This window comes from Microchirus variegatus (assembly GCF_963457635.1).
Source record: "Microchirus variegatus genome assembly, chromosome: 10".
Lineage (NCBI taxonomy): Eukaryota > Metazoa > Chordata > Actinopteri > Pleuronectiformes > Soleidae > Microchirus > Microchirus variegatus.
Window position 1 is genome coordinate 9,978,696 of NC_139811.1, and position 288,358 is coordinate 10,267,053.

General features: G+C 40.3%; 9 protein-coding genes across 11 annotated transcripts in view; 5 read left to right on the forward strand and 4 right to left on the reverse strand.

Moving 5' to 3' along the window:
- Nucleotides 1–7,015: 7,015 nt before the first annotated feature.
- On the forward strand, nt 7,016–14,256 carry LOC310933136 (extracellular serine/threonine protein kinase FAM20C-like; the record flags this gene model as incomplete). Its single annotated transcript, XM_083896557.1, has 10 exons — nt 7,016–7,551; nt 8,233–8,426; nt 10,784–10,862; nt 10,980–11,072; nt 11,325–11,440; nt 12,292–12,472; nt 13,017–13,126; nt 13,618–13,699; nt 13,832–13,891; nt 14,004–14,256. The coding sequence occupies 10 exons, from the start codon at nt 7,016–7,018 to the stop codon at nt 14,254–14,256; spliced, it is 1,704 nt and encodes a 567-aa protein (XP_083752683.1).
- A 1,583-nt stretch (nt 14,257–15,839) lies between these two features.
- Nucleotides 15,840–26,281, forward strand: sp100.1 (SP110 nuclear antigen, tandem duplicate 1). Of its 2 annotated transcripts, XM_083896287.1 has the most exons (16): nt 15,840–16,086; nt 17,275–17,449; nt 17,530–17,745; nt 19,630–19,749; nt 19,853–19,986; nt 20,058–20,114; nt 20,217–20,250; nt 20,757–20,819; nt 20,936–21,049; nt 21,154–21,299; nt 21,923–21,991; nt 23,810–23,940; nt 24,908–25,019; nt 25,110–25,184; nt 25,485–25,628; nt 25,718–26,281. In XM_083896287.1, exons 1-16 carry the CDS (start codon nt 15,943–15,945, stop codon nt 25,823–25,825), a joined length of 1,842 nt encoding a protein of 613 aa, XP_083752413.1. In that variant the 5' UTR covers nt 15,840–15,942; the 3' UTR covers nt 25,826–26,281. The 2 variants fall into 2 exon arrangements, with proteins under 2 accessions (XP_083752413.1, XP_083752414.1); XM_083896288.1 differs by lacking the exons at nt 25,485–25,628; nt 25,718–26,281 and adding an exon at nt 25,321–25,342.
- Nucleotides 26,282–32,593: 6,312 nt separating this feature from the next.
- ccdc97 (coiled-coil domain containing 97) lies at nt 32,594–35,538 on the reverse strand (the record flags this gene model as incomplete). The annotated part of the gene is made up of 7 exons (XM_083896558.1): nt 35,164–35,538; nt 34,868–35,044; nt 33,694–33,853; nt 33,506–33,594; nt 33,231–33,417; nt 32,994–33,117; nt 32,594–32,735 (listed from the first exon to the last, which is right to left on the reverse strand). Exons 1-7 carry the CDS (start codon nt 35,329–35,331, stop codon nt 32,594–32,596), a joined length of 1,047 nt encoding a protein of 348 aa, XP_083752684.1. The 5' UTR covers nt 35,332–35,538.
- A 9,288-nt stretch (nt 35,539–44,826) lies between these two features.
- On the forward strand, nt 44,827–68,547 carry LOC310933138 (myocardin-related transcription factor A-like; the record flags this gene model as incomplete). The annotated part of the gene is made up of 17 exons (XM_083896559.1): nt 44,827–44,956; nt 51,253–51,318; nt 54,118–54,276; nt 59,045–59,211; nt 59,377–59,496; nt 59,761–59,829; nt 59,954–60,216; nt 60,381–60,564; nt 60,817–61,114; nt 61,258–61,391; nt 62,035–62,988; nt 63,139–63,324; nt 64,021–64,137; nt 66,906–67,043; nt 67,218–67,286; nt 67,518–67,566; nt 67,662–68,547. The coding sequence occupies 17 exons, from the start codon at nt 44,827–44,829 to the stop codon at nt 68,168–68,170; spliced, it is 3,612 nt and encodes a 1,203-aa protein (XP_083752685.1). The 3' UTR covers nt 68,171–68,547.
- Nucleotides 68,548–103,418: 34,871 nt separating this feature from the next.
- On the forward strand, nt 103,419–190,437 carry LOC310933139 (protein shisa-8; the record flags this gene model as incomplete). Its single annotated transcript, XM_083896560.1, has 4 exons — nt 103,419–103,984; nt 142,374–142,489; nt 179,344–179,460; nt 189,866–190,437. The coding sequence occupies 4 exons, from the start codon at nt 103,419–103,421 to the stop codon at nt 190,435–190,437; spliced, it is 1,371 nt and encodes a 456-aa protein (XP_083752686.1).
- A 33,020-nt stretch (nt 190,438–223,457) lies between these two features.
- On the reverse strand, nt 223,458–226,624 carry desi1a (desumoylating isopeptidase 1a; the record flags this gene model as incomplete). The annotated part of the gene is made up of 6 exons (XM_083896562.1): nt 223,458–223,548; nt 224,790–224,912; nt 225,068–225,177; nt 225,499–225,568; nt 226,263–226,284; nt 226,534–226,624. 6 exons carry the CDS (start codon nt 226,622–226,624, stop codon nt 223,458–223,460), a joined length of 507 nt encoding a protein of 168 aa, XP_083752688.1.
- Nucleotides 226,625–227,548: 924 nt separating this feature from the next.
- On the forward strand, nt 227,549–241,108 carry flii (FLII actin remodeling protein). Of its 2 annotated transcripts, none has more exons than XM_083896169.1 (31): nt 227,549–227,643; nt 229,297–229,407; nt 229,966–230,037; nt 230,177–230,257; nt 230,455–230,702; nt 230,907–231,010; nt 231,117–231,292; nt 231,471–231,628; nt 231,737–231,821; nt 232,035–232,182; nt 232,288–232,418; nt 232,653–232,763; nt 232,856–232,960; nt 233,106–233,285; nt 233,423–233,505; nt 233,602–233,676; nt 233,877–233,960; nt 234,106–234,277; nt 234,545–234,652; nt 234,761–234,952; nt 235,078–235,176; nt 235,829–235,918; nt 236,020–236,159; nt 236,814–237,039; nt 237,155–237,309; nt 237,435–237,495; nt 238,170–238,298; nt 238,491–238,597; nt 239,190–239,295; nt 239,406–239,471; nt 239,559–241,108. In XM_083896169.1, the coding sequence occupies exons 1-31, from the start codon at nt 227,581–227,583 to the stop codon at nt 239,691–239,693; spliced, it is 3,801 nt and encodes a 1,266-aa protein (XP_083752295.1). In that variant the 5' UTR covers nt 227,549–227,580; the 3' UTR covers nt 239,694–241,108. The 2 variants fall into 2 exon arrangements, with proteins under 2 accessions (XP_083752295.1, XP_083752296.1); XM_083896170.1 differs by having other exon boundaries at nt 232,656–232,763.
- Nucleotides 241,109–250,656: 9,548 nt separating this feature from the next.
- llgl1 (LLGL scribble cell polarity complex component 1) lies at nt 250,657–284,555 on the reverse strand. Its single transcript, XM_083896171.1, has 24 exons — nt 284,433–284,555; nt 280,387–280,484; nt 268,592–268,673; nt 268,329–268,489; nt 268,100–268,246; nt 266,081–266,243; nt 265,477–265,612; nt 264,412–264,466; nt 264,089–264,243; nt 263,774–263,994; nt 262,102–262,169; nt 260,496–260,670; nt 258,913–259,017; nt 257,874–258,166; nt 257,561–257,711; nt 257,335–257,473; nt 256,944–257,257; nt 256,179–256,370; nt 255,990–256,062; nt 255,780–255,894; nt 255,319–255,383; nt 254,003–254,138; nt 253,367–253,449; nt 250,657–251,480 (listed from the first exon to the last, which is right to left on the reverse strand). Exons 1-23 carry the CDS (start codon nt 284,511–284,513, stop codon nt 253,371–253,373), a joined length of 3,204 nt encoding a protein of 1,067 aa, XP_083752297.1. The 5' UTR covers nt 284,514–284,555; the 3' UTR covers nt 250,657–251,480; nt 253,367–253,370.
- Nucleotides 284,556–286,695: 2,140 nt separating this feature from the next.
- The window catches only part of myo15aa (myosin XVAa), a gene marked incomplete at both ends in the record, with an annotated part of 30,833 nt that continues 29,170 nt past the window's right edge, over nt 286,696–288,358 (reverse strand). The window contains 6 exons of the mRNA XM_083896563.1: nt 286,696–286,797; nt 286,915–287,055; nt 287,336–287,469; nt 287,710–287,843; nt 287,970–288,103; nt 288,291–288,358. The exon at nt 288,291–288,358 is cut by the window's right edge and continues 93 nt beyond it. Of these exons, the coding sequence (XP_083752689.1) occupies nt 286,696–286,797; nt 286,915–287,055; nt 287,336–287,469; nt 287,710–287,843; nt 287,970–288,103; nt 288,291–288,358 (713 nt within the window). The remainder of the gene's footprint in view (nt 286,798–286,914; nt 287,056–287,335; nt 287,470–287,709; nt 287,844–287,969; nt 288,104–288,290) is intronic.

Below are 288,358 nucleotides of genomic sequence, written 5' to 3' on the forward strand. Positions count from 1 at the left end.
CTGTTATTCTCCATTCCTGCGGCCCTCTCCCTCTGTTCCTTTCTCTTTCTTCCCCTCCATGTCTCTTACGACCTCACCCGCTGCACTCCCCTCACCCGCGATGAAATATTCATGTCCGTATATAGTGGGAGCAGCAGCAGCAGCAGCAGCAGCCGAAGCCACGGGAGTCGGTTGCTTTTCAAAGACTCCAAGGCCTCTGAGCCCGCAGAGGAAAAAGGGAGAGGATGAGAGGGAGGAAGAGTGATGTTACAGGGGGGAGCAGTGAGGGAGGGGGGTGGGGGGAGAAAAAAAAAGACAAGAGGTGAAAATGGAAAAAGAGCAAGTGAAAGACAAGTACAGAGAGACGACATGTGACAACTGAGAAAAGGGGAGAGGGGGGAGATGTGTGAAATACCCCCCTCCATTACATCAAACACATTAATGTTCGGTTTATATGACTTCAGAGGACATTTCATTGACTTACATTAATTTACCGGAGACTTACTCTAACCTTAACCATAATTACTACTGGGCTAATCCTAATCCTAACCTCAACCTAACCTTAAAACATATTCACCTTAAAATGTAGTAATTTACATTATGAGGACTTGCTTTTTGTCCCATAAGGAAGACAAGTCCCCATCATGTGACCGTGTAAACAGATTTTATGTCCTCACAACATGAGCAATACGTGTACACACACACACAGTCGGATTTCCTTGACTTGGGAGGACATTACACTGATTTACGTTCTACTACTGACCTAACCCAAACCTCATCGTCACCATACAACATGTCTTCTTCACCTTCAAATGTAATCATTTACATGATGAGGACTTGATTTTTGTCCCCATAATGAAGACAAGTCCCCATAATGTGACCGCGTAAGCAGATTCAGGTCCCCACAACATGAGTAATAACCTGGAATGAGAATACTTAATACCGTAACCAGTTAATGCCAATGACGATGAAAACCGCCGGCACACTTCACCTCTGGAGCTTCAAACGTTGGTCAACACTGCATTAAACACATCACTTTCCTTGTATTACACACACACACACAGAGGAACACACAATCCGTGGCTATTTAAAGACACACATGTACACAAATATAGGCTACTCTTGTACCCAGATTTTACAAAACAACAAAGCACTTTGCTACATGTGCATGCTTTCTTACACAAAAATAAGTATTTATATGTCTATCTATAAGGCAAGTTGCATCTGTGCGTCTGTCTGTGACGGGCATAACTCACCGACCGTTAGTCAGGTTGAGCATGACCCGAAGGTGTGCATCCTTGATTTTCAAATTTTTTGGAGGGATTTTAATTTTCACTGATTTATCACACTACACCAGGCAGGCAGCGGCTCATCAGCAGCAGCTGCGCTGTCTGGGGGCAGGGAGGTGGGAGTGAAGAGGCTGTCCTCACGGTGGGTGAGACATTTTCACACGGTTCACCACAGAACATTGTGTTTTACTGAAAATACGACGAGGTGTCCGTTCATCAATACGCAAGCACATATTCATTTTGCATTAGCATGCTACTACTTTGCAGCTAACTTGCTAACTGTTTCCAAAGGTAAGCTAGCAATGTTGTAATTAGCATTAGAGTAGGGCTAACATAATACAAACACTGTGCAACCTCATTAGGCACAACGCAAATGTTTTCATTTGCCATTAGCATTAGCGTAGCTAGATGTTGTGACTGTCAGCCACTCCAGTGGTTGCACAGTGTTTATATTATGTTAGCCTTTATGTTGCTTATCATGCATTACCATATCTGAAAAATCTTCTTCAGCTCATACTATAGGAATACATACATAATATACAATTTTAGGAATTCAGCTTTAATCAACCCAGGTTTGACGAGACATAATGTTGCCAATTCACCCTTGAATGAAGCAGATGTGATCTGGAATTCACTTTGTCTCATTACCCTGAGTCTGCACAACAAAGTCGCCCCCCCTTTCCGCCTTATTGTGAAAAGTAAAGCACACGCACCCTTTAATTAGGTGCCAAATTATGGGTTGTTTCCAGGCAACCTACATTAAGCTGCGACCGCTGCAAGGGAAATGGAGCTTCAAAGCTTTGAAGGATGTTTTCACTCTTTGAAAATGAGTCTTTGTGCGTGTTGTGTGTGTATGAATGCTGAAAAGATAATCAGTAGAGGAGAGAGAGAGAGAGAGAAATTGAAAGCAACAGAAATGTAAGGTATGTTATCTGACAGCGGTGGTGATTTATTGATAAGGGCACCAAAAAAAAAACCACAAGCCTTTTCCTTTTAGTGTCTTACACAGCTGAACCTGAGGTTAACCCTGATGATGAAGAAGGGGATGAATTCATAATGTAGTCCATCAGTTAACTGGACTGTTCTGTGCTATGATCTTTCATTATTATGGTTGTGTCTTACATAAAGGTACGGACTCTACTCACGCGTCCATATTCACTGCAGAAACCTTACAAAGCTACACTGTAAAACTGATCCTTATAAGATAATTCTTATTGTATTGTCAAGTGTATACAATGCACTGATATTACACGTGCAAAGATCATATCACAGACGCTGAATACCGCTGAAACGTTTTGTTTTCCCTGCAGAAAACGCATGCAAGGAGAGAATAAGATCCACTTTGGAGCGCAATCGCGTGGCTTTAGGAGTGTTTTAAAATTGCAAGAACATCGCCGGCGAGTTGTGTGAAGAACAGTCAGCAAAATTGGCTCTAATTATGACAGTGGGCGGAGAGAGAGAGAGAGCGAGAGAGAATAACCTACATACAATAGCTACAGTGTGTGTGCGCTCCTCCAAGATGATTTAAAATCATAGAACAGCGCATACACAGCAAATATAAATCCAGTACAAATTACACTCACAATTCATGCAGACATGTTTGTTGAATGTTCCATCAACCCTGGGGTTTATCATCTTGCCTGAAATATATATATATACACATATATGTATGTGTATATATACATATATATATATACATTTACGTATATACATATATATATATATATATGTTTGTGTATATATGTATATGTATATGTATATGTGTGTATATATGTGTATATATATGTATGTGTATATATGTATATATATATGTGTGTGTATATATATGTATGTGTATATATGTATATATATATATGTGTGTGTATATATGTATGTGTATATATATATATATGTATATATATATGTATATATATATATATATGTGTATATATGTATATATATGTGTATATATGTATATATATGTGTATATATGTATATATATATGTGTATATATGTATATATATATGTGTGTATATATGTATATGTATATGTATATATGTATCTATATATGTATATATGTATACGTGTATATGTGTATATATATATACGTGTATATGTATATATATATATGTATACATGTATATAAATGTGTATGTATATGTGTATATATATCTGCTAAATGTTTCTGACAATGCACAATTTGCTATCTTTTGATAGCTGTTGTTGGGTAAAATATTTAGCCTTTATTAAATATTTAACTATGTAAATGCGAGCGGCTTTCAAAGATTTATGTCTGCACTGGGGTTGTTTGTTTTTGTCTTTGGTCTTTTTTAGATTTAGGGCTAATAGGGTTTGGATTATTCCTCGTCATGGCACCGTTTAAATTTGCTTTATCCTATTGGTCTTAAAAAACTACTTATAAACACGTGCCAGCAACGGCAGCCATTAGATTGATTGCTTCTACGCATTTAAGAAGTGTCATTACTTTTGTTGAGTATGTAGTTCACAAAACTCTTTTCCTAACATTCAGGCATCCCTTGAATTTAATGCACACACTGCTGTGAGGTTAATGTATCATTAACCATATCTACGGTTATATCAGTTTACTTTACTAACTGCAATGCTATTCACAAGATGAATAATCCAAAATTTGCATTTTACTGCTTGTATGTGTGTGTGTTTGCTTACACATTGTGACATTTACCACTTGTAAAGAAACCCTCCCATTTCCTGCCTATAACACCACAGCAATATTATTGCTGCAGGTTTTTGGAAAACATAAGCCAGTTCTACTGGAACCTGCCGCTTCATGCATAATACATTGTGTCTCGGAGCAAATGTAGTTAATTAGCAGAGACACACACTATAGTTGGTTAATTAACGCCGAGCAAGAGAACGATTTATCAATTCAAAGTCAGAGAAAATGATTTAGTGTGTTGGCAGGGAAATAGAATGGATGGTTTATGACTGGGGGAAAATAGGAGGGGACGGGGACGGGGGTGTCATAAACAGATTAATAATTTAATTTCATGTGGACTTTATAGTGTCAATTCATCACTCTGCATGTGTCTCTCCATTCTAGGATAATTTATGACAAAAGATGCAGCTGACTTCTTCGGATTTTTCCAAAAAGAACAACAAACACATCAAGTGTCCTCTGAAGGCGAGAACATTAAGTGCCTGAGCAACAGAATAACATAACAGACCGTGTCCTTACAGTGAATATGAAGCTGTCACGAGCAACTGGTTTGATTAGCTTAGCATAAAGACTGCATGAATGCTAAAAACGCCATGTTTGGCTTTGTCTGATAGAAACAGAATCTCCTACCAGCGATTTCAAAGCTCACGAATGGGCCTTTTCCACAATGGTCCCAGCTCGCCTCGTCACGGCACGGTTTAGGTTGGTTTTCCACTACAATATTGCCTACTCAATATGGGTGGAGTCATCACTGCCGGGTTCCCTAGGTTGGAGTTGAATATTGAGATTTTAGACATTTCCCTGGTAGTTTTCGGAGATTAACCCACATTTTTTTAGGATTGTTAAAGGTGCCATATGTAAGAATGTGGCCAAAAACGGTTACTACATTCAAATTCAAAATACGGAGGTCGTTTAGGTTTCGTTTTCTGACGTAACTGGCAACCCGTGGTTGCTCGGCAGCTGAGACTCTATTGACTGCAGTGATTGGTAGACGGCGGTAGGTGGCGCCACATGCCAAAACATGATTTCAAAACATAAACATGATTTGCAGTCTGCAAAATATTTTTTTTTTATGCAAATATTTTGTCTGTACTGTTGTTGTTGGTGAGTTCAGTTTGTTATATGAACATTATTCCTGAGTCTCTGTGACATATTAGGAGGATTTTATGGCCAGTTGCTTCAGATTTATTACAAAATGCACCTTTAAGTTTTTTTTGACTGATCTATATTTCGGCTTGATTCTAGTGTCGGACATCTCTTCCTGTGACGACACTCTGACCAATCAGTGGCCAGCAGCCTGATGGCATCACGCAGGTATCAGGTACTATGCTAGTAGAAACTTGGATGTTTAAACTTGAACGTCTTTTGCTCAAAGTAATGTTCCATAAGCAGTATGAAACTATGATGTAAAATGACAGAAGCTAACTGAAGCTAACTGTGTTATAATGAGTATAAGTCAGTGATACTATGCCAGCATTGCTATTTACCCAAGCCTGCATTGATCCAGGTAAACTAAAGATCATTTGGCAGCAGTGTGCGCCGATTGCCTTCCCTTTCACGGACGGTCATGCAGACACAGGTCACCGCGACCGCAGCACACTGGCCCTCTCTCACTCTCTCCTGTTTAGTTTGACTGACATCAAACATAAAAGTGCAATTTTCGCAGAAAGGAACTGAATGGAGAGAGAGAGAGAGAGAGAGCGAGAGAGGAAAAAAAGAGGTTAGAAACACCACCAAACTCTGAATGTGCGTCTCTTGAGCCGAGGAAGAGAACCGAGAGAGAGAGAAGAAATCCAGGGTCTTGAAGAGGAAGAGATGTAAGTAATTCCTCTGACCTCCTGGTTCACACTGGGAAGTCGGGACCTTGTGAGTTTGTTCAATAATACATTGATTTTCAGAGTGGACTTTTCTTTCTTACGGGATTTGATGCAAATTATTTTCTGACGGTTTGTTCCTTCAGTGATGCAGTGTTGGGAATCCATGATTTTGTACCTCTGTCGATTCACAGGTTTGCAACAGTAGAATCAGTTTCTACCGAAGGTATTCAACACTGTAGATATTAGGGATGTGAATCGCAGTTCTATTCAAAATCGATTCTCGATTCATATGATTCTTGATTCAAAAGTTGATACAAAGACAAATTATGGCATCAAAACAATACAGATTGTATAAGATAATGTGATTTTTAAACTGATTCCAATGATGTAAACACACAAAGGCAAACAAAAAAGTTAAAGGCGCCATATGTAAGAATGTGGCCAAAAATGGTTACTACACTAAAATTCAAAATACTTTTAGGTTTTGTTTTCTCCGCCATTGTAGCTCAGACCCGTGGTTGCTCGGCAGCTGAGACTCTACTGACTGCAATGACTGGTAAACGGCGGTAGGTGGCGCCACAATACAAAACAGGATTTCAAAACATAAACATGATTTGCGGACCGCAATATTTTGGCCGTATTGTTGTTGTGGGTGAGTTCAGTATGTTATATGAACATTATTCCTTAAAAAACTTTACACAAATAACTATTACTTACACAAAATTTTTTTTGAAATAGAAACTTAAAGGTGCCATATGTAAGAACGTGGCCAAAAACGGTTACTACATTCAAATTCAAAATACAGAGGTCTTTTAGGTTTCGTTTTGTGACATAACGCAACCCGTGGTTGCTCAGCAGCTGAGACTCTACTGACTGTAATGATTGGTAGACGGCGGTAGGTGGCGCCACATGCCAGAGTGTACACATGTTCCTGAGTGTCTATCAATAGTTCATCAGGATGTGCATGTGTCAAACCTTTGGAAAAACATTCACAAACGGGGTTATACATCGCAAAATACACCTTGTTCAAAATGTAAGAATTACCAATGTACTGTGAGCCGTGTGCCATGTTTTAAAGATGCCACTAACTGGCGTTCACTGAAATCCAACTGTAAAATATATTTTTTCTGTATTTCTGTAAATGTGGAGTGCAACAACAGCGGTACATGTTTCATCATGAACAGGTTTGAAGTGCCGGCATGGCTCCACAGTCGATGTCTGTCCCTTGTTAATTACGTTTCTTTTCTTGCAGCATGGTGAGAAAGAACCTGGGCCGACCATCTCGCAGCATCTACCTGGGTCTGGCGTGCGTGTCCCTCACCCTCCATCTGCTTCTGGCGTTGTTTTGTTTGTCTGTCCTCCAGACGGCCTGTGTCCTTCCCGCCTCTTCTTCCTCTTCCTCCTCATCTATTCCAAGAGCTGATGCCCATCGCCATCAGTCTGTTTCTTCCTTCTCATCCTCTGATGCCTCCTCCTCCTCCTCCTCACATAACTCGCCAACTGGCGACGAGCGTCGCAAACTTAACGCAAACACTTTACACCACGAAGGGAAAGAATCATTAAATGTTTCTACTGAGACGGAGAAGAAACTGATCGGAGCTGGCAAAGAGTTTCCAAAGGCGAAGGGTCGCTCTGTACTGGAGGCGCTGTTCGATCACCCGCTGTACAACCTGCCACGTCCACAGCTGCAAGAAGACGACTGGCTGTTGAGGGTGAAAAAAGACGACGATGCGACAGATAAAGAAAGCAAGGACGACGGGGGAGAAGAGGCCGTCGCTGACAGTCAGTGGTGAGTGAAAAATGGGTTGAAGAACACAGATCAATAACTGTGCTCCACATTGTACTGTTCATCTAGAAGAAGCTGAGGTTTCCTCCTAGTTTGATAAGACACACTTTACAGCAGAGGAGTCAAACTCAAAGTAACCAAAGTAACCAGTGCAGCACAGAGTTCTACACAAACTTCCAGCCTCAGAGGATTTATCTGTCCAGTGGATACATGTTATATATGACGGCAATGTGCCTGCAAATGATCACTTTTCCACATGCTAATTGCTACCTCCCAGTAGCCTCAGTGGCTGATGTCATTTCCTGTCCCTTAAGTTTTTTTTTTTTGTTTTTTTTTAAGGTGGACCTAAAGAGATACTACTAAACAGAGTGTTCTGAACAGGGCTGTTTTGGCAGGGTGATTGAACTGCTGTGGTGCTTCATTCTTATGGTATTTTGACCAAAGCATGTCACAGACATGTTCATTAGGACACCAGGGAACTAGATTAACTTGGAGAAATAGGGTATAATGTGACCTCTTTAACATCATGTTAGCACTCACACACATATGGAGGCTTCAACTAAACACTGCTCATCCACTTTGAATGGTGCCAGTGTCACGCCTCATGTGCTTTTACCATGAGCAACGTCAAATGTTTAACTGCTGATTCTGCCTATTTATAAAAACCCATTTTCTCTCCTAAAGGCAGAGTGCCAGTGAGGAGGAGGAGGAGGAGGATGAGGGCTATGAGAAAGTCACTTGGACGAGCGACACGGAGACCCACCCTCCCTGGCTACGGTTTCACTTGGGCATTTCTCGCTGGGAGCTGTACAACAGGAAGGATCCCAACCTGCCCCAGCTGACTCACTATTTGGCAACACAACGCATCCTTGGTGCTGGTGAGCTAATTTGGAGAGTCATGGCTAGATAAAAAACAGTGACAGGAGAAAAGGGTTGGAGAAGGATGATAACCTGTTGCTATATACAGTATGTGTATATATACATTTATGTGTGTGTGTGCAGTTGGGCAATATAAGCTAAAAATTCACAATACTACATCATGATATTGCAACAAATTTATTCATGATGACATTTAACAGAATTTCAAAGTAATAGTGCTTGTTCTGATATGGCACGACATATGTACCTCACAATAAAAGCATTTATGATGCAAAATAAATAAGATAAATCTTAAATTTGGTAAATAATAACGTGGACAACTGTGATTTTATATATATGTATATATATATATATATATATATATATGTATGATATATATGTTTGTATGTAAATATGTGTATATATATACATATGTATGTATGTATGTATATATATATATATGTATGTGTGTATGTATATGTATGTATATATATATGTATGATTGTATGTGTATGTATGTATATATATGTATGTATGTGTATGTATGCATGTATATATATATGTATGTATGTTTATATGTATGTATGTATATATATATATGTATGTATATGTATATATGTATATATATACGTGTGTGTGTATATGTATGTATATATATATATATGTATATACAGTATAGACACTGCTGGGTTCTCATTTTAACTCTAATCTGTTAATACACACGAGCTAGGACGGAAAAGAGAGCCAGAGGAAATATTGAGTATTTAAGTAAAGATTTCATTCTGTGAACACAGTAAACTGCTGGAAGAGACTCATCCACATATTCATATAAAGGCTTTACGGCGAACAGTGATAGGCAAGCGCAGATGTACACAAACTATAAGCACAGACCCAGAAGGATTCAGATTTAATGACCCATCCATCCCTGCAAGGGCCAGGCAGCAGAGTCCCCCTTTAATGGAGTTTGAAGAACATAGAAAATGTGAAATGTGAATAGCTAAATAGCAGGTCGAGTGTGTCTATGAGTGTAATGTGTAGTGTCGTCAATACAATCCTCCCACAAACACCTACACAAATACTGTACATGCACACACAAGCACATCTATCACTCTATCTTCACAGGCTTCAGCAGCACATGCTCATTTTTTGGTTTGCTCACCCCATACGCTCTGTATATACTAATATATTTGTACTTTGCAAATTAATCTCAGCTAGCGGCATCCATATTGTTCAAGTTTAACACTCAACACAGCACGTGTGCATCTTTAAATGTAAATATTCAGCTATTTCCCACTTTAATGACAACAGTAATGCATATATTGCAGTATTTATGTGTTTTTTGATGGATTACTACCAGGATTTGACCCAGACATATAGCAAACAAAGCACTTTTTTTTTTTTACCCCGAAGGTCTTTGAATTTAATGTGTTCACCAGAAATAACGATTAATAACGATAAACAGCGTGGTGAGAGCGTACAATTTATACTCTTAATCAATCACGTTCATCTGAAGTGTGTTGAAAGAACACCAAAAAAAAAGCCAACTTCCAACTTATTTATAGATCTCTATAGTGGATGTAAAATGAGTGAGTTGTAAAGAAGCTGGTGGAAAAAATGGCTTTCCTTCTTTATGAGTTGCTGGGGGGCCATGTCGCTTCAAAACAACTATAATATTTCTGTAGGTTTTACATGGATAATGTATAATATGCTGTCCAAAAAAGCCATTAAGACGGAGTTAACAAACAAAAATGAATATATTTGTGTATATATGTGTATATGTATATATATATATATATATATATATATATATGCGTATGTATGTATGCATGTATGTATGTATGTGTATGTATATGTATGTATGTATGTATGTATATATGTATGTATGTGTATATATATGTATGTATGTGTATATGTATATATATGTATGTGTATATGTATATTTATATGTATGTGTATATTTATATATATGTATGTGTATATGTATATTTATATGTATGTGTATATGTATATATGTATGTGTATATGTATATATATATGTATGTATGTATGTATGTATATATGTATATATGTATATATGTATCAGGACCTTTAGTGGTAAAGTCCAAAATGGAGGGTTGATTGTTTTAGGCCATCATGTGGACAAATAGGTGTATTACATTGCAGTCTTGTGGACTCACTAAATGACCATTCTGGTGATGATCTGTCAGAAAGTCATCAGGTCATCAAATGTTTTATTCGATCTGCGTCCTAAAAAAAAGAACAAATGCACATTTGCTAAAATCCACAGTGCACCTCTGTTTTCAAAGAAAAAGTATTTTATGATATGCATTTGTTACGGTGATGCCTTCAAGTAAATGATTTTCTGTATGTCCTTCAGTCCAGAAGACAGGAGGCACCCAGCTCAAGCTGCTCTTATCGTTCCCAAACCACGGACAAGCTCTGCTCAAACCAATGAAGTAAGACACTAACACTTACTGACTGACTGTGTTTTTTTTTGCTGTTTGATAAGAAAACCCTGTACCTAAACACTGTCTATCAGCTAATGCCTGAAGCATGTGTCTTCCTCTGTGCAGACAATCCAGAGATGCAGAAACGGACGTGAACCTCTTCTACTTCTCCGACTTTGAAAGACACAACGCGGAGATCGCTGCCTTTCACCTCGACAGGTACATATGTTTGCATCCTGCTGGGCAGCTTTATTATACTGCTCAGCTCTTTGGCTTAAGAGTAAATATTCAAGTTGTACCAAGAAAATCAATAGGATGGTCATAGCTACACAGGGTTTTTATACAGCCTTTTATTTCTGATTCATTCTTGCTCAAAGCCTCAGACTTTACGTTGTTTTTGTGTGTGTGTGTGTGTGTGTGTGTGTGTGTGTGTGTTTTTATTTTTATGTTCGTCTCTGTTCCCCATCTCAGAATCCTGGGCTTCAACAGGATCCCTCCAGTGGTCGGTCGACTCATCAACGTCACCGCAGAGATCAGAGGGATAACCGGTGACCAGAGGCTGTCGAGGACCTTCTTCACTTCCCCCGGTGTGTGTTACCGACAACTTTGAAGGGCTTTTACAGGCCTTTTAAGACCTGGTTTTAGAGTTGGGCAGAGGCGCAGCTTGTGAACAGGCAAGGCAGGCAACTGCTTGGGGCCCCGAGCTGATAGGGGGCCCCCCGACACTCGGAGTCTGAGGGCTTTTTTTACTGAAATGTATGTGACCATCCACATCCCCGTCCCCCTTAAACAACAATGGTTGATTTGCGATGACATCTCGGAAGGAAACCTCCCTAAAGGGGCCCCACGCCAATCCCATGATCCCACCTCACGTCAATGTGTGAAGTTATCGTTCTGTAATTTATTTAAAGTGTAATATATACATATATATATATATTTTACTAAGTTTATATACATTTTTAGATACTCTAGTTATTTACAGTATTTTATTGTTCTATATATTTATATTGTCTTATAATGTGGGTTCTTTACAGTGTAATGTATATTTCTTTACAGTATTTTATTCCTTACATATATAGTTTCACATAGTTTATTTATTTTCAAAAATATTTTCATGTTATTTCATTCATTTGGAATAACAAACCTTTTGACTTCACACATTTTTCGTTGGTGTCAGATTATATATAACATAATAATGATGAACACTGATCAGAAGGGGCCCCCTGGGAATGTTTGCTTAGGGCCCCAACAGACTCTAGAATCGCCTCTGGAATTGGGTTTAGGTTAGGGTTAGGGTAACACTTCACTTTAGGCTCTTAGTTGTGATGGTTGGGGTTAGGGTAAGGGGCTAGCGGATGCATTATGTCAATGATGTGTCCTCACGAAGATATAAAATCAAGTTACATCATCATCACTTTTGCACTTTCTCTCTCTCTAGTGGGGAACGTGTGTTTCTATGGCCAGTGTGAGTACTACTGTTCCACAGAACACCCAGTGTGCGGTCAGCCCCATGCCCTGGAGGTCTCCCTGGCTGCCATGCTCCCTGACCTCACACTGGCTCCTCGCAGGTCCTGGAGGTCACCCTGGAGACGATCGTACAGCCGCACCAAGCTCGCACCGTGAGTTCACCGTCCGACTCAATCAATCAATAGACTATATTACTTTATACTTACACATATATATATATTTTATATATGGTGTTGTGTCTGACTTGATAAGGCATGGGTGTTTGCTGCCCCTCAGTGGCCTGCAAGAACTTTATTAAATATTAACAAAGGGTATTTTATTTGTTTGGGAGCTTGGTTCAGGTCAGAGGAATTGTTCAATCCTGAATAAGAAGAAATTTGAACAAAAATGTTGATATTGATGAATTATCCAATCATCTTCCACTGCTTTATCTTCCACATGAGGGTTGCGGAGGTCGCTGCTGGTGCTAATCTCAGCTGACACAGAGCGAAATTTTTAAAATCTGGTGTGTAAAATCTGGTGTTTTTTCTAAATAAAACTTTTTATTTAGTTTTTCTTCCTTTTAAATTGTTAATACACCATTTCAACACGCAGTAAATTGGAAAATTGGTCATTTATGGGCCCTTTTATGGTTAAAATAAGTGAAAAGGGTTCAGGGTTAACGTGAACATGATTGACCGAGGCTGTTTTTTCCAGGTGGCAGAAGGAGCCGGCTTACTGTGACAAAGTCAAGCAGACGCCTCCTTACAACCACGGCACCAGACTGGTGGATCTCATAGACATGGCTGTGCTGGACTTCCTCATGAGTCAGTCGCTACACGTTAAACTCATCCATTATCTACCGCTTTATCCTCCACCAGAGGGGGTGCTGTGCCTAGCTCAGCTGACATTGGGGGGCGACAGGCGGGGTACACCCTGGACAGTGCGCCAGTCCATCGTAGGGCCACACATATAACAACTCACTCACACTCTCACACCTACGGTCAATTTAGAGTGACCAATTCACCTAATCCACATATTGCATGTTTTTGGACTGTGGGAGGAAGCCGGAGAACCCGGAGAAAACCCACGTGCACACGGGGAGAACATGCAAACTCCTTGCAGAAAAGCCCTTGTTCCAAAGTTGTTCCAAACGGGGCTCGAACCCAGGAACCCGGATCATGTTAAACTTAATCCTGTATATACTGTATGTACTCGTTTAGCTCCTTAGTGAATTATAAAATTGACTAAACTTAAATTAGTATAGACATTTCATTCAATATTCAGCCTTGTTTTAACTGTTTGTGTGTAATTACAGGCAACATGGACCGACATCACTATGAGACGTTTGAGACGTTTGGAAACGAGACGTTCCTGCTGCATCTGGATAACGGACGAGCGTGAGTTGACCTTCCCCTCATGTCAGCTGGGTTAGGTAATAGTCATGTCCGTCAGTGTGGACACTAAATAGATTATTCCACGCTGCACAGGCAACGGCAACATCCGTTTTCATTTCTGACTCTGGTGTTTAGGTTTGGGCGTCACTCTCGGGATGAGCCGTCTATTCTGGTGCCGTTGCAACAATGCTGCAGGTAATAATAAAAAACAACAACAACAGCAGCCATGATGAGTCACAGAGAAACTGATCAATAAAGTTACAGAGTGTGGTATAACACCTGATTTTCACCGACCCGCCTCCTGTAGGATCCGTCGCTCCACCCTCCTCCGCCTGCGTCTCTTGTCCCCCCCTGGTTTCCGCCTCAGTGACGCCATGCGTGAATCTCTGGCTCAGGATCCTCTGGCAGGCGTCGTGGCCCCCCTCTTGGCAGAGCTGCACCTGGCTGCTTTGGACCGCCGCCTCGCAGCCGTGCTGCAGGCGGTGAAGACCTGTCTGGATCAGGGTGGCGACGTCGTTTACGATGACTTGGAAGGATACGACGAGGATCGGCCTCGCTGAGGATGAAGAGAAAGAAGAAATGATACCCCTTTTATCACATCTTTGTCATCACGTTTGTAGCCTTGTAGCTTTAAAGATTGATTCGCTTATTTATTTTCAGTTCAGTTGCCAAGTGAGGTGAAAGTACAAGATAATCAATGTCTTGTTGTGTTTTCTCCAACTTTCTTTTCAATCAGATTGGCAACTTCTCTTTCAGTGATGCCAAATATCCTAAATTAACAAACTATATCTTATTATATCATCTATATTATATCATTTTAAAGTCTTTTTATTTTTTTATATGTTTATGCTCTGGAGACTTCAAGTCTCCACATCACTGTTGGAACAAAGGAGGCAATATGTTGGTTCTGATTGGAGGAAAACCACTGAAGTGGCAATAAACAATAAATATCTTTCGGATTTATGACCACGCTTGTCCACCGACTTGGTCGTGACATCAGAAAATTGCGCTTGTACGTACCAACACGCACACGTGCACAGTCCCCACACTGACACACAAATTAAACGCGGCACAAAGGTTGCGCTAACAGCAAATTCTGTAAACTTGATTGAAAATATCGGCTTCTCTCAGTTTTAAAGGCGCCATATGTAAGAATGTGGCCAAAAACGGTTACTACACTCAAAAATACCGAGGTCGTTTAGGTTTCGTTTTTCTCCGCCATTGTAGCTCAGACGTAACTGGTGACCCGCGGTTGCTCGGCAGCTGAGACTCTACTGGCTGCAATGATTGGTAGACGGCGGTAGGTGGCGCCACATGCCAAAACATGATTTCAAAACATAAACCTGATTTGCGGTCCACAAAATATAATTTTTAATGCAAATATTTTGTCTGTACTGTTGTTGTTGGTGAGTTCAGTTTGTTATATGAACATTATTCCTGAGTCTCTGTGACATATTAGGAGGATTTTATGGCCAGTTGATTTAGATTTATTACATAATGCACCTTTAACTTTGATATAGCTTTTCCATTGATTTAATCTTGAGCGAACTGTGGCACCTGTCCGTCAGGATTTTTCTAAGTAGTGTCGTCTACTTATTAATTCAACTGGACCTTCAGTAGGCTAACACGCTAGCCTCCAATTAACTAGCAAGACCACTAGACGGACAGAGAATCTGATTTTTGCTAATATTTAATAAGATTATTTTTTAATCTGACAGATGAAGCCTACCACCATGTGTTTTTTTTTTTAATCAAGCAACATCTGGTTATTAATAATAATAATAATAATAATAATAATAATAATAATAATAATAGCAATGATAATAATATATGATTGAGGGTTCCCTAATGGACTAAGGGCCCCAAAAAAGGGGTCAAAACATAGCCTAAGTGGCCCTATAAAGACACAATAACCAGTGCTAGTTGGCTAAGGTAAGTAATCGGTAATAATTTTGCACATTGAAAATGATGATTTGTATCATCACATTGAGGTCCTCTCTCTAGAAGCGGAACATTCGCCACCCTCTGCTGGCGCTGACCGGAACTGCGACTTTACAACACTTCCAAAACATAGGTTTCACTTTCCAAACGTCACTGAACGAAGACGCGCGACGAGCTCTGTGTGCCCGCACAAGCTGTCCTCGTCTGCGAAAGAGACTCCCTGTTCGTCCAGAGACGACGTGTTTCGGTTTTTCATATACTTTTGTTTTGTTTTGTTTTCTTTTACTCTCCAGTCCTGACCACAGATGGATCCGCTGGACTTCCTGGAGCCGGAGGAACTGCTGCAGTTTCTCCACTGTCATAAAACAGAGCTGTCCTGCATGGAGAAGCCGGACATCTTCCTCAGACAGCTGAGGGACCACAACCTCATCCCGGAGGACAGGTTCCAGGTGAGCTGCCCGGGGTAAACTACGCAGTTACAGGCTCAGATTATAACATTACAGTCAGGCACCTGAATGGAGCCCTGAGCTCTCGTTCGCCCCCTTGTGGCCGGCTGACTTTTGATTGAGAAAGTGTTGGATTTGAAGCGCTGCAGAGTCTGCATTATAATCCATTCATTTGTCGAGTATTTTCCCCGATTAATCGAGTAATCGTTTGGTCCATAGAATGTCAGAAAATGTTGAAAATGACGTTCGCAAATGTCATGTTTTTGTCCACAAACCAAAATGATTTAGTTTGAGTGATTTCTTAGTTATAAAGAGCAAAGAAATTAAGAAAATATTCACATTTAAGAAGCTGAAAAATCAAACAAAATGGCTTTAATTCTTTCAAAAACACTCAAACCAAAAAAATATTTATCAAAAAAAAAAAATATATATATATATATATATTTACATTTTTTTTGATAACATTTTTTTTGGTTTAACTCTGTAACATGTAGGAATAAAACTCAAAGGACCCATCTGCCCCAGCACTGCCACTGTATACACACACAAGCGCTCAGGTATGATAGTTTTGCTTGACAGAGCCTAGGTTCAGATGGAGGATGCAGCATACAAATAATGTTATTTGACTCTATATTTATTAGGGCTGTCAAAATTAACGCGTTAATTAATTTGTGGAATTAACGCGTTCATTTTTATTTAAATATTTATTGTATTTTATTTTTCTATATATTTATATTGTCTTTAAATTTGGGTTCTTTACAATGTAATGTTTGTTTTTTTACTAAGTTTGTATAGGTTTTAAAAAAAGTAAAAAGTTATTTACAGTTTTTTATTGTTCTTTACATTTATATTTTCACAAACGTTATTTATCTCTCCATTCCTACAACAATATGAAGAGAAAATTCGAATTTTTCTGGCATATTTATGAATGGTAATTAATCATGATTAATCTGATTAAAAATGTTAATCTTTTAACAGCCCTAATATTTATAGATAGCTATTATATCTTTACATCTTGTACTTAAAATGTACACTGATGTATAAAAAATACTTATATTTTATATAAATACACATATCTGTGTCATCATTCAATCACTCCTGACAACTGATAATGATGTAGCGCTTGGGTCACATAGCATATTATCATCCAACCTTGGTTTTCTTAATGTGTGTGTGTGTGTGTGTGTGCAGAAGGTGAGTCGCATGAAGAGCAAAGACAACAAAAAAAAAGGCCTTTACGACATTTTGGACGAGTTGGAGAATAAGCAGTCGAAGCACATCCACCTGTTCTGGAGCTGCGTGTTTAAGGAGACGATCATGAACAACTACCCGAACCTGCGAATGCTGCACAGAAGCCTCATGGATGGTAATGGTCGTCACTGTCCTTATGCTGTCGTTATGCTGCCAAATGTCTTCATCGTTTCTTTGCGTTTGATGTCATCACAGGGTCTTACCGTTGTGACACACGACTGCCCGAGAAGGTGGAAAAGGGAGAGACACAGGAGGAGGAGGAGGAGCAGGGGAAGTCGGTGAAAAAGAGGAGGAAACGAACAAAAAGAATCTGTGATGATGATGATGAAGAGGAGGACGAGCAGCAGCAGCCTGGTCCATCATCTCTGTCTACTCCAAATCAAGGGAAAAAGTCAAGAAAAATATGCTTCCGTATGTTTCCTCCCTCACTCTTTCTCTCCTGTAAAACACATCTCAATATTAGCTTCAGGTTTGAATGCTGCGAAGTGAATGCTGATGCTCTGTTATTCTGTTTAAATGTTTGTGACTTTGCAGTAGATTCACTGACCATGAGAAGTTAAGTCAGGCAGTTAGTTGCTGTTGGACTAGACTCTCTCACTCCTAAAAGTGGCTTTGGTCAATCATTTATTTCTGTTTATCGATTAATCGATGTATTGTCTTGAGGCTTACACTTAATGTGTGGTCTATGGAGAAAACACAAGTAAAGTAAGTAAAAACTACAAATCAAACTGTTTCTGTGTCACGGGAACGCAGTTTTAAGATCATTTGAGACGAGAAATGATTTGGAATTTTAAAAATGTGGTTGTAGTTTGGCAGTGACTCATTAGATACGACTTTTGAATAGTAATCAGAGTGATTTTTGCCTGACTGTTGTTAACCTTGTTTTATATTAAGTCTTCTTTTTTTGTTTTTATGAAGTGGAGGCTTTGTTTTGATTGATTTATCAATCAATCAATCAATCAGATTTGATTGATATAGCCTACAGTTTACAAAACACAGTTTGTCTCATGGGACTTGGGTTGGTAACATCCTCTGTCCTTAGACCTTCGACCAGGGTAAGGACAAACTACCAGGGAGAAAACCCTTAACAGGGGAAAAAGGTAGAAACATTAGGAGAACCACATGTGAGGGATCCACTCCCTGGACGGACAGACGTGCAGAAGTATTAGTAGTAGTAGTATTTGTCCTTCTCCTATTTTAGACTGTGTTTTGTGCTTTTACCAATTCCGACTTTTTTCCTCAGAATTCTTAGATTCAAGTCAAAATTCTGACTTTTTTCAGAGATTAAGGACAGAATTCTGACTTTTTTCCTCAGAATTCTTAGATTAAAGTCAGAAATCTCAATTTTTTTCAGAAATTAAGGACAGAATTCTGACTTTTCTCTTGAATTCTTAGATTAAAGTCGGAATTCTGACTTTTTTCCCAGAATTCTTAGATTAAAGTCAGAATTCTCACTTTTTTCAGAAATTAAGGTCAGAATTCTCACTTTTCTCTAAAATTCTTAGATTAGAGTCATAATTCTGACCTTTATTCAGAGAGGTCAGAATTCTGACTTTTTTTTTCAGAATTCTTAGATTAAAGTAGTTTATAGTGACATCTAGAGGAGAGGCTGAAATTTACAACAAAGACCTGCTGCTCTGCTCACCCCCTCCCTTCCCTGAGCGCTACGGTATCCGCAGCTGGTCAAATGTCGTCCTCGTCGTCTTTCTCCGTGTCAGCAGATGAGGTTCGTGAGGTGAGGGAGAGGGCGAGCTACCGCGGCCGTAGCATACGAAGCGGAGAGAGAGGAGGCGGGACTTCCGCTACAAGTAAAGAGACGCTTGATTTGTTCTCTCGCGTTTGTCCTTACAGGCTCCGGTAGAAACATGGCGTCTCGCTGCTAACAGTGGCTATGCGACCGCGGCCCGCGACCATGTTATTTTAAATGACTTTTTGAAACACTACGAAAATGAAACAAAGAATATTATACAGCGACTAGACAATGCAGGAGCACATAATATGTATAAAAAAGTGGATTTTGGGTTATATAAATACTACATATTATCCCTTTAAGTCAGAATTCTCACTTTTTTCCTCAGAATTCTTAGATTAAATTCACAATTCTCACTTTTTTTCCTCAGAATTCTTAGATTAAAGTCAGAATTCTCACTTTTTATCGGTTCAGAAGTATTAGTACTAGTAGTATTTGTCGTCCTTATTTTAGACTGTGTTTTTGTGCTTTTACCCATAATGTGAATATTTCTATAACTGCCTTTAAAAACAGATTGTAACTGTTGTGGAACCTTACAATTCTAGAGTCTCCTTTGAAGAAGGGAGAGAAGAGTGATATTTGGACGTGGCTCATTTTTAAGGAAGTGCTACCTGTGACCTGTGGATCCCAGGAAGGAACGCTAAGCAGAGTCCGACTGGCAAAAGGTCAGAGGGCAAAGTGTGAACGTCACTGACTGAAGTTACTGAAAAAGAGAGTTTGTTAGCGTTGCCTTTTCCTGCAAAGATTTTTTTTCTCTTTCTGTTTCAGGGGAGAAGTGTATTTCATTTGAGACAAAGTGGTATACACCAACTGAGTTTGAGAGGTTTGCAGGGAAGGAACGCTATAAAAACTGGAAACTGAGCATTCGGTGTAATGGGACCCCACTGAAAAACCTTATAGAGGTCTGTTGTTCTGATCTCAGAATGTACTGGCAACTTTGTACAGTTTTTTTAAATATTTAATTTCAATTTAGGAGGGGCATCTAAAATCTGACAGCTACAAGAGAAAGAATAAGACGAAACCAAGATTGGTAATTAAATGAATAAAAAAGTAACCGTTCGACTCAGTAATGTATGGAATTGCTTTCAGTTTTTCACATCCGGTCCTTTTTGTCCTTTTTTTGTCCCCTTAGGCCAAGAAATCCCTGTTCCCATCAACATCAACAGGTTTGTTTTATTATAATTGTAATTATATAATTGTCAAATGAAGTCAAATTTGTGTTTAAAGCACATTTAAAAACAACCAGGGTTAATTAAAGTGAGAAGAGCTGGGTCTTTAAACTACAGGACTGTACTAATTTATAGAGGCACAGTATTATCGCACGATATCAGCATCGGCCGATGTTATTATTATTAAAAGTATCGACAAACACAAGATCCCATGGTATGTTTATTTATTTACAATAAAGGCAATTTCACTGCAGTTGGGGGCATGGAAAGATGTATTTATCAGCATCAGTATCAGTTATTGGCCCAATCACTCCTGAAGTATCGGCAAAAAAGCCCTGTATTGCGCATCCCTATTTTTAATGGATACAACGGCATATGGTACAGGAATTTATATTTTGAGGTGTAAATTTGCATATGTTAGAGAAATGAAAACAAGCAAACAGAGCATCAGTGCTTACGAAGGTAAAAAACGGTCTAAATTTTGCATCTTTTTCAATTTTTAGCATCTAATGAGGACGAAGAAGAAGAAAACGACAATGAGGAGGATGACCAGGACCAGAGTGAGGGTGTGTGTGTGTTTAGATGTGAACACGTGATTGGATCACTCAGGAACGGATGTTAATTACCTGATCTGAACAAGGTAGTTTCACGTAGCCGTGGTCAACCTGTGTGTCCATTTCAGACGAGGATGGAGAGCGCGAGGAGCAAACTGAGCAGGAGCCAGATCAGCGCCAAGTGTTCAAAGTGACATGTCAAGATGTGGCTGGGACCTTACACCGAAAACGCTTTGGCTCAGGTAAGGTTTACTCTTTTATAATCTGCACCACATTATGTGGCTATAAGGAAAGATTAGGGTGGTCACCATCAATGCTTACTCATTTCCTCCTCCTCCACCACCAGGGACACGTGGGAAATGTATTCGCACAAAGACGAGCTGGTTGAGCCCCGTGGAGTTTGTGGAAGAGGCGGCGTCGCCGAGTCAGACGCACGTCAGCTGGAAAAAAGACATCATGTGGAACGGAGAACCGATCAATGTCCTCATAGAGGTAACTGTGGGTGTGAGTGGCTGTGATTTACTACTACAATAACATATTGTTATAACAATATATTGTATATTAATGTAACTAGTGCAGTGCCCGTACGAAGTATGTATTCTTATAGTGGGAGCTGAAAAAGATTTTTCAGTCATAGTAATGCATGATGAACGTAAAGGCTAACATAATACAAACACTGTGCAACCTCATTAGGCACAACACAAATGTTTTCATTTTCGATTAGCTATCTACGCTAATGCTAATGTTTGTATTATGTTAGCCCTATGCTAATGCTAACTGTAGCCTCGCTAGCTTACCATTGGAAACAGGTTCGCGAAGTTAGCCGCAAAGTAGCAGCATGCTTGTATTATGTTAGCCCTTCGCTAATGCTAAATCGTAGCCTCCCTCGCTTACCTTTGTTAGCCGCAGACTTCCGCTGCCTGCCTGGTGTTGCGTGACAAATCAGCAAAAATTAAAATTCCTCCCAAAAATTTGACACATCAGCAAGTTGTGCCTTATCCTTCTGTGATGGCCTGCGCCACCTACTGGTAACAGTGGTGAATGGAAACATATGAAAGGTCATTTTCTGTATTCCTTCTTAATAGAAACCGGTGATGATGATTTGTCTGTTTTAGGCAAATATCTTGAGGATCCACTCGCTGCTGTGTGAGTGCAGACTCTGCAAACCAGATCAGACAGCTCTTGTAAGTTTGTTTGAAGACTCATGGAATTTTCTTATTCTGCATTACAAGTTCAGCTTTGTTTTTAATTTTTTTTATTTTGTCAATTCATCTGCTCCAGGAACTAGTTAAGCTTGGGGCTATAATCATCTGATCATTAATCCTGTTTACCAGGTCGTGTGTGTGTTTACACTTCAAATAGTGCACAGGGAGTGGCCGAGTCTTTATAAGAGCAGCTGCGTTGGGTTCACTGGATCACGCATGGGTGACGGTTATTACCGCTTATATAAGTTTACTGCATGATTAATGTTATGATTAAAGTTAGCAAAAGGCATTGGTTAGGATGTATAAATGAGTGGAATTCGGTGTGATTATTATGGCTGTGGATACAAATTAAACATATGATTGGATTAAAAACAAATTGTAGAACTACGACAGAGAACATGAGCTGAGGAGTGTCAGAGAAAAACAGATTATTCTGCCTTCTCTAATTTTATCAGCTCACATTCCTAAGCACAAGCCTAAACAACTCAGGACGGTGCAAGCTACAACTATCTACTGCGCAGTCCTCCCCAAGGTCAGCTCCATGTATCAGCACCTTTAAATATCATAACTCTGGCACTCACAGGCAGACTGACATAAGATGCCCAATAAAGCTTTTCAACTTAAAGCTCCCATAGAACGGAAGTTCCAATTAACGCTGGGTTTTTTTGCTGTGTATCTGCGCCATTACCTTGTTTATGAAGCCCTAGCGTTTCGAAACAAACAGTTCAGCTACTGTAAAAAGCCTGGAATTGTGACGTAAGGATCCCGTCTCCTAAACAACAGATCCTCCAGGTCCGTGTTCATCCAGTTGCATACATTGAACCGCAGAAGAAGAACAACGTCCGTTGTGGAGGTGTTTCACGAGCTCCAGTGTCTTCTGACTCTGGGTCAAAGGCGTAAAAGGGACAAAGCCATTTTTAAACATTGTTAAAACAATGTTTTGATAATGAGTGGCAGTACATCCACCGTTCCAGAGGGGGAGCGTGCTAATTACGTCACTTCCAGGTACCTGGCCAATCACAAGACAGTTCTGTCTTCTGGGGATGAGATTTCGGTCTGAAACAGCGCGGCTGACGAGAGCTTCAGTGAGGAGAGATTTTGATCGGCTGCACTCTTTTAAATAAGGGTTCCAAAAGGGTGGTTCTACCAGGAACCATTTGCTTCTGAAAAACCCTTTCTTCGGGAAAGGGTTTTTCAAGGGTTCTTGGTAACAATAATGGTTCCAGTCAGAACCATTTTGATCCAGAGAACCCTTTAAAACCCCTTTCCTGAATAAAGGGTTTTAAAAGGGTTCTTGGTGGAACCCTCTAAAAGGGTTCCAGGTGGAACCTTTATAAAAAAAGGTTCTACCTGGAGCCAAAAAGGGTTCTCCTATGAGGACAAGCCGAAGAACCTTATATGGTTCTACTTAGAACTTTTATTTCTAAGAGAGTATTGCACATATACAGTATGTGAGTTATGGAGGTCTACTTACATAGATTAACTTGTTTTTCGGGTCAAAAACCTCCTAGTTGCTGCAAACCACACTCTTAGAAATAAAAGTGCTCAGCAGAACCATAAGGTTCTTCGGCTTTCTTTGGGAAAGCCCTTGTAGAAGGACCCTTTTGGAACCCTTATTTCTAAGAGTGTAGGACAACTCTATGGGAGCTTTAACTCATCTCTGACTCTAACAAAGTCATGCGTCTTAAGGATGGACTTCATTTATACTCATAGCTCGTGAATGTTTGACGAATGTGTCTTAAAACCACCTCTGAATGTGTTTTTTGTCATTGTCGTCGTGTGACGTTATCTTGGCAGGATGATCTGAAAAATGACGACGAGTGTTGGATCTGTAAGAGGGAAGAAGAGGATCTGGTCATGTGTGATCGCTGCCCGCGCTCCTTCCACCAGAGGTGTCATCTGCCTCATGTAGACGACGCAGATTTGAGGTGAGTTTGGACAGCATGTGACTAAAGCACTGGTTTAATGGTTTAGCGACGAGATTTTCAACCTCTACTTTGCTTGTTTTTGGCCTCTTGAATATTTCATTCATGCCAACAAGTGCCTGTAAACTGTAAAGGTTCCATTCAGCTTCCTCTGTTACCCCGTTCTTCATGAATTCAACAGAGCCATTCATGTTTTCACTGTAACACTTTCATTGTGCTTTTTAGAGCCGCAACTAACAATTATTTTCATAATCGATTAATTAGTCGATTATTTTCTCGATCAATCGATTAAAGGTGCCATATGTAAGAATGTGGCCAAAAACTGTTACTACATTTAAAATTCAAAATACCAAGGTCTTTTAGGTTTCGTTTTCTTACATAACTGGCAACCTGTGGTTAATCTGCAGCTGAGACTCTACTGACGGCTGTAAGGTGGCGCCACATGTCAAAACATGATTTCAAAACATAAACATGATTTGCAGTCTGCAAAATTTTTAATGCAAATACTTTGGCTGTACTGTTGTTGTTGGTGAGTTTAGTTTGTTATATGAACATTATTCCTGAGTCTCTGTGACATATTAGGAGGATTTTATGGCCAGTTGCTTTAGATTTATTACATAATGCACCTTTAATTGTTTTGTCCATAAAATGTCAGAAACCAGAAAATCGTCATGTTTAGTAGGCTGAAACAATCAGAAATATTGTTTTAATCATGAAAAAAGCTTCAAACCGATTAAACGATTATCAAAATAGTTGATTGTCAGAATAGATAATTAATTTAGTAATCGATTAATAATCGAGTAATTGTTTCAGTTCTAGTGCTTTTCCTGCTGAAGCATGTCAAAATGGTCCATTCATTAAAAAAATAAAAACATATTATGTATGTATTTATGATTTGTAAATCTATTAATGTTACACTAGTCCTTTAAAGGTCATTAAAGTTCATATGTGTGTGTGTCTTTGTGTGCAGGGACAGCAGTCAATGGATGTGTACATTCTGTATCGCCACTCAGGAATGGCGTCTCGGTGTTCAGCTGGACATGGAGACGGCTCTGTCTCAGTCAGTCTCATCACACTTGATGGTGAGGACACTGCAGGACTCTCCGTCTCCATCTTTCTGTCACGCTTTCCGTTACTGATCCGTTCGCTCTCTGTCTGTCTCACCTCACCAGGAATGTCAGTATCTTCTCCTGAACTTATTCAGCACCGATGAGTCACGAGCAATTGCTGCATTGTCAAATACTGATGTGAGTGTCGTCTGTTCACCACTGTTCCACTGGTCATACATGTGTAACGTTGAAGATTTGAAGGTTCTGAGGCCGTTAATGTGTACTTAATATGATGAAAATAAGACACTCTTGGACCTTTATTTCATATTCAAAGGTACAAAATTGAAGTGAAATTGTTTTCATTTGGCAGAAATTGAAGATAAAATCCATCAATCTTCTACCATTTTATCTCCACATGAGGTGTGTTTAACTGCATTTGTACCTGAGGTGTGTTGCAGATTGTTGAGCATCTCTGTCATTTTTGTTTGACACCATCAGATGGAGAACTCCTCCTCTGTGAGCCGGACTCCATCATGGCCGGACAGTATAGCAGACGACCTACAGACGGAAAAATACCAAGAGATAAAGGATTTTGTGTCGGACGTTCAACACATTTTCACCAACTGTGCCTCGGAACATCGAGTAAGATCTGTCTTGGACTTCTAGACCTCTGGATTTCAAAAAACTGAGATTGTATAAAAATGTTTGTAATGTTCTTTTTTTTTTTTCAGAATCATCCTGAAGTCCTTTCCATGGTCGGACGACTAAAGGAGATATTTAACAAAAGATTCAATAGTGTGTTCAACATTGGTGAAGGGAGTGTTGGCTGTTTGCACTAAAAACAAAGACTATGGTAGAAATAAGGAAAGGAATAAGGAACTAAATCATATAAAGCATCAGAGGAGCCTGTTAAGCTTTCTGAAAAGATGACTTTAGGTCAATATGTCAACCGTTCTCTTTCAGGATTTGTTTCGGTATCTCACCGTTACACTATTGTTCCAGAGAACAAGGGATGATTCCTTAACCAAGTTTGGTGCCGTCGTCCAGATTCTTACCATTATTACAACAAAGTACACTGTCATAATAATTTTCCACTTTTTAATGGTACTTTTTCTATCTTTTCAATTGATTTTTCAGACTTCTTGTTGGATGAACGTGCATTATGAACTGCCATTTTAACTTTTTGAGATTTTACTACTTGGAATTATCGTTTTTTTAAATATTTATATGGTTTTTAATCTTTCAAGAGTGAAGAGTGAGAGAATTGCTCTGGTTTTTATTCTCTAATATAAATGTGTACATTTGAAGTCATTTTCCAAAACGCAATATTATAGTAATAACATTGTTACTACGCAGTGAATAAATTGTTCACTTGTGCTGTTTTGTTTGGATGTGTTCATTTTATGAATGTAGATTATGTGTAAGTGTAATCTGTAAAAGTGAAAAACCTCTGCACACTAAAATGATTTGGGCCCTTTGATCTGTGACCTGTCCAGGGTGTAACCTGACTTTTGCCCTGTCAGCCACCAGTCCGATTTCTGAGAAAAAGTCTGAATTATGAGATTAAAGTCAGCATCTCAGAATTATGAGATTAGTTTTACTTAAATCTCACACTTTAATCTCAGAATTCTGACTTTAAACCTCAGAATTCTGATTTAATCTCACTGTAATCTCAGAATTCAGACTTTTTTTTCTCAGAAATCTGACTTCAATCTCTATCTCAGAATTCTGATTAACCTCAGAATTCTGACTTTAATCTCACACTGTAGTCTCAGAATTCTGACTTTAACCTCACACTTTAATCTCATTGTTCGGATTTTAACCTCAGAATTCGGACTGTAATCTCAGAATTCTGACATTAATCTCATAATTCTGACTTTAATTTCATAATTCTGACTGTAATCTTACACTGTAATCACATAATTCTGACTTTATTCTCACACATTAATATCAGAATTCTGACTAACCTCGGAATTTTGACTAATCTCACACTGTAATCTCAGAATTCTGACTTTAATCTCACAATGTAATCTCAGAATTCTGACTTTAATCTCACACTTTAATATCAGAACTATGACTTTAATCTCAGGATTCTGACTTTAATCTCACACTTTAATATCAGAACTATGACTTTAATCTCACAATTCTGACTTTAACCTCAGAAATCATGCTGCTTTTTTTTTTTTCTTTTCTTTCTTTTTTTTTAAACATGTGACCCTAATACTCCTCCGTAAGAAATAATAAATATATATGTACATATGATCAAAGATGAAGGTGTAGTTAACGGGCAGTGTACGTGCGTTCAGGTGACGTCACTGACGCAGTTGCCAGCAGCAGCTGGGAGCTGCGCAGTCGCTCTGCGCATCCGTCGGCTGTGGTGTTGGACACAGCGCAGCCATTTCATTGCCGCTCTTTTCTTAAAAAAACCCCAAACACTCAGATGGAGCAGTGGCGTGTGTCCATCACGCACCTGAACTAACCTCGTGTGCGGGGGGGTCATGATATCAGCTGAAGCCCGCGGCACCGACTGACAGATCCGCGGCCTAAAAACTTTCTCCGAAATCAACGCCTGCGCAGACGAGCTCTCCTTCTCTCCAGCGCTCAGCTTCATGTCGTTGCCTCTGCGCGCGTGAGATGGAGAGGAACCTGCAAGGAAGCCTCGCAACAATGCACGTGAAGACTGAAGCGGGGGATGAAAACACATCCGCGCCGGGATTGTGCAGCCAGGAGCCGCCTGCACGCAGAGGAGGAGGCGGAGGAGGAGGAGGAGGAGGAGTGGATCAGACTGCAGAGGAGCTGCAGGCAGCCGCCACATCCACTCCTGTGCTGCTGTGTGAGTGCTTTTCCTCATCAAATGCACAGTGTTTAAAATGTGTGAGTGTCTGATGTAATGTTACTGTTGAATGACGTCACTCTGTGCATCAGATCCTGTGAGCACTGAGAGGTTCTTCACCACCACAGGAGATGGGAAAACCTTCCTGAAGATAGCTCCAGGTAACTAGAAGCATCATGTTGGAACAGCTGCACCGGCGATTCAGAGGGGGGGGGGGACGTTCCCTGAAGGTCCCACCCCACCAGGTTCTTCTGTGGTTGCCACGGAAAGTTTTCCTATAATGTTCCCCTAACGTTAGTTTTTGGTTGCACATTTTATTTTCCACAAAGTTACTTTGTCACAACCTTTAGAGAACGTTCTCTAAAAGTTGTTCGAACGTTAGAGGGAACGTGCCCAGAACGTTCCCTCTAACGTTGCTTTTCGACAAACTTCATACATTAACATAATATAAACGTTATTATATGGATAATTATATACATATATATGTATATGTGTATATATGTGTGTATATGTTTATATGTATGTGTATATATATATATATATGTGTGTGTATATATATGTATGTATATATATATATATGTGCGTATATATGTATGTGTGTATATATATATGTATGTATGTATGTATGTGTGTATATGTGTATATATGTATGTATATATATGCATATGTGTATATGTATGTATATATATATATGTATGTGTATATATATGTATGTATATATATATTTGTATGTGTATATATTTGTATGTAAAATATATAGCAGTCTTGGATAGTAGGCAAGTAGGCAAACTTGATAGAATTATAAGTTTTGTTTTCAATGCTCTAAAATATATAGTGTATATATATATATATTTATAAAGTTAAAAGATATTACTCTAAATAAAAATAGAACAAAAACAAATGCATACAAAATAAAAATAAAATCAAGCTTTTATACACAGTGCATAATGTGTTTTACCACCATCCAATCTTTAATCTTTATTTCCTTTGCTTGTGTATTGATTATCTGATCTGCGTCATTAGGATTATGTTTGCTTTAATCTACCACCATCTGTCACCACATTTTGGACTAAAATGTTGCTACATCCAGAACAATTATGTCATAATCTCCCCTTATCATGTGAAATAACAACATAATGTACAACATATGTTTGTATCGTGTGCCTCCCCAGCTTCAGTGATGCCTCCTGCTTCTTTAGAGAAGACACTCCCCTCTGGCTCGGACTTCTCCTCCAAAGCTGTTCTGTGTCTGATCGAGGCCGTCGGCCGCCGCTGGGGTCTGTATGAGACCCGCGAGCGCTCGCAGCTCTTCCAGAGCGTCCAGGAAGAGATGGCCTCCAAGGGCCACGTGCTTCCCGTCGAGAAGATCCGTCGCAAATGGAACAACCTCATCGTCACGTACAAGAGGGTGAAGGACCGCAGCCGGGAGACGGGGCACGCCAAGACATCGTGGGAGTTCTTTGACGTGAGTCTCATAATGGAAACCTGGGCATAGGCGCTAGATTTAAAATGTCCTCTTCAGGTTAACTGCACACCTGGATCACATATGAAAACACCTGGGTGATCGAGTTTGATGAAACTTCTACTCTCTGATCTCATCTTCTCGTCTAAAGTCCCTGTCCTTTGGGACATTCTAGCATAGTCCTTCTACAGCTCTAGAAATATATCACCTCCTGCCTGAGATTACCGCTTTTCACATATAATATTTGAGAAATGTCTTTTTATTTTGAGCATTGAGTATGTGTGGGAGGGGCCTAAGGGAGTAATCACTTTTTGAAGTACTTTTTTGGCCCTTTCAGAGGATATCTAATATTCATGATTGTAATATGTGCGGTGAATAGGTAGTTGTAAATTTAGGAATGAATGAATAAAAGGGTGGGAAAAAAAACGTTCTTTCACAAATTAACAGAATAGATTGGACGATTCTAATATGCTTCAGGAGAAATTGAGCGTACAATTGCATTAAAAATGAAGTAGGGATGAGCTGATGCAATAGTATCAGTATTTGTCCAATACTGGTCAAAATCGCTGGATCCGAAATCGGGAAAAACAAGACCTTAAATCTCAAAAAGCACAGTCTGGAAACATTTGGGCTTTTTATTTTCCCTATTAGGGTGGAGTTGGAGCGTTTTAATTACAGTAATTGTTGGTTTTGCTAGGTTTTAAATACATCAACACGTTGAAATTTCAATTATGTGACTGATATCAATATCGTTAGAGACTCTGTGATATTGGTGTCAGTATCAGTCAAGTCAAAGTGGTTTTGAGCCATCCCTACAAGATAAGCAGCAGTAGCATTAGCGCCATGAAGCTCATGATTGACTGATCTCTCTCTCTTCTCACTCTAGCTGATGGATGCCACGCTCTGCGACACCGTTGGCTCTCAGATCCTCAACAACAAAAGAAACAAAGGTGCCAACTCGGCCTCTACGTCCCCGTGTCCTTTGGCCAAAATCGCTGCAAAACCACAGCTTCCACAGGCCGCAACCGTCGTCCGACAAAACAGTGACTTTGCGATCCCCGGTGCTTTGGAGTCGGCCGGTCAGGGAGCTGCCGTCAGTCAGTACATCGGCAGCACTGCTGCGATGACCACGGCGGCTATGGCGGCCATAAACCCTGCGAGTGCTCCAGAGGTCAAGCCCCTCATCGTCCTCAATGGTGACATTGTTACGACCAGCATTCATCCAGCTCCCATCATGCCATCTCCATCTTTTATCTCCTCACCTTGTTTTACAGAAACAGCCTCCTCTTCTCCTTCCCTTGGATCACCCGGTCATACAGACCTGAACACGTCACACTGCGTAGGCCGCAAAGCGCCGTCCTTCTCAACAGGCGTCATACCTTTCCGTCTCAACGCGGCGCCAGCTAGCAACAATCAGAAACTCCTCGGCCTCTCGTCCTCTTTCCCACCTACACCCCCCTGCCTCACTTCTTCTTCTTCTTCTGCTGCCGCCGCCACCACCACCACATTACCTGTAGTGGCAGGAAGTGAAGCGCAGAACCAGAAGAGGAACGAGGAGCAAAGCACCACGTCGATGCTCCAAGAGATCCTGCAGCGGCAGGAGGAGCAAGTCTACGTGGACCAAGTAGCTCGCCGCAGGGTTGAAGCCAGAGAGAAGAGGCGCGAGCGGAGAGAGGTGCGCATGGCCGAGGCCCTCGGGAGGATAGCCACGGCCCTGGAGCTGCTGTCGTCCAAACAGGACACGGTCATTGCCCTCCTGCAGAGGCTGGCGGATCGGAAGTGAAGCTCAGTAACCTTTTTACCATCTACAGACCACGGTGATGAAAACCATCTGGTACTCAAGACAAAAAGTTTAATAAAAAGATATTAACTGGCAACTTTTGTTTATTAAGAATGAGCAAATGCTGTGTTTGTTGTCACACTAGCATCAGTTAAACGGTTAATTACCATCTTAACTGTGTAATGAAGTACGTTAGATTTGACCGATGCTCATTCCAGAGGAGCCCAGGATCGAAACTGCTGATCTTCTGGTTGTTTGTCCCACTGCAATTTTCAAGATTGTCGGCTTTCTTTCAATCTCACCAGCTGAACGTGCTGTTTCAGGTTCAGAGCAAGTCACCAGGTTGTGACATCGACCACCCAGTAATATAAACTCCCGTTTTGAGGCCTCCAGAATTGTAGTTTACCATAGACCTCTATTCAGATGGAACTAGCAAAGCCAGCCCTCTAGTGGCTATTCAGTGTATTGCTATGTCCAGGTTGGCTTTAGCAAAGAAACTGGAAGACGACGACCATTTGTTGATATGTGGACTAAAGTGCACAGAGCATCCAGAAGGTCTCTAATAATTAACTGTCCAACTTAAGGACAAGGAAGGTATGAATTGTATTACATAAGTCTGGAGAGATGCTGAAGAAAGTTGGGATCAGAGAGGTGTCACAGACCTATCGGCCATTATTGGAGAAGTTGATTTGATTGGAGTTTACACAAAAGACAAGTTGGACAGACAGAAACTATTCAGGTAATCATCCAAGACCTCACTCTGCACCAGCTGCCTCAGCCCTAATTCATCAAAGTGAAGAACTGTCGGCCTCTGTGCTATTAGTTGACATGAAATGTTAGCACAACACGTCCTTTTGTTAATGCAATAGGTAAAGAGTTCGAGGAAGTGTTATAATAATTAACCACATGAATATTTAGTTTGAAACCTCACAGCATTATGTAAAGAAACTGAAAGAATGGAGGGTTAGTCCTCACTATTATTATGTCAAATGAGTTACACTATGATGATGGTCTCCCCTTCTGCTCCTGACCTGATCTGAGTTATTGCCTATCATTTTTTGCAGAACATAAACTGTGGCCCAAGTCAGGGGCTGCATCATTCTAAGGAATACTCTGGATCTCATGTCTCTCGGGAATGGAGCTTTTGAAATGTCACACGACTGTGATGAAGTCTTTAAATACATCCTCAGAAGGATGCAATCCCTGAACAGTGACACAGATATTCTGTCAGAGGGGGATATTACATTTCATGACATCATGACTTTATACTGCAAAAAAAAATGGTCTTGATTGTCATATTCTGTCTCCAGGCTTAGAGGGAAATCTAAGTAGTGTGTGAGACAGTCACACAAAATCTATTCACACCAGCTGTAATCTCACGTTTTACCAGGAATCAATATCTCAAATTGCAACAGACAACATTTATGAACAACAGACTGCATTCAGGTATAACACAGAAAAATAGACCACATCTCCTCATTTTGTACATGTATTTACAGTTCAATGTGAGAAATTCAACATTACTACAACTGCTAGTCTTCCATATCTTCTTCCTCTTCGTCGTTTTCATCCTCTTCCTCCTCCTCCTCATCATCATCGTCATCAAAGTATTTATCCTCAGCATCTCTGCTGACAATGTCCAAGTTGTCATAGTCCGGGTTCTCGTCCACCTCTCTATAATAGATGCACAAACACAATAAAATACAATTATAACACCCACCTAATGTCAAAATATCTCAATGAAATGTTAAAAAAAAAAAAGGATTATTATATTATTTTATTTGAAAAATAAATACATTATTGAACAATTAATTTCCCTAAATTAACTAAGACTGGCAGAACCATTCACTGTCAACTTAGTGTAGAAGAGGTCATTATCTAGCAGTGACACCCATGTCCACTGGTATGAATACTTATTCTGTGGTTGCTGACCTGTAGTTGAAATCTTTGTCTTTGCCATCGAGGAAGCGTTGATGCATCTGACTAATGAACTCCTCCCTCAGCAGAGCCTTCTCCTCAGGCGTAGGCTCCCCTTCCTTCTCCTGGACTCTGTTATCTTCAGTAAGAACACACACACACACAGACACACACAGAGACACACATGCTGGTTAAAGCACAGAGATAATAGATGTGAGAGTAACTTCAGTGCCAAGCAGAATCCCCTCTTACCATCATCTTCCTCCTCCTCCTCCCGTGCACCCTCTTCTCTGTCCTGCTCCTCCTGCAGACGATTCTGAATGAGACGCTCCTGGTAGGAATTGAGAAGTAGGTTGGCAAGCCCTCCTGCGCCTCCTGCTGGTGCCCCTGGTCCGCCCTCTGCTCCAGCCAACATGGCTTCCTGGGAGCGCTCCAAGACCTAAAGCAATGATGATAACCGACAATCATTTTAAGAGCTTTTAAACCTAAACTAAACAAAAAATATTGCATAAGAAAGTAAATCTCACTTCTTCATCAGTCAGGTACTGACCAATATACTGTTCATACAGCAGTGGCTCCCTCATTCGCATTTGTTCTTCACTGAAATATTGACCCTCTGGGACAAAAGGTAGAGCAGAAGAAGTGAGGATATACATTATATGCTACCAAGTGTCTGACGCAGCAGCAGATAGAGTTCAGCAGGGGGAGCACATACCCTTCTGCAGGGCTCGGAGGGCAGCGTAGCGGTGGTTTCTGACTTGCTTCCTGTCCTTGCATCCTCCGGCTCGTCTCTGTATCACTTGGCTGTAGTGTTGAGCTCGTGGGTCAGAGCAAACGTGAGCAAACGCAGACAGGTCGTGGGGTTTAAGGCAAGCCTGGCAAGGCAGAGTAAAGAATGATTTACATAATTATCAATACTTACAAATGAAGTAATAACTGATACATGTGAAGAATACTTTTACATCTCAACGTAACAGAGACTAAATGTCAAAAACGTCAATATGTAATATTGGATTTGGAATCCAGGAACTGTAGAGGTACTCTAAAATGTTTGTGGTCACTTACATGCGATATCTCCACAATATATCATCATCTTTTTAAGGCTTTCAGACATGTAATGAGCACAGTAGATGTGTGAAGTTTGTGAACATCTTTGGAGATTCACCTGCTGGCCCCTTAGTCCTTTAATCAATATTCAAATAAGCTCATGTGAAAAAGCAGCAGGAGAAAGTCCAGAGGATCCACAGTGAGTGAAGTACTTTTCCCTATCTTATACTTGTACTTTAGTATACTTTGTACTTCCTTAAAACGTTTTTATTCTGCTAAATCAAATGTAAACAAGAGTCAATGTCTTGACCTTATTCTTTTCTCGGATCAAGATATACTAAGTATTAGTACTTTGTGGCAGAAAGAAGTAAAAAGTATACTTAAGTATAAGCTTTAGTATTAAAGTATAAGTGTAAGTCTTAGTATTAATGTACTTAGTCTTAGACTTCTGTTTATACTTTTCAGTATAAGCCAAGTATAATTCACTATACTATTCTGAAGTATATAAAATATAGTATATAACATTTATATACATATATAAAACTTCAAGTATGCTGCCTCAGTTTTAATATGAAATAAGTATACTCGTAGTACACTTGAATAAACTACTTTTTGCTAAGGGATGACACAGAAACATGACATGATTACATACACTGTTGGTTGTAGTGACATTTAAGTCTTTTACTTATATCTACAAATATTGTGATAATCAATATATTGCAAGACAATAGTACTTTTGCCTCCTGCATCCTTCAACCAAGCACGTGTGAGTTTAAACTTACATAAATACAAGTGTTTTCATCTGTTTGGTTTGGTTGGTATAAAATAAACTTTGCACATACATGATACCTCTCCAGGAAAACCAACGGTCTGCTTCTGTACTGACGCAGTAGCTCCTCTTTGCGCTGCTCCTCTGTCAGTTCATCCTCTCCGATCTGTTGGCTCTTCACCGCGCTGCCACTCATGGCAACGGCTTCTACCATGGCGTTGATACAAATGGACTCCGCCTTACTCGTGTACTTTTAACGACAGAGAAACGAGCAACACAAAACAGTGACCCTCGTGCATATATAACAACATCAACACACTGTGGATATTACGCTGTCATTGAAAACAGGGCGATGCTGCTGATGCTCACCGGAGTCTCTTGTGACGGCGGCGGCGGCGGCGGCTCCGTGTGTGTGGGCCGGTGATAGTCATATCTCTGGAACTGTGTTACCGCCGGTTCTTCTGGTATTCTGCTCGTGTCCTCGCGTTCACTTAGACTCGGTTTTGGTTTAGCGGGAGTTTCAATTTCACCCCACATTGTGTTCGATAGCTTACCTGCTTCCAGTAGCTCGTAAAGAAATAACAGGTAACTAACTATAGCTAAATTCTTAAACGTTACTGCGCCTTTCTAATGTTGTACAACACTGACGGGATTTCTCAGTATAGTTTCTCAAAGTATAAACACACATATGATCATATTGGACTGCTTCATGACGGTTTTTCAGATACTTTACATGTTTCAGCAGCCACCATGTCGGTCCGTCATTGTTTTGAGTCCCGTCTTTTCCACAACCGAAACAATGGTTCCGCATGGGCGACTGATTTTGTCGCCATCTGGTGGAAAATATAGGAAAATGATTATGAATGTGCTTGTGAACGGAATACATTAATTCGAATACGTGAACCAAATTTAAGGTTGGACAGAAAAACGCTTAAAAAAAATCTCTACCACCAGATGTCAACCCCGTTGTGTTACCTAGCTTACGTAAACGATGTAACACTTTATAGATATTTTAAATATGAGACGCAATTAAGGCTCAAAATGAATAGACTGCTATGTTATATCAATAATTTGTATGCAACCTTACAATAATATCGGAGGTGAAGTAGAAATCCCCTTCAAAACAAGTGACACTTTGTTTTCTAAACCCTAACCTCAAACAGAGAGAGTTGTATTTTGAAAGTTTCAACAGGATATCGTGGTTTTTCGCATCCTGTTTCGTGTGTGTGTCGCAGCACAAACTTGTCTTCCTCGACCTGGTAAAATCGTGTGGGTTCAGACAGTGACATGAAAACCTACAGATAAATACCCAAGGTACGTTTTCAAACACGGTTTCAAATAATAGGCACGATGTCACAGAGAGTTCATTTGGCTAAACATTGCTGCAAACTACGCTAACATTTAAAATATCAGTAAGACACAAGTTTTTGGATACATTTATTTGACATAAACTAAATAAAAAGGTCTTAGTTTGGGGCTTTTCGCTTCGTCTTCCTGCTCTGACCACATACATCCCTTAGCAAAAAGTAGTTTATTCAAGTGTACTACGAGTACACTTATTTTATACTAAAACTGAGGTAGTATACTTGAAGTTTACTTTTATATACTTAAGAATAGTATAGCTAAGTATACTTAGCTTATACTGACAAGTATAAAAAAAATCTAAGACTAAGTACATTAATACTAAGACTTACACTTATACTTTAATACTAAAGCTTATACTTGTACTTGAGTATACTTTGTACTTCCTTAAAACATTTTTATTCTGCTAAATTAAATGTAAACAAGAGTCAATGTCTTGACATTATTCTGTACTCGGATCAATATATACTAAGTATTAGTACTTTGTGGCAGAAAGAAGTAAAAAGTATACAAAAGTACAAGCTTTAGTATTAAAGTATAAGTGTAAGTCTTAGTATTAATGTACTTAGTCTTAGACTTGTTTATGCTTTTCAGTATAAGCCAAGTATAATTCACTGTACTATTCTGAAGTATATAAAATATAGTATATAACATTTATATACATATATAAAACTTCAAGTATACTGCCTCAGTTTTAGTATGAAATAAGTATACTCGTAGTACACTTGAATAAACTACTTTTTGCTAAGGGATGACACAGAAACACGACATGATTACATACACTGTTGGTTGTAGTGACATTTAAGTCTTTTACTTTATAAAATATCTACAAAGAAAAGTGTTTTGTTTACTTAACTTTCAGGTTTGGTGAGTTTCTGGAAGATGCAACACCAGGTAAAGTTCCTAAAGCACTTGGCATTAATGGTGGGAGTCACTGGGTGCCTCACGATATACAATACGCGATACACAGTCAACGATACCAATAATATCACGATATGACGATTTTGTGATACTCAATTTATTGCAAGACAATCAATAGCGATGCATCACAATATCGGTATAAATAAAGAAAACAAAACATTTGCGAACAGCTAAAAGTGCAGGATTCCTCTATTTATTCACAACATAGAGAACAAAGTGCATAAAGTCTATGTATTGAACGTTGATGGAGCTCCTCTTCACGTAGCTGTAAACTCACTCAATTCTCCCTCCCCTCATTTTCATATTACACGAGGAAGGATGGCGACCCAACCCTACTTGATTGCAACAAACCTTTATCAACATTTGTTTACGTTGTGTTTTCTGCACCCATTTATCCTTCTTTTATCTCATCTTTCCTGTTATTTTCCAGATTGGTGAGCTGGAACTCACTAGGAGCTTGGTAAACAGCAGACAAATGCCAGGTATGTTGTTTTGAAGTAGCTTATATTTCCAGTTTACTTCACTGATTTCACAGCTGGAGCAATAAATGTGGAAGGCTGCTGAGTATTGACAACAGGAAGTCACGTCAACCTTTCTTTTTAGAGTTGGCTCTAGCAGCTGTTTGCATATAGGCACTAACATGATGAGATAAATTAAGCCATCAACTCCCAAGTTCCCCATACTGATATAGATATGTAGCTTAAAGCATGAACAACAATTCCCTGTTATTATAAGTGTAGACATGCACGTTGAAATCAATCTCACGGCTGTGCTGTGGCTACGTTTATTATAATACATGGAATGAGTCATAGAGCGGCTTTGGCTGACCAAAAATAACTGCAGCAGCTTTCCAGTGATACTGTCACTGAATGTCTGAGACTGTGTCTAATTTGGATCATTAGCCACACAGTGTTGTGTAGGCAAACAAAATACTCCCACAGGGCTGGGACTGAGAAATGCTATCTCATTTCACTCTCTCTTGCCTTAACCCCCAGATGGGGAAAATAAAAAAATAAAAATAACCACACAGAAAGGTTGTGCAAAAATACTCAACTATAAAGAGAATTCTGGAGAAACAACGATTGCTCTTCAGATCAAGGTTTTGCTACTTTGCATGTCTCCAATGTTTACATGCATTTTTATACATAGCAGCATTATAGAATATACATCTCTATAAAAGCTCTGCCCCTGCAGTACACAACGCTGAGCCTTTATTTCCAAGACTGGAAAATGGCCATGTGGGTCACTAAGACCTACAGTATATTAGCCCATTAATAAAACCATGATTATGTTAGTTTATAAAAGTTAAAGTTTGATATAGATTAAGGAGTAAGGAAAGCAATTGACCCAATTTGGCCAAACATAATAAGATATGTTTCCTGAGAACAGGACATGAGGAGGAAAGTGTGCCTAAAATTCACTAATAATGTGGCAGTGTTACTAGTTGGTAAAATTTGTCTTTCTTCAGTCATTTATTGGCAGGTCACATTCTTCCTTTTGTGCCACGCTTGAGTCATTTTATACTGTGGAAATCCTTCTTTACTAGATTTTATGTGGTTTTGCTCGTGTATTTTGACACAATAGTAGTCAAAATACACATCTTTGCTTCTCAGGTACGTCCACGAGCTTCTCCGATACAACCACGACCAAGACCGAGTTTAGAGAGAGATGCCTGCGGTCCTCAGCATGAAGCTTTGGCCTGTGAGCTGCAAGAGTTGTCTCTGCGTCCCACCTCCAGCCTGCTGCCAGTTAGAGAGAGGAGCGGTGGTGAGCTTCCACACAGAAATACATTTTGCTTTAATGAAGGAATAATTCCACACACAAATGATGAAACGGTTGTTCGCCATAAACGCGAGGCCCCTTTCTCTGCTTTACAAGGAGCTGTGAGAAAGATGTGTTGCAGCGCAAACGCCACTAGAGGGCGTCAGATAGTTTGTCGGCTGAGGTTTTCAACAGTATCTGTGCGGAGCTGCTGTGGTGAGCGAGAGTTTACATTTCACACATAATAGATCACATTACATCATTGTAACAGCATGTGCTGCATCCACTCCACGCGGAGAAACTGTATTTTATTATCGTGAATACAAAAGAAGCTTGAAATGAAAGTGGCTCTGGAGCAATGCCTGGTAGAGTAGAGTCGAGTTAGGTGATGTTTTCTTAAAATAGGTGGTTAACGTGTATGCATAATACCTGACTGAGATGCAGTAATGCAATGATTCAAACCAACTTAAACAGTTTTTTAACAGTTCCTGAACAGAATTTAATTTATCTGATAAATCCCACCAATCTGCTCTCTCTCACTCACTCGCTCTCTCTGTGCAACCCTAGACCTGGTGCGCTCAGATGAAATGAAGCGGTTCCGGATTTAGCAACGTGACCAGCTGGCCCTGCTATTTAAACCAGTGAGAGCAAGTGCGGAGGTTAAGAGGAAAGAGAGATATGATATGGGAGGAGGGGTGGGACAGGGTGAGTGAAGTAAAGAATAGGTAATGGCTCCAGGACGTGGAGTTAACTATGAGGACACGAGTAGTAAAAAAATAAATAAATAAAGAAACAAATTAGGACACAAGGTCAAAAGCGGGAGCTCATAAACTCAGTGTTCAACTTTGCAAAAATGATCTTAAAAACTTGAGGGTCAAAAATGTCCGACACTTGGGATTGACACACGGAGCACGTTTTGGAGCTGCTAAAATTCGGTATTATGAGTGAGACGGACCTCATTTTGACTGGATCAATAGTTAATAAGGACGTTTTGAGTTTGTGGTGAAATATATTATATTTAGAGGAATAGGAGAGCGTGAAAGCTGAGGCCTAGACAGGTATGAAAACGCTGATATGCTGGGTAGATTTCAAGACTTTCACGGTCACGGAGTAAAGTCTTCATGTGGCAGGCAGGAGTGGAAGTGTGAACATTGAATCATCCATGGTGGAGGAGAAACAACAGCGGTGATTAAAACTGGTGTAGCACTCTATATCAGTAGGTTATAATATAGAAATACAGTTCACGGCCATAGTTTAGTCTTTTACATTAAAACATACACTGGATGATTTTAATCTTTCATTACTGTAAAAAGTTATTAAGTTAAAAAAGTTTTTCCTTTTCATGACCAATACCCCTGTGGAAACCTGTTAATGAATTTTAAAAACTGCTGCTCTACAACAAGCAAACATTAGACCCGTGGCGTTAATAAAACAGATAAACAATATTCAGCAATCAGTAGCATTAGCCTACTGTCTCCAGGTAAGGCTAACTAACCCTTTGTGTGCTAAAGCCTCAGAGCCAAACTTTAATTTCCTGTTGCATTAGGCAGAGGGATCATTGCTCTCGCTCTCTCTCTGAAGTATAGAGTGGGGTTTTTATGAACACATGCTGACACATGAGTTCACAGCTGCTCCTTTTGGCATCGACCTTTACTGACCTCCCGTTTCGTCATTTCCTGAGTGACATCACAGCAAATGCTTATAATAGAGCTACATCTGCACACATGATGGCCAACGTGGCTGAGCTCGAAGCGGCGCATGTTGCAGGTTAATGAGGTTAAACATCGGGTTGAGGAAATTCTGGTTCATTGCGGTTCATTAATTTGTTGTTGTTTACCCTCGAAAACGGTGTTTTATAGACCATGGTAATGTAGCACTAGGTCATTCTCAATGGTTTATGCAGGGTTCTGCCCAGTTGTTATTCCGGTATCCAATTATCAAACGTGTTTAATGTGATTACGATTTGAATTTGGAAAGACTCCAACAACCCCTTCCATTACAGCATAATATGGGCAGATAATCAGTCTATCAGTCTAATCAGTCTGTCAGAAGGGCCAGATTGGGACCGAAATAAGGCCAACTATCCTCTAGTGTGGGGCAGGAAACATTTAATTTGCACATTATAAACCAATAAAGTCAATTGATATCACCAGAATGTAGTTGAAATGTTAAGGGTGTACCCCGTTTTTTTGCCCCATATCAGCTGTTATTGGCACCATCAACCCCCTCGACCCTCAGATGGAGGATAAAGCGGTAGATAATGGATGGATGGATTATAAACCAATAAAGTCAATTGATATCACAAAAGTGTAGTTTTTTAAAACTGCAGTATGAAATGCCCATGTCCAATGAAAACTGTAGTGCATTGGTTCTCGAAGTGCGGCCCGGGGGCCAATGGCGGCCCGCAGAAACATTTCTGGCGGCCCGCAATGAATTACAGTTGATAGTTTTAATCCAGGAGCTAGTAAGCTTGTTAAATGTTTATTGGACATTACTGGATACAGACCAATAAGTGTAAACAAAAATACTGGGTATTTACCTGGTTTCTATATGGTGAATTTTTGTGTATTATTGGGTTATAAGCTGGTAATAAGCAGGTAGTTACAGCCCCCAATTACTAGCTATTTACCCAGTAAATATATGGTAACAGAAATGTGTTACTTGGTATTAACCTGTTAACCATTAGAAGGTAAGAACAATGGCCAAAATACTGGGTAATAATTACCCAGTAAATTATAAAGCGTTATTATATTAATGCTTAAATTACATTATATTAACGCTTATATTACTTAACGCTAAACTGTAGAACTGCAATCTGGTCATTAAAATGATTACAAATGGGATTTATTTCTGTTTTTTTTTCCTTTGGTGGCCCTCAGTCCAATGTTGGGTTCCTAAATTGGCCCTCAGGTATGAAAACTTTGAGAACCCCTACTGTAGTGCATAACATTTAAATATAAACAAATACAGTATATGTTACATTAAAATCACTCTCTTTGTGCTTCTCGGTATAGCAGTGTTTAAATCGAGACGGCTGCAAACAGGTTGGAGTATGACTGAAAACACAAAGACTTGCCCACTAAAAAGTTTCACGATTCAATTCTTCTACTGAAAAAAAAAAGCTCAGCAACAAATAATGTTACATCATTCCTGTTCATGAAGACCAAACAGTGCGAGAATAACCTCACCAACCCAAAACCAGCAAAGGTTACGCACTGAAACTGAAACAAACAAATACTGGATCCCTTGGAAATGGTTTGCATTAGGGGAACAATAATATTATAAAAGGTTAATTCATGGACCACTTATTGTATTTTTTTCCTCCTCACTGCTTTCAACAACATCCCATGGTCCAGCTTTGATAAAGCTGACCCGTCTGCCCAAACCACAGTTCTGATATCAGTTTCTGTTTATAAATACAAAAGCAATTAACATCTGCCTCCAGTGATGCAGCGAGACCGAGCTGAGTGGGTGGGAGCGAGAGAAAATGGGGAGACGGAGATTTACTCCCGGAGCCCTTAGCAACTTGTCAGCCTTTATCTCGACACTGATGTCTGATTTGTGGACGCAGTTTACGGAGACGGCCAATGACTCAGATTTATGCAAAACAAAAATACGCGGACACATTATTTAGATCCAATTTTACTCACACTTTTATATACATTGTCATGTTTTAGAGAGTTGTTGTACATAGAAACACACAGACATAATGCATTTCCTTAGCGCCTTACCCTAACCTTAAAACCAAGTGTTTTGGTCCTCACAAAGATACCCATATATTAGGAGAACACACACAGCAAAGCAGGTTTATCCCTGCAGCGTTTTGTTTATGACCCTATCTGAAGAAGATGGCAGATCAAAGTCAGGATTTCTCCTTTCTCCTGTCTCTTGTCTGGAAGGAGCAGTGATTTGCCCGGGGATGCCGTATCTTGCATATTATCACACTCAGCACTACGAAGAGCACACAACGTCGTCCTGCTCATTAAACATGGATAGGTTGCGTCTTTGGCATCCTTTGTTTTTTTAAAGCGCTACACCTTTGTTCTTTCATCGACATCATTTTAACACGACAAGCTACGTCAGTTTCCCTCGTGTCACCGCGGTGATGCGTACCAGCGCAGATGAGATCAGAGCGCTTATTTTTATTTTACCTTCAAAGTGCCCTCTCGCACCTTTCATCGTCATGGTGCATTATCTGATGTCAGCTGGGACAAAACCTTAATAATGGAGATGCATGAAAGTGTCAGTCAGTGTGAGCGGGGTTTACGCTGACATGTAGGCAGGCGTGGGAGAAGAGCAGTCAAGGATGTTTAAAGGCAGGTACAGGAAGAGAATAGATCAACTGATTGTTGGCTTCCTTTTTGTCTTCTTCTTCTTTTTTTAGTCTAATCCACCATTGCTGACAATAATTTCAGGCAATAGTAAATAGAACATTTATTTCTTATTGGAAACTTAGTGGAAACCCTAGCTTAAAGGTAGGGTTAGAGATCCTGGAGAAAAAAAACTGTTGGAGCAGGCTTCATTTTTAATTCAAGAGTCCAAGCCCCTTTCTTCAGACTTCCCTCCGAAGCTACTGAACACCTCCGGAGCACAGGAACGCTCAGTCAGCATCGGTAACTTTCTGTACTTTTTGTTGACGCTAACAACAACAACAACAAATGTGTGATAAACTAACCCTACCTGTCCAGTAGAAACTTTGCTTTCCAGCCCTTTCTGGGCTTTCAGGCTGAAACGCAGCACCGATATTCACTCTGGTACTTGGATTGCTTTGCATCAGCTTTTTTCTTGGCAGCACCTTTTCCCCAAAAAAAACGGTCTTTCGTTTGCGACCAACACATCGTTGCCACCTTTTCTGCCATAATGTTGCTGCAACTGTCTCGTTGGATTTTTAGCAAGCTAGCATCAGCTCTGGCGTTGTCTTCCAAGCATGCACGATTAATGCACGAGGAGAGGTGCGCGCGTAAGATGGCAGTTTGATTGATGCATCACGATCCAATTAATTAATTCAGGCCGTTCAATATGAATGCATTCCTTAACTGGTTACAATCGGGGTGTGAAGAGGATTTTAAGTAATACAGTAAAAATGATCTCCTACCCTACCTTTAATTCACATCCTAGGGTTGATCTGATAAGGTAGAAGAAAGTCTGGTTGATTTATGAATTTAATGAATTGTTTTTGTCACAACTACAGGTTCAAAATTAGTACTAACTTAATTGTGACTTGTAAGTATAGTGGACAAATTAAACTGATGGCAGGAGAGGAAACTAGAGGTTCACCGACGGAATCACAATTCATTATAATGTGGACATGAAAGCACAGGCAATGGAATCTATCGAGATGGTTTTTTTTTGCCTCCCCATGTTGTCCACTCCTAGTCCACACACACATTAACCACAGTGACAGTGTAAAGTGAGAGAAATTTGGCAAGGAGGAAAAGGCCTCGACTCAGTGGTGTGTGTGTGTGTGTGTGTTACTGTGTTACTGTGAGCCTGTTTGTGTCCGTCAGCGGCAGAATGACTGAGTACAGCAACAGCTGTGACAGACTGCTTGATCACGGATTCACCGACACTTGACACACATGAGCACAGGCGAGTGCATCAGTCAGTCCTGTAGCTGCAGTAAATACAGCAGTTGTGTATCAGCCCTGGAAGCTTTGTATTCCAATAGCCTTTTCTTTCTTTGTTTTTTTTTTTTACTCACTTTAATTGAGACCTTGAAAAGGAGTGGGTGGAAATGTCTGTTGAGATGAAAAGGAGAAGTCTGTTTTAAGGATCTTTGATTTCAGATACTTTGCAGTCGTACAGTTACTGTATCCAACAGCTCTGCTGTTGTTAAAGAGGATTTCTTTGCTTTGGCTTTTTCGTGGATGTGTCCAGACTGGTGACAGCTGGAGGTGACCACCGGCTTCTTCTTGCTCTCGTTTTTTTTTTTTTTTTTTTCCAATTCTTGGGTGTCTCCTTCAGAACAATAGTTTGGTGACACTTGCCATGCTGAAACACCTGCCCTGTGTCGGCATTGACCCCACCCCTTTCAGGTCCCAGCCAATCAGCGCCAACAAGGATGAGAGAGCCATACGGTTCGAGCTAAAGCGCCAGGCCTGTCAGAGTCTCCGACAAGGTGGGATACGTATATATGTATATGTGATGGCTGCGGCGCGTAACATCTGGGGATTTTTGGCGATGTTATTATTCTGCCTTAGTTTCTTCTTTCCTTTGCTTCCTTCATGTAAACAACCTGACTGAGGGAGCTTGGGGGGGGGGAGAATTTATCCAATAAAATTTTTTTGGGATAAATTCTGAAACCTTCTGTGGACACATTTGTTTTTCTCTTTTTGTTGTTGTTTAGGGCTGCAACTACCGACTATTTTCATAATCGATCAATCTGTCGATTATTTTCTCAATTAATCGAGTACTTGTTTGGTCCGTAAAATGCACGAAAATGACGATCGACGTTAAACAAACAACCTGGAAATGATGTTCTTGAATGAAAATGATTCAGTTTTAATGATTTCTCTGTTGTATAGAGCAAAGAAACAAGAAAATATTCACATTTAATCCAGAATCCAGATTATTCACATAATCCAGAAGCTATGAGAGTCGTCTTTCAACTCAAAGGTTGTGGGTTCAATTCCCTGCTCTACATGCCAATGTGATGCACATAGATGTGCTGTATGAAAGTGTGAGCCAATGGGGGAATGTCAAAACTGTAGTGTGGAGCAACTTTGAGTGGTCATCAAGACTAGAAAAGAGCTACATAAATACAGACCATTTACTTATTTAAACTGATGAATTCATTATTAAAATAGTTGAAGTTTAATTTAATAAGCGATTAATGGAATAACTGCTGCAGTTTGAATGTAAAAGACACTTGTTTATATTTAAAAGTCACACAACAGCTTTGACAGTTTAACCTGCCAAAGGTACTCTCAGGTGATATTTGTTTTTGTCCATTAAACAAATTATATTGCAACTCCAGTGACTGTTTTAGTGTAAAGGATCTTCGGTGTCCTCCAGGTTTATTTTCTGAGCCGAGGTGTTAAGTGGATCAAATTCTCTGCGAATAGCAGGGACTACAGTTGGGCCTCAGCCAGCGTGGGCGCACACACTCGCAGTGAGCGCATGAACTCACCAACCCATTGACTTAATCGCCAAGGATTTTGCACCAATAGATGGAGACTGATTTAGGAGATGCCTGCAAACTCTAGAAGACTTTCAGAGCAGCCAACCACTAAAATCTTTAAATTCCATTCTTGTCATTCTTATATTTGTATTACAAACTTTCATTTAACCTGACACTCCTCATCTGGGTTTGTTTGGATGTGTTTGGATTACGGTGTAGTGAAAGAGGTGCCTGCTAAATAAAAGTCAGAATTTTTGGACATCCTTTCACAGAGGGACAATGTTTCAACTTCAACTTTGGACAAACCTGAACACTAGCTCGAACTTATAAACTTATAAAGCACACATAGCATTATGTTTTTGTCTACCAGTGTATGAATAACTAGTGGATGTTTTTTCATCCATCCGTTTTCTACCTATGTATCTGGAGCCAATCTCAGCTGACATGGGGAGAAAGGCGGTATACACCCAGGACCATGCGCACGGGAACATATTTCTACATAAACGCATGTTAAAATCAACGTATAGATGTCAGTTTACCAGATACATGACACATGACCTGTGTAATCAGATCTATAGGTACCCAGAACTGACTGAGGTAACATTAAAATTAGCGTCAGCGCTGTCCTTGGTGCTGATTACGTCCTCGGTCACTCTGATCACAGTTGACAAAACGACACACGGACACCGCTGATATTTACCAGCACCAAATATGACCTCAACTGCCCTCAAACTGAGCAACTTATAACCACGTATCCGGCAGCCTTTTCACAACAACAGCAATATACTACGGCAGTGAAATTAACCATTTTCCACTCGTTAGCACCTGATGACTGTTTGACAGCCTGGCGCACCTTAATCAAGTGAAAAATACATAAAGTCTTCAGTAAATACACAACAGCAGTGCAAGTAGACCGTAGACACTACTATGATTGATTTTAAACACATCTTACCTTGGCTTAAATTGCACCAACTGCTGTCTCGCCGTAGTTGATTGCTCTGCATGCACGCCGGCTTCCGCGTAGGGTATTTCACAATGAATTAGTTTCTCAGCCTACGTCCTTAAAATAATGTATTCATGCAACTACATTAATACATTCTAACTCATCCTGTGAACAAATATAATCCATAGTTTATGTGATACTTATGCCGCTTAAGCCCGGGACAGGTCGCAGATCGCAGGACCAACACACGGAGACCGTTCTTAGTCAAACCTATGGTCAATTCAGAGCTTCCTAGAACTGTGGGAGAAAGGTGGAATACCCAGAGAGAGAGAGAGAGAGAAAACCTAAGCACACATGGTGAGAACGTGCAAACTCCACACGGAAAAGCCAGGATCTAAACAGGCGACTGTCTTGGACTGCCGGTAGTCCCTTGGATTATCATGTGGCCTGCATGTTTTTTCTAAAACAAACATGAAAAGGGAACCAGCCTCTTGGCGCTGATGTTAATATGCAACAACATGTTGTCCTACTAAAATGAACGTACTTACTTTCTTTCTTCCCAGTGCATGGGGTGAGCGTGCTCAGCAATTTACAGTAATGAACCTTTTAATTCACGTGACTCCAGTCCAGAGGGATTCAATTCTAAGCAGTTACGACGTCGACACAAATAGAAACCCGAGCAGCGGAGAAAGGGGGAGAAGGAGGAGGACGATAAGTCAGGGGAAGAAAACGCGAAGAGAGCGCTAAGTCCGGTAATTAGTGTTTTACGGTGTGAAAAATGCAGCAAATGCATGAGGATAGTAAAGTAGTTAAATTGCGGAGCCAGTAATAACACATTTTAAAGTGGCATCGTAGCTAACCTACACATGCACATGGGTCTGAGGTCACACTAAGTGTTTTAAATTGTTCTTGAGGCAGAGTTTTGAAAGATGACACTGACATCATGTTTGCTCCTCACCACAAGCTGAGCTGGAGAGTAATTTATTTGCAGTGTAATAAGTGTTCAATATGTGATGATGAGCGGTCGTCAGATTTACTGTTTCAGCCAATTAAACAAATCCAATCAGACATTTTACAGCCTATCGACGTTGGCGAACCCTGGCTCTGATAGTGATCGATTGGTGTGCCGATGGGTCAGTGGCTATATTTGCTCATTTAAAGGCCACTTTTGCTGTGTGTGTGTACATGATTTTCGCCCGATAAATAAACTGTTAAAGGACTTCATGAAACAAAGCCATGTAGACCTCCTCTGGATTTGCAGATGATAGCGAGTGAGAGTAGTGTCTTGTTTTTTTTCCAGAAGCTAAAATATTTGACTGATTTCTTTGTTATATGAAGCAAAGAAACCAGAAAATATCAAATTTAAGAAGCTGAAAAAACAGAAAGCTTGTTTAAATCCTTAAAAAGAAGAAGAAAATTAATTTAATAATCAATTAATAGAGTAATTGTTTCAGCCCTACTAATGATGCATTCAAGGAAACTCACAAATTTGCAAAAATGCATGTGGTCTATTAATTGCTTGCTGGTGCTGCCACCTTGTGGTAATAGATACACAACTTTAAATATGTCATATGAGAAGTGTGGAAATAGACTTATTTTTGTCTTGGATTATCGTTGGTTATCAACTTTTAAATGCTTTGTAGATTCATGAATCAAACTCATTGAATCACACTGCATCGTGATGAGTGTGTGAATGGTAATGTAGAGCATTTTAAGTAGCCGCATACAGTAGTAGTATCTTAATTGTATCGGATTGTTGACTTATCGCCGTCAGCTTCACGGTGGATGCCCAACCCACGGTGTTTTACGTTATTTTGTTTACATTGTAGTAATCTGCGTCATCTTTGTATGTCGTGTCGATCTTCGTTTGCTTTAAACTGCCGCTGAGTGTGCGACACACAGTCACATTCAGAGCAAAGAGCTCACTTTCCCAGAATAGGCCGTGCATCAGCACATTGCATCACTTGCCTGTCATCTGTTGGCACACATCATTTGCCTCGAAAACAAGTGTTTTGTTTGTGTGTCTATTTGAGTGCGTAGTAAATGTGGGCATGATTCCAGATTGTATATTTATAGTAATAATACTATGTCGTGTGTAAGTGGATGAAGGTATGATTCTGTGCACGTGTCGATCCAAACCGGCGCATGTTTGTGTGTGCGTTAGCAAATATTTTCCATGCTCGCAATGAGTGGATGTGTTAGCGTCACTTTTGTTTGTCTTCTCGCCTGCAGCAGCGAGTCAAATTGTTTTTTTTTTCTGCTGCCAAGGCATGAAAATGCACCATCCTGTGTCAGCCATGTCCTCATTGCAGAAATCAAAGGAATGTGCTTATAAGACTCACACGGGGGGGGGGGGGGGGGGCTGTCTGCAGATACTGCCGCGGAGGCTGTTCTCATTTCCACCACAGTGGACAGAAAATGTAGACAATTCTCAATCACTTGAACAAACACAAATTACTCTTAGTTATATTTTATTCAAAGATAGTTTTCAGGAGTTTGTCAGTGAAAGAAAGAAACTGGGCTGTCAACGTGCCTTTAGCTTTAATGTGCAGAAGAAATGAACAAGATACTGATCTGTTAGTAACTGCAACAAAAATCTTTTTTTTTTAAATGATCAACCAACTCTGTACTTTCCCTCATTTGTATACAGCGATTCATTATCTTTTAGCTCTATATTTTCAACATCACAAAGTACCTCCCAGCACTGAGAAGGTAGAAAGTAGGGATGGGAATCAGTATTGGTCCACTTTGACTTGCACACATTTACATGCAGATCCCTAGTATAAATTATTAACTGTTTGCGAATATATTATCGATATCAAATTTACAGGGCGGCAAAATATCAGCTTTGTGGATGAATTTGTTGCTCCCATATAAGCTCAAAGGGTCAGTGGATTACATTTTAGATCACATACGACTGTTAATATGATGGGTGTTGCATGTTGGTTATGTTGTATAATAATCAAAGTCATTATTATGATCAGTGTGGTTTTGTCATGGAGAATTAGACACACTCTGCTCTGGCATAAAATGTGTTAAAGGTGCTTTTTGTAATAAATCTAAAGCAACTGGCCATAAAATCCTCCTAATATGTCACAGAGACTCAGGAATAATGTTCATATAACAAACTGAACTCACCAACAACAACATTGCAGCCAAAATATTTGCATTAAAAAAAATATTTTGCAGACTGCAAATCATGTTAATGTTTTGAAATCATGTTTTGGCATGTGGCGCCACCTACTGCCGTCTACCAATCATTGCAGTCAGTAGAGTCTCAGCTGCAGAGCAACCACGGGTTGCCTGTTACGTCAGAAAACGAAACCTAAAAGACCTCTGTATTTTGAATTTGAGCGTAGTAACCGTTTTTGGCCACATTCTTACATATGGCACCTTTAAGGCTTTAAATGCCTTTATGAACCCGCTGATCCAGTGACGCTGTGTGGGGTCTCTCTCTGCCCATGTGCGTCAAAGAACGAGGAGCTACATGTTGAACGTCATTAGGGGAAATGACTTCACTTGAGAGCGTTAAGCAGTCACTTCAGACTATAATAGTTTAAACTCTGCAACACCTCAGCCACAGCTTTGATGCGTGCTAATATAATAAAGTGCAGATTGTCATAGAGTGTTCTTTCATGTCTGAAGCAACCCTTAAATGCTGATTTCGTGACCCAGATAGAGCGGGGAAATCTAGTCCTTGGAGTTTTTTAATATTTCTTTAAAGGAAATTAGTGTTTCAGATTTAAATTGGGCGTCTTTTCGCTGCCTCACAACCATAAAATGCAAATGCCAGTTACCTTTAAGAGTTCAGTGATGGTTTTTGTGCTGAAACATGTTTTTTGTTTTTTTTCAGTTGGAAAATGCACTCACAGTGCACCAGTGGTATAAATAATTAAAAGGAATAAAAAGCAGGGTAATTAAAGTGAGATTCAACTCGCCTCTCGCTTTCTGAAATGTTATTTCTGTGCGGTAATGAAGTGTGACTGTATCAGTGACGTGCCAGTGCTATTTAATCATATACTTGAAACAGGAAACTGCTGGTGTTTCTGTTTCTCCACCCTTTGTAGTGTGCAACATAACTTTTGTGTACATTCTCACAGAGGACCACACATAGCAGGGGTAAATAAAAATCTCCATTATCGCTTCAATACTTTATTCACATAAGCATTTTTATTTGATGGTTCTGTTTTTTTTTAAACTTGCCTCTAAGTAATGAGCAGTGTCACTTCTGCTGTGGCTTTCTGTGACTGACAGAAGGCTTGATGTAATTGTGGAGCTGATTCATTCAAGAATGTTTCATCTTTTCTTTTTTCCTTTTTTTTTTTCTGTATCTTGTCCCATTGGTGTTCAGTTCTCCAGCTGAAGCTGCAACAGAGAAGGAGCAGAGAAGAGCTGATCAACCAGGGAATCATGTCACGTAAGTAGACCTCAGGATAACGATGAGTGTTGAAAACGAGGCGTGTTTTAGTCGACGCCAAGAATTCATGAGTTTAACGTTTTCAGAATTGGACAAAAGTCATAGCGTGTGCCGTTTGCCTGTCCTTAAACGTTATATTTTAATTAACGTAGTTACTAAATGAAGAGTCACACCTCCAAATTAGATTTAACTGACACATTAGATCTTTAAAAGCAGGTCAATTTGTCCTTACCAATCATTGACATAGCTAGTGTTACACAACCAACAGGCCATAATTAGATTTGAATTTATTAATTTGGATTGCATATTATATATATATATATATATGTATATACACAAATATATGAATATATACATATGTGTATATACACACATATATATATATGTATATATACATATATATGTATGTATGTATGTATGTATATATACACATATATATGTATGTATGTATGTATATATATACATGTGTATGTAAATATAAATATATATGCATATATGTATGTATTTATATATATATATATATAATACTACTTTATTAACGATCATAGTGGAGTTCGACTCACCAAAACATAAAAAAAAACGACATTCAACAAGTAAATTGTACCCAGAACTGAACATGTGGAAACACAAAACTCTTTCATTTTTAAAAAAAAAGTACCAATAAATGTGGAGTTTGCGAGTGACAAACATCAGCCCATTTGTGTGTTATTCGCTTGGCAATATAGCCCGTTTCCGTTAAAATACACTATTACAGCATTTCCTTGTTCCAGTTGTTCGTGGTCAGAGCGGCGCACAGACTTTATGTATAAATAACTGGGCCTGAAATGAGCTTCGCCTGTTTCAAAGACCAGTATTTTTTTCAGCATAATGAATAAAAAAAAATGCAGATAAGTTAAATCAAAAGATGAATTACAGATAAATTAAAACTTTCTAAAACGTTTGAGCAGGAAACTGAACATTATAACCTCAGTTTTAGCACACTTTACCACTGAGTGAGAAGCTGAGGTTTTTTCTTTTTAGTCAGCACTATACTATCACTGCCTGTCTGTGAGAATTCACCACCTCACTTTAGTTTTTAGTCTCATTTTGTGCCACAAAAAGCAAAAACAGTTTCTGAGGTGCACAGGATCGAGGTTAAGACGGTGCCACCGTCTCCTCACAGACGTCAGTTTCAGATCTGCAGAGTAAGGTGAAGCGAGGTCAATCTTTAACTGACATCACAAACATCCGTTCGCTGCTTCTTATCTGATGTGATCCAACACGAATTCACTTCCGACATATCACATAATAACCAATGTTATTTGCCTTTCAGATATAAGGTAAACTGTGGTAGATGATTAAGGAGCCCTATTAAGACAGCTCACATAATTTGGCTTCAGAACCCTTTAAAATATCAGGATAAATAACATATTTGCAAAAATATCAGGATAGTAATGCAGAGGACCTCGGTCCGTCGCTTGTTCAGTAATCCGTCCTTGACGACGCAAGGTGGCGGTCTCTGTAAAGCAAGGCGCTTGCCTAACATACTAGACTTCTTCTAAGTCTATGAAAAGCAAAACAATATATATTTTAAAGCAGTTATGCACTAAAACAAACATATTTATTGGTAGTTTGTTCAATTTGACTTTTGACATTGTCAGAATTAAAAAAGAAGATCAAAACTAAAACAGCAGAACCAGAGATATCATGTGGCTGTGATAAAACCTTGACACTTACAGTACAATTTCCACATTCTCCATCTCCTTCCCATCTATTTCTGGCATTTTCTCCTTTTTTTTTTTTTTTGTTTTTTTTGTTTTAGCTTCTACTCTCAAAACCTTACTCTTTTCTCATCCGTCCATTACTTTCCCCACAACCTTATACTGTTTCTTGTGTAGCCGACTGACAGACAGGTTCTCGTGGGTGAGAGGTCAACGAGGGTTGATGTCCTCAGGGTTAGATAGAGTGAGTATGTACCAGCAGTGTGTGACAGTGCTCAGCGACGTGAACTGAGGCTTGAGCAGGTACTAGCAATCTCGCCTCAGGGTTCCTTATCCAGTCACACCACTAATGTGTATGTGTAGCCCTTTGCTTGTGTGTGTTTGTGTGTGTGTGTGTGTGTGTTCTGAGTATTAAGACAATTTCCATAATATTTTCTCTGGTGATGCGTTCACTGCAGTCACCTTCACTTGTATTGTTTGTGTGAGCTGATCTTCAGCAGTTAAAGGTTCAGTGTGTAATATAAAAAAGGGTTCATCAGCAGAAATTGAATATGTGTACACTACCCTTCAAAAGTTTGGGCTCACCTATACAATTTGTTTGTGTTTTCCATTACAAGTCACACTTTTATTAGTAAAAAAGAGTTGCAAAATGACTAGAAAATGTAGTCAAGACATTGACACGATTAGAAATAATGATTTTTATTCAAAATAATAATTGTGCCCTCTCGTCAAAGAACCAGCAAAACTGTTTTCAGCTGTGCTAACATCACTGCACAAGGGTTTTCAAGGGTTTTCTAATCACCCAATAGCCTTCAAACGCTATTAGATTAACAGGCCTCTATACACCTATGTTCATATTCCATTAAAAACCAGATGTTTGCATCTAGAATAGTCGTTTACCACATTAACAATGTATAAAAAATGTATTAAAATGTACAAAAATAAGGACATTTCTAAGTGACTCCAAACTGTAGTGTATAAGTGGATCACTGCTTTGGAATAAAAATAGTTTGGAATGAGCCTTTTAACCCTTTTTACCCGAACCCTTTTGCGTTTATGGAGCGTGTTGTTGATAATCGATCATTGTGACTGCTTTCAGATACGTCAGCAGAGCCATCACTGCAGGCCAAGCAGCTGCAGCTGAAGAAAGCTCGCCTCGCTGATGACTTGAACGATAAGATCTCCCACCGACCCGGGCCCATGGAGCTGGTCCACAAAAACATCCTGCCTGTTCACTCCAGTATTAAACAGGCCATCGGTAAGTGCTGCCTCTGCCAAGAATGAACCCGGCTTCTAACTGCGAAACCGCAAATGGTGTGAGCTTTTTTTAAGCTTGTTGTAGAGTGTTGTTGTGACTCCTCAGGTCTTGAGTCATGGAATTTTCCCTCATCCTTTTAATGAGCAACATAGCTGTCCTCATCCTATATTTTATTATTTCCTCTAACATTGTGGATCTCTCATACGCATACACATGGACTTCATTCACATGGTGTCTAAAAATAAATGAATCATTCAGCACATTAACAGTTTTTCTTGGGCTGTTGCAACTTTCAGCAGAACTACAATTAACTCCTCTCCATAATATAAATAATGATAGATAGTAATTAAATCTATCTTCAGGCTCCATCTGTTTTTGATATGCGCTCCGTTTCAACAGCTCATCTGTTAAACCAGTTGACCTTCATTACTGGAGTTTCAACCGTGCTTCTCTTGCGTGCACACTTGCTTTATTTACTCTTATGTCTTACCTTCTGTCTATCATAATATGCTCTTTAGCTTTGTTAGTGCTTTATTTCCTCGTGGAAAAAGTTGCGGTAATTTTTAGATGTTGAATCAAAAAGGGTCAAGAGTGAACGCAACTCCAGATTAAGTTATTTCCTAACTTTCCTAACTGTACATTTTAAAACGTATAATTTCACTGGTTTTAACTCTCATTTATCTCAATTAAAAATATAATATTGTACTTTTGTGTAAAGCTATAAGTGTGGCTATTACAGAAAACTATATCACGACATTTATATACCTTTATACAGTATGTTGTGTTCACAGGAAAATACACAATAAATAATACTAATACACTGCATGAATACTACTTTAATGTTACAGTAAAATACAGTATTTTAACAGGGGAAAATACTGCAAAATAACAGTAGTATGACATTACTACTTTCAAGTTGTGGAAACTTGAACCCCTATATGGACCCCTATATGTGAGCTTCCCAGACCCTCAACCAATTAAAATAAACGTCTTAAGACGTATCTCTTCTCACTGGTTAGTGATTTACTGAACGTAGCAGAAGGAAAACACAATATTGTTATCATAAAAAATAATAAAATTTAATCAGATTCAAGTGTATTATATATCACAACACACCCACAGTTTGAGGCTCTTGACAGGAAGTCCCTCCTGACCCCCCTCCTCCAGCTTTCATCACTTTCCCACTCACACACACACACACACACACACACATTTGTGTTTATGTTTGCATTCAATACACACACACAACAAGCATGTCACACAACTCAGTGTCAAAAGGCCGCTGCTGTGGCTTTAGACAGGTTAAAAGTGGATATCGTAAATCATGCATACCCTCACCCGCGCGTCAGCTGTCAGTTTTAAAAAGTCTATATTATCTGTTATGTGACCTGCTAATTGAAGACTTGTGTAATTGCTCTTGTTTGTAACATTGCGCCATCTCAAGTCATGAAACTGATTTCAAACTATTTCCTCAGAAACTTACTTAACACTTAAGAATGAATAAATAGATTAGTATTAATACCAGGGCTGTCAAAGTTAACATGATCGAGTAATTTAACGATGTTAGCGCATGTTTGTTTACTTCTCTCCTCGGTAAGGAAAGCCGGGAATTATCCGTGCAAAACAGTCACTTTCCTGCAGTCAGAGAGGCGAGACTGAGATAGTAGCTGAAGGTGGAGAGAGGGGTGAGGGATTTAAGGAGCTGAGTGTTGTGGAAATTCTCTGCTGCTGGTGAAGAAGGAAATAGAGAACTTCTGCTGGCTGACAAGGTTTTATTTTCTTTGCAAGGAAAAGGTCAATCTTAACAGGAGTGATCCTAACTGGAGAAAGACCCAGAGCATAGTGGGCCCTCCACATTTATACCTGAGCAACTCCCCTTTCGCATACCTCCAATGGACAAAGAGTCTACCTTTCCAGGCTGCGTTTTCACACCCCTTTGTCTACCTGGGTGTCACAGCACAGTTTATTGGCTATGACTGGAAGTTGCGATGTTTTGTCTTGACTGTCAAAAAAAAGAATTCCTCGACATCGCCAACGAGAGGAAAGTAAGTGGAAAACTAAACTAACCACTCTAGGCACAGATAGTGTCCGTAATATGCTGGCAGCTGCCTGGAGACTTCCGTTTGAACACCTACCCTGTGCAGCTAACTGTGCTTTCGCTCTCGTTAGGTTTTTTGTTGTGATGTTAACACATGTTCTTGTTGCATACAGGATGGACAACCATCTTAAAATATTACCTGGTTGACACTTGATGAGCCTGATTCCCTTTGAAATCATGTAGTTCGCATAGGTGTGTAGTTCTGTGTTTAAAAAGAAAGATCCAATTAAACAGTCGGGTCTGAAATGCACACTGTCTGATTACTCATTAATTCAGTAATTGAGATTAATTATTATACATCTTTCTATCTATTGACGGCCCTAATTAATACTAGTATTAGTTCAGAGCCGGCGTTGTCACTAATTAGAGGAAGAAATCTGAGACAGTGGTTGATCAGGCGCTTGATTGATGTGTGAAGAGAGGATTGTTGGGGTTCCATCGCAAACTGCATCAGTGGATATTCATCTCTGTCAGATTGCCATAGGAAACAATTACATTTCTGCCCCTTACTGTGGGAGTGCTGGGAACACGAGAGTTAACGTGGGATACAAGCGAATAAAGCACTACGACACACACACACACACACGCCAGAACAGTGCATCGGAAGGGAAGTCATCACATTATTGGACGAGAGGGTATTAAATCAGCCCCATGTTGTCTTTTCATCATTGCCTGCTGATGGTCAATTAATGGCCAGTGGTGCATTTACATCGCCGTGTGCTGCAGCCCATATTACCTCCTGTAATTTAATATCACACATCCACCAGCAAAAACTCCACAGTCTGGGGGGATCATCGCAGCAAGTACCTTAAAACTTATTAAATCCCTCTGAGGACTCATACGTCTGCATAGTAATACATTAATTATGTTTTATGGCCCAAATGGGAAAAAAAACACAAAATATATTTGTGTTGTGTTTTTTTATATGTGGATTTCAAGCTTTATTTCAAAAATATTGTGTATCATTAGTAGCGCAGGAGGCAAGGCTGAAATAAGCACAAGGAACCATGACATAATGAACAGTTAATACATAAATTACACTCCCAATTCTCAGCATAATGACATTCCTTAGAGAGATGCCATCTGTCACTTAAAAACCGGTATGAAGGAGCTGGCTGGATTTCTGTGATCGCATCGATGAATGCAGGCGATGATGGAGAGATAAAGCTTGGCTTATTCACACCGCACCATGGATGAAAGAGAAGATATCTTATCCTACATGTACTGACTTGGGCCTGATGTGGATGCAATCAAGGCATAAGATGCTCTGCGTACACTGGGTGACATTTGACTGGAGCACTGGACACTGGAGAAGAAAGTCGCCGCGCGCGAGAAGCGCGTCGTCGTATTTCACACCGTCGCAGGAGCATTAACGCGCACATGTGATCATTTTTGGCAGACTTTGGGGCTGTTGACAGGGACGGAGCGTCAGCTACACTGGCACGCCGCCGGGAAGTTTAGATACGAGATTCTACTCGTCCACACTTGGATCACGATGACACCTCTGAACTGTGAGTTCAGTCACCTACGTCCATGGCTGGAGGACGCCAGCTGTCACTCACACTGGTGTCCACTCGTATCATATGTGCTCTACTTCATCACCTGTTTTCCTCGAAATGGGAACAATGGGAACAACCCTCATGGGGTGGATAAAGCGGTATACTCTTAGAAATAAAAGTGCTAAGTGGAACCATATAAGGTTCTTCGGCTTGTCCTTATAAGAGAACCATTTTTGGCTCCAGGTATAACCTTTTTTATCATGGTATTGGACGGTTCCACCTAGAACCATTTTAAAATCTTTTATTCAGGAAAGGGGTTTTAAAGGGTTCTCTAGCTCAAAATGGTTCTTACTGGAACCATTTGTGTTACCAAGAACCCTCGAAAAACCCTTTCTTCGGGGAAAGGGTTTTTCAGAAGCAAATGGTTCCAGGTAGAACCTCAGCCCTTGTAGAAGGACCATTTTGGAACCCTTATTTCTAAGAGTGTAGATGATGGACAGACAGAGATCAAGTTCTATTGTAGAAGACCATAAACTAGCAATTTAGATCATTCATCATTCAGGAGTATGTTTACTGATTAAATAAATAGAGTTATTTTTGCACCCCCTGGTGGCTAGTAGCTATATTCTTACTTCCTGATTGACATAACTGAGGAAACCAGAAGACTAAATCAATTTTTTTTCTATATTGTCTATTGACGTATCCCGATGTCTATCATTTATCTCAATATGACAACTTTTGCACTGTGATTACTGTTTTTTATTGCATTGTTTTTTTTCCAATTTTATATTTTATAATTTTTGATATCAGGTCTTGCCTTTTAAAAAGTATTCTTTAGTGTTTTTACGTATTTAAGGGCAGAATCAATGTTCGTCTTTCTGTGAATTGTGTCCTTTGTTAGATGTTTGTTGTCTCTCTCGTGCTGTGTATTGGTCTGGAGCTGTTTTGCTCAAGAAAAACTTCACTGTGTAAAGTATTTGATCGTCCAATCATCTTCTTTGATCGGACATTGGAGCCAATCCCAGCTCAGAATGGCTGAAAAGGTCTCCATCGACAGTTTGGCCAATCCATCTCCAAGGCTAAATTGTACATTGACACTTATTGTGTGGCTCGTCATTGAAGTAATGGCCTTTCTTTCTCTCCACTCCCACCCATAATCTCTCTCTTTTAGAGACCCAGTTTCCAAAGGCTCCAGGTGAAAACTCATCATGTGATGAGGACAGCAATGACAGCCTGTCTCCAGAACAGCCAGCAGGACAGGAGTCGCCTGTGGGTGTGGGACCTCTGCCCTCTCTGCCAGAGACGCTGGCTGAGAGCAGCATCCCCTCTCCCTCACAGGTGGGTTTCCTCCGGGGGAGAAGACGGCAGCGTGACTGACTGACATGTCATGTATCATGGATGCATGAGTACAAATGCAATTCGGTTTGTTGGAACTGTGAAGTTGAAAACGTCATCTTATAATTGTCAAGTCAGCACTGTTTAAATCTTCGTAATCTACTTCAGGTCCCTCCATCAGCTCCTCTACTACCGCCATCGCTTGCTGCATCCTCCCCATCATGGAAGCAGATGAATGGAACGGTGACACCGTCCGCCCAGAATATCCACGTCACGTCACAGATCGCCGTAAGTGACATCTCTCAGAAAGGCGATCAAACAATAAATGATCCTAGAATATAAACAATAATATAGTAATACTTGCATCCAAAGCTGCTGTAAGCAAATCATAAAACCCTAAATAAATGCTTATTTACATAGAATTTATGCTTACATTTTGCCCCTCAAGCAGTATGTAAGTATTTAATGCTTTTCTGACTTGGCATAAAAACAAAAACTTTTATACAACTATCAAAAGTGTTACTCTTTTTTTTCTTCTTTTTTTTTTTGCAGTCCCTGTCTAAATCAAATTCTGAGCGCTCTGGACAAAAACACAAGAAATCCAAGGACAACAAACCAAAGGTAGATTTCTGGTTCCATGTTTTGTCATTCTCTGTTAAAACATTAAATAAAACTCTTCCATTATAATCACCAGCGCACAGCTAAAACACTGATCTGTGATGTTGTAAATGTGTTGGAATTTCAGATAAAGAAGTTAAAGTACCATCAGTACATCCCGCCAGACCAGAAGGGAGATAAAGAGCCTCTTCCCCATCTGGACTCATCTTATGCCAAAATTCTGCAGCAGCAGCAGCTTTTCCTGCAGCTCCAGATACTCAGTCAGCAGCAGCAGCAGCAGCAGCAGCAGCAACAGCAACAGCAACAGCAACAGCAGCAGCAACAGCAGCAGCAACAGCAGCAGCAGCAGCAGCAGTATAACTACCACACCATCCTGCCTGCACCACCCAAGTGAGTGAGGAGTTTGTCTGCAAGTGTATTTACTTCTCAAAGGATAGACAAAGGAGAATCAGCTTAGTTGACAATTCAAAGAATCAAGATGATGTAAAGTTTTTAACTGAATTTACTGTAACTGTATTAAAGACTGATGAGATCTCCCTCTCTTCCCGGAACAGTCTTCAGGAAAATCAGCAGCCGTCTTCCTCTTCCAATTCCAGGACCACCACCTCCTTCTCCTCCTCCTCCTCCTCCCCACCTCAACCCCTCGCTGCCCCTTCTGTCAATCACAGCAGTCAAAGTCTGGCTTCTTTAGATGGAACCAAACCCGTGTCTCTACCTCTAAACCTGGACGAGATGAAGGTTAGATTGGTTCGCCCCCTGTAATATCACATTATTTATATGTTTCAGTGAAGAATCAGCAGCTGCCACTGCTGTTTACGAGCTGTCGAGACGAACTTGAAGTAATAAAGATGTTGTCATTATGGTTTGTCAAGTCACAGCGGACAAAGAGAGGGATTCATTATTCTGTGTTCTACTCATGTTTCTCCTCCACATCTTCCTCAGTCTTATCCCTCAGTCTCAGCTTGTCTCTTTCTCTCCGTCCTCTGTCAGGTGGTCGAACTGAAGTCGCAGCTGAAGCTGCGCAGTTTGCCGGTCTCTGGCACCAAACCTGACCTCATCGAGAGGCTGAGGACTTACCAGGAACTGAATGGAGGCAGTGACAGTTTCTCCTCTCCAACAGCAGGGGGTACCACAGGGTCAGGGTCTGAGGGAGCGGGAAGGTCCTCACAAACGACTGCTGCAGTCACCGCCACTAACAACAACAACAACGACAGCGACAACAACAACAGCGTGTCACTACAGCAACCATTTCAGTGCCACCAGACGTCCTCTCTGACGAGCCACTCAGGTGAACGCACAAACGCAGGATCAAATAAACAAAATAAGTGAATTGACGCAAACAATGAATGCTATTTGTGTTGTCTTATACGTACAAAACACCCACAGTTCATCTCTGTGTGACTGATGTATGTTGTGCTACGACACCTACAGCTACGCCTCAGCAGCTGTTGAACTGTAGTGTGAAGGTGTCCCCACCGACGCCACCCCTGACCCTCTCTGACCACCCGTCAGCCACCAGCAGTCCAGAAGATGCCAGCTTTAACAGCGACGCTTTGGGCGAAATGGTAGGAATTTTACTTCACTTTGACACCTAACGTTATTCTTGTATAACATTCATTTTCTCATCTTACACATTTGATGATTACTGTTAAATTACTGCCAGGTTATGACATCAGAAACAGTAGGAAGATAAGATGTATATATAATATTTTCATATATAATAGTTTAATGTCTATTAAACATCATTATACAATTACACTAAGGAAAAACACGATCACACGTACAAGTACAGATGGTAAAATCAGAGCACAACACTTTTTTTTACACTTTATAAATAGAACAAAATTTGTTTAATATGGTATATGCATAACTATCTCTCACTCTCTCTCTTTGTTATCTGTTAAAAAATGATAATTCATTACTTGCATTTATCAGAAATATCACTATCCATATGAGAACAAATTATTAGAGCTACACATGAATGGAAATGAAAGTATTGTCTTTATATAAGTAGTATACAGTATTTTAATTATATTAGTAATGTAGCAAAACTATTGAAGTATTGAAAACAAAAATCAAAACTCAATTTAAAGTACAATCAAAAGGTTTACGTTGATTAACCAAGCTGAATCAAGCTCTTTTGTTCATTTATTTATTCATTGTTGAGATCTCCTGTGTTGATGAATATTTTAATTCTCCTCCGTCTAGATGAGGTCACCTCTGAGCCAGTTGAGTCTTCAGCCGTGCTCACCTGCTCAGCTTCCGGTGAACATTAAAGACGAGCTCACGTGCGCCGCTCCTGCTCCTCCGTGTCAGTTCTCACTGAAACCCGTGACTCTGGAGAAACACTGCCGAGCCCCACTACTGACTATTGACAAAGACAAGATGCTGCAGGAGAAAGATAAGCAGATCCAGGAGTTGACCCGGATGCTGAGGCAGAGTCAGAGGCTGGTGGATCTGCTGAGGATGCAACTGGAGCAACGGAAGAGAGCAACTCGAGTGTCTGAGCCAGTTCTTCTTGTACGAGTAAAACAAGAACCCTCTGATCATCCTAGTGTCCCACTCTCCTCCGGTCATCCTTCACCCCACCCTCAAAAACTGTCAAGTGACACGGATTTCACTAAGTTTAATGTCAAACATGAGGTCACTGAGGCAGAGAAAACTATGCAACCACTTGACTCACAACAACAGACTTACCCTCAAACTCAGGAGACACCGGAGCAGATTCAGCCACACGTGGAACCGCAGAAGAAACACGCACGACACAATTGTCTCCAGCAGAAAACCCTGCAGCTGGTCCAGCAGCAGGCCATACAGAAGCTCCTGCTGCAGCGACAGCACAACATGCAGAATGCTAACCACGTGCTGGAGAATCAGCAGAACCTGCAGAGGCTCTCGCAGCAGAGGAAGACGAAATCTCACAAACAGCAGCTCAAGCAGCTGCAGAAGCATCAGCAGTCCAAGCACCTTCAGCAGCAGATGCAGCTGAAGCAACAGATCCTGGCGACACAGCAGCAGAAGTCACCGTCGCAGCAGAAAATGAAGCAACAGCACGCGTTACAACCGCCGCAACAGATCCAGATGCAGGCCGGGACGCATGTGAAGCAACAGCAGGTCGTGATGCAACAGAAACAGAAGCTGGTGCAGCAGCAGTCACCACAGGTAAGGAAAAACCTGCTCATGAAAGATAAGATAACACTGCCTTATGTCATTTTGAAGCTGTTTTTACAACTTTGGGATGCCGGCATTGACACATACATAAGTAAAGTCAAGATTCTTCCTCTGAAAGTCACTTTTGTGCATTTATCTCAGGATTACATCAAAGAGCAGCCGGGCTCAGCCGGATGTTTCCTGCCTCTCTTTAAGAGCGACTCCACCCAGGCCTTGGTCACAGACAGCAATGGTAACCACTTCCTGATTACACTGGGCAATCCTGTCACTGAGAACCATAGAAGTGAGCCACCTGAGGGGAAAGTCAACAATCACATCGCTCTCCAGGTAAATAATCTCACATCCATGTACATGGACGTGATCTTATTGTATTTTGAATGGTTGTATAATACTGCAGCATAATCATGGTGTTTTTAATTAACGCAAAGAACAATGTCATCAGATATCATCTTTATTGTAGAACAAATACGTTAAACAATGACTTATACAAATGTACAGAAGGTTTAAAGGTGCATTATGTAATAAATCTAAAGCAACTGGCCATAAAATCCTCCTAATATGTCACAGAGACTCAGGAATAATGTTCATATAACAAACTGAACTCACCAACAACAACAGTACAGACAAAATATTTGCATTAGAAAAAATCTTTTGCAGACTGCAAATCATGTTTATGTTTTGAAATCATGTTTTGGCATGTGCCGCCACCTACTGCCGTCAACCAATCATTGCAGTCAGTAGAGTCTCAGCTGCCGAGCAACCACGGTTTGCCAGTTACGTCAGAAAACGAAACCTAAAAGACCTCGGTACTTTGAATTTGAATGTAGTAACCGTTTTTGGCCACATTCTTACATATGGCACCTTTAAAGGGAAAAATGCAGGAGTTGTAACATAAAAGTGAGGTATAAGTGATTATACTTCACTTTTAGGAGGTATTATGATACAAATACCTGTAAAGAGAGAGAGGTACAGGTTGTAAATCTAATCCAAAACGCGTTCTCATTGTTTTCTGTCTCTCACCAGCGAGCACAGTCGACTCCAGCCAAGCTCATAGGTCATAACCCCGCCCACCGGCTCAGAGCTGATATCCAGTCTGAACACAGGATGCACATGGACTCTAAGAAACAACAAAACCTGAAGGTGAGGTGTGAATCGAGATGCTACTGTCGCTGATGTATAGAAAGTAGTAAAATCTATTTCTAAAAATATGATAGCGTGACTCATAAATCTTTAACCTACTCTGGAAAGATTAAAAAAAAGAAAAAAGGTTTGAGTGAAATTACTCTCAGTGCAGTCTTTGGATTATCTGGACACATTCACCCCTGCTTTATTGGTGGGCATGAGATTAAAGATTTAGCATAAAGTCTAAATTGTCTGCTTTGGTTCTCTATGAATTGTGATTTAAGTGAAGTTCTAAAAAATGGGTCATTTTTCTAAGTTGTTTCCACAGCTCACCGTGCTGCTCCTCATTCTATTTCAAAGCACCAGAGCTTCAGTTTCCATCCCTGGTGCAACACTAGAGCACACTCTGTTAATGCTCCATAAATAGGGAGACAGAGACATGTGTGAAAGAGAGCCGCTCCAGTGACTCTGTGGGAATTAATGACTTATGCCGTTTGAGACAAATACAACAGTCCTTGATAAGACTGTCTGTCACTTGCTAATTACTCCAACGACATCCTCCATTAATATGATTCATGCGCTTAATGGAGGAGCAACAAAGACTCAATTGCATTTTTTGTCTAATGGAGACATTTGGTGCAAAGAAAATGACAAGATTTGGTCGAGCGGTTCATGCCGACTGCACAGATGACTTTTGTCAGCTGTCTTTCCTCATCTTTTAATCATCGCTTCTGGAAAATACTGGGCTGGTAGTGAGTGAGCTTAGGTTTAGAGTAAGTTTAGAGCAAGGAATTCTTGGCAAGAGAGAGTGTGTGAGTGTGTGTGTAGTGGTTATTTACCCATGGACAGTTATCCTGGAGGATCGTCTACACTCAGTGAAAGAATGTGGACTTGGAGTCTCTCAGCACATTTAATAGACCACCACCCAATGTAAGGTTTATGCTACAGCTGCCCTAAATTAACAGCATTGGTAATTATCAAAATCAGTTTTCTGCAATGGTTAAAGCGGACCTAGAACGGAAGTTCAAATTAACGCAGTTTTTTTAGTGTGTATCTGTGTCATTACCTTGTTTATGAAGTCCTCAAGGTTCGAAACAAACAGTTCAGCCACTGCTGAGAACGCTGTGTTGTATTATAATCTCGGGCTCAGCGAGATCTCTGAAAAAACCTGGTTTGGTTACGTAAACAGCATTTCTCCGGAACAGCAGATCGTCCTGCTCTGGGCACTAGTCCGGGTACATCCGGTTGCGTACATTGAACCGCAGAAGAAGAATAACATCCGTTGTGGAGGTATTTCACGAGCGACAGTATCTTCTGACTCTGGGTCTGACTCCGGGTCAAAGTTGTAAAAGGGACTGCGGCGGGGAGTCGTAACAAAACTATTTTTAAACGTTGTTAAAACAATGTTTTGATAATGAGGAGCAGTGCATCCACCGTTCCAGAGGGGGAGCTGCGCTTCTGAGAGCTGGTGTGCTGATTACGTCACTTCCAGGTATTGGCCAATCACAAGACAGTTAGGAAAGCTGTCGTTGGCTGGCCAATCACAACACAGTTTTGTCTTCTGGGGGTGAGATTTCAGTCTGAAACACCGCCACTGACGAGAGCTTCAGTGAGGAGAGATTATTATCGGCTCGTTTCCAGCAACTAGGAGTTTTTTTACCATAAAAACAAGTTAATGTATGTAAGTAGACATCCAACTCACATATATGTGCGATAGGACCACTCCTATAGGAGCTTTAATACACTAATACGCAGACGCTCTTTAACCAAATGTATATTATTTATGCTATAAAATAATATATTGTTATCCATGAATTTTCAAAAAAAAAAAAAACAGAACTAGTAAAACAGATTATTATTTCTTGCTTAAAATGTCAAATTCGAGTTGTTTTACTTGCATTCCTGAACAGAAAATTTAATTTTAGTGGTTGAATGTTTACGCTTGATTAATATCTGACTTCTCAGAGAAGAAGCCCAGTGAGGTGACTCACATTTGGGTATGAAACGGTGAATTATATTTGTTATTCGCCAAATAAATAACAGTAACATTTTTAGTTTCAAACAAGTTTTTGAAAGATTTCTAAAATATTTATGTGTTCTCCTTTTATGACGATTTTTATGGTGATTTAATAAATGTGTGAAGCACTGTGTATATATTTATATGTGTGTGTGTGTGTGTGTGTGTGTGTGTGTGTATGTATTAAATCAGCCATTCCATCTGAATATCACTAAATAAAGAAAATGCAAACATTTAGAATGAACATTTCAAAAAAGCAAAAATCTATCTAAATAATGGAACAATTATAAAGGGGTAACACTGCAGAGAAGTGGCTAGCACTGATGCCTTGTTGCGAAAAGAGCAGGGTCTTGACCCAGAGGTTAATTGGACACATTAAGTTTGTAAATATGTGCGTGAATGTCCAGGTTTTACCAGCGGACTGCCCTTGCTGGGATCGTCTCCAGTGACCCTCGGAGGATAAAGCTGTCGACGATGAATGAACGATACAGAGCAAAACATTGGAAAATAGATTCACTATAATTCATTGACACATTGCAGTAAAGATGTTGATACAGAGGTTTTTTTGTTGAGTTTCCTGGGGCTGCACCTGCCAAAGACTTTAATCAGGGACCATTAAAGTTTTTAATGGTGAAGGGTGTTACTATAAAAAAAAACTGTACACTCAGTGCAAAGAAAGCACAATAGAGGATAATTAGTCTTATCAGTGATCAGAGATTTATTTTGATCTCAAGACTAATGTGTTTTTTCCTCCCCTTAATAAAAACAGGAGGGAGGTCTTCACTTATCTGCAGAGCAAACACAGCAGGCGGCTGCTCAGTGTTTGTCTGCACCGCCCAGCATTCAGCCCTTCTTCAAGGACCAGGAAAGTGCTCGCGCCTCATCGCCATCGCCCGCCACTCCTAATGTAAGTGATTTTACATTTGAGACACCGAGATGACGACGTCATGTTGACTTTGGAGAAAGAAAAAAAAAAATCTATTTTTCCCAGAATCTGTGCTTGGAAAATCAATAAAAACCTCTTTTTTTTTTTGTTCTGTTTACTATTTCTCACCCACTATTTTTTATTTATCTCCCGTAGGAGGTCTGCTCCAGTCTGGACGTCTTGTTTAGTCCGGTGTCTCCGGCTGCTTCCTCACCTGATAATAAAGTACGATACACTGCAAGTCCTAAAGTCACAAAAACATACCTAAATAAGACCTTTGCACACTAATATTATTACAGAGTGTTGTATTTTTGTCCCCTCATTATCGTTTGGGCTAATTTGTGCGTCAAACTTTGTCGTATGAAGCGCGTTATGTCATGACGGTATTATGGATTTATGTTCAGACTTAAAGGTTAAGGTTTTTCTCTGTGTGTGTGTGTGTGTGTGTGTCCTCAGGATACAGAGCATCAGGATGATTTTATTGACATCATTTTGCAGACAGGAGGTAAGATGCAATAATATTGTCTGCTCTGTTTGTTTTCAAAATGATTTATGATGCTGCACTGTCTTGCTGACACTGTGAGCGCGTTGTGTGTGCAGGAATTTCAGCTCCCTTCAAACCGATGACAAACTCACCTTTGGACCATGTCAATCAAAACCCCTCCCCTCCTCCCTCTCCGCTCCACCTGTTGCTGTCCTCCCCCGTCCCGCGCGGCTGTGACACCCCCCAGCCTCAGACTCTGCTCGACGCCACCAGCAGCGGTGGAAGTGGACGCCTGGAGGACTTCCTCGAGAGCACCACAGGTAAGCCTCTCCTGGGGGTGGAGCCTGGAGGCCTGTCGACTCTGATCGACGACCTCCACAGCCAAATGCTGTGCACGCCCAGCATCCTGGACAACCCGCCGTCTCCCATGGACACCTTTGACATGGCAGCAGAGGACGAGCACGTCCTGGATAGTATGGATTGGTTGGACCTCACTGTGGGGCGAGAGAGCACAGAGGAGAGCCCCGCCCTGGACCCGCTGGGCCCCCAAACGCCACCTAGTGTCTTTTCCACAGACTTCCTGGACAGTTCAGACCTGCAGATTCACTGGGACTCCTGCCTGTAGCCTAAAATGTCTAATCTTAACCACGACCATGATTAAAATCTAAACTCTTCACTTCCTCAGTTCCCTCAGAAATTAGATCCCTGCCTTATTAGGTCCACATTTTTTGGTCTCCATGAGGACTGCTGGTCCTGACGAGGTCGGTGTTTATGTCAGAAAAGGTCCTAAAGACACAAAAACACCACGTAACACAACTATATTACTGATTGCTGTGGCTTCAGTATTTGATTACAGCACTCTCTATATATATCTTCCCACACACTGGTTTATTGAATCCTCGAGCACTTTGACCTTTATCTTATTTACACACTGCAGTATTTACTTTTTTTTTGCAGACAATTATTAGGCAGGTCCTATAGCTGGTCTACAATAGCTTCTCTAGAAACACTTTTTTTTGATCTACACTCTTAGAAATAATGGTTCCAAAAGGGTCCTTCTACAAGGGCTGAGGTTCTACCTGGAACCATTTGCTACTGAAAACCCTGTCTTTGGGACAGGGTTTTTTAAGGGTTCTGGGTAACACTAATGGTTCCAGTAAGAACCATTTTGATCCAGAGAACCCTTTAAAACCCCTTTCCTGAATAAAGGGTTTTAAAAAGGTTCAAAAGGGTTCCAGGTGGAACCTTTATAAAAAGGGTTCTCCTATGAGGACAAGACGAAGAACCTTCTATGGTTCTACTTAGCACTTTTATTTCTAAGAGTGTAGTAGGTGTCACGGTAATTTGAACTGACATTACACATTAAAAGTTATTTCTGTGTGTTTGTCACAGACGTGAAGGTTTACTGTCCAAAAAAGGTCAATCGATCCATGTGACCTTTATCTAATTAGGATGTAAAGTCGTTCTTTGCTTCCTCTTGTAGTAAAGATAATCTATATTTTACCACTTTAAGGGGAAAAAAAGGTTATAGGTAATCAATCTGCAAAGTTTAGGTCAATGACTGTTTTCCAGAAACGTAATAAATGGTGGAGCAGAGATGTTGAGCAAACATCTTTTTAACTTCAACTCCAACTTTTAAAAAAAACAAACAATAACTTCTGTTAAAAAATGTACTTTGAATTATTATAAAAATGTACACACGTGTGTAAATGTTCATTGAATGTAAACCTGTTGGTGGAGTGATGATATACACTCTTAGTAATAAAAGTGCTCAGTAGAACCATATAAGGTTCTTCGGCTTGTTCTCATAGGAGAACCCTTCTTGGCTCCAGGTAGGTTGGATCCCTTTTGGAGGGTTCCGCCAAGAACCCTTTACAACCCTTTATTCAGGAAAAGGGTTTTAAAGGGTTCTCTGGATCAAAATGGTTCTTACTGGAACCATTACTGTTACCAAGAAACCTTGAAAAACCCTTTCTTTGGGAAGCTAATGGTTCCAGGTAGAACCTCAGCCCTTGTAGAAGGACCCCTTTGGAACCCTTATTTCTAAGAGTGTATCACTGCACATTAAATGAACAACACAGTGTGATATCGACTCGTCGTATAACCTATTGCACTAAATTTACGTATTATGATAAAAAGAGGGAAGGGAAACAGCCTTATAAAGTCTTAAGACATGTGGAATGAAATATCCTCATCATAAGGTCTTGTGATACCTTTCTTTTCACAGTGATGATTGGTTGTCCTGTACTGTATCAGTACTTTTGCTACTGGGGAATATACTATATTTTATTTTTCCTCTTTGAGATGTTACAGCACACTTTAGTATACTCTCATATTTTATTTTATTTTACAGTGTTTTGTGTAAAATAAAACAAAACATATTTAAAGATGCATTTATGCTGCTGAAATGCAAGTGGATTTAAGTGGTAGCCGTATTTTTGCAAAGGTTTTATGGGTCATATTGAAATGTGACAGGGATGCAAAGTGGTGCAAGTGAGAAGTCCAAACCGTCACGGTGTTATTTATTGTAATGGTTTAAAATGCTACACTCTGGAATAGTGCAGACTGTAGCTTTTTATCGTCTGTACATTACAACCGCCTTGATTTTCTTAGTCAGCTCAAACGCTGGCTGATTTACTGTAAGGAACAAAGTTTCATGACTGTGCAACGCGACTGTTGTTGCTTAAAAAATAGAAAAAAAAAAGCCAACTGAACTGGTGTCTCTCTTCATTTAAAGTTGCAGTGTGTGACATTTGGTTATTCATGTTGTGATTCTGCTATTTATGTGATGTTATTTGTATGTCGTGTCCTTCATCTAATGCTGTGTTAACATCGAATGTGATCACTCCACACCACACAGTGCTCCCATCACATTTTGTGATGTGATGGGAGCACTGGCCGCAAGTTGCCGTATTTTGATCAGAAGAAACCGTCGTCGCGTGTGGTTGCACGACACCGTACGGCGGCGATTTGTGCGATAGACGCGATGGGTGTAAGCGTCTATCGCGTCACTCGGCCTAGCCGACGTAGATATGGCATCTGTACATTGACTTTGTTTGTAAACTTGTCGCATAACGAATTTGTTTGCGGTTTGAGCAGACCATAAAAATGGGGCTTTGTCAAGCAAAACTATCAGACCAGACTGAGGGAGCGTTTGTGTCTATACACCAGCAGTGAAGAGGCAGGTGGGGGTAAGAAGAGTTTATCTCATTCAACTGCTGAAAGACCGGGGTTTTTTTAGCAGTAGAATTCCCTTCTGAAACTTTTGTGTTTTCAGTCATACTCACTCATTTTGCTTTACTAGCCCCGTCTTTGTTTCATTGTTGAGTAACAATAGTTAAAACTATTGTTTTAGAGAAGTATTATAGTAAATAGGACGGTATTGAGTAACCACCCTTTCCTAAATACTCAAAGTTTAATCATTTTGAACCCTATTCCTTGTGGAATTTGTATGTTTTCCCTGTGCCTGTGTTGCTCTTTGAACAGGTAATCCAGCTTCCTCCTACAGTCCAATGACATGCAGGTAAGATTAATCCCAACTCTGAATTAACAGTAGGTTTTGTATGTGTATGAATAGTTGTGTCAGATGGATGGGTGAGTGTGTACTGTTGTTTATGTACCAGACACGTATATATATTTTTAACACCTTCAATTTAATCTTTGTATTACTTTTTTTGTAACTAAGCATATCCTGTATATTTCAGTGAAAGTTTACCATTAAGGTGCAGGCCTTTTAAGAAGTCAAATGCATTTATTGTGGACAAATAAATCAAACTAAAACATAAGAGACACAGATGCAGAGCAAGTGAAGAGCTAATAAAATAACATCTTAAATCCTATCCTATCCACAGACCCGTTCATTTGCCCACAGCGTGAGTAATACATGCCCACGTGCACATGTTTTCACAGCTTTTCTTAGGTATCTGCATAGACTTCACTTCACTTAACAAAGATTTGTCCCTAATCTTAACCATTTTTGCCTCGTTATAGAGCTGTGGTTTGGTTCCCATGAGGATACTGGTCTTTACAAGGTTAGTGTTTATGACAGAAAAAGACCTAAGAAGGCAACAAATTATAACAAATATATAAAAAATGAATTTGTGGTTAGCAAGACATTGTATGGTCTTATTTAGAAGAAAGTTAAGACACTTAGAGGTATGGGATGGCAGGAGGAGAAGAGAGAAGAGATGGTGCATGTATTCTTAGCAATGTCCACAAGGTCAAAGTAATCTTATGCCAGATGATAGAGAATATGCTAAATCCGGACCACTCCAATGGAAACCTGCTGCGACGACCACGTTCGTTCTGACACGCGCACTCTCACCGCATAGAAATCCGCACAATGGCTGTCGGATGCACATGTGAATTTAAAAAGAAAAATCTTGAAGGACACACACGAGCACACAATCGTGTGCATCTATCTGCCAAGCTAACTTTTGTGCACACACTGACGGCAGAGGAGCATGTTCAAGGACAGGCGCGGTGCACTGCGCTGACATCATACACAGAAACTGCTGAGTCGATGTGTTTTCACCGATCAATTAAGGGAGAGTTCACCAGTGGAGTGACACGAAAGAGTTCTGTCGATACAATTAGCAGAAAATGGAATTGCGTGAATGTGATGGCTTACTTCTTACCCACATGGAAACTAAATGTTTTCACTTCCTTCAAATCCTTAATTTTACCTTCTCTAATAATAAAAGATAATGGTGATAATAACAGTTGTCATCATCAGCCATGTGTCTCTGCCGCAGTGTTTTTCCATCCTCTCTACCCAGAACTCTCACTCACCTTTGTGTTGCAGATGTTACACACTTGCTCTGTTTTGTCTGTCAGCTTGTGCCTCGGGCTCGTCCTCCAGTCGTCCCCCGGTAACCTGCCACGTCCTCGTCATCTACCTGCCTGGATTTGGAATTGTTGTTTTACGCTGCCATGTGCCATCTGCCCGCCCCATGCTCCTGCCAGTCAAACGTCTGTCTGCAGCTCAGCGTTAGCCACAGGTCATCGGTGAGTTTTTGTAATTAGAGTTATAGACTTTTTCTGTCCTCGATACACCTTACATTAAGGGCCAATTCTAACCCTCAACCCTCAAGCTCAAACCTTAATCTTAACTGTGTTGAGGGTTGTTTTGTCACTTAGAAATGGGACACCCCGTAAATGCAGATACGTCTTCAGCCTGTGGGGTGCAGAATAACGGGAAAGCTGCGTCCAGTCTGTCAGAAGAAGAAGAACACATTTACATCAGGATTATTTATTACGATCCGTTTGTCAGTCAAGTTATTAGGTTGTCAGTTAGTTATAAGATGATACTCATACAAATACCACAACCACGGACATATTCAGCTGACAGTTACCACACACCACGGCTTATTGAAAGTAAATGATAGCAAATCTCTTGTCCGCAACCGGCCGGCTATTGACAAAAGATCGTAAAATAAAAATAAATGTTACGCAACAATGACGTCAGTAATCCATAATATGGGCCTAAACTAAGATAATACAATGGTTTTCATCATTTTTATATCTCTATTAACAAAGAAAATACTTAATTTGTAGCGTACTCGTTTCGCTGCTTTCGGCGCCATCTTTGTTATGGCAAAACACGCAATGCATTCTGGGTAGCCCTTGCTCCCAAGGGTGGTCTCGGAAAATCTCAATATTGAGGGCGATACAGCCCTTGAACTTGCCCCTCAACTTAATTTTTCTGAGAATCGGGACAGCACTTGCACTAGAGGGAGCGCACATTTTTGAGATTGAGGGTTAAGCAAGGAATTGGCATTCACTCTTAAACTCTCAAACAGCCTTTCGGGGGGGTTATTTTCCTCTTGTTTCTTGTCTTTTCCTTCTGTTTTCTCCCTCACACCGGTGTACCATACATGCGCAGGCTCATCTTGCCCAAATCATTGACCAATGCGGTAAACTGAACTGTTGTAATTCACTCTGCGTTCCTCGCGTGACCTCGCTAATTCAGGAAATTCAGCTTCACAGATCCACATTTACGACTGCATGAGCCTCCGTCGAGTCTCTTCTGGCCCGGGAACCAAAAGGCCTTTAACATTTATTTCCTATAAACCCTGAACTCATCAGTAATATTTTTTTTTAAAGTAGTGTCAAACTTTTTTTTTTCCTTCCCTCTGCATCACCGAACAGAGAGATCGATACAAGGACGCTGAGGAAACGCTGACGTCACGACAACATAACACACAACGGGAACCAAGGAGACGCAGTTAAGAACGGTGAAACAGGGGTAAAGGAGAAAGAGAGAGAGAGTATTTGGGGGAAAAAAAGAGGGAACAAGGGGAGAGAGAGTGTGTGTGAAAGAGAGAGAGATGAGACGGAAAGGTGGGGGGAAGACAGAGAGGTGAAGAGCAAGACAGTGGAGAACAAAAATAGCTGCGCCCCATTATCATCACCTCTACCTGTCTGGCTGTCGCACCTCCAATTACTGCTGCCACACTGCTGCAAATAGCACACAATGACGGAATTGTGCGTATGAGTGTGTGAGTGTGAGAGTGTGTGTGTCTGTGGTTGTGCAGATGTAATTTGTATATTCAGATATTCAGCGACAGGATTTTCTTGTTTTTGTACCTTTTCAGGACTGTTTCTGCCATCCCAGTCGCTGGGTTTTCTATGCCTGAGGGTTCATTGTATGTATGTAAGTGTGTGTGTGTGTGTTTGTGTGTGTGTGTGTGTGTGTGTGTGTGTGTGTGTGTGTGTGTGTGTGCTTGTGTATGGGTGGGTTTGGTGGATTATGACTCTCCTGTTAACCAGGAGAGAGGCAGCCTGGTGAGAGAAGCTTAAAGAAAATCTAATCCTTGCCGTAATATGACAGCAGCATTTTCTGTGAACCAACCGTCATTATATTTAAGTGTTGTGTGTTTGCGTGTGTGTGTGTGTGTGTGTGTGTGTGTGTGTGTGAAGGTCTTTTTTAAACAGACTTAACCCACACACACACATGCTGCTGAAAACATTCAGACAGTTTCGCAGGAAGATGCTCTCATGAGTGTGACTTCATGTGTCGTCTTAAGCAAAAAAAAAACAGCCGATGTAGGTCAGGAACACTGCAAACTGAGTCTGTGACTTATGCTTGAAACCAAATGATACCGAGGGGATTACACACACAGACTGTGGCAAGCCACCCACCCACAAGCACAGACACACACACACACACACACACACACACACACGGTTACCCATGACTTCAGGGGACATTGCATTGACTTACATTCCTTTCCTGGAGACTTACTCTAACCTTAACCACAACTGACCTCCGCCAGGATATATATATATGTTTTCGCCGGAGTTCGTCTGTCTGTTAGCAACGTTACTCGAAAAGTCACCGACAGATTTGGATGAAATTTTCAGCAAATGTCCGAAATGGGACCAGGAACAAGTGATTAATATTGAATTTTGGGCGTGATCCATAGACGCTATCACTATTTTTATCGTTATTTTGTGGGGGGCTGAGCTGCTCGGGTGGAGGTCTGCGCTCTCCCGAGTGCTTTGAGTTACTACTGGCCTCAACCTAACCTTAATTATCACAACTAAATGTCTAGCCTGACCTAAACCTAAACCTAGATCTAATTCTAACCCTAGAACCAGGTCTTAACCCCCAAAAAAGCCCTTCAAAGAAGTGAGGACGTGCCAAAATGTCCTCACTCTGCACTACTCGTTATACGATTCTTCACAAGGCCACCAATACAAGAACACACACACACACACACACACACACACACACATTCATAGTAAGGACCCTCATAGACATATTGCATTCCAAAGCCCCTTAACCTAACCATTATTATCACAACTAAATGTCTAGTCTAACCCTTACTAATAACTTAAACCTAAACTTAAGCCTAAACCTAATTCTAACCCTAACCCTAAAACGCTGACTTTTACTGCACACACATGACCTGACCGAATGGTAAAGGAACACATTTAAGTCAAAGTGTGTCTCTAACAATGGCTTTGTGTGTGTGTTTGTTTGTGTGCGTGCGTGTGTGCGTGCGCGTGTGTCGCTCCAGTCATCAGTGTTGTGCTTCGTGTCCTCTGAGAGAACAGTTTATGTCTACATGTCCTTGCCATCAATCTCCTTTTCTGTCTTTGTGTGTAAACTGCAGAGGCAGCGTCATATGGCTGCTGGCAGCGCCCAGACTTTCTTTCCTCGGCTCAAACAAACTGCTGAAACCTTGCCAAAGAGAGAGAAAGAGGAGGGGAGAGTAGAGAGCTTCCATCTGTTTACGTTGATACATATTTTTTTTCCTGTCAGGGTCTCTGTCGTCGTCTGTCCTTTGGCAGTCAAAGTGACTGAGTGAGAGCGCTGCGTTTGAAAAATACAATCACGGAAAGAACGTTTTAGCGACGACATTCAAGTGCAGCGCTGTCGTTAGAGAGTCACAATAATATAAAACGTCATTATTAGACATCCGCGGAGATGAGGAGAAAAACTCTCGGACGCATAGATGTGCGGCCATCTGCCTCGACCGGTTGGGGTGGAAGGAAAAAAATGGGATACAGAGGAGAGCTGGAGGACAGACGTTACACCTTGGAAAAACCTAAGCTGTCCCCGTTGTGATGAATGTTTCTTTAGGTGTGAGCGCTGCTTCTTACTTTGAAAATAAATCGATGTCACCTCAAACTTCATTAGATGATGCCTTGTTGCAACTCCTCTTCCTCCTCCCTCTCTGTGCCACTGTGTTCCCTCCTCTCTCCATGTGTCAGGTGACGACGCTTTGGCGTCTTCAGATGTATGACTCGGGTGAGGACTTTTTTGTTTTCGAGGAACACAATGACCCTAAACTTCCAGAGAGAGAGAGATGGAGGACAGAGAAAGTGTAAAACGTAAAAGTGAATGATGCTAGTGCGTTGGATACTTTCACACCCTACCTGAAATGAACCAGGACTCGTTCTCAAGGCCACATTATACTTCTCTGACTGCGTAACCAAGGAGACGCCTCGAGCCTTCATACTTCTCCGTCGTGGTGACGGATACACACTGCAATTGACTGCCCGTTCAGTAGGGGGCCGCTACGCAAAGGTTGTTGTGCTTTTGGCTACAGTGAGCAACGGCGTCCGAGAGAGAAAGACGAAGTTTCTCACTTTTCTGTGTCACGGAACGCAGTTTCAAGATAATTTGAGGCGAGAAATTGGCCATTTAGTCTAAACATGTGCGACTGCGTGTATTAAGATATGACGTATTAATAGTTTGGCAGCGACGTTGTCGGCGGTGATCAGCTCCGCCTCTGTGGACGATTGGTGCGCACTGTGAGCCAGCACAGAGCAGCATTAGCTCGGCCTGACCAATCACAGCCCTTGCCGTCTCCGTTGTCCCTTGACGGAGTGACGGACACTTAAATAATATTTTGTGCAGCCCGAGGCTCTCCGACAGGCACTCAGTCGACGCAGAGGGGTCTGCGTAACCTACGTAGAGCACTTTACGCAGGAGTATAAATTGGGCTTTAGAGATACACTGTGATACAGTCACAGACTTATTTTAAAGGTGCATTATGTAATAAATCTAAAGTAACTGGCCATAAAATCCTCCTAATATGTCACAGAGACTCAGGAATAATGTTCATATAACAAACTGAACTCACCAACAACAACAGTACAGACAAAATATTTGCATAAAAAAAAAATTTGCAGACCACAAATCATGTTTTGAAATCATGTTTCGGCATGTGGCGCCACCTACCACCGTCTACCAGTCATTGCAGTCAATAGAGTCTCAGCTGCCGAGCAACCATGGGTTGCCAGTTACGTCTGAGCGACAATGGCGGAGAAAATTAAACCTAAAAGTTATTTTGAATTTGACTGTAGTAACCATTTTTGGCCGCATTCTATCAACTTTTAAATATAAACAAATGTCTTTTACGTTCAAACCAAAACCAGAAAAGCTGAGTCTAATTCTGAATACATTAAGAGAGATTTATCGGTAACATTAGCATCCATGAAGACAAATATCACAATCGTTGCAGAACTGTGCAGAAATACAGTATAAATATATTTATTATTAAAGTATATATTGTTATCTCCATCAAAGCAACATTCAGAAAAGGTTTGCTTTAGCTCTTATTTTCTGAAATATCATCTATCGCTTTGCTTTATTGATCAATGATTCCGGACTCGGGACATATGCGCCGTATGAAAGTGCGAGTTAATGAGGTGAGCGTTGAGTGGTCATCAAGACCAGAAAAGTGGCGTATAAATACGAACCATTTAAACCAGTCGTAGCACTTTACCTCTTCAGCACATTAGGCGGAGCACAGATACTGGAAAGCCCCCACAGCTGTGCTCTCTGTGTCGTTCGCCTGCATGGAATTGAATTCCAATACGTACTTTCGACAGAGTCTGTGCCAGGTCGCATGCTGTGAGATACATACAGGACGAGCGTGTGAATACAGAGCAGGCAACTAAAAACGACTTTGTTTTGATGACTGTGGAGAGTTGTTTGTAGAGCTTCATGCACACAATATATGTCACAGTGGATTTCAATTAATTTAGGCCGGAAAAAAGGTATTTGTAGATTGTTCCAGGGCCGGCCCAAGCCTCCATGGGGCCCTAAGCAAAATTAGATTTTGGGGCCCTCTGTTACTGCCAATAATCCTGCTATACTAAAGCTATTTTACTTATTCTACTCTGTCACGAATACGAATACACTTGTAAAACTAAATGTGAGAACTTTTTGCTGCATGGAAGCAGACACCAGATTTGCAAATTTACAGAAAAATCTTTAAATTATTATTATTTGGCAAAATCAGCAACTCCCCCTACTGGCGACACAGAGAATCAATACAGTAAACCAAAGGGTTTATAAATAAAATATTAAGATATTAAGGTCTGAAAATCTAAAAATGTGCACAATCTTAATTGCTCTTGGGGGCCCTCTAGTGGTCACAGGGGCCCTAAGCAGCGGCTTAGTTCGTTTAGTTCGCTCTTTGAAGTAAGCCACAGTTTAGCCTCAGTTTCCTCTGCTTTCACCTCAGCACAGGTAATGCTGACCTGAAAAGTGCTGTCATCGTGTTTATAAATGAGCTTGGTTTATACCTACGAGGAAAAGGGGGATACAGTAAACTGGGTGAATAAACATTATCCGTCAGCATCGCGCTGTTGGTTTTACCTCTCTGTTTTGCCGTGAGCAATGGGGGCCGATGTGTCTGCTGTGCTGCAATTTAAGTCCATCCTCACTCTGGGGCAGCTGTGGTTCAGCGAGGAGAGCAGGTCGTCCGATCCCCAGGGTACTTCATACTCGTCCTGAACCTGAAATGACTCCCGGCGACTGCGCCAGCAGCAGACGTAGCACTGCTGTGTGTGTGAATGGGTCAGTAGGTGGACCTTCGAGCGGTCATCGGGAATCTAAAAACGCTATAAAAATAGACCGTTTACCATCTACTCTCCGTCAGTAACACGCGTTTCATATACATTTAATATGCAGTCTGAATAAAACATCACCTTTCAATGGAGTCTGTCAAAACAAGAGCGTTTATCTCTCCTCATTTCGCGGCGCACACGCTCCGTGTTTCTTTGTTTCACGGTAATAGGACGCTATCTTGTTCAGGCTGGTTACCGACATGGTGGTAATTGCCTCGCAGATGGGAATGCTGTTACTCCTGATGAGTAAACGGTAAAACGGTCTGTATTTATACGCCGCTTTTTCCTCGTCTTGATGACCACTCAGAGCTGCTTTTGCGCTACCGTTCACCCATTCACTCCCGAATTTACACGCTGCATCTATGAAATTCACATCTATCATCATCGCACACATTCGCATGCTGCCAGTGCAGCAATAAAGAGCAACTTTGGGTTAAGAGTATTTTCACGCTTTAACACCGAGCGTATCGCATGATGACTGCAATAACACGACGGTTTGTGCTATCGGAAATATTCCAACGTTTTCTGAAAGCTGAGAAGTTGCAATCACGGTAATTTCACTCGCGTTATTGCAGGAAGCCGGAGAATCAGCGTCACTTAGAAATGTCCTTATTTTTGAAGGAAAAGCCCTATTTTTTCAATGAATATAACATTAAATCAATCAGAAATACACTCTATACATTGTTAATGTGGTAAACGACTATTCTAGCTGCAAACGTCTACGGTTTTTAATGGAATATGTACATAGGTGTATAGAGGCCCATTTCCAATGTTCTAATGGTACATTGTGTTTGCTAATCGCGTTAGAAGACTATTGGATGATTAGAAAACCCTTGAAAACCCTTGTGCAATGATGTTAGCAGAGCTGAAAACAATTTTGTTGTTGTTATTCTGAATAAAGAATAACAATATAATATTAAGGGTACTTCCAAGAGTGCAGATATAGGCAGCTGGACCTGTAACGTACACACTGGGTGTGCATTTGAATGTTTTATCTGCCTGGAATGGCTTGTAGTTAATACCCTCCAAATGAAATATGGGGGGGAAAAAAACTGTGAGATGTATTCAAGAAAGAAAGAAAAAGAACATTTCAGCACATTTCTCATCAAAGACACTGACCTACTTACAGTGGGATTTTAATATGCGCCTCCACATTTCAGAATTTGTCAAGGAACCACCGACCAGCAACAACAAACACAGAGCAACAAGCAAATAACGAGTAAAGCAACAAGCAAACACCATGAGGGAGAATCACATCGCATCAACAAGCAGCAGTGGACACGCACACACGCACACACATAAACTTACACTTCTCTGTGTCTGCCAATGCGGCATAGGCAGGGTAGTGAAAATGCTGACGTGTGTGTGTGTGTGTGTGTGTGTGTGTGTGTGTGTGTGTGTGTGTGGTGTAGAGTGTATGTGGAAACACTCATCAAAGCTATTAGCATCAGCGTGACCCCATTGGCTGCTGTGACAACAAGAGCTGAGCTTGCAGTGATCACAGCTCCGCGACGACGGCGTGGAGGGAAACGATGAGGAGGAGGAGAGAGAGATTACAGCCAGAGCGCGTTAACGAACATGCTCGTCATATTAACACGTGAACACACGGCTGCAGTGAGTGGGCTTTTTTTTTGTGTGTGTGTGTTTGTAGCTCACATACACGGTTGTTGAGTAGCTCAGTAAAAGCTGCACTGCGTAACTTTTAAATATGAACTGTGTGTCCAATGAGTTCATGCACACGTATCTCTCTCTGTACACTCTTAGAAATAAGGGTTCCAAAAGGGTTCTTCTACAAGGGCTGAGGTTCTACCTGGAACCATTTGCTCCTGAAAAATCTCAAAGAAAGGGTTTTTCAAGGGTTCTTGGTAAAACTAATGGTTCCAGTAAGAACCATTTTGATCCAGAGAACCCTTTAAAACCCCTTTCCTGCATAAAGGGTTTAAAAAGGGTTCTTGGTGGAACCCTCCAAAAGGGTTCTCCTATGGAGACAAGCCGAAGAACCTTATATGGTTCTACTGAGCACTTTTATTTCTAAGATTGTTTCAATATAGCAGTGTTTAGATTAGAGGTCTCAAACTCGTGGCCCCTCCAGTCCATTTCATGTGTCCTGCCACTTAATTTGAAGCTATAGATACATTTTGCATCACAAATGTGTTGCTATCATATCATTCCATGTCAACACAGGCGCTTTTATTTTGAATATCTATCATTTTGATACATGTTTTTTCACTTGACAGGCCCTCTACTGGCCAGACTGGATGTTCAAGGCTCCAAGGTCACTTGAGTTTGAGACCCCTGGTTTAGATCCTGTGTCACCCTCTCATAACATTCCAGTGCTGCACACAGGAAGTCACTCACTCTCACTCTTCTTCTACCATTTTATCCTTTTTATCTATTGGCTGGAGCCAATACCAGCTGACAATCCCAATCCCTGGACAGATCGGCAGGGACACATAGAGTCAATTTGGGGTATCCAATTAGCCTAATCTTCAAATCTGCATGTTTTCTGACTGTCGGAGGAAACTGGAGAACCCAGAGAAAATCAACGTAGACACACACACACACACATACACGGAGAACATGCAAACTCCATGCAGAAAGACCCTTGTTTATTTTAAAACAGACAGAGGCAACAGCACAACATTGCGCTAGTAAAGCGAGACAGCTGCAAACAAGTTGGATTATGACTGAAAACACGTTGAAACACTGTCGGAAAGTTTCACAAGTGAATTCTTCTGCTCATTCAGCACGCAAATAACACTTAATCATGTAAAATATAATAACATAACATAGCGAGAGCAACGATAATGACCGAAAGTTACGCATTATGGCTGCAATGTAGGGAATGTACCTGTCAAAACTCTAGAAATTGGGACCTTAAAAGATCAAATGAATAAAAATAGTTTTTCGTGCGTAGCGTTCACATGAGACCGTTACGTAAAAACGTGAATGACTCAAGTCAATGAATCACCGACGTCATTAGCATTCGCGCTGTTGTGATCACAGAAGTTGACCCAAATCTCACGGCAGCCCAAAAGGGTAGAGAAGGATCAAAGCGATGGATTCCCACACCGTGAGCTGTTTGCCTCTGGTGAGGATGAAAAAGGATGAGAGTCTTCCAGAAAGAGCTGTTTAATATGTCGAGAAAGAGATAGAAGAGAGAAGAGAGTGTGCTTTTCTGTGTTAGAAAGAGGTGGGACAGAGTGAGAAAGAAGGGTGAGGTGCAGACTGTCTATAATTAGCAGAGGAGGTATTGTTTTCCTGCCTTGTGATGAGTGGGGGTGGAAAAGGTAGAATGGATTCCGAGCTTATAGTAAATCTATCCGATGTGCATAATTGCTCATACGGATGCAACAGACACACACACAAATACAGACTATATATATGTATAGTAGAGTACCAGCTCACCATTTCCAACTGTAGATTGCGTGAACATTGTCCTCTCACCATTTTATGCCCAGGGAAAAAGTCTGTTGGCTCTGTGTCATGGCTGGGACTCATCCCATTATTATGATCATTATTCAGGGAGCTGACCTTATCAGTCTGTGATTTATTGCTGACTCCAGTACAGTGTTATTATCATCAGCCCCTCCAATCTTGCAGATTCGGTGGCCTGACACCTCTGCATCTCTTCAGCCTTATTCAATGAGGCATCTCACGCTGCATATAAACAATGAATTATGTCAGAGAGAGAGTGAGTGTGTGTGTTTATTTCTGTGTGTGTGTGTGTGTGCGCTGTAGTGATTCTACTGTGAGAAGAAAGCCAATATTTTTGTTTGAGGTTGTTTGCGTCACACACTTGAATTAATGTATAATTCAAAAGGCTAAGGACCTGTTTTTGTGAGACCAAGACAACGATGTCCTTCAGCCAGCAAGATCTAAACACTTAATCCATGAGGGCAGGTGAACATTTGCGCCAAGAGCGAGGATTCACAAGCCAAAAAAAGTGAGGTTTGTGAGGCTGCAGCAACCCCCGACCTTGGACCTGTAAATTCAAGTGAGTTCAAGTGAGTGTTTGTACCAAATTTGATGGATTTTTTTGCTCCAGACATTCTTGAGATATTGACGTTCAGTCATAGACTCCATGTAGAGATGGAGGAAGTCTTCTGGGTTGCAAAACAAACCTTTGTGAGGCCACAGTTACGGATACCAGCTGTCAATCACACTGGTGTCCGCCCATGTCATCCATAATCATTTATTTCCCTCTAAATGGAAGCAAAATTGGCATTATGGGACATAAATCAAGTGAGAAATAGGCTCATTTTCCCATAGAGTTTCATTTTCCCAAAAGATATCTTTCATTTTTACACAGTACAGACCGGTAGACGGCCTAAAAGCATAATGCACACAGCTGCTGGTGCAGAGACATAAAACATGTATATATAACTACTGTGCAGGCTAAAAAGCAGCATTTCAAGGGCCTTTCTGCATGGGGTTTGCATGTTCTCCCCATGTGTGCATGGGTTTTCACCGGGTTCTCCGGCTTCCTCCCACAGTCCGAAAACATGCAATATGGGGATTAAGTGAATCGGTCACTCTAAATTGACCGTAAGTGTGAGTGAATGGTTGTTTGTCTCTATATGTGGCCCTGGGATGGACTGGCGAACTGTCCAGGGTGTACCCCACCTATCGCCCTATGTCACCTGAGATAGGCACAGCGCCCCCTGCGACCCTAGATAACGGATGGATGGATTATGGGCTGTATTGCACCACTGTAGTCAGCTATACAGACATGTAGTGCTCAGTTTAAGTGCAGCGCTCCCCACTGTAAGCACTTTTATCAACAACAAATCACCACTTGCATCACCTTTGTAACACAGCGCTGTAGCGAGTGTGTTTTTAAAGTTTAAAGTTCTAATGCTTCCACTTCACTCACAGCAATGAACACGCGGGAGAAAGCGAGACCTTTTGTCAGTAGTAGTGGACTCAAAATGAGAGGCCAAGGGGGGAAAAAAAACAGTACTTTTATGGCTGGAGTGGTCAACTGAAATGCTTTATAAGTAGTCATGTGTGATACCACCATGAAGTAAAAAACAATACCAATCTGAGGTGGGAGCAGACCCGTGGAGCAATTTGTAGCCAGTGGAGCTCAATGAACAGAGTGGTGACATGTGCCCTTTTAGGCTGATGGAAGACCAGACCTGTCACCACGTTCTGGACCATCTGTAGCAAATACATAAAAGCAAAGGCAAGTTTTTCTTTTTTTTACAGGAAATCCAGTCCACCATATATAACGTGTAATCTATAATTGAGCAATGTGCACAAAACCCTCACTCTAACACCTCCTGGATTCTACACCAGGAATTAAAATCTATGACACTGCAACTTAATGCCTTCATAGTTGCTGCATCAGCTGCTTACAACGTGCAGCCCGAGGCTTAAGCTACACGCAGAGAAACTGCAGAAATGTATTTAGACATAAATCTCAAAAATCTCAAAATTTCCTGTAGTTTCATCTCGTTGTCTTCTCTGATGTTATCTTGTTTGCCACAGAGATGATGCAAAAGGGTGTCACGCGTCCTCGGGTAGAATCTGGAAGAGAAAAAGAAACGGACCATGACGCTGAACCTCACTTGGATGATTTCCTCGACTGAGACAAGTGGGGCTAAGCTGAAACGATCATCCAGAGATATCCAGATTAAAAAAAATTGAATGTCAGAGACAGCTCAAGGGGCTGAAAGTGAACGAATGAAGACAGAATGTAGAGAAGTTTGACCTTGAAATGACCTGCAGACGCTGGGGCGCGAAATAATCTCCTACTTTGACAAACAACAAACAATTTACATTTGCTGTAAATTTACAGTGTATCATCATCACTGTCCTGGAGAGCGGAATATTTAGGCGCGGCGTTGCTGCTTAATGTGGAGCTTCTGTGAATAATTAGAGAAACATTCATTTCCACCAAGATGGTGTGAAACTCAGTCATTTTGTGCTGTAAACCTTAACGTAGAATAAACATCTAAGGTCATGAGGTCATATGATGACAAAACCTCAAAGTAAATAAAACACCTGATTGCTCCTTTTAGAAATTACACACTATTATTACTAAGTAGGTTTCATTACGAATTTTATTTCTTTGTTTATAGTGAAAAAACCCACAAATAATGCTTTGGCGGAAGTCAAATAATATTTGCCTTTATTTTATTTTAGCTTAGGCGATCATCGATGAAAAGGCATTATAGTCTGACTATGACTAGCTCGATTTTAGTCAGACTAACATGTTTACATGACATTACGAAAACCAAATTATTGTCAAGTCATTCATTGAAAACCCATAGAAGCCGGTCGGTCGGTTGGTTGGTTGGTCGGTTGGTCGGTAGGTTGATTGGTCGGTCGGTTGGTTGGTCTGTCGGTTGATCGGATGGTTGGACGGATGGTTGGTCGGTTGATCAGTTGGTTTGTTGGTCGGATGGTTGTTTGGTCGGTTGATCGGATGGTTGGTCGGTTGATCGGTTTATCGGTTGGTTGGTTGGTTGGTCGGTTGATCGGTCAGTTGGTCGGTTGGTCGGTCAGTTGGTCGGTTGGTTTGTCGGTTGGTTGGTCGGTTGGTCAGTTGGTCGGTCGGTTGGTCGGTTGGTTAGTCCGTCGGTTGGTCGGATGGTTGGACGGATGGTTGGTCGGTTGATCGGTTGGTTGGTTGGTCGGATGGTTGTTTGGTCGGTTGATCGGATGGTTGGTCGGTTGATCGGTTTATCGGTTGGTTGGTTGGTTGGTTGGTTTTATGAGGGATAACCATCGGTGCAGAAAAGCCCAGTGGTGCTCGTTCAGGGAACTGTTTTTCAACCACATAAATTGAAGTGATTGCACAGTTTCAAGCATCAATACCCTCAACTGTACACTCCTTCATCTGTTTGTGTGCACGTGTGTGCACTGACCCATGCACTCACATCAACATGGTTACGCTGGCTGTGAAGGAGCCAAGAGAAAGCACCTGTGCATGGGAGTTTAGTTAGTTTTACTCATTTTTTTTTTTTAATCAAGGAAATATCCAATTCCTATTTGTGCCACACACTTTCCCTTCAGTTCAAACAACAACGCACAAACTCAGTATAGTTGCAAAATGTGTGATACAGTCACAAGCCAAAAGAGTTCAACTGTTCAATCAGCAGGAGGGTTACATTTCTGTGTCTTGATGGAGACAATACAGAGACAAAACATATAGATAGAAGCAGAAAATTGATAGAAAGGGGGAATTCAGAAGGATTTAATTGCTAATTAATAGGATAATGTTTGGGCTGTAACACACTGTAAAGCCTTAGGGGACTCATACAGTGGCGCCTTATGGCGCTGCCTTTAAACCGCCGTTGGAACACTAATTAATTCACACCCTGCTGCTAATTAATTAGCCACCGCTAATTAAACTGAAAGGCACCTTCTTTTCACCCAGTCCCCTCTGACACTCAGCTCCTCTTCTTTTTTAACATTTTATCCATCTTTGTGTTTTTGCCTCCCTTGATTCAACAGCTCATCCAACAAGCCCAAACGTCTGCTTTCCCCACAGTGTCTTCATGGCTGACAGCTGATGCTATTATTGTGTTATATGCCCCGGGCTAAAAGTGAAACATCTTGCTATTTGTACCTTTTTAAATGGTTTCACCAGCAGGGGGATTGTTAGCAGGATGTCAAATATAATCACTCTCTAAATCCCCCCAACGCCGCACTCGGGCTGATAGAATTCACCTCATGTCTCCCACACAGTCATTGGCAGCGTGCATGGAAAACAAGCTCGCACAAATTATGCGTTTATATAATCATGCGATACTTTTAGTCTTTACCTCTAATCTCCCCCCAAAAAAACGCTAATCTCTAGCTTTAAAAACCACAGATGTTTGTGCAATGACTCACAACTTTCACGCCTGTAATTGTTTCGTCAGGCACCGTCGCTGCGTTTAAAATGCATCGCGACCGCTGCCCTGTAGTTGAACTGCGGGGTCGGACCTAAAGAAAAGCGAGGGGGGGGGGGGGTTTGGGGGGGGGGAGCTTCACCGGCCTTGCACAGGAACCTTGAAGCTTAGCTGATGATTGTGTTTGTGCCGTCTGTTGACTGATGAGTCAGGGGCTGAAGTCTCACATGGATGAGCTGGGTACGAGTGTAGGTCCCCGTGTGCACACACACGTCCGGCCTTATGACCCCCCTCTCTCCACAGTAACTCTGTCATGGAAATGCATTGCATGTCAATTTGACCGTGGCCTTTTATCCACGCAGGAGCGAATGTGCGTGACAGTTCAATCCCATGTGAACTCGTATGAACTCGCAAACCCCCCCCCCCCGCGCAAAATTGGTTTTTAGAATGAGTTATTATAAAGCAGCATTGGCTTCGGTTATAAGCAGTTTAGGGAGGGTATTGATGTGCGGTATAATGAGGTATAAACTGGCACATACTGTAGTAGCCCAGGGGTTATTTTAACCCCGGGTTAATGGCTGGGCTGAGGGTGTGTGTGACACACAGACATTAATCCATCGTTAACTCCGGTCAAACAATTCTTACATTTGACACACTTTTGTTTTTTGTTCATGTTTGTCCGTGAGCGATACAAATCAAAAAGTGAAGATGAAATATTCTTGTAATCAGCGCCTGGCTCAAGTCTCCATGGAGCCCTAAGCAAAATTTGATTTTGGGGCCCTCTGTTACTGCCAATAATAATGATTATTGATCATTCACACACCTACTATACTAAAGGTATTCTACTTATTCTACTCTGTCACGAATACGAATACACTTGTTAAACTAATTGTGAGAACTTTTTGTTGCATGGAAGCAGACACCAGATTTGCAAACTTACAGAGAAATTAATATTTGGCAAAATCAGCAACTCCTCCTACTGGCGACACAGAGAATTAATACATAAAACCAAATGGTTTAGAAATAAAATATTAAGATATTACAGTCTGAAAATCTAAAAGTGCACAATCTTTGGGGGGGGGGGGGGGGCCTCTAGTGGTCACGGGGCCCTAAGCAGCGGCTTAATTTGCTTATGCCTTGGGCCGGCCCTGCTTGTAATGTAGGTTATGATTTGAGGAAGAAATCAGATCTGGATTCAGGATCCTTTTTTTTTTTACTGTTATTAATCCCCTTAGGGAAATTCCTCCTCTGCATTTAACCCATCGTCTACTAGAAACCTTCCTAGAATTAGAAGCAGAGGGCAGCTTGGGTACCGTGTTTAGGGGCACCCCAGACCCGGTAACCAGCAAACCCTCCAGTTACAAGCCAGATTCCCTTTCCAGTTAGCCATGGGCTGCTCTTTCCTGTTGTGTTTTGTGCCAACTATTGGAATTATGAACATATTTTTGCATATTATTGGTCCCTCAGTGGGTTGAAAGAGTCTCATCATATAGTATAATGTACAAATGTACTGTCAATGGCAAAGACTTGGAAGCTTCAGGTTCCTTTACTCAGGATCAGTGTTACACAATACATATTGTTCCTTTTAAAAGTATTAATATTACCTTACACATTATTTGTTTTTAGAATAATAGAATAGAGTAATAGGTAAAATGATTTGTCATATTATGTAAATGCAGTCAAAGAGTGGTGTATTCTCACACTAAATCCACTTTATTACACCTATGATGGATGATAAGGACATTAAAACCAATCGTTTTCCCATTTCCATACAAAAAGACACAGACACAACAAGGACAACAAATGCTGACAAATAAGTTGAGTGAAACAGTTTACAGCACAATTTGATCTCAAGTGGGCCAGACCAGTCAAATAATAACATTATAACCTATTAACAACAAGCACTCAACATGTTTCTCTTTGTTTTACATTAAATTAAGTATCTTTTTTACGAAACAACCTGAAATTTCGTGAGAAAAATAATAAGTTAACCCAGGCACACAAACCTTTAGCCACAGGTATCTTGACCTGGAAATGTATTAATGTGTAATTTCACAGTATGACTAGAATCTAATCATACTGTGAAATTTTCACAAATTCATCCTCGGGGGCCCACTGGTGGGCCGGTTATGGCCCACGGGCCGTACATTTGACACCCTTGGTTAACAGTATTGTTAGATAAGAACTGTGCAGGACTATTTGTTCAAATAAGTCAGGTATAGACGGTGTGGTCTGTACTGTACAATAGCAATAATATTGCTATTGCTAATATTGCACCGTGGATTATAATTTACTCATATTATGAGTAAATTATAATCCATTACACTTATTACACTAATATGTAACTTCCATATTTGAAGGTCCGCTGCCACGATCCCCATCCAGCCTCTCAAAATTGAAGTGCTCCAACAATTTCAGGCCTTCATTTATAATTAAACGCACCAAAGCCCCCAAATCTAATTTCCCCATCATACTCTCTTTGTTTCATGTGGCTCAAACACATAAAACAGTTCTTTAGCCCCTCTCCACCACCACCACCACCACCACACCAAACAGGACTCACACAAGACACAGTTTACTCACCCAGAACCTGAAGATTAGTGCAGTTCTCAGAATAGCTTGCCAAAGGAAGTGAGGTCTTGCAGCTGGGTGTGGGTGCAGTGCTTCCCTGTGCTTTAAATATCCATCCACTTACATCGGTTACGACGATGATTGTGATGATAGAGGATCATGCACCCGTTTTCCCAGGCTGCAAAGTGATTATATTACCAGTGGCAAAGATAATGAAAGTCATACACTATTGATTAGAGCTGAGATAAACCTTTATGGTGGTGGTGTAACATTTAAGGCCTCAGAGTCAGAGATGGGGGGCTGAGTTAAGTGTCTGTGTGTCACTATAGAGTCAAAACAATGACCTTGTAAGGGTCATTATAGATTGATTTGGCATAAGGTTTTATTTATGCTCTCTTTGGCGTTGATTGTTCCCAGAGTTTGTTCGGTTTTGTCGCCATCTTTGCTCGGAAAACACTTTACAACTGTTTGGAATTCTTAAAATTCTTCATCATCATCTGTCTTTTTGAACCTGTACATAAAGCCATTACATTTCCTGCAGGAAAAGGGTACAGTATGTAAGAAGTGACATGCATCACACGTAAACTTCATCTCCACGTGCTGAAAATAACCCTATAACATGACATATGGCGCGACTGTCAGTGTGTGAGTGTGAAAACTAATGTGAGAAAATATGCGCGATAACATATTCAGTTTTTTTTCCCCTTTCATCTCATGTCTTAAGTAAGGGTTTTCCAACCTTCATAAGAAAACCACTGAGCCGCTGAGGAAAATTGTGTTTATAGAAACAAGTGCAGTGCCCGTAGGAAGTATGTATTCCTATACATAGTCACAAAACAGATAGCTAATGCTGATCGTAGCCTCGCTAGCTTACCTTTGGAAACAGGTTCAGGCCAAGTTAGCCGCAAAGTAGTAGCATGCTAATGCAAAATAAATATTCGCTTGCGTATTGGTGAATGGACACCTTGTAGTTTCAGTACAACACCATGTTCTTTGTTGAACCGTGTGAAAATGTCTCACCCACCGTGAGGACAGCCTCTTCACCCCCCAACCTCCCCGCTCCAGACAGCGCAGCTGCTGCTGATGAGCCGCTGCCTGCCTGGTGTAGCGTGATAAATCAGCGAAAGTGCGGCGTGATAAATCCGTGAAAATTAAAATTCCTCCAAAAAATTGGAAAATTAAGGATGCACACCATAGGGCTATGCTCAACCCATATCCAAAGTCCTAGGGCGATCTGACTAACGGACAGCGAGATACGCCTGTCACAGACAGACAGATGCAACATACTTTATAGATAGATGATCTGAATACAAAGGAAATGGTATTAGGTAAAACTTAGGTAAAAATAGATGATATCATTGGAGTAAGTAAAGTAAGTTATTTGTGGCCTCATTGTAGTGCTATTGTAGGTGAGTGTATTTCCAGTTTCATAGCTTCAACAAGTGTTTTTGTTACTCTACATTAAACTGCCAGAATGTCTAAAGCCTCATGTAAAGGTCAGCTTTATTTCCTATGAGGTTTGACAATAGCACTTTTTTTTTTCTTTACCTTATTAAGCAAAGATATTTGCCATTTGAAGAAAAAATAATATAGTTGCCTCACAGCAAGAAGGTCGCCTGTTTCTGTGTGTGTTGGCACCCGTGATGAACCCTTCGACACACAAACCTCAAGTGGGCGGGATAAAGTAAGTGGTGGAACACGGGTGGAGGGATTATTTTTTAATTTTGTTGATGCAGACATCCTGAGTGACGAGACTTAGAGCCGTCTGTAAACGGTTAACAGAATACTCTGCGTTCTGGGGGAACCTGATCCATTTTTGTCCGTGTGTGTAAACGGACTCTTACATTGCAACCTTATACAAACCCGCACGAGTGAGGAAACGCTCGGTGTGGTCAGATTGAATGTCAACGTAGAGCCGATCCATTACCTGCTATTCACTTAAGGCTCTTTGTCGTAGTCACGCTCTGAAAAACACAGCCACTCTCAAAGTTAGCAAGATAGCAAGTTAGTGATATTTGAAAGCTGAGAAATGTTGTTTACGATATAATATATAAATATATACTCTTGTTGCGTTAAATGCTAATTAAAAAAAAAAAAAAAAATTCTATCGCGCCTAAGTCGCACATAGTTGTTCTGAATTTAAAAAAACTTGGTACACTTGTTGCTCTCATGCTTCCAAACACGTTTCTATTGTACTTCCATTAGCTCTGCCCAACCGGTGGTCGGCCATTTTGGAAAAACAAAAATGCCATTTGAACAAACTAGTCCTAGCACGTTTGAGCTAGCCACGTCAAACTCAGTCCATATGTTTTAATGTTAATGATTTAAAGTTTTGAAAGGACTTTTTTTATAAGTCACTGCTCCAGTAAATTTGATAAAATGGCAGGAAAAGTAATTTTAAAATTCTGAATTTTTTAACACTTTAACGTAAACAGAACTACGTGAAATTGCCTTGTTATTATCATTAGCATTATTAAGCAGTGCTGCTATCATGGCTGCTGTAAATATTATGACAGTCATATTTTGATGAATACTATGAATTATTTTGGCTAATTGTTAATACTTCAACCAAAAATGTGCACATTTCCCTCACGAAGAGGACGATTCAGTAACTCCAGCTTTACCATTATCGCCTCCTTGACTCAAATTTCCCTTTGAAGGAGTAGATTGAGCCTTTTGATGCATGCCATCGCTCTCTGAACATCAAGGAAAATATTCTCCTTTAAGCGATTTGCTTTCCAATATATATGTCACGTATTTATGCACACTATGAAATACACACCAGATATTCTCTGGATTACAGCTCTTCATTGAAGCTCGGTTGCTTCATGGCTTGCAGGTATATAGTCGACTGCTCAAGTTAGAATGTTTCTATCAGTGCGATGAGATGGTAAATTTAGAAAAGATAAACAGCCCTCAGGCGGGGGGGGGGGGGGGGGGGGGGGGTAAGCACTGTGAGCTCACGGTGATGTCATCGATGGTGTGCGTGGATCAAAACGATGAGTCACCCATAAATTTAAGCAACAGAAACATCTAAACTGGGCTAATCCCAATCCACAGAATCCACAAATATAAACCGTGCACGCACACGCGCGTACGTAATCACTCTAATTTAAGTTGACTCAGTGCATATGAGTGCGTGACAAGATCACTGAGCTCCGCTGAAAGTCTATACTGGATTTTACAAATCTGCTTTGTGTCACAAATCCTCAGCAGGAGGAGACAGTGAGACAGAGTTAGAGTTTCCTTTGTGCAACACCAAACTCCTGCACTTTTTTGTTCTCAATTTCTTTCCAGCATAGACTTTCACTAAATGGACATTTTGGGTTCAGTCCCAACTGCATCAACGACCCCCGACTGAAGTGACTGTTAACGTTTCTATTTTAGTCAATGACAAAGACACAAAATGGGACACGGACCAACTGCGCAGTAAAGCAACGTGACGACAAAGATCACAACCATCCAAAAACACAGATGTGCAAAATAGGACTCAAATTTTCTACATTTTTCATAAAAACCATCCAGAGCTGATGTTTGACCCCCCCCCCCCCCCCCCCATTTCCTTCCACTCCGTGCCGGCATGATTTTTTTCTATATCACAAATCCCACCTTCATCATTCTTTGTTTACCTTCAGGTGACCTTTCTGTTTATCTCCCTCTGTCACACTCTCTTCCTACATTTCTCTCCATTTTGTCTCACTTCTGGGGCTCGAGTGAGGACAGATCTAATCTCTGAGTGAGTGAGTGAGTGAGTGAGTGACTGAGTTCTCTCTCTCTATTTGACACAGACAAACCCACAGAGTTTGCAGGGTATTGAGACTGAATTAGTACGAAACAGAAACAAAACACAAAGATGCAGGGGATGATTCTCTATTGACGTCCGATGCCTGACTGCTGGATGCTGGCTCCTTGGGTGTCTTTTCCCTGTGTGGTTTTCCTGATTATTAGTTGCTCTTTCTTTAATATTTCTGTTCCATTGTTGCTGTAAAACCATTCAGCATGTGTTTTTTTTTTCAGCTGTAGCTGTAGCTGTCCTCACTCATTCATAGTGAGCTTGAGTTATGGCAGAGCCTGAAGCTTCATCCTTGGACTGACGGACTCCATGCTGCCAGGATGTCACGGAATCAGCTGTCTGCACGGCTCAAGCGTGTCTGTCTGTCTGTCTGTCTGTCTGTCTGTGCTCGTACTGTTCACACTACAGGTCGGGTTTGATTACAGACACCAGATTATTTATCTCACTGTGTCCTTCAACTCTAATAAATCTCTGGATAATGTCTTCTCTTCTGTGGATCCTTGCGAGTCACTCTGAAGAGTAAACGCAGACACTCCACAGACAGATCTCATCTTGGTCTTGACGCAGCACGACGAAGTGTGCTCAAAACCTTGAAGAAAGAGCCCCATAACTGTGACGTTATACTGAGCGTGTGCTGCAGACGTTATTGAGTAGCATTCATGTAGTGATTTGGGTCGCGATTGTTCACACTGAATGGTGTAAAAAAAGACCAGTTTGTTGTAAGACTTCTTAATCTTTTGCAGAGTGATAGCGAATGATGCATCCTTTCTTTTTTTGCAAGTTTTTGTTGTTGTTTGTTTGTTTGTTTTATGGAAAATGTCACTCAGATTGCTTTGAGTGACATTGAGTATGTATTTTAGCTGTGTCATTATAAATGTCTCGTCTTTATAATATTGTTTTGTTTGTTTTAAACCTAATTTCGTTTTTGTTTCCTCTCTCCCAACTAGCTGCAAGTGAGACTTTGTTATTATGTTATTATTATGTTATCTGTTCTGACTGAAATAAATAAATAATTATAGGAGGGGGTAATAGAATAATATCAGAGGTGGAAAAAGTACTATAATATTGTACTCAAGTAAAAGTAAAAAGTAGTTCATTTGAAATGTACTTTAAGTAAAAGTTACTAAGTTACTACCCTCTATGTTCACGCGCCAGTGCTATTGCTAATCACATCATCATTCGTCTGGTTCTGGTGTATATTTTCCCCCTGTATGTCTTCATTGTGCTGAATTTTTATTTTTACTCAGTAACGGATAGGATTTATCAAGTAACTAAGTACAATACTTGAGTCAATACGTACTCAAGTAAAATACAAAATCCTGATTTTAAATTGTACTTAAAAAATGCAAAATATACAGTAAGTAGTAGAAATATGATGTACAGCGTTTCTCCAGCAGGGGGCATCTCTCTCTCTCTCTCCCTCTCCAGTTAACGTAACTGGTGGCGTCACGCGACACGTGATCACCTGACGTGCCCGTGCCTCTCACCTGTTCACCTGCCTCAGCCACGTCAGTCTCTCTCTCTCTCTGTTACGTGGATATTTTGGTGTCGTCTTCAGCGTCAGAAGCGAATAAATAACCCTCAGTCACAAACATGAAGATGTTTCAAACGTAACGTCGAGCTTCAGTCGTTTCTGTTGGAGGAAGCTTTTGTTTCTTTTAAAAACAACCGCGCTCGAGACGTCACGGAGGACGTGTGACGTCACGCTCCACAAAGTCGCCATGCTAAAAAAGTGTGTGTTTTGGTTCGTGTGTGTGTGTGTGAGAGAGACAGGGTTTTAGTTAATTATCCTCGGGTTTAACATGAGCAGAGGAAGAGGAAGAGGAGGAGGAGGAGGAGGAGGAGGTTTGACCTGGTCAACATTCAAGACTCATTCTGAAAGGTAAGTTTAATTATTTCTCTTTTTTCTGAGTTTCCAGGTAAAAAACATACATTTGTGTTGGCATAATGTATAATTTAATGCATATACAGTGTTTCCTATACTTGAACTTTATCATATTAGACCACTGCATATCACTGTCTAATCTTTGATTTAGCACTCACAACTTAGCACAAGCTAGCATGGAAAGCTGCAGTTATTGATAATTAGGACATTTCATTTAAAACAACTTTGACTTGAATACAGGCCACAATAGCACTGCTGCAAAAGAAGAAATCACTCCTATAACTCAATGAATTATTATATTTTTTTATTTGTTTTACTGCTTGTTTGTTTACACATACTATTTGATGTAAATAGATGTTGCACAGGCCTCTAAAGTTAGTAAAGTACAGTTAATCCACCCCAATTACCTTGAGATTAATATTTTTTTTTACTTTTGGTGAAGGTTTCCAAGGCAGCAACACAACCCACTCTTTGTTAATTCAAATAATGTTGTGTCACTATTGTCAGTGCTGCCACCTTGTGGTAAGATATGCACGACTGATAATCAGGTCGTTGAATATTCCCGGTTTTGTGATGCTGCTCCATTCAATGTGAATGAGAAGCGTTTCAGATAATCCCTGTACCGCATAAGGGAGAGTCCACAGTAATAGTGTGGCAACTCCTGCCTTTTTTTGTCTGCTCATAGTTTTTGTGGTCTTTCTTACAATATATTCCAATAATGTGAATATTTTCTGGTTTCTTTGCTCCATATGACAAATAAATCATTAAAACGGTTTTGTGGCGAAAACAAGACATTCAGGAACATGATTTCCAGCTTTCGTAAACACCTAACATTTGTTTTTTTGCCATTTTTTCGAGAAAATATGCTTTTACTGGAAAATAAAAATAAAAAAGCTGAAAATATAACGTTGGTTTTACCACCTTGATAGTAAATCCATCTGATTGTATCTTGCCATAAATATCATATGACAATTACAAAGAAATTACATAAACTAAGTTCAAGAAACTGACTTACATTCTAAATGTTTTCCCTGTGAATACCCGGGCTGTAAATACTTTAAGTTGCAGTGACGTAATACTGACTGATGTCAGCTGAAAATGTTGGCACGTGAACAAAACCTCTCATTTTGTCATCATTAAAGTAAATGGCTACTTGTGTAGTATAAGACTGGCAGTATAGTGGACAGCGTGGCTTACAAATGCCTCAAAAGAATCATCAGTTTTTAAAGTGCATTAGTGGTCGTCATTGATCTGCTACTGGCAGTGCGGTTGTGCTCATTTGTGCTTCACCCCGCCGCAAACATACAGTATAACACAACACCGTTCCAGCGTTATACATACAAATATAGAACCGGCAAATATACGACAGGAAATTCAAGACTTCCCATAGATTTTTTTCTTCTTATTATTGGAGCTGACCCACATTGTCTTACTGCGGAGGTTAAAAATGGCCCACGGCTCTCCTTTCACAACAGACATTTCCTGTTTTTGCTCTGACGTGAGGAATAGACAGGTTGAGCTCTGTTGTGTGTTGTGATTGAAGACGAAGGATCAAGGCACAAAAAGTGGTGCCAGAGTGGGGAATTAGATCCACCTGTGGTGATAGTGGTGGTGAGGGGGAGGATTTTTATATAAAGACAGCTACAATGGTGATAGCAGGGTGACGGTAAACGGACAGCCACTCGCTGACCTTCAGGAAAACAAGATGATGGTCTGTAATCCAAAGAAATTGGCTCTACCTGGGATTTTGCTTTGACCCCTACAGTGTGCAATTATCTACAGGATGTGGATGTGATGTGGTGCTGATCCCTGTCACCCACTTATGGTTTGCAACATGCATTTGAGTACAGAGAAACATTTAAAATCTAGTTTTATGTATTAAAATGTAGTGAGAAATCTTCACTAAAGGCCACATTATACTTCCACAACAACTGCGTAATGCGTTATCCAACTGCGTAACCACCGAGACCCCTCCAGCCTTCATAGTTCTCCGTCATGGTGCCGGATATGCACTGCAATTTCCCGCCCGATCAGTAGGGGTCGCTAAGACTGTTGTTGTTGTTGTTGTTGCAGCTGAATATCATTTAAACTCAGATACTTTTGATACAAAAATGGAGACGTAAAAGACGTGTCCGGAGGTGATATGTACGTCCACTAAATGTACCGAGACGGTATGATGGCAGGCGAATTTAACAGTCTTATTGGACCGATGAGGGACATGGACGAAGAAACCCACTTCCGAAGGTCGGCTGGCAAATTTGATGAACTTCTACGCCGTGTGCCACTCTATGGGAGCTTTAAAAAATATTTAATGCAGTCGGAGATGACGGAGAGGCTCTCTGACAGTCTCTCCGGCAACGTAGAGGGCTCTGTGTAACCGATGTAGAGCACATTAGGCAGGAGTATAAATTGGGCTTAAGTGGCATGTGCATCCTCATACCGGGTGTGTGTCTTCTGCTCACCTGCTGTGGAGCTTCTGCTATGTTTTACTGATTTTTTTGCCTGTAAAATCATGACACCCTAACCCTAAATACAAGGACTTTTCAGTTTATAGCTGTGAATTTGTTAGCCTTGCACGGATTTTAAAATGGAACTTTGTTGAAATGGAATAGAGTCAGGAACCTGAAATGCTTATGAGACAGATATAGATGCTGAAACTGTGAAGAAAGATCATTCTCATTGTGTATTTTTTTTGCTCTGAGATGCACGCGACTCATGTGAAAAAATAGGGAAGAGGCCAAATCCCTAAGGCCCGTTGTTGAGTGATGGCTCAGGACAGAGCTAAAGGACCCCCACCCTCCCTCTGACATGGCCTGGTCTGACTTACCCTCCCATAACACCAATGTTATTTTTTTTTTTATTTCAGTTCCTCTCTACCATGAACTAATCTATAGAGAGTGACAGTCAGAGGATACAGGAAGACGAGCAGCTATAGCGAGCGAGAAGAAGTGCCAGAGAGCGAGAGAACGCCGGCACTCACAGGAGGCAAAGCTAAGGTGGAGTGACAGGTGCGGTGTCGCACATGCGCTGTAATCTGGGAAACATGGAAGGTAGTCGTTTGATAAGAGGATTGGAGGACGAGGGAGGAATGGAGAGTGGTGGAAGAGAAGAGGCAAAGAGATTCGAGTTAAATTATGTTTTAGAAAAACTTGTGAGATTAAATGGGAGAGGGGAAGATGCAAAGGAAATGCATGGAGCAAAAAGAGAGGAGATAAGTGTCACTGGGAGCAGGAGGAGAGGATGGAAATGGAGATTGATTGAGAGAACGACGCTACAATGTGGTTTAAATAGGAAACAGAGACATCAAACACACTTCATCAGTAATAAGGCTGTCTACATGCTATTTAGAGTCGCGTGGAGGAAAAGACTCAACTTCCAAGCTCAAACTGTGGTAGAAAACCAATCAGTATGGGCAATTAAGCAATCCAGACCTCTGATGTTGACTCTACCTTCGAAGGTGGTGGAGGAGTAGGAGGAGACTTGATGGAGGAAAGATTATGTTCTGATAGAACACAGCCAGAGAAGCAGGGGGAGTGAACCGACTTAAGAGAAATCTCCGCTCAATCTGTTTTCTCTGCCCTCCGTCTCTCCCCCGAGGCCTCGCTTATATTCCATCTCCTTGCCTTTCCATACCTTTTATCCCTTTCCTACCCATTTTGCATCTGAGGCAATACCCGATCCACTCCCATGTGACGCTGCCTCTCCATGAGCTTTGAGATTCAGTTGCTTATATATGTAGAGCGTAGATGTCTCTACAATGTTCACAGCAGCTTTAAAATAATGTTTTATTTCTCCTTGAAAAAATAGCTTTTTTCCCATTAAAGAGCGAGGAAGAAGAAGGGGATTAGCTCATTTGTGATATATTGCATAACTAAAGTGTGAGGCGGCACACATGTCGCGAGTGTGCATGCGTGTGTTTTTGACGTAGGGTCCTGTCACGATTTGCCTTCACGACTTCAAGTGATTTGAGTGCGAGAGGCCGGTGCTGAGTGTAATGCAGTTAGCACAGATGAGCTGCAGGGAAAACAATGAAAAAGAGTTACTTCTTCAGCTAAGCCCTAATCCCCGATTTCCACTGGACCCGTTACAGCCGGGGCACGTCAGCGGCGCGGTCGCTGTTGCAAATAGCTTCCATTCTAATTTCCACTGGGCGCGATGCAGCACGTCTCAGCAGCGTCCCAGAAGCGGCTCGCCGAGCCAAAGTGCTTTCGATAGGTAGCAGTTCTGTTTTTGCCATTGCCGCTGCTGTACCACCTAAATTTCAACAAAGCAGAGCGCACCAGACAGGAAGTCGACACAGACTCAAAGTAAAACACTTCCGCCCCCCTTTCAAAATAAAAGACAATATGCAGGTCATATAGCCTATCACAACTTCACATCAACATTCAATTAATCAGAGCGTCTCGGAGAGTCATAATGTACCACGAGAGACTGATTGTTGAAGTGGACAAACATAAAATCATTTATGACACCAGATCAACAGTTCTTACACGTCGGAGAATGAAAAGAAGCTGCGTCGTTGTTGTTTCCTTTATACACACAGTCTATCGCGTCCGTTCGAGATTATCGCGTGATCTTCCGTGAATACCGCTGGCTTCCAAGGCACGGTGCCGCTACCGTAACGCGCCCAGTGGGGATTGGCGCTAGGCAGAGGACGAAGCAGAACCACGCCGCTGGCGTGCCGCGGTTGTAACGCGTCCAGTGGAAATCCGCCTTTAGTACGTGTGGAAAAGGCCTTGAACTGTTTATTTTGCTGCTGTTTTTTTGACTTTTCGGTATGAACCGGTGCGTCAAAGCACCACTTGCGAACAATGAAATACTAAGCTGTATTTGCTTTGCTGCTTTAAGTCTGGTGAAATACTGTCATTAGTCATATTCACTATTTTTTTTCTTATCTTGGCTCGTTTTCTATCCAAAACATTTTGTTGTCCTGGGATTTTAAACTCTCCCTTTCTTCTTTTTTCCCTCCCCTCCCTTTCTTTGTAGGTCCAATATGTCTCTTTCCCCCAGGGATAGCTCTTTCCCTTTTTCCTTTTACCTGTCTACACTTCCTTCCAATCTCCAATCCCCCACCCTCTCCCCAAACACACACACTCTCCCTCTGTCAGTTCCTATTCCACTTGCCATGCTTGTGTCTCTTAATCCCGCTCTCTTCCCTGGGATAATTTCGGTCCTCTCTCCCTCTCCCTTCCGCTCTCTGGCAGCAGATCCACTGTTGTCCTCTCTCCTCCCCTCCCTCCCGCTCTTCCTGCCATCCTCTTCCTTTCTTTACCTCCATCCATGCCTTAGTACTCCCTCTTTTTCCTCTTTAAATCAGCCCCTTTAGACTGCAGCAGCACACATGTTCCAGACATGCTCACACAAAGACGAGGATGTGCAGAGACATTAGCTCAGTAATTACACACACACACACACATATGCCTATTCCGACCTGCTGACTCAGTCAGCGTTAATGCTCTCATTTGTTGGACTGACAGGCATTTTGGGAAAAGGAAATTGGCACGAGGAAAAAGAAGCAGAATGTAGACTGGAAGGGACTGGGAAGGGATGAAAAAAAATGAATATGTAGGACAAGGGAGGCAGTCAAAGAGAAATGAAAATGTTTGACAAATCTGGGATGTAAAGAGGGATGAACTGATAAGAACGAGCTGAGGATGGAGATGCAGGGGGTGGAAATTAAGGAGAAAGAGGCAAAGAAAACAAATGTGGGACAAAACGGAGAGAGGAGAGACTGTCAGTGACACATGGTGATGGAGAGGAGGAGAGTGAAAGGGAGAGTCAGCAAACACTCATTTACCCACGAAGGACAAGCATGTGTGTGTCTGTGTGTGTGTGTGAAAGAGAGAGAGGAAGGAGGAGGAGTGAGCGAAAGAGGGAGGAGTGAGGGAAAGAGAGAGAGCGGGAGCCTGTGTATGTGTAGAGAGAGAGAGATATTGTCATCCAGTCCTGCCAGATAACAGCAGCAGCAGTGAAAGCATCAGCAACAGACGGAATCCAGACGCAGAGCGAGCCAGCGAGGAAATAATGGAATGAAGGAGAAGAAGAAGAAGAACCAAGAATGATGAAGAAGCAGCAGCAGCAGCAGCAACAAAGGGGCAGGATGGAATAAAACAAAAAAAAGAAAGAAAGAAAAGAAGAAGCATTTTATTGCTCTTCACACGTCTGTTTGGAGCATCCCATAAAGCAGAGCACCAGTGAAAACACATACATATGATATATATATAAAACTCCTATACATATATATCAAATTATGCCTGTTTTCAAAGAAGCTGAAGCCGGACACGGACTCAATCCATTGCACGGAGGATAATATGCAACATTTGCTCAGAAAGTGTTGCATATTATTGCTTTGAGATTGTTTTTTTTTGCTCAGTGGAGGAAAATTAATAATACATTGATGCCAATGGAAAAATTTGAAATCTGAAAAACTGGCAAGTGAGTAATTAACTACAATATCAACAACAACAACAACAAAGAGCTGCCGTTGCAGATAGTCCTAGATTTAAAAAAACAAACAAAAAAAAGAACCAAGAGGCTTCTTTTGAAAACAGGATATTTTTTGATCCGTCCTCGTTTGTCTGTCGCATCTCCACTTGTCTCTCCGTTTCGTCCCGGTTGGCTTGAGGAGCGATATTCCCCCCGCGAGGTGCTTGTGCAAGTGCGTCGCCGAAAGTGCAGAGGGCAATCCACAGGCTCTCTGAGCTGGTGTTTCGTCAAGGGGGTGGGGGGCTAAAAGAGAGGAGGAGAGGGTTTGAGGTAAATAGTTGAAAGGGAGATGCAGGCAGCAAAGATCAGAGGTGGGATTGAGTCTCGAGATTAAGATCGAAGTGTAAACACAGAGACTTAATCAGGAACTGAGCCAAAAGCGAGCCAAGGGAAGGGAGCGAACAATCCGCTTTGTGCTCCAAGTCATTCCACCGCTTTCTCTCTTTTTTTTACAGCTTCTGTTGGATGCAGCAGCACTAAGACATTTAGGTTTGAGAATCACAACATCAGCCCTTCCCATTCTCCCTCTCTCTCCCTCTTTCCTCCTCCCCTTTCCTCTCCTTTTTTTCAGCCTGAGCACTTGAAGGGCAGTACTGAGTGGGTGATAGACAGAGAGTACCCAGCTGGTGTCCTGGGTCCTTTAGAGACCCAGGGATTCCACACAGGGGGGTGGGAGGGAAAGGAGAGGAGTAGAGGGGGGTCTTTTCAGTGGAGCAGCAGCAACAGGAGACACGCTGAGCACAAAAAGCCAACCGGACTCCTCGTGTGTGTCACTAGAAACCTACAGTGACACTGACAGACCACTGTCAACAGAGGGATTTGTGTGTGTGTGTGTGTGTGTGTGTGTGCGTGACAGGAAAAACACGATGGAAGACGGACGTTTGTGATCGCCATAGGATTTCAGCTTGGCAAGATCACGGAGTTATGTTTTAAAAAAGTGTAGAGCAGCTGTGTTTTTTTGTTTTTTACCTGTTGGAGTTTTGGCTGGAAGCTTACAAAATAAAAGCGGACTATTCAATCATTCACTGACTGAAACTGGAGCCACACTTCTCAAAGAGGGAAATAACATTTGGCAAGCAAAGTGGACAAAGGTTGGCGGTGAGACGATGCCCACCACAAAAATAAAAAAGCTTCCACTGAACTGTGACACTGAAGGTAGCAGCAGGATAAATGCAAGTTAAGTCTCCAGACTTGAGCTTTTAGAGTCGTTATCCACTCAGGAATATGAGTCCATCTCTGGAGTAAAACGAAAGCTTTTCATGCTGCAAGTTTGAGAGGAATCTGCAGCCTTGTTTTTTTCTGCTACTGACGTCAGGAACTTTGAATTCTCTCTCTTGACGGATTATTCATCCACTCAGCAAGGGGTCGGGGAGGGGGGGAGCTTTTTGCTGGAAATGTCAGTGGCACGTCCGTTTGTAGGTATCATGCTCTCCTAAACGACGTTCCCTCCCAATCTGCCGTATTTGGATTTATCTACAACCTCCTCTGCTGTCAGCGCAGTGACACATGGCTTTTGTGAAAGGGTGACATTTCCTGAAATTTAGAATATCACACACTTGGAGCTGCAGCAACTCATTTACAGTGGAGCAGGGACTGTGATGCTGTCTGTGCTTGTGAGCACCTGCTCACCAGGGACTCATTCACTCCTATTAGAGGCATGTTAAGATGGGAGATTGATTTCTTTCACCCACTTGTTCCTCTGCCCTTGGACAACAATGTTCTGTAACTATGTGTAGTAATAACTCCCACTGCACTAATTGAGCGGTGTTTTGTTTCTCTTCTGGGCACAGATAGAGACACGTTTGTGCCGTGTTTTCTAATAAATCAGTAAAGATTCAGAGTTTATTATTATTTAGCGTTTTTGGATATATTGGACCTTCTTTTTTGGAGCTTTTAATTGGGTCACAACACAACGGAGCGTGAGATGGCCATCACCATGTATCCACTCTTGATGAGCTTCTTCCTGGCTATTCTCCTGGGTTTGACCTCCCTGCCTGAGCTGAGCTTGCGGTCATCAGGTCAGGCTCTGGCCCAGGTCTTCAGCAATAACCAGACTACAGAGTCCTCTATGGTGCCAGAGGCTGCCCTGGCCACACCCACACCAGACTTGGAGGACAAACCAGCACCAGCTGGCAGCAACCGATGCTGGGGTTACTATGATGTCATGGGTCAGTGGGACCCGCCGTTCAACTGCAACGCAGGTATCTACATGTTCTGTTGCGGCTCCTGCTTTTACCGCTTCTGCTGCCAGTTCAAGATTCACAGTCTGGACCAGACTTCCTGTTCCAACTATGACACGCCGGTGTGGGCCAACACTGGGAAACCCGAGACGCCCGTCACTGAGGCTCAGCTGCCGCCAGACCGGGATCGGACCCACATGATCGTGTATATTATCTGTGGAGTGGTGGCCATCATGGTGTTGGTCGGGATTTTCACCAAGCTCGGTCTGGAGAAAAGTCAAGGGAGACAGGCTGACATGACCAACTCCAGGTAGGAACTGAGAGATGTGGATGGATGATTGAGATGAAGCAGAGCCATTTTAGCAGTTTCCCTGTGTCCATTTAGTATGCTTAAGATTTACTAACTGACTTCTGATTGGAGGCTTTGACTTTTTCCAAACCAAAGATTCAAAGACAGTCAGATATTTTACTTGCCCACGTACACGGATGTGTATTGTACACTTGCTGTTGGTCACATATTTGTATGTGGATCTAAGACCATACAGTAAGAACCTCAAACAGTCTGATGCACTCGTATGCTGTATAGTTTGAACTCCAATAGGATTTCAAGGCTCAAGTTGGTGTTCTTTACCCCACAACTTCAAACAGATATCAGAATTTGAATCATTAACAGCCCTAACGGATGTGGATGTTATGTCATTCATAGAATTTCTGAAATGCTGCACATTTTACACAGTTTACGTTTCAGATCAGCCCGTTGAGACAAGGGTCTACAATTGGATCAGATATTAAATCAATTATGTATTGACGAGTTAATTACTAAAGTCATTAAAGTATTAACAGTAATATACAATCCATTACTCACTGAATTACTTTCATAATTCCGGATCTAGCTTCATGTTTCTCCTGGAGACTCCTGATGATATCATGTTTGGTGTTTTTCGTTTTGCTTTGAGGTGATAATGGGTGTGATTTCTGTGGACGAGTGATACGATTGTGTTGTTACGTCCATGAGGGAGCAGGCGATGGCCACAGTGACAGAGAAGCACCTGAGTGAGGTGAATCAGAAAGGTCGGAGGCTCAAAAAGACAGATGTCAGGTGAACGTACTGGAGGATTATAGTCCATTGTGTTGTCTCTGTATTAGTACAGGCATTTTCCCAGTGATGGGGGGGATTGATTGCTGTGACACAACTATGACTTTGGCAACGTGCAGCCTCCACTCAACAATGAGAAGGGAGAGGGTGGTTTTGGGAAGGGTGGGATATTGATCTCACTGGAGTGCAGCCAACAGCTAATTCTAATACAGAGAACAGGATTGTGTGTGTGTGTGAGAGAGAGCTTCTGTAGGGGGATGGGAGCGTTTGACTTGGTCAGCCTATTTGGTGATAAGGGTTGGCTAATGGGAGCTTATTCAAAACGACTGACCTCATCATAGAGGTTTATAAAATATATGAAGTGTCCCGGTGCGGATATCGAAGCCAATGTTTTATTTGCGTTGAAATCGATGCAAAAATTAACCTGATTTAATGCATCAGTAAACATTTTCCTGACAGGTTTATGGTCTCAATCAATTAAGGTCTTCCCCTAAAAGGCATGATCGCTATTTTTTGTAAATTACAGTCCTATTTACACCGAAATGGGGCATGGACGCCATGTGATTGACAGCTCGTATTATCCATTGGGTGGTGATGTGCTCAGTTTCTTATGGTTTAAAAAAAATCAATATGGCGTTGGCCATATTTCATAAAAAAGTCGGTGATGTAGCGGTGGTGAATACCACTTGGTCCCCCTCTTCTCTAGCTACCTCAATGTGTAGTACATCGTTGCAGGCAGAACTAAAAGTGAGTGAGATGGTATATTTGTATGTACTACTTGTATGTAGATAATAGAATGGATGCAACTACATTTATTTATATATATTATTATGTATATTTACGTTCATGTTTTCAATGAATTTGTTTTTTAAATAATCGATAACCCATGGCATCACCTGCTTATCCTATGATAATTTAATAGTTATTACTACATTATCACACACACACACCAGTTAATAACATAGATTTGGTTTAGGTGTTGAGTTCATAACATTTACATAATAATCTAGTTTACTATCATCTGCCACTCTGGGAAGAGTCCAGCTTTATGAAAGTTTAATATTTAAAATATTTAGGCTCTGAAACCCCGCACAGGTCAGATGTGGGTGGAAATCTCATTAGACGTATGAAGATCTTGTTAAGTAGGCCGTCGGCGTGCTACTGCTTTGCTTGAATTTCAGATGTGTGTGGTCTGTATATCTGTGTCCAGACAGACCCCAACTTGTTTGCCACGATTCAACGTGAGCAAAATATGTATGTAGTATGTTCTAGGGTTTTATGAAGGTGCTTTCGTGAGAGGAACCCCAAAGCAGTGTGTTTAATTTTCACACATAAAATCAAAATGGCTCAGAGACGGAGCGATGGCAATAAGGCGGGAGAGGAGAAACACAAGGAAAGAATCAGGGGCAGATGGAAGAAAGTGCTGGACTAATTTTACCACCCTGTTGTCTCTGACATTGATTTACACTGGTTTAAAACTGCTAACCACTATGGTTACAGTATGAGATCCTGAGAAAGGTCAGTTCACTGACGCATTAGGAGGTGACGGCGATAAGGATAACGGGAGAAAGTTGTACAAGAGAGTTAGAGGTGCTGATGAGTGAAGGGCCCGGCTGTTATAATTCTGCTGATTCAGCATTTAAAGCTGTGGATGACTGGTTAGCTCTGCAGTTGGGCAGGATGGATAATGATTGCCTGAACCGGTCTTTTAGGAAGGATTTAAACGACAGTTTCACTCTTCAGGGCTTTCAAAGAACACCTTAGGCATTAAATAGTTTTTTTTTTGGTTGCCTATTCTCTTTCACTGGCAGGACAGGAAGTAAAACAATTAAACACATAATGACCATAATTATTTAGGTGGTGAAAATGTGAATGCAAATCCGCATTGGCCAAATAAAACAATATTTATTGTTAATAAGACTGCGGCGGTCTGTTTATTAAAGGAAAAGAGCAACGCTACAAATAACCAGCGTACGTGTGTACTGCGTATGTGTGCCTCTGTTTTTAAAGTTTAGCGTTACTTTACAGTCGTCATGGAAACGCATTGTGCGTTAACGTTGACGCCGTTAACCACAGCTATCGCGTTAACACGCCCAACACTGAAGAAAATATTCACATTTAAAAAGCTAAAACAATCAGAAATATTGTTTTAATCTTGTAAAAAAAGCTTCAAACCCATTAATCTAATATCAAAATAGTTGACGATTCATTTAGTAATCGATTGTTTCAGCTCTAATTTGACCACAGTTGTGAGCGAATATATATGCGAGTATATATGAGTGCAGTCATTGTAATCTCTTCTTATTGTCTGTGTGTGTGTGTGTGTGTGTGTGTGTGTGTGTGTGTGTGTGTGTGTGTGTGTGTGTATATGTGTACAGTTATGTATGTGTGTGCAATCCAACAAAACAAATCCTGCCAGAAATCTGCCAAGACTGTAATGCTCGTGGGTAAACCTCAGGTCAGGCAATCACAACAGGCAGCAATGCAATACATAACACACACACATACACACACTCGCACACTCTCACTCACGGACCTCTCATTATAAGCACACAGTGCCCCTCCTGTACCCCCTCCATCTCACTTCTTCTCATCTCACAAGCGGCTGTTTGTATTTTTGCCTTTAGTCTGTCTGGGAAACTGCTGCAAAGCGGAATTAGGAATGAAGTCTGTCCTTTGATGCATGATTCAGGAGTTAGCGTTAATAGCATCGCAATGCTGTTTCTCGCCTCCGCGAGCTGAAAAGTAGAGGGGCAGAACATGTAAAATGCAGTGTACGGGTTAATATTGCAGCAGAGGTTTAAAGCTGACATTTTTGCATCAGCGACCCTTCAAACTATGTAGAAGTGAACATCACTAACTCTCTCAGTGCAGGTGGTGCCCTGCTGTAAGACCACTGCAGCTGTAATCACCGCAGCCGTTGGAATTAAGGCGTTCGCCAATAAATATTGTGCACAATACACTTAAGGTGTATTTGTTGGCTGCAGCTACTGGTGCATTAAGCCATTTAGAGACAGTAAAACAATACTTAACAGCGAAAGGCACAAGATATCTAAATGCATTAGTTGAATCCAGCAGGGTCAGCATCAAGTGAGAACAACATTAATTAACAGGTAAATAAGACATTTAAAATAGGTGCACCCTTGCCAACAACCGAATAAAGGTAGCTAATAAAGTTGCAGCCTGTCTAAATTTATGGGAGAAATCAATGATGTATGTTGATGAAATAAAATGCCCATTAAGTGCTATATCCATACTACTACTTTTTAATGTATTATTATTAAAAATCATCATTTTAGAGCCCCCAAAATGCAGGCTCTTGTTTAGTTTAAAAACTGCATTTTAGTGACGCAGTTTCCCAAATTCACTTCATGTTTGGTTCTCATCGGCCACAATTTTCAGCTTCACCTTGTCCTCTTTCAAATAAAAGAAATACCTGCTTTGAATTTTCATTATAGTTGTTTCTCGCCAGTAGTTCTTTCTGAAAATAGAGAATAATCTTCTTGTGATCACCAGCACATACAGCACTGTGCAAAGTCTTTATATTTGATATTTAGCAATGTTATAATGACCATACAGTATCATTATATCCAGACCATATGGGAAACATGTATGCGGTTTTAAATTAACATATATCTCATAGAAAAAGTGTGAAGTATTTAGTGTGACCTAACCTTACGCATGACTCTCTTAAACCTGGGGTGGAACCTTAATTCATGTTATTATTGGTAAAACCTGTTTGTCCTTCAGTTTCATGTTGAGAAATATCTGCTGTGTACACCAGGTTTATTCAAGATATGCTTTGAGCATCACATGCACATGTTGTATGAGTTAGCTAGACCGACTTTCAGTCACATGATTCCAACTAGTGGTTCCCTGAGTCTTTTGCCCACTACTGTATATTTTGTAGGTGCGTTAGTATGGACACAGAACACACCTGAAAGGGCACTGACGAGATACAGATTTTTTTTTCTACACTGCATACCTCCAATGTGTTGGTATGGACGTTTACGCAATGCTTCCTCTAGAGGGCAGAAAAGAAAGAATAGAGTTTCTTCTTTTGTCTGGAAAAAAGTTTGTTTCCAACTTTTTTCTGTTCTATAGTAATCGGCATTAGAAAATGATTGAATGCTGATTTCACCAGTTTTTGACCAAAAAAAACAAGAAGCATTTCAAGCAGATCAGTGACTTTGAGGCTAATATCTTTTCCTTTATTGACACCTCAAACATCTGAACAGGGTTTTCCTCCTATAAAACACCAAATGAAACACTCATAAATGGGCTTTTGATGGCAAAACAATAATTTATTTACAAGATTTGTCAGTTGAGTTGGCCTTGGTGACGCGCGGCGTGAGAAATCCGGCACTGCAATTGCAGTGAACGTTCGGAATCGAACGTGGCAGCGAAAGCGTTAAGTTGCAGGTATCAACAAACATCTTTATTAAGAGAGATCGACTGAAACGGGAGTTGATTTCATAGTGCTGGAATATAAGATCTCTAAATGTAAAGTCATCCCATTAATGGGGAATATTACTCTTTGGTGTCTGGCAGTCGCTATCTAGCACCTTTTACAGTTGTTTGACTGCCCTTTAGTCGTTTTCCCGACTGATTGAACTCTTTGAGTCTATACTGCCCCCATGGTTTGCAGTGGTATTGTTCTGTTTTGTCCGTCATCGTAAGCTCCCCTGCTCACAATGACAAAGTATGGGCTCTCTGACTTTTGTGTAGAGTAGCAATGAGCCTTATGTCATGGAAGTCATCAGCATATAATATTATAACATATATTTGTCGCCATCATCACTGACAATATCTCACGTTGATCATCGTGAGCGAGCTGAAGTGTTTTTCTGTTTTGGTTGACCACTTCATAGCGGACTCTATAACTGTTCCTCCACACACACACACACACACACGGTATCACATACTGCTCATTCTCTTCAACAGCATTGTACCACTTATCATAAGTTATTCCTCCAAAGGGCCATGTGTTCAAGGGCAGAGACGATTGAATGACCCACTGGGGATCTAAACAATCATTTCCATCGGCCGTTCTATTCCTTTACTGTATTGTGTTTCATCAACGGTGCTTTTTGTTTCCGTTATTGTTCAGCCACAGCGGCGCTTTTCATCACCGCTTGTGACGGGTGTTTCGAGCCAAGAGATAAACATGGGCACGCCGCCCCACATTTTCTGAAATGGGTACAGCAGTGGCCAGATGAACATTTAACTGTGAGCTTTGTTGTCTGCTTCACAATGGAGGAAAATAGGCTTTTTTTTTTTTATCTTCCAGGACAAAGACATTTGCTGATTAAAATTTCAAATGCAAAGTTGACCGCAGAACTAAGAAACTTGGGCTTCATCTCCACTGTACAAGCTGTTGCTGCTCCCACCTTAGATTTAGAGGCACTTAAACAACCGGGTACAATTTGCCCTGTTGAGATAAACCCGACCCAAAATAAACTTTGAAAAAGGTTAAGGTGATAATTATGAATGTTTTTAAGTCTGGCTTTTTTTTTTTCTTACAATCACATTGTTAAGCATTTAGTTACTGTCTACAGTTCCACACATTTCAAGGTCAAAGAGATTTTTGGTGCTTGTTGAAATATGATTGAAATAGACTTTTTGCACTTTCTCTCTCTCTCTCTCTCTCTCTCTCTCTCTCTCTCTCTCTCTCTCTCTCTCTCTCTCTCTCTCTCTCACACACACACACACACTTTACACACACACTCTATTATTAGAGACCGTAGTGAAGGTTTTAGATGTTTGGGACATTTCATTAGGTTTTAATCAACTGAGAAATCCAATCAATAAGATTAGCTTTACATCACACTTAAACAAACAGCTAACATGACATTAAGGCCCCATCCCAATTCTTCCCCTTAAAATTTCCACTTGGTTTGGAGTGCCCTCAACCGTAAATTCCCCTCGTTGAGGAGAGTGGCTTCCCTATGGAATTGGGACACCGATATATGCAAATTAGCGTAGTGACCGTAACGAACGTGCTAACCTACGTCACATGTTGGCAATTCTACCGGTGGAGCGTACTACTACTCTCTCTAAGCACTCGGCAAATAGCCGCTAGCTATCTAGTTAGCTAGTTAGCTAGCCGCTTTCATAAATCGTCAGTTATTTTCTGACATTAGTGTTCTCCTCTGGATATATATCAAAACATCAACATATTATCAACATATTCCAACAATTGCTGAAGATATACGTACAACGAAATTGTTCCTCTGCAGATGTGGCCGCCGTCTTTGTTGAAAAAAAAAACTCAGCCGGCTCGCTGAATTCGCAAAGCAAAAATTGAGGGTTAGAGGAGGTATTGGCACAGGGCCTAAGCAGCGGACTTTAAGTCACTGCAGGTTCTCCTGCAGGGGTAGGGGTTGGAAACGTCAAATGGGATTGACTGTTAGAACTGGATGGTGTGTGTGCCACAGAGTCAGCAGTATATCAGCTGTGTTGTGATTGTAACTCCACACCTCACCTCAGTGCGGCAGAGCTCAGTGAGACAGATTGTTGCAGAGCACGTACTGTAAGTTCCTTACAGCTCAACTGTTACTACGGCATCAACTGATTTTTATATATCGTCTATTCATGCCAACACTTTATCTGCCCCGTATCCTATTATTCACTCTCCTAGATATTCTTCACACGGAATACTGCATCTGCATAAAGTGGCCTGATCTTCTGCATCTATATGAAGAATGTCTATTTAGTGCTACTTTTATACCTCAAAGTTTGAGTATCCTATCCTCAACCACTTTCAATCTACTTTCAACCATGCCTTCTCTTCATCTTCCTTCTTAGCCTTTTTTTTTGTTTGTTTTAATCCAAAAACCCAAAGCTCAATTGTTCTGATTCCATTTGAATGGGTTAAAATCTCTGAAATTGGATTGGATCGCATCACATGAGTATGAGGCGTTAAAAAGTTTTAACAATTACCTTTAATACACTGATCCCTGACTTTAGGATATGAGTAGAATCTGGGTGGATTTCATGGATAAAATTTAATAAAACTTTAAGGTTAGTCGAATAATGTAAAAATAAATTACCCCACACAACAGGCTGTTATTTTTGACTATTATTATTATTAAGAGACGTTGTAGGAGGATTGTGTGAGCGACAATCTTTTCTCAAACGAAGCTGTGCGAACACAGAACTGAGTGAACTGAGTTCATGTTGCGTTGTGTATCCGTGTTAGTGTGTACGTTTCTGTTGTGTGTGTACGCATATATTGTACATGTGAGTTGTGTTAAACGCGGTGGTCCCTTTTTTTCACTCCAGTGATTCCGGTAATGGTCTTGTCTCTGCGGAGTGACGCTGGTTCCAAGTCGTCCTGACAGGAAATCAACCGCGTACATGTAGCTGTTTGCTGGAGCGCACACAGTAACAAGCATCACCACTGTCTGTGGACTCTGTAGCTGGTGATTTCTAAAGTCCTCAAACTCGCCACTTATTTAGCCTTCTTATCTATCTGTCTGTTTGCCTGTCTCATTTCTTTATTTCAAACATGTAAAGTAAAAAACCACACCAGTAACTAAAAACTTATTGCATAGTACATGTTTGACCATTAGACATTTTATCATTCTTAGTTATTGGACCCTCAGGTCACCAGTCCATCACAGGGCCAACATAACAGAGACAAACAACCAGTTTAGAGTTAACCCCCAATTAACCTCTGCATGTGTTTGGACACGCGGGAGGAAACCGAAGATCACGAACCAGCAACCTTCTTGCTGTGAGGCAACAGTGCTCCGCTCAGCTATTATGCATGTCTTCATTTCTTCACAATGCCAACCTTCCTTTTCATTTTTAATATCTTTCAGTCAGGGCCAGGATGAATTGTGGAATATTTCACCCAGATAAAACAGCTGTAACCCGAAGCACGTAGCATTGGATAATAAATCTCCATTTTTTTTATTTTTTTTTTGGTTAATGCAGTATTTAAGGTTAATAAGTTGACCTGTCACACATTTTGTGGGCTACTGACTTATGAAGGTGTTAATGACTGTATTTCTAATAGCCCGTAAGACGATAGCGAAGCTATATAAAAGAGAAAATTAATTTTAAGAAACGGCTTTCACTAATTCACCCAACTTAACCCTATAATGCCAAGGGTATCATTATGTGATGCATTCGTTTTTGAGCCCTCCACATGAGCAATGTGACCATTTTTTCCTTGACAAACCCAATAAAATGATGGGAAACCCGACAGAGAAACTTGACAGAGATGCAGCATTGGAGCATTGTGACCCGTTGTTTCAAATATGATACAAATCAAAATTCCTATATGGTAATTGATATTTGAAAAAAATAATAAAAAATAAATAAAAATAATTGTGTGTTTGTTCAGAAGGACCAATAGAGGCTCCAGTTTCAAAGAATTTGAATTTTATGTCAATTATTTAATGGTTTGAGCTTTACAGGGTTAAAGGGCGTCAGTGACAACCATGTAGCTTGACATAATGTGCCATACCTAAAGAGGAAAACCACTCTTACTCATTACAGTGTACACAGCATTGTCTAGATCCACGGTTCTCAAACTGTGGTGCGTGTACCACCAGTGGTACGTGGAGGGAAATCAGAAATACTCTTCTCCTGCATTTGCCGGGGTATGTGATCAAAGTGGAGCTCCAGAGTGCGGAGAAAATAAAAACTCCATTTGAATCTAATTTTACTATACCAGTGTCTGAAGTGTGAGGAATACAAGGAGGATGAGAGAAGAAATTACGGTATTGGGACTAAATCTGCCTCCTGTGAAATGTCCGCAGGTCTGTTTGTCACAGTTTCACTTTCTCTGCTTCGTTTCCCACATTTTCTTTCCCGCCTACCTTTGCACATTATGACTCTGAGCAGAATAATACCTTACAGTGGTAAGATAATATCTCCAATGTATTGCTACATACAGTAACTTCTGTTCTATCCACATTCATTTCCCCCCCCCAAAAAAAATAATTAGCTGCTGGTGCGTTTTGCCCTAAAGCATAGTGAAGTGTTGTGCAGGAATAGAAAGGAAACAAAAAGAGAAAGATGAATGTTGTTGATGAGGGAAAACTCACCAGGGATGGACCTCACTACTTTCCATTATTACCATTCATGTTCTGTTTGCTAGTTCTATTCTTATGCTTATGTTATGGCGCTTAAGTTCTAGCACTAATCGGCACGACTCTAGGTTACCAGGGTACCACACAAATTGTTTTCCATTACTGTAGTACGACAATATGGGTAGGGTCGTCATAGCACGGCTGCCGTGATGTAAATTCAAACGCGACATACAAACTAGTGATGTGCAAAAAGTGTATTTCATCATCAGTTAATAAAAGATGAATTCAGTACTTCCTGCACGACTAGAGCACAGATTCCATCTGTCACTTAACTGAAATACGGTGGCAGGGGTTGTGATTGGACTCACAATCGCCTCCTCTGTTAAATATTGAGATTTTAGAAGTCTTAGTCTTGCTTCATGTTGGAGATTAACATGTGTTTTCAGGATTTTCAAAGTTTAAGTTTAACTCATCAACAGTTCGGCATTGTTCGGTTTGATTCCTGTGTCGGACGTCTCTCTCCTGACTCTTCCAGCGACGACACTCTCTGACCAATCGGTGGCCATTTTAGTATCGGCTCATCTCGCTTTCAACCTTGCCGTAGCAGGGACTATCAGGTACTATTGCTCATTGAAGAGCAACATAAACAGAGTAGAGTTGAGCCCTGCTGAGCAAAGTCGTGCTAGAACTATAAAGTTGAAAAGCGCCAATAGTCTTATTCCCCCATTGGTCTTTTCCCTCTGTTTCTCTTTTGAACTGATGTATTTGTCTATCATGAACCTCTTTTTTCCCCTCTGGTAAAAGAAAATACAGTATATTGTGATACCAAAGCAGACTGATACGTGTAGTTGTAGGTGTCTAATGATCAGATTCAGAGCTGATTATTCACCGTGTCTAACCACGTGACTGAGAGCAGTCAAAATATTCCCAACACTTGTTGCTTTATGTTAATGGGTCTTTATTTTCAGCCTCTCATTCCTTGCATTACATCGACTCTCTCACACACACACCTGTACACACAACAACACAATAACAAACTGCTGTGTTGGGACCAATCTCTGTGCTGCTTTCTCACCGTTTGGGCTGAAAAGCGAAGCAGTTTATCTTCCTCTCGTATGAACACCGCGACAGCAGGAGACACAAGTGCATTTTCCTGTTGTTTTTTTTTGTCTGGCTGGTTCTCGTCCCGTAGTTTAGCTATTCATGCACTGAATCAGTCGACCAGAGACTTGGTAAAGATTGTATTTTTATTTTATAAAAATGGGTTATAATAATGAATTGTGTGTTGGTATGGCTCAACATCAAGTGTCTCAGCTGTGGTCGTGTTACTGTGTTCTTATTGAATGTTGATGGGGTAACATGCCATGACTACTGATCAGGTCTGTCATCCCCTAGAGGTTAATGACACACACACACACACATACACAAGATGGCTTTTTCTTCTTCAGCAGATCCGTGCTCCTCAAAGATTATCCTAAATGAATTTTCTTTTTCTTTTTTTCATTGAAAGCCTCTTTGCAATAGATGCATGTAATAAGTAAAGTACATTTATTGAAGTGCACAGGTGTTTTTCCTCAAGCCGTCTCGCGCTAAGGCTCCACTACAACTCAGATATGAATATTATTCCTTTTCACTCAACTACAATCATGATTATGGAAGCCCATTCCTGCCAGAAAAAAAAAGGTAAAACTACGCCTTGATAATAATCAGTCAAATTATGAGATGAACAGTAAAAATTAGATAGAGATAAAAATTCATAATATCAATAAACATGGCACTTTGATATTGTACTGTATCTTTGAGTTTTTAAATAGTTTACTTATATTTGGGACGCTGGAGGCCCTACCAGTGGCCAAAAGATGACTCACTCATGTTGTTGTGGTCCTCCTCAGTCTAAGTACAGGGGATGAAACATGCGATGTTGTCTTCCGCGCTCCTTGGGACGTCCCTAAATTCCTGGAATTGTTGTCTCGCGGAGCTCCGGCTTTGTCTGTAAAACACACGAGAGTGCTGGCGAGGGCAACGGTATCCGAAAACAGTAAGTTCGTGAAAAGTTCTGTTCTTGTCTCCAAAGTGCAGCACAGAGTTCTACACGATCTTCCAGCCTCAGAGGATTTATCTGTCCAGTGGATACATGTTATACTGTATATGACGGCAATGTGCCTGCTAGAGCCTGCAAATGATCACTTTTCCAAATGCTAACTGCTGTTAGCTCCCAGTAGCCTCTGTGGCTGATGTTTTTTCTTTTTCTTTTTTTTAAGAGATACTACTAAAGCGAGCGTTCTGAACAGGGCTGTTTTGTCAGGGTGATTGAACTGCTGTGGTGCTTCATCCTTATGGTATTTTGACCAAAGCATGTCACAAACATGTTCATTAGGACACCAGGGAACTAGGTTAACTTGGAGAAATAGGATATAATATGGGATCTTTAATATAACGTGGATTTAAATGAGTCCCAGTAAAGGCCAGCCCATATCCACGTAGCAGCACATGGAAACTCGAAATTGACCCCAGCCACAGGGGGACCATACCCAATATACTCCTGCTAGTGCCGGTCCCAAGCCTGAATAAATAGGAGGGTTGCGTCAGGTGGTGCATTTAGCAGCATAAACATCTCTGCCAAATGATTCCACTGTGGTGACCTCTAGAGAGGGAGAAGCCGAGAGAAAGACAAACAAAAACAAAATGCCCCAGAAACCAAATGCAACGTCATAGTTGCTGAACTGTTTTTGTCAGTAACGTCAAAGATAAAGAAGAGGGAAAAACACAATGGCTCACTTCAGTCTGCATTTTAATCTTGTTTATGTGAAAGATGAAAACCAGATTTGTAAAAGTGACAGCATTCAAGTTGTTTTTCCCCCCCGTGTCAAAGCTGTTTTGGAAAAATGAAACTCGTAATAGATGTCTTGACTGGCTTCCAATAAAACCTCACTGAATTTGTCAGGAGAAGGATTTAAATTCTGCTCAAAAATGTTTCTCTTGAATCCATTGCGGCTGAGCGAGGGATTATTCTGTATGTTGGTGGTGTACCAAGTTGATGACACTGGACTCTGGGGGTCACAGTCAATAAAACCACTACATGAATTTGTCTTCTCTTTGGATCTCATTAAATCCCCACTTCTCTCTCTACTTCTCTATTCAACTCACACTCGCACAGAAAGATAGAGACGTTTGTGCAGTGATTCTTCCTAAGCATTGAATTCCAGTCATTTAGACAGCCTAAGCAGAGCATTACCACAACATCGCAATGCCTAATCCTAACCTTAACCTAAGCACAACTCATATCTTAGCCTTAAACTTAACCAGTTCTTCTGAATTGAGGTTCTAGAACCAGGTTTTGGTCTACATTAGGACTACGGGTCCTGAGAAGGTTTAGTGTTTGCCAGAAAATATTATTAACCCTTTAACACCGACCGTTTTGCAGACGTCACTTTGCATTACTGTAATTACTCGACAGTTTTTGCTATCGGATTATTTACATTTTCTAGCCCTTTTATGGTTAAACTAAAGCAAGTCCTGACGTACATTCTGAGGCTTAGGTCTTAATGGGTTAAGGTGTAACGCATACATGACCACACCCACAGATGCACACAGTCATTATTTTTTTTTGCAATTTTGTGAATTTAAGGTCTTAAATTTGCTCAAAGTAAAAAAGAAAACAATCTTAAAGGTCCCATATTATGCTAAATCAACTGTTTAATCATTTGAATCCTTGTGTTTGGGACTCTGGAGGTCCTACCAGTCGCCAAAGTGTGAAAAAAGATGGCTCATCATCCTCCTCAGTCTAAGTATAGGAGATAAAACACGCGATGTTGATGATGTTGACATCCGCACTCATTGGGACATCACAAGGCGCTTAATCCCTGGAATTGTTGTCCCGCGGAGCTCCGATATGTCCGTAAAACACACAAGAGTGCTGGTGAAGGAAACAGTATCTGAAAACCGGAAGTCCGTGAAAAGTTCTATTCTTGGCTCCACAGTGCAGCACAGAGTTCTACACAAACTTCAAGCCTTAGAGGATGTATCTGTCCAGTGAATACATGTTATATATGGTGGCAATGTGCCTGCTAGAGCCTGCAAATGATCACTTTTCCAAATGCTACTAAACGGAGCGTTTTGAACAGGGCTTTTTTGGCAGGGTGATTGAGCTGCTGTGGTGCTTCATTCTTATGGTATTTTGACCAAAGCATGTCACAGACATGTTCATTAGGACACCAGGGAACTAGGTTAACTTGGAAAAATAGGGTAGAATGTGGGACCTTTAAATTTGGGTTCCTTAAGTGGGCAGATATCAGTGTTTTATGAATTGAAACATTTGAGAAACGCCTTGTTTTCTTTACAGAAGGTGCAACACGGTTTGCTGTATGTCTGTTGTCTGTGCTGAACAGGATTGTTTGTTCTTCTGCAGCCGGGGGTTAATAACACTGTGTTTGAGCTACAATGACAATCAATCAGGATTCAGCCCTGCAGTTACAATGAACGATGACACTATCACCGCACACAGGAGCCGCACAAGTTGTAACGTCGCTGCTCTGCCTGTTGTCACAAACAGAATATACTAAATGCAATATGTGGACCTGCATCTTTCTAAGTGCTTTGAAGGTTTCCTATTATCGCTGGAGATGTGCCCAGTTTTTTTAATACTGTAGCACTCAACTCCAGTCCAGTTTGAATTTCAATGCTTTTCTGCCGTCTCAATGTTGCCAAAACTGCAATGAGCACTGTCCTCAAATTATTGCTTTTGAACACAACTAAATAATGCATTTTGTTGTTGTAATCATTACTGCATTTATGCAATAACCCTAAATATGACTAAATAATACAGAGGCACTGGCCAGGGTTTTTGATTTCCAAATGTTAATAAGGAGGGATGTCCTTGGTGAGTGCAAATACTGCAGCAAAATTGACATTAAAGTGACTAAAACAGTGCAAATAAGATTTGGCGCGGGGTCAAAAACTGAAAGCACACACACACACACACACACTCGTATTTGGCAGGGCATGCAGTCGATATGTGTGTACTAATTACACTGATGTTATATCAGCCTTTCAAAGTCAGAACGATGCTACACTGACAATGCTTGAGGAAACCCTGTCAAAGAAAGAAAGAAAGAGGTAATGCACAGGAAAGAATGAGGGGGGAGAAAGAGACTTTGAAGTCTTGCCCTTGAGCTGGACTCTGAACCATATCCAGCTTTCATGAAATACCACAGACTTGATGGGAAATGACACGGGAACCTGGATTTCTTATTCCTGCTAAATGATGGTCATGATGTTCAAATAATAGCTCACCTAATCCATCCACTCCTCCCTTTCTCCACTCATTTCTTTTTAATTACATCACTTTTGTCCCCATCTTACACTCCTCGCCCTGCTTCCCTTTCCGCCTTCTCCCTCATCTGTTACTGTCCTTATTAATACTGAGGATCTATAATTTAAAGCCGTTATATACGTGCAAACGCATCATGGGTCTAAATTACTGGTTATACACTATGTTGTCTATATGTTTTAATGCATACAGTCTGCTTTGGCCACTCAGGCTCCTTGGCTGATATTACATGCCGCTTTTTCTGCACAGTCTGGAACCAAAACATACAAAAGGCCAGCAGTTGAGGATTTAACGACTGATCCAGGGACGTAATCTTCAAAGAGAATGTCATAGACGTACGTAGTCAGGCCGGAGATTATTAAAGTGCTTGAGAAAGTTGAGCTATTTCTATTTGAATTTACTTTTGTTTTGGAACATGGTGAGCATTTTATTTTTCAACCACTTTGTCCATCCATTCAAATACATCTGGAAAAGCACCGTTGAAAAGGTTGGGCTCACCTATACAATTTTTCCACGTTTTCTATTAAAAGTCACACTTTTATTCATCAAAAGAGTTGCAAAATGAATAGAAAATATAGTCAAGACATTGACAAGATTAGAAATAATGATTCTTATTCAAAATGATAATGTTGCCCTTTCGTCAAAGAACCAGCAAAACTGTTTTCAACTGTGCTAACATCATTGCACAAGGGTTTTCAAGGGTTTTCTAATCATCCAATAGCCTTCTAATGTGATTAGCAAACACAATGTACCATTAGAACACTGGAAATGGGCCTCTATACACCTATGTACATATGCCATTTAAAACCAGGCGTCGTTGTTTATAGTCGTTTACCACATTAACAAAGCATAGAGTGTATTTCTGATTAATTACATGATAGCTCACAATTAGACATCTTTGTTTTCTCAGACCAAATCAAGAGCTTTGTTGTTTGATGCTTTTAATTTTGGAATTGGAAGAATGAACCCTTGCTGTATCTTGCCATACAAATTTCACGTCGCTAAAACTAGCAGTTTCAAGTTAGATTGACTGTTTTTAATAATAATTCTCTTCACACGTGTCCCTTATTTGAACGATCAGTCGAACGATTGCCAGTTGAACACATTTGAACACTGTTACTTTTCTTCTCTCAGTCCTCTGTGGATTAAGTGTCAGCACAGCACCACATTTCACTGTGATTGCACTTTCATTGATAAAGTGCTTCAGGTTTTTTTGAAGCACATTTTTTTTATTATTTTTTACCTCATAACTTACAGCCACGTGTTAAATGGATGTTTAAAACTTAAAAATAGTCAAGACAATGGGTAACTGTAGGTTGTTTAATGTTCAAAAATGGTCATCATAATCTGTGTTAAAGGAATAATCTCACATAGTGTGGGTATGACAGAGGGGTTTGCAAAGGCTAATGATTAAGAAGTAACTTGAGTTCCGTTCAGTTACTGCTCCTGGAAACGGACTTTCCTCTGTTCCACTCTTATCTTATTGCGGTTCTCGTACAAAAAGACTTTTCTTCGAAGCAAAATGTCATTTACAAAAAGAAATCAATTAAGAAAATAAAAATAATCCATATTCCTATCATCTTTCTTTACTTTCTTCCCCTCATTTCTTTGTCGATAACCTTCTTCTCTCCTTGACTTTTTTTTTTTTTTTTTACCTTCCCCATTCATTCCCTTGTTCACTTATTCATCAGTCTCCCCCCTCCTCCATTTGCTGTTTATCAGTGTGAAATATATAGAGACATTTGCATTCTATTCACACAGTTCCTCCCCTCCCCTACTTTTGAACAAATGAGTGCGATAAATCTTAAGAGGTGGGAGGATCGCTGTCTGTGCTGCATACATATCGTGGTGGAAAGGCAGATGTTTACTCTTCTCAAATAATTAATCACAGCGAGCATTAGCAGTTGTGACTGAAATAACCTGGTTTATTAGTCTCTCGACGCATCATAAGAGTAGGTAATGTATGCGGAACAATCCAAAGGAAGTAGCTGATGTGTTGTCAGGAAACATCATGGACGGAAAGCCAGATTGTCAGGGCGCAAGGAGTATGTGTGCGACAGGAGAGCGAGATTGAACTGGCGGATTTTTTAACAAGCATCAGTGAACGCATCACAGCAGAACAGAAACATAGCTGCGAATTACAGAGGTGACGAGAGAGACGTGCTGCAGCGGCGCAGTTTTCCCAACCTCTCGTAACCAAACCTGATCTACGCTTGTCGGCCACTTTTGCTACACCTGTTAAACTTAGCATCAGAATAAGGATGAAAGGAGATTTAAAGGTCCCATTTCATAGTTATTATAGTCCCTGGTGTCCTAATGAACATGTCTGTGACATGCTTTGGTCAACATACCATAAGGATGAAGCACCATAGCAGAAACGAAACTTAACGGACATGAAATGACATCAGCCACAGAGGCTACTGGGAGCTAACAGCAGTTAGCATTTGGAAAAGTGATCATTTGCAGGCTCTAGCAGGCACATTGCTGTCATATATAACATGTATCCACTGGACAGATAAATCCTCTGAGGCTGGAAGTTTGTGTAGAACTCTGTGCTGCACTGTGGAGCCAAGAATAGAGCTTTTTTATCACGGACTTCCGGTTTTGGGATGCCGTTGCCCTCGCCAGCGCTCCCGCTTGTTTTACGGACAAAGCAGAGCGAGACAACAATTCCAGGAATGTAGCACATTGTGACGTCCCAGTGAGCGCGGAAGTCAACATCACGTTTCATCTCCTGTACTTAGACTGAGGAGGACCTCCAGAGTCCCAAATAGAGGACCACAAAAACATTAGTGAGTGATGTTTTCTCACACTTTGGCCAACTGGTAAGGCCTGCAGAGTCCCAAATATAAGTATTGAATTGATTAAAAAAATTTGCATAATATGGAACCTTTACGTGACTTTAAATAGTTGAATTTGGACAGATGGGCTTTGTCTGAGTTTTTCCAGGAACTGCTGATCTACTGGGAGTTTCATGCACAGCTATCTCTAGGGTTTACAGAGAATGGTCTGAAAGAGTAAAGATCCAGAGAGCAGAGACTTCTCTGGTGAAAATACCTTGTTGATGCCAGAGGTAATAGCAAAGTGGCCAGACTGATTTGAAATGATTGAAACTGCTGGACCCAATATATAAGGTAAACATATTTATCCTTTTTATTTATAGCTAAGAGTTCTTTTTTTTCTATCATATATGACATATTTGCATCATAGGTATATTTTGCTGTTAATTTAGAATAGAGCAATGTGGAAATTTGACGTCAGCTCACCAACATAAAGGATAGAGTTAATTTTCATGTCATATCAGTGATATCAGCTTATTATGGTAGTGAATTAGTAAGTATTAATGTTCTGACAGCTTACATTAATGATCCGTGTTATCACTTTAACGGCCCACGCTTTAATGGCCCACAATGCTTTGCAGCTACATGGCATACATTCCATTCCTTGATGAACTCCCATGTGACCTTATTTCTTTTGTAAAAAAAAAAAAATGAAAAGCACAAGTGATGTAACTTCATTGTCATGTGCGATGTCGAGAAACTTCAGGGAAAGTTCAAAATGAAATGAATGTCGAATCAAATATTCAGTCCCTCGTTGCTTTGTCAACACTGCAAACTGAAAAAAAAAAATGCTTTTTAACGATGAAACTGTCTTTTCTGACTCTCGTCTCAGTCGCTGGCTCGTCTTCCTCCGCTCGTCTCTGTTGCATTTATAAAAAAAAAGAAGAAAAGATCATTTCAAGAGGCGTCTTCTGTCCTTTTCACAGCCCCCAACACTTGAAAGAGAATAAAAACAAAAGAGGGGAAGCTCCTTTATCACACTTACAACACTGCAGGCCAGCAAAGGAGAAGCTAGTAGTTTTCCACTGTAGATTAACCCTTTAAGGTACTACTCAACTACACTTTAAGTCACTATATCGCACTGAAAAATGCATCAAGCTGAACTCACTAACACTAAATTAATGTGACTTGTTCTGAATGTTGTACTTTATGAATTATGCAAACCAGGTTTATTATGAACCGACATCTCAACCGTTTGGTAGAGGCCTGTATCTAAAATACTGTAGGGTATAATTTAAAAAAATAATATATATATATATATTGATTGTCATTATTGTTATCATAAGTAAATAAAATAAAATAATAAAACATGCAAATAGATAATTTTTCCTTTGCTTTTTTCTTGTTCCGCACCTTAAAGGGTTAATACGCGTGCACATGTGTGTGTGTTTCTTCATTACAGATTCACATTGTATGGATGTTAAACATTCAAACTGTGTATATATCATCAAATATTTTAACCTATAGATTGTTGTTATTTTTATGTACACATTGTGTGCTTTTGAAAAGAGCAGGTTTACTTTAGTATTTTCTTATGCAAACGTCCTTATGTTTGATATTTGTTCACATGAGTATAAAGTAATAAATGGGAAACTCTGCTCCAATTTGAGGTCCAAATGGTCCAAGTATCACTCTCCACTCTCATCACATACTGTACCTGCCGCTGTGCAAGGGGCTGGAGCCGACTGCAAAAATTCCCAAAACACAAGCAGAGCAGGAACAGTCTGGCAAAATAAGTCGGTGAGCCGTGGCAGTGTGAGAAGATAATCATGTGGTGCGCAGCAAGCGCATGCTCTCACATGCGTACACACAGTCGGCAGAGCAGGCAGGGCTTGACATTACACACAGAGAGTGTAAACATGTGAGGGACCTGGGTCTGGTCTGGAAGGTTGAGCTGTGCTGACTAAATTATTTGACACGTTTCACACTATTTCTTTTAAAGCATTGGCTGGATCTCTTGGGCTATAGGACACTGCTCACTGCTGCTTTTAGCCGAAACAACAAGCAAAGCATTATCATGCATCACCTCAGAGGAAACACATTAATTCACGTGTGTCCTCTTGTGGTTTTCCTGTATAATGATATGAGTAAGTGGCTCTGTGATGCCCTGTAGAGATGCACTTTGGTATGTTTTCATTCTGTCTGGTTCAACGTGCAGCACTGAGGCTTTTTCAGTTTGTTCCTATGACCATTTAGGTCCTTATAACCAAATTTCTCCTGTCTCTGTCACACTTTTCGGACACCGTACTCCCAACAACAGCGAGCATTATCCAACCACATATGTCCTTGTATCTCATCCGGCATGGCGTGTTTCCAGTCTGTTTTTGTCAGTTTCTCTTGGAATTTTAAGCCAAGTCACTGCTGGACTATTCTATGGTTTCATTTGACTAAACTCTTTCGGGAATTGTCTCCCTAAGCAGCTTCTCACCTCTGTTTCCATTGCGTCCATCATTCACGACACCAGACAAGCAGTGAATCCATGCATTTCCCATTTTATTTGTGCACAATAATTAGGTCTCTGTTTCATGTGTGAGGAGGCCGCAGCCTGTCTGTTCACATCTGTGTGTGCGTGCTGTATGTTCATTTGTGTGTGCGAAAGGCATTATCCTCCACAAGCACACAAGCACGCAACATATAATTAACCACTTTCTAGTGTTTACGTTCTCGCTGTAAGCACGTTTTGTTGCGATCCTCTATTTATCTCAAAGTGATGAGCATTCCACCAGCTTAGCTCCAGCGAGTATATCCAGCCATTAAATAGATTTATGGCCTTTCTTTTTCTCTCGGAGCTATAGGAACCTTTTTATTATGACCCTACATATCTGCGCAGTGTGCTTCCATTAAAAGGAAGGGCAAGCAACAACGGCGGCGTGTAAGGGATTGTTTCCCCCCGGCCTATAAATGCATCACGGTCGCTCTGCTATAAACATGATCTTAGGGTGATGCGAATTTAATTTATTCACTTCCTTCGTACGGCTTCATCCTCCGCGTGAAGGTCACAGGTCGCTGGAGTCAATCCAATCTGAGAGAGATGAGCAACCATTCCCTCTCACAATCACACCTCTGGTCAGTTTTGAGTGTTCAATCAACTTCTGCATGTTTTAGGACTATGACACACGGAGAGAACATACAAAGTCCCTGTAGAAAGGCAACAGTGGTAGCCACTACTCCGTCTTGTGGCCCTAATGTAACTTTATATATAAAAAGATGTAAATAAAACAAATCCAGTATCACCGAAGACCTACACGATTGCACTCTACAGTGCTCAGACATAGTATAGACTGCGATATGAACTACAGGAACACCATTTGAGTCTATTTGTATATTTTTTATACAGCGACTTTAGCAGCTTCCAAAATTCACTGTACCTGACAATATTACAAGTTGAGTTTTATTTTTGAGCGATATTATGATTCACAATTGGTGTCACCCAATGCACATTTTGTCTTTAATAATTAGAGTGTCTGGTTGTATTGTGCTGTGTCCAACCACTTACTTAATTGCCTATTCACCAATAAGAATTATGCGTTAACACTTTATATTAGGGAGCACATATTCACCGTTAACTAGGTGCTTACTAACATGCATATAAGTAACATACTCACCCTTTATTAGTCAATATTAAGCACGTATAAACATCTTATGTAGGAAAAAAGTGTTAATCCATGTCATAATAGAGGTAGAATAAGGTGTTAATACGTGTTTAATGATTACTAATAAAGTGCTAGTATGCTACTTATATATGTTAGTAAGCACCTAGTTAATGGTAAATATGTGTTCCCCTTATCTAAAGTGTTACTGCGTATTCATAACATAACATATAATCTACTGAATTATTGGAGATTAACGTATTAACCACTTATTTCCTGTCTAAATATGAACTGCATTGCCTTCGTGCAACAACTCGTGTTGTTACGTAATAACAAAAGCTGACCTTTTCTTCTCACAACAATGCAGTATGAGCCGCGTATAATCTGAGATAATTACAACAGATCTGCTACTATGCCCACGATGATTCAGTGTCACTTACTAGGTCTGGACTTAACACTGGTCAACATCAAATGTATTGTTTAAGTTTTTTTTTTTTTTTTTTTAGCTAATTTAGGATTATTTTGATGTGCTGAATCCAAAAATCCCATTGGTTTTGATCAATCAGGTCAACTTTCTGAGCAAAGCTACATATTTGTTTTTTGTGTGGTTCTTTTCACGGCATATGATGCAAAATTCTTTTATATTTCTTGCAATAAACACATTCTGAAGATTTTGCATGTGCGAAATTATGAAGATATATTTTTTGTATATATATATTACAAGTGAATGAAATGGCTTCGACTAGAAGATCTTGCAAAAATAAGCCTGACGTATTCTGCTCTATACATCTGCGGTGAATACACCGTTGTTCCTGACAGGAATCTGTTAGAAAACCTTTTTTGGATGAGAAATATTAACGAAAATCCACTGATAATGTCACAAGAATGTAATCAATTTAGTCAAAAGATCGGATTTTTCTAAATCAAATTAGCATAAAAACCTGACCTGTCATTTTTGCATTCAGTGGTGCAAAATGGTCCTAATTCAGTTTAAAAGACATAGACAACTTACAAAAAAAAAGAAAGAAAATGTAACCCAGTGTAATCAATCCAGGGACACATGGAGGAGTCTGGTGTCTGTGTTCACATCTGAAATGAGATGAGTTGACCTATCGTCCAATCTATTTTGTTATTGTACAAAGACAGGCTTCGAGGGTGCACAAACACAAAGCAATAAGCCAGATAAAGTGGCAAAGGGGGTGAAGGGGATTCTGAGAAAATGCTACAAGTGTGTGTATATATGTGTGTGTCTATACGTGTGTGTGTGTGTGTAAGTGAATCAGAGGGCAGTTTGTCATGTTGCTGCACCACAGCCTTGATCTAAGCTGACAGGTGAAGCTAAGCGCAGCTAAACAGCACACGTAACACACACACACACAGAGAGAGAGAGAGAGGGTCAGGAGGCAGCAGAGATAAGGAGAGACCATTAGACAAAAGAGAGAAGGAGGGATGGGCATTAAGTAAGCCAAAAAGAAGAAGAAGAGAGGGAAAGGAAGATAGTTGGAGTCATTACAAAGAGACACGGATAAGAAAGGGAAACAGATTGAGAGGCACAATGGAACGAGGGGGGAAAAAAGAGAGTGTGAATTTGAGCTAAATGGACAGCTTGCTATAGGAGGAATTTTAGATTAACTGGTGAAAGAGACTGAGTAATTGGCATTTGAATAAAAACAGACAACCGAGGGAGTTAATTTTTCATACCATCACTCCATTAATCTACGTCTCTCTCTGTGCCTCTCTCTCGCTCTCGTCCCCTCGCTGAGCCACAGAGGATATGAGAAAGGAAGTGGCTGCATGTTAAAGAGTGATTTTTATGTTTTTAAATGAGAAACATCCCGTTTGAACATGAAGCAGTGCTATTGTCTGGAGTGTATTAAGATATTTGGGGGGAGTGCTGGTGGAAAAGATAGAGCAGTGTGGGAAATAGTAAGTAAAGTAAGTAAAAGTACCAATACTTTGATGAAATATTACTCAAGTAGGAGTAAAAGTAGTCATCTGAAAATGTACTCAAGTAGAAGTAAAAAGTAGTTCATTTGAAATGTACTTTAAGTAAAAGTTACTTAGTTACTTTGCGTGGGGTGTGAGGGTAGTAAGAAGAAAGAATTATGACAAGGGGTCATATTTCGCCCGGCACGACATAGGATATTACGCCACTTTTGTGTTGGTGCTAATCACATCATCATTCGTCTGGTTCTGGTGTATATTTTCCCCCTGTAGGTCTTCATTGTGCTGAATTTTTATTTTTACTCAGTAACGGATAGGATTTAAAAAGTAACTAAGTACAATACTTGACTCAATACGTACTCAAGTAAAATAAAAAAAATCCTGATTTTAAATTGTACTTAAAAAAAAACAAAATACACACAAAAAGTATTCAATACAGTAACTTCAGTAAATGCATTTTGTTACTTTCCACCTCTGGAAATATGCTAAAGAAGAAAGGAGGAATATAGTTTTAATGGCACCACAATGTTTGGAAGCACAAGAGAACCTGTAGAAGCCAAGTAAATCTAATCCCGGGGGAAGTGTGTTATTCCAAAATGCTATTTAAATCTTACTGAAAATCAGTCATAGAAGGGGAAAAAAAGACATGAAACCTGCCTCATAGGCCGCAAAGGAGGAGTAGATCCTGTGGATGAAAGTAGACAGAGGTCAAAGGTGAAATGGACAAAGTCAGCACCTCTAAGTATGTAGACGGTGATGTGGAAGAAGACGGAGGTTCAGCGATTGAATAAAGGCCCAATGAAATGGGAGGAGGAGGAGCAGGAGGAGGAGGAGGAGGAGGAGGAGGATGGTATGGATGGAATTAAAAGTAGTCAAGCCAGACAGGTTGATAGATTAGAGTCACTGATACGATCCATCCTGTAGGTACACAATCACTCATGTAATGGAGGAAAACGCCAAGCTCAGGCTCATTGTATAATGTGTGTGTGCATGTGTGTACTTCTTTAAGACCTTCTCTGGCATAAACACTGACCTTGTCAGGACCAGTAGTCCTCACAGAGACCAAAACTTGAATCTGAATTTGGGAGAACCTCAATATATGGTTACATTTAGGCCTCAGGATTTGAATTGTGGTCAGGTTAGGGTTTGGGTTAGGACTCAAATGGTCATGGTTAGTGGCTTTTTTTTGCATTCTTGGCCTAGTTCCTCCCCCATCTGGCTCCCTACATGTGCAGAAGCCAAAATCAATATGGCCTTCGCTCTCATTCTGTTCCACGTACGATGGTCCAGAGAGTGAGAACAAAACCTGGAGGATAAAAAGGATAAATATGCTGCTCCGTCAACATGGAATCACTTACAGACTGATCTGAAATTGTCAATTTTCAGGCTTTTTTACCTGCTTAAATAAAGGATATATAATTGACTTGGTTTTCCAAATGAATGGAAGTCAGTGTGGTGTCATAAAAACCATAAAAAGAACAAAGGACAGGAGGACTTGGCTGAGAGAATTACTTATACATGATTATACTGTATTGCCAGAGTGTCCTTGCTCACTCTCTGCCTGTGTGTGTGTGTGTGTGTGACACACTACATGTTACGCACACCTTTGATGTCTGTGAACAAGGCTGAACTTTTAGCCGAACGAAGTATAAAGGGATTATCTGAGCGCGCGCGGAAGCAAAAAAACACGCTCTCCGCTCCCGTTTCTGTTGCCGCGCTGCGTCGCGTTGTGTGAAATATCGCGCATATCGTGTATTTGTGTCACCGTAATCATTGCAATGTGAGACCTAAAAAAACAAGTTTAAAAATCCTTCTCTCTTCTTCCTCTCATCCGTCCTTGAGGCTGGGATGTCCATACTTATTTTATTTATTTGTTTATTTTAAAGATGGCCACATTTGATAATGTGAAGCTTCCCAGGAGTGGATAAATGAGAAAAAACACAACAAAAAAACCACAAAGCAATTCTGCCTTTCTTTCACATCTAGAGTCATAGTAACACAGTAGTAGTATTTACAGGTACAGTCAGGGCCATAAATATTGGGACACGGACACGATTCTCTTCTTTTTGGCTCTATGCACCACTACAATGGATTTGAAATGACATTAACTGTAACTGCTGTAAATTAACTTTAACTGCACACTTTCAGCTTTAATTTGAGGGTATTTACATCCAAAACAGGTGAACGGTGTAGGAACTTTATATATGTGTCTCCCACTTTTAGGGGACCAAAAGTAATGGGACAATTGACTGAAAAGCTATTTCATGAACAGGTGTGGGCTATTCCCTCCCTCTGTTAATATCATTTCAAATCCATTGTGGTGGTGTAAAGAGCCAAAAAGAAGAGAATTGTGTCCATGTCCCAGTATTTATGGACCTGACACCAACAGTGAACGGCAAACCTTATTCAAAGGTTTAATACAATAAATGTACTGTTTTATAACAATTTGTCAGTCATTGGTCGATCAGCTCCTGCTTCACGTGTCTGTCCTGTACAGCAGTTCCTGCTCTTTCTGGAGTTTTATCTCATTTACAGCCAATTTGACAATTCACTTCCACAAATCTGATCTCCGTTGATTTCTTGTTGCGCTGTGCTGAGCTTTCCCTTAAAATTCATCTTATCATTCGTCATTTTGATTTTTTTTTTTTTTTCGCACAGGTGTGACTCACCTCAATTTTCTTTTTTTAAATTTTATTTGAATTTTTCTTAGGCAGACTTTCTTTTGTGCTCCACCGAGCGTCGCTCAATTTTTTTCTTCAAGAGTGAGTTCATTAGAAGCCATGAAAAAGTTCCCCCAAGAACAGATTCAGCACATTTATACACGACAAAGCACTGATTAAAGAAAGCATCAGTCAAAACAGCCACATGCTGGGTTAAATAATGTCTCATATTTGTATAAAACCCTGTTCAGTTTGATCAGCGACCTCTAACGACCTCTCCCACAGGAATCCCACACGGAGCGGCTCGGGCTGTTTTGACAGCAATAGATATCTAATAAAACAGATCGATAACCTTTCCGTCCGTCTTGGTTTAATGATGGACGACGGTGAGATCGCAGTATGATGAGTGTCATCAATAACGTTAAAGGGCCTCACAGGGTGATAGAAATTAAGCAGGATTGCGCGACTGTGCGTACGTGTGTGCGTACGTGTGTGCGTGTAGGTGTTCTCGTGCATGGGCTACGGTGTGCGTCACACTGATGAATGTTTGAGAACAAATCCCTCGAGGAGAATGAATCTCTCTCTCCCTCTCTCTCTCTGTTGTTTCTAAAATAAAGACGGCCTAAAATAATGAGTGCAGGCAGTGACTCAGAGGTTGACATATGGTATTTTTGTGTGACATCATCGTCGGCAGTGCCACAGCCGTAGCACTGAGATTCTGCCAGCGACTGCTCCATGCTCTTTCCAACATGCTGGCTTTGAATTGTATTTTTTTCCCCGTCTACTTTCCTGTTAATAGCTCATGTAATGTACGCTATATCGATCATATCAGTATGTCAATTTATTTCTACCAATACAATACAGATATATAAGTGGGTTTATTTGGATATTTGGGTTTGTTTGTGCGTGCGTGTGAGAGAGAAGAAACTATGTGTAATATATGTATATATATATGTATGTATGTATATATGTATGTATGTATGTGTATATGTGTATATATATGTATGTATGTATGTGTATATGTGTATGTATATATATATGTATGTATGTATGTATGTGTATGTGTATATGTGTATGTATATGTATATATATATATATATATATGTATGTATGTATATATATGTATGTATATGTATATGTATGTACATGTATAAATGTACTTATATATATGTATATGTATGTATAAATGTACGTATATGTATATGTATGTACAGTATATATATCTATATGTACACACACACACACATATCTATATATACACACACACGCATATATATTATACACACACACACATATATATATATTGTGCCTTGAAACATCATTTAAAATTTTCAAAATTGTAAAATGCATGCAGAAGTGTTTATTTTTATATATAGAACGGTACCTAGTTCATGATATAAGCATATATGTGATGCAAAATGAATCTATTAATAAATAAAAGAAACATACAGAAATATCTCATTATAACAGTGTTGAACTAACCACTGGTTATTTGACCCATTTTTTGTGAAAAGTTCAACAGTGTCCAAGTTTCCCTAATATAATGTTTCAAATGAAAAGTCACAAAGCCATCAAAAGTGACATTTACAGAACCGTTGATATTTGAATAATCCTTAATGCTGCCTGTGACCTCAATGAATATTTAAATATTAGGACACCATTTTGTTCCAAACCAGATGCATTGATAAATTAAGTAACATTCTTGCAGCCTCATACAATGAAAGACTAAACAAAAACAAACCCTGGCATTGCCGACACTTGACAATGCCAACGGACATTATTTGGCAGCTGTCAGCTCTAATAGGAGTATGGCAGGGACAGACTTCGGCTCTGTACCAAGCCTACAAGGGTGCACTATCTGGCAGCTACCTGCCTGCTCTGTGTGAGCGTGTGTCAGAGTTAAAGGATGTTTATGTGTCGGAGTGACTCAGAGTGTAACAGACACCCTCTGAGATAATGCAAGCCACCTCTTGTGCCACTACAGCGCCCATTTAGCCTGTGCTATCAGTGTGTGTGTGTGTGTGTGGATCTGAGCATATGTGTGTGTGTGTGTTGTTTCCTCTCGACGCAGAGAAGCCTCAATTTTTAAGTCTGCTATTCCATCGCTTCAAAAGACAAAGAGAAGGAGGAAGCGGGAGAAGACGGATACATCTGAATATCTCATTTCTGGCTTTTCATCCCGACTCACAAAGGCTTTATTTCACATCCTGGTTCAAACATCCCATTCAGAGGCAACAGTTTTTTTTTGGAACAGCTACTAACTACGAACTTCAGCTCAATTTACATAACAATCACACCCTTCAACTGTCATACACTTCAAAAGAAAAAGCTGCGGAACAGAACTGCTCATTACAACAGATGTGTTGTGAAGAGCAGTCGGAAAATTCTTCTGTATGCCGTTGTAAGTGAAGTGTTTTTTTTGTTTTTCAAAATACAGCACTGTGCAAAAGTCTTTGGGCACCAGCAGCTTTGTTGTTTCGTCAAATTCTTTGATCGTTGGCATTTCCATTGGAATTATGTGACTGAAAGTTGAGCTTATATGTAATCAACAACATTAGTTAATGTTCCCTAAGAGAGTCAGGGTCGTGCTAATGTTGAAGTTCAATGTCGCTTTTTCACTACATGGTTCCAGCGTGACTCGCTTCACCTCTGCACATGTTTTGTTTTTTTGTTGCTTTTCCATTAGCGATGATACCTGGTACTTTTTTTTAGTAGCTGTTCTGGTGAGGTTCAAAGCAATCTGAACCAATATTATATGTGAAGTCGAAAACTTGCATTAATCTCCAAAATTTAGCACAGAAATGTCTGGTGTTGGAGGAAGTACTGAACAAATCTTTTTAATTAACTTATTCTAATGATTCAGTACATAAAAAATAACTGTGTGTATCGTATGTAAAACGAGTCGAGCTGTGCCGGGACCATGTCGTGGAAAAGCGGCGTAAGTGTATGTCACACTAAATACTTGACACCTTAACCTGTAGGAGCCATTTTATTTCCTGTTAAATGTTATTTTAAAACTGCACACATGTTTCCCTATGTTTCTGGATGCGTTCCAATGATGGCCCAAGACGTTTGCACAGAGTAATACTCAAGCAAACTATGTACTGATCACTTAGAACAGGGATGTCCAAAGTCCGGCCCACGGACCAATCATGGCCCTGGGGTTCTAACCCAGTTATAACCGACTAAATAAAATTATTATTAAAAAGGTGCGTTTGTATATAACTTTTACTGTTTAAAAAAAACGTCTGAAGCAAACTCGTTCTTGTTCAGGGGCCACATGCAGGACAATTTGATCTCAAGTGGGCCGAACCAGTAAAATAAAAGCATAATAACCTACGAACAACAAGAACTCTGAATGTTTTCCATTTTGTTTTACATTTATTGAAGTGTCTTATACATATAGTTTTGATTTATAATATAACAGTGAACTATGTAAAAGATAGAGAGTCTTTGCATGGTTATATAACTCTCCGCAATCCCCCACCCGTTGTAACGTCTCTGAATTACCCCCCTATCAGAATGAAAGGGTGAGTCACTCGCTGTGTGGCATCATGAACTCCCTCTAGGCCCAACTGTAGGAGCGTTTATACAAACATGCAGCTTCTGTTTGGCAAGAGTGTGAGCAGGATCTGTATTTATTTATTTTTTTGTTTTGTAGGTGGCAAAAGAAAAAAAAAAAAGCAGCATTACGCACAATTATACACCATCACTGTTTAAAAATAGCGAGGTTGTGTGCCCGCGCACAGTTCCTCTGGAGTCTACTGCTGCTGGGAGCCTTGTAATGTAAACTAACCTGCTGTGACAGTGAAGAGTGATTCAGCAACAAAATATTGTGTTATAGACCCCGGAGAGTATGTGTGTGTGTGTGTGTGTGTGTGTGTGTGTATTATACATGTATGGAGAACAACTGAATGTGTTTTGTTTCTCATTTTATTTTTAGCACACAGCAAAAAAAAAAAGTAGACAGTTAAAAAGAAAAAGTTCTCATTTAGTAACACAACCAGGCCTGTGGTACAGCAACAGCAAGACATGTGTCACTTTTAAATATAAGCAAATGTCTGTTACATTCAAACCATTGCCAAATGAGTTGCAGTCGCTCTGTGTTCCTAAATATAGCATTTTTTTGTTTGTTTTCCAAATATTGCTGACTGGTGCAGACTCTGCCCGAAATTCGTGGGTATAACCAGGTAAAAAAGTCTCGTAGTGTGTCCCATATTATGCAAAAACAACTTTTTAATCATTTAAATCTTTATATTTGGGACTCTGGAGGTCCTCCTCAGTCTAAGTGCAGGAGATGAAACACGCAATGTTGACTTCCGCGCTCATTGTTACGTCACAATGCGCTTAATTCCTGGAATTGTTGTCTCGCGGAGCTCCGCTTTGTCTGTAAAACACGTGAGAGTGCTGGCAAAGCAACGGGATCCGAAAACGGGAAGTCCGCAAAAAGTTATATTTTTGGCTTCACAGTGCAGCACAGAGTTCTACACAAACTTCCAGCCTCAGAGGATTTATCTGTCCAGTGGATACATGTTATATATGACAGCAATGTGCCGACTAGAGCCTGTAAATGATCACTTTTCCAAATGCTAACTGCTGTTAGCTCCCAGTAGCCTCTGTGGCTGATACTTTACTGCTTTACTTTTTTTTTAAGGTGGACCTAAAGATATACTACTAAACAGAGCGTTCTGAACAGGGCTGTTTTGTCAGGGTGATTGAACTGCTGTGGTGCTTCATCCTTATGGTATTTTGACCAAAGCATGTCACAGACATGTTCATTAGGACACCAGGGAACTCGCTCGGTTCACTTGGAGAAATAGGATATAATATGACTTCTTTTAAAAAAAGGTGAGGCAAAAGAAGAACTGTGGTTAAAAAACACAAGGAAACGCCTACAAAAAAGTTTCAGAGATAAACGCTACTGCTAAAAATAAACCGGGATGTTCAGTAGGATTTCACAGTCGTACAGTATTTTCATTTGTGAGTTTAAAAATGCACTCTCAGCCAACAGCATTCCCTTAAATAACTGCCTGACTAAGTGCCTGGCGTGTGCCAATGTGCCTGGGTTTGCACCACACAGCTCCAAGTTTACTGAATAATAGTCAGGACACAAGTAACACTACGGCAACAAAAACAGATAAACAACACATTATTTACTGAAGAACTGTAGCAAAAAAAACATTGTCTTGCAAAGCAGACTGTGCTGTTTATCTCTATTAGTATGTTTACATGACAACTGCTAGAAAATGAAGTCATAGAGACAGCAGCGTTAGTTACTCAGATGTCCACAAGGTGCGATAAAGGTTGCGTACTGGAGCTTTAAATAATAAACTCAGTCTTACATTAACTTTTTTTTGAAATTCACGTTTCCAACGCAGACTTGGATTCGCCTTGAGTCAGTGAAGGTCTTCTCTTCCCCTGTGTTTCCAGACAGTTGCGATCGGTCGTTAACAAACACCAACAAACTAGAGCACGGGCAGATACTTTTAACCTTGTAAATAAATTATAGAGTATTTTTTTAGCATTAATTCACATGCAAACACTCACACATGAAACAATCTAAACCAGGGGTGTCGAACTCAAATGACCTGGGGGGGCCAATGAGCGTCTAGTCTGGTCAAGAGGGGCCCGGTTAGGAGAATACAATTATTTCAAAATAAAAGTACTTGTTTTCATATGGAATGATATATACTTCACAATAATATATATATCTATATATATATATCTATATATATATAGATATATATATATATATATATATATATTTATGACACAAAATAAAACTATTAATATTCAACACAGAAATGCATTTAAAATGGCGTAACACCTTTAATTGAAACACCAAACAAGCCTGTATATGTAGTTTAATGTAGAGTGTAATACATATAATAACTGCTAGTAAACATATTATAGTATTATATTCTGTCGATTATTCTGTCACCTTAGCAACTGTGTTCATAAGAAGTTTGACACCTCTGATCTAAACTATACTGCTCTATAAAACAGAGCTTATCTTAAACTTTTAAAGGAGCATTGCAAAATCTCAGTTCAAACCCTATTTTTTAGAGGCATTTGTTTTCATGTTAGTAACTTTCTCTTCTGTTTTAGAGTATTTGAAATTAGAGGAGGACTCGATAAAGACACTGTGGAAATGTCACACTCTAATCAAGCGCCACATGTTCGGAAGCTTCATGGTGACTGACTATCATTGCCGTTTAAGAGGCTAATTGTTTTCGCTATGGATGTCTGAATGATCTCTAATTGCGCTCGACTGAAAATATCATCCACAGTGGAAATTCCTTTTAAAGCAATTACCACACATATTAAACAGCTTCAGGAGGGGGGAAATGCACTCATGCTTGGACTCTAAGGTTTATTTTTTTTCATTTGTCACTTTTATTTGTTGGACCACCAGGATAGCTGCTGGCTTTTTGTGTTTTGTCAAGTTACATTTTCAACCTGGACGACCTTTTTTTGTGTTTCCTCTGACAAAGTCCATCTCACACTGACCCTGTCTCCTCCAGTTCAGACATTTTGATGAAACATTCAGTCACGTTTTTAATGTAGAACAAAGTGTAGGATTAGGTGTAATGTCGTATAGTACATGTAGCTCTGTAAAACAGTAGTAGTTTGGTCTTTTAGAGCAATTTAAAGGTGCATTATGTAATACATCTAAAGCAACTGGCCATAAAATCCTCCTAATATGTCACAGAGACTCAGGAATAATGTTCATATAACAAACTGAACTCACCAACAACAACAGTACAGCCAAAATATTTGCATTAAAAAAAATCTTTTGCGGACTGCAAATCATGTTTTGGCATGTGGCGACACCTACCGCCGTCTACCAATCATTGCAGTCAGTAGAGTCTCAGCTACCGAGCAACCACGGGTTGCCAGTTACGTCTGAGCTAATGGTGGAGAAAACAAAACATAAAAGACCTCGGTATTTTGAATTTGAATGCGGTAACCGTTTTTGGCCACATTCTTACATATGGCGCCTTTAATCTCTCTGTACGTTTGACAGAGGTTCTCTTTAAATGGTCACAATAGAAACAAATCACGAGTGTTAACGATGGCTGAGTTCCATTTAGCTTCAGGGTGAGATGCTGGTTCCCTAGTCGTCGATGCAGTACATGAGTCTTTGTGTCTGTTTAAACCCGTAAAGGCTTCACTGACACAGTAGTACTTTTATTTTATTTAGAGTGGTGTGCAAAATATTGCAAGTTAGCAACTGTTTCCCGGAGCGGGGGAAATGGAGGAAGGATACTGTACAGATAATACAGATAACTTTATTTATTTATCCCCCTGACGCCAATTCAGTTTCACCACTCCACACACAACCATTCATCACTTAGCACAAATCCAGAGTGCACGAGGAAACGCTACATCGCTTGTGGGAGAGAACGTAGTAAGCACTTTATTTTAAAAAAAACACAACAATCTGGAGCCAAAAACAAGGGTAAACATACAGGAAGATAGTGACAAATACCTAAAAAAATACATGCATAAATACATAAATAAGTGCAATAACTAAACGTGACAGCAGAAGGATCGCATGACTCGGATCAGTTTGTCTTCCTGGGAGTTTGCACGAACAGTAACTTCTTCTTGATGGCGTTTGCGTAAATGTAAATAAGAGAATTTAATGTAATTGTTAAACGTTGTTTTGCCAAGTATAAAATGCGTGAGCGTACAAAAACAACAAGGCTGTTGCCTGAAGAAGGCGCTCACGCCTCCCTGTTGTTAAGCTTTGATGACACTAATCTCAGCGTGAGACACATTAACCTGAATCACCGCGGGGAAATAATGTGCGTTTGCTTTACATTTGTCTGTTTCACTTCTGTTTTCATGCATTTGATCCGCACGCAGTGGCAGCATCATCTCGGCTGTTTTTGCACTGTTCTCGGCCCGAGTTGCGATGCTACGTCGCGGCAAAGGTGCAGCTTAGTTGCTCTATTTATCACAACTTAATTAATGAATTAATTGGTTACATTCTTTTTAAGCATGTACGTAAGGAGACTAAAGAGAGAGAGTGATGTAGATGGAGCCTCAGCTCACTTTATTACCTTTAAAAAATGAGAATGGGGGGAGGAGAGTGGAAGACAAATGGAGTAGAGGAGTAGATGTGGACATATATAAATGGGATGAGAGAGAGAAAATTGATTGGTTAGCAAGCAGAACATGCAAAGGTCAATTGAGATGCATGTGTGGCTACACTCCACATTGTAGAGACATATTTTAGTATATATGTCGTTTTTTCAGGTGCTGTTTAAAGCCACTGGAAATAATCCTATTTTAGTTTTTAGCTTTGAGAATAAATATATAAATACGTTTCTGACCATTTACAGTTTTAGCCTATTTTAATTTCGGATACAGACTCATGGATCCCGGCAGGATTCTAAATTCAAATAAAACTTTTTTTTTTCCAAACATTAAATTATCCAGGAGGGAGGTTTTGCTGAGCTGAAAGCTTTTCAGCACACCCCCCCCTTCTTCCCCATCCTTCCTTCATATTGACACCAGGGAACTGAGTACAAGCACAGACGATGGACTTGTCGCTCTGCAGCTCCACTGGAGCAGCTGAATATTGCTTAATGGCACCTTTGCACTGAGAAACATGTCAAGGGAAAATGAAAGAAGTAACAGTTATATTTCACAATTTCCCTGCCCGATATTTGAGATTTTCTTCTACTTTTTCTTACTGGTTTGTTCCACATGGTTAGCTTATGATATTTTTGCATTGTTATTATGGGGTTATGATAAGCATGTGGCCAAAAGTCATGATGGCAGTTACAGTGTTATATATGGAAGACGATTAGGGCCACACTGGAAATATTTGTTTTGACTTTAAAACTCAGAATTCTGATTTTATTCTCAGAATTCTGAGAATAAAATCAAAATTCTGACTTTATTTCAGAATTCGGAGTTTAAACTCAGAATAAAGTCCGAATTCCTAGTTCTAAAGTAATAAAGTCCGAATTCTGAAAATAAAGTCCGAATTCTGAGAATAGTCAGAAATTCTGAGTTTAAAGTGAGAATTCTGACTTTATCTCAGAATTCTGAGTTTAAACTCAGAATAAAGTCAGAATTCTTAGTTTTAAAGTAATTAAGTCAGAATGTTTACTTTTCATGTCAAATTTCTGAGAACTTCTGACTTTATTCTCTGAGTTTAAACTCAGGATTCTGAGTTTTAATGTCAGAAATTTGAGTTAAGTCAGAATTCTGAGTTTAAAGTCTTAACGCAAATGTATTTCCTGTGTGGTCCTAATCCTCTTCCGTAGTTATACCAGTTTCCATTTAGTTTTAATTTCGTCTTAAACAAATCACTGAAAAAAAAAATAATATTCCAAGCTTCACCGTGGTGGATTATTCTTATTTTGAAGGTTCTACTGTTTTGGGTTTCGTGACATCGTGCTGGTGTTCATGTTTTTATGCTTACTGCTCTCACGACCACAGGCGGTTATCTCACAGCGGGCCTATAAAAATACAAGTGCTCCATTGCATTTTTAGAAGGTTGTGCCAAGGTTTCAACAGCGAGATTAACGGCCAGGAAATATTCATGGGCCTCTTGATAGCAGCGCTCGGGTCACAGCTGATTTGTCGACAAACGCGGCTGTGATTTCCTCGTCAATAATGACACGTTGATGCTGAGCCTTTGCTTTTTAGTCCGCGTTAATGTGCGCAACACAACACCGGGAAGTTTACAGAACTAATTAGACGACTGGAAAGAAAATAAAACTTTTTCATAAAAGCAGCATTAGAACTTATTCCCTCTGTCTTTGTGTCTGTTTATGAGTAGCATATCTCAAATGTTGTTGATGTTTTATAGGGTTATGCCCCATGAAAGAGATCCTTAGATGTTGGTGGTGATTGAGACATGGATCCAGATTTGGGATTGTTTTATACCAGTACTCTCAAATTAGTGTCAAGTCTGGCCAGTAGGGGGCCAGTCAAGGGAAAAAAAATAAGGTAACTTTTTGGGAAATAACAACTCTTCAGGAGCAGTTGTTTCACATAATTTCAAAATAAAAGTCTATGTTGATATGGACCGATCTAGTTCACAATAAAAACTTTTTTATTAAGTCATTATAATTTGATACTTATTTCATACTGATGTGGGCCACATTAAAGTCATTGGAAGGCTGAATATGGCCCTCGAACCACAAGTTTGAGACCCCTGTTTTAAACAATTGTTAACCTGCCATGAGAGGGTATTTTTGTGAGGTCGTATGCCTTTTGTATCTATTTTCTTTAAGCCTTGCATTATAGTGTTTGTCAGGTCAGGACCTGTGTGCACTGATTTCTTTTTCTAATCTATCAAAGGTCACGCTAACTAGCCTAAAGCTAATGTGAAGTACTAGCACATGTACAGTATAGTACATCAAAATGCAACAGGTTGTGTTTGTATGGGGATTTGGGAAAACAAAAAAAACAGCATGGAGAATCTGAGAGAGTGCAGAGTTTTTTTTTTTGCTCCACCTTGTTAAAAAGGAAACAAAGGATGGAGAATGCGGTGGCTGACAGTAAAAGAGGCATTAATATCAGCTGTTTTCCCACCGGGACTTTTATTGTAGCTATTAAACTGTGATTACTCACATGGCATCATCGTACGAGACAAATGAGATCACCGTGTGGCTGAAACCACCAAGTGAATAAAAAACAACTCTGTGCTCCGTCCTTCACAGAATGTACCGGCAGAACGGCTCCACTTATGTACTTGAACCATCTGTTTATGAAAACGGGTCAGAACACGGATTTTCAACAAGCTCTTCCCGAGATAAAGTAGTCACTCAAACCTAACCTAACAATGGACACGTGGAAGCCTCTAAACCTGTGGAAACATGTAAACAAACATATGTTACAGTCAAACCATTATCAAATGAGTTCACACACTGCAGATTAAGTGTGTCATCTCCCAATGTTTTGATCTACTTATTTTTTTTTAGACTTCAGTGTTTTCCCTCATGTTAGCCTTTCCTTCCCTTCTTCACTTTCCTCATCTCTGTTTTATGTGAAATACTTGTTGTGGTATTTAACCTCTGTAGGTTCACCGCTGACCCAATTTCAGGTTTTGTTGGATGTTAAAGGTGCCATATGTAAGAATGTGGCCAAAAACTGTTACTACATTCAAATTCCAAATACCGAGGTCTTTTAGGTTTCGTTTTCTGACGTAACTGGCAACCCGTGGTTGCTCGGCAGCTGAGGCTCTACTGACTGCAATGATTGGTAGACGGCGTTAGGCGGCGCCACATGCCAAAACATGATTTTATAACATAAGCATGATTTGCAGTCTGCAAAATATTTTTTATTAATGCAAATATTTTGTCTGCACTGTTGTTGTTGGTGAGTTCAGTTTGTTATATGAACATTATTCCTGAGTCTCTGTGACATATTAGGAGGATTTTATGGCCATTTGCTTTAGATTTATTACATAATGCACCTTTAAGATGTGAATGAGGGGTCATTAGAGTAAGAGAAACACAGTCTGCTTTTGTATTGTATTGTATTGAGTGCTGCAGCTTTATGGGTCATGTTGTTGTTGTTGTTGTTGTTGTTTGTGGCTGAGTGACTGAGAGATGGAACAGTGCAGTTGAGTGTGTTTGAAGCACAGGAAGCTGTTTATTTATACATTGGGTTTCAATTGTTAAAATTTCCCGCTGCCTGAACTCGGTTCTGTATGGAGATTGCATGTTTTTGGGCGCGGCTTTTCTCACGGTCTGTAAAAACATGCAGAGGTTAATTGAGCATTCCAAATTGAATGAATGTAGGTGTCAACGTGAGAGCGACTGGTTGTTCGTCTCTGTCTTTTGGCCGTGTCCAGGGCGTACTTTCACTCTGTCAGCTGAGATTGGCTCCAGCCCCTCTGTGACCTCCATGTGGAGGATAAAGTGGACACTGAACTGCTGCTCGTCTGCTGTTTACAGTGTTGGCCTAATGTCAGTCGCTATAAAACATAATTTATTTCTTTAAATTAATGGAGCTTCTCCTCGACCCTTTTTACTGAAGCCTCTTGGACTCTACAGTATGTTCTGAGATTAGGATGGACTGAGCTTTTTAAACATATAAGTAGAATAATACCAGCTTCAGTTATTTCTGATTTATGGATTGTACTTAGTTATTCATTGTATTAGTTGATGTATTATAATTTCAGATTGCTGTAAACGTGTTTGTGTGTTTGTTTCCTTTCTCCCAGAACGCTGACGGAGCTTTTAAAGCAGCCTGGAGAGGCAGGAGCAGTGGACGGAACTGGGGTTCATCATCCTTTGGGGACCAACGGCATTTCTGCCCGAGTGATACGCTCCAACAACGGTCAGTCACAGTCCAACTGTTTGCATTCAAACGAACTGAGCTGGTGTAAAATGAAAGTGAATAAATCCACGGCTATCTACGCCCCAAACGGCTCCTGGCACGAAGTCGTGAGAGGAACCTATTGTTAATCCTTCAGATTATTATTATTATTCCGTATCATTGCGCCATTAAAACTCTGGAAACTTGGCAAGGAGGTCAGGTCTGGTGAAAATGACAACGGCTTACGGCTCGGACCTGTGCGTTGCACCAGGGCTCTATAGTGCCCCCCTAAGGTGAAACGTGGATGGAGCAAGCCAAATTTAAGTTGCACCGAATTTCAGGAAACTTGGTGGGAACCTTTAACAGCCCAAAATGAACAAAAGAGTAAATTGGGACTACGTTCTAAACTCAACAGGAAGTCAACTATTTTGAATTTGGCATCCATCTTTTTACGATTGTTGACGTTTTTACCTAGCTGTTTAACAATGAATTTAATTTAGAAATAAACATTCATCAATTACTGTAAGAAAACTATTTAGATTTACTTAATTCCCACATTTCTCTCTCTCAATGCATTACATATATAAAAAAAACAATATTTGGATTTTCCCGCACAAGTATATCCTAGTCTGGATTCTCTGTCTCAGAGTGACCATCCAAACTGAGAGCGACTCAGAAACAAGGAGGAGGATTAATGGCGAGAACTGGGCTTTAATAAACCTTAATATCCACTGAGAGACTCCTTCAGGACTCTGAAATGTGCATAAACTCACCACCAGTGCTCTTCCTGTCAGACCCACTCATGCTGACACAATTACACACACACACACACACGCGCACACACACACTGTAGGTCTCACTCTTTCACGCTGTCTCTCAGTCATATTCATGGACACACGCACACACACACATGTAAGCTCACATGTGTCATCCGTGGACGAAGAGGTGCAGGGACAGACGGGTCATTTTTAATCAAGATGTAATTAGCCGTGCTGCAGCTCCAGAACCACAGAGGCGGCACTGTGTGACCCATCTGTCTCCCTCTTCATCCAGATACACACACACACACACACACACTTTCTCAACATAACCCAGTGCATATTAAGTGCATTGAGACTCAAATTAGTGGGCGTACAGTATTTCCTGGGGGCTCATTTGTGACAAGAGTGATGGCATGTTTTCAAGGACAAAGGTCCCTATTGTCTCACAATCTTATCCTTGTCATTAGGCAGAGCAAAGCGAGACGCAGTTATTTCTGTTACCAGGTAGAAATGTTGTTTCTATGATGCACGTTAGAAGATATTTCCAGTTGCCAACAATTCTGATTACTCAGAAACACATGCAGGCTCTAGACAAAGATATATTATAGATATTATATTCCATGTACAGTGCTTAACAAATGTATTAGACCACCGCAAAAAGCCACAGCTGCCCTAAATTAACAGCATTGGTAATTATCAAGATCATTTTTTATGTTTCTGTAACGGTTAACACACCAGTATGCAGAAGCGCTTTAACCAAATTATTCATTCTAAAATCTAATTATTCTAGTAAAGCACATTATTATTGATTAAATTGTCAGATTATAGTTATTTACTTGCATTCCTGAACGGAAACATTTTTTTTAGTGGTTGAATGTTATGCTTGATGATTAATTAAAATAAATAACAATATTATGACATGTGGTCTAATAAATCCTTTAAGCACTGCATATAGATCAAATATTCATGTGTTAAATTTCGCACACATGTACTTGCACAATGCAGCATTTATCCACACATGCAGAGAAAAAAAACTTGACCGTTAAATCTTTCATCCTCCCACCATTGCAATTAACAAGTTCTTAGCCTCTTTTTCACCCAATGCTGTGCTTATTATCGCTGTTTTTTTTTCCAGCATTGCTTTCCTTTGCTCTCTCCAATCCCTCCCCTGTTATTAAATCCCTCATTTTCACCTCCTTTGTTTTCTCACATCGCTCGTGTTGCCTCTTCTTGACATCATTACATAACCACGGACACGTTTGTTCAGCACATACTTAAAACAGTACGATAGAATTGTTTCGGTCTTCATCATCATCATCATCATTATTATATATTACTATAACCTTTGTATATTAATGCAGATTTTTTTATCGAATGAATCGGTGAAAACAAAACAAAAAACACTCCTGCAGTTTTAAATCAGCGAGAAACGAGTCTTAACCACAAAGTGGTTGGGGATAAATGAAAGAGGTGTTAAATAAGGGTGTGTGTGTGTGTGTGTGTGTGTGTGTGTGTGTGTGTGTGTGTGTGTGTGTATGATAACAGTCGAGATGATGGGATGAAGTCATCCTGATCCTGCTGTGTCAGCCATCACATACACATAATCACCTCTTAATTAAACACATTTAATCCCCCAGGCCAATTATAGAGATAGAGAGGGAGGGGGAGAGATATATGTAGATGGACAGAGAGAGAGAGAGAGAGAGAGAGAGATGGAGGGAACTGGAGATGGGGAGAGAGCGAGACTCACTCACTTGTGGTGCTCCTTGACCTCAGTGTTGATTTTGATCAAGTCAATCATGCCATTTAGAAGTATTCATGTGATTGCACTGAACTGGTGTTTAAATGTTTTTAATCTTATAATCTTAATAATATACAGTATATATATTTATATATAAGTGTTGTCATAAACATAAGTGAATCACGATCTAAGCTATAGATAAAACTGTGGTGCACCACAGGGATCTATTTTAGGCCCGATACTCTTTTTGATCTCTGGCATGCTGACTCTGTGATGTCATCAGGACACATGACCTCATATTTCCAAAGCCATTGTTCACAAGTCACCAGACTTGAATCATCAGACCTCAAAGAGCGCTCTAGTCTTCTGTTCGTCACCTTTTTATGATCCAAAAAGTTATAACAAATACCCACAGTGAGGCAGTATTCTAGCAGCAGAAGAGTGTTGATAATTTTAACAATAACAGACTCACATTCTACCTTTTTTAGTTTGACTTCTAATAGAATTCCTGTTTCATATTTTCTGCAGAAATGTAGTTTATTTATTATATTCTTTAAACCAGCTCATAGTTTTCTGCTGATTTAAATAGTTTTTGTTTATGTTTATTGTTGTGCATCTATTACATGTATAATGGTACTATATATGTTCTACCATATACCATTAAACATGCAGTGGTCACTGTGTTATTAATCGTACTGAAAAGTGGATTTTGAAAATGAGGCTGACATTTAGTATATGCATACAACTGTTATTTACCCTGACCCTTTACAGTGGTCCTTAACTTATCTAGTTCATTTGTCCATGTCGCTGCTCTGTGTCATGCAGCTACAGGCTGGAGAGAGACTTGAACTGATTAGGATGGAAATAGCCCGAACAAGTTCTGAGCTTTTTTTCCCCTAATGAAGACGGCCGCCAAAATCCTTGTGTTTCCTCTCTGGGAAAAGAATGATTCAACTTCCTCTTCTCTCCTGCACTCAATATCATGGCAGATATATATTTTTCATACCACATAACAGTATGTACGAACGAAGGCATAAAAGCGGTAAGCTTTTGAGAGAGGGAGACAGAGAACGGTTGTGTGTAGTTAAAAGACGGTTGACATTGATGACAGAGAATGGGTCACCATTTCACAGTATAAGCATTGACATGTGCAGTGACATGAACAGGAAGTGAGGCCAGGGAATGGGAAGAAAGAGTCATTGAAGTTAGAGAAAGACAGAAGATGAAAGGGTGGTGGTGGATGTTAGACATGAATGTTTTTACTAAACCTTACTTTTTACAACTTTGGACCCCACTCAGTATTGCTTTTATTCATCCAACTTAATTTAGTTTCATTTTAATTTACTTCAAAGCATTCGCTCGCCGTTGACTTTGCTCGAGGTACCGAAGAAGAAGATACAAAACACTGTGCTCCATTGTTTTGATGTTGCTGCTTTTTTTTTTATTTCAATGGCTCATTTTCTTTATAGCACTTCACAGGGCAGACAAACCACTAACAAAAACCCTATAACCTTTAACCTTTTATTTTACCAGGATTACCTCAAACCTCATCAAGGTCAGAATAACATTGGACACACAATGAATTGACTGTAGGTGTGACCATGATAGTGGATGACTCTGTTTCCCTATGTCAAGCTGAGATTGGCCCTAAGCAGCCCCCATGTGGAGGATAAAGCAGGTAGAAGATGAGTGAGAGTGAGTGAGTAATCCCATCGAGATTGTGAATCTCTATTCCAAAGGTGTCTTGCCCAAGAGGCAGCAGCAACATGTCAACGAAGACAACTCGTCTAAATTACTAAAGACAGAAACCTAAAAGCAGAGACAGGCCAAGAGATTTAGATTCTAAGTCCTTCAGTCCTGTTGTTGTGTAGAGTCTGGAGGAGCACAATGCCTTCTTCCACATTCTGTTCATACACTGGGGATGGAGAGTGTGTAAAAGTCCTGACAAGTGTCCATCAATTCTTTGGTGAAATACAAACATAGGTAATGGGGAAGCAGAACATTAAGTATATGAGTAAAAGTGTTCATCACCTTTCCAATTTTAGTGTGAAAGAATCTAAAGAGAGAACAACATGTTAGAGAGAGTAACAACCTAAGTGAGGGAATGAAAGAATGAGTGAAAGGAAGACAGGAATACAGAGAATTAGATGTTAGCAGGGAGAGGGATAGCTGTTCAGATGCTGTCTGGTTCTTTTCCTGTGTGGAGAACTCCCCTGAGGCCACTTTGGACACACACATATACACAACATATGCATATTGTTCCATTAAAAAAAAAAAAAAAAAAAGCTTTTGTCACCTGAGCACAACACCTACTGGGAAAGTTTGATAAAGTTGTGAAGGAAGTTAATGTTTCTGTCTGTATGGTACCACCAACTGCCGAACACAAATCCCTCTTTTTCTTGCTTTATAATTGTAGTCGGGCACTTTCAGCACCATGGACAGCGGCAGGGGAATTTCTTTCTTTTATTTTTTTCTCCTTCTTCTTCTTCTCCTCAGCATGGCTTTGCTTTGAATCACATTAGACTGGCAAACATCAATCCAAGTCAACTTCAAGAACGCTGGATGGATGAAAGACAGACTTGCCCACACATACACACACACACACACACGCACACACACACACACTCACTCACACATGAATAATGCAAGGCGAGTACAGTGTAGGAGCTGCTGAGGACTAAGCGGGTGTTGAAACAGTGTAAACAAGAAGTGAGGCTTAGTGGGACAACACTTTTGAGACTTAATAGGTTCCACTCAGAATGCAGCAAGCTAAGCGGCAAAGCTGCGAGCTCCTGATTTCTACGTGGAACGAAGACATAACGGCGGAACGTTTAAGGTTAGAAAGAGACTTTGCACATGAGCAACACTTTGTGTGCTTGCTGAGAAAATAACTACTCAAAGACCGTATGACTGCACAAAAACCATCAATTAAATACTCTGCTTAATGATACCTTGGACTCTGTCATCAATACACATTAGAATGAGCCACAGGCTTAAGCACTTATATTACAGTTAACCTTCAAACAAACGACGCTCCTCTGTGAGAAATGCATGGGGCGGTGGATTCTACATCCGGGCGGACTCCACTGGAGGTTTCTCCTCTGGTACAGAAGAGGATTTGCATTTGTGGGGCATAATTTGCATGTTGCTGGCCTGCAAGAGACGAGAGAGAAAGGAAATAAAAACATCAGAGTAGAGAAGGGAGGAAGGGATGCTGAGATGGAGAGAAGTGGGAGGAGGAGCAGGAGGAAAGAGAGAGGGAGAGAAGGAACGAAGGGAGGAAGGAAGGAAGGAGGGTGTGTGTGTGTGTGTGTGTTTGAAGCAGAGAAAGTGCAGTGGAGGGGAGATAGCATCAGTGTGACATTGAAATCAAAACAAGGAAATGAGTATCATGGGAGCCTGCAGGACGAGTGTTAAGTGAAAATGTGCACAGGCTGGGAGTTAGTGTGTGTGTGTGTGTGTATGTGTGTGTGTGTGTGTGTGTGTGGTGGAGTGCGACAGAGTGTTTGTTTACATCTGTGCACCCTTGATTCCTTTTGAGTGTCACTACAGTGCCACATGGGGCCAGTGCCAATTATATCTGCACTGACATCATCACCAGAGACCGATGGAGAGAATGAGAGAGAGAGGGTGTGTGTGTGTGTGTGTGTGTGTGTGTGGGTATGTATATATATATATATATATATATATAACTTCATGCACATGCAAACATTAAAAACACGCACTCAAGCGTGAACATACAGTCTGTACACCAGGGGATAGCTTGTCGTAAAAGGTCCGGTGTGTCTGAATTGGTGACATCTGGTGGTGAAGCTCTGCTCACCCCTCTCTCTCATTAGGGAACTTTGGTGGCCTTTTTCCACGCTTTCATTTTCCCATCCTTTCTTCCCTTTCCTCCTTTCCTGTTTTCCTTCGTCTTGTTTGCGTCATACGCTTCCACCTTCAAAATGGCGTGTGCACATTCTTGCTGCTCCTGTAGGAAACATGACAGGGGTGGAGTGGATCAAATAGATGAATGACCTTGCCTGCATATAAACGGCTATTAATATTTAGGAGTTGTTTTCTTTTCAAAGCAATTATAAACATACAAAAACATACTAATTGGTAGTGTATTAAATTTCTACTAAAATACCCTCCTACATCCCACACACTGGACCTTTAACGCAGCTGCATTTTTACATTTATGTCTGAATGACAACCAGAAAATGACTTTCTGACGGCGCTGCAGCCTCTGATTGACTGTCGGCCGCTGCCGTCGTCGACCCGAGTCGCACATTTCATGGGCGTCACAGGAGGAGCATCGCATGCCAGCGTGTGATACGATGCCAGTGTGCATATGCTTTAATGGAACTGTAAACAGCCGCTCAGACGACGGTGACTCAGAGAGAGAGAGAGGGGGACTTTACTTTGACTTACACACTGATATGTTTCTTGCTGCCAAAGAAAAGTAAGCAGCAAGGACACACTGCACTATTCCTATTAAAGCAGATATTCCAGCATGTTAACCCCATTCACTCAACCCAACACTTCTCATCTCCTCCTCCCATTTTATCCTTTTATGACCTTTTCTCTCCTGCTTTTTTCTGTTTGATAGAGTTTTTTATTTTTCCACTTGATATTTGTGCCTTTCGCTCAACCTTCATGTGAGCTTTGAAATAATGTCTTATTATCTGACAACCACAGGAGGAATTTGACTCTTAATTTCCTTTGCCTGGATCAACTTCAAACTTCTCTCTCCCTCTCCTTCAATCATCCACTCAAGCGTTTGACTACTGGCTGAATTACTTTAAAATAGGGCATAAAAAACTCCAATTATAAAACATGTTTTTGTGTTTTGCAGCTTCATATTTACGATGAATTTCACATTACACACAAGTCTCCTTTTCTCTTTAAGATACCGATCTTATAATGACGCACACAAACATTCACACATGATACCAAATATGCAGACACAGGTAGAACACCATGTATATTGTATTTTCTTTCTTTCTTTCTTTTTTAAACCTTTATTTGACCAGGAAAAACCACATTGAGATTGAAAATCTCTTTATCAAGTGTGTCCTGTGACAAGTTCGTTCAAATACCATTGGTGAGAAATGGCCAAAATCACCCCAAAAAAATGGCCGTTCAACCCAAGATGGCGGCCTTCCTGTAGGACTTACGGCAAAGTCGTCATTGACTTTTTGGACCGTCCTGACATGATTAACATGCATACCAGTTTTCGTTAATGTACGCAAAACGCCACAAAAAGTCACCTGATGAAAGCTGGTTTTCACGCACGTAAGCCCCTCCCACTTCCAGTGACTTTCACACATACATTTTCACCAGGTCTGATGCGGTCGCAGGAATCTGTGAGTTTTGAGGCCCTCAAAACCGTGATTTAAAAAGAATAACTCCTTGTGTTTCCTACGCACCTTGGGCTCGGACCCTAACACGGCAACAGGCAAACAGCCGCCATACGATGATCAAATATGCATAGATACAAGGAGAGCAACCTCAAAATTAAAACAGCTAATGCACCTAACAGAAATAACATGAAAACATCCATCCATCCATCCATTATCTACCGTTTGATCCTCCACCAGAGGGTCGCTGGGGGTGCTGTGACTGTCTCAGCTGACATTGGGCGATAGGCGGGGTACACCCTGGACAGTTCGGCATGAAAACATGAGAAAATTAAATTATCAAAACATAAAATCCATGACAAATAAAACCCCAACAATGTCCATGACAGACGACGCACATGTAACAGATACTAGATATGCAGATCCAGGTACACCACCATCAGGTAATGCCAAATATACAGACGTATCAGATGAATACATATACACATAAAGCAGACATACTGTCACAGATATACAGATATAGCTTATATAGCGGATGCAGACTGCAGAATTGTTCCACTGATTGTCACAGTGGGTAAATCTGGTGCAAATCTGGCTGATAATTGGACTGTGCATCACAAGCTTTACTGTCTCTTTCCCCCGTCACAGTCTTCCTCTATCCAGTTCCCTCTCATAAGCCACCAATCTCGTCTTATCTTCTGTCCTCTTTCTACTCACAGCTCTGCTTCCCTCGAGGTCTCCCTCTGTCACTCTCTCCACTTCTTCTCTTTTTTTTTTCTCTCTCCACATCTCCTGACACTCTCCCCTTTTATCTCCCCCCCCCCCTCGCCCTTCTTTCATTCCCTAAATCATAGCCTGAGTGTCAGCAGACGGAGCTGTCTGATCTCTCACTCTCCTACTGAACTAAAGTCACCCCGAGATCATCACACAGCTAAAACAAATAGACCTGATGTTCCTTTTGGTGGTTTTTGTTCAAGTGAGTTGAGTTGTAGTGAACTTGTTTTAAGCTACAAAAGAGATGATTTCCTGCTAGTCTGTGTGATTCTTTCTTCCAAACAGACTCAGTTTCTTTCTCAATCTTTTTAAAGTCCTGATTTCTTTATTTTCTTTAATTTTATTCATTTATTTGTGAAGCACGAAATGCTCCACGGTCCTCATCTTGATGCAGGTTTGCAGCGCGTCATCTGAGATTTTGCTTGAATAATAAGTACGACTTTATTCTCATGATAGTATGTCTTTATTCTCGAAAGATTAAAAAAAAAACAAAAAAAAAACATTTGGCCCTAATACTCCGTCGTAGTAACTCCCGATTTTTCTCCCACTAAGATCGATAAAGGATCTTTGTCTTATTCCTAGAATTCCCACAGTATAATGAAATGAAATATACACAGTATATTAAAGTCCTCATAAACTGGGTCAAACATCCTTGTAATGTTTCCAGGATCTCTGTGGAATGACTGTGCTCGGGTGAAGTTAATTTCTTCTTACAGTCGTAGCTTAGAGTACGACCCCCGAGCCGTTGATGTACAGGACATTTTTTCGCTGACAAACGTATACGGCGTGCATGGAGCGCAGAGTGTCTGCAGGGATCTGTGTAGTTTGTGTGTACATGTGTGTGCATTCTATGTATGTGTGTGTTTGTGTGTGTGTGTTGGGGGAGCATTGATCTGGTGCAGTGTGGGGACTATTATTCCTCGAAAGTCATTTGAAGGACACCAGACCTGCCTCTGCAGCCCCCACGCATCAAGCAGTCATGACAGGGCACACACACACACAGATTTGCACCACTATTCTTCTTAGAACACTGCATTCACCTCCATGTATTTGAATCAGACGACCACAAACCCATCCATCCATCCATTTTCTACTGCTTTATCCTCCACAGGGCGGTCGCATAGGGCGATAGGCGGGGTCACACCCACATAAACAAACAACCATTCAACCATTCACTCTCACATTGACACCTACGGTCAATTTAGAGTGGACAATTTACCTAATACGACCAATTAATACCTTACCTTAACATAAGTACAATTCAAATCTCAAACTTAACCAGTTCTTCAGAAATTAGCACTAGGTTTTGGACTTTTGGAACCCAATTCTAACCCACGTCTTAACCCTGTAAAAGCCATTTTCATGGGTGTCATGATGTTAGGACTCGCCAAAAAATGTCCTCACAGCCATTGTGCTGAATGACGACATATACATTGCAGCTTAATTGTGACAAATGGCGGTGAGCGTTGGCGAGACGTTGTCACTGTGCACACTTTTGTGTGTGTTTGTTGATGTGGAGAGAGAGACTCGTTGTGCGTCGCCTCCTCTGCCTGCAGCCGTCCCCAGGGTCAACCATCGAGGACCGATGGACACATTTTTAAGCTTTTGACCTCAAAACTACAGCTGCGTGAATGAGTGGAAACGTGAGGCGTGTTAGAATTTGCTTGTGTTCAGTAATGTGTGTGTCTGTATGTGTGTGTGTTTGTATTCCAAGGATCCAGGATAATACTGTAGATCCTTTCTTTATTATTCTTAGCACTGCTGTACGAGCAAGCAGAGGGTGACCTTTCTGTGTCAGGAGCAATGAGCGGGGAAGTAGTTCAAAGGGAGAATGTGAATTTCCATGGATGTGAAGAGTGTATGTGTGTGTGTGTGTGGGATTATTTGTGTGTGTGTGTGTGTGTGTGTGTGTACTGATATAAGCTGCTACTAAGCCCCTGAGTGAGGTGCAGTGTGTGTCCATACATTAAATGGCCAGGATTAGCCCGACTGCCGCGGGCTCACTGATACTATTACTGCTGTGGAAGCAACTGAGAGGGATTGGTCTCCATTTTAGCTCTGTTATTCTGTTATAATGAGGTGAAACCCTCGTCACTAAGGACTCGGTCGTTTCCAGGTTAAAGAGGCAAACCAAGTGTAGTACTTATATACTTATATGAGGATATTTCTACAACTGTCAAATACAGACTTCTGTCTAATTCTGTAAACATGTTCATTGAACTTTTCCCACAATAAAACGTCACCTTTAACACCTAAGCCTCATAACGTCCACCTGGACAGTTCTTTCCCTTTATTTTAACCATAAAAGGGCCAGAAAATGTCCTGTGACAAAGTTTTTTTGCAAATTTTTCCAGAATAACGTTCAATATCTGGCAGTTATTTACAATTTACTGCATGTAAATGTCGTGTATTAACAATTTAAAATGAAGAAGACCGTTTTATACAGTATAAAACATATTTAAATTAAAATGTATTTGAGTCTTTGTCTTAGTGAGAGCGAAAACAGGCCAAAAAATCGAAGCCAAGTACAGGCTTTTTTTTCCAACTCTCCAACTCTATTTTGACAGCTTCCTGCTACAGAGCGTGTTAAATTACCATAATAAGCACATGTTGGCTTTGACTTGCAACTTCTCACCTTTCAGAAACCATTGGAATTTTTCCGATAGCACAAACCGTTGTGTTATTACAGTAATGCAAAGTCATCAGTCAGTCAAACGTGTCATCTGCGATATGCTCGGTGTTAAAGGGTTAAGTTTGACCCTGTGTTCCATTAAAGGTGCCATATGTAAGAATGTGGCCAAAAACGGTTACTACATTCTAATTCAAAATACTGAGGTCTTTTAGGTTGCGTTTTCTGACATAACTGGCAACCCGTGGTTGCTCGGCAGCTGAGACTCTACTGACTGCAATGATTGGTAGATGGCGGTAGGTGGCACCAAATGCCAAAACATGATTTCAAAACATAAACATGATTTGCAGTCTGCAAAAGATTTTTTCTAATGCAAATATTTTGTCTGTACTGTTGTTATTGGTGAGGTTAGTTTGTTATACGAACATTATTCCTGAGTCTCTGTGACATATTAGGAGGATTTTATGGCCAGTTGCTTTAGATTTATTACATAATGCACCTTTAAGTTATTAGCCCTTAGAGGTAGACATTAAAAGTGTAAGTTTCCCCCTCAAGGAGTTTTCTTGTAAATAAACAAAATAAATGTTTCCTCCCTCAAAAAATAATGTAGTTGAATCAGTTTTAACTTCTTATCCCCTATCATTATTGGCTCATGCTGCATATCTTGGCACATCACCACTTCCTGTAGGTCAGTTTGAGCCAGTATCTGTGCTTGATTAAAAACTTGCTAGTAATATAAATAACGAAGTGAAGTATGGATACGGGAATTCTGTACTTAATTACATTACAACGCTGTATAGACATAAATAATAAGGCTTTTCTCAACTTAGTTTATGTTTGTCCTAGTGATTTAAATGTGTATGAGTCATCACGTAAAAAAAAAAAAAAAACTCACTGAATAAAAGTTAAACTTGATGATGACGAGGATAGGATGGGGACGCAGATAAAAATGCCTCGTGGTGTTTATCATCTAACTGTCCAGTCGCATTATTTACTCTGCGCTCACACTGAGCATCTGAACATGTGTCCTGTCATGTTCCCTCTCAACCAGAGCAATTTTCCTTAATCAAACCTGTAATCTCGTACAAGCTCGGTCTTGCAGTTACAAGCTTGAAGATCATATCAGACCAAGAGGAAACCTCGTATCCCCACCGTGTTAAATCTGAGGGGGGGGGGGGGAAACGCACATCACACAGCATAAGGTTTTAGTCCTGCAGCCATTATTGTCACAGACTTGAAAAAATAAAGAGTTATAGGGAGATTAAAGGTGCCAGGTTTCCACAGGATGTGACTGATTCATTATCACAGCTTTGCAAGTGAAACAATGCAAGTGAAAGAATATGTCTTTGATAACGACGTTTCCCTGCGTCTGCAAAGGTTGCTCCCTCTGTGATTAAAGTGTGTGCGTGTGTGTGTGTATGCGTGCGTGCGTGCGTGCGTGTGGTGCGACCCCATGTTAAGAAAAGCAATGTTGTAACATATCTAATAATCTCACAAGGGAATATAGGTCTTATAAAGGAATGTGGAAGCCCATGTGAGCATGACATGAACAAATGACACATACATACGTTTTTGTCTCCTGTCCCAGGCCAAAAAACACACACACACACACCCACACACACACACACACACACACACACACACACACACACACACACACACACACACACACACACACACACACACACACACACTCTTGTACTTGCTGCATACTGAGGACCAGCATTTCCACTTTATAAATCAACACAATTACAAATATATCTACTTCATGAATGTCATCTATAAAGAACTACTCGGGGCAGTACCATAAAATGTCTGCAGGTGGAGCCCCAGAGCAAAACGTGTGTGAAACACCCGGGCTGGAAAACGGGTTTTTTGATTATAGCATGTTTACAACCTAAGGAAGTGATTTCAATGAAAACAAAGTGAGGACCGGCCAAAATGTCCACACTTTGTAAAAATGACCTCACTTTGTTGGTTAAAAACCCTCACTGGTCCTCAGTATGCCGCAAGTACAAGAACACACACACAGGTTTGCGCAGTTATTTTTCTTAGAACGCTGCACTGACTTCCATCCCTGACATTATCCATTACCAACTAATGATAACCCTAACCTTAACCTAACCACAATTCACATCCTTGTTCTAATATTAAAGGTGCATTATGTAATAAATCGAAAGCAACTGGCCGTTAAAACCCCCCTAATATGTCACAGACTCACCAACAACAACAGTACAGACAAAATATTCACATTAAAACATTTTTTTGCAGACCACAAATGATGTTTATGTTTTGAAATCATGTTTTGGCATGTGGCGCCACCCACCGCCGTCTACCAATCATTGCAGTCAGTAGAGTCTCAGCTGCCGAGCAACCACGGGTTGCCAGTTATGTCTGAGCTACAACGAAAATACCTCGGTATTTCGAATTTGAGTGTAGTAACAGTTTTTGGCCACATTCTCACATATGGCGCCTTTAACACATTCCTCTCAAATCATGTTCTGCCTCATTAGGACCAGGTTTTTGTCTCCATGAGGACTATAGGTCCTGACAAGGACCTAAACATGTAACAAGTACACACACACACATCACGTCCATCACGTCATTTCAGAGCTCGTGTTTAAACTAATCACACTCAACCATGCGTGCGCCTCAGAGGGAGCATCAGGTCAGTTTATGACAGTCGATGTGCTGTAGAGTGGCCACAGGGGTTTAGAGAGCACTGAGCAGCAGTCTGCTTTTAATACACACTCACACACATTCATGATGAAGACCTGTGCAGGACGTGAGGATAGGTGGAAATGTGGACAGACAGAAAAGGACATAGAGCAGACTGTATACAGTCGGTCATTTTTCCATATTACTATCCTGTGCAGACACACACAGAACTGCTGATTCTGATGTTTGATTTATACTGTTCAGACGCTTTTTTACGACTCACCTTTGTAAGAATAACTAGTTATCTCTTTATATTGGAGACAGCTTTCTGTGTGGCATTGCAGGTAAAAAATAGACCTTTTGACTTTTTTCTAAAAACAAGTCAAAACTACATTAGTGCCTTCTCTGGACAGTGATAACAAGGTGGTCATAAAGCCATTTCACAGTCATAACGAATGCTTATTGTTCTGCACCTGCTTGACACTCAACACTACAGTGTGATTAAAGTGTGTCTTTAATGGGTTGTAGGTAAGGTTTATGGTCATGATTAATACGCACTGGTGTCAACATTAAAAGGCAGCTGAAGTGTGTGTGTAGTCACACATTTTTTTTCACCTGGTTCTAGGGTTAGGATTAGAATTATATTTAGGTTATGTTTAGTGTTAGGCACTTGGTTGTGTCAGTTAAGGTTAGGGTAAGGGGCTCGGGAATGCATTATCTCTACGAGGTGTCCTCACAGAGATAGAAGCAAGTTTGTGTGTCTGAGAGAGAGACAGAGACAAGGTAAGATTGCCATGAAAGCACAGTCATATACCACTGCCTGTATACTGCTGCATAAGTGACGGATACCAACTGCAGTGGATGCTCCCACTCTCTCCGTCACTGTCTCTCTCACACACACATTTGTGTCAATATCAATCACAAACATCTCCTTTACTAGAAACCACTTATCCACAAATATTAAAAAATAATCCCGTGTTGGACGTCATTTCAACTCAGTGGGCAGTCGTACTGCGTCCAACATTTTTGCCATATGTTGAGCACACACTGCTACAGCTACAGGCTGCCAAATACTGATCCACAACACAAGGACAAACCAATGCATCATTTAAACTTCACATTAAACCCATCTCTGGCCATTTGTAATCGGGAAGAACTGGCGACTTGAAAGGGTCTTTGGAAAAATGGTTCTGTGCTGCGTGTTCTCATTTATTTACTCATTAATACTCAACTTGGAGCAAAAGAGGCCACTCTTATGTCCACTCTGAAGTAGTAATGGTGTTTCTATCGTTGTACAACTGTAACTGTGAGGCCACGTGATCGAAGAAGTTCCGTTACACTGATGCGTTTCATGGATTTACCTCTAATTTTTTGCCTATGTGTGAAGTTGTTGCCATGTCTGCCCTTTTGTCCCTCAAACGAATTACTAAGTGAAACCCACCTGAACAACTCATTGACTTTAAAGTAAGTAGTTTATAGTGCCATCTAGAGGAGAGGCTGAAATTTACAACAAAGGACTGCTCCTCTGCTCACCCCCTCCCTTCCCTGAGCGCTAAGGTATCCGCAGCTGGTCAAATGTCGTCCTCGTCGTCTTTCTCCGTGTCAGCAGATGAGGTTTGTGAGGCGAGGGAGAGGGCGAGCTACCGCGGCCGTAGCAGACGAAGCGGAGAGAGAGGAGGCGGGACTTCCGCTACAATTAAAGAGACGCTTGATTTGTTCTCTCGCGTTTGTCCTTACAGGCTCCGGTAGAAACATGGCGTCTCGCTGCTAACAGTGGCTATGCAACCGCGGCCCGAGACCATGTTATTTTACATGACTTTTTGAAACACTACGAAAATAAAACAAAAACTATTATTACTAGACAATGCAGGAGCACATAATATGTATAAAAAAGTGGATTTTGTGTTATATAAACCCATAAATACTACACAGTGTCCCTTTAAATGCTGTACACACGCATAGATCATCAATACGACCTGCTGCGATTGTTGCGCTAACTAACCTGCTGCAGTGCCGCAACAGGAAACCGTGTCACCGTCGCCCTGCTGGAACAGTGACACTGTTTAGTGTGCATCGAGGCGACGCCGCTTGTGCATGTGTGGCGGGGGAAAGGAGCGGGAAGCGGAAAGAAAAACACAATGAATAAATCACAGAAAGACAGATGACAAGATAGCGAGGGAGAAGTCACAGTGTGCAGGGAGGAGAAGGTTGCAGGAAGTGACAGAGAGATAAGAAAAGAGAAGCGATGGTGAAGAATAGTGAGAGAATGAGATAATCAGGAGAAAGACAAACGAAAGAAAAAAAACGTTCCCTGGTGACATGGCGATATTGATCTTGAGCTTGTTGCAGAGAGAATTTCTCTGCAAATGACACAAGCGCTTACACACGGCCGTCCCAATGCATTATGGGGGATCACAGAGGGGCCAACTTTGTGCATGAGCTGATATCTGAGGGGAGGAGGAGGGAGAAGCGAGAGAAGAGGAGGAGGAGGAGGAGGAGGAAACGCACACTGATAAACAAGATATTCAATCACAGCCTTGTCGTCCGCTGTGGCATCTCAATCGTTCACCGTGGCACGGGAGGGACAGAGGGTACGGGAGGCTGGAGGTGGGGAGGGCAGAAACATGAGACAAGAACTAAAGCGGTGGTGACTGAGGAGATATCGCCAAGAGAGTTAGCACACAATGTGTGTTTCTGCGTTTCGGCATGCGTGTGTGTGTGTGTGTGTGTGACAGATGGAGGCAACAGGGTGATGATGAGGTGAGAAACATGGTGCGACTCAGGGAGGGAAATTGAGAGTGAGACAGATGAGGAGAGGCAGATAAGAGTACAATGAAGGTGCTTCCAAAAAAAAAAAAGCTAAACTCTGTACTCACAAGCAAAACATATTCAAACCTCTCCAACCTCTCCTTTACTGTATATACAGGGGTTTGTCTGTTCCTCCTTGTGTGAAATGTCACTGAGCAGCTTTACATGTGCAGGCTGCAGAGTGAGAAAAATGTCAAGCATGACAAAAGCGCTGATGCCTCTTAAATTAAATGCAGAATTGTACACGTGAGGAGAAATCTGGTCATTTAAAGGCGCCATATGTAAAAATGTGGCCAAAAACGGTTACTACACGCAAATTCAAAATACCGAGGTCTTTTAGGATTCGTTTTCTGACGTAACTGGCAACCCTTGGTTGCTCGGCAGCTGAGACTCTACTGACTGCAATGATTGATAGATGGTGGTAGGTGGCGCCACATGATTTCAAAACATAAACATGTTTTTTCAGTCTGCAAAATATTTTTTTTAATGTAATATTTTAGCTGTACTGTTGTTGTTGGTGAGTTCAGTTTGTTATATGAACATTATTCCTGAGTCTCTATGACATATTAGGAGGATTTTATGGCCAGTTGCTTTAGATGTATTACATAATGCACCTTTAAATACGCAAATCAACAGTTTATATAATTCATAAAATAATTTCTGGATATTTTAAACGAAAAAAAATTCTATATTATCTCTTTAAAGGAGTCAAAAGTCATAAATGTGTAACTGTGTGTGTCTCAGCTCGGCACAGTCACGTAGCTGGAGTCTAGTACAGCCTGAGGTGCTTACACTTCACCCAGTCTGTCTCCATCAATAACAAACTGAATCCCATGTTGCAAATGTCAACACGTTGACCTTGAATAAAATAAATATGGCGAACCAAGTCACTGCTCTTCCCGATTGACTCGCTGGAATATTTGTGGGTGTGTGTGGAAATCAAAAGTCACATTTTAATTGTAATATTTGTAAAAACGGCACATGATTTTCAGAGCAGTGTAAAAAGAAAGAAAGAATGTAAATCAGTTAACCTTCACTTATGAAAAAAAGAGCACAAACCTGGAATAGATAATAATGGTTTAAACTTTCCCTCAGCAAGTAAAGGTCATATAAATAATAATATTAATAATAATTCAATTTATACGGTGCCTTAAAAGGCACTCAAACAAAAACACACGGCCAAAATGGCAGGACTGTTTATAAAGATTTTAGTGTCCAATCAGTGCTGGGCGCGTTAACGCATGACACGTTTCCATGACGACTGATCGGAAAAAGACGTGCGTGTTAAAATTGTTAAAATGAGAGGATTTTTTTTATGGGATTCTGTGTCAGATGAGGATCCTCCATTGGAGGTGTTTCAGATCTCCGGGTGATGTGCATTTCTACGATATTTTGAATGCCAGTGACACGCCATGGAGTCCAGTCTGTGCCCGCCACTTGCCGATAGATGTTCTTTATGTTGTTGGCTTCCGATTAATAGCTTATGAGGGCACTGAAGCGGAACACGGCTGCGTGTAAGAAGTCAAAAGGTCAACCGCGAAGGTCCCTTTTGCCGTCACTTAGTGAAAACATAATCTAAATCAGCTGCAGGAAAGCGGACGCCGTAAAGGCGAGGATTTATTGTTACAAGGAGATAAATGGTGACATCTGGCTGTACAGCTGCTTCCAGTGAGTTTTTTTTTATTTACTCGGGTCTGAATTCAAGTTTATTCTCTGCTCTTTTATTGTGTAGTTTCAAATTATACCTTGAGCAAATAAAAGCATAAAGGTTAATTATTTTTGACAAAGTGCAAGAAAAAGGAGTCCACTTTGCTCCAAGTGTAGCTTCAGCTGCAGGTAGACAGGTTTACACAACTCTGACCAGCAGCACAAAAGAACATTTGACAGGTGTAATTTATTATGGTTTCAATGGATGTTGGACAGCAGACTTTGTGAGTTAACACTGCAACAAAACTGGACTCTAGTTAGTATATGAAGCTGGAGAGAACATTTTTGTGCTAAACAAAACTGTAAATGCTGCTGATGAGAAGAAAATGAGAAGACGATAGTGTTCTTTCATTTATTCACTATCTACCCTGGACAGGTCACCAGTCCATCACAGGGAAGCAACACATTTCACATTTTCATCATGTAATCTTTTTTATTGCTTTCCATAATTTTGACTTGATAATTTGACTGGTGCACTTTTAATTACCTCACCTCTAATTACCTCTCCCTCTACCGTAATTGTTTAATTTACCTGAAAGGATAATTAGCACCACAAACTGTATCGCAGAAAGTCTGACTCGAAACTTGTGTATTGGAACCAACATAATCATATTTTTTGGAGGCTTTCCAGTTATTATCCGTGCTAAAGGTGTGGTGGTTAGTTCTGGTGCCTTGTAGGAAAAAGCGTTGGCCTTTCTGTGCGACGTTTCCGTTCTACCTGAACGCTTAAAGGTCCCATATTATGCAAAATCAACTTTTTAATCATTTAAATCCTTATATTTGGGACTCTGGAGGCCCTATCAGTCAGTAAAGTGTGAAAAAAGATGACTCAGTCATGTTTTTTGTGGTCCTCCTCAGTCTAAGTACAGGAGATAAAACACGAGATGTTGACTTCCGCGCTCACTGGGACTGTCTGTTAAACACGCGAGTGTGCAGGCGAGGGCAACGGCATCCGAAAACTCCACGGAAAGTTCTAATCTTGGCTCCACAGTGCAGCACAGAGTTCGACACAAACTTCCAGGCTCAGAGGATTTATCTGTCCAGTGGATACATGTTATATATGACGGCAATGTGCCTGCTAGAGCCTGCAAATGATCACTTTTCCAAATGCCAACTGCTGTTAGCTCCCAGTAGCCTCTGTGGCTGATGTCATTTCCTGTCCCTTAAGTTTAGTTTGACTTTTTTTTTTAAGGTGGACCTAAAGAGATACTACTAAACAGAGCGTTCTGAACAGGGCTGTTTTGGCAGGGTGATTGAACTGCTGTGGTGCTTCATCCTTATGGTATTTTGACCAAAGCATGTCACAGACATGTTCATTAGGACACCAGGGAACTTGGATAAATAGGGTATAATATGTGACCTTTAAAAGGATACGTGAAAGAGAATTAATGGATGAATGAACGCGAGCTTACATCTGCTCTGTGTTTTTTCATTGACGATCAAATCAATTTGTCAGCATCTAATATATATAACAACCCAGTGTGTAGCTGTTGTTATTAGTTGTTTTTTTTCCCAATGATTTCAAAGTTGAAATTGCTGTTTTTAAGAATGGAGAAGTCATTCATAAAAGGGCGAGTAAACCAACTCAGCACATCCGAATTATTTTTAGTATGGTGGCCTACATTTCAGGCTACCTAAAGGATGATAGTGCACCGAGAAGGTGGATGTGTAATTATTCAGAGGTGGCTAGACCCTTATGTGCTCTCCCTCTCTACCTCTCTCCCTATGGGGATGAGACAGAGGTCCAGCTGTGACAGATTCCACAAATCAGTGGCTTGGGGCAACAAAATTTTTGGTAGGAAAAAGATGTGAGGAGGAAGTGGAGACGACAGGGTGAGGAAATCATGACAAAAAGTAACCCATGCTTGATTCCTAACTTTCCCTATAGTGACGAGAGGACGAGTCGGCATAAGGACGACACAACACTGAACGCTATAAAAATAAAAAAAAAGAAGTGGGGGCCATGTTCTTCTCTGTGTGTCACAACAGCAGCTGTATACAGTGATGTTGATTTCTATTCCTTTGTCACACTCGTGTCATCCATTTCTCTTCCCAGGCCATCTGCTCCCTCCATCTCCCTCTATGTGGTGCTGCTTCTCTCTCTCTCTCTCCTTGTATCTTTCTGTCTCCCTCATGCCATCACACCATCCATTTCAGCGTAAATCACGTTCCTTCTTCCTTCTCTTCCTCAGTCTCGTCCTTGCCGTGCTCTCCATCATTTCCTCCCACCTTATCCTCCATCCTCTCCTCCCTTTGTTCCACCTTCTCCACAGGGGTATATAGCAGCTAATTAGCAGTCTGTGTCAGAGCAGAACATGCTAACAGTCCTCACCTGCTCCCCCTGGACTGACCCACAGCTCCACAACCCCCCGGTCCCTGACCCAGCCCACCGTGTTAATCAGGTATTGGTCAGAACAGTCGAGATGGAGGCAGGAATAGAGAGGTGGTGGTTGTGCTGGTAATGCTGGGGGTGATTTGAAGGTCAAACACAGGAGTGCACACACACACTCACACCCGCGTTGACACACACTCGTTTGCAGAGCATCAATCACTGTTAGGCATGGTGAGTGGACTCATAGCAAGAGATTCACGCTTTAGGAAACAGAGAAGATGGCTCATGATTTGACAAGACAAGGAGGGGCTCCATGTGTGTGTGTGAATTACTGCATTTGTGTACACACATTGTTGTTGTGCAGACCTCATGCAGACCACTTTGTTGCTGTGATTTTTGATTATCACGTGATATGACCAATGATGGAACCTCTGGAGTCAGTGAGTTAAGTTTTTATTGAATATTGAACACCAGGTCTGGTTATAAGAAAATGTAATGTTATAATGCGGAGTAATTAAACTTAAAGGCGCCATATGTAAGAATGTGGCCAAAAACGGTTACTACACTCAAATTCAAAATACCGAGGTCTTTTAGGTTCCGTTTTCTCCGCCATTGTAGCTCAGACATAACTGGCAACCCGGCAGTAGGTGGCGCCACATGCCAAAACATGATTTTCGGTCTGCAAAAGATTGTTTTGGCTGTACTGTTGTTGTTGGTGAGTTCAGTATGTTATATGAATCTTATTCCTGAGTCTCTGTGACATATTGGGAGGATTTTATGGCCAATTGCTTTAGATTTATTACATAATGCACCTTTAAAGTTAACTTAAAGGTTAGAATTTTCTCTCACAGCCAGGTGTGTGTGTGGTGCTGCAGAAGCAGTCTAGCCGACTCCTCAGTAAAGAAAGCACCTACTGGCTGTCATCACCTAATTTGCATCAATGGCCATGTTTATGTATTGAATAGACAAAAAAAAAAACATGCTAAATATATTTAGAACTACAAAAAAACTTTCTTCTGTCAATTCTTGGCACAAAATAAATGTTATTTATTAATTATAAATAACACAAAATAAATGTTATTTATTTTGTTTTTTAGTGCAGTAATTTATATTACATTTACGGATCAGCCAGTGGCGGATTCATGCACGCGCGATTCATTTGCAGTCTGGATACGGAGCGTTGAGCAACATCTGCTCTGACTGCAGCTGGGAGAGGACGGCTGCACGAGCAGAGGACCAGGCCGTCCGTCTGTGAGTGCTTTGGGACAGGGCAGGGGACCCCACGGCGGCAGCCGCTGTTTGCTTGGAAGTGAACCGATTCGTCAAGAGTCTCCAAAAGTCTCCCGTAACGCCTGAAAAACTGGCTAGATTTGTCACTTTTTCCCGAAAAAGAGTCGCTCGAGGGTTCTGAATGCTCGCTAAATATAGGGACAAAGTCACTGCACAGAAGTTGGATGAAAACAAGGAAACACAAAGTGTGCTATGGCTGTTTTTGTTGTGTTGTCTCTTGTGTATCTTTTGGAATGTTATTAACTGTGCAGTAAAAGGTTTGTTGCTCTTCTTCTGGTACGAACTCACCTCTTAGATTCTTAACTGAGTATTTAAAGTATTATAAATGAGATAATCACCACATAACCACGACTAATCCATAGTTGCTGAATAGCAAAAATCGAAACACTGGACATTTATATATTCATATATTATAATATATAAACTGTTTCTGACATGTATGGGGTCATTTTTTGTATTATTTTGAGTTAGGGTTAGTACATACACCCTCCAAATGTGTTCGATCTTTAAATACACTTCACAGACAGGCTTCTTAGCGTGGAGGACGCTCATAGATATAATTACCCAAACAGTCACCATCACAACTTCATTCCTAAACCTGACCCATTAACCTAATTCTACCTCTAACCTTAATTAAACAAGGTTTTAACGCATGAACAGCCTGTTTGAGGTGTGGCAGAAACTGAGTATCAGTCCTCACTAAGACATACAAACAGGTAAACACACACTGGGGTATTACCATAATGAGGTGTGTACCTTTGTGCTTACAGAGAGAGTTGTCAGGCCCATATCACCGCTACAATCACATTACAGGCTCGGAACAATTAGTCAGGAGACATCTGCAGTGAAAGGACTCGCACACGCGCGCACACACACTTCACTAAGTAAATCAAGTCTAGAAGTGGCTTCCTGCCACTGCTGAGTTGTCCCTTGAAGTTTTGTGAATGCAAAACATTTTCTTTTTACCTCCTGGCTATAATTACATCACAGTGATTGTACCCATTGATCAAAACAACAAAAAAACATTTGCATGCAAACAGAAACACCACCCTCTCTCTCCACAGCATCACTGTCCTCCTGACCTTGACTCTGGGAGCCGCCATAATCACGTATTATTCAACTTAAACCAACACAAAGACATTTACATGTGAAGCCTCTACTTCACATGTAAATTCACAGATTTACTGGGATTCCCCTTCAGAAACACGATGCGTCATCATTAGTTTGGATTAATTACCTTGGGTCACCAGAGGTCCCCAAGTAATACTCATCGTGCGAATAGAGTAAATTACATAGACGGTAAAATGTTTACAAACTATAATAAAGTTTAATTAATTAACTGACAAAATGCAGGTGTCAACAAACGTTAACTTTGTAGAAATTATAATGTGCTCCTTGTGTTGTTTGACTACTTTGAACATTTAGCTAGCTGCTAACCAAAGTCATTCTCGCATGTGCATATGCTGTAATCATCAATGCAAACAAAACTAATCGAATCAAACAATAATATTATATGTAATATGAATCAATAAAATACATTTGCTACTCACCAAATAATTAGTAAGCTGGAGATGGATCAGGAATGTCAGGTAAATAGCTTCACATGTGCAATGCTCTTCCCAGAATGGCAGAAATAATGCATGATACTGTTATCTAATACACTTTAACGGTAAAGTGCTGTAAAATAGGAATACATTAGGGTTCTGTTAAAAAACAGTAAATGAGCTGTAATTTCACTGATGTTCTGTAATATTAACAGTAAAGCACTATTTATTAAAAAAACAAACAAAAAAAACCCACCTTAATAGGGTTGAAATTCTGCCATATATTTACAGAAATGATTTACAGAGTAGAGGGTAACTTAACTTGAGCAACATCCACTCCAGACCACACACACACACACACACACACACACTGTCATTTATAATTTGAGTTACACATCAAATTAAATCAGAGGAGATAACAATCACTTCAGCAACCGAGATTATTTAAGTGGCACTGAGCAAAGGCAGCTCTTGTGTAATAATGGGACATCCAACATGGACAACATCTATTCATACCTAACTCTAACCGCATTTCAAATCTTAGCCCTAAATGACCAGCTCCTCATAATGAGATTCAGACCAGATTTTGATCTCTACAGGTCCTGACAGTACACACACACACACACACACACACACACACACATGATTATATACAGTGCAGTCCTCTCCTCTTCCTCGTGTATCACTTACTCATGACTCCCCCGCCCTTCCTTTCTTCCTCTCCGTATCACTTCCCTCCCCTCTCGTCTCATGCTGTGATCCCTTTTGGCTGCATCAAAGGTCTGTTCAGTAATATTTCATAAAGAAGCTAATATGCATACCCTGTGCCCTTTCTTCCTGTCTGGATGCATACATGAATAATTAAATCCACGCTTGATACTCTTTTTTTTTTTCCCCACACACACACAACCTGGAGGTGTCCATTTGTCAAATTATTTGTGTGTGTGTGTGTGTTTTCACTGACCTTGACCATTCATGTCATTTATTTAACACTCATTTACAAGCAACAGCTGCAGGCTGATCTATCTCCTCTGTTTTTGCACACACACACACACACACACACTCTCTCTCTCTGCTCTACCACACGTCAGACAAAAGCATTTAATACTTTTTGTTGTCGCTCTAACACCTGCTGACATTCATAAAGCGTCCGTCCTTCCGTCCTATTCTTTATAACGTGATGCGAAATAATCAAAAAGAGCTTCCAGTTCAGCCTGGATGGTCTATAATATAATAAAAGTACAACAGGTCACAGCTATAATGAAACAAAGGGGTGTAATAATTGGATAGGGCTCAAGAAATGTTGCCCTAACGGTGACAAACACACGTCAGAAATTAGATTAAGTGATTAAATGCAATATGTATCAACTCATTTTTCCCCCTCACCTCTATTAGAGGTACGACGTTAGCCGCAGGCCGCGCCGTAAATGGGCTTCTGGATGAGCAGCAGAAATAGGCTGCGGATTTTCTTTATCAGACCCGACGTTGGCTGTGATTCATACTCGTAAGTACAAAAGATCACGGAAGAATAAAAAAATACACACAATGGAAAGGTAAAAAAAAATGAGGTTGAGTGTGGAATCAGACATAAGTAAAAGCTATTAATCCAGGTTACATTTTCATTAGAATTGAATGATGAAAGGTTTGGCGCCTGCAGCTCTGCATTGTCGAGCTGAATGAAACCTCCGGAAACGAGGAAAAAGCCGGCTGTTAAGAGTGTGAAAGTTCAAAGCGGTTTTGTGCACTCGCTGCGGTTCGTTTAGCTGATTGTAGTAAACGCAACGTTAACTGCAGGTGACTCACACTTTTTTTTTTTATCACCTCACATACATCTCAATTAACTCAAGTGGACAAACAAAGGTGAGCGTTAACAGAGATTTTAGTGCTGTCAGCATGTGTGGTTGTTCTGATCCTCTTGTAAGAAGGTCTTTTGAGTAAAGCTATACGGAGATACATGAAAGTAAAGTGTCCAACACTCCAGAGGAACTCAATAATGCATTAGTACAGGCAGAAAGAGTGTGTATGTCAGGACACAAACACACACACATGTATCCAGACACAGAATGTGTTGTTATTATTATTATTTATTCATTAGTCCTGTAGGTCTCTGCTCTTCACAGAGTTTCACAGAGGAATGGTTAAAAAACAAATGAGCCTGTAATAGAAAATCATTACCAGGGGATGCTTCAGGATTTTGAGGAGACACAGTATTGTTGTATCTGTTTGGATGTGTGTGTCTGTGAATGTTGTGATGATAATCCAAGGTCGAGGACTTGATCGCATTTGGTCTTGACGTTATGATCAAACTAAAAAGTATTGAAAAAAGTTACACGGTTGTGTCATCTGCAGCAACACAACATAATCAATTTGATAGCTGGACTCCAATCTGAAGCAGAGTAAACATCCATGAAAGTCTCTGTTACTCTCACATACTGTGCTCCAGCTGATAATGGCTGACCAATGTTAGTCAGACCTGGCTGTCAATCATGATGCATATAACCGGTTATTATATAATCAAATAATAATGAAAAAAAATGTATACTGCTGTTGCTTATGAGGCAAAAGTTCCCTGAAGGTTCCCCTTAGGTTCTTCTGTGGCTAATATGGAAGTAACTTTGTTTTTTTTTGGTTGCACATTTGGTTCCCAGAATTTATTTTGTCACAACCTTTAGAGAACATTCTCTTTTGGTTCCTAGAACCAAATCTCAGTCTCCTGAGGTTTGCACCAGTGACCCACGTGTGGAGGATTAAATGAATAAATTAAAACTTATCAGAAATATATAATAGTCAGAAATGTTATTATATTATGCACATTGTCTTGTGTCATGATATTGTGAATTGGGTTACAGTGATTTGTTATTTTTAAGATGTGGGTTCCTGTACAAAAACTTGTTAAAATTGGCTTGTAGCAAGTCCAGCACGGGCGTTTAGCATGCATTGCTAGTCCTACATTAATACCATATACAACATACTGAAAACGGACAACACTGACCACAGTGGAGGTGTCTCTACCTGACACACAATATCACTCAAACTCTTTTTACATATCACTCAAAAGCCCAGATATCAGTTTTATTGGTCCATTTGGAGAATAAATGAGCTACTGTACGAAACCCAAATCAGATCAAATGAGTCAAATCGAAATCAAATTGTCCCCACAGGAAATTTTTGTGTCACCGAAGTGCTACAACAGCTGTGGAGACGACAAACTGCCAACAAAGGACACATAATTCACAGTATATCGATAACAATATAATAAAGATGAATTCTGCGCCTTCTCTAAATATGAGCGCTGCATCTGCCCTAAAACGCATAAAAACTTGGAGTGTTTTTCCACAGCTGTTAAAGGGATAAAGGGACCTGGGGGGGTTTGTGCAACACACAAAATCACTTTCAGACACACACATAGTGAACATGGGCTGATGTGACACACACACAGATACAATATTGCTCACAGACACAAAAATAAAGAAATAAATCCACCAGGGAATGTCTTTTTTTTTCGTTAGAGAGTGAGTTTTAGATGACTGTGCGGTGGAATGACCTGTTTTGAATAATTGAATCGTCAGAAGTTTAGAAGTGCTGACTGGCGTTTACGACGTTGTTTCTTTGAATACACATTAGACGTAAATTAGTGGAGGGAGAGAGAGAGAGAGAGGGAGAGAGAATGAGTCATGGCGACTTTAAGAGAGGACTGGAGGACAAAAGATGCCAATCAGAGTTAGAGCTGCTCTTTGTAGGTATAGAATAGAAATTCACTCCACTGTTGCATAACGCACACAAAACAACACACCCACCCACTCGCTCATCCTCCTGCACGCATATGTTAACAAGCAAAAACCAGTCACACGTTACAACTACGACTATTTATTCTTCAGTGGTAATAAGTCAGACATTGTACAGTATGATATTTGCATTTGCATGTGGAACTCGTGTGCTTTACCTACTGTATTTTAAGTATTTTTATAATCTGGTCACAACTTAACACAGGTCTTTCATGTGGAGGTTAAAGCGATAGAAGATGGATGGATGGTCACAACTTCTTTCAAATTTTTAGTGTCTCTCTCTGTGTCCACAAGTGTGTGTCCACATTAAAAACTCTTAATAGTAGAGAGTTGACAATAATGGCAAATGGTGCTGTCCATGGTCCTGAAAACACTCAATTGTTCTATCCATGGTGCTGAAACCACTTGATAGATATGGAGAGTGCAAACCTTGGGAAATTCTCAGTTGTTGAGTGGCCATCTTTGCATGGACAAGTTATTGTTTTTCCTTGGACGGTAATACATGAAATAAAGGTGAACTAAGCATTTTTTTTTATTTTTGTTTTTAACCTTTTGGCCACACAGTAAGACACGCATGTGTGTTCCTTCATTTGGTACCTCTCTAGGACCTTCTCTGGCATAAACACTGACCTTCAGGACCATTAGTCTTCATGGAGATACTGGATTTTTGATGGAACTTCAGATCAGGGCTGAGATTTAAATAGTGGTTAGGTTAAGGTTTAGACTGTCCAAATGAGTGGAAGTCAATGCTCAAGTCAAGGCTCTGCTGAGTGACCTTTTCTCACATAAACATTGAATGAGAAACAGATAGAAGCGATACAATCAGTGAGTGCATGGATATTTTTACAGAAGGCCCTGAAACAATAAGAACAATTCACTTTGTCCATATTTTGTTTAGTGACCTGCTTTGAGTTAAGGTCATTTTTTAAAATCATCTTAAATTTTCTCCCCTTATCTACATTGATTTTGTCTGTGTCTCTCCAACCATATTCAATGAGAATGCACTGAGACGTTGCCAGATGATATCATTCTTGCATACTGTATGTGTTTGCACTCACTGAATTATGTAAAGTGCTGAGCAGACGTGGAGTAAAAGTTCAACGTGAGCGGTAAAGGCTGGAAATAACGGTATCATCCTGGGATTAGAGAGTGTGAGAAGGAGAGAGAGGAGGGAACATGGGACACTTTGGCATTGCTTCACTGAAATGACACCATTTAACACAAACAAACAAGAGAGATTGTTGTAAAAGTGACAAGAGGTTGTGTGTTAGCATTAAATTACTGTATTAAAATACTTCACGTGACATGATTTATTGAATAACCTTTTTTTAATCATGAAAACAAGGACCTTGTAAGCTGTGTCTGATCCTTGTCATGACATGAAGATCTGTTGCCTCATAGTCAGTGAAAAATATTCAGTACACACCATATTTTTGTCATGGTTAACACTAAAAATGCATGGGGGGAAAAAAAAGCCCTGAGCGCTTAACATACTTATGCATATGCGTCAACTAAAATTAAATAACATATTAATAAATAACTTGTGCTTCCCACACTTTGCTTTCATTACCGTTACAAGACAACAGATGGCCTTACTGTGGCAGAACAACGATGGAGAACATGAACGTGCTACAGGAAGACGCAGATTAGTGATAAACACAGAGGATGAAGGAAGATTGGACATAATATAGGAGCAGGGAGATGTATATGACAAACTAACAAAAAAACATTCACAAGAGAGAACGCAGGTGATTGGGGGAGGGGATGGAGAGGGAGAGGGGGAAGCTGACATAAACAGACACGAGGAGAGAGAACAGGAACCGAGTTCAGCCTGGCAGCATCTGCTCATACTGTAAATGTGCAGCTTGCGTGATTTGTATAGGGTCTGCAGCGTGTTACATACTCCACAAACACCTCCAACCAATGTTGGCGTGCACTGCACCACGCTGAGAGAGACAGATATTAATGAAGGAGGCCCATATGTCACACACACACACACACGGTCCACCCACTGAGAGCTCTAACATGCAAAGACATGTAGCATAACATCATATGCTGCAGTTATTCCTGAGTGAGGAGGACTGACACAGAGACTTTTGATTATCAGGTGAGATGACAAATGGTGGGCCTACGGTTGGTGTAGTGGTTAGCACTCTTGCCTTTGCAGCTTCCTCCCACAGTCCAAAAACATGCGATATGGGGATTAGGTGAATTGGTCATAGGTGTGAGAGTGTGAGTGAATGGTTGTTTGTCTCTATATGTGGCCCTGTGATGGTGTACCCCGCCTATCGCCCAATGTCAGCTGGTGGAGGATAAAGCGGTAGATAATGGATGGATGGATGACAAATGGTGGTTCCTCTGGAGTCAGCGATGAGTTAAGTTGAAGACAGAGCTGAGACAATGGCTGACATCTGAACAGTGAGGCATCATCACACATTCTGGCGAGCAGTTTGCCAGCTCTGATCCAGAGTTAGTCAGACTTCAGAGAGTCTATTATCCTAAGTTATGGCTGTTAATATTGTACACCAGGTCCGGTTATAAGCATAATATGTACGTAATTAAATTTAAAGTTGAATTATCTAGGTCTCACGACAACCTATTCTTTTTTGTCAAGTAGTGGCAGCAGGTCACAGTAAAAGCTTTTTAAAAAAAGTGATATATGACTGTAAATTACGGTGATTTATGAAGCAAAGAAAATCCAACAAGTCTGAAGTCAGAATGAATAAGTGTAAACTTTGTTGCTGCTTCTAGAGAAAAATGAGTTTTGCTGTGGTGTCAAACTGTCAGGAGCCCCAAATATCAAACACACGGACACAGGGATTTACTAAACAATAGTGACTGTAGTGACATGCTGCGCAGTTATTTGTGGACAAGGTTGTTTGTCACACTTGATCTATGAGAAGCAGCCACTTCAAGTCATATTATTTAAATGAATAGTTTAGATTCATGATTTACTACATTATGTTTTTAGGTTGTTTTTTTGTTGTTGTGGTTTCCTATTTATAACGTTGTTCCTTTTTTAGTGAGGCTAGTGTTTTTGCATCAAGAAACTAGAAAAGCACTCGAGAGCGCAGACCTCTGCCAAGGCAGCTCAAGAATATACACCTGCAGGCACGCCAGAGAGTGTTGTAACCAGTGATAGCGTCTACAGATCATGCCCAAAATCACATTCCTGGTCCCATTGCGGACATTTCCTGTAAATTTAATCCAAATCCATCCGACAAACACACTCTGGTGAAAACATAACCTCCTTGGCGGAGTAAACCTAAAATAATATTATCTGTATATGACATTATTAGTCATCATTATTGAACGGCAACTGAGATACTGTCTTATTAATAATAATGCGTATGTAATTCACTCTATAGCACAGTTTACATGCATTTGTCCGTAGTCGCTGTTTTGTCATTCCCAGATTATTGGTCACGTTAGACTTTTACTGACAGTTTGTTGAAGATATAATATGTAACATTTCTGCATTAAAATATGTGTAAACATTACATCATTATGTATACATTGTTAAGTAGTGTACTTACTTTAGTCATTATCTCTATTGCAGCTAAAGGAACTTTTTGTTTTGGTCACCTTTAAGGACGTCATCCACTTTATACGTCTCTGCTATCATTTTAGAAACATCAGAGTGAGGAAGAAATTTTAAGCCCATATTGAAGTGTGTGAATGGGTATGAAAGATGTGTGAAATGGGTGTAAACTACAGTGTAAAGCAACTAAATACAGTCCATAATACCAACTCTTCTTCTTCTGATTTTATTTGGTCGTAACAAAGATAGTGAGAGGAAAATGTCGTGGAGTAAAAGTAAAACCTTTGTTTGCTTGTTGCTAGAAATACAAATGAAGTAAAGTACAGATACGTGAATTTTGTACTTAAGTACATAAATAACGAATTACAGTATTCCAGATCCTCAGATTATGAAGGTTGGCTGTGGTGCGTGCGTGCGAGGGTGAGAGATTTTGAAGCTTCTGCTCCAATAGGCTGATCTGCATGCAGGCCAACATGCAGCCTCGCCTCACAAACAGCTGACACACCACTTCATTTGTTCTTTGTCGGCGTAGAAGAGAAAGTTTTCTCTGGTGCAGTCTCGTGAAATGATGATGTCTACTCCACTTGACTGTTGGTCCACTGTGTGCCCTACAGTTCCACAAGTGCACGGACTCTAAGTCCTGTGTCGGCCCTTAGGTGGAGCTTAAATGGAACTAAAAGTCCTTTCCTCTGTGGGAGTTTAACGCTCAGTGCATCAAACAGTTGGGTTAGAAGGAGACACATGTTATTAGTAAGTGTTGAGCTGTTTGATGCATTAAACAACACAGATTTGCCTTCTCTTTCTCCCTCTCCACTGCCCACGCCGCTTTGTCCTCCTGCATTCTTTTCCTTTCATTCCTCTTTCCCCATCTCTCTCTCCCACTCACTGTGTGTGTGTGTGTGTGTGTGTGTGTGTGTGTGTGTGTGTGTGTGTGTGTGTGTGTGTGTGTGTGTGTGTGTGTGTGTGTGTGTGTGTGTGTGTGTGTGTGTGTGTGTGTGTGTGTGTGTGTGTGTGTGTGTGTGTGTGTGTGTGTGTGTGTGTGTGTGTGTGTGTGTGTGTGTGTGGCAGTAGTCATGTCAGAGTAAAGGCTGGCTGAAGCCCTTGAAGCAGTCAGCCTTTGATGTTGAGCCCTGCTGAATTAGGCCATCACCCAGCGGTGCTCTTCTGCCTGCCTGCAAACACACACATATACACAAATATACACACACACACACACAGAGAGAGAGAGAAAATGCTTGCAAGCGCATGCATGCAACCAAAAAAAAAACAAATGCATGCTGGCAGGAGAGCGCACGCGCAAATCTAGGCAAACATGCCTTCCCTCCCTCGCCCAAGCAGTGATAGACACACACACGACATGCACAAACACTTTCTATTCTCACACTTTCTGTCTCTGCAAACATACACTGTGAGTTTATTCATATACCTTTTCCCACCCCTCTCTCTCTCTCTCTCGCTCCCCGGTCCGCATAAATAAACATGAATTTGAATTCGTATGGAAGCGCCGGGGCCTCCCTCTGAGACGTCTTTACTGTGGCACAATGAAGACGAAACACTCGCACAACGTAAACAAAGCGAGGGGAAAAATGTAGGACGTTCAGAGTGAATTTATTCAAGAACACAAGAATACAGGGAAGGACTTTTTTTCTGCTAAATATGTGTCCTGAATCACACACAAAAACAACTTAATACTGAACCTGATGTTTTGTTTATGTGCTCAAAATGGAAACACACGTAAAAACCAAAGAGGAGCACGCTAGAAAGAAAGAGTAACATAAATAAATAAAAGAAAAAACAGGGCTGCTGCAGAATTATAGTATCTCAACAACTGGGCCAAAAATGTCTCGAAAAAGTTCTCACATAATGCCATATCAGGTCAAAATAGTACTACTACTACTACTGCTACTAATTATTATTGTTATCATTTATATGAAACATTCTCAAAACTAAAGTGTCTCATAAAAAAATAAAAGCAAGTTTAATACATGAATAAAAAATGGATAATTATAAAAACGTGAGCATAAGCACCCGTGACCACTAATAAACACTAGAATTATTGATGAATCTATAAAAGCAGAATAATAAAAGTATGTTTTAAAGGGGACATATGCAAAATCAACTTTTTAATAATTTAAAGGTGCATTATGTAATAAATCTAAAGCAACTGGCCATAAAATCCTCCTAATATGTCACAGAGACTCAGGAATAATGTTCATATAACAAACTGAACTCACCAACAACAACAGTACAGACAAAATATTTGCATTAAAAAAAATATTTTGCAGACTGCAAATCATGTTTTGGCATGTGGCGCCACCTACTGCCCTCTACCAATCATTGCAGTCAGTAGAATCTCAGCTGCCGAGCAACCACGGGTTGCCAGTTACATCAGAAAACCGTTTTTGGCCACATTCTTACATATGGCAACTTTAAATCCTTGTATTTGGGACTCTGGGGGATCCTATCAGTCAGCAAAGTTTGAAAAAAAGATGGCTCACTCATGTTTTTGTGGTCCTCCTCAGTCTAAGTACAGGAGATGAAACGGGATGTTGACTTCTGTCTCATTGGGACAATGCGATAAATTCCTGGAATTTCCGATGACCAGAAGTACGTGAAGTCCGCAAAAAGTCCTATTCTTGTCTCCACAGTGCAGCACAGAGTTCTACACAATCTTCCAGCCTCAGAGGATTTATCTGTCCAGTGGATACATGTTATATATGACGGCAATGTTCCTGCTAGAGCCTGCAAATGATCACTTTTCCAAATACTAACTGCTGTTAGCTCCCAGTAGCCTCTGTGGCTGATGTCATTTCCTGTCCCTTAAGTTTCGTTTTACTTTTCTTTTACTTTTCTAAACAGAGCGTTCTGAACAGGGCTGTTTTGGCAGGGTGATTGAACTGCTGTGGTGATTCATCCTTATGATATTTTGACCAAAGCATGTCACAGACATGTTCGTTAGGACACTAAGGAACTAGGTTAACTATATATACTAAATACGGTATGAGTCCTTTAAGGGTTCAGAGTGACAAATCTAGGAGTGAGTGAGTGAGTGTGGAGAGCAGGTGTTGAGGTTCACATAAGACAATAACGGCTCACATTTTACACACGTGTGCAGCAGCGACGCGTTTAAAAGTGACAACACCACACAGTTGTGCGCCGTCTCCACCTCTCGCACTCGCAGCGTGTGATCACTGCATATCAATTACACGGCGACGTGAAGATCTATTTCTAATTCAATCAGTCAGAGCTGGTGTCACATCCATCCCTCGCTCTCTGGCTCCTCTACCCCCCCCCTCACCCGCTCCGTGTGCCGCACTCTGCCATTATTATTATCCCCTCGCTTGATTCTTACTGATGCGTCTCAGTCTTTATACGGCTGGTGGAAGCGTGTCTGTGTTTGTGTTTATGCGTGTGTGTGTGTGCGTGCATGTGTGTGTACTCGTGCTCTCCTGTGGCAGCGGTTTCAGTTTTATAATTCGAGCGAGATGACATTTTTGAGGAGTGAGGTAATAATCCTGGCCTGACCTTGTTTCTTCAGAGCCTGCAGGGTTTTACAATTTAAGATGCTATTTGAAACTTTTTTCAAGCGCCGGCGCCGCGTTCTTCGACCGCTTTCATCCCTCGTCTTTGTAAGAACATAAGAGTACTATGTAGTATAGCACAGTACACAGAGTATAGTGCATAGACTACTATAATGTGTTTTCTAATCCATATCCACACATATTTTCTAGTTTCTTTGACTTTCAGCTTCTAAAATGAGAATATGTTCCAGTTTCTGTGATTTTTCAGCTTCTTCAATGTGAATGTTTTCTAGTTTCTTTGATTTTTCAGCTTATTAAGTGTTAATATTTTGTAGTTTCTGCTTTTTCAAATTCTTTAATGTGAATGTTTTCTAGTTTCTTTTATTTTTTTAGCTTTAATGTGAATATTTTATAGTTTCTTGGATTTTTCAGCTTCTTAATGTGAATATTTTCTAGTTTCTGTGATTTTTCAGCTTCTTAAATGTGAACATTTTGTAGTTTCTGCTTTTTCAAGTTCTTAAATGTGAATATTTTATAGTTTCTTTGATTTTCAGCTTCTTAAATGTGAATGTTTTCTAGTTTCTTTGATTTTTCAGCTTCTTAAATGTGAATATTTTGTAGTTTCTTTGATTTATCAGCTTCATAAATCCTAATTTTCCTCACATTATATGTTACTCTTCAAAACAAGATACAAAACCTGCAACTCTGCAAATAGTGAGACATAATTCATTAGAATTCAAGGCAACATTCTCAACAGGAAGAAGAGAGGGGTCAGTCGCAGCAGAGTTTTAGACCAGATTTGCTGCAGTGTTATGAGAATATTATAACTGTGATGTTGCAATGCCATCTTTTCCCAGACCAAAACAGATACATTTTCTCATTTAATCCACGGAAAGATCATTTGTGAGGGCCATTAGTTCACGATCAACACTTTGTTCCCATGTCAACCAAATCCTGAAGAAAGTATTTGCCTCTTCAGCTTCCAAATGCTGCTGCAATAATGCTGCATCTACCATTTATTATCATCTGTGCTGTTTGCAGTTTTCTTTGAAAAGAAGTAGAGTTGAGGGAAAGTTTATTGAGTTTATTTTTTCTTCAATACTTTACAATCAATTGTTAATATAACGATATTGATTAGCACATCTTGAGAAAGAGCTGTTTTTTTGCAATCACAAAACCCTGTGGGATCGTTGCAGTCATGTCGATACTGGTGTCAGTGGAAATAAAAATCTTAATTAGTTTGAGGAGAAAAGATTTTGAGCAAGTTACATAAATAACTTTGATACACAAACATTACTTGCTACTTAACCCTTTGCTTTTTTCCATTACTATGTCTAAGTGTACAGTTTATATACAGAAGCTATAAGAATGTGCAATAATAGAGTGTCTTATATCCTTTTTTTCAGCACAACCTATAGGTAATCGGATTTTCCCCAACTATATAAACACACCTGAGCAAAAAGTACTCAAAATGTTGTGAAAATCAGATTGAATTTGTGAAATTTGGAATCACGCCACAGTTCAAAGTTCACTGGGCTAATTTTTAAGAAAAAAAACACTCTATTTTGTGACGTATTCACAACAATATCACTCCTAAAACATAAAATTAATCATAACTTTGACTCAAAAACACATAAGAAGATGGAGAAGAAAAAAAACACATTTTTAAAGCCTGAATATGAGACCTATTAACACACACCCCCAGGATGTCCATATAAGGAGTTGTGTATTATTCCCACTGTAAATTACCATGGATGCACCTGTGGCACAGACCTGTGCACTAAGGGTTAAATTAATAATATCCAAATTTAGTCTAACTATAGGTAGATAATAATTTAAATTGTTGTGCACCTGCATGTATATCATTGCAATAGGACTCTTCTGTTTCAAATTAAATAAATAAGAAGAAATAAAACACCTGTGTGAATCATCAGAATGGGTTTAATATATGACTAAGTTCACATAAAAACAATGTTTGACCATGTCTTCTCAGCCTCACGCCCTTTGCTTTGGGTCATAAAGTAACACAGACCGATTTCCCTCCTAAATCAAACTGTGTGACACACAATGTAAAACCTTGAGCTACAGATACTTCACTTTACATCAGTCGTAATAATAACACAGTGTAATCAAACCATCATCTTTAACGTTTCGTGTAAATCTGCTACGCTTGGTGACAAATCACTCGTTTAATGGCAAAGCCTCAAAAAGTTAGATCAACAACCAAATAAATTCCACCTCGCGTCAGCTCATGTGCTAAACAGAAGTGATGAATCGGAGAGATTTCTGCTGCTATTTTTTTAATTGTGTGATGTTTTTGTTGCTCCCTCTGCAGATGATTCTAATTAAACTATGGCTAATAGAAACATAAGGTGATTTGCATTCTCTTTGAGCTTTCGTATAAGTTTTTTTTTGTTGTTGTTCTCTTGTCTCCTTTAGATCACAACCATTTGAACAATGCAGCCTTGTCTCCTCTCGGTCCTGCCATGGCCTTGTCTCACCCTCACAACAACCTGGGAATCGGCTTCAACAAGTACACATCGCTCAAGGCTATGGGTGAGCACACACACACACACACACACACACACACACACACACACACACACACACACACACACACATTGATATGGACACGCTTTGTGTACAGAGGTCACTTAGGTCAAATATTGTTAAGTATAAACAAAGCTGAATTAAAATGATGAAACATGCATCATACCCGTGTGCACTCTGAGTGGGGAAAAGTGGTTGATGGGGGAGCAAGCACCCATTAAGATAATGGATTTTTTTACGAGTCTTACTCTCGTCCTGCCGTGTTAGATCATGATTCATGTTTGAGTGCGGCTACTTATTCCCCCACGTTTCTGCAACCTTGGTATAACTACACGGCAACAGATATAATGTACTAAGTAAGTACTGTAATCAAATTACGCCGCTCACGAGACAAAAAAATCCAGTTTGGACAGCATCCTCCCCTTTCCCAGAAATGAGAAACGCAAGACTGGGAAGAGCACTGTATGTATTACAGGTAGTTTCAAAGTTTACTTTATCCTTATATTTGGGACTCTGGGGGTGCTACCAGTCACGAAAGTGTGAAAAAAGAGGACTCACTCATGTTTTTGTGGTCCTCCTCAGTCAAGTACAGGAGATAAAACATGCGATGTTGACTTCCGTGCTCATTGGGACGTCCCTAAATTCCTGGAATTGTTGTCTCGCGGAGCTATGCTTTGTCCGTAAAACACGCGAGAGTGCTGGCGAGGGCAATGGTATCCGAGAACCGTGCAGCACAGAGTTTTACACAAACTTCCAGCCTCAGAGGATTTATCTGTCCAGTGGATACGTGGATGTTATATATGACGGCAATATGCCTGCTAGAGCGTGCACATGATCACATTTCCAAATGCTAACTGCTTTTAGCTCCCAGTAGCCTCTGTGGCTGATGTAATTTCCTGTCCCTTAAGTTTGGTTTTACTTTTTTTAAAGGTGGACCTAAAGAGATACCACTAAAGCGAGCGTTCTGAACAGGGCTGTTTTGTCAGGGTGATTGAACTGCTGTGGTGCTTCATCCTTATGGTATTTTGACCAAAGCATGTCACAGACATGTTCATTAGGACACCAGGGAACTAGGTTAACTTGGAGATATAGGATATAATTTGGGACTTTAAACATGCAACAAGAATACATGTCATTTAATCGAATACAGTTTTTTTTTTTTTTAGCTACACCAACCAATAATGCGCCCTCTACTTTATCAAGAGATCTTATCAGTCAGATCAGAGCACAAGCATAAATATTCATGCACACGCTCACAGGATAATGTACTCGATCTGTTCTCTGATCACTGACAGACGACGACACGGTGACGATGATTGCGAGCGACAGCTTGACACATACACATGTACCGCTGTTTGGCACAATATTAAACCTGATGCAGGAACGCCCGTCATCGCTGACCCTCGTCATGTTCTGAAGGACAAAGTTGTTGTTGCAGTTGGATGGAAATCATTTTTTCCAAATTACTTTTTCGCTAAAAAACACACATTAGAAAAGTGTTGAAAAAAAGAGGACTCACATTAGAAACTCTCTCTGGGTTAAAAGCCAATGAAAATGAACACGTTTTTTAAACAAGATTTAAAAACATGAAGTGTGGGGGCCTGTCTGATGTGGAGTGGGAGGTCGTTCCACAATTCAGGAGCTGAAACAGAGAAAGCTTCAGCCTTAAGTTTGGAACAACTAAGAGCAGCATATCTACAGATCTTAGTGACCTTGAGGGAACATAAGACTGGAGCAGATCACACAGAGAGACAGTGCAGGGGAAGCATAGGGATGTTTTCATTTTTAATCATTGCTGTAAAAATCTAGTCTTCAAGAACGACAGGCGGAAAGGTCAATAAGAAATGTATGTGTACAGATGAGGAAGTTTGAGGTAACTCGGCGGGAGGCGAAGATGAGCTGAGAAAACTGGAAAAACAAAGAGAGAAGAGACGGAGAGGCTCCTGTCTTTGTTCTGCTCGGCGAGTGAGAAACAAAAGGCCGATGAAGCAATGAGCCAAACACTTCAACTAACAAATCGCTCACACACCGAGGTGTGACGCTCATCTCTTCGCTCTCGAAATCTACATATTCACTTCTGCCGTGAATGCAATGACGCACAGAAGATGAGCTGCTGCTCTTTGTGCCCGACTGTTTGCTGTCTGCTGTGACTCTCTGTCTTTGTCTGATAAACACAGAGAAAAAGTCTCCTCTGTTTATATGGACTCAAATAATGTACATTTAGACGTGGAGCAAATATTTTTGAACATTTCACATCAGATTATCATCATCCAGTCAGATTCAGATGTGAAGAATTTTAGCTAAATGCTAAATGTGTGTACATTACACATTTTTGTGCATGTTTTTTTTCAATTATCTACAAACATGTACAATTAAATGTCTCATACATGTGCATTTCAAAGGTTTACAAAGACCCAGTTATAAACTACACCTACTTTGGAATTGTGAACATCATCAGATAAGATGAGATAAGAAAAGTCCTTTATTAAATGTCCGGCAGTGGGCAAATTTACAGTCACTGCAGCAAATACAGTAAAGATAAAGATAATAAATAATAAACATGCATTTCCAGGAAAGTACAATATAGAAAGATAACAATAAGACTATAAAAAGTTAAAATAGAATGTACATTATTGACAATTTCCAGAATAGATACAGTATAAACAAAGATACTGATATTGAAGATACTCTCGTCCCACTGACACAAAGCATGTAAAACACACATATACACACAAACACACTGGTTTCCATGACTTAAAGGTGCATTATGTAATAAATCTAAAGCAACTGGCCATAAAATCCTCCTAATATGTCACAGAGACTCAGGAATAATGTTCATATAACAAACTGAACTCACCAACAACAACAGAACAGACAAAATATTTGCATAAAAAAAATATTTTGCAGACTGCAAATCATGTTTATGTTTTGGAAATCATGTTTTGGAATGTGGCGCCACCTACTGCCGTCTACCAATTATTGCAGTCAGTAGAGTCTCAGCTGCTGAGCAACCACGGGTTGCCAGTTACGTCAGAACTTTTGTCATTATTCATATCACAATACTTAAACACAAACTGATTCAATTCGTCTTGCAATTCTGTGATTACTCTGATTCGATTGTTTCCACAATTGCTATTTTCTTTTTCTCCTTAAACCAAACATACATTTCATTTTTTTTGCACACTGCTTATCAGGCTGACTGTCTGTCTGACATTTATATATAAAGTGAATGGAATATATAAAGGCCAAGTATGGAATAAATTGCTCTCAAAACAAGACACAGTATAATATCACTATCCTGGAGGGAGATTTTTTTTAATTGTCCAAAAGAAACTCAGAATATTTACATTTTTCTACCCCAACCATATTACTTGAAGCCAATACGTGCAATTTGCGAGGCCCTCAGCAGGACGTTCTCCACCAGGCTTTGCAGAAAAACTTCTTCCCTCACAATTCTCAACATCGTCACCACCACCTCTTCACATTCAGTGGCCGCCTACTTTCACACAGGAACATTAATGTGCTCACAACCCAATCATCTTTTCACACGTGCTTATCAGTTTTCTTGCTGGGCAATAAACAAACCACCGGGGTTCCGGCTGTGTGGACAAAGTCACGGCGAGGACACACGCACGACACAAACACGACTGCTGACCGTTTTCCGGATGAAGCAGCAGGTAACTGGACCGAGCTGCTTGGAAATCATCAACACATCGCAAAAGAAACACAAAATGGTGATATGAATAAAGGAAGGTGTTAGTACAAAAGGAATTCAAAAGAAGTTGAAGGGCAAAATTGATCAAAGAGGTTGGGAATCTAACAGCAGCTGTGATTTGTGTTAAATAAACGGTGTTTGAAAGAAGTACAGGTGGATTGAAAGTGGCGTTAAGAATCTAAAGTTTAGATATTATCAAAGTAAGATGGCAAAGTTTATGAAAAAGCAGAGCCTCAGAGAAGAAATAAACTTAGAGAATTAAGCCTGGGTCACTAAACTACCCATGCTTAATTCTAGTATTCATGTGAGTCATGGAACCAGTGAGTTGATTTTATTGGAAATAAAACAGAGTGAACATGCAAATATGTTGTGCAACAACAAAGAATTGGGGCCAATTCCAATTCATATCTTAACCCTCAAGCTCAACACTTAATTTTAACTGGCCCTCAAAACCAAGTGTTGAGGGTTATTACACTTAAAAATGAGAAATGGGACACCCCTTAAATGCAGATACGTCTTCAGACTGTGGGGGGCAGAATAACGTGAAAGCTGCGTCCAGTCTGTCAACTCCAAAAAAGAAGAAGAAGAAGAACACATTTACGTCAAGATTATTTATTACAATCCGTTTGTCAGTCAAGTTATTAGGTTGTCAGTTAGTTGTAAGATGATACTCATACAAATACCACAACCACGGACATATTCAGCTGACAGTCACCACACACCACGGCTTATTAAAAAGTAAACGATAGCAAACGATCGCTTGTCCGCACCGGCCGGCTATTGACAAAAGATCATAAAATTAAAATAAATGTTACGCAACAATGACGTCAGTAATCCATAATATGGTCCTAAACTAAGATAATACAATGGTTTTCATAATTTTTATATCTCTATATCTATTAAAGAAAATACTGCTTTCGGCGCCATCTTTGTTATGTCAAAACACGCAATGCATTCTGGGTAGCCCTTGCTCCCGAGGGTGGTGTCGGAAAATCTCAATATTGAGGGCGATACAGCCCTTAAACTTGCCCCTCAACTTAATTTTCCTTAGAATCGGGACAGTACTTGCACTAGAGGGAGAGTGGATTTTTGAGATTGAGGGTTAAGCAAGGAATTGGAATTCCCCCATAGTCCCCACAGGAAATGAAAGACAAAATAAAACATACAACAGACGGTGGAAGGATTTTATCAACAACACAAAAAGGGTGTGAAATGTCCTGTTCCAGGAAACAGGACACAGAGACAGCATGGAGTCTTTAATTAAAGTCTAATAATCCAACTGTCAGCACTCCTGGAGATAATATGGCCATGAAGTTGAATCATTTTTTTTTACATTTGTTTATGAAAAATTCACAACAATTTTTAAAAGGTCACAGAAGCGACTGTTAAATAAACATCTTATCCACCAAGAATAAATACATATTGACATGTTTTGTTGACTGTTTCCCATGCATATTTGAATTATTAGCCGTCTTCAGAGCGGTTGCTGCATCTCTGGCAGGTGCTTCAGGTCAGTGAATGAGTTTAGGAAGCTTTTTTTAAGGAACGGCATGAATTGGAGCGGTGGCTTTGAAGAAAGAGGCACTCCTTCAACTTTCTCTGGCTTAAAGTCTTTTATGCTTTCACGCTTCAAACTAAAGTTTCTTCACAGTCAGTGATAAGTGGAGGACCTGTGTGGACTAATGAGGAGAGGCTTTGCAGCATGACAGCTCACTGTAGTTAAACGGAGACTACAGGTTCATTTTGAATAAACATTTATACGTTCTGAGTTTGTCGATTCTGTGCTCGGAGCTGATGTTCTTTCTGTTTCTCTGGACATCCCTGAGTTTAAAACACTATAAAATGCGGTTTAAATTCCATCAACATGTGCATCAAGTGGTGCTGATGTAGAAGATTGACATTTAAATCAGATGTAATGGTGTAAGCTATAAGAAAGTGCCATCTGGGATTTAAATATGTTATTAATTGCAAGACATATACGTAGCTGTGATGTGTGATTGAAGTGTCAATGAAACATAACTGATCGCTCAAAAACAAGCAAAAATAGTGATTAGTAGTGCTTATATTTATGGTAACTGTGTGTTAGTTGTTATTAATAATAATTCTAACAATAATAATAATAAACTTTATTTGTATAGCCCATTTCATTCAAGGATTGCAGCTCAAAAGAAAAGAAATGCAAGTACAACTAGAAGCACTCGGGGAGCACAGACCTCCGCCAAGGCAGCTCAGCCCCCTACAAAATAGCGATAAAAATAGTGATAGCGTATACAGATCACGCCCAAAATGTAATCACTTGTTCCTGGTCCCATATGCGGACATTTCCTGAAAATGTCATCAAAATCCGTCTGCGACTTTTCGAGTTATAAACAATAAAACACAACATGAGGTGGAATGGCGGAAAAAGGCTAAAGTCAAAAGGTAAAAAACCCTGTTTTCACTTTGAAATAAAACAAAAGATTCAAATAAAACAGTAAAATTCAACACATGGTGCAATAAAATAGGACAATTGTAGAGTTCAAGAGATAAAAACCCTGTTTTAACTTTAAAATAAACTAAAAATGCAAATGATGGGTGTCAGTGGTTTTCTTTGGGAGGCCAAACTAAGAAGTACATTATAATGGTCAATAGTCTGCTTGAGATACTGTAATTCCACTGTAATGCATGTTAAATGTTTTATATTGAGCAGGTTTCCCCAGAAAAACTTAAGTAACCGCAATAAAAAAAAATTGTATGTTGTCAAACTCTGAAAGTCTTGGGCCCACGAGCCTCGCTTTAGGCAACAGCTGGCAAGAGAGCAAAAATGCTGATGTTGTTAAAGAGTATGAAAAGAAAAAAAATGAAACGCAGAGGAAGAAAGATTGGGAAAATGACAAGAGCAAAATGAACAAGCAGATGGAGAGTCTGTGAAATGAAGAGGAAGGCACATAATACTGTCACAAAGGGACTCTGCTGTCAGGTTCTCCTGCTGGCAAACCTGTGTGAAAACACACAAAGTGACTGGGCGACAGCAGTTGTTCTGGGAAGAAAAGGTTTGTTTAATTCATTGTTTCTGGGCCGTCCCACATTTGACCAAACTGTCCCGAGATTTGCACCGAATTAACGGTGGCGTCTGTCACTGCAGACGATAATTCTTGGAGCTTCAGCCAAGAAGGATCTGTAGCCAGGGCAATTTAGCACTGCAGGTAATCTCCACAAAGGACAAAAAAATAAAAAATAACTTCATAAAATGAATCCCAGGTAGTTATGTGTTATGTCTCTCAGGGCCCAAAAGAAGTGCGCGGAGTGGTCATCTCACTTTAGAAAGGATCTTTGTTGACCTCTCACTCGCTGCTGTGTTGTGTGGACAGAAAAGTCAGAAGAAGTCAGACTTGAGCTTGATAGAACAGAAAAAATATACAGTACATATATATATATATATATATATATATATATTAAGAAGTTGAAGCAGATATAAAACCCTGAAACACAGGAGACGACTGAGGAACTATGACTTAGTGTGACTTAATATGTTCTCACAGAAACACAGAATGTCCCCTACAGTGTACACGCACATTTTTCAGAAAAGCTGACATGTTCTTAAGACCTAGACCTTGTAGCACTGTGTGTGTGTACATAGAGCCCATCAATCTGCAGTAATCCTGTCGACAAACCAAGAGAGTGTCCACATGTTACTGTGATGAACAGGCAGCTGCAAAAAAAACCTTGATTTGGTCCACTTCCAAAAACCGTGTGCTGCGCTTTGTTAACATGAGAGTTGCATCCACATCGGCATAAAAAGACCGAAAAATATGTCTCTTGAAATAGATGTTGTAATGGAGCCCCTGTTGTTTAATTGCAGTCAATAAGCACTTACCAGACAATGGACACATTTCTGATTTCTGTATAATAAGTCAATCTGGATTTCTTAAAAAAAAAAAATGCTTTTTATGCATCTAATCCAAGAAAATACATATATTCAGGCTTCTATCCTCTACAAATGATGCATGCTCCCACTCCAGAGTTTGCATTCAGCAAACGACAAGCACAAAAATGTCCAGAGCAATTAATCAACCAGGGTTGTGTACTGATACGGAGTTCCTGATACTTGTATTTGCAGAGCTGCACAGTACATTGTTAGTGAAATAATTAATAATCCATACACAGCATAGCACAACACAGCACAGCAGCATAGTAAACGAGTAGGGAAAGCTGGAGAGAGAGGACGGGCTGTCAGCAGCTCTCTCTTAGCTGATAGATGTCGTCTGTTGAGAAGCCGGTGGTCTTTTGGAGTGCAGAGAACACTCCTCATGACCTTCTCTGCAGCTTTCGTTTGTGGACTCGTCTGCTGCGACAGCGGCCTTTCAACAGCAGACACCACTTTGATAGTAGGGCGTGCTCAAATGAAGTAAATACCAAAAATATTGATAAATATGAAGTGAAATAGATCCGATACTTGAGATCTGTATCAGGATATAATGCCCAAACATGATTTCGATGCCATATTATTTCTTTTTTTTTTAAGTTACATTCATACAAGTCCAGAAATCACACAAACACTCACACATTAAACGCCCACATTCATATTACAGATTAAACCTCACGACTCGTCCATCCTCACACCAACCGTTGTCATTGATAGCGCTGTTGTGTTCCTGTTTGGAGTGCAATAATGATACGATCAGATACGCAGCCGCGCGTAATCTGTCATACTGTCCTAAAAATACAATACAGGCTGAAAGCAGCTGCGTCCTGTTGACGTTCTGTTATGACGAAAAAACAGCTCGAAACTTATTGAAAAATAGCGTTTCTAAAGAGGAAGACAAATGATATGGAAGACTCTGACAGTGAGGCAGTGAGAGCTTGTATTTCTCTCCAGGGATGGAGGGATGAACAGCCAGGGTTGGTCCATGTCTTGAGGTGTTTGTTAGGGCAGCAGTTTCGACCAAACAACAGCGTCGTGTTCCACTCACGGAGCTCGGACTAATCTGACATGACATGAGCTATTTTTGCTCCCCGTAAATCTGCCGTTTCGTCTGACACTTACTCAAACAGCTTCTGCACCTTATTTTGATAGGATGTTTTCTCATTGCTGACAGAGCTTTAGAATGTGAGCTCCATGTTGGGGCTGGGTGTTTTCTGGACCCAAGAGCCCCATGAGCACCTCTGGTCCTGTCAACTGTTTGTAGAAAAGCTGCTAAAGAGGTATCACAAACATGCAGAGGTGGACAGAGTACACAGCTTCATTACTTGAGTAAAAGTACAGATACGCCTTGCTAAATTTTGCTCAAGTGCAAGTAAAAGTACTAAAGTCAGATGTCTACTGAAGTACTCGTTTTTAAAAGTACTTGAGTAATGTACAAGAGTACATTTTCTAAATATTGGATTACTACTGCCACAGTTCTTACATTTACATATAGAAACGTCCCACATGGAGTTATGAAAAATGTTAATGTTAATACCTTGAAAAATGTAAAAGGAATTGAAAGTAAAAAATAAGTAATTTTCATCTTTTTACCTTTTATGTTGTTTTATTTAACATTTCTCACTTGCCCACAACCCAATAGTACAATGGCAACGCTCTCGCTTAGAAATGTAAGGAAGTTTATTTCAATGTACGCACCTTGACATGCTTCCTCAAGTTGGAAGATTAATTTTTGTAGGCACCATCATTAACTTGTTCAGAAAATTGAAATAGTCTGTAGAGGTGGGGCAACGTGTTCCACCTCTTCCAGAGATGGACCTACTGCGTCTTCATCCATTGTTTCGTCCATGGTTTCGTCTCTCAACTAAATCTGACCATGGAGTTGTTGTTTTTTATAGAAGTAACGGTGCTCACGGTTATGGATAGAAATGTATTGGAGTAAAGAGTACAATATTTGACTCTCAAATGTACTTGAGTAAAGTCATGAGTACTCCCCAAAAATCATTCTTGAGTAAAATACATATCCCTCTAAATTGTACTGTACTGTACTGTACTACTCAAATAAAAGTACTCCTTTACTGTCCGGCTCTGCAAACATGTAAACACACACAAGAAGCTTTATGAATGCCTCACTCGAGGTGATATCTTTGCTCCCGGCCCTTAAATGGTGGTCCAGTATTGCACTTTGTTTAAATATGGCTGTAGTTGCTGGAGCAGCCAGTGTCACAAATTTAGGATTATCCACTTTTTTTTTCTTTTTTTTTTAACAAGGAAACTGCTATCACTATAACTCTGGAAATCTGATAAAGCTCCCACATTTTGATTTGTGGTTGAAGGAGTTTTGGCAAAGTGCGACACCTGGAGAAGAGAAGAGAAGATACTCTGTGACAAATGGAGAGGGACTTTTCTGGGAAATCTGACATCATTCTTGTCTTGAGCACGACTGATAAATTGTCAAGTCAATTCATTGTGTTGCTTCACCGACATTTGCAACATGTACATCTTACTACTTACTACTACATTTTATCTTCTATACCAGAGTTTCTCAATCCTGGTCCTGGAGACCCATTGCCCTGCATGTCTTAGAAGTTTCCTTGCTCCAAAACGTCTGATTCAAATAAACAGGTCGTCAACTGGCTTACCTGGATTGAGAAACCCTGTTCTAAACTAATGAAATCTATATAATCCCACAGTCTATAGGAGGTGTTGTGACACATTGTCTTATAATGTAACCATGTCTCTGTCTTGCCTTCCTCTCCTCCCCTGTCTTTCTGCCCCCACCCCTCATCCAGACACGACCACCAGGGATTACTACAAGAGCTACCCCATGGTAGATTACACCCACCGCCAGTCCCCTCCCACGTTCCAGCCGATCAACTTCCATCCGAAGGACAAACCCTTCCTGCCGCCGCCCGACATCCACGCGCCGCTCGCCATCACCATCAACACCTCCCAAATGCCCAAGCCTAAGATCTCCAAGACCAACACCCACCCGCTCACCTCCAGCTCAGCCTTCAAAGTATGGGACCCCAGTAAGAGCCACATCGCACACCCGGTGGCCGCCCACATAGCCCTGCAGGGGCAGCATCAGCAGCATCAGCAGCTTCAGCAGCATCAGCAGCATCAGCAGCAGCATCACGCCATCCAGCAGCAGCATCAGCAGCAGCAGCAGCAGCAGCAGCACCTTCATCAGCCGCTGCATCAGCAGAACAGCCGGCGCCAGGCTTACTCCAACAAGAGGCAGTTTAGCATCGAGACGCTGCCCGAGCTCTTCTCGCAGCCGCTGGGCTACGGCCACTCGCCGCGCATGCTCCCCAAGCACAAGGGACTGCCCACCAACAGCAAGACGGAAGTCACTGTCTGAACTATGTGGCTGAAGTTGTGAGGGAAGAAGTCTTCAGATATCATTTATATATAAATATATGGAAGACAAAATCCAGGAAATATCATACGAGGAAGGTTTTTTTCATCATTGTTGACAATACTACTAATAATGTGAGTGATATCTGTGTACTTTTTTTTTTTTTTTTTTTACCACCACTGGATTAAAGCTGCAGCAGGTAAGCTGTGAAGGTGGTGGATTGGCAGGTGCTGGCTGTGACTCTTTGAACCCGACAGCTCTTCTAAATAATTGAGCGGCCTCTCGGTGTGTTGGCACAGCTCTGTCCTGCTTCTCCCCTCTGCAACGCAATGACACCACACGCAAATGTTGCAATCACACACACACACACACACACACACACACACACACACAGGACACAATTTCCCTCCACACACTGAGGCAGTTGTCGAGGCAGGTAGAGCAGTATTTCCCCCGAAGACTTTGGGTTTCAATCAACACAGACGATGCCACAGGGGAGCAAAGGAGATGAGAATATTGTGAACCAGCATATGCACACACACACACTCACACACACACACTTACTCGCCTGTTAACAATTATCGAGGGTTCCCAGCAGTTTCAGAGACCAACGACGCACAAACGGACACACACAGTCTAAATCTCATTCTCCTTTTTAATGGTTTGTTGAGCAGCTAATTCCAGCCCCCCGTCCCGTCCCCCCCTCTCTTCCAGGATGTATGGTAATGCCTAAAAAAGGGGCAGAAGAATCCATATATCCAGAAAAGGCCATTATAAAGTCATCGCAGTCCCTTTCTCTTTCCCTGTCGCACTTCACTCCACACCGGAGCTTGCACCGTGCTGCATGTGGGCACCAAGACGCTGTAACTCAAGAGCATAATATCATCCCTAGAACAAACACTTCACTGTTTTCTGACAACATATATATATGTATATATATATATACATATATATATATATCGATTTGCAAAGCAACTGTGTCATAATCAGACACTTCTGATTTACGCCACATCCCTGTGTATGTGTGTGTGTGTGTGTTCTTGTACTTGCAGCAAACTGAGGACCAGTGTGGGTTTTTCACCAACAAAGTGAGGACATTTTGGCCGGTCCTCACTTTGTCTTCATTGAAATCCCTTCCTTAGGTTGTAAACATGCTCAAGTCTTCAATTTGGTACAAAAACCCGTTTTCCAGCCCTGGTGTTTCACACACTGTTTGCTCTAGGGCTCCACCTGCAGACATGTTATGGTACTGCACCCAGTAGTTCTTTATAGATGTCATTCATGAGGTAGATATTTGTAATTGTGTTGATTTATAAAGTGGAAATGCTGGTCCTCAGTGTGCAGCAACTACAAGGATATGTGTGTGTGTGTGTGTGTGTGTGTGTGTGTGTGTGTGTGTGTGTGTGTGTGTGTGTGTGTGTGTGTGTGTGTGTGTGTGTGTGTGTGTGTGTGTGTGTGTGTGTGTGTGTGTGTGTGTGTGTGTGTGTGTGTGTGTGAAGAGAAAGCAGCGCTGCGTGACAAAAAAAACACAAGTTCTCAATGCGGCGAGTCCCAAACACAGCTGTGTGATGCATGTGTTTACCGCTGCATCGCTAATATAATCTGAGAGGCTGAAACTACTTGTCACTCGCACTGCAATTTACTCCACTCTGTGTTAATGAAGTGCTTTAACGCTCACAGCGACTGCCTGCGACTAAACAAAGGGCAGTTCCCTGAACTGGAGACATTCAAACACAGGTCCTGTCTTTGTTTTTAATTTTGAAAAAGAATAGAATAGAACTTTACTGTCCAAAAAGGTGGACATTTCACCAACGTAAAATCATAAAAGGAGACGCGAAAAGTCATAAAATCAGCACACAGAGTAACAACAAACCAATTTATTGCACTTGAAATGCTGTACATTAATGTACATTTTTAGTTTCCAGGGATGTCAAAGATATCGGACACAATCCAATTATATATTAACACTATTTCACTTAAAACTGCATTTTTGTAATGTTGTTACACTCTTTGTGTTGGCATTGTGCTCAGCTTTGCCTGCTTTCTTCTTCCCTACAGTGTGTTTTTGGGTAGATTTTAGTTTCGGGGGGTCAGCCCACTCACCAAACTGAAAGTTATATTTAAAACTGGCCTATTTTTCAAGGTGAGCAGTGACAGGAGGTCTACCAGGACTCAGAATGTTGTAGTTCTCCTTATGTCTCTTGGTTCTTCGTCTTCCTTTTCCCCATCATATTACCATCATGTCACTGAAGAGGTCATGTTTCTGGGAAACATTTGTCAGTCTGTGAGCAGTGCAACTCAGAAAGTAAAGGACAGATTTTTACAAACTTTTCTGGGGATGTTGGTTATGGCCCAGAGAGGAAGAAGTTATATTATTTTGGTGTGAGAAAGTGAGTAAGTTTGCGCTCCTTGAGTGCTTTCCCTAGTTAAAGTGAAAGTGACTGTGAAATAGTAATTTTTTCCCCTTATTAGCTAGCTTCTCTACCTTTACCATAAAATGACAAGTCAACTGTTTGGTAGAGCATGTTTTGAAAAAATGATTTGATCCTTATAAGACTTATTTTTGTTGAATTAAGTTACACAATTATGTACAATGACTCCTCTGACACGACAATATGTCAACAAAATAGTCTTGCCTTCGAAAGTCATCAAAGGATGAGTGAAATTTCGTCACTTGCTGTTTGAAGGAATGGTAGAGATGGTTCATTCGGGTTCAGTTCAGCTTGATGCATTTTATAGATATAGTGACTTTAAGTGTGGTCGACCAAATAGTTGAGTAGTACCTTAAAGGTGCCATATGTAAGAATGTGGTCAAAAACGGTTACTACATTCAAATTCAAAGTACCGAGGTCTTTTAGGTTTCGTTTTCTGACGTAATTGGCAACCCGTGGTTGCTCGGCAGCTGAGACTCTACTGACTGCAATGATTGGTAGACAGCGGTAGGTGGCGCCACATGCCAAAACATGATTTCAAAACATAAACATGATTTGCAGTCTGCAAAATATTTTTTTTAATGCAAATATTTTGTCTGTACTGTTGTTGTTGGTGAGTTCAGTTTGTTATATGAACATTATTCCTGAGTCTCTGTGACATATTAGGAGGATTTTATGGCCAGTTGCTTTAGATTTATTACATAATGCACCTTTAAAGGGTTAAGGTCACATTTTACGGAGTTGGGTTAAGAAGAAAAGAAACTTTGTTGACAAGTAATTCATAATTTTCTTGAAATTCACCATTGCTCTCAGCTGTCAAAATACCTCCCCGACACATTCTCTCATTCCCACTGCTCAGATTATTGAATTCACCTTCATTTGTTATCACGAGGACGGCAGATAAGCTGCGGTGCATATGCCAGGCACATGCTACGGCACATCAGACAGGTGGTGGAACCTAATCAAACGGTGGCGCTTACCAGTCACACACCATTTAGCACTTTCTCCTCTCGCTCTCTTTGGCTCTCTTATTTTTTGGCTCTCTCTATCTTTGGTTCATTTTCCTGCTCTGCACGCTAACAGACTGTCATGTGGCCCTCACCCTCCCTCTGAGTGCGTCTGAGAACATCCAAACCCCACAGAGGGTTGACTGATGGGTCCGAAGCATTTGTCCGATTTTTTTTTTTGGAACCCAATGCCCCGTGATATTCTCACCAGGACCTCTTAGCATGTGTGTTTGCATGCATCTGTGTGTGTGTGTGTGTGTGTGTGTGTGTGTGTGTGTGTGTGTGTGTGTGTGATGAGGATGGGGGTATAATTAATGACCGAGTCCATCACGGCGTGTCAGGCTCCAGATTGCCTCCTTGGTGCAGCCCTCACAAGCAGCATTTGCACTCAATATACACATAGAGAAAAAAGGAAACACACAGCAACACAAACTCAGACTGGGACATCAATGACCAGATGCTTTGCAATACATTATTCACATCTTGAGAGTTTCCAGTGCCAGCCTCAAAATGAACCTCGTGGAATTAATGTAACAGATATTTTAATTTGCAAGCAGACATGTCAATCTCCCCCCCCCAAAAAAAATTCTTCCGTTTGCATCTCTGCTTTATGGAGCGGTGCATGTACACAAGCAAATAAAATGAGCAGCAGAGTTAAACTTTCATGAGAGAGAGAAAATAAATTAGCAATATAATGTGCATTTGCAGTGCCGCAATGGCTTCTCCACTTTACCTCCAAGATGTGAAAAAACCTGTTAAGTAAGCTGTTGGATCGCTGCTCAGCGCTGCTGGCACGCTTTTGTAATAAGGGCTCAGCAGAGAACGGGGATCATAAATACAAAAGCATCAGTGGGATATATGCACGGTGTGAGAATGCATCAAATGCATGTGCTGTTTGTGCTCTCCTCTCGCCAGCGCTGCACAGTATGTAATGTGCCACGTCGCAGGCTCTACGGCTTCCCTGTCTCTTTGACTTTTTATCCCCCATGAGTTGCCACTCTCTCAGTGGGGTCACCACTTTTTTTTTTTTTTTTAAAAAGAAGCTCTTTCTGGTCCTGCTGTAGAAGCCTGTGACCAAAAATGTTCACCGGGGTCTGTCCTTAATCACTCGAAATGCATTAGAGCTTGAGGACAAACAAGGGATGACGGCGAGCAGACGAGCAGTATGTAAAGCAATAAGTGTCCGACCGTCCTCGCAGCGGGTGCATTTCAATGGAGAGTTGAGGAGAGCTCGACTGCTCCATTTAATTGGACTACTGTCCTTGTCCCAGCCCAGTGTACAAACACTCGGGGCGATATATGCTTCCTTTCAGCTTGTTAGTTTTACAAGTTTTGCAGTGAACTTAAAGGTGCCATATGTAAGAATGTGGCCAAAAACGGTTACCACATTCAAATTCAAAATACCGAGGTCTTTAAGGTTTCGTTTTCTGACGTAACTAGCAACCCGTGGTTGCTCGGCAGCTGAGACTGCAATGATTGATAGACGGCGGTAGGTGGCGCCACATGATTTGCAGTCTGCAAAATATTTTCTTAATGCAAATATTTTGGCTGTACTGTTGTTGTTGGTGAGTTCAGTTTGTTATATGAACATTATTCCTGAGTCTCCGTGACATATTAGGAGGATTTTATGGCCAGTTGCTTTATATTTATTACATAATGCAACTTTAAATTACAGACCAAACGCAAGTTTAGATCGTTGCAAGTTGAGCGCTCGCTGTCTTTGCACCATCCGTTAACGAAGCAAACAATTTCCTCTTCGGTCCAAAAATGCACCACTTTTTCTCACTGTTGTCTTTCTCTTATATGTGGTTTATGTTCGGGTCAAAGCCAAGGGGACGGCGACTGTGGAGCATGCACGCAGCACCCAGGCCCAGGCTTGAGCCCGACTGAACGTGTACATGCAGTAGTAATTGAACCCCCCCGATTGCATTGTGTTTGTGTGACTTTGTAAGGAATCCATTTTTTCAGTGCGATTCCAGTCGAGCTAACAAGTCAAGGGGGGGGACGGTGATACCAAGGGGAGGGCAGCAGAAGAGTGATCTCTGCAGACAAAGGAGATGAGACAGAAGAGAGGAATAATATGTTTGCATGAGCACAGATGATACAGTGACGGTTGTTTTTCATTCAGATGTGTCTGGTCATCTAAAAACTATAAATCCTGTCTTTTATCTCTCAGATTTTCCCCAAAGCAACCATCTCTCAAAGCGTTCTGTGTCTTCAGTTTTAAAGGGAAAGTTGATCTTTTCTGTGAATTGCACAGCTACGCCATCAAAGTTGTTTGTTGTCGGGTCTCCATTCATACTCCCACTAAAACATGGCTGTCCTCTGGGGTTGTAATTCTATCGCTATCTGATGCCAAACGCTGGCACACTGGATTTACAGCCAATAAGTGAAGTTTCTTCACAACAAACAGAGGATCTGAGGACAGGCTACCAGCAAAGATAAAGAGTCTCACAACTTTTTTTTTCCCTCAACTTTCTTCACTTTGTCTTGGCTAACATGGCGGACGGAGGTAAAAAAAAAATGAAACAGGCACCGTGAACGTTTGATTCTTCTTTGGGACGTCTGCATCGGCGGTGCCGTAATCACGCAAAGAAATCACGCTGATGTTCTGGGAAACAGTGACACATTTTCCAGTGTTCATTTCCACGTGGTCATACATCTTGGATCTAGGATTCCTTTTTTTCCTCCTTCAATGCTGGATGGACTTTTATGACTCCCCTTCAGGCAAACATGTGCCTGGAAACAACAGCAGGTGAAATCTAAATAAATTAAGACAGAAAAAAAGCCTCTAAAGAACCACAGTTTTGCCTCTTATCATGGAAGATGTAAATACTTGAACACCTGCACAAACATGTACACACACGCGCGCACACACTCACACACACACTCACACACACACAGGAAGCGAGGAGCCACAGAGGTGTAATACTAATTATATCTTCCATACAATGTCCACACATTTGTGGTATGAAACAGGACCAAAAGCCTTGAATCAGGAGAAACTGAGTACACCTAAGTGATGCCTAAACATCCAAAAGAGTAAGAATGCTGAGACTGTTTTGGATCGTCACCTTAGAGTGCATTTACTCAATCTCTCCTGATTTTTAACAGACTATGGCATTGCTTGCTCTTCGCAGAGCTAACTGACTGTTGTTTGTAAAACTTCCTATATAAAAAGAAACGATGCAAGTATTCTACTGCGGGTTACCTGAATGCAACCTGGTAGACATACTTGGGCTCCGTGATCCTTAGCAATATATAGATTATTGTGTATGGTTCAGTTGTTTCTTTGTTTTCCTGTCATGTTGTTTTTTTGTACTGTTTCGTTTTGATTTTTCTAAAGATTTTGCGCTTCTGTCAAAAATCATTTTCATTCGAAACCAACGGAAAAGTTTTAAAGTGCTTCCAGATTTTAGACTCGTCGTCACTCGGTCCCAACTCCCTTAACCATCAGAGTTCCATTTTATGGTACACATGAATACATGTATTTAATGTTAAAAACGATATCGCATTTTATCCAAGTGATATTTGCCAACACACTGGCTGAAAGAAAAAAAAAAGAAGGGAAGATTCAGTGATTTTCTTGTACAGCTTTTGCATCTGCAAAAAAAAATGAGAAAAAAGACAAAAAAAAAAAGAAAAATCATGCTTTGTTTCATGGTAATTTGTAACGGGCAGCATTAGGCTGCCTTGGATTGCTAAGTACTACTTGTGTATATGTATGCCGTGCCACTTGTCTGCTGTGAAATTTGTTGACTACTCAGCTTATATAAGGGCTTTTTATAGATATAAAAGCAGACTTGTCGTCACTCTCTGTAACACGAGACATGAGGTGTGTGTTTTTTTTCTGAGACGGAATTGAATTTTCATGCATACGAAAACAAAACTATACGGAATAAAGCTTTGATGGACTGAGAAAAAAAAAAAGTCTATATAGGCACTCATGCAACATTGGCCACACGTGTCCCCCGTTTGAATAAATCTTTCAAGAAACGCAGCCGTGGTTTGTTAATCCTCTGTGTTCTGGCTGTTTCTCTTCAGGACCACGAGAAGAAATCGACAGAAGTCCGGCTAACAATATTCACTGCTTAGGTAAATAAATATCCCTTTTTTTACACGTTTTCTAGTTGAGGCTGGCTTTACACGACAATGCCCCGGGGTGAAAACGACAAAATATTTTTATCAGATGTGCCATTCGTTTAGACAGCGATGGCGTTTTGGGGGCTTAAAAACGCAAAAAAAATTAACCCACCCTCCAGAGTGGAACTGTTAAAAACGCTCCACTGTCGTGTTCCCGTCTAAAGGGATGAAAACGCAAAAGTGAGCTGCTCTGAGCTGCTCACGCTGGCCATCCTCCTGTTGATGTCAGATCCATGTGCAGTAACAGCCAAACAACAACAAACATGTCGGATTACATCCATCAGTCGGACATTCAAGTTGCCTTAGCTGCTACTTTGCGCTACTAGAGAGAAGTAGAAGGAAGTTTCAACGCTCCTGGTGTTATTGAATGGCAGTGCTCCACAGTGCCACCTAGCCCCCCCTGGCATGCATACTACATCAAATTTCACACACTTTTGCATCACCGCGTGCGTGCAGATTTCCCCCCAAAGACGCTCGTCTAAACGCGAAATAAAAAGTGCGAACGCAACGCCACTTTTTGCGGTTTGTGTTCAGATCGTTGTCGTGTAAAGCCAGCCCGAGAAATACAGCAGAAATGTGTTTAGACTGGGAATAGGGTGAGACTGCCCATTTGGATTTGATTTGTGACATCATGCAAAGGCACATAAGTCTTTTTTACCTCCCTCCTCTTCCCTGCAGCCTCTCACATTTGACGTTACAACTATTAATGCAGTGAGGACAGTAGACCGAGACAATGCAGGAGTCATCATCACCATCACCACTGTGATGACTCACTAACGCGGGAGCATCCTATCGGACGGATCGATACGCATTAATCCACTCGATGGCGCCTGACTTCTCTCATTTCCAGCTTACGCTAAGCGGATTTTTTAGATGAGTTAATTGGTTCGATGCTGATAATGTGATTAGCCACTTATCCGACAATAAAGACACACACACACACACACAAGAGGTAGAATTGTTATTGTTTATTACCCCGGAGCAATGATACGACGCAGAGAGATAGAGGGAGCAGGAAGGCAGAGAGCGACTTGACCTCCAGGTGCGGTGCTGCAGATATATTGACCACGTTTGTGTTCAGTCATTAACAGGCAAATGCACAAATAAAAATGAGCACAGGTGTTTACAAATGAGGATGCTTTGCAGTAGATATATAAAAAAAACTGTCAACAACTGAGCCGGTAGGTAAAACAGGGTGAACTGTGTGTTACTGGAGGCACATCTTGTGAGATAGAATGTAAAATCACTTCTGCTGTTGATGGACTTTCATCTTCATGTTTCCAGCTGCTAAAAAGCCAACAGTGTTGTTTTATTTTTATTTTTATTTTATTCCAGGAAGAAATCTGAACACAGTGTGTAAGCATGATGTGTGCGTATGTGTGCACACATGTACCCGTGCACAGCCAGGGCAGTGGTGGGCATCATCACCAGATGTCACTGATGTCACACTTCGTTTGTTTGTCTCAAGGGTTTGGACCAAATCCATCACAAAGTGCAAAAAGCCAAATGCTACAAGCCATGTCCACAATAATTCTCTATCTTTCTCTCTCTCTCTCTCTCTCCCTCTCATCCTGCGGCACAGCACCAGTGTATAAATGTTCTTATTCAGGTCAGAGGACGCTGGAATGTTGCATGACCATTGCTTATATAGACGTCCCGCTAACACCTATGCAGAGATAAATCCTCTCAGGAACCGTGTATTGTACAGAGAGGGAAATGTTTAATGATGATTGATGAAAATATGTGTTAATGCAGGTTGAAATATCCACTGGTGATTGTTCTAAGACAGCAAGGGAAGATCAGATTCCTCTAATACAGGGGAGTCTAACTCATTTTTCTTCAGGGGCCACGTACTGCACAGTTTGATCTCAAGTGGACTGGACCAGTATATTATAACCTATTATAACCTATGAGCAACATTACATTTAATGAAGAATCTTTTTGCAAAACGTGACATTTGTGGAGAAATATAAGTGCAATTTCGACAATATTATGCCTAAGTGAAAAATATTGTATTTGACAGTGACATTTTAACGAATTCATCCTGTGGACCCTCTGACGGGCCAATTCTGGTCAAATATTCACTGTGTCGTACTTACATTTCAATCCTAAACGTGCGCAAGAACGTGATTAGAGTGTGTCACTAATTCAGAATCAGCTGTTTATCACAGATGATCATCTTATGTGATTTTCATTTTCCCATAGAAGCCTCGTCCATTAAAACCACTTATTTCATTTTATTTAACCTTCATTTAACCAGGTAGCATAATATCATGAAAAACAACAAACAGCAGGTAAAATTAAAGTCACACATGAAGCTCAGCTTAGTCCATGGACTAATGCAGCAACAATCGCCACTTCCAGGGAAGCTCAGCTTCTCTCTGAGGCGATGGAGCAGCGTGCGAGCACGGACGTTGGGCTTCTGCATCACGACTGGAGAAAGTGTCTGAAAGGCGGAGCCAGTTTTTGATAGACAGCGTTGCACGACAGTGAAGCCTTTTCTGCCTCAGTCCTGTGTGGATTTTGTACATACTTTTACAGCAACATACAGCATCTCAGTTTAACATCATTATCGTGTTTTCTTTTTGTAGTTTGCGGAATTTGCAGAATCTATGTATTTAATAACTGGGCCTGAAATGAGCTTCCCATGTTTTTCAAAGTCCAGCAACCACCACTGGTGTGAACTGTTGGGTTTTTAATATTCAATTTTGCAGGCTGTTGTGGAGCTCGATCAGCTTAAAAATAAAAATTAATTAATTAAAAAGTGTAGTTCCTGGAAATGTCCCTATAGATCCTGGATCATATAGATCCTCCTCCTGAGGAGGAGCTTGACCCAGGATAAGCTTGAACCGATAATCTGGCGGCCCGGGGCCACATGAGGCCCCCCAATGATCACAGTGTGTAGCTGAGGCTCACCTGCCAGCGAGGTGATAGAATATAATATATGTTTGCTGGCAATGTTTTTTATAACAGTAATAATAAGACATTTGGTCATAATTATCCCATTATTAAATGTATCATATACATAATTCAATTACATATATAAATACACTTGTTAGGGCCCGAGTCACTATTATTTATGTAATTTGAAATAAGTGTCTGTTTTTGATATTAATTAATTAATTTTGCATCATAAATAGTATTATTAAGTATACGTGTGATATCATGATATAATATTGTGAACAGATTTTTTTCCCACTTTTTGTTCTCTAGGCCGGCCCCCTCTTGACCATAATAGATGCACATTTGCCCCCAGGTCATTTGAGTTTGAGACCCCTGATCTAACTCCAACATCGATTTTTGTTTATAGAAAAAGACAATGCAGTGTAAAAAAAAAAAAAAAAAAAACTTACATAACAGGTTGATAAGAAACTGCCTCTTAAAATGAAAAGCACATTGTGACACAAGTGAATAAACTAGGAGATGTGAGGAAGAAGTCGAGCCGCTTTTATCAAGCGTCCAGCGGCCAAAAAATATTCAAATATTCCTTCCACTGCATTGTGGAGGCAGCGCTGGCATTTTAGCAGACCACCTTTATGCAGCATCTCACCAATGAAAGCGTTTTAAACTAGCACCTGACAGAACCAGATAAGGCAGGAGCTGCTACACAAAGGCACTCGGTGGATTTGATAATGACAAACACACACACACACACACACACACACACTAGCACCAAAAAGCCAGAGGGGGGTGAGGAGGAGGAGGCGGAGGAGAGGACGTATCTCTGAGGAAATATTGTCAAAGAGAGAATGAGACTGTGCCCATTTTACCGAGACAAGAAAGGGAGCACAAAAGAAATCAGAGAAAAGGGGAGATGACATTTCTAGCTGTGCAGGGAGAAAAGTTGGCGAGAGGCGTGCATGTTTGCCGCAGAGCTGAATCGCAGGGCTACTGTGAGGAGGAAGAAATAACTGGTGAGGCTGAGGCAGCAGAAGCAGAAGCAGGGAGACAAACAAAAAAAAGGGAAAAAATGACATGCATTAAGTGTGGTAGTGCTGCAGGAGCGAGACCATCAAGCAGAGTGAGCAGCAGGAGTGTGGAGGTTAATCCAGCTAATGCTGTGGTCAACTGGGGAGTTCACAGCTGGAAATGAGGCCACGGAGAGCTGGAGAAGTGCTGAGCTAAGTGGTTCACTTGGCTAAATGACGCCGAGTCAAGAGCGCGTGGATTGTTGTGTCATTTCCACTTAGCTGTTTTTAAGCCGTCGTACCTTTTCCGTCGCCCTTATTTTAATTTTGACATTTATTTTCCATATAACAAGAACATCCCTCTAAAAACAGAACACGCCATTAATTGAAAGTGTTATTTCCCTTCCAGTCTTTTTGCTTCGTCTGTATTTTGTCAGATCAAGAACATTTAATAGTTTTCCTTTTTTTTTTTCATATTTTAATACATGTCAGCAGCCGTGAATGTGTTAATAAGCTGCAGAACATTTAAAAAAGAAAAAAGAAAAAAGAAGAAGAAGCTCAACCGAACTTCAAACAGAATAAGACTTAATAAGAAGTATCTGGGTAATAAGATGTGTGAGAATTATAATCGCTGGGGTAACAACGTGACACGGAAAATCATCAGGGAGAGAAGGAGGCTGTCAGCTCGTGTGCTCAGAGGATAAAAGACACAAACTGGCACATACAAACAGGCTTTTTACCCTTTTCACACACACACACACACACACACACACATTCTTGTACTTGCTGCATACTGTGGACCAGCATTTCCATTTTATAAATCAACGCAATTGCATAAATCTACTTCATTAATGACATCTATAAATAACTACTGGGTGCAGTACCATAACATGTCTGCAGGTGGAGCCCCAGAGCAGAACGTGTGTGAAACACCGGGGCCGTAAAATGGGTTTTTGTACCAAATTGAGGATCTCTTTTAAAAACAGACTATAGCATGTTTACAACCCTAAGGAAGCGATTTCTATGAAAACAAAGTGAGGACCGGCCAAAATGTCCCCGCTTCGAAAAATGACCTCACGTCGTTGGTTAAAAAAACCCTTACTGGTCCTCGGTATGCCGCAAGTACAAGAACAAACACTCACACACACATACACGCATACTCACACTGTGATACAATATGCAGTCATTAGCAAGTCATTTTTTACCTCCTTTACATCCTCACGTCTCCCAGAGACAGCTCGCTCTTTCCTTCCCTCTAATCTTCAATAAGGAAATTCTCTCTCACACACATACACACATACGCACACACACACATACGTGCATTCTGAAGACTCACATGTGTTTTTACAGCTCCATCAATCCGGTCAACTCTCTGTCTGCGACCATCTGTCAACGCACCGTCAGGAGCGTAGCAGGCAGCAGACAAAATATAAGTTTACGTGCACGTGTCTTGCTGCATACTTGTGTAGAGAACTGTGTGTGAGCGTGGATTGAAGTTTTGGAGAACAGCTTGCAAATTACAATGTCATTTGAATTCATCGTCGGTGTGATGCTTTGGTACATGCAGGTGGCCCTTACCCAAAAAAAGTAGAGGGAGCAATAAACATACTGTACAAGAAAGAAGTGTAGACATAGTGTGGAGTGTGTGTGTGTGTGTGTGTGTGTGTGTGTGTGTGTGTGTGTGTGTGTGTGTGTGTGTGTGTGTGTGTGTGTGTGTGTGTGTGTGTGTGTGTGTGTGTGTGTGTGTGTGTGTGTGTGTGTGTGTGTGTGTGTGTGTGCGTGTGTGTGCATACTAAAATAAATCAAGCTCAGAAAATATGGTAATATGTCAAATCAGACACATGCTGTATATACACTCTTAGAAATAAGGGTTCCAAAAGTGTTCTTCTACAAGGGCTGAGGTTCTACATGGAACCATTTTCTTCTGGAAAACCCTTTCCCAAAGAAAGGGTTTTCCAAGTGTTCTTGGTAACACTAATGGTTCCAGTGAGAACCATTTTGATCCAGAGAACCCTTTAAAACCCCTTTCCTGAATAAATGGTTTTAAAAGGGTTCCATGTGGAACCTTTATAAAAAAGGTTCTACCTGGAGCCAAAAATAGTTCTCCTATGATGACAAGCCGAAGAACCTTATATTGTTCTGCTTAGCACTTTTATTTCTAAGAGTGTAATCTTACCGATATGGTTGTATTTTATTGTTTGCTGTGCCAGATTGATGAGATTGAATAGTCTATTAATATAGTAGCATTTTATTTAAAGGTGAAGTAAGTAGTTTATAGTGCCATCTAGAGGAGAGGCTGAAATTTAAAATAAAGAACTGCTCCTCTGCTCACCCCCTCCCTTCCCTGAGCGCTACGGTATCCTCAGCCGGTCAAATGTCGTCCTCGTCGTCTTTCTCCGTGTCAGCAGATGAGGTTCGTGAGGCGAGGGAGAGGGCGAGCTACCGCGGCCGTAGCAGACGAAGAGGAGAGAGAGGAGGCGGGACTTCCGCTACAAGTAAAGCGACGCTTGATTTGTTCTCTCGCGTTTGTCCTTACAGGCTCCAGTAGAAACATGGCGTCGTGGCAATGCAGTACCGTCCCGCGACCATGTTATTTTACATGACTTTTTGAAACACTACGAAAATGAAATAAAGAATATTATACAGCGACTAGACAATGCAGGAGCACATAATATGTATACAAAAGTGGATTTTGGGTTATATAAACCCATAAGTACTACATATTGTCCCTTTAAGTATGTCTGTTTTTGATGAAGCCTTAAAGTTTCCATTCTTGTGGCTAAGGCTTTGTCTGCATTGTGTGAGGATTTAAGGAATGGGTCTGGTGTTTGTCTGGTTTATGTAAAAGTGACATACTCATATGTGCATCTTTGTTTTTGTTTATTTCTAATGTTAGTCTGTGGAATAGAGTGTGTATGCCAGAAATGTTTATAGAATTCTACAGGAACTCCATCGGGTGCAGATTTTGTTTTAGGGCTTTACTGAGTTTCTCTGGGGTGATCGGTGAGTCTTAACCGTGAGCTGTTGGTGTATTCAAGAAGAAATATTCAATTTCTTCTGTAGTAGGTTTGTGAGTGGAGGAGTTGCTGTAAAGACTTTGAAAAAGTTGTGTTAATTTCCTGTGGGTGTTGGATAGTTTCACCTCTGGAGTTTTGATTACTGACGAAATACTTGATTTGTGCTGGAGTTGGTTTGCCACATATATTTTATTTTTTCATATTTGAGTCGTTGAATTCAAAATTGTGTCTTTTCTTTATTTGTATGATATTGTCAAGTTTGGATTTAAAGGTGGCTTAGTTTATTACTGATTGCAGTGACCAGCCGCCGCCCCGTCCTCCTTAAACAACAACGGGCGATTTGCAATGACATCTCAGTAGGAAACCTCCCTAAAGGGGCCCCACCTCACATTAACCTGTGTGAAGTTATCGTTCTGCAAGTTGGAAAATGAAGAGGATTATTTACAGTGTAATGCATATCTTTTTTACTCAGTTTATATGTTTTTTTCAGTTATTTACAGTATTTTATTGTTCTATATATTTGTATTGTTTTATAATGTGGGTTCTTTTCAGTGTAATGTATTTTTTTAATAAGTTTATATAGTTTTTTAAAAGCTATTTACAGTATTTTATTGTTCTTTACATTAATAGTTTCACATACTTTTTAATTACAAGGTTTTTCCATGTTATTTCCTTCATTTTGAATTTGAATTCATACATTTTTCGTTGGTGTCAGATTATTTATAACATAATGGTGATGAACACTGGTTGGAAGGGCCCCCTGGGAATTTTTGCTTAGGGCCCCTACAGACTCTAGAATCGCCCCTGCTCTTAGAGCTGCTTAAGTAACGACTGTGATATTTCCTTTTACAATCTGCAGGTGAAATTGGTGGAAATTTGAGCAGGAAGAAGTAGAGGCGAGCAACAACTCCCTCAGGGGACACAAGTGACACAGATGAACAGATGAAAACGAGAGGTAAAAAGAGGTAAAGCTAAAAATGACCGAGACTGAGAGCTGTGAACATTTAGAAATGCAGAGCGAGAGAGTGGAAAATGTAAAGTTTGGGAGAGAACATAAAGCAAATGAAACTAAATAAGAAAAAATCAAGAGAGAGAGAGAGAGAAAGACACCAGATAGTAAAGTGAGATGAATGGAGGAAGAATGAAGGCGAAAGAGGGATAAAAAGATCAGGTGAAAGATGGGTCGCTCCAAGGAAGACTCTTCCTCAGAGATCACGGTGCCATTAGATGGATGTCCTCCATCAATCTGCTCCATCCACTGCTTCATAAACTCAATTAAACTGCGAGTCTCCTGAGAAAGACGTACTCTTTCTCCGTCTATCCATCTAGATCTAACTCGGCATCCCTCCATCCTCGCTAATCTGCTGGGAAATCTACCAGTTTGTGTCACTAATTCTCCAACCTTTTCGCCCCCCCGACTCAATTGTCTGGAGCAAACGTAACAAAGGTCATTATATATATAACAACTGGTCATACAGCACCTTCTATTGACCTCACCCATTCAGACCTTTTAATCTGAAAAATGCTACATTTATTTACTTGCTTTCTGTCAAAAAAAACAAACAAACGTCATCTAAGGCCATATTTTTACAGGCCATATTGCAGTTTTACATCGAGGGACACTACCATTTTATTACCGCGGGTGACAAGTCAAATTCCAGCTGCCTTCAGCACCAGAACAACAAGGACATAAAAGAAAGGGGAAGATTGAGACAAGCACCCTGGACTACTTCATAAAAACGCCGACAAGCACCGATCAATACATCTGCTTTAAAGGGGGAAATGATAGAAGATGGAGAGGTGGGCAGCAGACAGCACATAAAACTGACGGATTGATGGAGCCAAGACCTACTGCACAAAATTAATTAAACTTAAGGGAATTCATGGTGATTGGACACATCCATAATTACCTTGGCTTGAGTTGTGTTTGCATGTGTGTGTGTGTGTGTGTGTGTGTGTGTGTGTGTGCAATGATGGAGGTCTTAATGCAGATAGAGAGAGTTGGGCAGGCTTGTGTGTGTGTGTGGATGAATTTAGAGAGCGTTTATGTTGTGCTCTTCTAGATTAACTCTTTGGAAGTAAACTCCCAGCCACTAAAGCAGTCACTCAGCGGGTGATACAGTCTGTCTGGTACAGTCGCTCTCTCTGACTGTACCAGACAGACTGTTCCATTACCTGTAAATGTTCAACACTTAACTCTGTTTAGGATGTTTGATATATCAGAAATTAATTAACAATATCATATTATTACATATATTTACACATATTATAATCAATATAATACCATACAATAATACAAATCTCAGCATCTGTTGAATCATGAAAAGTTGCACTATGATGCTTTGCAGAGAGTGAAATTCCTCTGTAAAGGACCATCAGCATGTTAAATCAAGATTTGCAACTGTGTTTAGCTATCGCCGACGCGACAGTTTGTTATTTCCGGTTTAACCGGAAGTTTATTTTGAAAATCTGTATCCGTGTTTTTGATGACGCGGAAAAGTACGAAAAAAACGGGAGAAGCGACAACGTTCAGAACAGATTGTTTAAACGTAGGAAGATTAAGAGATAACGCATTTAACAGATAACAGTTAAAAGAACATTAGCACCAGTCAAGAGTGGCAACAAGGTAAATATTGTTTTGTGTCTTTTATTTAATGGCCAGCTATGGGAACTTTTGCGTCTGCTAGCTTACCCGGTGATGAAGAGCCACCTGCTATGTTATTTACAACGGAAATGCTAATGTTGTGTTTTTTCTGTCTAATTTTGTCTAGCTCTTATGTTGTTGGTCTTTCAAGGTCAATTTAACTTATTCACCATCAGTAATGGCTCCCCCTTTCTTTGACTGGATGCTACATCCACTCATTTTGATGGTTTCCCAATTAATTTGGATTATAAATCCCATAAACTGCCATAGTTAGTGATAATCTGCAAAGGTGCTGTTGTGAACATGAGAAATAGTAAACCTGCTTATTATTCTGATGTTAACATTTGTCTCAAATTCAGCTGAATGGCGAAAATAAATGTTAAAAATGTTATCTTTTTCTAATTTTGTGCTGGATTATCATAACAATAATTGCCTTGAGGAGAAAAACAATAGCTTAAACAAATGCTTAAGGCTATGGATAGCCAGCTTTTAGTGATTCTGGAATGGGTTGATAATAGCACCACAGCTTAATCACAGGTGCTTCAGCTGGCTCACACTTACGGTGATTCATGTGCACACAAACCCGAAAACTAGAAGAGGAAACATTTGCTCAAACTGAGTCGAATAAAATTTGATGCTCGCATTAAAAGCCACCTGTTAAAATGGCTTAAGCTTAAGATTTTTGGTAAACCAGCGGTTTTATACCCACATGCTTCTCATACACAGAGCGACAAACACACAAACGACTGCAGGACATGCATCACTGGGGAGTGATCACACACTGATTACGATTACATCATGTCACTCTCCATCACCACTCTCTTAGTGTCATTTCGAACTAATCCCCCACTCTACCGACGACGTCTCTCACCATCGCAGGGAGCTGTGATTTTTCCACTCAATCACCACATTTATCTGCTTGTTTTATCCCATTAATCACGCGTTCCCCGCTCCACTTATCACTTACCTGTCACCGACTGAGATTCAGTCGAGCGGCCGTCTGAACGGCAAAGAGCTCAACAATCGATCCAACGAATAAATGCAGAAAATCAAAAGTAGACGATGCTTTTATTTTTCTTACTATTTATAGTCTCACCCACGAGTAATCATCGACAGGGTTTGAGAAACGCTGAAGGTACGCGTGATGCCTCGAGTCCTTTTCTGAGATTGGTTTTCGGTTGTCCTTGATTACATGTATTTGAAAGCTTACGATCATACTATATGATATGCTATAATTGTTATACTATAAAACCTTTATTTTATCTTAACAAACACAAAGGAAACAGGAAACATTCTTGTTCCGCTCATTCTCGCCATAAATTCTGCTGAAAAAATACAAATCAATGTGAAATTTAGAACCATTTAGCCTGTTTTTGCAATATTGATAACAATATAGAGATTTGACATTAAAGCTGCTCTAATTGATCAAATGATTATGTGTAACGTGACTTAAAGAGTCACTTAAAGTAATCAATCTGTAGAGAATTGTGACTTAAAGGTGCATTATGTAATAAATAAGCAACTGGCCATAAAATCCTCCTCATATGTCACAGAGACTCAGGAATAATGTTCATATAACATACTGAACTCAAATATTTGTATTAAAAAAAATATTTTGCAGACTGCAAATCATGTTTATGTTTTGAAATCATGTTTTGGCATGTGGCGCCACCTACCGCCGTCTACCAATCATTGCAGTCAGTAGAGTCTCAGCTGCCGAGCAACCACGGGTTGCCAGTTACGCCAGAAAACGAAACCTAAAAGACCTCGGTATTTTGAATTTGAATGTAGTAACCGTTTTTGGCCACATTCTTACATATGGCACCTTTAACATAGCAACAGCAGCCTGTCTTTGATTTCAGATTTGTAACGATTGTCGCCGATTATCCTTTTCACTCATCGCACTTTATGTGACAAAAAAAGCCTCCGCAGCTGCTTTCACTTGTGCTCTCCCCTCAGTAAGCACAAAGCACGTCAAATGACAATGTGAGAAAAGTAGGAGATGAGATTCTGAAATGGGAACACACAAAAGCTTCGACTGCGGACTAACAATAGTTCCACAGTGTAACAGAATCTTTCGGCGAACCTTCACGAGATAATAGTTTAATTGCTGTGGGCAAACGTTCCCATAATAAGCCACGTTCGGCACATTTTTCCATTCAGCGCGGTCTCTTGTTTAGCAGTACATCAGATAAGATTTGCATTTAGATTTGCAGGGCGTCATTGTTCTGATTGCTCATGCAGGTCACTCCTTTTAATCAGCCACACTTGGCAACGAGATCTGACACCTGTGAGCCGCAGAATTAATCCATTACACTCGGCTCTGCAGTTTGTTGGCCCGCCTCCGCCTCTGTGCCGCAATGAACGATTCGATTGCAGTCACTTCAGGTTAAATCAGTCCAGTCTGTCTTTGTGATTGCTGAATGAAACAGTAATTCCAGGCTTTTCAAACACATCATCAGAATTATTCAGTCGAGGACAAGATATGACAGATTGTAAACCCGTGAATATAGAATGTCCTCACTCTTTTATCGTCCTAATGGTTAGATGAATATATGCTTTTATGGTCAGTTTAAGGCAGGGTCGTCAAACTCATTTTCACTGAGGGCCACATCAGCATAATTGTCATAAACGTCATACAGAATAAATGTAACTAAATGTAACCAAATATAATGTAAAATAAAGGTAACTACTCTGTAACATATTGATAAATAACTTTCTGTATTTATTACTTATTTCACTCGTCGCATGATGCATATACAATGACAGACTGCGATCTAGTGGCGATGCCGTCACTTTGCGGGTAACGCAATTGCCGTGCATTGTGGGAAATGTAGTTTATGCACACCTTAAAGCAGCAAAGACCTATTTTAACACAGATTTTTAAGACCAATTAATCACTCGCGGGCCACATAAATTGACGTGGCGGGCCACATCTGGCCCCCGGGCCTTGAGTTTGACACGTGGTTTAAGGGGATGTGACTGGAGAAGCTGGAGATCCTGCAGCTCAGTGTCTTGCACAGTATACTCCCTGTCACCCAATTCTCTCTCTGTTTTTCTGTCTCTCTGAAATAAGATCAATCTTTGATGATTCCAGTTGGGAGTAAAATGCCCGGGAGCAGCAAATATGGGAGAACAAGTTTGTAAGAATGTAGCAAATTTGGTAAAAAATTCAATTACACTTAGACAAACGTATTTTTTTACATTTGTTAGTCTGTGCTCTTCAGGCCCTTCAGGTCTGTTTCTTTCTAATTCCTTGTGTGTGTGTTTGTGTCCCCTCTCTCATTTGCTCGACTCGGCTCCATGTGTTGTGTCTTCAGTGCGCCTCCCTGTCTTTGCTCGATGTGCTGTCATTTACTCGCTCGAGGCGACTGGTTTCAGCTCATCAGTAAAGTCAACCGCACAAAGCCGGGCTCGGATTTCTGCCTCACATCTCAGGGAAAAGTTTCCAGCAGCTTTTTTTTTTATTTTATTTTATTCATCCTGAGAAACTACACTCTAGTTTACAGAAACTTGCCAAAATGTCAAATTCGGCTGCATCCGAACAACAACTGTCCAATCAAAGATTAATAAGCACAGCAACACACGTCAAGAAAGCAGTGCATGTGCCAAACACCTTTTTGTACTTGTGTTGCATATACTATAAGTTCAGAAACTAAAATTAAACTAAAAGGCAAACAGTATCAGTATATACAGTTGAAATAAAAGACTTCTCCGATCATCCCTCCTTATCCCAAGAACTTTAAGGAACTATGGTGGCCTTCACATAAAGAACAATGTTGTTCGTCTCTGTTTGCATAGTAAGCAATAACTTCAAATTAATATTATTAAATGCACATTCTGGCTGTTTTTATTTTATTCATATGGGTAGTTTATTTAAAAAACAATAATCCAATAATCCCTCCTAGCTGCCAGGTAGCCAGATATAATTTACATCACTTTGAAATAAAGGACACGCATTTCAAAGCATCTTGAACAATGCTTAGAGGAATTGTATCATTTCCAAGCAAAAGGTCAGAATAAATTTTTCATCACGTCAGCTGAAAAGTGTCACAGCGAGCAGCGGCTGAAGAGAAATGTGTTCAAAAAGTTTGGACGAGTGATGTTTTTCTGTGAGATTTCACGATCTCTGGCAGTCTTTTCGCCCACCATTTTTGAAACTTTGCCAACGTGATCATACATTATAAATAAAAATATCCTCAGGAAGGAACACATCACCTGTAGAAGATTGTACACCGTTACCAGAGAGGACAAATGTTCTCAAAAGCTATTATTCCCTGTGCTTCCCTTTACCTCTACCTTTCTCTGTAAACCCTGGAAATGATAGAGGGGTGAAAAGTGCAGTAGATTATGAGTTTCTGAAACAGCCAGACCAGTCCATCTAACACCACCAACCACGTCACGTTCAAAGTCTCTTAAGCCACATTTCTGATGTTCAGTTTGGACTTCAGTCGATCATCTCATGCCTAAATAAGACAAATTGCTGCCTTGTGATGAATCAGTTCAAAAAGCAACACATGTAGCTAATTTAGTTGCTAGTATATGTATATTGTTGAGAAGAAAAATGTAAATAAATCTTTAAACCTGATTTGAAGCAGGGCAAGGTTAGAGTTAAGTCATTCTAAATTAGAGAAAAGTAACTTTAAAAGTTTTAAAGCAACACAAATGGCACCTGTCAAAAGGTCTGCATTTATGTAACTTCTGGTTTTGGGTCCTCTTCATTTTATGTTGTATTCAATCCATCAATCAATCAATCTTTATTTGTATAGCCCACATTTTACAAAACATAGTTTGTCTCACGGGACTTCACAGGGTTGGTAACATCCTCTGTCCTTAGACCTTCGACCAGGGTAAGGAAAAACTACCAGTATTGCTTTATACTTCTCCATAACATTTAATTCACATACAACTAATTCAATTTATTTTACTTTCTAAATATATCAACTTGTGAAGTATGATGCATGCAATTTGCACGAGGTAACTGGTAAGAATGATAAAGTTGCAGGAAGTTGAATTGTGCTTGTAATAATCACCATTCTACTGTTTGAATTCTGAATCCACATCATTCCCTTCAGCATGTTTTAACATTGTGGTTTGTAACATGTAAATAAATGAGCTTCCTCCCATACTTAAGGATACAGATTGCATTATGTAAATGTGGGCCCTTGGACTTAATAAAAACACAAGGGCATAGCTCTGTTTCCATTACCCATATATAACTACACATACACGCACTGATATGTGTCAAAGGTTGAATTATCCACATAAAATTGAGTTTTATTTTGGATTGACGGGCATATTAATTGCCACTTACCTCTTTTAAATTAGTTTATTTAAAAGGATTAAAGAATAATAATTAAGAATAAAAACTTTATCAGTTTCATCAAATCATTTGTAGGTGTTTTTTTATGCTGATTTTTACCCATCACTGTTAAAGCCCTTGATTATTATTTTTTTTTTAACAGGACAAAAGTGAGGAATATGGTGCCATTGTCCATTTTTCAATGACATTTTTAACCATTGTGAGGGTTTTCCTCTGAGGGGATATAACTGTGTTCGATTTAGAGAATTGCCTTTGCGACGACTGCCAGCTGGCTGAACTTCTCATCCCTCCTAAAATTGACGCAGAATCTGCCCACACTCTCTTCCTGTGGTACAGTATCAGCTTCCTGTCAGAGATTTTTTCGATGTCTACCAGCTGCTCTCTTTGCCTCTGTGTGTCAAGCCTCAGCTCAGGAAATACTGTAATACTGCATGGCCTTGTCACTGTGAACATATTTTACCTATTTTCTTTATGTCATTGTGTCTTGGGTACAAGCTCGAGCTGTTGCACTCAATGATTCCCCATCGAGAGTTGGTGAAATTGGGTTGTGTTGACTGTTGGTAAACGCATCTATTGTTGTTGTAAAACTCGTCCCGCAGTTTTGAGAAAACCCCCACAAATCCTATATCGAAACGTGCGGTTTGATCGGGAATGATGTCTTATGTCTTTCTTCACGTTTGGAGTAACCATGGGGGCAAAAATCGCGAGAAACTGCGAAGAATTTCTACATAAACGTGAATGGGAAACGGCCCATTTTGGAGCCTCACAGTGTCGTCACATTTTAACGTAGAGACGTGGTTAAACCTGTAAACAGGTCCGAAGACTCAAGTCTTTTTTTCACCTAAATCAAAGTTGAAACCTGTTACGGTTTTTAAACAATCGCAGTTTAAGTTGTATACTTTTTTGGGGGATTTTATAATGAGTGTGTATTGCTTGTTTAATCTCTCTCTCTAAGTTTTAAAGGTTGATTCAACAAAAATACTGCTTTGTCTGAATACTTCAAGTTTTAAAGGTTCAATCCACCCAAATTTCGCCACAGAATTTAGTTTAGATGCATTGATCCTTTATGGTGTGTTTATATTCTGTACGTTTGCTGTTAAAAACTGTTTTTGCAACATGTTTTTCCAACATTTGTTGCATGGATTTGGTATTATTGTATTCTTGCTGAATTTGCCGCGTTTTCTTAATGCAATCGTACATTAAACTACAGCATTTTCAATCCTATAGTGTCTAAAATGTACAAATCAAGATCAAATTCCCAGAGGATTTTTCACCCCCCAGCATAAATATGAACATCAGTGTGTTGGTGTGCTTCATATAGACAGGTTTTAAAAAGAGAGTGACAGACAAATTAAGCCCCTGGGACATATTGATCTTTATAGACAAATATAACTGAGTTCAAGTGAAATTACTCCCATAAAAGCTGCACATTAGATCCGTATATGCCAAGATCTATTTTCAGTGTGGTTAATACTGTTCTGCTGGTGCCATCAAGTGGAAAATGCCCACAATGCAAAAAATCATTAACTTCTGCTGATAGTGAGCAATTTCAAGCTTCCAGGTTTGGTCTAATTTTAGTCAGCTGTATTACAGTTGGAGTCAAAACTGCCTCTATTGCCAAAATGACAAAATGTCTTAATAAGATGTCTGGAAGTTTCCTTTTTCTGAAAAAAAAAATTGTGCAGGAAATATTCATTTTAGGGCATGTTGTCATTATAAAACCATGGCTTATTGTTGAGCCTCTGTATTCATCAATACCCACTAAACCTCAGGTCCCTGTGGACTCACGCTTCTAATGATGGACAAAACAGGTTTGCAGTCCTGATGCTGCTGTAAATACAAACATAGGTCCATTTAGACGTGTTTGCGTTTGCATGTGTGTACCTTTTCTGATCCTTGTCAGGACCAGCACTCATCATAAAGACCAAAACCTGGTCCAAATGAGGCAGAACTTTATTTCTGCAGAAGCTATAGGTCCAAGCTGTTTTCTGTCTAACACAACTGTTGCGTTTGGCCCGTTGTTATTGCAATCGCCAGTGCGATTCATTCACTATATTCGCTCTGTTATTCACTAAAATACTGTTCATTTGCTGGGTTTATTTGCAAGGTAGGCGCAATACTGTGTGCATCTGGAGGACAGTTTAGTATTCCACAGATGTCAGCTGTTTTGTTGCTTGCGCTTGTGTAATTCCTATTGCACTGTGGATTATTTTAGTCCATAAATCACATGCAGGTGTTACTGTCAGACACAAAAGTTGGCGAGATAGATTAATAACAGTGGCGCAATAGGTCAAGCATCTAAATCATCTTTGAATAAGAGGTCATTTTGGGCAGACGGAGGAAGCTGTTTTACTAAACAGCAGCGACTCCACAGATGCAGGAGGTTGAAAATGGTTTTATATTTTAAGGTGGTATTGCACTGCAGGAAAATATTTGAATCCATTAAAGATTCAAATTCAGACAACTTTATTGATAAGTAGTTAAGAGTTAAAGGTGCCATATGTTAGAATGTGGCCAAAAACAGTTACTACATTCAAATTCAAAATAAGGAGGTCTTTAAGGTTTCGTTTTCTGATGTAACTGGCAACCCGTGGTTGCTCGGCAGCTAAGACTCTACTGACTGCAATGATTGATAGATGGCGCCACATGCCAAAACATGATTTCAAAACATAAACATGATTAAATATTTTTTTTAATGCAAATATTTAGGTACACAACAACAAGCAGATAACATTGTTAATTAATTAAACAATACTAATTAAAACATTACACTCCTTTCAAAAAAAGATGACCACTCTTTCTATATACCAGAAGGAGTCATGGTTTATTCTTGCGTGAGGCACACTACCACCAGAGGGCATCACAGTCAGGTTGGCTTATGACTGTTTTTGCTTTAATGATATCACTGAATATTTTAGTCATAGGTTTTAATAACAACATTAAGTGTCTGCTGGCAAAAGAAAAATATGTGTCATCTCCCAAATTATTTCTTCAAATGACCTCAGGATGTGTGTAAAAAAAATAATATCTTTGTTTCTTAAAGTTTTCAAGTTTACAGGAGAACAGATAAGGCAACATTATCGTCATCACACACACACAATGTCCAGATGGGACAACCCAAGGGCATTCCAGCCAACAGCTGCAAAGGGTGAGTGATGTAGCAGAAGGTCTCGAGGACAGTTCACATGTACTTACACATCTATGTGTTTATGCAAGGACATGGCAGTTATCCTGGAGTCTGGCTTGACACAGACAAGGAACACACAGCAGCTGCTGACCTGACTGATTCCAAAACGGCTGACCTGGCCAGCTGGCCCGGCTATTCCCGTTCTGGTCGCCCGTGGTGGGAGATGACAACTTGGAGTGGCGGGTAAAGGAAAGCGGGGGGAAGAGGTGACCTGGAAGAACAGACCAACTGTATCCGAGTGGGTCAAACTGAAGTGAGCAGGTGTCTCGTACCCTAATTACCTTGCTTTCAACTTTGTGTCAAACACTCACAATGTTTTCTCATCTAAGCCTTAAAGGTCCACAGCGTGAGAATTAGTGACATCTAGTGGTGAGACTGCAGAGAGCAAACGGAGGATTAGTCTGCTCACCACTTTTCATGGAACTACACTGGTCTCATACCAGAAACGATGTAAGTGCTCTTTAATAACTCTCTCTACACTCTTAGAAATAAAAGTGCTAAGTAGAACCATATAAGGTTCTTCGGCTTGTCCTCATAGGAGAACCCTTTTTGGCTCCAGGTAGAACCTTTTTATAAAGGATGTGGCCAAAAATGGTTACTACACTCAAATTCAAAATACCGAGGTTTAGGTTTCGTTTTCTCTGCCATTGTAGCTCGGATTTAAGTGACAACCCGTGGTTGCTCAGCAGCTGAGACTCTACTGACTGCAATGATTGGTAGACGGCGGTAGGTGGAGCCACATGCCAAAATATGATTTCAAAATATAAACATGATTTGCGATTTTTTTGAAGAGTACTGTTGTTGATGGTGAGTTCAGTTTGTTTTATGAACATTATTCCTGAGTCTCTGTGACATATTAGGAGGATTTAATGGCCAGTTGCTTTAGATTTATTACATAATGCACCTTTAATTTCTGCCAATAAATACGGAACATTTAGGAGTTTTACAGTTCACAGTTTACTACATATTTATTATTTATTTCACTCCTCATCCTTAAATTATGTACATACAGTTTAATTAAATTCTTATATGTTTATTCTATTCTATTTTTATTCTATGTTTCTGATTAATAAAGTACATCTATTCTATTTAATTCAATTAACTGTTGTATGTTTTTGCATGACGTAAAACAAAAAAAAGAGCAGGAGTGACTCAAATATCTGAATATTCTGGCTGTTTGCGTTTAAGTGCATGACAAAATGGAAGAAAAAAATAATCAGGACAGAAACACAGTGTCATTCAGGGACAGTGGTTGTTTATATGCTTTCACTTTGCATGAGTGCTCCACTAAAGTTATCGTGAAAATGAAAAAAAAAAAAAAAAAACTCAGTGGAACGCTTTGTTGTAATGGCTGCAAAGTCTAAGCCTGTTACCTCTGGAAAGCAGAAATGGATGATGGAAAATGATAGAGGTTAAGGAACAAGGTCGGGAGAGTTGGCGGAGGAGGCGAGGAGAGAAATTAGAGGAGGAATGGAAAGCGGAGGAGGAGCAGCCAAGCAAAAAAAACTCCCTGGGTAATTAAGGATTTTGAGAAAGAGCAAACAGGGACAGACATGAAAAGAAAAAATACATATGAAACAAAGAATGGAGGAAACAAAGGCATAAAGATATGTGTATAAGCAGGTTAAAAGTAAAGAGAGTGAGAATTTATAGGTTAGGAAAGGATGACGTGAGAGGATGAAGCGAGAGAATCAATATGGAAATTGATGGATGATATAAAAAATAAGAGAAAAGCGATAGAGGGTATAGAAGGAAGCATATCCTCTTTTTTTGTACATGCTAAGAAAAGCTGCAGTGACACGGTGACAGTCATTCAAACTGACATTATAGCAAAGATGACCCCATGTCTGAGCAAGCATGACTGGACAAGAATAATCATCATTCTTACTGATGGATTTAGCCAGACTCCTGTGAGACTGCACTTAATTAAATGTGGAGACAAGTGTCATGGTAATGTGAAAGCACTCTCCTACAAACTTGGATAGATCATAGAGATTTTTGATTTAGGCAGAATTTGTTTGGGAAGTGTTTTTGTTACTGGAATCAAAAGAGATGAGAGAATCAAGACTTTGTACAAGAGATCTTATCTTCCTGCAACGCACAGGAAACATGACAAAACAACCTGATACTCACTCACTCACTCACTCACTCACTCACTCACGGCGCGCTGCATACTTTAATTATTCACTGTTCAAAGTTACGAGGGCACCTTCAAAAATGGCACATGGAGCTCTTAATTATGCACATCAGGGCTAAATGAAACACAACTCTTCCCCCCAAAAAACTTTCTTTATAGGTCATGAAAAATGCAGCTTATAAACACGCGTGTGTTAAAATACATCACTTTCACTCGTACGCAGAGACAAACAACACACACACACACTTTGGGGACACTATTATATGGTTTTATGGTTTAATGTGTCTTAAAGGTGTATTATGTAATACATCTAAATCAACTGGCCATAAAATCCTCCTAATATGTCACAGAGACTCAGGAATAATGTTCATATAACAAACTGAACACACAAACAACAACAGTACAGCCAAAATATTTTTAAAAAGTATATTTAAACATATTTTGCAGACTGCAAATCATGTATATGTTTTGAAATCATGTTTTGGCATGTGGCGCACCTACCGCCGTCTACCAATCATTGCAGTCAGTAGAGTCTCAGCTGCCGAGCAATCACGGGTTGCCAGTTACATCAGAAAACAAAATCTAAAAGATCTCGGTATTTTGAATTTGAATGTAGTAACCGTTTTTGGCCACATTCTTACATATGGCACCTTTAACTTCAGGATCATCATATTTTCTCTGTCACTCACGCTGTCGTAAAAACCCTTATTATCTATTTCACCAATATGTAAAGGCCCAGAGTATAATAATTTGTATATGTTACCCATAAGTATGTTTGACTAAGGGAAGGCCAAGTATGTAAGCCTCTGATGTGTACTCTAGGCCTAGGGCCTTGCTAAATCGATACTGCCATCTTTGCCATGTTTCTACAGCAGCCTGAATGGACAAAAAACAGCATTTGTGTGCATTTGAGAAGCTGAAACTTTACAACGCAAACAATGAACAGCTCTGCTCACATTCACCTGGTGCATAAACCAACGGAGAACAAGAGGCAATGTATTTGAATTGTCTTATTTTAATAAAAACGACTGTAATGTTCCATAAAAGAAGGAAAAACAGGCCAAACACTGCAAGGAAGTCGTACTCAACACAAGCAAAGAAATTCTGTTTTATTGTATGTCTCCTTAAAATTAGTCTTACTTTACTTCATTAAGCTTTGAATTTCTTCAATTTGCACACACTAATTCATCATATTGATGAATATTTAAAGCTAAGAGTAAGCTGTAATGTCTTATGAAAACAAAGCATGTATATGTGTATAGACATACAAACACTTTCTCAGAATTGAGGCTTATTCTACTTTCTTAAAAATCAATTTTTGTCGTGGAGAGAGTTGTGAAAGAGTGTTTACATCCTTTCTGGTATGTACAGGCCACCATAGTTCCCTGATCTGCTAAGGCCTGGGTCATACTTACATGCGGGATTATAATTAATCTCATATTGCATTTCAGTAGCAGTGATTTCATGGCAAAAGTTCACATCCTTGTATTCTTTATCTTGTTGTGCCAGCAGCATCAACTCCCATCACTTCATGCAAGTGTCCATGGTTACCATCGTCTTCATCGTCTCTACTGACCAGAAGGAGAGCATGTAAGAGAATTAAGAGCAGGGATACGGTCAGTGACACAGTGACATGATGTTTTTACCATATGGACAAATTATATTTGGTATATTTGACTGAAAGAAACACTAACTTTGCGATAAAATCACTGTTGTAAACTCCTGGTATGATAAATGAATGTGGGTTTGATTCACAGCCTGCGTAACACGTTTCCTTCACTCGTTAAAAACTTTCCGTGTGTCAGTATTTATCAATATGATTTTCCATTTTTATTTTCACTACATTCACTACTTTCTTACTGACCTTCACTTTCCCCCATGAGCCTCAGTTTTGCCAAGCATTCACTTTAGTCTTAACACTCACAGGTGGGTGTTGTTGTTGTTGTTGAGTCACAACATCATTTATGGTTAATGCCTCCGTTATTGTTTCTTGATAGCAATTTATTAATAGAGGGAGGGGTGAAGTAATGTTGATTCACTGTTTGATTAAAGGTTGTGTGTGTGGTTCACCCTGGGTTTTGAAACGGCACCCCCCAGAACTAAATCCTTTGGCCTTTAAAATGCACCTGTAGAGACACAGTGCAACACTGACACTCTGTGGACACTCAGAGTACTGCAGTAAGGAAACATGACTATTAGAGCATGTGATGGGTTTAATTCAAACTGACCAGTTACAATACAACTGTGTCCTCTCCCCTCTTTTATTTGTTATATGCACAACAATGATTAATGATGAATGAATTAATGATTTTGTTATTGACTCTCCTCAACAGTGATGATCATGGTCCTGTAGTGAGAGATTTTAAAAAATTAATGTTGATGAAACAAAAGCGTTGTGGATTGATTTTTTTGGGGGGGGGAACTTTGTTGAAATGAAAATTTGTTATTTTTGGTTTATCAAATATGTTCAAGTGTGCACCAATATCTGCTTTTTATTTATTCCTGCAGTAATCAGCCTTCTTAATGGATCTTAAATGTGATTCCATGTTTATTCTATGGTACTTGAACCTTGAACTGAAGTAATACAGTAATTTGGCACTGAGACAAGTGGATAAGGAGTAACTCATAAGAGGAATTGTGTGTGAATTATGTGTAAATTATGTAAAATATTTGCACATACAAAACAGTAGATGTGTTGTATGCATGCAAATGTGTCGGTGAATGGGTGGATGGCAAAAAGTCTCTGTAGGGAAGTGAATTTCATCCTAAAAAAAGTTTTAAATTTACATGAGAAATCTGATTCACATTATTGTAGTCAAAACGTTTTGGTTTTTTTCATTTTTATGCCTTATTCCCTTTAGAATCTATACACACATATGGGAAAAACTGCTTGTACACACAGGGAATACACTTGCATATGCAGAATATAAAAATATTACACTTGAGTTCCTTATTATTAGTAGTAGTATTGGTAGCCAATGGCACCAACCTAAATACATGCACAAGTTGAATCACCAAAGTGTCAGGGATCTTATAATATCACCCATTTACTGTGTCTTGAAACTTTAAATTTAAAAACAGACACCAGAGCGTCACACATTTGCAGTCACTGGCTTTATGCATTGGTCAAATTACAAAAACAATCACACAGACAATACAAACAATAATATGCATGAACACATCTAGAGGGAATAATATCCATAAATATACTGTATGTATTTTAAATTCCACATCACGGGGGCGCCAGCAATAACACACATTACAGCAACAAAGGGTGACTTGTGTGCGGTAATACATTTCAGTGGTCTGGTCAGCATGTCAGTTCGTTTGTTTAGCGAAATGAACTCAGGTTCAGTTGAGTTTTCTAACCTCCTCGAGGGGAACTCAGTCTAATACACTTACAGATGTCGGATTAAACGTTCAGCAGCGACTGCTGGGAGTGTACGTGGGTGTCAGGTTTATTTATTGCAGGAGATGAAGAAAGTTACTGCTGGCTCAATCACACTTTGAGACATATTGTTTTTTCCTGTGCTTTTTTCATCTTTCACATTTTGTTTAAGCAGGAAACGGCTCGGGCGGTTCAGCGTGTTTCATGTGTGTAACATAATCAGATTAAATCTTAAGCATGTGATCTCCTATGTCATTTATCCTCCATGTATGCTGATATATGTGAAATGGATTATGCCACGACTTTAGGATTTCTTTTAGGTTCAACTTTAACCTAATATTTAGAGACCTTTATTACATTAAAATAATCAGATATTTAATGCAGGTGGCACAGGGGTGTGTATATAATCTTTGATATGCTACATCCACGCACACCCCGCAGCAGTGTGACTATGACCAAGCGAAGGGAAATGAAGGCACAGAGGTGTATCGCTTATCAAACACACTCTGGTGAACGTTAAAGGACTTCAGCAGATTGTTAATAAGTGGTCAGTGTGCGGCAGAAGCCTGCATTAAGTCACCTCAACATTAAGAAGTATCTAAGCGGATGTGCAATTGTGTAGAATTGCAAAACATGGCAACGAGAACATAGTGTTTTTATAGGTGAATAAATAGCACAGGTCATTAGGAACAAGTTAAATAATAAATAATCAAAGAAATCAGATTTAAAACCAAATATTCTTGGTTATCTCTATGTATATATATTCAAAAAAATGCTTTTATTTCTCATCTCGCCCTGCTCACCTCACACTTATTTTATTCCAGTGTTTACTTTTCATACACACAGACAAAACTGAATTTATAATCCCAGTACTGCCACAAACGTAATATAATCTCTTATTTTATCACCTCTCAGCTAATCATGCGTCATTCATGTCATATAAAAAAAAAAACGGTGTGACAAATGGAATGACAATGTGAGTTTGAGTTAGCAGGTGAATTCAGCACACAGACACATATTCAGGTACAAAATGACTGCTGACGCTCAATGAAAACCAAGCAACCAGATAACACAAAATAAAAATCAACAAAAGTGCAAAATGAAAAAGTGATCGACTTTAAAAGATTCAGACATTCTGTTTCCCTATTTTACATCAACCTGCATCCATTCAATTGAATATATTAAACATACGTATGCTAAAGTGTGCACCTACAGATTATTTCCATTGTAGTCAGCAGCCAATAATGACCCACATGTAAAACCTGATATGTCAATAAAATCCTGACTAAATAGCGAAAATATGTATTCATGGAAATAACGACGACATGTGTTAAGAATTTTTTTTTTTTAAATGTCATATAATAAATTAGCTTAATGCACTAACGTGCAAGGAGGTATTATTTTGTATTTTAATTGCAGCGAGCAGATACACAATATTTTTTCATGCAGTAAAAGTAGATGTAATGACGTTGCAGTGCCTCAGACGTGTTCAGTAAAATACCTGTTGAAGTTTTCTGCCTCTTCGTGTTCAAAAAAACTCGTCACAGACATGGTGTCAGTCTCATCAAACGTAAATGTTGACGTGAGGCTTTGCTGGTCTGGTATAATTATCAGTACATCGTGTTAAATGTCAAACTCACAAAGGCACCCTAAAAACCTCAGGATGGAGCGGTCAGTAAATGACCACAAGGGTTTTTTCAGCATCTGACTAGATTTTAAGGAGGAAAAGAAAACCAGAAAAGTAAAGAAAAAGGTGTTTCTTGGACTTCTTAGTGACTGACCACAATGGAAGTGACCTCGAGGTAACACTCTGTGACTCTGCTGCTTTCGCTCGGCTTTATGAGTTTCTGCCTCCGTTGATGACGTTTCCTCCTGGAGGTGCGATGTGGATGGAGTCCAGGATGGGCCGCAGTATCTGACCAAACGGCCTGGAGAAGAAAGCAACAGAGCTGATTTTTTTTTTTTAAAACATACATAATATGTCTGTCTGTGACCACAATTATGTTATTTTCAGTGGCGCAAAATTAAATATCTTAGATTTCTGGAATGCAGTAAGTGCTATCAGGCTGTCTTTTGAAACTCAGGGTCAACCTGGTCTTTGTTCACTCTGAAATCATCCAGATGAAGCTCCTGAATCAGTTGGTGAAGGAGAGTCTTGTTGTTGTTGTTGTTACTTGTTTTTCCTACACATGCAAAGCTGCTGCATGCATTGTCTTTGTTTTGATTATTTGTCTTTTGTTTTGTTGATTTTATTCAGTGAGGCTGGTGTCATCCCAGCAGCTGCCAGGTTTTGGATGCTCAGTAATGACCAAAGTGACAGGAGTGTGCGATCCTGAAGTGCTTTGTTTGGCCTCTTCCACTTGTTCTTCATGCGTTTTTAACGCATTTCTAGGCACTGACTGTGATCCAGGTTTCCAGATCTTAGTTTAGGCCCATTTTATAGATTACTTACGTCATTGTTGCGTAACATTTATTTTTATTTTACGATCTTTTGCCGGCCGGTGCGGGACAAGCGATCGTTTGCTATCATTTATTTTTTAATAAACCGTGGTGTGTGGTAACTGTCAGCTGAATATGTCCGTGGTTGTGGTATTTGTATCAGTATCATCTTATAACTAACTGACAACCTAATAACTCGACTGACAAACGGATCGTAATAAATAATCGTGACGTAAATGTATTTTTCTTCTTCTTCTTTTTTGGAGTTGACAGACTGGACGCAGCTTTTGCATTATTCTGCCCCCCACAGTCTGAAGACGTATCTGCATTTAAGGGGTGTCCCATTTCTAAGTGACAAAATAACCCTCAACACTTGGTTTTGAGGGCCAGTTAAGATTAAGGGTTGAGCTTGAGGGTTAAGATTGACGGTTAAGAAAGTTTCCTGTAGAACTGAATGTGACAGTTAAAATGAGATCAAAGTGAGGTCTAAAAATGAGTGATACTCCTCAGAGGGTCACATTTTTCCAGGCAGGATATGTCCTATGCCATAGAAATTGCATATCATTAACATGTCAGTTGATTGAGTCTTCAGTGTGTTTTCAGTGTGTTCTCTGTTTCATCAGGAAATAGATATGATTGCATGGTGTTTGTTGGTCAACGGGGACAAAGTCTAAAACCGACTGTGTGAGTGTCAACCATGGGAAGCTGCAGGAATGCGAAGTAGACTCACGTGGAGAGGACTTCAGACGGAAGGTCCGTGATGTAAGAGGGGATGTGCCTGCCCGTCAGAAACTGAGCCACCTCGTTGGTGAACGTGTTGCAGTTGTGCTCAAACAGACGATACCTGTCGCCTCTGAACCGAGAAGAAATTGAAGGGTTAAAAGCTTTCCTGCATCATGACAAGTCAGTAACAAACGTGGTCCTAATAGTGGTTCAACTTCATGTATAATGCTCCTTCTGTGTGAGATAAAGAGGGATGTTGGTATGAAGAGGAGATGATCACTGCACCTGTATGTGCTTTCTCCCAGGGACGCGAGATAATCCATGAAGATTTCCTCAGACACTTCAGTCTCGCCCAGCTCCACGACTGTGTCCGGAGGTCCCAGCATCGTCCCACCCTGAAAAATATACACAAGGAAATTTTACTTTTTTTCCTCCAGTTTAATCTCAGCACATCCTGTGATCTCACATTACAATCACACTGCAAATTAAGAGAACTGCTGGAACACATTATCTAGGTGACAGGATTGAAACCAGTTGCTTGTAGTATATGAATTGGTCTTTCTGTCCCACCTCTGGTCTGCAGGTTCACTATGGGTTTTTCTCTTTGGGTTTTTGTAACTTGTGAAAGAGGCTGTGTGTGAAAATGCTTTAAGATCTGCATCTACTTCTTGAGCCAATCCGATGAGATTAGACAAACAGAAATTAGTCCTACTTACCGGGGAACAACTAGAGATCCCCTCCCCTCCAAAGAAGAACTCATCGCCGTATGACACAATAGCTGTGTGCCTGGAAGAGAGTGCAAACAGAGACTGGTCACAAAATGAACTCAAACCCCTAAATATCACATAAATGCTTTATTAAGCAGAGGCTTTAGAGCGATATGTGCACCAGCATTTAAACTCATATTCAGAGATATTTGTTTCTTCTTTTAAATGAGGATAAATTTGCTATTCACGTGAAGTATTATGTATTTGAAATAGCTGTCTTATTAACAGCTGAGTTGGTTAAAAGATGCTAAATGACTGTCTCTGACTGTATATTCGTGTTGGCAGACACTCACAATTGTGATATCTGTATCAGGCACGAAAAGTGGTACTGAGCCATTCTAAAAATTAAAAGAGGTAAACAGTAAAGGTCAGAACAATGTCATAACAATCGATTTAAAATGAATTCTCAGTGTCAAACTAAAAAGCAGACCACAAACTATTTTGCAAACAAGGTGAAATGATGACAGACACAATGTGTAGTGTGTCCTTGTCATTAAAATCCCCTTAACTTTGTGTTTCTTTTACACTTCATAAAAGTTATTTGAGCAAAGTTGACATATAAAAAATAACTAACACACTAACAGCAGCTGTTTAGCAGTATTTAATAATGGGTCACTGTCCTGCGCCTGATTGACCCACACAGTACACAAGAAACAGTGTTTTCATGAGTCAAGATGCAATAATGTCAGAATAGTATTATTTAAAAATCATACCATATACCATCCAGCTGTTTTCCTGTAACAAATAAGGAGACAATTATTGCAATTATTGTATTATGAACATTACTCTGCCACGCTTTACAATTTATTTTTGAAATGTTGAACGATAATCACAACATATTCAAACAAGCTCTTATTAATAACTTGTGAGTGGTTCAGTGCAAACCATAGAGGGCATTTTCAACCCGGCATTATTATTATCAGCATCACTATTTTCACCGAGGCCAGGCTGTATCGGATTTTTTTTTTTTGTATCTGTACTTACCTAACATGATAGGACTGAGGCTGCGAGCCATTCCTCTCGACAAGTCATAAATATACAGCTGCACATTGTAACGCGTAGCATTCTTATCCATTGCGTAAATCCCCGAAATGTATATTTGTTGGTGTTGTATTCGTGTATTTGTTCGCTGCCTCCAATAGGCACCTTTCACTGCACAGCTGACTGGGCGGGGCTCGGCGCAAATGATGTCATTACGTCTTAAAGAATAGCACTTCCTTTTCCATTGCTTTCAAAATAAAAGCTTTATTTGTAAAAAAAAAACGTAACTGCAGTTCAACGTCTCTCTTGAGAAATGGCTTTATTTTTGAAGGAAATTCGTATATCTTCCGGGTTTGTCCTAGCTATCTTATGGTGACTTGACTCACGCGGGTTGACCATTGAGCTGACAGCGGTCTTTTTATTGCATATTGCACCAGAACCAAAGAGGTTGCTAAGAACATAAAGAGACACGATGAGGCTTTATCTCCAATTAGATTGGTAAAGGTCAGATTACAAGTCACGGCCACTGTCCTTTAGTGAAGTAGATGCTATTGCTTTATTGCACGGTAACACCACGGGAGGGCGCTAAACAATATGCTAACTGGTGTTGTGCTCTATCGCAGTGTCTTGGTTCCTTAAAATATGTATTTGGTTGTTCACATAATGTCAATAAGGTTTTGGTTTTTTAACTATAAACTATACGGAAAAATAAATTAAATATAACATGACTAAGACTTAGTCATGTCTCCACCGGAGGGTCGCGGGGAGTGCTGTGCCAATCTCAGCTGACATAGGCTGTCGATAGGCGGGGTCAGTCACACCCAGGACAGTTCGCCAGTTATAGACATAGCAAATAATAATGTTATTGTAATACACTCATGTTGCTGATCCGCACTCCGGAGCAGTAGGTGGCGGTACAGCACCTGGACCTCATGTTAAACCTCCAAACCCTCCTCCTACCTCCCTCCCTCTGAATCGTACGCAGCCCTCCTGCTTCGGACCAAAATAGATAGTTTCGGGCTGAGCAGCAGCAGCTGATATCGACTAGAAATGGCTGCCACCGGAGTTCTTCCCTTCATCAGGGGGGTGGACCTGAGTGGAAACGACTTCAAAGTGAGTCTTTAAAACATTAGTAGTTGACTGTGTGTCCGTAGTTGTTTAGCGTAGCCGTGTTGCTGAGGCTAAAGATAGAGAAACCAACGACTAAAGCTCGCTAAAACATTAGCCTAGCTTCACAACCCCAGCACTGGGCGTTAGCCAGTTGTCAAATGTTTGGCAGGGACATAGTAGAGACCGACTGGTTTCCTGTTCTGGTGACTAACACGTTTATTTTTTATGGTGAACTCGCACTTTATCACCCTGTTAGTTGACTATAGTTAGAGATAAACACAGCACTTATTGACAACGTCACGTCCCCCATGCTATTTAGCTTGGGTTTTGGCTAACTATGAGTCAAGAGCACAAACGCTGTGTTGGAACATGTCAGCATTATCAGCGTTTACCTCAGATAATACTGTGGTCAAACACAACGTAAACTGATGTTATAGAGGTCACGGAGTTGCTGTGGCGGCACACTTTTGACCCATTTTGCGAGCTCCATATGGGCAGATAAGGGAAGCAGCGACGGCTCGAATAATCTCTGGCACAATGTACAACTATATAAGTACATAACACAGGCCACTGCCTTAGTTTTAACGTAGTAGACAATAACCGTTAACTGTGTGTGTGTGTGTGTGTGTGTTAATCACTGGCTGACAATGAAAGTCCTATTTTCAGCCAGTATGGGATGACATCATTTCCTCTGCCAAAAATGTGCCCTGCATTCACATCTAGCTCACTTGTACATGACTGAAAGATAGAAAGTCTGTAAGATTTACTGTACCAAATTATGTATATTTACTCTGCATTTTACTGTATTTGCTGGTCTTGTATTACCCCCTGAAAGTTGCCATTTAACAGGTTTCCAGTATTATAATAATAATAATGTCCACATTTCAGGTATAATACATGTTTTTAAATGTGTGTAACGGGCACCATCACACTGGATGAACTCCTGGTAAAATCATAGCTTTGACAACAGAAGAGGGAAAGATTACACTTATCGTTCCATCAGATCCTCTCTCTCACTGTTTCCATCTACAAAGCAGTACAGAATAGGGGTGAACAACTTGTAATTGTTAAATCTAATTTGCAATTTGACTCAATGGAATTTGCAAATTGCAAAACACATGACACTGTCAAAACATTCACTTCTGAATCCTAATCAGAGTTGCTAAACAGTGAGTGTTCAACTGAGTCTTGACGTTAAAAAATAACGTTGCAAATAAAATCTTAATTGTGAAGTCAATCATTCAGAAAAGTTGTGATAATATTATTTCTCTAAATCTTCTTGAAGCCTGTACCTAGGCTAAAAAATAGGCTTATCTTAAGAGGACCAGACCACTGTCTGTTTATCTTTTGTTCAATCACTGTGGTCCTACTTTGTGCAATAATATAGTGACATTATTTGTTAGTGGTATGTGTTTAATATTTATACCTTACTGAATATATGTAAAATATAGATTGCAGACCATTAGTACTGTTTGATAATGGATTACAGAAGCTAAGCCATTTTTAATATTATGTATTATTATTAAAAAGTTATAGTTTAATCAGATAGAGGAAACAAGTAATATATGGTCCAAAAAAAACATAAAGTCTTAATCTCTCTTCTTCATTATCATTGCTGTTGTTAAAGTCTTGTCTTCCTATGGTCTGTCCTTACAGGGTGGATACTTCCCAGAGCATGTCAAGTGTATGAGCAGTCTGCGATGGCTGAAACTAAACAGGACAGGACTTTGTTACCTGCCAGAGGAGCTGGCCTCTCTGCAGAAGCTGGTGAGATTGTTATTATCGTCTTTATACATTGAGGCATTTCTTCAAAATATTTGCATCTGTTGACTGTACTGTACAGTTACTGTGTACCTGTCAAGAGTTCCAATATTGTATTGATAATGTCTTAATTATCCAATGTACTTTTGTTGTCACCTTTTAAGATGTCATTCAACATTGCCTAACATATTCTCTATTTATCAGTGATGTTAAAAGTGTGCGTAAAATATGAAATTACACCTGGAGACTGACGCATCTCAGCAAAAACACAAAATAATCCCCAGCAAATGATCTGTCCTGACACGCCTAATTTTACCTGGTTGACGTAAACAGGATTGGTGTGTGTTGTCATGTCTCACAGTCGTTGTGACTGGGGTGTGTTTAACTAAACGTCTACTTTGGTGTTATCCTTTTTGTAATTCGGCTTTTAGGCAAATGAGCTTTAGTGCAGGTGTCGCATTACACAGCAAGCCACCGTTTATGATATCGGACATTTTAGATTATGATGTCATGTGTGCACTGGCTTATGTATCTGATACAAAAAAATCTGTTTTCCTTCTTTAGGAGCATCTTTCAGTGAGTCACAACAGCCTGACCACCTTACATGGAGAACTGTCCAGTTTACCAAACCTACGGGTAATTTACAAAGTTATTTCTTTGTACACTTGATTTTTCTGCAATGCTTGTTTTTTGGGGGGAGCTCACCATAATTATGTAATATGTAAATGTATTCCTGTTATAACTCTGTACTAAAAGTGTTTCATTTTGTGTGCAGGCAGTGGTCGCCAGAGCCAACAACCTGAAAAACTCAGGAGTCCCAGATGACATCTTTCAACTTGATGATCTTTCTGTGCTGGTATGATGATGACACTCTTTAATTTTATCATCCACCCACACTCTATATTTTCCCTTTACACAAACACTTATTACTTTTGTTTTTAATTGGTTGTTTAATTTTCCTGTCCTCGAATAAGTCTGGCTTGCAGACAGTGTCTACAACAAAAACACTCTGATTTGTTTTGTTTCTCTCTGTTTCTTCTTTTTCTCCTTTAGGACCTGAGTTACAATCAGCTGTCAGAGATTCCCAGGGACCTGGAGAACAGTAGAAACATGCTGGTGCTGAATCTGAGCCACAACAGTATTGATTCCATTCCCAACCAGCTGTTCATCAACTTAACAGACCTGCTGTACCTGGACCTGAGTGACAACAAGCTGGACAGTCTCCCACCCCAGATGAGACGCCTGGTGCATCTTCAGACTCTCACTCTGAACAACAACCCACTGATGCATGCGCAGTTGCGGTAAATCAAATACTTTTTATGTTGTCATTATTCTTTGCCACATATTCCTTCTATTACTTATTTTCCCAAACACCCCCAAAAGTTCAAGGTGCCCATGTTAAGTTTACTTTTTTATTTGTTATTTTGTTTTATTTAACATGAGCATGTATCTGGTTGCTAATTTGATCTTTGTATTTATATTCCTGTGTGTGTGGTTCTGAGCAGACAGTTACCAGCCATGGTGGCATTACAGACTCTCCACCTGAGGAACACTCAGAGGACGCAGAGCAACATGCCCACCAGCCTGGAGGGACTGACACAGTTGGCAGGTAATACACACATCACTGTGTGTATGTCTGGAATTCACACTTTTTTTTTTTTTTTTTTTTTTAAACTATTAACAAACATATGCTCCTTGTTGTATCCGTCTCTTAGATGTTGACCTGTCATGTAACGACCTGTCTCGAGTGCCAGAGTGCCTCTATTCACTGGGTAGCCTGAAGAGACTGAACCTGAGCAGCAATCAGATCTCTGAGCTCTCCCTCTGCATTGACCAGTGGACTCAGCTGGAGACACTTAATCTGAGCCGCAATCAGCTCACCTCATTGCCCGTAAGGAAGACGATCATTAAACCTCTGTTTTCATACAGATTTATATAAATTAAGTTATCATATATTCAATTTTCAACCTTATTTTCTTTGATTTTCTTTATGAAACATGAATAACACAAAACCTGAAACCTCTTAAGATGTCTAATATTTAAACTATATTCTGTTTGCCTCCATCCAGTCTGCCATCTGTAAACTGTCCAAGCTGAAGAAGCTGTATGTGAACTCCAACAAACTGGACTTTGACGGTGTTCCACCTGGCGTGGGTAAACTCTCGTGCCTCACTGAGTTTATGGCTGCAAACAACAACCTGGAGCTTATTCCTGAGGGTCTCTGCAGGTGTGATATTTGGTTAATTTGCCAGACTGACAGATCCTTAAATGGCAAAAAAAAAAAAAAATTTAAATCCACATTTTCTGCACTGCTCAAAATGTGATCTTTTTGTAGGTGTGGCAAGTTGAAGAAGCTGGTGCTGAATAAAAATCGCCTGGTGACTCTGCCTGAAGCTATCCACTTCTTGACCGACTTAGAGGTAAATTGCTAACCTTCTAGTCAACATTTCAAATAAAAGTTGACTTAGTCATCCTTCTATCATGGCTTATTGGTGGATAAAGTGTTCTTATTGTGTATGTTGACAAGGAAAGTTAATAAAGGCAAAATAAAGAAAAGTAATTAGACTAACCCTAAGCATATGGAGTAAGACAAAAGGAGAGGATGTCACGATATGGATTATACCTCTCTGTAGATGCTTGACGTGCGTGAGAACCCCAACCTGGTGATGCCTCCTAAACCTGTGGACAGAGGATCAGAGTGGTACAACATTGACTTCTCCCTACAGAACCAGCTCCGACTGGCTGGAGCCTCGCCTGCTACAGTAGCGGCTGCTGGAGGAGGTGGGTGTATACAGCTAGTACATGACATTTGGACTATATCAATGCAGTTGTGTGTGTGTGTGTGCTAGTGGCTAGTGTCTGTAATGTATTGGTATGTGTGTCCAGGGGCCAGCCCCCGAGATCATATGGCGAGGAAGATGAGGCTCAGGAGAAGAAAGGACTGCTCTCAGGACGATCAGGCAAAGCAGGTGTTGAAGGGCATGAGTGACGTCGCACAGGAAAAGAAGAACATGGAGGTAAATTTAACAGTTTTTCTTTTTTTTAAGAAATAAAAGCATGAACAAGTATGGTTCTGTACAATATTTCCTCTTATCGTGGATCTGCCAAAACATTTAAACATGTTTTTAGTTATAACTTTGGCTGTTGTTGTCCTGATTAGAGGATCAGTTTCTTTATTGTTTGTATTTGATATTTGACTAATGAGTGAATGAAAAACATTAAACGGGATTGATTTGATTTCATTTACCAAGCAGGAGAACGGAGACTTGAAATATGGTGATTTAAAGATTCGACGTTGGGACAAGAGTCTAGAGAAGCCTCATCTGGACTATTCGGAGTTCTTTATGGAGGACGTGGGACAGGTAGTGTGTTTGTTTGTGTCTGTTATTCTGTCAGGTTGTCAGGTTTGCTTACAATCACGAATAATGTTCTTTTTTTAATCCTTTACCTGCAGGTTCCAGGTGTAACAGTGTGGCAAATAGAGAACTTTATTCCTCTTCAAGTGGATGAAACTTTCCATGGAAAATTCTATGAGGCAGACTGTTACATTATCCTCAAGGTAACTTGCCAATATTTATAATTAATATGTGTTGAAAGTAGAGAATGTCATTATGTCAGCATCAGGCAAGTGTGAAAATTAATGACAAGCCCCCTGCTCTGTGCATTCCTCTAATTTTTCTCACACTCTATCATTTGTATTGTAGACCTTCTTGGATGACAACGGCTCACTGAACTGGGAGATCTACTACTGGATTGGTCAGGAATCTACTCTGGACAAGAAGGCTTCTTCTGCTATCCATGCCGTCAACCTCCGAAATTTCCTTGGAGCGGAGTGCAGGTCGATCAGGGAAGAGATGGGAGATGAGAGTGAAGAGTTCAGTGCGGTATGTATAGACGTAATGTACATATAAGCAAATGTGTACTACATATATACTTCTTACACCACTTACTATCAAATTTTGTAAAAGTAAAGTAGCTAAATCCTTTACCGCTTTATAAACCATTGCTGTCTCGTGTACAGGTGTTTAACAATGAGATCTCCTACATTGAGGGAGGAACAGCCAGTGGATTCTACACTGTGGAGGACAGCAACTATTCTCTCAGGTAGATTGGAAGCAGCATTTTCGTCGCGGAATTTGGTCAGATACCTATTTTGTAGCATTGTTTCCTTATCGTTTAACACCGTTGTGTTTTTATTAGGTTGTACAGAGTTTACGGCAAGAAAAACATCAGACTGGAGTCTGTGCCTGTGAAGAACTCCTCCCTCGACCCACGGTGACTCTCACACTTTCTATCTCATATACTATATGACGCACACTTGCATGTTTTGCTTCACCATTCAACACACACTCCATTTCCAATGTTATATCAGTTTGACAAACTGCTCATTTACTGTAGACATACCTTTTGATCTGTGTCTCCTTCCATGTGGACATTTGTGACCATAACACGTTGTCTGTCTCTTTTTTTGTCAGCTATGTCTTCCTGTTGGACACCGGACTAGAAATCTTTATCTGGAGAGGAGCCAATGCTACTCTCAGCTGTACCACAAAAGCAAGGTAAGACACATTTGAAATGCAAACGATCTCTCTCTGCCACTTGGTTTCCACATTTTCAGCCAGGTTCCATATTAGTGACACAAACAAATTCTCTGCAAATTCTGCGATCTAAAGCTATGTCTTATGTTTCATTGTCATCCTCCAGGTTATTTTCAGAAAAGATAAATAAGAATGAGCGCAAGGGTAAGGCAGAGATCACAACACTCAGGCAGAGCCAGGAACCTCCAACGTTCTGGGAGGTGCTGGGAGGGCAACCAGAGGAGATCAAAAAACACGTACCGGATGACTTCTCTCCCATCAGACCTAAACTATATAAGGTTAGTCTTTAGATAACTTTGTAGGTGTGTTGGAGGTTTACTGATAAGCACTCTGCTTGAATGTACATAACTATACTTTTGGAAAAGGTTCATGGTGATGTAGAGTATGTTGGTTAAAAAAAAGTTGGATGTCAGCAAACCACACGTTAGACTTGAAAACTATCTCTTGGTTAGCTTCAACAGGAATCTTTTTAAAGGTGTAGTTAAAGTGAATAAGTATCACAGTTGATGATGTTTTTGTTTGTTTTTTTAATCCCTTTCCTGTAGGTGGGCTTGGGTCTGGGCTATCTGGAGTTGCCACAGGTTAACTACAAGCTGTCAGTGGAACACAAAGACCACAAGATCAAACTGGACACTCTGCCAGAACTAAGACTGGTATGTGCAGCTGCTGTATCGTCACTAAAAGGCAGTAAAAAAAAAAATTCTGCTCTTGCTTCACTCTTTATTTGACACCGTCGTCTTTCCTTCCACCTCTCACCTCAGGTGCAGTCTCTTCTGGACACAAAGTCCGTGTACATCCTGGACTGCTGGTCTGACGTGTTTATCTGGATCGGGAGGAAGTCGCCCCGTCTCGTCCGAGCAGCTGCTCTGAAACTGGGCCAGGAGATCTGCTCCATGCTGCACCGGCCCAAACATGCCTGTGTCACCCGCAACCTGGAGGGAACTGAGTGTCAGGTAACAAATAAAGCAGCAACTCTTATTTGCCACTTAAACCTTAAAATACACCATGACATTATATAATTGTTGCTTTATTCTTTATTTGTCAAAATTGTCATTTGTCTCTTCATCGTCTTCACTAGGTGTTTAAGTCCAAGTTCAAGAACTGGGATGATGTGTTGAAGGTGGATTACACCAGAGCAGCAGAGACTGTACAGCAGAAGGACAACCTGCAGGGCAAGGTCAGTGATGCAGGTGTCAGTTTATTCAAAAATATAATTATGAATAGTTTGAATTAATTGTCAAGTTACCTGACAACCAAGGCAGTGTTCAAAGTGGATCACGGTTTTTTTTTTTTAAGCATACAAACTGATTAGAGCATCCACACTGCATTGTCAAAAAAGACCGTGACAATGATCTTTCTTCACAGTTTCAACATCTCTTTTTCTCTCATATGTCACAAACGTAGCGCTTCTTGTTCCTGTTTCAGAGTAAAAGCACTCTAGTGTTTCATCTCCCTGATTCGAAAAACAACATTTTATTGTGAAATATGTGCACAACTGATGAATGTGTGGCTTCATACTAAAGAGTCCAGGTATTAATTAGTACAGAAACTATTTTTTTATATCAAACAAGGCAGCAGGTGTGCAGAAGACACATTTCCTGTGTGGCCAACAGAGCTGCACGCATCCACTGAGAACCTGAACCTAAGAAACAGAAACAGATTCTGTGTCTTACAAAAATATTGGGTTATTCTCAAAATACTCACATTCTTTGAAAATAGACTCACTTGTTTTTTTTAAAAGGTTCTTTTTTTCCCTAACCACAAATGTGTGTGGATGTTGTGTCAGGTTACCACATGAGGTAATCAGGTTTGTGTGTTTTGTCTCACAGGTGAAGAAAGACGCAGAGAAGAAAGACCAGATGAAAGCTGACCTGACAGCGCTCTTCCTCCCCAGGCAGCCAGCCATGCCTCTCACCGAGGTAAGAGCACATGCACCATTTCATCTCTCCCTCGGTAAATCCTGGTTTGATGAAGGAAACGACACAAAACAAGTTCCTCACTGTGTTTGTTTTCTGTTCAGGCTGAGCAGCTGACGGAGGAGTGGAACGAGGACCTGGACGGCATGGAAGGATTTGTGTTGGAGGGAAAGAAGTTTGCTCGTCTGCCAGAGGAAGAGTTTGGGCATTTCTTCACACAGGACTGTTACGTCTTCCTCTGCAGGTTGTTGTGTGTCTGTGTGTGCGAGTGGTAGACCACTTTTTTTTAGGGTTTTCTGGTTTATTTTTACTTTAAAAGGATTATATATCAAGACCACAGTACAAATAATAGCATAAGCCCTCTGTAGCTGGAATGTTTAGTCACTAAATAACAGCTGCTGCTCCTTCCTGCCTCCATTCATACAAACTAAAGTTAGGTCCATGACGCGAGGAGAAGCTCTGTGCTGTCACGGGGCAAAGATATCACTAAATCGTCCGTTATTAACTAGAGGCTTAATTTGTACAGCAACACCAAAAAGAAAATGTGCAGCAAACACTACACCAGTACGGCTTCTTCACAAAATCAAATTTTTGTGGGGAAAAAAAAGTAATGCTTAAAAACAAGAATACGTCACAAAAAGCTGCTTTGACCAGTGAAAATTAGAGTTCCTATACAGTTACAGATGCATTGTCACATCCCAGGGCCCTGTGTGCTTTGGTCTTTATCTTGACTCTTGACTTTCTTGTCTTTAAAAGCCTTCACTTAATCTCGGTTATTGTGGTCTTGACTGAAGCACTAGAGAGAAGAGGGAAAGACACTATGTTGGTGACTGAGGACTGTATGTGAAATGGTTGTAGGTTGTGCATAAATTGACAAACATTGACACGTCTTTCTCAGATACTGGGTGGCTGTGGAGTACGAGGATGATGAGAAAGAGAAGAAGGCAGGTGAAGGAGGACGAGGTGAAGGAGGACGAGAGGAAGAGGAGGACAAACAGCCGGAGGAGGACTTCCAGTGTGTGGTCTACTTCTGGCAGGGCAGACAGGCGTCCAACATGGGCTGGCTCACCTTCACCTTCTCCCTGCAGAAGAAGTTTGAGAGTCTTTTCCCTGGAAAATTGAAGGTATGGGGAAAATTGCTTCAGCTTCAGTTTTTTTTTGTTCAAATCATCATTTACTTATGTTTACATATGGTGTTGTGTAGTATTGTTAACAACTGCAGCCTCTTTTCCTCTTTAGGTGGTGAGAATGACACAGCAGCAGGAGAACCTCAAGTTCCTGTCTCATTTTAAGAGGAAGTTCATCATCCACAAAGGGAAGAGGAAACTGAAGACGGACTCTGCTCAGCCTTCACTCTACCACATACGTACCAATGGCAGCGCACTTTGCACCAGGTTAATGTCACTGTGGATTAATCCACACTAGCAACATCACAAGGACCCGTTTCCTCCAGAGACGAGTCAAAGTTTTCTAAAGTTCCCCGAAGCTTTGTTTTTACTTTTGAATCTCTGTCTTGTAGGACCATCCAGATTGGAACAGATTCAAGCAATCTCAACTCGGAGTTCTGCTTCATACTCAAGGTTGGGTTTTTTCTTTCTGTCTTTAAAGGCTTTTTATGCAGCAGCTAGCATTATCCAGGGTGGTGGCTTGTATGATTCAAAACTTAAACTCAGCACTACAGATATCCAGAACTAAAAAATATATTATTTCACATTGTGACTAGAGCGTGTGATGTGAAATGTTCACACCCCTGCACTAACCTCTCTGACGAAAAAAGACTGAACTTTTTCTCTGCGTCCTCTCCTTCAATTTTCACCAGCGCATGAAGACCAACCCCTGATTCACTCTGGTTTTTGTGCGCTCTGCGATAAAACTCGTTAAAGTAGTGTTTCTTAGATGCTGTGTCAGGCTTCTTATTCCTGCCAAACTGTAACCTGTTTGTTCTGCCCCCTCGCTGTTTTTGGCAAGATGATATAAACACACTGGCTCTTGCCCAGAAACAACCCAGCCAAGAGCAAAACAAAGAAAAAATCATTAAATACCAGCAGAGGGCAGCGTCTCTGCAGATAAATCCGCCACCGCACACCTCTAGTGGCTCCGTAATGATCAACGGGAATTGCTTTTAGATAAATGTTTTGGAAATTCCTGCATACCTGGCCTTTAAATCTTCCAGCCCACTCACTTGTTTAATGGTGTTTGTATCTGCCGTGTCCTCAGACTCTGTTCTCACAGTAACGTGACGCCTTTCCTGCAGGTACCGTTTGAGAGCACCGACAATCAGGGCATAGTTTACACCTGGGTGGGCAGAGCTGCCGATCCAGACGAAGCCAAACTGGCCGAGGACATCATGAACAGCATGTTTGACGACACGTACAGCAAACAGGTTTGTTCATGCACACGAGTACGTAAGAATGAAGTGGAATTTTCTCGGATTAATTTTCCTTTGATGACTATGGAGAAAAGACGTTTCAAAAGGCTTTGAACTGCCTCATCTGTTTTTTTTTTATGTGTATTTCTACATCCGTCTTCATCTATACTCCCTTTACACATACTGATGAGCCACTCTGTCTCCTAGGTAATTAACGAGGGGGAGGAGCCGGAGAACTTCTTCTGGGTCGGTATTGGTTCTCAGAAAGTGTATGATGAAGATGCAGTTTACATGAAACACGCTCGGCTCTTCAGGTGAGTCACGGTGTTTAATAATTATACATGGATGTGTACGGGGCTGTTCACTTGCAGCGTCTTTTGCGCACAAACGAGAGCGACGTCGTCTCAACCAAGATGAAAAATAAAAGTCATCTCTTTTTTTCCCCCCACGCGTATCGATCGGCAAAGAGCAGCGCTGGTAGTCTAATGTCTTTGTTTTATGTGTTAATTATTCAGTGAAGCTGTGGCAGATTCACTCGTCTCTGCAGTTTTGTTTACTCGATAAAGATGGACATGACTGAAGCGCCCAAATACTCTGTGTATCTTGTAAACACAACAAACAGAGCAGTATTTCTTCCAACCGAATATATAGGAGCATAGAGGATTCTTTCTGGGATGTATTTAAGTGAATATATACAATGTTTTTTTGGTGAAAAGTAACCTGGTTGTTTCATTTTCCTATATCCTCTCCTGCTTGTGTTGAATTCTGCTGAATTCATGCATTTATGTGACTTCTTCGTGCACTTTTCAAGCCTTTTTTGGATGCTGCATGTCAACAGCCTCAGTACAGCTTGTTTCAACTTTCCTATGTTAAACATCCGTATTCATCCCTCCTTCGCTGCCTCAGGTGTTCAAATGAGAAGGGTTACTTCTCCGTGTCCGAGAAATGCTCGGACTTCTGCCAGGACGACTTGGCTGACGATGACATCATGTTGCTGGACAATGGCAACGAGGTAACGTTAACCGATTCATGCATGTGGTTTTTCGCCTGTCGCTCTCTAGCAACGGTGGAATCATCCTTTCATTTCCTGCAGTACCGTTAATTTCCCGTGTTGTTCTTCAGGTCTACATGTGGGTTGGCACTCAGACCAGCCAGGTGGAGATCAAACTCAGTCTCAAAGCGTGTCAGGTGAGTAACGGCCTGCGTTTTGTGTGTTAACATATTTGTTCTACGTCGACATCTTCTCTCAACCTCTCTCTTTTTGTCCGCGTCCAGGTTTACATCCAGCACATGCGCTCCAAAGACACCGAACACCCGAGGAAGCTGCGACTGGTGCGGAAGGGAAACGAGCCTCACTGCTTCACGCGCTGCTTTCACGCCTGGGGAGCTTTCAAAACTCCACCCGCATAGAATAAAACTTACGCACACCTTCAAACTCATTCATTGCCATGAACTTTTCTACCAGGTAGATGCTGTATTTACGATGATAATGATGTCTCTGTGCTTATACAAGTCAACTTTAACCTGCTGCTGTTCGTCAGACGTTTGAGCTCCACGTCCCAAACACAAAAAAGTTATTCTGATTAAGATGCTGTTTTCTCTGCTTTTTTGAGGAAAATTACTTCTTTTTTTTACAAGCGTTTTTAGCAGGGAGTCTGATGTTGAAGAATAATTAAGAGAATTGTGTTTCTTTAAAGATGTTTAAAGACTTTAATAATAATTAAAAAAACAAACCCCAAAGGGAGGAGAATCCATGAACATATCACACTCTTTGCTGCTTTCACACAGCTTGTGCTGCATGGTTGTTCTTTGAGTGCAGGAGGCTGGAGTTTCTTCTGAGCTCAGTGCCATTTTGTGCATCTTAAGTTTTTTAGCAGTTTATCGCAGATACAACTTTGTTCCGCCCCAGTATCGAGGGATTTAACAGAAAACTATATTTGTTTTCAGGGGAATGTTGGTTTATATACATATATTTTTTTGTTTCCTGTTGTGTGGACTATACATGGTGTGTGTGCCATGCGCCTTTGACTGAAAAGGGATCCGTCCCTTTACCATAAGTCTGATTGAACTGGTCTCTCACCTTCTGTAACCTCACCACTGATCTGAAACGGGTATTCTCGTGTAAAAATGTTTAAGATGAAAGCTGAAACAGTTAAAACTTAAGAAACGGCTACATTTATCTGTCCAAAGAAACCTTGTGGTCAGTGCTCAGGTGATGGGTTGTGACACAGAGCCTTGTTGAATGTTAAAAATGTGCAATCAGTGGAGCCTGGGAAATTCCTGAGAAAAAATAGTGTGGACTGCATTCATCTTGTCACAAATTTCTTGCTTTTGGGTGGAGAGAGTAAATACAGCCAAAATGTTCAGTTGAAAATGTAAATGCTTGATTCTACAGGTTAAAAAAGTGCAACATGTTACTCGGACAACAATCAAAAACTCTTGCTTTGTCTTTCATATGTTTTTTTTTTTTTTTCGATTTGTTTGGATATTTTAAAGGGAGATGTCGCATCATGTCGGACTTATCTTAACAAATAATGACTTCCAGTTCAGCTGCTCACTGTTTGTGGCCCGAGCGTTAAATTAGGGAGTACAAAACTGCTGCAGTGCATCATGTGACCTGTAGGGCGTTTGGCTACTAAGTAAGCGTGATATGTATTTATCTTTTGGCTGCAACTTTGATCACTTTTGTTTGTTTCTTCTATATTTTTAGGGTGAATTGTTTTGCCTTTCAGTACGCTGAATCCTACACAAGTTTGTATGTGGGAGTACATGCTCCTGATTCCACCTGCAGATGCTTTATTTATGTATTTTATATAAAAATAAATTCTCACATCACATACCAAGTCAACTGAGCATGTTCTTCAACACTGTCTTGTCTTCACTGACCCTTTGGAACTGCAGCCATTTTGAAAAGCACAAAGGTGAAAAAAATCATATTGACTCAGTTCCATTTATCTTCGACTGCCTGACTGAGATGAACTGAACTGAACAATAATCAATATACAACAAATAGTAACACATACTTTTTCAATTGTCAAACTCTCCAAAAATTTGAACAAGATGGTAATTTTCAGAATATTTGACTTTTCATTATTATTTTGGAACTCGTTTGACATATTTATTCTTTTTTGTGCCTTTGTGTTTGGTTTACAATTATCCATGCTCCAACTGACCTGTTCTCGTGTTGTTTGAACAAAGTTTTACAAACAAAAACAAGAAGCCTCTCCCTCTGTTAGTGTGTCATCCGGACAAAAAGTCATACAAACCGGTTACTTTTTTGTCCAAATTTGGACAACATACAACCAATGACGTTTTTGTGGAATTATGGACCAAAATGTTTTTTCCAAATAATTGTCAAATTATGGACGCCATAGTATATAGTATGACATTTTTGTCGAATTTCCGACGACATCGAATAGTATGATCTTTTTAAAACATTTTTTCATAAAAATTGTTTGACAAATTTTTGACAAATTTTGGGCCAATTTTTTTCTTCAAAAAAGGTCACATTATGGACGGCATAGTATAGTAGGACGTACTACATAGTATAGTATGACGTTTTTGTTAAGTTTTGGACCAAAAAAGCGTTTTTCAAAAAAATGGTCAGATTTTGGACGACATAGTATGTAGTATGTCGTTTTTGTCAAATTTTGGACCAATTTTATTTCTTCAAAAAATGGTCACATTATGGACGGCATAGTATAGTAGGACGTACTACATAGTATAGTATGACGTTTTTGTCAAGTTTTGGACCAAAAAAAGGTTTTTCAAAAAATTGGTCAGATTTTGGACGACATATGTCGTTTTTGTCAAATTTTGGACCAATTTTTTTTATCAAAAAATGGTCACATTATGGACGGCATAGTATAGTAGGATGTACTACATAGTATAGTATGACGTTTTTGTCAAGTTTTGGACCAAAAAAACGTTTTTCAAAAAATTGGTCAGATTTTGGACGACATAGTAAAGTATGTCGTTTTTGTCAAATTTTGGACCAATTTTTTTTCTTCAAAAAAGGTCACATTATGGACGGCATAGTATAGTAGGACGTACTACATAGTATAGTATGGCGTTTTTTTCAAGTTTTGGACCAAAAAAACGTTTTTAAAAAAATTGGTCAGATTTTGGACAACATAGTATAGAATGTCATTTTTGTCAAATTTTGGACCAATTTTTTTAATCAAAAAATGGTCACATTATGGACAGCATAGTATAGTAGGACGTACTACATAGTATAGTATGACGTTTTTGTCAAGTTTTGGACCAAAAAAAACGTTTTTCAAAACATTGGTCAGATTTTGGACGACATAGTATAGTATGTCGTTTTTGTCAAATTTTGGACAAATTTTTTTTCTTCAAAAAAGGTCACATTATGGACGGCATAGTATAGTAGGACGTACTACATAGTATAGTATGACGTTTTTGTCAAGTTTTGGACCAAAAAAACGTTTTTCAAAAAATTGGTCAGATTTTGGACGACATAGTATAGTAGGACGTACTACATAGTATAGTATGACGTTTTTGTCAAGTTTTGGACCAAAAAAACGTTTTTCAAAACATTGGTCAGATTTTGGACGACATAGTATAGTATGTCGTTTTTGTCAAATTTTGGACAAATTTTTTTTCTTCAAAAAAGGTCACATTATGGACGGCATAGTATAGTAGGACGTACTACATAGTATAGTATGACGTTTTTGTCAAGTTTTGGACCAAAAAAACGTTTTTCAAAAAATTGGTCAGATTTTGGACGACATAGTATAGTAGGACGTACTACATAGTATAGTATGACGTTTTTGTCAAGTTTTGGACCAAAAAAACGTTTTTCAAAACATTGGTCAGATTTTGGACGACATAGTATAGTATGTCGTTTTTGTCAAATTTTGGACAAATTTTTTTTCTTCAAAAAAGGTCACATTATGGACGGCATAGTATAGTAGGACGTACTACATAGTATAGTATGACGTTTTTGTCAAGTTTTGGACCAAAAAAACGTTTTTCAAAAAATTGGTCAGATTTTGGACGACATAGTATAGTAGGACGTACTACATAGTATACGATGTCGTTTTTGTCAACTTTTGGACCAATTTTTTTTCTTCAAAAAAGGTCACATTATGGACGGCATAGTATAGTAGAAAGTACTACATAGTATAGTATGACGTTTTTGTCAAGTTTTGGACCAAAAAAACGTTTTTCAAAAAATTGGTCAGATTTTGGACGACATAGTATAGTAGGACGTACTACATAGTAAAGTATGACGTTTTTGTCAAGTTTTGGACCAAAAAAAACGATTTTCAAAAAAATGGTCATATTTTGGACGACATAGTATAGTATATCGTTTTTGTCAAATTTTGGACAAATTTGTTTTCTTCAAAAAAGGTCACATTATGGACGGCATAGTATAGTAGGACGTACTACATAGTATAGTATGATGTTTTTGTCAAGTTTTGGACCAAAAAAAGTTTTTCAAAAAATTGGTCAGATTTTGGACGACATAGTATAGTATGTCATTTTTGTCAAATTTTGGACCAATTTTTTAAATCAAAAAATGGTCACATTATGGACGGCATAGTATAGTAGGACGTACTACATAGTATAGTATGACGTTTTTGTCAAGTTTTTGACCAAAAAAACGTTTTTCAAAAAAATGGTCAGATTTTGGACGACATAGTATGTAGTATGTCGTTTTTGTCAAATTTTGGACCAATTTTATTTCTTCAAAAAATGGTCACATTATGGACGGCATAGTATAGTAGGACGTACTACATAGTATAGTATGACGTTTTTGTCAAGTTTTGGACCAAAAAAAGGTTTTTCAAAAAATTGGTCAGATTTTGGACGAGATATGTCGTTTTTGTCAAATTTTGGACCAATTTTTTTTCTTCAAAAAAGGTCACATTATGGACGGCATAGTATAGTAGGACATACTACATAGTATAGTATGACGTTTTTGTCAAGTTTTGGACCAAAAAAAGTTTTTCAAAAAAATTGTCAGAATCAAAAACGACATAGTATAGTATGTCGTTTTTGTCCAATTTTGGACCAAATGTTTTTTCTCCAAAAATGGTCACATTTTGGAGATATAGTATAGTATGACGTACTACATAGTATAGTATGACGTTTTTGTCAAGTTTGGGACCAAAAAAACATTTTTCAAAACATTGGTCAGATTTTGGACGACATCGTATAGTATGTCGTTTTTGTCAAATTTTGGACAAATTTTTTTTCTTCAAAAAAGGTCACATTATGGACGGCATAGTATAGTAGGACGTACTACATAGTATAGTATGACGTTTTTGTCAAGTTTTGGACCAAAAAAACGTTTTTCAAAACATTGGTCAGATTTTGGACGACATAGTATAGTATGTCGTTTTTGTCAAATTTTGGACCAATTTTTTTTCTTCAAAAAAGGTCACATTATGGACGGCATAGTATAGTAGGACATACTACATAGTATAGTATGATGTTTTTGTCAAGTTTTGGACCAAAAAAACGTTTTTCAAAACATTGGTCAGATTTTGGACGACATAGTATAGTATGTCGTTTTTGTCAAATTTTGGACCAATTTTTTTTCTTCAAAAAAGGTCACATTATGGACGGCATAGTATAGTAGGTCGTACCACATAGTATAGTATGATGTTTTTGTCAAGTTTTGGACCAAAAAAACGTTTTTCAAAACATTGGTCAGATTTTGGACGACATAGTATAGTATGTCGTTTTTGTCAAATTTTGGACCAATTTTTTTTCTTCAAAAAAGGTCACATTATGGACGGCATAGTATAGTAGGACGTACTACATAGTATAGTATGATGTTTTTGTCAAGTTTTGGACCAAAAAAACGTTTTTCAAAACATTGGTCAGATTTTGGACGACATAGTATAGTATGTCGTTTTTGTCAAATTTTGGACAAATTTTTTTTCTTCAAAAAAGGTCACATTATGGACGGCATAGTATAGTATGACGTTTTTGTCAAGTTTTGGACCAAAAAAACGTTTTTCAAAAAAATTGTCAGAATCAAAAACGACATAGTGTAGTATGTCGTTTTTGTCCAATTTTGGACCAAATTTTTTTTCTCCAAAAATGGTCACATTTCGGAGACATAGTATAGTATGAGGTACTACATAGTATAGTATGACGTTTTTGTCAAGTTTTGGACCAAATGTTTTTTCTCCAAAAATGGTCACATTTTGGAGATATAGTATAGTATGAGGTACTACATAGTATAGTATGACGTTTTTGTCAAGTTTTGGACCAAAAAAACATTTTTCAAAACATTGGTCAGATTTTGGACGACATAGTATAGTATGTCGTTTTTGTCAAATTTTGGACAAATTTTTTTTCTTCAAAAAAGGTCACATTATGGACGGCATAGTATAGTAGGACGTACTGCATAGTATAGTGTGACGTTTTTGTCAAGTTTTGGACCAAAAAAAGTTTTTCAAAAAAATTGTCAGAATCAAAAACGACATAGTATAGTATGTTGTTTTTGTCCAATTTTGGACCAAATGTTTTTTTCTCCAAAAATGGTCACATTTTGGAGTCATAGTATTGTATGACGTACTACATAGTATAGTGTGACGTTTTCGTCACGTTTTGGACCAGATTCTGGGGGCAGCAGTGGCTCACTTGGTAGAGCATCTACCCCATATTCTGAAGCTGAAGTCCTCGCTGCAGGTGATCCTGGTTCGAATCCTGCACCCTGTCTTTCCTGTGTGTCATCCACCATCTCTCTGTCTCCCGTTTCCTGTCTCTCTCCACTATACTATCATTAAAGGCAAAAAGGCCCAGACAAATATATATATATATATAAAAAAAGATCACTTTTTGGACGACATAGTATAGTGTGTGTGTAGTATAGTATAGTATAGTGTGTCGTTTTTGTCCAATTTTGGACCAAATTTTTTTTCTCCAAAAATGGTCACATTTTGGAGATATAGTATAGTATGAGGTACTACATAGTATAGTGTGACGTTTTTGTCAAGTTTTGGACCAAAAAAACGTTTTTCAAAAAAATTGTCAGAATCAAAAACGACATAGTATAGTATGTCGTTTTTGTCCAATTTTGGACCAAATTTTTTTTCTCCAAAAATGGTCACATTTTGGAGATATAGTATAGTATGAGGTACTACATAGTATAGTGTGACGTTTTTGTCAAATTTTGGACCAAAAAACGTTTTTCCAAAAAAATTGTCAGAATCAAAAACAACATAGTATAGTATGTCGTTTTTGTCCAATAAAATTTTTTTCTCCAAAAATTGTCACATTTTGGAGATATAGTATAGTATGAGGTACTACATAGTTTTGTGTGACGTTTTGTCAAGTTTTGGACCAAAAAAACGTTTTTCAAAAAAATTGTCAGAATCAAAAACGACATAGTATAGTATGTCGTTTTTGTCCAATAAAAATTTTTTCTCCAAAAATGGTCACATTTTGGAGATATAGTATAGTATGAGGTACTGCATAGTATAGTGTGACGTTTTTGTCAAGTTTTGGACCAAAAAAACGTTTTTCAAAAAAATTGTCAGAATCAAAAACGACATAGTATAGTATGTCGTTTTGGTCCAATTTTGGACCAAATTTTTTTTCTCCAAAAATGGTCACATTTTGGAGATATAGTATAGTATGAGGTACTACATAGTATAGTGTGACGTTTTTGTCAAATTTTGGACCAAAAAACGTTTTTCCAAAAAAATTGTCAGAATCAAAAACGACATAGTATAGTATGTCGTTTTTGTCCAATTTTGGACCAAATTTTATTTCTCCAAAAATTGTCACATTTTGGAGATATAGTATAGTATGAGGTACTACATAGTATAGTGTGACGTTTTTGTCAAGTTTTGGACCAAAAAAACGTTTTTCAAAAAAATTGTCAGAATCAAAAACGACATAGTATAGTATGTCGTTTTTGTCCAATTTTGGACCAAATGTTTTTTTCTCCAAAAATGGTCACATTTTGGAGACATAGTATTGTATGACGTACTACATAGTATAGTGTGACGTTTTCGTCAAGTTTTGGACCAGATTCTGGGGGCAGCGGTGGCTCACTTGGTAGAGCATCTACCCCATATTCTGAAGCTGAAGTCCTCGCTGCAGGTGATCCTGGTTCGAATCCTGCACCCTGTCTTTCCTGTGTGTCATCCACCATCTCTCTGTCTCCCGTTTCCTGTCTCTCTCCACTATACTATCATTAAAGGCAAAAAGGCCCAAACAAATATATATATATATATATATATATAAAAAGATCACTTTTTGGACGACATAGTATAGTATGTCGTTTTTGTCCAATTTTGGACCAAATTTTTTTTCTCCAAAAATGGTCACATTTTGGAGATATAGTATAGTATGACGTACTGCATAGTATAGTGTGACGTTTTTGTCAAGTTTTGGACCAAAAAAACGTTTTTCAAAAAAATTGTCAGAATCAAAAACGACATAGTATAGTATGTCGTTTTTGTCCAATTTTGGACCAAATTTTTTTTCTCCAAAAATTGTCACATTTTAGAGACATAGTATAGTATGACGTACTGCATAGTATAGTGTGATGTTTTTGTCAAGTTTTGGACCAAAAAAACGTTTTTCAAAAAAATTGTCAGAATCAAAAACGACATAGTATAGTATGTCGTTTTTGTCCAATTTTGGACCAATTGTTTTTTTCTCCAAAAATGGTCACATTTGGAGACATAGTATAGTATGACGTACTGCATAGTATAGTGTGACGTTTTTGTCCAATTTTGGACCAAATTTTTTTTCTCCAAAAATTGTCACATTTTAGAGACATAGTATAGTATGACGTACTGCATAGTATAGTGTGATGTTTTTGTCAAGTTTTGGACCAAAAAAACGTTTTTAAAAAAAATTGTCAGAATCAAAAACGACATAGTATAGTATGTCGTTTTTGTCCAATTTTGGACCAAATGTTTTTTTCTCCAAAAATGGTCACATTTGGAGATATAGTATAGTATGACGTACTGCATAGTATAGTGTGACGTTTTTGTCAAGTTTTGGACCAAAAAAACGTTTTTCAAAAAAATTGTCAGAATCAAAAACGACATAGTATAGTATGTCGTTTTTGTCCAATTTTGGACCAAATTTTTTTTCTCCAAAAACTGTCACATTTTAGAGACATAGTATAGTATGACGTACTGCATAGTATAGTGTGATGTTTTTGTCAAGTTTTGGACCAAAAAAACGTTTTTAAAAAAAATTGTCAGAATCAAAAACGACATAGTATAGTATGTCGTTTTTGTCCAATTTTGGACCAAATGTTTTTTTCTCCAAAAATGGTCACATTTGGAGACATAGTATAGTATGACGTACTGCATAGTATAGTGTGACGTTTTGGTCCAATTTTGGACCAAATTTTTTTTTTCCAAAAATTGTCACATTTTGGAGATATAGTATAGTATGAGGTACTACATAGTATAGTGTGACGTTTTTGTCAAATTTTGGACCAATTTTTTTTCTTCAAAAAAGGTCACATTATGGACGGCATAGTATAGTAGGACGTACTACATAGTACAGTATGACGTTTTTGTCAAGTTTTGGACCAAAAAAACGTTTTTCAAAAAATTGGTCAGATTTTGGACGACATAGTATATAGTATGTCGTTTTTGTCTAATTTTCGACCAATTCTTTTTTTTTCAAAAAATGGTCATATTATGGACGACATAGTATAGTAGAACGTACTACATAGTATAGTATGACGTTTTTGTCGGACATTTCTAAAATCTTAATATTTAACAGAGGACTCTGGTTTATTTAGCAACATTAGCACTTTTATGGCCTACCGCGATGACATAGCCACGTCATTCTGACCTTTACAATGCATAGAGTATTTTTAACAACATACTTAATATGGAGGTTTGACACACACTAAAACAAATCCAGTGAAGAGAGTAAATCATTTTTATTAACATTTACAGTTTGTTCGTCAGCCAAAACAATGCTAAGTGACCCAATTAAAATCCTACACACAAAACTGAATCACAAAGTATAAACAAAGTCGTTGTAAATGTGGAGTTAAAAAAGGTAAATCGTGCCAACTGTAGCTTGAAATGGTTAATTCGTGTCAACCAGGCCACCAAAAACAAGCAAACACAAGAGTAAAAATGCATTGAGAGTGAGTTCTACCTGTTGAGCTGCATAAGTTAGTAGTGAGGTCCCTTTATTTTTGTTTTGTTTTACATAATGTGATCAAGAAGCAAGAAATACTGAGCATCTTTTTTTTAGGCTAAAACAACACCTAATATTTTACTATCATTGGCTTACAATTACAAACCTGTCTTCTGCAGACCTAGTATAGATAGTAATTTATATATATGTATGTATTTATTATTTTAACACAGTGAAACTTAAAGAAAAGCAAGGGTCAACTGATGATCAAAGGTCTGCAACAAAGTTTGTTAACTCTGAGCTTTCACACTTCCTGAAAAAGTCCTGGAAAAAAAAACATTCTGGATAAAAAGAGAGAGGATTTAACAGAAATTAACCAACTGCATCTCACTGTTTACCACCGTCTGACAAAATTAATCCAGATTAGGGCTGGTGCAATAAGATTAAACCATTCAAATCAGCTGATAAACCATCACAATATATGTCAAGATATTGACACAGATTTTGCTCCTGAGTGAAAGTCAAGGAAATCAGTCAACGGTGGCTTTAAAATCATTTATAGCAAAACTCATGTGAGATTGTGTTAAATAGTGAAACATTCCGTGAATCTGAGGTAAAACATTATGGCAATAGTATGAATATTATATCAATATAGGATTTTTTTTTTCCTTTTGAATGATCATCCAGCCCTAATCCTGACTTTACCAAACCAGCCAAAAATGTATAAAACCTAAAACTTTATTCTTAGCAGATAAATCACTGACGTCACATGCTCTTTACCTCTGAGGGGCTGCTCAACAACAACAGGTTCTAACTTCACTTCATATTTCCTGTGAGCAAAATCTCATTTTTGTAAAACTTCACTGTCCACTTCCTCCTCCTTGCATTCAACGTTCCACAGCAGCCATTTTGACAGATCACAGTGGGGAAAGTCACTGGAGTAAATACTCAAAATTCTTCTGAAGGAACCTCCTCAGTTTCAGCTGGTTCACGGTGTCAAAATGGCTGCTGTACAGAATACCTGCATCGTCCAGACGTCAACGCGCTCGGGTTGTGGTTGAATGAAACCAAGAAATTGTTCCAAAGGATAATTTCACCTCACCCTCACTCTCAATCCCTTCTTCTTGCCCCTCTAACTCTACTCCTTCACATCTTTTTGTAGCTTAAATTCCTCCAGAAGCCGTAGAAAACCATTCAAAGTGTCAACATTTGCACCTTCAGATCTTTCCTTCAGTACCATGAGAAAGACCCTGTTAAATGTGCTTGTGTTTGAACCAGAAACCACCAGTGGATTTATTTATGCACCACCTCTGCTCCCACGTGGATAAGACAGTTCAACTGCCCTCACTGGCACCTTAGAGGGGGAATCATAGAAATACTATAAGTATCAATATTCAGATATTCAAAATACTTCATTTACTAGTGTCCGTCTTCGAGCACAAGAGAGGCTTCATCCTTCAGCCTCTGCTTGGAAATCTTCAGTTCATACACAGGCTTGTTAGCATGACATCACGTCCACTTAATAAGAGTTCACGAGGAACGGACAAGTGCGCAGCAACAATTCCAGTTCCAAATGTGGAGGGAAGTCAAGGTCCGTCACCATGTCGAGTCTCCTCCTGCTCAGAATCAAACAGCCTTTTCCTCCAAGTTCTGAGCCACAGTCGTTCATCACGACCATCTCCAGCGGCTGTGGAAACATCAGGGCAGTGGACGAACGATCACAGAGGGCGTCGAGATGGACGGTGGGACATTTTCAGCCTTTTTCGATCTTGGAAGTGAAAAATAATCGCGTCCAGAAGCGGAATTATTCTCAGCTGGACTTTAGTGTGTTTTTCATGCAGCAGCTGATGTTACGTTTCACAAGTGGTTAGAGAAGAAGACCCCTTTAGTTCTTCCAGTAGAAGAAGCCACAACAATAACAACAACAACAACAACAGCATATTGTCTTCCTTGTCCGTGGTGAGGCCGTTTGTCAGTCTGTGCCAGGCTAAGAGAAGAGTGCAGGCTGGAGCCTTTGCAGTGGCTGATGGGAGATTATCTGTGGTGCAGGACTGAAATCCAGTCCGTCCAGTCCACTCCTGGCCCTCCCTGTAAAACAAAATTCAAAAGAAATGATCAGCAAAAAATGTTATCTTTTAATTTAAAGGGGGACATATATATTTTGACCAAAGCATGTAACAAACATGTTCATTAGGACACCAGGGAACTAGATTAACTTGGAGAAATAGGGCAGAATATGGTCAACACACACCATGTTTGACCCAAAATCAAGTAAATTATCTCCAGTTTGACAAGTTTTGTTACTTGACTCAAACCAACTTTGATTTATGAGCATTAATGGTCATTTTAACATGTTTAAATGCTCTCTCTATAGTTGTGAGGACTTCCGCCTACCATATGAACTGCATAACTAATCCTAATACTAACCTAAACCAAAATCTACACAAAGTTTGGGCTACAAAAAGTCTTAACCTTTTTTTTTTTAAGTCCTCTGAAGTCCTCACAACAATGGTTTTGAACTCACAGCAAAAGTATTTTGTATTTGTATTTTCAGATGAGGACACTAGGGGGCAGCAGAGTTATAAAAGAAATAATAAAACAAAGTTAGGCCAAAAAGTCTTGACAAATATATAGAAGGCAAAACAAGAAAACATCACCACCTGCTTATTTAAAGACTCCTGATCGTTCTCATGAATATACCTGGATGCACGAGTAGCTTAAAGGGATAGTTCTGTTATTTTATATATTTATTTACGCCGTGTGGATGTACGCAATCCTGTTTTACATACAGAAGGCAGCATTTTGACTTTCTGGAGAGGGAGAGAGGAGAAACAGAAGAGAATTCATGCATTGTTTTTGAATTTGAACTGGGACAACATGTTGCGTAATCATCTCAGATGGTCCTGTGTGTGTGTGTGTGTGTGTGTGTGTGTGTGTGTGTGTGTGTGTGTGTGTGTGCGTGCGTGCGTGTGTGTGCCTTTGCACAATATTTTCTAAACCTATAAATGAAACAACTGTGCGACCATGTATTCCAAATAAAGTGTACAGTAGCAAAGTCTTGGATTGGGTTTTTTCTTTTTTCTTTTTCATTTGGGCCTTTTTATACAACAAATGTCTTCAGCATTCATGTCAAAACAACGTGTAGCATTGTGCTCTGGTTCGTCCGTTTCCCCGGTCCAAACGACCAGCTCGCCAAATACTGTCCACTGTAATTAAAACACACACACACACACACACACACACACTGACTATTTACCTCACCTCACACCCCTACTTTAAAGGCTACAGACACTTACTTAACAGAGAGGTGTGTTTAAAGTGTTTCTGACGTAGTGTGGTGTGTGGTAAATATGCACTCAGTGCAGACACTCTTTCCACCGAGATGATAATCTCCTCATCTTCTTTCCTCCCTAACTCCGGAGTGAATTCATCACGTGTTAGTAACAGCTGCACAGCCGAGATGATGTGGCCTGATTCACAGCAGGCGTGCTTCACCCTGCTGTAAAGGGTTAGTTAAGGTAGATGAATTTGAATTCATTTATATCTGGGAAAGCTGATATAAGAGATAACAAAACAATTAACCAAGGTCCTGTTCTGTGCTGAGCCTGAGCTCATTATGAAAATCTGAAAAGCACATTAATGTGTCGAGTTTCGCCCTCGGTGGAAATGATTTCTGCTCCACTGGCTTCTCAAAGACAGACTGGTGGGAAAACAGAGCGGAGGGTTTGTTATTGGAATGCAGCGCTCAGACAGAACAAGCCTTTGAAGTTTGCACACTCTGGACCAGTTCCATTAGAAACAGGTGTGTGTGTGTGTGTGTGTGTGTGTGTGTGTGTGTGTGTGTGTGTGTGTGTGTGTGTGTGTGTGTGTGTGTGTGTGTGTGTGTGTGTGTGTGTGTGCACAAACAGTATCTGACTATAAGGGGAAAAATATGAGGCGACATCAAAGACCTCTCACCTGTGTTTGCATCTTACCTGTTCAGTTGATGAGGATGCCAGTCGAGCGTCCCTCCTCCTCTTTAATGTTCTTTAAGTTGTTCTCTGCTTCGTCCACAGTGCTGCAAGACACACGCACACACAAACAAACCACAACTGAATACTGGGAAATTAAAAGGCTAAGAATAGTGTGAGCTTTTTGTGCGTGCGTGAGTGTGTGAGTTCTTGTACTTGCGGCATACTGAGGACCAGTGAGGGTTTTTAACCAACAAAGTGAGGTCATTTTTACAAAGTGAGGACATTTTGGCCGTTCCTCATTTTGTTTTCATTTAAATCACTTCCTTTGGTTGTAAACATGCTATACTCTGTTTTTAACAGAGGTCCTCAATTTGGTACAAAAACCCCGGTTTCCAGCCCTGGTGATTCACATACTTTTTGCTCTGGGGCTCCACCTGCAGACATGTTATGGTACTGCACCCAGTAGCTCTTTATAGATGTCATTCATGAAGTAGATATTTGTAATTGTGTTGATTTGTAAAGTGGAAATGCTGGTCCTCACTTTGTCAGCACTTTTACCCAGTCCTCAGTATGCAGCAAGTACAAGAACGTGTGTGTGTGTGTGTGTGTGTGTGTGTGTGTGTGTGTGTGTGTGTGTGTGCGTGCGTGCGTGCCTACGTTAGAAAGTCCCTGACGTCTTCCACAGTGATTTCTCCAGTGGAGTCGAGGGTGAGGTCAGCACAGCTGAGGGGTGAGTCCAGTGGTGTGTCCAGGAGCGGGGAGGACAGAGAACTGGGAGATTCTTCTGTTTGGCCTGTGAAGGTAAATCACAGAGAGAGTCAGGAGCTGAAGTAAAATCAGAGCCTAACCAGGGTTTACTTAATGAAATCAAGCTGAGCAAAGTGGCACTGAGAGAGCAAACGCATTCAACCACAGAAAAGAACCCAATTCTGCTGGTTCTCTGAGCTCTTTGGCGCAGCTTTCGGCTCATTGTGAAGGTTTTCTGGCTCACAACTTTACTATTTTGGTTCATTCTCACTCACTGAGCGTGTGGCTTTTTTTCCCTCCACACACATCGAGGTGCTACCAAATAAAAACACAGCTGGATGTGTAGATATGTCTGTTTATCATCAGGTTCACAATATCAAATTTACATTTTTTCAGATTGTTGTATTTCCTCCAACAGCATAAAAACATTGTTTTTGCATGTCAGATTTCTATGAGGTACATAAGGAAAATTGCCATTTCAAGTTACTTATAATGCCTTTTTTGCATTAATTCAAAAACCAGACACTTTTACTTATTTCTAATTCAATCCTATTTAATGTGTTTATTTAATCACTGCGTGTTTTTTTTTTACCCAAATATTACTATTTCTCTGTCTCATAAATATGTCGTTTATTTAATTTTGCGTCCTGCTCCTTTAAGCACCTTCAAAATAAAATTGCTTTACTGCCTATATGTTCTTTATTTAACCTGGAAAAGTCATTGAGTCTCATTGAGAGCTGGCCACAAACATTACACGGACAGTCATGATATAAAACAAATATTATAAGAAAGTACAACACAATATCCAGGCAATAAACAACAAAAAAAGCACAAAGAAAGGTCTGAGAACATGGACACTGACCAGGAGTGCTGTTTTTATCATTATCATTAAACTGATTTACAATGATTAACATTGACTGTTTTATTTAGTAAATGTGGGGGGTAGTGATTCATGTCAGAATTTTAGGACATACATTAATTACAATGGTCACCAACAACAACCACCTTTTCCCCAGGAGGCAGAAGAGGCATAGTGAATGGTTACCATAGAGACCAGGAGGGGAGGGGGGGGGGGGGAGTCCTGCAAGGCATGGTTGAGGTTTTAAAAAGTCCAGAAACAGAGACAGTGTGTGGGTGATGAAGGAGAATAAAGATGGTGAGAGGAAATTTAAAAAAAGAAGAAGAAAGAAAAGCATTTACTGTTGCATGTATGTTTCCAAACCTACCCTCAGCCTGACCCATCTGGTTCTTGTGGGTTCCGTTGGCCTGCGGTTGTGTCGTCGTACCATCGCTGAGGAGACAAATCAACACACGCACACACCATTTAATTTGGCAGCAGACGGAGTAATAAGCAACAACAGTGTAAGTATAACCATCTCTCTGGTTTCATATGCGGCAGAGCTGTCTGTAATGAACAGTCTTCGTGAACGACAGGTTTAGCGGCTCCTGATGCAGTACAGTACAGGGACCATCGATGTTTTCATCACTAATTATCTACATGTATATATTTATTAACAATCAGAGCGGGACGAAAAAATAACCTCAAACAAAGGTTTTCCAAGTTCAAGCAAGATTTGACTTAGGTTAGGTTAAGATCAACCATTATGGTCGAGCTTAGGGATGACGCTTTGTTTGTGGTGCCCAATTGAGTGGACGTCCTAATAAGGTGTGTTTGTTTGTGTGTTACCTGGCAGGTGTGGGGTCCAGTGGTCGGTCCAGCTGCACAGAGAAGAGCGGCTCAGTGATGACCTTAGCCGAGAGTGAGAATCTCTCATACTCCGAGGGAGAGATCAAGTAAAAGCCTGTAGGAGAAGACAAACAATAATTAGACAGGTGAGTTGATGGTGGAATGGTGTCAGAATAAAATGGTAAAAAAAGAATGCAATTTCTCACTCACCCTGTCCATTCTTGGTGAAAACACAAGATGCAATGCCACTGATATCTTCTTTACGAATGCAGTCGAAGCGCACCTGAGGAAACACAAAGGACGTCATTATCTTTTAAAAAGTGAAAAATGTGAACATAGTGTCGATAATAATTCACAATTACAATAACACATGTGAACCCCAAGTAACGTAAACCACACCTGTGGTCGAAGCCCTGGTATGTTGAAGAGGTGCATGTCTCCCATGTTGGTCAGACACACCAGTGTGTGTTCACTGTAGTCTTCCTGAGCCGTGGAGCTGAAGACCACCAGGGCCACTTTCCTCACCCGACAGCCTTCGTGTGCCGTCAACTTGAATTTGGTCTTGGCGCTCACCTTGGGAAGGGAGAAGACCTGGAGAGGAAGAGAGAGAGGAGAAGATGAAAAGATTTAAAATTGGATAAAATCTGTTTTTATACTCACAGTATGTCATTTCTGCCACTAGGGGGCTTCTCAACGAAAATAGTAGCAAAAGACCTAGTTTTATGACACTAAAGTCAACACACTGGCTAACTAGTGGTACCGAATATTTCTTTCCTCACCCATTCAAAGACGGTTTTACCACAACGTTAACGCTGAACGGTAAAGATGATGACATCATGTTTTCAGGAAGCGTTCAGCTCATTTTTGTACACTTAAAGGGACAGTCCCGACTAAAGACGCCTAAGATTAAATCCATTACCTTGAACAGAAATATGTATGTCTATGGATTTAAATGTTTTGGAAGCTAATACAGGAACAGTATTCGACTATATATATTATGTGTCTTGCCGATTTTCATGCATTTTATATCTTTAAAAACTCAACACTTTTAATATTCCACTACATATTGTCTTCAGAGACAAAACAGCCCAAACTCAATATTTCCTGATGAAATGACAAAACAACACACTGGTAATTCAAATACAATATTATATAAGCCTCTACCTTGAGCTGTTCTTCTGATGCGATGAGCACAGAGTGAGCGTTGGTCATATCTGGTGCAATGGCGAGGTCCTGGGAGGCTTCATACGGCTCGGGTAACGGTTTCCCCCGGCCGTCTAACACACAGATCGACACCACGGGGGCTCTGTGCATCAGCTGAATCTCTTTACCCAACACGGCCTCAACGCACGCACTGCCCTCACTCGCTCCTCCTCGCTCACACACACGTCCCGAGCCTACGCCTGGAACCTCCAGAGCGTAGGCATACACGCTGCCTGAGTTGGTGCCTGCCCATAGCGTAGGGCCATGGTGTGTGCCTAGTGTACAAAGACGACATTTTTGTTAAATGATTGTATTATTAATAAACCAGATTTGGACCAGTGAGTGAACGCACCATCACGCAGGAAGGTGTCGGCAAAGCAAAGACATCGGACCACTCCGGACAGCGAGTCGTCTGCCGACCGCGGCTCAATCCTTCGCTGTATCGGAGCCACTTCCTCCTGCTCTGCTAAAGCAGCATTGGCCTCTTGTACCTGTGTATGGACAATCATAACATTCAGAAATCATTTCAGCCTTTATGTTCCATGCTCTTATTACAACCAGGAGAAAAAGTAACTTACCTTGCTAATAGGCGTGGCGATGGCGCGTTTCTTCCCCGACACCCTGCTCTTGCGGATGCGTCTGAAGCTTTGCCGTAAAGATTTTTTCAAGGACTTGACTCTGGACAGTGGGCCCTCCATCGCTAATGAGTCATTAGGGTGCAGGGTACATCTGCAGAGAAGCAGAGTGTAAGCTTTTTTTCTGGCCTTTCCTCAGAAGGAAAAAGTAAGAGGTAGAGAAGGGTAACAAGGTCGAGTATAAAGCCCAAAATATTTTCCTGCTAAACAGGTGAATGTTTATTGATATCCCAAACTACAACAGTGTGACTCTAACCTTGCAAGCACAGCATTTCGTCTGTGATAGTCAAACAAGCCAAATCCATGACTCGTCCCAAAGGAGATCAGGTTCCACTCTGCATGCAGCGCCACGGCTGTAACGGACGCCGGGGGCATGCACTGCACCAGCACCAGCGGCTGGAAGCCTGGAGGGAAAGGAGCAGGTTTGAGACGCGGCTCCAGTCTGTCGTGACCCTTCCAGGTGAAGCCCTCCCTGTCCTGCAGCAGATCGACCACAGACACGTCCACAAAGTGGTCCGAACGCTCGTCGTTCAAACCCAACACTATCACCTGGAGAGATGAGAGAGAGAGGAAAATATCGGTTAATCATCAGTTCTGCTGAATTTCAGAAGCTGTTGATGATGTTGATGGGCAAATATGATGATGGTGCAGGTTTTTAAACTATTAGCACATTAAAAAGTCTGGTCAGAACTTTATTTTATGTGAGGTGAGGTTTTAACAGCGTGCACCTTTTAAGTGCAGCAGAGCCTGAGCATCCACTTAGCAGAGTGTAGCAGGCAGAACGTTTCTAAACAGGGAGTATTTGTCAATATTCATGATATATTGAAAGATGGATGCTTAAGTTTTAAGATCCTTTGACCTCTTCTCTAGCCCCACTTTATATGCCATGGAGGACAAATAATACCATTAATATTAAGGCTGTAGAAGCAAAACTGCCAATACGTTCTAATACTAATCATTTAACTTTGGTTCCTACAGAGAAAATACAAAAAAACGCTGTGTTATATCAAAGCTTGTGTGTGTGTGTGTGTGTGTGTGTGTGTGTGTGTGTGTGTGTGTGTGTGTGTGTGTGTGTGTGTGTGTGTGTGTGTGTGTGTGTGTGTGTGTGTTACCACCTGCATATTTTTTTGTGCAAATACATTTGCAAATACAGTATTACACTTCAGTTTACAAAGCTTGATGACAGTAAAGCAAGCTAGTGAAGTGAAGATTTGTATATTAGCTTTTAAACTATGTAAAACATGGGAAAGTGACGAGTCAGGATGTGTGGACTGTACTGTATGTGCATAATTCACCTGTCCAGCAGTTCCAGCCACCACCAGCTTGTTGCTGTATTTACACAAACTGATCTTCTGGATGCCCAGCCTGGGGTCATCGCTGTACGGGTCGAAACAGCCCACCTACACGCACAAACACACACACAAAAACTGGAAATTAGCTGGATATGCAGAAAGAAATCCATGCAAAGACTTGTTTATTGTGGCTCGTGTATCAGCATCTTGCTCCATTTAACCGTTTAACTTTAACTTAATTTCAGCTGAGTGTTACCATCACACAGTTTAAAGCATTTGATGTGTATTAAGGGAAAAGTAGTGTAATGCAGTGAGGCCAAGCTATTTGCTATTGATGTTACTGCAGTCAATGAATTGCCAAAATAAATGCCAACTAATTTACAGTGTGAAAAACGCTTTGCAAAATTATACCAAAACTGAAACCAAAGGGGCTGATGCATATTTTCTTCTAAACTATGTTCATTTTCCAAAAAACTTAAAAGAAAAAAGCATTGTCTCGTTCGGAATACCTATCTAGACAGGCCATAAACATATTGAGTTCATGCTGATTAATGTCAAAAAGATGTCCATGAGAAGGTCTGTTGGTTCTCCTCGTAATCTGTGCCATATGCCAGGACAATCCCCTGTTTCCCCTCATACATACTCAGCTAAACGTGTGCATTAATCTGTCTCTCTCTCTCTCTCTCTCTCTCTCTCTCTCTCTCTCTCTCACACACACACACAGTAGGAATTCCAAAAGAATCCTCTCTTGCATTTGTACGGGAGCCGTATCTTGGCAGAACAGGAGAAGTTGGTCACAGCACACACACACACAGAAAGAGTGGGCTGATTGATCTGGTTTTCATTACTGGGTAGAAAAAAAAAAGGAAAGGCTCTTCATCCCATATGAGGGCCACATTCCTGAACATGCAGCTCTGTTACCACAGGATACATGAGGGAAGGTGGACCGAGGGGTGAATAGGAAGAAAAGAAAAGAGTTAAAGGGAGAAACAAAACAGGCTTAAGAGGGAGGTGAGTGTGTGTGTGTTGACACAAAGACCAATTAAATTTTTCACTTGTTAATATGACAAGAAGATGAGCTGCTTCTTTAAAAATAATAAATAAATACATTTTTGTTCACAGATGATATACATTTATTTTGGACATCACTACAGACGGTGAAGCCATTTTATTCAAATATTCAGTGTGTTTTTGCTTCATGACCCAATCTTCATGTCACGTCAGCATGTGCAGAAGCTGCACAGCTCGGCCACGTCAAGTTTTGCCTCTCAATGCTGAATCATTTCATTTAAATAGAATTCTGTGCAGACCCTTTAAACAGGATCTGACTGCGGTTCCTTCAGAGTCGAGTTTTAATAAGAGGAACAATGGGGTGGGTCTGTCTGAAAACCAAAAACATGAGAGGAACCAGATGGGAAAATTAGGCCACGGATGGAGCATTACTGGACTGGAGTGTGTGTATAAAACACATTTTATATCCCACAGCCAGTAAAAGACAACCTCCCACCTGATCTGAGCAGAAGGTTTTAACCCCTGTATCTTTGCCTCCTTTGGCTTCTTCACATCCACACCTCCTTCGTTCTCACCTTCCTGAAGGGAGGCCATTCCTCTTCCTGCTGCATGTCAGGGTCATTGCCTGGGTCATGAGGGTCATCACAGGGGTCACAGTCAGTGTGAAAGACGTTGGCTGTGCCGAGTTTGTACAGCGGAGTGAGAGCGACACCTGACGCGTCCCAGAAGCGAACAGTCCCGTCCTCATGTCTGTCAACACAGGTGATGAAATATGAATACAAAAATACAATAATCATTTCAAGGCAAGACAATGCATTTTAGTGCTGCATCACTTAGGATTTAGGAGGTTGTGTGTATGAAGTTGCAACTGTGTGTGATGATAATAATAAAAACAACACCAAAACACAAATGTTGTGGCTGGATATTGTCTGATACAGATACTGATCTTTAGAAATCAGTGTAGCTGCTGGCAGATATACGATGCCAATTGTTCAAGGGGGAAGGGGGATTTAAGAGATTAAAAAGCACTCATGCTTAAATTGAAAAGTAACATTTATTGTTTGTCTCTCAGCATTTTGTGTGCAATTTCTGAGAACAAACATGTGGAAACATCCATAAGTTATAATCTATCTCTAGTCTATAAGCAGGAGAGCTTCCATGCAACATTCTCCCAGTGACAATGATGTTCAACAGATATGATATTTGCTCCATGTTTAGCATCTTAGCATTTGAACCTGTTGGGATTATGACCATCTGTACTACTATACTGCCAAAAGAGTCACATACTCCTTATATCTGGTAAAGTGCCTTCTGTACAAGACTGTGAGGGAAGTGTTATAATTTGGAGTTGCCTCAACTGGTTCAGCAACATTATATGAAATAAATCATTCAATAATAATAATTGAATTATTATAAATAATAACACAGACCTCCTCCAAGGCAGCTCGGCCCCCCACAAAATCGCGATAAAAATAGCGGATCACGCTCCCAAATCTTTTTATCACTTGTTCCCTATGTCCCAGCCAAATCCGTCTGCAACTTTTTGAGTGATGTTGCTAACAGACAGACAGACAGACATATACGTCCTGGTGGAGGTAAATAATTCAAATAATTCATCAGAATTAGACCAGGTGTTTACAGGCATATTCTAAGATAACAAATGTCAGGAATCATTGGGCTCAAATTAGAAATGACTCGGGAGTCTAGGCCTTAACCTCATTAAGAAAGCTTTGGGATTAAAGACTGTTGAAGACTTCACACAGTCATCTAACTCCATCATAAATACAAGAGCTTGGCTTTTTTTTTTAAACTAAAACTTCTCGCCATCCAGCTGTTTTTCTCTTCTTACTTTATGTGGCTGTTTCTCACTGCACTAGATTAGCCCAACAGCTGTAGTAAACAACTGCATCCAGTTGTCACAGGTTTTTTTTTTATTGTCAAGGTGATGATAACAAGTTCTGGTTTAAGTACATATCACATAAAGATCTAGAGTCACCCAGCATTTACATGTGGTTCAGTTTAGAAACATCTCTATGCACCTTTGAGTCACTTCAATTACTAGAAAGCATCATATTTGTGCCAAGAAACAAAAGAAGGAAAACTGGATGCACCTGCAGTGTGGATGTCATCTGTTTATATGTTTACATGAGTGTGTGTGTGTGTGCGTGCATGTTTAAATACCCTGTCAGCAGCAGCTCTTGGTGTTTGGGTGGAGGCGCCAGGTTTTTCCCTCCACATATGGGCCAAGTCTGCACAAACAGAGATTAGAGAAACATTAAAAAAAAAAAAAGTCCCTCATATTGAAAAAAGCTGCAAAGAAGAGAAAATAAATCCAAATTTTGATCACATCAGCCTGAGCCTTTCATTTTTTACCATGAACCCAGCTGAAAATATTCTGGCCTCCTGGATAGGCTCCTCACTTGTATTTTTTGCCTTTTCATTTTAAGCTTTATCCATCTAAATATCAAGAAGGAAAGATGCTCTACTGAAACAGGATATAGAGACAGACTAACAGAACATGTCACGTTATTTACCTGACTGCTTTCAGGGACAAAGAATAGTTTAGAAATTCAAACTACATTTAAGACTTTGCTGGTTCTACATTCTTTTGATGCTTAAAGCTGCAGTGAGCAAGTTTAAGTTGTGTTTGTTGATGATGTAATTATTCTGCCACTGTTTGGTTTTCGTGAACAGAAACTATTTATATGCCAATTCCTTCATCTTAAAGCAGTCCCTGTCAAGCAAAACTATCAGACCTGACTGAGGGATTTTTTGTGTGTGTACACAGCACCAGCAACGGCTGTTTTTATTAAGTTTTTTGCAGCGCAGCCACTGGGCAAAACAAGACCTATAAACACAGCTAATTAGTATTGTATGAACTCATCTAGTCGAATGTCGGTATAAAGCCTTTCTGATGCTACAGTATGGTTACACCAATTACTTGTATTGCATGGGAAAAATGCCCAGATGAATAAACAAAACACACTGACATCGTGTCTGTTGACTTCCACAGAGCCAATGCCAGTCTCGCTGATTTGACCCTGCACAGAAGACACAGGCAGCCAGGGTTTACAAGCACATCAGCTGTGTGTTTGTATAATCCACTGCTGATCAAACGGCTTATCTGAGCTGCAAAGCCTTTAACTGCCTACACCTGCTCTCACAGTTCACACACACCAGCAGCAGGCTGATTGGTCACACTCTTGTAGTTTGACGAGCTGCCAGACTGTGAGCTAAGATGAACAAGGAACATGAGTAATAACATTGTATCACTGGATCACGTGGATCAGTTTCACTTCACTGATATTGTTCTTGACCGGTGTTGATGGCTACATTAAAGCATGAACCGCTTGGCTATTGAACCTACTCTATTTAAGGTGTTCTCAGGTTAAGTTGCTTACATGCATCTTGGATTTCCTGTAATTGAATATTTCTACTGTCATGAATATACCAATCCACAGTGGGATTTCTGCCAACAACGAGAGCAGTTCAGGAACACTGAAATCAAAAGCTGATGATGTCAGCAACTGAATTCTTATCTAAACAGATAGAGGAAAGTTTTTAATGATACATTACCAAGGCCCTCTTTCATTCACTGAAATTCTGTATGTCTACCTTCATAAAGCTTACAATTTTAATGCAATATTTAAATAATTTTTCAAATTTTCTTTTTCACCATTTTAATGTTTTTATGTGCAAATCAAAAATGTGCATAAGACCAGGCTGATGAAAACCTGCCTCATGTTAAAGATAAAGAAAAACAACAGTGAAACTAATTTTATAGTGGTCAAATGTTCTACACAAAAGGATCCAGGGGTTACATTTTTACAAAAGATCACATTGTGCTGCTCACTTTGTTTGTACGTTGGCAGCCCTGCTGTGCTTTGCCAGCACTGACCAGCCTCTCCCACAATTTAGGAGGGACACTGGAGATGTGGCAGGAGCAGGTGATAGCTGAAGAGTGCAGTGGGGCCAAGTAAGGAGTGGGCAGAGTAGGCCACCCCGGGGTCTGGAGGTCAACTACAACCAATTCCTCCTCTAGTAGCACAACCACTGCCGAGGGGTCATCGAACTCTGTGAGAGTGAGAGAGAAAACAGAGTGTAAGATGACATGAAAGATGAAAAGATGACATGGATATGTATCCATAATTGTCGGGCAGATCCTCACCTTTCTCCTGCTCTGTGCAGTGGACAGTAAAGAAGTCAATGACTCGGGATGTGAAGTCGAGAGTGACGTGGTCCTTGTCCTGCTGAATGGTCAGACAGTGTCGGTCACCGTAGCTGGCTCTGGGCATCCCTCCGCTGTATAACAGCACGGGAGAACTGGAGCGAAGCACACAGAGAAGTTTAAAAGCTTCATTTTAGTCTCATCTGGTTCAACACTAGATATAATATAATATGAGTAATTGGAATCTTGGTTTTCTTTTCTTTAATTTGAATTTAAATAAGGGAGACAAACAAACACCCTCATAAGTGAAAAATAAAGCTCACCCCATCTGTGTTGTCCTCCACAGGATCTTGCTGACGGCCTTGCAGGGAAATGGACCTGAGATAGAAAATATGAACAGATAAATTATAAATTATAAAGCATGGCAGAGACTAAAGCATAAGCAGAAGCATTTAGAGCTTTCATTTTCAAAAAATGTTTAGAAGGATCATCTCTGTGTGGGTCTACCAGCACAAGCAAAACAAGCTGCATTGGACCAGTTAAAGCTAAAATTAGACATGAGTGATAATAAAATTTAACCTTTTATTCTCCTTATATACACAACAGCATTCTGTCCCATTAATGACCTGGTAATATTCAGATTATTATACATGTGACAGATGCAAATACTGTATTTGGACTTATTCTGCACTTTTGGCTGTTTGTTTCATCGAGGACCAAACAAACAAAGTACCCATGTCTTGTCATCATTGGCCCTTTAGCAGCAACTATGGTTTGGATGTTATGCAAGGAAAGATTAAAAATATGAGGCAGGACAATACAAGATTCTGCACTGTCACTGGAGTGTGATACTGTCTGTAATGGTAAATGTTTTGAAGATTACTTGATTTTACACACATTTTGAATGTTTATTGTCACGTCAAAATAAAAGTCTTAATACATGCTGAAACAGGAGGGAGAAAAGAAAAGCAGCCTGAAAACAGAGAGAGGAAACTGGCAGCACAGAATTCATTTGCAACACCTAGTTTCCTGCAAAAGCGTGTTTCAGTTGGTCTGTATTTTCCTCACTGGTGCAGTAAACAGCAGAAATGTAAGTTTTGCATGTATCGTTGTTTGAGTGCGAGTTGTTAAAGTCAACATGAACCACTGAACATAGACCTCCCATAATGAAAGACCCTAACTCTCACCCTAACAGCAAGCCACTACGAGTCGCAATAAATCACTTGACAGAGCTCACGCTGCCATTGTCAAACTCTGTACATTCGTCTTTTGTGCAAAACTACCACCAGTCTAACCGACTAGGATGACAATATGTTCAAGCATGCTTTAAATAGATAATGTGGGAAACACAAACGTGTAGAGTGTGCATTTATGTGTGCATTTCTCACCATATGGGATGGTGGAGGATACTGGCTGGTGGCTGTAGGTGTTGCCACTGGTAACCGGCCACACAGAGTAGCCCCCGTCGTTATGGGAGCTGACAAACAACTTTCCGGAGCGTTCCCACACAAGGCTCTCCAACTGCTGCAGGGGAATTCACACACACATTAAATATATAGAGAGCCTTTAGTTTAGACCAGGTAGTTTGGAAGTGGAATTGGAGCTAATGCATATAAATGGCCCAGACACTGTTTTTAACTGGCCTTATACCCGAGTCCATGTTACTCAGTGTACTTTAGTGAAAATAAAGTACATCAGTGTGCACAAGAGGTGGGCAAGATATAACGACTGTACAAAGACAACATCGTAATTGTTGTTTTAAAGACATGCAATTTAAATTGTTTTGCAAAAACCAATGAAACATACTGTAAAACGTCACACATTCACTGAATGCATGCAGTAGAAGCCCTCCTTGCTGCAGCAGTGAGCAATATTCAGTGTCACTAGTGGGCCTACGTGATATTTTAATGTTTATAGTATACACTAGTTTTTTTGGGCCATATTACCCACCCCTAGCGTGCACACAACTTAACTCTGAACCAAACCAGGTACCTGCTTTCCCAGGAAGAGCTGGTCAGCATGGCGAGTGTTCAGATCCCACAGGACCACCAGCCCTCGACTGTAGCCGATCAGAATCTTCCCTGGCTGCTGAGGATGTTCCTGAAGAGACTCCACAGGCCCTAAAGATTTCCCACATCTGTAATCATCAGGCAGGCTGCAGAGGAAAATACAAAATCAGCTTATTACTTTATTAATACTGCATTCTCACAAAACCTGCCTTATATTATGCATAATACAAAGAAAACAGTACAAAAAAACACCCCAACAACACCTAGAAAGGGTTAGAATGAGTATAGTTTAATCAAGAGAGAGCACAATACATCTACAGCAGGCTGCTCCAATAACAACAATTACTACGAGTGAAATCAGCACCAAGCTGGAGCTGAGCTGCTGGAGCTTGTGAAGTAAACATTCCTTGGAGACAGCAGAGGAATGCAGAACAGGACACACCCTCAAGATGTCAGAGGATTCCCTTAGAGACGGACAGGGAGAAGACAGAGACTGAATCGCATGAAGCAAACAACAAAAGGAGGAAAAGGGGGGGAAAAAAGGATTGCAGTTTTATGATGGATTCTTAGTTGTGGATGAGGCAAAGCACACACAGAAAACTGTGGTGGGGTTCACTGAAAAAGCACAGGGGCAGAAACACATAACACATTTTCAGGGAATCCAGCATCCAGGCCCGGTGATGAGCCCATGTGTGTGTGCGTGTGTTTGAGTTTTCATTGGAGAAACAGCTGAAACACTTCCCCAGCCGGAACACCACATTTTGGCCGCCGGTACAAAGCCTCACTGTCTAAAAGCTCCCCTCCTTTGCGAACACGTGAACACACACACAAAACCTTATCAGGGCTCTCGTTAAGCCTCAGTTCTGCCATTTTCCCTAAACAAGTCTAGTTAATGAGGGGTTTGGCTAAACAGTCAGACAGTCACAGCAGAAAAAAAAAGGAAACAACAGAGGCACTATGATGCTCTGCCAAAGTATCAACGCAGGAATTTTGTGAAGAATGCAAAAGCATTGAAAATGAGAAAAATAAAATGTAGCATATCCATAAATAAAATTATATTTAACACTGAATAATGCACCCTTTCAAATGAGTTCCATGATGAGTACACATTGCTAGTTAATTCTTGGGATACATGTCTGTGCACTGACACCACAGTGTTTTTCTTCAGTTCAGTCTGCTGAACTTTCATGCATGGCTCCACAGGATCGTATGAACATTGGGGGCTGAAGAAGATCAACACTCTTACCCTGTAGATCTACTTAAGACCACAGTTTTGTCTTTTGTTTATGTGGTTTTTTAAGTGTTTTTGCATTTTACAGTGTGTGTGTCCTTCACCACATTGTGTTTGAGTTTGCAGGGTTAGGTTTAATTCTGACGCATCATTAGTTCACACAGCCTATTGTGTGAGGTTTTAACATCCTGGAAACTTATTTGTCATATGAAATATTTAATCTAGGAAAAATATAGCTTTATTTTTTTCATTTTAAACTCATTAAATACGATTATGTAAAATCCTGTTGGTATACAGCAATATGTGACATCCCTTTTTTCCCCAAGTGAGTCAACACAACAGCTCTACCTCACATCCATAAAACTTGTTCATATCAAACTAGGACTAACAATATTGTTCTTTGAATTTACAGCATGTGATGTCCCTCACTCCCTTTCCTCCTCTCCAATAATAGAGTACAGTGTTCTCAAGGTCCCTGAACCACACGACCCTGACCTGCCTGCTGCTTTTGGGGGTCAACAAGGAAACTCGTCTCCACATGCATGTATGTGCCTGACCTGCTCAGCTGGAGCTGAGTGGAGGAAACAAGAGTGTTTTCAGGAAAGACATACTGTGAGGAGGGGGGCTAAGTCAAAAAAGGAAGACAGTTTTAAGCAGCGAAAGGGAGGATTATTAATGAATAATTGCGTGAGCCAAACAATGAATACTTCGCAATTGCATACACTGATTTAAACTTTTTGATCTATCCATTAAGTTTGCTTTTAGTCTCACCTCTGTGTGATGTGATCCTGAAGCAGCGTCTGGTCATCTTTTAGCGAGAGGCCGGGCAACTGCAGGAAGTACACGCCACCTCCCTCTGTTCCAATGCAGAGCAGATCGCACGAGCGCCGCAAGAGGAGGACAGTCACCCGGGTGACACTGGGAAGAGAAAGAACAGTATATCAACCTAAAAGTATATCAATATCTATAGGATGTTTAAACACCCTCTTATATACAGTACCTGCAGCTCTCAATACCAGGTCTGCCAGGGAGGCTGTAGTTGCCCACTTCCTGGAGAGAGACCCCGACTTCTTTCTTAACTCCTCCCACTTCTCTGGGAGTCCCTGCCACCAGCTCCCACAGGTGAATCGTGTTATCGTCCAGCAGTGACAGCAGACGACCCTACGACCGGTCAAGTCAAATATGATCATCATCTAACATCAGTTTCACCCGGTTTATAAGAGATTTACAATACACGGTAACGGGTACGGACGTGCAGCTCACCTGTCCGGGCAGGAAGTGGATCTGTGTAACTGTAGCGGTGTCTTTGTGTAGTCCAGTGAATTCCACGCCAGGCGCGCCATAACTGCGAGGATCCCGTCAAGGAAATGTACCGAAAACCTAGAGCTCCCATCAACCAGCAGGGTGTGGTGTATAGGGCATGACATGTGCTTCTGTTTTTAATTTGTGTTCTCAATTAACTATTTGATCTAATGTTTTAAACACACAACAATCCATCGTCAAGCAAAACTTGTACATATACAGATACCTTGACAAGCAGTTTTGAATTAAAAAGGCATTTTACAGAAAGTTTTAAGACTTTCTTGCTCATAAATATAATGATAATTCCTGAGTACAATACTCAAACACATCTCCTAAAACCTCATTCTATTCTGTGCCCAATTCCTGAGCTCACAACTCTCAAAGCTGCAGTCCACTATTTTACTACGTGTCAAGTGCAGTGCCAACGTTGCCAAGATAAGCACTTTAGACTCCCACTATGATTTTCACACATGCATTTTAGGTTGGACAAAGCCTCTTGGATGAGAGAAAAAAAATCCAGTTCCTACGATGCCATAATGATTTTTGGGTTAGTGTGATCTGGATGAATGAGAATCTACATGGACGTGGAGGTGGAATTAGGGTAAAAAGTCCTGACCAAAGGTCATGTCTGACTGTGAGGAAGCTCATGGGCTTCACAGGGACCAGACACAGAAAGCACAAGTCTACACCAACTGGTTTTTAATGTCTCCTCCAGACACACATACCATGTAATAAAATATTAAGACGGTGTTGACACACACTAGTGACAGCTCAGCATCATCGACAGTTTACCACAGACACACACACTGGCAGGCAGAGAGGAATATCTTAAGCATCAACACTTTCAGCCAAAACCTTTTCTCTTTAAGTAGCATTAAAATGTGTGGCTGCCTAGGAGGACTGAGATCAAGTCTATGAACACAGTTAAAAGTGGTAATTCTGAGCTGTAAAGCAGAACAAACATACTGTTAAGTTGTAATAGCAAGGGAGGAATCAGGACTCTATAACAAAGCTCTTAGCAATTACCAACACCAGATGACGCAGATGCTCAGAACCGCCGCTCTCCAAGTGTGAATCAGTGTAATCAGCAGCAATCTTCACAGAGCTCGTCCTTTGTTAGCCCAGTAAATGAAGCTGAGCTGATACAATAAAGACTGCTCTCAAGAACTGTGACGCCAAGTACACAACTAGGCTAAATTTGACTAAACCGTGAATTACGCGCACACCCAGATACTAGCAGGGACACACAGTTTGCATAAGCCTGCTGGAATGTGGGTTAAAACACGTATACTGTGTGCAGAGCTGCTTCTTCTAAATGATTCTGTTATCTGGTAAAAAATGTATAATCATATCATATCATAACTAGACAAATGCTTTCCTCTTTCATTTATGTTCCTGGTTTTACTTTATCAGATTTCTCACATTCTTAGCAGGAAAAAGGAGAATTTTTTTTTCAAATCCAGTTCACTCCTTTCCTCTTTTTCCCTCTTTATGACAGCCAGAAAAGTCAGTGATGTTCCTTCTACACCATTCTATACTTTCATTTTAACCTCGCTCTCCAAGAATTAAATCCCTCCCTGTCCTGATCCCCCAAGTGCTACAACAGCAGGCTGCCAGTGTTGTCACTTCCTGTCCCTGGGTTTTATTTGCTGCAATAATACATGCCTCAGACAGCTGGAGACAGAGGTGTGTGAGGAACATTGACTCATGGGTCATGACCCACAAGTCCACATAATGGCAGACACAGAGAGAAAAAGACATATGTGAGACAAATACACACAAGACTGACATCACAGCCAGTACTAGTCAAAAAGAGTTGAAACAGAGAAAAAATAACTAACATGCTACAACTGCAACTTCAAAACAACTGTCCGACTTTTATGAACTTATTTGTAAAAGGGAATGTCAAATACAGATAAAGTCAAACTTTACCAATTGACCCGGCGGTCCGGATAATATGGCGCACTGTCGTTTTTTGAGAAAATTAAAGGCTTTTAAGTGCGCCTTATAGTGCGGAAAATACGGTATATTATATTTGGAGAGTAACATATGTTTCCATGTTTCCATATTTATACAGCGCTAAGTAATCTGGTTGCTAGCTGCAGTCTTGTATTTACTGGACAGTAATTACGATCATGTAAGAAAACATTTAAGTAAGTAACGAATGTCTGTCACACAAAATTTGAAGGATCTTCTCTTGCTCAATGAACTGGATTGTTTTCATCCGGCAAGAGACCATTCACATCCAAATGAAACTGTAAACACTGGATATTGGTCACTCAGAACAGCTTAATATTGACTTGCAGTGATTCTTCTCCTCTATGGGGACAAGTGGAAGCAAATAAATTCAGCAACATGCTGCTCTCACTATGACAAAGTCACAAAACGCTCTAATTGTAGGGCTCTCCGTGTACAGCACATTATGCACTTGCCCAAGTGTTGAGAACATCATTAAGGATGACTTATGGTTTCTGCACCGCTGAACTCCCAAAAGTGCATTGCGTCACAAGGCATAGTTGTACAATACAACCTTCCAGTAATATCCCTCTCTGTGTAACTGCTGAGTCTGTTCATGTCCTTATCTTATGCATGAGCATCATGGTCTGTCAGCTTCAAAGCCTGACCCTTTCATATATATTTCCCCTATATCCAACCTGTCAGCAAGTGAACAGAAGAATCATAGCAGAGTGAAAATGATCAGAGGGACTGAAAACACATTTACAGTGATGTTTTGTGCCTCTATAACAATGACTACAGCACAGTTACATCCATCAACTTTAAACTGGCTGTGCTAAAAGAGAATGCAAACCTGTCAGCATGTGGAGAAAAAATAACACCCACTAATGACTATTTAGGACCGTCAGAGCCTTGACACTTGGCTGGTCTGTGGCACCTTTTACAGGATCCTGGGTACTGCTAGTTCCGATTTTAGACTCTGTCCATCCAAGGACGGTGAGCTCTAAGGCAAAGCAGAGTTTTAAGTCACAGAACAGGAAGTGAAGACAAATTACATCAGTGTATGAGGAAGTAAAAAAGTTTTTTAAAAAAAGAAAAAAACCTTAATGAGGCGCATGGTTCATAAAGATGACACACTTTTCCTGGATGTAATGATGTCAGAGGACAGCTGGGGGAGGGATTCCTGGTGATGATTGTATGGTGTGTGTGTGTGTGGATGTGTGCATGTCTTTAGTAGGCTGTGTGTGTGCGTGTGCGCGTGTGTGTCTATATGGGACAATACTACAGGTCCCATATAGGGGATAGACAATAAATGAGTCATTGTTCCCTCCTCGTTAAAGTTGCTTTGGTCATAAACCTTTTTTTTGGACCGATAATGAGGAAATGTCACCGAATATTAACTCTGTTTGATTAATCAATCATTCTGAGTATATCTATGTACTACAGTTCACACCATGCAAACAATACTAAGGAACACAGTAGTCAACAAACCAACGAAGAATGCTCAATCCCTTACTTTAGTCATTCTGATTACACCTCTGATAAACATCAAGTGCTGATGTAACTCCCATTGCAAATAATACAACATAAAATACTGAAATTCAAGACATGGACTTAAAAACATACTTGAATAAAACAGAAATGACAGATGAAAGAAAATCTCAGGATGTCATAACCACTACAGGCAGGTCATTTCTCAGAAACAATGACTCAAGACACTAATTCAAAGGCCTCGCTAGAGCACAAAGAAAAATTAAAGCACGAGAATGAAGTGAAACAAGCAACCAGTACACAGAAACAGTGTTGATCTGCGCAAGTTAACCATTTATCAACCCTGCATGTAGAAACTAACAAGGATCTGCCACACTGGTCTCCAGAGAAACCTGAAATGCACACACTGGATGTCTACAGTAACTCATAAACACACACACACACACACACACACAATGTGCAATTGCCCGGTGATGCAGAGAAAGAGAGCGTTAGCAAGGATAAAGCGATTTCACGGTCTGAATACCGACAAACAGAAGGCATTGTCCTCCATGCGGACACACAGACCGACAACACACACACGTACTATGAATGAGATAGAAGACAAGGACGGACAGGAAGGAAGGATTGATGGATCACTAAACACAAGAATCAATGTGCAAGTCACCACACAAAGAAAGAGGATATGACTATCTGGGCCAAAGACAAGGCCAAAAAAAAGTTTAAAAAACGAGATGAAGAGTTGACATTCCAAACTTTCCTTCAACTCCCTGTCCTCCGTACACATAACAATGCACACATTAGAGACTCATCAGACGTCTGGCAAAAGGCAGTCTACAACAAGACAAGCCAAACAACTCCACCCACCCACTAGAGAAACAATCCGGTCTCATTTGCATCCTCTGCCTCAGCTAGTGCCTCTTCCACCTCCCACACTCCCCTCACTACTGTCCCACTCAGCTGATGCACACTCTGCCTCACAGTCAAAAAGGACAAAATAACTAAGTCACGATACAGCACAGTATAAACTTCAACTGTAATGATAGCAAAAATTACTGTTACTTGAGAATCCTCACACTTTGATGGACAAAACTTTTTTTTGGATGGTTTGGATGATTTTTGGATTCAGGTCGCCACTATCATGTATAGTACCTTCCAGGAGAATCAATAGATATTCAAAATCCTTCATTCCTTCTGCTATCAGGTTATTAAACTCTCATTGCTGTCATTCTAAATGATTCAGTCAACATAAATGTCCATCTTTCCATTATTTATTTAGTTTAATAGCTTGAGTACCTTATGATTATTTGTCCTCCCTGATCTATGTTTCTTAAAAACATACTATTACCAGTGAAGAGTAAGAAATGCACACTAGAGGACTTAACAGTATATCATGCAGTCCATCATTTTAAATAAAATGTGGAGAGTGGGCAGAGTGTGAAAGAGAGGAGACCAAAGATGGAAAGATAAAATGAATGTCACAGGTTGAATCCTACACATTTTCTCATAGGCACAGCACCCCCCGTGACCCTCCGGTGGAGGAAAAAGCGGTAGATAATGGATGGATGGATACTGTTAAATACTTGCAGACAAATTCAAGATCTCTCCATACCTTCCACCCATCATTATTGCTGAGAGCTTGTGTACAGAATCGGGTTCCATTCATAGTCAATGACGGTCCACACTCGACATTGGCCTCGCTTTTCTGTGCACCAGAACCCACATTCCATTCCATTCCATTCAACAGAATATAACGTTCTACCGATGCATAACACAGTCAACAAAGGCCATACATAGGGGTTCATGCATAACCTGGCAAATATGGGTGGATGACAACATTTGTCACATGGACCAAAGCAGATGGATGGACACAAAATAAATGCAAAGTTACGTAATGTGATATTTTTTAGTAGTCCACAAATAAACCACAGTGTGAGCAACAAGATCACAGCACATTAATGTGACAAATGAAAAGAAAAGTTGGAACCTGTCGGGGAAATGGCAGGAGAAGTCAAGAGCTACAGCCCAATTGAAATGGGAAATGAGTGTTACCAAAAATTACATGGGGAATTCACTGTTTTTACCACAAAAATTTTGTTGACTTCAAGGATGGATAAACAATTCAAGATTCCTCCACGTTAAGCTAGCGCAGCTGTCACAGTCAACTCAGGTCACAGGCAGGAAAATGTTTGTCGGGTGTCTTTCGTTGCAAGACAGCATGACACATTATGACAGTACAGTTTCCCTTGAATTTTCCAAAATTCTGACAAATCGCTCTTGAGAGAAAAAAAACAGTAATACAACTGATCAACTGTCAAAATACGAACGAACAACAACTGCAAATCACGACCACACAAAGCTGCTGGTGTTGAGAAGAAATACATTAAAGTGTCTGAAACGAGTGAGAGAAAAGATCCTTGCACAGTTACTACGTCATTTAATAGTGGGAAATCAATTTATTGACTGAACTGTGGCCTCAGTGTCTCAAAGATTAAGCCATGCACGTCTTAGTACACACAGGCGGTACAGTTGAACTGTGATTGTGTCATTAAAACAGTTATGGTTTACACTCGGTGACAATATGTCCCCCCTTACAGCTTGTTATTATGTGGCCTCTGGTTTAGCTTGCAGTTAGTTTTTAGCATGTTGAGTGCGAATATGAGTCCTCCTTCCAGCCTTCTCCTCGTCAGTTGAATGTAAAAAAATGGGAAATGTGACACATGCACACAGCGCTCAAATCGAGTCCGACTCTGGTCTGACTGACTCCAAATCACAGTATCTGTATACTTGTATTCATTACCTCTTTCGGACCTTTTGTCGCATTAACTCTGACCTTGAAAAAGACCAGTTGTCGTTATGGAGACCAAAACCTGGTCCAAATGCTGCAGAACCTCAATTCTGAGGAACTGGTTATGTTTTGGGTCAATATGTGAATAGTGGTTAGGTTAAGGTTGGGGTTAGGCGTTAACTGGTTAGGGATAATGCTTAGTTTCAGCTGTCCAGATGAATGGAAGTCAGTGCAATGTCCGAACAAGAGTGGCTGTGCTAACCTCCAAGTGTGTGCGAGACCAACAGGATGTCACACAGCCAAGAGAGCTGACAGCTGGAGCACACCCACTAACACAAACAGATCAAAGCTCTCTCTTTTCTGTGTGTAAATATTAGCTCGTTGCTCTGGCTGTTTGATCAATGACGCCACAGATTCATGGTCAGATTTACTGTGATTCAGCACATACTTCTTCAGAGAGGGGAGCTTCCTCGCTGACCCCAAAACCAGTCAGACGTGTGTGTGTGTGTGTGTGTGTGTGTGTGTGTGTTCATCAACGGATAGCGCTAGCAGTTGTTGTTTTTTAAGCTTTCGCTCAGCTGATAACTAGCACATTTCTAGTCAACCTCTGGTTTTCTGCTGTGCTGAGCTGCAGACTTTTAAAAACCCTCCAGTCTGTAAGCACTTCTTCTCATCCCAGGCAACTGCACTGGTCGTCTTGGAAACCAATTCAAAAGCTCCCTTTATTAAGACTAGACTCGGCAACAAAGCACTTACTCACCCTTGCACACACACACACACAAACACACACAGACACACACACAGACACAGAGGGAGGGTTAACCCAGGGCAACGCAACATGCATTCCATGACAGGAGACGGACTTCTCAAGATCGCCCCTCCACCCCCACATGATCTCTGTCAACACACACACACACACACACACACACACACACACACACACACACATACACATACACACACACACACACAATAAAACTCCACACCACATTGTCCCCTTCCCTCTGCTGAGCCCCAGTCTGTGGTCGAAGCAGAAACTCTCAGGGTGTAATATGACTCTGCTTTTATAAACACAGGGAGAGCAAAAGAAGCAGAAAAGGAAAGAACAAGTGAGAAACTTGATCGAGAGGCTGAAAGAGATTGCATGTGAACAAATCAGGCCGACAATGAAAGACAAAATCTGTATTTTTTTTTTGCAATTTTCCACTCTTGATTTGTAGCAACCGGACGACTCTTTATGGAATTCGCCAGCGTTTCTACTCACTGTACAAAACCGTTCAGGCATCAGAGTGTGAGTGTGAGATTTAAACCACACATCTGGCACAACAGGCTGGAGGAGTGTGTAACTGTGTGTATTACAGTACGAGCAGGTATGCTGGCAAGCTCTTCTAGGTCAAATCCAAGTCAGTCAGTCTGTGAGATTATCAGGGAATGTGGACATACACACACACACACACATTGGCTCAAAATAAAAGCCATCACAACTCAACCTCCTGCTCCCGTCTGTCGCCCACTGATGCCCTGGCGATAGTTTATTAACTAATTATTTTTGGTTCTTGCTTCTGAAATGTTAGGACTTTCTGTAAAATAAAATAAATGTTGTATCACATTATAAGAAAGCAAGTACAAGTGGCATCAGCATCTTCTACAAAAGTAAAAATAGGAGCGACTTTTCACATTTTTCACACAATGTAAGAACCTGAAAGTGTTTCATTAGACTGTTCAAGGGGACATATTATGCTTAATCAACTTTTTAATAATTTAAATCCTTATATTTGGGACTCTGGAGGCCCTACCAGTCAGCAAAGTGTGAAAAAAGATGACTCACTCCTTATCTAAGTACAGGAGTTGAAACACGCGATGTTGACTTCCGCGCTCATTGGGACGCCACAATGCGCTAAACTCCAGGAATTGTTGTCTCGCGGAGCGCCACTTTGTCCGTAAAACACGCAAAAGTGCTAGCGAGGGAAACGGTAACCTAAAACCAGAAGTCCGTGAAGTCCACAAAGTCCACGAAAAGTTCTATTCTTGGCTCCACAGTGCAGCACAGAGTTCTACACAAACTTCCAGCCTCAGAGGATTTATCTGTCCAGTGGATACATGTTATATATGACGGCAATGTGCCTGATGTCATTTCCTGTCCCTTAAGTTTAATTTTACTTTAAGGTGGACCTAAAGAGATACGACGAAACCGAGCGTTCTGAACAGGGCTGTTTTGGCAGGGTGACTGAACTGCTGCGGTGCTTCATCCTTATGGTATTTTGACCAAAGCATGTCACAGACATGTTCATTAGGACACCAGGGAACTAGTTTAACTTGGAGATTTGGGTATATTATGACCCCTTTAATTCACTGACTAATTGATTCAAAATGCCTAAAAGGCAAAGTGTTTTGTTGAGACATCTAATAAATGAAATGTTAAACACGATGTTGCTGTTTTCAGTTATATTCCTTTCAAACTTTCCAGCAGATATACCCTGTGGAAACACAGCATATGTAGATTTTCCAATAAATTCCACCAGCAGCTGGGACACTGTTTAAAAGTAGGATGTTGCTGTACTGGTCATTTTTTGCTTGAGTAGAAATACCATTGTACTCCTACATTTTTTCGCCTCCCCCTCTTTCTCCTTCACAAACCCCCCCCTTCCTTCACTGCCTCTGTTTATGTCCATCTCTCCCCTCCTCCAATTCTCCCTCCCTCCCTCTGTCTCTCTCTGGGGTGCAAGTGCCTGGTACCACCAGTCTCTCTCCGTCTCTTTCTGAAAGCCGCAACTCAGAGGAGATACTCTCTCACACACACACACACACAAACACACACACACACACAGCCTGAAGTATAAATAAATAAATACATAAAAACATACATACGTACATAAATAAATAAATGCTGGCATCTGTTTCAAATGAGCCATGGGCCAGGTCATTTTTTTTAAAGAGTCTTCATTTATGCAAATGTTTTTCATGACACAATCTACCTTCATGAATAATTGCTGGTCCTGTGATACGGATTTAGCATTTTTAGCATTCTCACACACACACTTGTACAGTCTAAATAACCACACAGTTTGTGTGAACACACATTCATGTGCTGCTAGGTCTGTGCTTTTACATGCTTTAACCGTATCCTCCTACACTCACACGTACAAAACAAGCACGTCAAACTTGAACCATGTGTTGCCAACAAGTGATTTAACAGAACACAGTTATCACACTGTACGATTTAAATTGTACATGTCTTCGCATTTTCGAAGGATGACTCGAAATCAGCCTCACCTTCCTAAACAAATGGAAATGCGACAGTGAGCAAACCACAGCACACCAAGAACCTGATATTAGCCTTCTGCTAATTACAGAAGAGTCATTGTAATCATGGTCTTGTTCAGACATGGTGTCAACGCCCCTATCAGGTCATCTATTCACAAAATGGACGCATCCAAGATACATTAAGATCAAATATTGGAGATGGTCAGCAGTATATAGAAGCATTCTCTTTTAGACATGAAACTGAACTTCTCTTGGCTTCTCTCTAATCTCATCTGCAGGCTCATTTCCCAGTGAGAATATAGAAGGAGAAACTGTGGAGGATCCTGCTTCCCTCCAATGCTCAAGCTAGCCACCACCCACTTATCTGGATCCTCAGGAGACTCACGCACATCTCATCCAAAAAAATGTCCGGCTGTTCCGAATATGTGCACAGCGATCTCCACTGAATGTCCAGACCACATTTCCTGAACATTACCGAGAGTTCAAGTCTTCCTCGTCCTGGGTCACACTGATGGACCCCTCACTCAATCGCTGTGTTCTGGCCATTTCACTTTCACAACTGGTACAGCGTCTCTGGTGTTTTCATTTGCGGTCACTGTCACAGTATCAACACTAAGTTCCAACTGACATGCTCAGCCAAATTATGGTTTCATCACAACACATCACGATCCAAAGCATTACTAATATCCAGAATGTCTTTGCTCGAAATGTTCCAGCTCGTCCTGTTTTGCTCCGACACAGAGCTTAACGCTGTCACCGCCAGCGTTAGAGGTCAGATTCCAACTGACCACAAACTACAAAAATGCATTTATGGTATTTCTGGGCCTCCAAAGCTTTGGGGTCTTGGTCTCATTTTCATACTTGAGGCTGACAGTTCAATCAGCTATGAAAACATTGTAGTCACTATGTTAATTGGAGTGATCTGGAGTTATGTTGACAACATCCCATCCGAGTGCTGCAGAGCAGCAACAACATCAGTCAGATGATCAGAAGTGGTAAAGAAATCCTATTTGGACCATTTTATTAGAATTACTTAAATAGAAACCGAGTGTTGTTAGTATCCGAGTGCTTTTTTTATCTGAGGCGCATCAGACTGTCTGAAGTAATTACCGTGTCTCCAGCAGAGGGCACCGTGAGTGCAGCTTCGATGCACTTTGAATACCCTCTTGGCCCATCAGAAAGACAATGATGTTATGTTTTTGACAAGAGTAAGATAAACTGCTGGACACTAACAAGACCAAAGCATCTGAGACGCCAAATCAGCGGATTCACCAATCGGGTTAGGTGGACGAGGCATCACAGTTGAACCTAACACATCTAATAAGTAAGTCAAAATAAATAATGGCAACATGTTTGTGTGTGTGTGTGCCGGCAGAAGGAATATACAAGTATCTTTAAAGGAATGACGTGTCACAATATATCTGTTCAAACTGGATTTCTGGACAAAGTAACAGCCCTGGCTCACATCTTTAGTCAGTACTATAGGCTACATTGCAAGATCTATGGGGCTCAACATTCATGTTACTACAACTACTACTACTTCTTTGATATCAGAACATTTGTTATACTAGTTCATGTTATTATCACCCAAATAATGCACAGATATAAACGTAGAGAGCTAATCATCCCTTCACAATTATTGCTAGATACGTGGGGGAATTACCTCATGGATGCAGAGAGTGCACCTTCCTACAGAGACAGACAGCACACACAGCAATGCACTGCTCTACTGAACTGATGTTATATAAACAGCTCTGCCACAGATACAACTGTTCCCTCCTTATGTATAAAAACGCTCTGAGAGAAAACAGCAAATAGAGAAGACAACTTACGGCTCAGTTAGCCTAAAAATAGAACAAGAGTGTCGAAGCTTCATGCGGATGTGTTATTTGAATGACAATGACTGCAGTGGATTTCAATCCACACAGAGGACAAAATCTTATTAGATCATGAAATCGAGAGGATGACAGACGCATGAATCATAGACAGCTCCGTATCTGTACTGCAGAGCTAGTGTTGAGATAAACAGACCAGCATCTCAAAAGATACAGAGTGACAACATAAAAACAGTTTTAAGACACAATCAGCCACCATTAATTTTTTTTAGTACGTTTCTCACCGACAAGGCTTAATAGGTTCGATTTTGGGATCACATTTTGACAGTAAACCTCGATTGGTCAATCACACAATTACCTTGACTGATGGCCTCCACAAACACCTCTATGGCACGTATGAGCCCGCCGATGATAAAGGATACACTTTGATAGCTCCCGACTTTGTGCCAATGGCCATAAGTTGCAGCTTGGGGTCAAAAGCCAACGCACTGGGTTGATGTGGAAACCCATGCTCCACAGTCTACAGGAGAAAGTCGGTCACACAGAAAAAAACAGAGATTAACAATAACATATGTCACAAGAAAACAAACGCCAAAAATTCACCCCTTTATGTCTGTCAGACTGTGCAGTCAGAGAGGCGTCTCAAAGGGACAACTCCCTTAATAAAGTTGGAGGAAAGAGCTTTTTATCTCTGACGTCAGCAGTATTACTTTATTCTCTGTTAAATGAGATTGACATAAATTCACAGTTTTTTCCGAGATTGCTTTGGAAAGCGTTTTGATCTCCAGAGGAGGGGAAAAAAAGAACAAACAGACATGGAGAGAATTAAAACTGTTAAACAGGTCAAGTAGACTTTAGAGTTTTTGTGTCAAAGACCAGTGACCGCTTTCTGTGACAAACAAATCTGGGAATATAAACGTAGTACTCAGAAATGAAGTCAAATATTAACCTTAACTCTGGCTTTCCCTGAAGGAGATACTAACACAAACACAACACATCAAAGTAACACTCCTGTTGAGAGACCACCTCTGTGATAGTTGTAGCAGCTGGTGATGGACACGTGTAACCAATAGTTCATGGACTTGAGACCAGACACCACCAATTTTCTGTCATAGCAACTCTGCTACAGAGATCCACACACACAGGTCTGTGCAGCTGTCCTTTTAAGAACTCGCATTGACTAATATTTATTTGGACAGCCTCAACAAAATATTGTCTCAAACTTTAACTGAAACTCAATTAAAACATTAGCCCTAAATCATTAAATAATGGCCCCCTTTTCTCATTGAAAAAAACACAGAGAATATTCTTCCTTTAACTTCACAATCTGCTGCTTTTCTTGAATGAAATCCTTTTTTTGGTTTTTGAAGTGTTGAACTGACATTTCACACTATTTGACATTTTGAAAGGTCAGTGTATTGTTTTACACTACATGGGACTTTAAATCATTGTTTTCTATTAATTCCAAAAAATTATACTGAAAAATAATCAGCAGACTATTTGATAAAAAAAAAACATGAAATCATTATCAAAAAGACCAGTTAAAATATGCTCTATATAACAATATTTAAAAAAAAATACACATTGTTCTGGATATTTAATCCCCCCCACACACAGTTTTATCATTGCTTCATTCCGAGTAGGGCTGAGCAATAGTTGTCAAATCAAATTTGCAATTTAAAACTGCAGGTTACAATTTAATTATTCTATTTTGATTGTTCCATGTTCTAAACTCCATAAATCCAATCCAAATACAGTCTTCAAGTTTAAATTCTTGCATTAGGGTAAAGAGTCAATATTTCATGGTGTCGTGTATTCCTGTTTTAAATAGATTACAATGTGAATGCTTCACCGAAATTTCAACTTTAAAACATTGCATATTTTCTCCCCAAATCATGCATTTTTAATCCCGAGCGAGGGTTCATGTTGTGTCACCCTCCGCGCAAGATAAAATGTGTCTTACACAAAAGAAACATTTGAACAGGCTGGAACACTCTGCTCTACTTTTTTGGGTGACACGGTGACACTGTGTCAGCACAGCAGCCTCCTCTAACCTGAGGTCAAGGCTGTGCTCAACTTAGATTGAACAGTACAAGTGTGTTGTGTGCATAAATGTACAAACCCTGTTGACAAAGACACAGCTCACCCGAGACATTACCTGCACCTGATATTTGATATACAGCTCACAGATTCGTAAAGTACTTTGACAAAAGATTTCTATATTTTTTCTATCTGTATTCTACCTTTATTTGCTTCACATATGTAAGAGGATGCAGATGAACTATTGATACTGGTTTTTATAAACATTACTGACATTACCAAAACGGTCTTACAAGATATTCTTTATAAAGGCTTTAAAATAATAAGTATTTGCTTAGTTTTTGTAGACTAAGCCTTTAAATATGTACTTCAAGCAAGGGCCTTCGTTTAGGCGGCTGTCATGTTACTAAACTTAGAAACCAGCGAGAGCACTGGTATTAAAGCAGAAGCTTACTTTGCTAACAGAGAACAACAACAACGCCAGTTCCAGTTTGCAAAGGCCACCATAGATCCCCGAGACATGTGGGAATATGGAGAGGTGAGCCGAGCGGTTCTCCATGTGTTAAAATCCTGCAGGCTCAACGCCATTAGATGTCATTAATACTTAAACACTGTCCAAAATATATTTATAAATGATGAGGTTGTGGCGGTACTGAAAAGATGCAGGCTCCCCCGTGGCATCTGAAACATCGATTCGATTTCCTAATAATGGAAATACACCATGGTCATCTTATCGTCAGCTTGTTTTGTCACAATGTGTGATGATATAATTTATATTCCCATCCCTGGTGAAGACTTACTGTACATGAACTAGTTGATATCCATGTGGATGAGCTGTATGAGACTCGACACCCGTGGCTTCAACCACAGACCTTCTAACACTGAATCAATAAGGAGCTCTGAAAGCTCTGGACACCACAAGCTAAAGGCAGCGGGGAAAGCACTTGTGTTGTGTTGTAAAGTGTGTAGATATTGTGTGGCACAAAACCATCAAAATTGTCATCATACGGAGAGCCACCTTATGTATGCATCTTTAACACTGCAGTGTACTTGAGTTATTTGCACGCTGAAAATGGGCTCTGAGGTGCAATGACTATTCTACCGATCGTTAGTGATTTCATGATTTCATAGTGTATGTATCCCACGGCATAAGCAATTCTACGCTAAACAATGCTTCATCGTAGCCAACTGAACCAGCTCAGAGTGAGACATCTCACTTTTCCCAAATCGTTGATGCGCTGATAGCACATGCTCACAATCGCTAACGCCAAACAAAAGGTCCAAAGTTTGGGAAACATGGCATACTTTCCACAGCCAAAGAAGCTGTCACGTGCACAAGGTATTAGCTGAACCTTTACAAGAGAAATATGAACATTCGAAGCATCATTTTGTAAGATGCAAACGCACCTCGGTAAGATAGTTAGCTCCCATGCTAGTAGCTAGCCTATCACTGTACATGTAGACAGAATTGCCTTGACGTTAATCAAAGAAACAAAACACTGTTTTTTTGTGCAATTCATAATCTGACAAGTTCGGCTAGTTGTTACAGTAGTCGATGACTAGTCAGCTATCAAAATAGTCGTTAGCTGCAGTGCTACGGTCAAGCAACACTGTCAAGACCTGAGTGAGGGCGTGTTTGTGTGTGTATACAGCAGCAGCGCAGGGAATAAAGCATGTATCAAGCACGAGGAGTTTGCTGGACAACTGGGGTTTTACGTAACATACTCGTACTCTGCAGCCATCTTGCTTTACTAGCTTTGTTTACGTAAAACTTATCGTTTTAATACGTGCAGTCAGAATGTCGACGGGTGACACGAGATCTAAACATCGCTGCTATACTGAGAAAATGCAGAGTCATGAGCAGTCGGTGGGCTTAATTGTGCATTGTGCAAACTCACTGGATAATTGTCTGAATGTATCACACATTTGTTTATCTTTAAAAAGTTACGCACTACAGCTTTAAGTATGGAAGTATGGGTCGCCCTGCAGCATCAAACTGTAGGGACACACAGCTCAAGTCGGATCGTCTGAAGCCTGGTGAGTCCTCTCTCCCCCTGTCTCTGACACAATCAGCTGCTGCTGCACAGAAACACACTCACTCAGTCTCCCTGCTTCACTTTCAACGCAGGCTTCGCTTGGGTGGAAGCCAATTAACAGGCCACTTTACACGCAAACACACACTCACGCATATCAACAAAGAGCACGTCCCATGGGGGAGAAGTGTGAAGCTAATTTGTGTCTCTCGCTGGAAAACAGACAGTGAAACAGTGACTGGAGCAAACGCTGCACTGAGATAAACTTCAAGTATGTTCACAAAAAAACACTGTGTTTAGTTTTAGGGGACAGCTAACTGAGGAGGAGACGGGGAACACTCACTCTCCCACCTCCTCATCATCATCATCCCTTCCCCGTTGTCCCGTTACTTTACCTTGTTGAAGGCGAAAAGCTCCTGTTTTATCTTCTCCCTCTGCGGGTCGGTGCCCTGCCGACGAAACCTGAACTTCATCATCTTGAAGCCGGGTAGGTGGTAAATCAGCACCGGGTGGGTGGGTGAGTGAGTGGCTGTGTGGGGGACGGAGAGGAAAACGCTGAGATAACAACCAGGGGTCTTGGCGGCAGGAGCGGACGATGCTAAGCTAGCTAACCGAGTAGCCCATGCAGGCTGGGGTAGTGAGAGAGCGGGGCTGCTACACTGCTGCCTCCGCCGCTGCTGCTACGGCTCTCCTCCCTCCTCTCTCTCCCTCCTGGAGCTGTTTAGGTCGTGGTGGGTTTGACCACAGCCCCCTCCCTCTCTTCCCTCTCTTCCCTCTCCTCCTCCTCCTCCTCCCTCCGTTCCTGTTCCCGGTTCTCACGGACCCCGTTACTGTGAACCAATGAGGGTGAAGAAATCTGCGAGTAATTACAAAGAAACGCCCACACAGCGCAGCATTCTGGAGGAGAGGGGTACTCGGTTTGTAGCACAGAACGCACCGGATTGTATGTCATAACCGCCCGTATCAGTCCAAGGCGAGAAACGGCGACTTTATTCCACAACATGAAGCTTGTTCAACCTTAATTTTACAATCGCAACATCAAAGTCTTTGGGATGATGCAAGAAAGTGGATTTTGTTTTCACCCAAACACAGAATACATGCATTTAATACTATTAATTTGTCCCTGATTAATCATTTTGCCTATTATCTTTTACCAATTTGTCATGAAAATAAATGTTTAAAGGTGCATTATGTAATAAATCTAAAGCGACTGGCCATAAAATCCTCCTAATATGTCACAGAGACTGAGGAATAATGTTCATACAACAAACTGAACTCACCAACAACAACAGTACAGCCAAAATATTTGTATTAAAAATTTTTTTCGCATACTGCAAATTAGGTTTTGGCATGTGGCGCCACCTACCGCCGTCTACCAATCATTGCAGTCAGGAGAGTCTCAGCTGCCGAGCAACCCACGGGTTGCCAGTTACGTCAGAAAACGAAACCAATAAAAGACCTCGGTATTTTGAATCTGAATGTAGTAACTGTTTTTGGCCACATTCTTACATATGGCACCTTTAAGTGCTAAACCGTCTCTTTGATTCTATTATTTTTCATAAACTAAATAAACATTACAATTAATAATAATGTTTATTTACTTAGCATACCATAATGGTGTTATTTACTCTTTGTTGTATCTTTGGATTCATGCATGATCATATATTATAAACGTTGTGTTAATGTTAAAGGACACACTGTAATCATTTATACTACAAACTTTAATGTACATTACTCACATTCACATCTGTTATGTACAGTGAGTATTTAAAAAAAAAAAAAAAAAGTATATACATTATATATTATCAAATATTCTGTCTTAGTGCAAAGTGTTCAATGATGGGGGGGGGGGGGGGGGTATAAAACATGCACATGAATTAATAATTCATTAATTTCCTTCTTTTTCACAACTTCAAGTCACAACCAAAGAAAGACAAAAATAGGTAAAGTAAATAAAAATGAAAGAGGACCCATTAAATGAAGCCCATACTTATTTTACATGATGTCAAATCACAAGTATCAAATGATATTAAACAAATGAAACAGCTAAAATTAAGTTTGCAAATGTTTCTTAACTACAACAGCAGTTTTACCCTTGATCCGTGCTAAAATCACCCAACAATCGACAATGATCAAATCATAATATTCTTCTGACGTGGGGAAGTTTAAGTTAATAAAGGCCTGTCCATGACAGTCCCTTCACCTAAAAGCAGCCATGGCAAACACAATTTTAAGCAGTTCTGGTTTAAAAAAATAAAAAATAAAAAAATAAAAACATTAACAAGGAGTTGGATTCCAAAAGCTGAAAATAAGCAATTAATGTGCAAGAATTCCGATAACTGATGCATTGAATCAAAAAATGCCTGCTTATCCTGATTATAGCTTCAAAAAGTTATGTGGCAAATCTTTTGATTTTGGACTGCATGTTCGACCAAAAAAGCTCATAAAAATGACAATTAAATTGGGAAAAATAATGGCCCAGACAATTTGATAATAAAAAATTAGATTTTTTTTTTCTCACAAAACTCTGTCGTCCCCATACATTTAAACAAGAAACATTATTCTTAAATATCAAAATACTCTATTTTTTTAAACAGAGGTAGATGAAGTGTATTTATAAGGCAAACAGTGTTATTTGTGTGTGAGTGTGTGTGTGTGCTATAATAGGGTGATTTCACTTGGTGGCAGAGTGAGTCTCTTTTCTCTGACTGACAACATGTTCTCCATGTGCATGGCAATGACTCGGCACAGCTCCAAGCCCTGGAAAATACACATACACACACACACGCACACACGGATTTAGAAGAAAAAACAAAAAACATGGCTCTGACTGGACAGCAGAATATTTGACGCCCTTTCTCTCTTCATCTCATTTACCTGCTCCAGTTGTAACTGTGTGATGCGCTGGTTGAGCAGGTCTCCTAGCATTATCTCCACGTACGGGTAACTAGAGCCTGAGGTCGGTCTCTGGGTGCGAGTTGACTGGACTTCCTTCAGAGGGAAACGCACCATGGCCTCCTAATCACAGAGTATACACACACACGTACACTATATATATATTCACTCAAAATATATAAGCAAATAATATAAGATTGAAAACTGTTTATCAATGTTTTCCTTCCATGTTTGATTTGTGGTTGAATAGATGGCCAAAAGAGAGCAGAAAGAAAACCACATAGCCAGCAGAGGGCGCCAAATACAATGTTTTAAAATTAACCTAAATCAATCAACACAAAGTCAAATAAGCTTCAAATTCACTCTACTACACTCATTCAGCCATCGTTTTCTTGTAACATACGTGAGTGTCTTTGTTGAGAAAGTGCAGTCCGTTCAGATTAACGGCCAGGATGCACGGGGCATGGATGGACGCGGTGCTCGAACTCTGGATGTAGAAGAAAGAGGAGCCAAACATGGGGAAGGCACTGACCAGACCTGAGGGAAAAAACACTGGATGTCAGTTATCTGCAAGAAAAGCAATACTGTACAGTTGGTGAAGCCTTTCAACACAAATGACTTAAAAAAACCTATGATACAGACCTTTAACTTACCCTATAGACAATTATACCATTTGATTTGAGGCAGGATAAGTGTATTCTCTATTCATTATGCAAAAATCGATGAATAATTTACCACTAATTCACTTTTCAGAATCACACAGAGCTGCAGTCTTACCAAGAAACTGCGCACGGGCCTGGTTTGGGTTTATCGGCTGGACCTGCTGCATGTGTTGCGTTGCCATGTTCAGCCAGGGCTGTGAACCTTGTTTGCCGTAGAACTGCGGTGGGACACACTCCTGCACCTCACGACTAAACACACACACACACACACACGTGTATTCACCTTTGTTATTCAACTATTTGACGTATTTATGGAAAAATAACATAGAGAACAAATTAGCAATACTGTACATCTACGTGTTAATGTGTATTTACAGGGTGGGCAGGTAGCTGGTGTCCTTGGCACGGTGCTGAAGGGCAGCCAGCCTGGCAATCTGCTGGAGATGCTGGTCACTGACTTTACCCTGAGGAACCACACTGAGCAGAGCTTTCAGGTAGTCTGGCAGGACCTTGGACAGAGACACAGAGCATGTGATTGTTATGTTGTACATCATCTGCTCAAAAAACAGTGTCCACACGTGATGAAGAGGAAGAATATGAGGCAAAATGTCTGACACTGCCAGATTTGTTTAAATTCTCTGGATTTACCAAAAACATTAAAACAGTCATGTTTCATTTCCTGATGCAGTTCTTTACCTGGTTATAGTGCATTGTGACATAAAGTTCATTATCGAGCTTCAGAGCCAGACTCCATATGACTCTTC

Coding starts and splice junctions, on each gene's coding strand:
- sp100.1 (XM_083896287.1), top strand. CDS start 15,943: ATGGATCCGCTGGACTTCCTGGAGCCGGAGGAACTGCTGCAGTTTCTC. Junction 17,746..19,629: donor GTCAAGAAAAATATGCTTCC/GTATGTTTCCTC, acceptor TTACAATTCTAG/AGTCTCCTTTGAAGAAGGGA. Junction 21,050..21,153: donor CCGAAAACGCTTTGGCTCAG/GTAAGGTTTACT, acceptor CTCCACCACCAG/GGACACGTGGGAAATGTATT.
- flii (XM_083896169.1), top strand. CDS start 227,581: ATGGCTGCCACCGGAGTTCTTCCCTTCATCAGGGGGGTGGACCTGAGT. Junction 233,677..233,876: donor AACTCCTCCCTCGACCCACG/GTGACTCTCACA, acceptor TTTTTTTGTCAG/CTATGTCTTCCTGTTGGACA. Junction 236,160..236,813: donor TGTTACGTCTTCCTCTGCAG/GTTGTTGTGTGT, acceptor CGTCTTTCTCAG/ATACTGGGTGGCTGTGGAGT.
- llgl1 (XM_083896171.1), bottom strand. CDS start 284,513: ATGATGAAGTTCAGGTTTCGTCGGCAGGGCACCGACCCGCAGAGGGAG. Junction 268,674..280,386: donor AAGTCGGGAGCTATCAAAGT/GTATCCTTTATC, acceptor GGATCCTCGCAG/TTATGGCGCGCCTGGCGTGG. Junction 265,613..266,080: donor AGCTCTTCCTGGGAAAGCAG/GTACCTGGTTTG, acceptor ATTCCCCTGCAG/CAGTTGGAGAGCCTTGTGTG.